The 251,441-nt window shown below is 53.8% G+C and overlaps 15 protein-coding genes and 3 long non-coding RNA genes across 30 annotated transcripts; 8 read left to right on the forward strand and 10 right to left on the reverse strand.

Moving 5' to 3' along the window:
* Positions 1–652: 652 nt before the first annotated feature.
* Actn4 (actinin alpha 4) lies at positions 653–54,027 on the forward strand. 2 transcript variants are annotated; one of them, XM_048330112.1, is made up of 21 exons: positions 653–890; positions 36,974–37,088; positions 37,234–37,353; positions 40,038–40,124; positions 40,398–40,485; positions 42,123–42,201; positions 42,964–43,045; positions 44,645–44,730; positions 46,337–46,429; positions 46,879–47,109; positions 47,361–47,508; positions 49,154–49,304; positions 50,204–50,312; positions 50,400–50,540; positions 50,619–50,801; positions 50,891–51,025; positions 51,231–51,410; positions 52,006–52,152; positions 52,546–52,626; positions 53,248–53,406; positions 53,492–54,027. In XM_048330112.1, the coding sequence occupies exons 1-21, from the start codon at positions 726–728 to the stop codon at positions 53,648–53,650; spliced, it is 2,739 nt and encodes a 912-aa protein (XP_048186069.1). In that variant the 5' UTR covers positions 653–725; the 3' UTR covers positions 53,651–54,027. The 2 variants fall into 2 exon arrangements, with proteins under 2 accessions (XP_048186069.1, XP_048186068.1); XM_048330111.1 differs by lacking the exon at positions 44,645–44,730 and adding an exon at positions 43,669–43,754 and having other exon boundaries at positions 654–890.
* On the forward strand, positions 23,441–36,431 carry LOC125339039. Its single transcript, XR_007208385.1, has 3 exons — positions 23,441–23,649; positions 28,866–28,869; positions 36,420–36,431. It is a non-coding gene; the product is annotated as an uncharacterized LOC125339039 (long non-coding RNA).
* Positions 38,087–50,185, reverse strand: LOC125339040. The gene is made up of 3 exons (XR_007208386.1): positions 50,174–50,185; positions 44,114–44,117; positions 38,087–38,302 (listed from the first exon to the last, which is right to left on the reverse strand). It is a non-coding gene; the product is annotated as an uncharacterized LOC125339040 (long non-coding RNA).
* A 364-nt stretch (positions 54,028–54,391) lies between the features above and the next one.
* Positions 54,392–64,862, reverse strand: Capn12 (calpain 12). 2 transcript variants are annotated; one of them, XM_048330115.1, is made up of 21 exons: positions 64,626–64,862; positions 63,908–63,977; positions 63,696–63,814; positions 63,407–63,540; positions 62,626–62,794; positions 59,845–59,919; positions 59,606–59,691; positions 59,460–59,534; positions 58,900–59,063; positions 58,582–58,817; positions 58,022–58,033; positions 57,596–57,804; positions 57,176–57,218; positions 57,028–57,087; positions 56,648–56,709; positions 56,098–56,164; positions 55,942–56,004; positions 55,482–55,560; positions 54,945–55,061; positions 54,802–54,860; positions 54,392–54,717 (listed from the first exon to the last, which is right to left on the reverse strand). In XM_048330115.1, the coding sequence occupies exons 1-21, from the start codon at positions 64,860–64,862 to the stop codon at positions 54,691–54,693; spliced, it is 2,163 nt and encodes a 720-aa protein (XP_048186072.1). In that variant the 3' UTR covers positions 54,392–54,690. The 2 variants fall into 2 exon arrangements, with proteins under 2 accessions (XP_048186072.1, XP_048186070.1); XM_048330113.1 differs by having other exon boundaries at positions 54,392–54,860.
* Positions 64,863–74,573: 9,711 nt separating this feature from the next.
* LOC125338629 (delta(3,5)-Delta(2,4)-dienoyl-CoA isomerase, mitochondrial-like) lies at positions 74,574–82,495 on the forward strand. Its single transcript, XM_048329541.1, has 10 exons — positions 74,574–74,665; positions 75,026–75,230; positions 75,380–75,468; positions 79,226–79,350; positions 79,430–79,478; positions 79,642–79,706; positions 80,695–80,765; positions 80,852–80,923; positions 81,132–81,282; positions 81,499–82,495. Exons 1-10 carry the CDS (start codon positions 74,626–74,628, stop codon positions 81,601–81,603), a joined length of 972 nt encoding a protein of 323 aa, XP_048185498.1. The 5' UTR covers positions 74,574–74,625; the 3' UTR covers positions 81,604–82,495.
* Positions 82,496–84,170: 1,675 nt separating this feature from the next.
* On the reverse strand, positions 84,171–86,720 carry Lgals7 (galectin 7). The gene is made up of 4 exons (XM_048329558.1): positions 86,638–86,720; positions 86,242–86,330; positions 85,405–85,606; positions 84,171–84,342 (listed from the first exon to the last, which is right to left on the reverse strand). Exons 1-4 carry the CDS (start codon positions 86,644–86,646, stop codon positions 84,229–84,231), a joined length of 414 nt encoding a protein of 137 aa, XP_048185515.1. The 5' UTR covers positions 86,647–86,720; the 3' UTR covers positions 84,171–84,228.
* Positions 86,721–95,112: 8,392 nt separating this feature from the next.
* Lgals4 (galectin 4) lies at positions 95,113–102,740 on the reverse strand. Of its 3 annotated transcripts, none has more exons than XM_048329862.1 (10): positions 102,696–102,740; positions 102,348–102,436; positions 100,660–100,864; positions 98,412–98,531; positions 96,560–96,586; positions 96,367–96,429; positions 96,205–96,234; positions 95,896–95,984; positions 95,574–95,739; positions 95,113–95,259 (listed from the first exon to the last, which is right to left on the reverse strand). In XM_048329862.1, exons 1-10 carry the CDS (start codon positions 102,738–102,740, stop codon positions 95,113–95,115), a joined length of 981 nt encoding a protein of 326 aa, XP_048185819.1. The 3 variants fall into 3 exon arrangements, with proteins under 3 accessions (XP_048185819.1, XP_048185818.1, XP_048185820.1); XM_048329861.1 differs by having other exon boundaries at positions 98,382–98,531; XM_048329863.1 differs by lacking the exon at positions 96,560–96,586 and having other exon boundaries at positions 98,382–98,531.
* Positions 102,741–104,794: 2,054 nt separating this feature from the next.
* LOC125338830 (delta(3,5)-Delta(2,4)-dienoyl-CoA isomerase, mitochondrial-like) lies at positions 104,795–110,365 on the reverse strand. The gene is made up of 10 exons (XM_048329860.1): positions 110,325–110,365; positions 109,760–109,964; positions 109,523–109,611; positions 107,209–107,333; positions 107,081–107,129; positions 106,854–106,918; positions 105,803–105,873; positions 105,645–105,716; positions 105,286–105,436; positions 104,795–105,069 (listed from the first exon to the last, which is right to left on the reverse strand). The coding sequence occupies exons 1-10, from the start codon at positions 110,359–110,361 to the stop codon at positions 104,965–104,967; spliced, it is 969 nt and encodes a 322-aa protein (XP_048185817.1). The 5' UTR covers positions 110,362–110,365; the 3' UTR covers positions 104,795–104,964.
* Positions 110,366–111,397: 1,032 nt separating this feature from the next.
* Hnrnpl (heterogeneous nuclear ribonucleoprotein L) lies at positions 111,398–124,415 on the reverse strand. Of its 3 annotated transcripts, XM_048329850.1 has the most exons (13): positions 121,924–122,196; positions 120,067–120,185; positions 119,393–119,630; positions 119,195–119,280; positions 118,478–118,574; positions 118,312–118,384; positions 115,014–115,085; positions 114,622–114,902; positions 113,341–113,462; positions 112,903–113,104; positions 112,352–112,409; positions 112,152–112,247; positions 111,398–111,763 (listed from the first exon to the last, which is right to left on the reverse strand). In XM_048329850.1, exons 1-13 carry the CDS (start codon positions 122,179–122,181, stop codon positions 111,705–111,707), a joined length of 1,761 nt encoding a protein of 586 aa, XP_048185807.1. In that variant the 5' UTR covers positions 122,182–122,196; the 3' UTR covers positions 111,398–111,704. The 3 variants fall into 3 exon arrangements, with proteins under 3 accessions (XP_048185807.1, XP_048185808.1, XP_048185806.1); XM_048329851.1 differs by lacking the exon at positions 121,924–122,196 and adding an exon at positions 124,292–124,415 and having other exon boundaries at positions 114,622–115,085; XM_048329849.1 differs by having other exon boundaries at positions 114,622–115,085.
* LOC125338832 lies at positions 120,516–140,394 on the forward strand. The gene is made up of 3 exons (XR_007208368.1): positions 120,516–120,735; positions 131,536–131,543; positions 140,378–140,394. It is a non-coding gene; the product is annotated as an uncharacterized LOC125338832 (long non-coding RNA).
* Positions 128,792–137,464, reverse strand: Rinl (Ras and Rab interactor like). 2 transcript variants are annotated; one of them, XM_048329852.1, is made up of 12 exons: positions 137,356–137,464; positions 136,331–136,420; positions 136,068–136,224; positions 133,184–133,286; positions 132,532–132,604; positions 132,385–132,449; positions 131,669–131,818; positions 131,156–131,566; positions 130,589–130,951; positions 130,283–130,414; positions 129,459–129,622; positions 128,792–129,375 (listed from the first exon to the last, which is right to left on the reverse strand). In XM_048329852.1, the coding sequence occupies exons 2-12, from the start codon at positions 136,381–136,383 to the stop codon at positions 129,313–129,315; spliced, it is 1,734 nt and encodes a 577-aa protein (XP_048185809.1). In that variant the 5' UTR covers positions 136,384–136,420; positions 137,356–137,464; the 3' UTR covers positions 128,792–129,312. The 2 variants fall into 2 exon arrangements, with proteins under 2 accessions (XP_048185809.1, XP_048185810.1); XM_048329853.1 differs by lacking the exons at positions 129,459–129,622; positions 137,356–137,464 and having other exon boundaries at positions 136,331–136,633.
* Positions 137,592–152,698, reverse strand: Sirt2 (sirtuin 2). Of its 3 annotated transcripts, XM_048329855.1 has the most exons (16): positions 152,598–152,698; positions 151,771–151,817; positions 148,413–148,458; positions 148,065–148,178; positions 144,576–144,617; positions 144,333–144,439; positions 144,185–144,241; positions 143,510–143,578; positions 142,209–142,338; positions 139,746–139,805; positions 139,434–139,489; positions 139,264–139,340; positions 139,123–139,174; positions 138,486–138,556; positions 138,349–138,415; positions 137,592–138,240 (listed from the first exon to the last, which is right to left on the reverse strand). In XM_048329855.1, exons 1-16 carry the CDS (start codon positions 152,611–152,613, stop codon positions 138,088–138,090), a joined length of 1,164 nt encoding a protein of 387 aa, XP_048185812.1. In that variant the 5' UTR covers positions 152,614–152,698; the 3' UTR covers positions 137,592–138,087. The 3 variants fall into 3 exon arrangements, with proteins under 3 accessions (XP_048185812.1, XP_048185813.1, XP_048185814.1); XM_048329856.1 differs by lacking the exon at positions 151,771–151,817 and having other exon boundaries at positions 152,598–152,694; XM_048329857.1 differs by lacking the exons at positions 148,065–148,178; positions 148,413–148,458; positions 151,771–151,817; positions 152,598–152,698 and adding an exon at positions 144,734–144,858 and having other exon boundaries at positions 144,576–144,684.
* Positions 152,699–152,996: 298 nt separating this feature from the next.
* Positions 152,997–158,516, forward strand: Nfkbib (NFKB inhibitor beta). The gene is made up of 6 exons (XM_048329858.1): positions 152,997–153,262; positions 155,575–155,680; positions 155,761–156,052; positions 156,795–156,883; positions 156,962–157,228; positions 158,368–158,516. The coding sequence occupies exons 1-6, from the start codon at positions 153,084–153,086 to the stop codon at positions 158,467–158,469; spliced, it is 1,035 nt and encodes a 344-aa protein (XP_048185815.1). The 5' UTR covers positions 152,997–153,083; the 3' UTR covers positions 158,470–158,516.
* A 118-nt stretch (positions 158,517–158,634) lies between these two features.
* Ccer2 (coiled-coil glutamate rich protein 2) lies at positions 158,635–161,106 on the reverse strand. Its single transcript, XM_048329971.1, has 5 exons — positions 161,040–161,106; positions 160,837–160,877; positions 160,668–160,743; positions 159,869–160,356; positions 158,635–158,931 (listed from the first exon to the last, which is right to left on the reverse strand). The coding sequence occupies exons 1-5, from the start codon at positions 161,104–161,106 to the stop codon at positions 158,821–158,823; spliced, it is 783 nt and encodes a 260-aa protein (XP_048185928.1). The 3' UTR covers positions 158,635–158,820.
* A 1,441-nt stretch (positions 161,107–162,547) lies between these two features.
* Sars2 (seryl-tRNA synthetase 2, mitochondrial) lies at positions 162,548–171,576 on the reverse strand. The gene is made up of 16 exons (XM_048329854.1): positions 171,289–171,576; positions 170,292–170,387; positions 169,080–169,109; positions 167,975–168,115; positions 167,832–167,886; positions 166,195–166,258; positions 165,834–165,939; positions 165,268–165,315; positions 164,929–165,037; positions 164,659–164,704; positions 164,490–164,577; positions 164,289–164,398; positions 163,508–163,601; positions 163,329–163,421; positions 163,176–163,241; positions 162,548–163,076 (listed from the first exon to the last, which is right to left on the reverse strand). The coding sequence occupies exons 1-16, from the start codon at positions 171,553–171,555 to the stop codon at positions 162,933–162,935; spliced, it is 1,557 nt and encodes a 518-aa protein (XP_048185811.1). The 5' UTR covers positions 171,556–171,576; the 3' UTR covers positions 162,548–162,932.
* Positions 171,577–171,862: 286 nt separating this feature from the next.
* Mrps12 (mitochondrial ribosomal protein S12) lies at positions 171,863–173,363 on the forward strand. Its single transcript, XM_048369230.1, has 2 exons — positions 171,863–172,103; positions 172,769–173,363. The coding sequence occupies exons 1-2, from the start codon at positions 172,055–172,057 to the stop codon at positions 173,137–173,139; spliced, it is 420 nt and encodes a 139-aa protein (XP_048225187.1). The 5' UTR covers positions 171,863–172,054; the 3' UTR covers positions 173,140–173,363.
* Positions 173,364–208,257: 34,894 nt separating this feature from the next.
* Positions 208,258–217,896, forward strand: Acp7 (acid phosphatase 7, tartrate resistant (putative)). Its single transcript, XM_048329331.1, has 12 exons — positions 208,258–208,378; positions 212,935–213,135; positions 213,731–213,913; positions 214,097–214,220; positions 214,441–214,503; positions 214,583–214,697; positions 214,790–214,897; positions 215,685–215,739; positions 215,855–215,922; positions 215,998–216,069; positions 216,581–216,718; positions 217,737–217,896. The coding sequence occupies exons 1-12, from the start codon at positions 208,258–208,260 to the stop codon at positions 217,800–217,802; spliced, it is 1,314 nt and encodes a 437-aa protein (XP_048185288.1). The 3' UTR covers positions 217,803–217,896.
* Positions 217,897–224,329: 6,433 nt separating this feature from the next.
* Pak4 (p21 (RAC1) activated kinase 4) lies at positions 224,330–250,535 on the forward strand. Of its 4 annotated transcripts, XM_048369442.1 has the most exons (10): positions 224,342–224,454; positions 242,741–242,813; positions 243,784–244,024; positions 245,686–246,144; positions 246,344–246,775; positions 247,366–247,499; positions 247,655–247,781; positions 248,592–248,717; positions 249,467–249,601; positions 249,707–250,535. In XM_048369442.1, the coding sequence occupies exons 3-10, from the start codon at positions 243,821–243,823 to the stop codon at positions 249,860–249,862; spliced, it is 1,773 nt and encodes a 590-aa protein (XP_048225399.1). In that variant the 5' UTR covers positions 224,342–224,454; positions 242,741–242,813; positions 243,784–243,820; the 3' UTR covers positions 249,863–250,535. The 4 variants fall into 4 exon arrangements, with proteins under 4 accessions (XP_048225400.1, XP_048225399.1, XP_048225397.1 ...); XM_048369443.1 differs by lacking the exon at positions 243,784–244,024 and having other exon boundaries at positions 224,330–224,454; positions 242,741–242,770; positions 245,797–246,144; XM_048369440.1 differs by lacking the exon at positions 242,741–242,813.
* Positions 250,536–251,441: the final 906 nt, after the last annotated feature.

Genomic DNA, 251,441 nt, shown 5'->3' on the forward strand with positions numbered 1-251,441 from the left:
ACCTGGGGCTTGAACTTGGGGCCTGGGCGCTGTCCCTGAGCTTTTCTTGCTCAAGGCCAGCCCTCTACCATTTGAGCCACAGCGCCACTTCTGCCTTTTTGGGGGTGGTTAGACTAAGGGTCCTAATGTGAACTTTCCTGACAGGGCTGGCTTTGAACCTCCATCCTCAAGTCTCAGACATATGAGCAGCTAGGATTACAAGCGTGAGCCTCGGGCCCCCGGCTCGGTCTGTATGGCACATAGGAAGGTGTGGTATACAGCAGGCACTCAATAAACACTTGCTAAATGGGACCGCATTCCGCACCGGGCAGGTTGAGGCCGGAAGGGCAGCCCCACCTGATGAATCATTCGGAACCCTGGCCCCGCCCACACGCGATGACGTGCGCGTTCACGCAGGGGCAGGGGCGCGGCTCGTAGTTGAGTGGGACGGGGGGGGGGGTGTTGAGGGGTTGTTTAAAAAAAAAAAGGCGCGACGTGAGCTTTGCGCAGGCGCAGAACTCCAGTGGGCGGGTTCAGTCCTCCAGGTACGCGGGCGCGTGCGCGCGCGCGCGCGCGGAAGGGTCGCGGCGGCGCAGTGCGCAGGCGCGGCGGGGGCAGTGCGCAGGCGCGAGCGGAGGGCGGGCTGTAGCAGCTGAAGCGGCGTCCGCGGCGGAGCCTCGGAGCACAGGGGCGGGAGCTGCAGCGGGGTGCACAGCGCTGGTGGTCGAGCTAGAGGCGGCGGCGGAATGGTGGACTACCACGCGGCGAACCAGGCGTACCAGTACGGCCCCAGCAGCGGCGGCGCCAATGGGGCTGGCGGCGGGGGCAGCATGGGCGACTACATGGCCCAGGAGGACGACTGGGACCGGGACCTGCTGCTGGACCCGGCCTGGGAGAAGCAGCAGCGCAAGGTGCGCGGCCCGCGGGCCGGACGGGGGTGGGGCGGGCCGGTCCGGGGAGGAGGGCCGCGGGTCCTAGGACGAGTGGGGGCTGTGGGAGGAGTCGGGGGTGTCTGTGATGGGAATCGGGGGTCCTGGGGGCTGGGAAGGGATTCGGAGTCCGGAAAAGATACTGCACAGCTTGAGGAAGGAATTGGGAATCTGAAGGAATTAAATAAATAAGCACAAACAAAAACTGGCGGCCCGGTAGAGCATGTGAGACTCAGGAAGCCTGGCGGGTGAAGGACCGGGAGGGGCTGGGTGGGGAGTTGAGGGGAGTCGGGGAGGTGATTTTTATTTTATTTTATTTTGGTGGGAGGAGTGCGCGCTGAAATGGAATTATGACTCCAAGGCGGGATTGCAGGGTCAGAGGACAGGGTGGGAGGAACAGGGTCTGGGAAAAAAGGCAGAATTCGGGGGTGTGGGGAACCCCTAGTATGGAGTGCAGTCTGGAGAGGATTGGAATTGGGGGGGAAGCCTTAGGCTGGGAGGGGGCTTCTAAAGCTGCAAGTTTAAATAGGGGCGTGTGTGTGTACCCCAGTGTAGAGAGAGCGGGCTTAAATTTAGAAAGAGTGGAGGAGAGAAGTTAGGGATCTGAAAGATGCTTAAGGGGGAGAGACTTGTTGGGGTGCCCTTTTTTTGTAAAGGGAAGAGGAGATTGGAAGATAAGGGAATGAGCAATAGATGGGTGGAGAAGCAAAGAATAGTACAGAGGGTGTTGGTGGGGGGGGGTATTTTAGAAAATGGTAGGAGGTGGAAATGGTTCCATAAAGGGCTTGGAGAGGAAGGAGCCTTAGGGAAATGTAGTATAGAAAGGGCTAGAAGGTGGGAGGGAGGAGTAGCTGGAATGGCGGGTAATGGGAGGAAGGCTAGTAGTTTGGAAAAGTGAAAGTCATGTTGGTAAGGGCAGGTGTGGCTAGAGCTCCAATGGCTCACACCTGTACGTCCTAGTTACTCTGGAGGCTGAGATCTGAGACTCATGGTTCAAAGCCAGCCCTGGCAGGAAGGTTCTAGAGACGCTGATTCCCAATTAAACAGCAAAAAAGCTGAAAGTGGAGCTGTGACTCAAGTGGTAGAGCCCTAGCCTTGAGCAAAAAGGCTCAGAGACAGCGCCCGGGCCCTGAGTTTAAATCCATGGACTGGCCAGGGGGAGGCAGGTGTGATAGAAGGAGGGTGTGAAGTTTGGGGGTGGGGGAGATAGGTGTTTAGGAAGGATTGTGTCTTTGGGGGGCCGGCTGGGCCAAGCAGGTGAAAGGGTTTTAGAATGGAGCAATCTAGGGGGCCCTCCCTGGTGGCAGAAGTGGAGCTGGAGGTGTCAGGTCTCAGGAGTGGTATGTTACCTACCCAGCGTGGTTGGGAGGGGAGCTAGGTGTGTGTTGAGAAAGTGGGGGAGGGGGTTGATGAAGTGTGTGTGGCGGTTGGGAGGTAGAAAGTTTGAAGTGTTTCTGTGTTCTGAAGATCAAGATTTCCTTTCCACATTTGTTACTGACTGGCTCTGTGGCAAGACCCTTGATTTCTCTGGGCAGAGCTGTCATCTGTGCTATGGGGGGGGGGGATGAGGGGGTTCCATTGGTATGTGGGGTTAGGACTTTGGGAGAGGACTCTGAATGGTGGGTGTGTTTGATGGAGATTTCTCAGATCGTTGTGGGGCAGAAGGGCTGAGTTGGTTGCTGAGGGCTGGGCACAGAGGCAGCCTCTTCCTGAGGGGAGGGGTGGGAGGAGCCTCTGTGCCAGGGCAGCTGAGGTGGGGCTGGCATAACCTTGGCTAGATTACCAACGTCAGCACGTTGTCCTCTTCAGTCACGCTGGTGTGGAGGGAGGGGAACAGCAGCTCACCAAGCTGGGGGTATTTCTCACCAGCCCATCTTACCATGTTGATAGCAGGCACACCAAGAGTCCCAACCACAACTTATTACCCATGGCAGTGCCAAGTTGGGAAAGGCAGAAAGTTGCCAAGAGACTTGGAAAGTTGGGAGGGGAGCAGGAGACACAGTTTTGAGATGGTCTTGGGTTTGTATGCATCTGCTTGGGAAAATGAGCCAAGGTGGTGTGAAGGAGAGGTCTTTCTGGCCTCCCTTCTGAGTCAGGGTGTGTGCTCTTAGTGGTTGGAGTCTTCCGTGCCCACAGGGAGAGGCTGGGCCCTTTTCAGGCCCCAGGCAGGAACCCCTGGCTGCCCCAGTGTGTCATCCTCCCGCCCATCGCCCAGCCCATTCCCTCCTGGGCGGCCCAGGTAGAGGGAACACCAGCTGCTTTAGATACTCTGGATGGGCCAGGTTCTAGTAAAGCCTTCCTTCTCTGCATCCAGCAAATATTTGCACTTTCCTGGTCTCTAGGGGAGAGGATTGCTTTACCCTCCCACCCTGGGGTCACAGGGGTCCTCTGAATGGGAATATTGATCCTGGTAAATACAGCAGTGTGTCCTAAGAGAGCGGGGCCCACCCTCCCCATTTTCAGTGTCTCGTCAGTGAATGACTTGCCCTTCTTGCCTCTGCAAGTCCAGTCAACTGCGCACCAGGAGAATGACAGTCCTGTGAGTGTCCCATCCACATGGAACTCGCATAATCCACAATCCTGTGTCCACCACAGCGGAAGCCTGGCTGGGCCCAGGTCAGAGGGAGCGGCTTCCCTTTTACCTGGCAGCCCTTTGTCCTAACTAGGAGCCCGAGGCTCTTTCCACCCCCTGAGGAGTTGAGACTACAGGCAAGCCAGCAAATCCTTAATCACTGTAGTTTACTGATCCCTTTCCCAATTTCTGAAAGAGGACTGGGCAGCCATGTCCCTCCCTCCCCCTGTGGAGGGTGTTACCTCTTGACACTTAACCTAAACTGTGTGTCACTGGCCGCCATTTCACCCTCACCGCAGGGGACGCCTGGCTTGGCCTGCTTGCCTAGTCCCAGGAACATTCTTGTTTGCTAGGCCTGGGTTTAGACCCTGACCTTTGGCTCAGACTTATTAAGTGTGAGTTAATTATTGGAAGTTCTGATGGTGTTTTGTTTTTCTCCATGAAGGTTCCTTCCCCACCCCACCCCCATTTTTATTTTTCTTTTTATTGAAGGCTGATGATAGAGGCTTCAAAGTAGCCATCTGTTATTTTGCTCCATTACTTTTAATTGCTTGCCTCTTAAGATCTGGCTGAAACTAACAGGTCCTTAGCAGTTTTCAGAAATGAATAAAGTACTTTCCAAAAAAAAACAAAACAAAGCAAAACAGAAACCCCCAAACTTGGGACTTATCCTGTAGAAATAGAACAATAGGACTAAAGCATTTTGGGCACTGGTGGAGGGCTCACACCTGAAATCCTAGGTACTCAGGAGGGTGAGATCTGACACCTGAGTTTGAAGCCAGCCTGGGCTAGGAAGTCCAGTAGACCTATCTCCAGCCCTAGCATTCTGCTCTCTCCCAGAAAATGTGTCTCAACACCTCACTTTTTTTAATGACTAAAGTAGCAGCAGTAAGCTGGGTGTTAGGAGGCACGCCTGTAGTTGGAGACTGAGGCAGGAAGGGTGATGACTTCAAGGCCAGCTGGGGCTGTGTAGCAAGACTGGATCAGTTAGTGAGTTCGGTGAGCAGTACCAGAGGCTGCCCTGGAGCTGGAGCACGGCGGGGGGTGGGGGGGGGCTGCTCACTGAGCTGCCTGAGAGTTGAGAGCTAGTTGTGGTAAGGTGGCACCTGCCTGCCACTCCACCACCTCCTAGGTGGTACAGGGCGTGGACCTGGAATTGCCCTTTGCCTTTTGGAAACGCCCTCCCTACTTCCGCCTTCCATGACCCACTGAGAGGCTCCGGTGGCCAGCGGGAGCTGATTCGCCCCCCAGTTGGACTTGTGCTAAAAGCTTTCATTTAATGGCAGCCAATGGCTTGGCCGCAAAGCAGGCTGCTTGTAGGGGAAAGTGGGGTGGAGGACAATTCAGGGGAGCTGAGCCGGGCAGGCCGGAGCGTCTGCAGTCACCAGCCAGCCTGTACTACCTCGTAGGGGAGGCCTGGTCTCCAAGAAGAAAAAGAAAGAAAAACTGCAAATGAGGCTCATAGAGAGCGGAGGGGCAGCTAGCTGGGGCTGCCCAGTTACAAATAAATAGTGCGGCAGGCTTAGGCTGTCAGCATGTGCTGTGAATCAGATGGGGGGAGGCTGGGCAGAGCCGATCCCCATGTCAGCCGTTGGGTGTGGGGGTGCTACTCTTTCAGCCCACTGGAGTCATGGCAGACTTTGGCCAGACAGCGTCAGCATCCTTTCGCAGTTCACTCAGTGTGTGGTAGGCGTTATCGAGTGCTGTGAGCAGATGACAGCAAGGAGCCAAGGCCCGAGAGGAGGTGATCTGGGAAGGCCCAAGAAATCATCCAAGGCTGGGGCTCTAGGCTTTTGCCACGCTGATTAATAGTGTAAGGTTGTGTGTAGGTGTGCCAGTCCTTGGGCTTAAACTCAGGGACTGGATGCTGTCCCTGAGCTTTTTAGTTCAAGGCTAGTGCTCTACTACCTGAGCCACACCTTCACTTCTGGCTCTTCGGTGGTTCATTGGAGATTAGAATCTCCCAGACTTTCCTATCCCAGATGGCTTTGAACTGTGATCCTCAGCTCTCAGTCTCCTGAGTAGTTAGGATGACAGGTGTGCCCAGCTAGAGTTGTCATTTAAGAAATAAGCCATCCCTTGTCCTATCTTTTGAAAAGGAGAAAGGAAGGGAAGGGGGGAATTAGAAACACTTGTACTATCAACGGGTTAGTCTCCCTTGAATTTAGTGTGTTCTAGGCCAGGGTCACTCCATTGGATTCCTTCTCTGCCCTCTGTGTCTTCAGTGCACAGTATAACTAAAACACTCCTGTTACCTGGTATAAGAATCTCTTTTTTGTTTTTTCATGGAAATAAGAATCAAGTGATAGAGGCAATTCAATGGCCAGGGTAACTGAAACACTGACCTATTAAAGGGGAGACGGAAGTGTGTGTGCCCTACCTGTGTGAAAGAAGCATTTATTTCACAGGTGGCTCAAGAGCTCAAGATTACACGCTTTTAAGACAAGTTTAAATTTTGACATATCAAAGAAGAGTTATAAAGAAACATAGTTTTACAGTGTAGTCAATGCTGGCGCCAGAATTTGTTATAAAGTGTCTGAAAGTGGCACAAGTATCACCCTCCCTCAAGGAGGTTTATGAGTTACATTTTAGTTCCTAGCCCAGATAGGCAGGAGAGTAAGGTTCAATGAATCAAAGAGCAGCAGACCCACAGATTTCAAATTCCAGCCTCTTGTTTCTTTTTTTGCCAGTCCTGGGCCTGAACATTGTCTCTGGCTTCTTTTTGCTCAAGGCTAACACTCTACTACTTGACTCACAGTGCCAGTTCTGGCTTTTTCTGTGGGGCTCTGGAATTGAACCCAGGGCTTCCTGCATGCTAGGCAAGCTCTGTACCACCACTAAGCCACATTCCTAGCCCCCAGCCTCCATCTTAAGAATGGCCCCATGGAGGGAAGGGGTGGTGCTGGCTGGCTGGGAAGGGGAGGGCTCTTCTTGAGGGGCATTTTGCATATATACGTATATATTTTTTTACAGGCCTAGGTGTCTGTCCCTTACACCAGTGCTTGTTCAAGCCCCAGGAGTCTCTCTCTCTCTCTCTCTCTCTCTCTCTCTCTCTCTCTCCCTCTCTCTCCCTCTCTCTCCCTCTCTCTCCCTCTCCCTCCCTCTCTCTCCCTCTCACACACACACACCACACACACTCCCTGAGCTGAGACATTTATCTTGGTGGTGTGCCTTTTTTTCCTTCATATCCCCCTCCTTCCTGTAAACAGCAGGCATGGACTTGGAATGTCCGTGGAAAGTCCACAGGCAGCTGCTGTGACTTGCATGCCTTTCATTTAGTGTGAGCGCAGTTTTACTCAGGAAGAAGCCTGCCTTTTTCTTAGACGTGAGTTATTGCAGTGTTATCTGAAAGCCAGTGGCTTGAATTCGGTCATGACTTTTGCTCTTTGGCACCTGTTGCCCCACTAGCTCCAATGTTCCCTGAGATGGCTCCCCTTTTCCCCTAAGAGTTGGGGCCCACCCTGTGTCTCTACAAGGGACAGTGGTTCCTTGTACTATTTCTTTCTTTTTTTTTTTTGGCCAGTCCTGGGCCTTGGACTCAGGGTCTGAGCACTGTCCCTGGCTTCTTTTTTGCTCAAGGCTAGCACTCTGCCACTTGAGCCGCAGCGCCGCTTCTGGCCATTTTCTGTATATGTGGTGCTGGGGAATCGAACCCAGGGCCTCATGTATACGAGGCAAGCACTCTTGCCACTAGGCTATATCCCCAGCCCCCTTGTACTATTTCTTTCCTCACTTTTACTTTGATGTAATTAATAGTTATCTTTAAGTCAGTTTGAATTTATTGCCGTAAGTTTTTGAGACTTTTGGGGGGGGGGGCAGTCCTGGGCTTGAACTCAGGGCCTGAGCACTGTCCCTGGCTTCTTTTTGCTCAAGGCTAGCACTCTGCCACTTGAGCCACAGTGCCACTTCTGGCCATTTTCTGTATATGTGGTGCTGGGGAATTGAACCCAGGGCCTCATGTATATGAGGCAAGCACTCTTGCCACGAGGCCATATCCCCAGCCCTGCCTTATGTTTTTTGTATTGGTATTCAACTCTTGAGTTTGAGTTTCATACATGCTGGGCATGCTTGAGCTGAATACCTCTAGCCTGGCCTGTCTCTCTCTCTCTCTCTCTCTCTCTCTCTCTCTCTCTCTCTCTCTCTCTCTCTCTTTCTCTCTCTTTCTCTTTCTCTTTCTCTCGTTTGGTTTTTTTGAGATGAAGGTTCCACTTACTTTGCTGGGGTTGACCTCCAGTTCTTGATCACAGTGGTGGGTTTATAGGCATGTGCTGGCTTACCTTAAAATTTTAAAAGGAGCTTGATATGGTGCATGAAGACTCAGTTTCCTTAGCCATAAATAGAAGGAAACTTCAAAAATAAATACATTAGAAAATGAAGCCACCCTCTTAGGTTCTGGCTAGATCCTGTTCCTGCCATTTCTGGTCTGAGGCCTGCTCTCTTGGCAAGGGAGGTGAAAAGGTTCTAAGGACCCCCTACCAAGTAGAGACTTCTTTGAAGTTCTTGGATCCTAAGATTTAATGTAGGGTGGGGATAAGCTAGTTTTCCTGTGGTGGGCCAGGCAGTAATGTTATGCTGGATCCCAGAGTTCCCTGCTCAGGCATCCTCTAACCTACCAGACTTTAACCCAAACTTTCGGCTCATGACAAATTGTTTTACTTATTTATCTATAGTGGGGTTTGAATTCAGGGTCTGAGCGCTGTCCTTGAGGCCTTTTGTGCTCAAGGCTAGTACTCTACCACTTGAGCCACAGCTCCACTTTGGGCTTTTTTCTGAGTCATTTATTGGAGATAAGAGTCTCACTGGCTTTCCTGCCTGGCTGGCTTCGAACTGCCATCCTCAGATCTCAGCTTCTGAGTAGCTAGGATTACAGGCAAGAGCCACCAGCACCTGGCTTTAGGGATTTTGTTTTAAGAAACCAAACCAACCTGTAAATATAAGAATTGTGGACCCTATCTAATTCTGGCTACTGAGGAGCTGAGATCTGAGGATCCTGACTGGAAGCCAGCCTGGGCAGCAAGCTCCCCCTCTCCCCCTCCCAATCTCCAATTAACTACCAAAAAAAATGCCAAAAGTGGAGGTGTGGCTTAAGTGGTAGAGTATTAGCCTTGAGCAAAAAAGCGTCCAGGACCAGCACAAAACGTGTGTGTGTGTGTGTTTGTGTGTAGATACATGGAACAGATTCTTAGGGTGGCACTATAGACAGGGCAGCAGTGTTGGAAGGGCTGTTATTGCTCTGAGGAACTGGGTGAGGCAAGCCTGGGAAATAAATATCCTTGTGCCCGGCTTTCTGGGAGTGAATGGGGCTGCTGGGGACACAGTAGTACAATGGCATTGTGTCTTCAGCTTTAGACAGGAATAAAGACAACATTGTGGTTTGTTTCATGCTTTTGAAAGTTTTCCCCCAAAGGTGTGGGACTGAGTGCTGCTGGTCACTAGCTTTCCTAGTGGGTTTTCTTTTCATCTCTACCCCCCACTCCACCCCACCCCACCCCCCTGGTTGATGACTTTTGGGAGGGGGTGGAAGCCACCATCTAGGTGGATGGGAGGCAGGGAAACACCTTTCATCTTATAATCTCCAAGTGCTCAAGATAGTTTTCATAGCTTACCTCCAGACTACTAATGACTAATTTTAAGAATGTATTATTTAGCAGCCCTCCAGAACAAGGGCACAGCAGAAATGAAACAGTCTTTATCTGAATCTGTTTGTCTGTGTGTCTGTGTGTCTGTCTGTGTTTCTGTCTGTCTCTCGCTCTCTGGTGGAGGAAGCCAGTTTGAGGCTAAGAGAAGGATAGTGCATGGAAGAGAAGTTTGCAGATGATTCAGCATCCAGCCATGCTGATTTTTGCTTTTTGGGGTGTCTGTGTGTGCGCATGTGTGTGCAGGGAGCTGTGGGTCTCTGGCTCACGGTGGGAACGAAGGCCCTGCATTACTAAAGGCTGCAGGCGGTGCTGGAAGCTGACATCATGGTTCAAGTGCTAGTGCTCTGGTCTATCTAAATTTGGATATGGAAAAGGTGTTGAGCTGCTGTCACCATAGAAATCCAGTCCCAGGCTTACTGACTGGGGGAGTGTCACTGTACCCTGGGGCAGCGCCAGTGTGGGGTGTTGGGCCCCTGGGCAGAAAACAGACTCTGCCAAGCAGCCTCACAAGACATTGCCTGAATGTACAGTGGCCAGGCTGCTTTATTGGTAAAGGGCATGGGCTTGGAGCAGCTGGTGGCCTGTCCAAGGCCTTTGTCTTCCAGAGACTGGGAGCTGGAATCTCTGCTATGTGTGTGTGTGTGGGGGGGTATTGTTGTTTTGTTTTTTGGTCCTTTTCCCCTTGTGGTGCTGGGGATTAAACTCCAGGCCCCATGCATGCTAGGCCAGTGCTCTACCACTGTGCCACAGCCTCAGCCATGGGCCAGCCACTGTGGCAAGTCCTCACAGCAGGGCAAAATGTGTCTGCATTCCTCGCATGTTCTCACAAACATACACAAATTAAACAAAAACTCTAAAGTTTCCAGCAAATCCCAAGAGCAAGGAACTTTTTTTAAAGCACATCCTTCCAACTCTGTTAGTAAGCAAACCTTTTCCTCCCTTCTACTCTCCTGGATTTAAGACCACATGAGAAAAATGGCTCCCCTCACACTGTCTGAAACTACAAAATGCTTTCACAAAACACTGCAGGGCTGTGCCCGACTCAGCTTGTGTTTGGAAGAGCTAGGTTTTCTTTGTTGTGTTGGTGTTTGGTTGTTGTTGTTTTTTTCCTTTAAGACTTCTGTGATCTTCCAGTTCTGGCCTCTGAAGTAAACTCAGTTTCAAATTCAAAATGTCTGGAAGCCGCTGACTTACCCGGCTGGTTCTCAGGCTGTCTGGCGAATGGGCCCTCACAGGCTGTCCACCGGCCAGTCAAGATTCAGGTCTTCAAGTCCTGGAAGACAGCCAGACAGTAAACATCACTAGGGTTGTGAGGCAGTTATTTGAGCTGTGTGTTGCCCAGACTGTGGTCGGATTTGACTTTCAGTAAAACAGAAAGGCCTGTATCAAGATGTGTTTTTCAGAGATGTTGTCTTTAGTCCCCTCAGCACTCTGTCCCCTGCTGGAGTTAGAAAGGAAACATCTAGATCAGTGAGGAGAGAGTCTTCCATTGGTAACTTTATTATTTTTTATGTGTGTGCTTGTCCTGGGTCTTGAATTCAGGGCCTGGGTACTGTCCCTGAGCTCTTTTTCTTGAGGCTAGCTCTCTACCACTTTGGGCCACAGCACCACTTCCGGTTTTCTAGTGGTTAATTGGAGATCAGAGTCTCACAGACTCTTATCTGCCCAGGCCAGCTTTGAACTGCAATCCTCAGATCTCAGCCTCCAGATAAGCTAGGATTGCACCAATGCCTGGCTCCTTGAGTTTTTTTGCCCAAGGGTAGCGCTCTACCATTTGAGCCACAGTTCTACTTCTGGCTTTTTAAGTACTGAATTGGAGAAGAGAGTCTCTTGGACTTTCTTGCCTGGCTTTGAACTGTGATCCTCAGATCTCAGCCACTTGAGTAGGATTACAGGCATGAGCAGCCTATGGCCTGACCCCTTTGTAACTTCCATGGCTCAGTGACGAGGGACCACCATAGAAGAGAATAGGGTCTGTTGAAGACTAAACCATTTTAGGGACCCGTTCTCTATCCCCCTACCCCACAGAACACTCCCCCCTCATCCAAAGGGAACAAGCACTGGCCATAAAAATAGAAGACTAAGTGCACCAAGTTCTCTGAGCAGCCACCTAGATTTGAGAAAGTTCTGGGCCTCTTTAGTAAACAAGCCCAGAGCAACCCTGGCCAAATACGGCCTGCTCTAGGGCCTTAGGGTTAGTGTAGGAGACTGCTTTCTTGCCTAAAAATAAATGTGTGTTCCTATCAGACATTCCAGGCATAGTTAAAACATGAGGCCACCGAGGAACCCAGGAGGTCTGTGGGTGCTGTCACGTGGGAGGGCAAGGGTCCTGGGGCATCACCATGAAGGAACTTTGCTCCAAGTGTCCTGTTTTCACAGGTTGGTGGGGAGACAGGTAGTAAGCTGCAAACCAGCAAGGTAACTGTAACCTCAGGTAGGGTTGGGTGCTGCAGATTAATGAACAACAACCAGGTGGTGTTATCCTTGCAAGATGAAGTTAGAAACAAACCATGGATCAAGAACTTGGGAGGCTGAGGTAGGAGGATTGCCAGTTCCAGACCAGCCTGGGTAGCTTCATAAGGAGGCCCTGTCTGGAACAGAACACAAAAATTCTGTTTATCTGAAACCATGTAACCAAAAAGACAAAGAAATGCACCATGGATATTTAAGCCGCAGGCCTAAGTAACAGAGCCAGATTTGGGTTGGGGGGAGGGGTTAAGGAGCCAGGGAGGAGCATGTGGAGCCATGGAGAAATGGGTGCAGGCAGGTCTTGGAACTTTGCTGAGTGTGCCCAGTAGGTGAGGAACCTCAGTTCATTTCCAGACTTCTAACAGGCTCTGTAGTCCTTCCTTCCCGGCCCCCTGGACAGGCTCAACCAGAACTCACTTCTAAAGTGGGAACCCCGCACTGCAGAGCATGAAGCCAGACAAAAGCCTCAATTATCTCTGTGATCGTGGCCACAACGGGCACCTGTGTTTGATTAAAGCCTCAGTCATTCTTGAGTCCGGAGTTTTATGGTACTGTGCGCATAGGCTTTGTAGTGTTGACTCCAGGAGTCTGGCTTTTACCATGGGAACCAGCTCCAGCGCCGTCCCCACTTTCCCGCCCGCCTCCCCTCCCCAGAGGCGTTTCTACCTGGTCAGATGCCACTTTGCTTTCAAAGCATCTTTTTTTAAAAGTATTGATTGAGTCTCCCACTTTGAAACCTGATTTTCAGACTGGCCTCTTCTGTGTCCTGGCCCTGTCCACACCTCTTCCAGCCACTCCACATGTGTGGTCCTTGTTCCTTTGGTCAGGTGGGAGCTAGGATGGTACAGGTTCTGAGAATGACACAAGCATACCGCTTATTCAGTCTGAGGCATTGAGCTTTCTGGGCCCCACTGGAAGCCAATCCCAGACGGGGTAAACTCATTGAGCCAGGGTTTCCTACTTGGAGTTAGCTTGTCAGACTAGTTGTGTGGCTTTTGCTCAGGGAGGGAGGAGCAGAGACAGAGGGCTTGGGGCTATCAGTAAGCACACATTACACCCAGCCCTGCGAGTTATATCCTGGAAACTATGGCTGGGATCTCCCTGCCCTCCCCCTCACCAGATCCCATGGCAGACATCTTCCCTGTCAACAGAATATAAAGCAGTGATGGAGCCCTGGGTGTCTGCGATGGCAAGGCAGCCCCACCCTCCTGCTTCCCCTAGAAAGGAGATGGCGCAGTCTACACACTCCTGTGGCAGTCTGCCATGTGAACTTGCTTTTTTTCCCCTCCTTTTTGTGTTAGTAGTGGGGCTTGGATTCAGAGCCAGGGTGCTGTACCTGAGACTTTTTTTTACCCAAAGCTAGTGCTCTACTGGTTGAGCCACAGCTTCACTTCTAGCTCTTCAGTGGTTCATTGGAAATAAGAGTCTCACGGACTTTTCCTGCTTGGGCTGGCTTCGAACCATGATCAGATCCCAGCCTCCTGAATAGCTAGAATTACAGGCATGAGCCACTGGCACCGGGCTTGCTCAATCTTTTAAGTAGCTGTATGGGAGGACAGATGAGGGTATACGTGTCCCTTCACACATAAAAATAAAACTTCCCCTTTATAAAATCTATTCCGAGTAGGCAGAAGGGATGTGGGAAATGGAAAATGTGTCGGATTATATTGAGTCCTAGCTCATGTCTGAGTAAGTTTCCATGGTGGGGGTAGCTTAGTATGCATTTATGCTGAGCTGATCCTGCTCCAAGCCGTTGCTGCAGATGAACAGGCTTTCTTGTGTGTGTAGGGAGGTGTGTGTGGCGGGGGAGTCACCTCCTGTCACACTGGAAAAGGAGCAGAATTGAGGGAGCACTGACCAGAGTGGGTCTGCATTTTACAGCCAGCTAGCTAGCTTCTGGTGTAACATGATGAGTTGGGGCTTTGCAGGCCCGGGAATCCAGTGCTCAGGTAGAAACATGACCGCCAGGGCCAGACAACAGCCCTCACTGGGCCCCTCAGCGCACCGAGCGAGCTCCGTGCTGAGCCTTTGGGGTATGAGAAACCGGAGCCCTGGCCCCTGCTCTCCTGGAGCTCACCGGGTAGTTGGGGTAGAGCTCAAAGCCACAGGAGACTCAGGAGTGCACAGCCCTCTCACCGTGTCCCAGGACGGGCAAGGGGTGCATCAGGCCAGGTGGGGTCAGTCATGGACACGTTCATAAAGGAGGTGAGTGTGCTCTGCCCTAGCTGCCTCCAGGTTTCTGGGGGGCAGATGTTAGCAGGACCCCCATGTGTGACCACACAACATAGCTGCTTTTTCCTGGACAGCAGTCTTTGGGCAGCTTTGGGTCTGAGGGTTGAGATGCGTCACTTTTTCTGTCATGGAGAGATGACCCAGGCAGGTGTGTGCCTTGTGCCTGCTGAGACCCGCTCCTCTGGAGAAACACCCTGTTTTTTAGTTGGGTCAGCATGCTGCATTGCCATACAGATGACCCCTCAGCCTGGGAACTGCCATCCTGTCTTGGGATCACAGAGGTCCGTGGGCCTCCAGGAGGCTGGTTGGGGTGGGTGCCGTCCCCAGATGAGGGCAGCCCAGAGGGATTTATGTGCCTGCCATGCCAAGCTTTTAGGTGCTACTCTTTTTTGTTGTTGGTTTTTTGGTTTTTTTTTGTTTTGTTTTGTTTTGGCAGTGCTGGGGCTTGAACTCAGGGCCTGAGCACTGTCCCTGGCTTCTTTTTGCTCAAGGCTAGCACTCTGCCACTTGAGCCACAGCACCACTTCTGGCTTTTTCTACGTATGTGGTGCTGAGGAATCGAACCCAGGGCTTCATGTATACGAGACAAGCACTCTACCACGAGGCCATATTCCCAGCCCCTTTTTTCTTTGGTCGTGGGACTTGAACTCTGGTCCTGGATGCTGTCCCTGAGCTCTTCAGCTCAAGGCTAGTGCTCTACCACTTGAGCCATAGCGCCACTTCCAGCTTTCTGGTGGTTAAATTGGAGATGGTCTCACGGACTTTCCTGCCAGCCCTGGGCTGGCTTTGAACCATGATCCTCAGATCTCAGTCTCCTGAGTAGCTAGGATTACAGGCATGAGCCACTGGGTGCCTGGCTTTACATAAAAAACCCTAGAGCCAGCTTGTGGTACCTAGAGTTCCCTTCCCGGAAAATACTCTTTAAAAAAAACAGCAACAACAACAACACATTCTGAAGCTCATGGCCAAATGTGTGACTCAAATAATGCAGTGCCCAGAATTGACACTGTGGTTGCTTTCTGATTCCAATGTGGACTAAGGTGCTTTCATTGATGGCTTGATGTTGGATGTCGCTTGGTGTAAGAAAATGGTACGGGTCACATCATCCAGTAAAACTTGTTCTTCATCCTTTAGTCTGCCAGGGTCTGTGGTTAGCTGTGGAAGGGCTGAGTGGTAGGCATTGCCTGAGCTGGGCTAAGTCTCTATTGCCCAGTACCCATGGGAGAGAGGGCAGAAGATGCCCACCGAACCACTTTCTTGTGTTCTTTCTTCCTGTGGAGGCTTTTCTCAGGGTTTCCCCTTGAAAAGGCAGACAAGTTAACTGGAAAACTCGGGGTTGATTACCTGCTGTTGAGGAATATATTATTTCACCTGGGGTAGAATTAGGATATTCAGGGGCCCAAGTTCATTACACGAGCTGGGCCTAGTGATACACACATATAATCCCTGCACTCAGGAGGCTGAGGCAGGAGGATCACTAGTTTGAGGTCATCCTGGACTACCTAGCAAGACCTTGTCTGGGGTAAAAAAGTGTCTTGTATGCCTCCAGGTCTGGAGGTGTCAACTGCTCAGCTGGTAGGCTAGCTGATAGTACCTCACCTCCTCACCAGAGCCAGAAGGCAGCTCAGGTGACGCCGGATCCAGGCTGTCTCCTGGCCTGACAGCTGCACTGGCTCAGGAGGCAACTTTAAGGCAGTGAGCCCGTGGGAGGGGGCTGGTGGCCCCCCCATGCCTGACAGGAGGCGGTGAACAGTGTGGGAGGGGCGATCAGACCTGGATTCTACCCCACTCCTCCTGCCCTGGGCCCGTTGAGGGGCCGCAGCTTCGCTAGCCTCCTCGGAAAAGGGGCATCGCCGCCTCCCAGGACGATTGTGAGGATTAAACAGGATAGAGTGTGTGAAGCACTTGGCACGGCGCCTGGCACATTGTAAGTGCTCAGTAATTATTTTAGCAGCTCCCCTCCTGTAGCCAGGTGGGGGCTGCGGCTCCAGCCTCCTTCAAAGGGCTTGAAAGTGCTGCCCAAATGTGCAGCGCAGTGGAAAACCCAAACATCTACCCCCTTTCCTGAACACCCCCTCACCCACCCTCCAGAGCCCTGGAGCCTAGCCCTGGCCAACGACTTCAAAGAAGCATCCTCCATCCAGTGGCAACCAGCACTGGCTGCAAGTGACATGGCCAGGCCCTCCCAGCCTGCGGCCTCTGCATCCATCTGGGCCTCATTATCTGGGAGGTGGCTTCCAGCTTCAGAGTTTCAAGCCCTGAACAGAGATCTGTGTCTGGATGAGCCATAGGCAGTGCCAGGAAGACTCTTACACGAACAATTGAGCTTGTTATTAAGTTTGCTGTCAGCTGAGGGGCTCTTTCTCCCTGGTCCCCTCCTTTCCCAGTCCCCCTCCAAAAAAACAACAATAACCCGTATCCACTCATTAGAAACAACCCATGGCCTGCAACATACTCTAGAAACAGGAAGAGCTTCCTACTGATCACCCCAAAATAACAGCCCAGAAAGCCTAGCAAAGGGTGCCAAGAGGTGCACAGAAGCACATGGGACTTTCTGGAAGGCCTGGGGAAGCAGAGCCCCCTCCATGGGGCCTTCCCTGCCGTGAGAAGCTTCTCCTGCTGGCTGCTCCATCCTCTTTCCTCCTGCCCCACCCCCCCTTTCCCGAGGTCACTTCCTGATGCCATTCCACAACTTAGCCCCTATCCCCCCCAAAAGCAATCAAATCCACAACCTAATAAGGCAAAAGAATGAAGAGAATGTCCGCCTCCCAGCCTCTCCCCAACAGGCCCAGGCCCACAGTAGATTTGGAAAATGTTACAGCAGAGTGACAACTGACTGGGGGGGGGGGGGGGGCGCTGGGCAGCCAGGAGCTCCCATTGTTGGCAAGACCCTGAGGGAGGCCACCCGGCTTGTGCTTTCCAAAGCAGGGAGAAAAGTATATGGAAAGTTGCAGCTTGAGTCAGCTGCACCTCCAGGGGTGGGTTCACAGCCTGGAGAACACGGAGTACCAACCAGCAAGGCTTTCGCAGAGTGATGGGCCTCGAGGTGTGGCCCTGCGCCTGACACAGGACAGGGATGTGCAGATCCAAATGGGGTTAAATTATCCTCAGTGTTCATTAAAACTTGTCATCACTTAGTGGTGCCCCATCCTGAAACCTGTCACCACCGCCCCCCTCCTCCCCCTCAGAAGCCATTTATGATGGACTGGGAGAGGAAGGCCCTTGTCTCTGGTGTGAGCCCAGTGGGAAGGGGGTCCAGCCTGGCCCATTTTGTTTTAGAAGGTCAGACTTCATCATTAACCTGGGTGCTGGGGGAGGTTGTGGGGGGAGAGAAGGAGCCAGCCTAGGGATGTGCCAGGGCTTTCAAATTGCTAATTATCAGCAGGCATGAGGTCATCTGTAAATATATCTAATTCTTTAGCTTGTAATTAAGGTGCTCATTAAAAGTGCAGGGGAAATTTTTTTAAGGGAAAAACACAAAAAGCCTTTGTTTCAACCTGACAGGATGGCTCAGAACCGGCAGGACTGAGGCACGGGGCTTGTTTCCTGTCTTAAGAGCCTTTGCAGGAAACACTGGGAACAATATTGGTGACCCTGCCAAGGAGACAAACCTGGGGTGATGTCATTGCTTGAGGCCTCTTGCCTGGGGGTGGGGGGGGGGAAACGACTGATCGGTGGGCTTTAAAAAATGTTGTGTATTTAGCTATCTTTCCAAGAAGCAAGTCAAGTTGAGAGTGGGAGAGAAGTCTCCAGGGAGGGTCTTGGAAATATTCTCAGCTGAGTCCAACTGGCCTTATTTTTCTAAGCTTTAAAAAAAAAATCCTCACTATTCTTGTTCCTCAGAATGCTGCTTTTTTAGGGCATTCTTGCTGTGTGCTCTGAGTAACCCAGCTGTTAGAGTGTGCAAATAGTTACTTAGGCCCTAGGTAAGCACACACACACCCTTAGGAAGTGTGGAAACTGACAGCCAGGATGAGATTTTGATGTATCTGTGTGCACACACATATTTTGGAGAATACCCAGTGCCAGCGAGCTGGCATCTATTAGAAGTTATTAATCTTGCATGTGCCTCCGGGAACCGTCTGGACTATCTCTGAGGGGGAAAAAAAAAAAGGACAAGCTTTATATCTATGTCATTTTTCCACTGGCTTGGAAGTCTTTTAACAGCAAGGCATAAACACAGTCTTAAAATGAAAGCAACAAAAATAAACTCAAAACAGCCCTGTGTGGAGACATTAATGCAAACGATGCAAGCTGGCTTGCTATTTCTGTGGCGGAAGGCAGTTCTAAGAAGAGCCAGGACTGGTTAAAGTGAGTTGAGTTTTTGAGGCGTCTGTGCCTGATCCCCCCCCCCCCCCCCCCCCCGCAAATCTCCCAAGTCACTCAGGCAGTTAGTTGTAAGGCAGTGTCTCCTTTCCTGCTTTGCCTTGTTCTGGTCCTGGATGGGCCTGGGAAATACCAAAGCACAGTCGCCTCCAATTGTAGTCTCCCTCCCAGCACCCCTCCTAACATCCCTGTGGCTTTGGGAGGAAGTTCGGAGACTGAACCAGAGGAGCTAAGCACATTTCCCGTGGCTCACATCCGGCGATCTACCCTTAACCCCCTTACAAGTGACATTTACCCTGACAGTCTTGGAAGAAAGGCAAAGAAGAAAAGCAGTCAGCTGCCCTTGCCCTCACAGCGGTTCCATTCTGACAGGACGGGGCAATGAATTCAGTGGGGGAGGGAGCCACCTATTAAAATAGATGATGCCAGAGATGGATTTCCTGGGTTTGAGAAGGGCCTTCCTGCATGGTGTGTGTTGTAGGGGAGTTGATATATTCAAAGACCTCCATGGGCTGGGAATGTAGCCTAGTGGTAGAGTGCTTACCTAGCATGCATGAAGCCCTGGGTTGGATTCCTCAGCACCACATATACAGAAAGAGCCGCAAGTGGTGCTGTGGCTCAAGCGGTAGAGTGCTAGCCTTGAGGAAAAAGAAGCCAGGGAGGAAAAAGGAGCCAGTGCTCAGGCCCTGAGTCCAAGCTCCAGGGCTGGCAAAACAACAAACAAAAATCTCCAGATTGGGAGTTTGAGGCCAGCCTGGGTTGTATAGGAGAGCCTGCCTCTAAAATACAAATATTAAGGTAAGTGAAAGGCCCAGTTGAGTCCTGGCTGCTTGGCTTTTGGTGTGTGCTTCCATGGACTGGATCCCCTGAAGAGGCCCCTGTTCATTGTTGGCTTGGGACCTGCAGCTGGAAAGGAATAGCAAGAAGGATGCTGTCCCTGGGGAGGAAACCCCCAGTTTCAGGTGTCCCCCCCCTCAGAGGCTTCTGCTTGGGTGGCCCAGGATGGGTTGGTATGGATGTCCAGGGACCCATCCCAAGGTTGCTGCTTTTACTTAGACTGCACGTGTGGGCAGCTGGTGGAGACCCTCGCCGGTGTGGGTGACAGAAGGCACAGTCACTGCCTGGGAAGATGGTGACCGCCCTTGGATGGCTTGAGCTGCCTCTGCAGCTGGAGGCATGGGTTTGTGGTGGCTGCCAGGAAGCATATGTAGCATCCAGTATTCAGGAAGTTGGTAAGGCTAACACCATCTTTGGCAGACTGGCAACAGTGCCAGGGGCTGACACAATCATGGCCATAGCCTGGGGATAGTAAGTTTTTGGGGGTCCACTTTAGAAATGGTTTCTTGGAACGTTGGCTTGCTAGCACCGCAAAAGGGAAAGACTGCTGGCAGCTTGAAGCTAGAGATGGGGAGAGGAGAGAGAGGCAGTGGCAGCCAGCCGAGAATCTCAGCGCTTGGTCTTCAATGGATGGAAATCTTTAGGCCTTTTCTGATCTTCATGGAAATAACTGCTCACTCTCAGCCCCAGTGGGGGAAGTGTTGGCAGCAGGTCGGGGCCCACTCCTCGGTCCTACTGAGCTGGTAGAGCTGGTGTTCCTGTTTCCCAATCTGCACCTTCCTTTCTCTTCCCTTTCTCCCAGCCCCACCATTGGGATCCAGCCATCATTAAGAAAAGGTGTCTCTTGGGTCCTCAAGGAAATGGGACTGGAGGGTCTCCAGCGTGCTCCCTGAGATTCTGGGCTCTCTGTGGGAGGGAGCAGCATGGCTTAGTGGAGTGCTGAGGCTAGAAGTTGAATCGGGGGAACTCTGTCTTCAGTCCTCTTTCAGGGACAGTGAGGAAGGGATGGGTCTTGTCACTCGGGGGAATGGCTGGGACTTCATTTTTCAGAAAGCTAGAAATCCCGTTTTATGGGCCAGTTAATTGAACTAAAGCAAACAGCAACAACAAACCCTACTGTCCATACAACATGGGACCTGTTTGGTGCCAAGAGCTCCCCAGCTGTGACCTCTGATCACACATGGTGTTTGGCCCTGCCTCTGCCCTTTCTTCAGTTTCTTCTTTCCTCTTAACTGATTTGCTGCTGTGTGTCCCTCTTAGTGGGAGAAAATCCATTTTTCTTTTGCTCCTTGGTTGGAATGAATGGTAGGAAAGTGAGTCTGCCTTTACCAGTCAGTAATTTTTAGTCTCCTGGCCTCTCATCTTTCCCCTTACCTTAGATAATTGACTTGGTTGCTCAGAATTTCTGTCTCCATCTCCATATTTTTAGGATCTGGCAGCTCCATGTTTCTGTGAATAGAAATAGTGGAAACCTTTTTGTTGTTGTTGTTTGTTTTTAGAGGCCTAATGCCACATTTCATACAAAGGGAGCTATTATGTACAACAATAACCTAGTGGACAGTGCCAGCCTTCACAGTAAACTTCCACTCCGCCATCTGCATCTGAGTGTCAGATGTGCAGAAATACATCTTTATGACTGGCTGCTTAAATTGGACTTCTGGAAAATGTTGGTAACCCAGGATTTGTGAAAAGAGACCAGTGCCAAGATTCGGGTAGACCCAGAAGTTCAAACACAGCTTTTCTTATGGATCAGAATGTTGATAGATTTCAGGAGAATGGGATACCAGTAGAGATGCATAAATTTGTAGACTCTTGGGGGTGGGGAATGGACACTTACCCCTGGGAACTTCTTCTAAGTACTAATTGGGTCCCCTGCTAGTTGTACCAGTGCTCCCACCACCATCTTATCAAGCTGTGCTGGGAGCTGCCTGTCTGGGAAAAGCCAGGAAACTCCATAAAGGCATCACCCTCTCAACTTTTAACTTTTTTGGACTCTTGTTGCCTTCGCACTGGTTGAGTATTTCCTGCCTGGATTGTTTTCTCAAGCTGGCTTTGAGTCCTTCAACGCTATTTGTGTGCCTAGAAATAGCTGGAGGGAAAATGGTTGCAATGCTTTGCATTGCTCCTTGCCTTCTGTGGACACAAACTCCAGGTCAGGTGGCAGGGAGGCTTTCCACCCGGAGAAGCCGCTGGGCGGAGGAGGCTCCCCGGCCTGCTGACCTGTCACATCCTTCTGCCAGGCTGCAGAATCAGGACAAGAGTGATGCTAGCTAGTTCTCATCCGTGTAGAGATCAAAGTGCTTAGAAAGAGTGGGCCACCAGCTGTGCAGAACATTCAGTAGCATTGGTTACGCCAGACTCTTTTTTTTTTTTTTTTTTTTGCCGGCATTGGGGCTTGAACTAGGGGCCTGGGCACTGTCCCTGAACTCTTTTGCTTTGGGCTAGCACTCTAGAGCCTGGTGGCCCAGAGCATGGGCACTCAGCAGAAAAATGAGTCTGTAAGGGTCTGAAGTGGTCCCAGTGAAGTGAGATGGGAAGGTGAGAAAGCCTCCAGAAACCGCCTGGGAATAGAAGGACTGTACTGGGAGGTGGGGGGCCCCAGCTAGGGCGTGGACTGCAGCCAGCAGGTGCTTCTCATGCAGAACTTGGGCTGGAGGCACAAGAAGAGAGCACTGTTTCAGGCTCTAAGCACAGAGCAACACGTGGCCTTTGAGGTGGGCCAGATATCTCAACAGTTCATGAGAGCACATAGTACTTTATTCCTATAGCTTAGCCCCAAACTGGCATGGCATTTGTTTTAGTTTTGGTCTTTGGAGTCAGGATCTTGTAGTCCAGGCTGGCCTGGAACTCCTGGTCTTCCTGAGTGCCTGCCTATACCCTGCCAGGCATGGCATTTTCGTCCAGCTTTACAGAGGAGCGAGCTGAGGTTCAGAGAGACTGCCCATCTTGCCCTAGGCCACTCAGCCTATAACCAACCAAACCAAGAATCCACCTGGACTGGTCCCCTTTTGTAGGCCATTTCTTCCATGTCAGGACAGTCCTGGCCTGCCTTTCCTCTCCCTTTGTACCCCTGGAGTTGGCACTTGGGGCTTCCTGATGAAGATCCTTGGGATTCAGGCCTGTGATGGCCTGAGGATGGGTGTGGCAGGCGGATGGAGCCTGCCATCACTCTGCCTGGGTAGCCCTCCACAAATGCCAGTCCTGGCACATCTCCCCCTCACCCCGGCATCTTCGAGGGGAGATGAGCATTTGGCTGAATGACATGTCTGGGAACTTGTCTAAGCAGAGATGGGAAGTTGAGAGTTGTTCTGGGGCCAGACCTCCTGTGTTCGGCCTGCCTATATATGGCTCGCTCTCAGGGACCAGGTGATGGCAGTGGGAGTTGTTTTCTGTGTTGCTGGTGGGAGGTGCCCAGCCACATTCCTTTGTAGACAAGCACAAACTAGATATTTTTGAAATTGAAGGTTGAAACCAGCCAAAGAATTAATCCTGATCTGAGAGCACATGGTGATCGAGTAGACAGCCAGGCTTGGGTGCGGCTTCCCTGGCCTTGTTGCTGTTTTAATAAGCCTCCAAATACCTCTGGAGCTGTGTTCTCCATGGCTGACCAGAGGCCTGGGCTGTCCACAGGGTCAAATCCGTGGTGCAAGCGTGTGCACACAATGCCTGATGAGGTGCTAGGAAGAGGTTTCCTGGTGAGGGGTCAGCTGGGTAGACCTAGATGACCTTTGCCTTTTCATGGGTGGGGGAGGGGCAGGAGGTAGGGGTGGGGATCCTCGCTGTGCATGCTGGGTCAGAGACCCAAAGCAGAACCCATGTGCTGGTTCTGAGTGGCTGCCAGACTCTCTTCCTGGCCCTGTTCCTTACTACCTGAGGGACCATAGGCCAGGGAGCCACCCTTTCCTCAGTCTCCAAACAGGGCCCAAAGCACATCCCCCACAGCTTGGCCAAGACCTGGAGATGGAGTCATCATGAGGGGTCTTCTTTGTGTGTGTATGCACACACCTTTTTTTTTTTTTTTTTTTTCGGTACTGAGGTTTGAACTCCTCACATTGCTAGGCTGACTTGGCTCCTCACGTTGTGGCTGCCAGTTGAGCCATATCCCAGGCCTCATGACGGGCTGTAGAGATCCCTTGAGAGGTGTTGTCTGAGTAGACATCCTTGGGTGTCGGGGCTGTGGAGTTTGGAGATCCTTTCTTCCCAGAGCTGGGGCTGCAGAGACAAATAGTGCTAGATGAAGAATTACTGAGTGCCAGCCAGTTTGACTGCCTGATACTAAACGTCAAGCATTCGAGGAGTCCTGCAAAGTAAGATTCCCTGAAAGCAACAGCAGTTGTCCACTCATCTCCCCCCTCCCCCCATCTCCAACACAGCAATGGCTGGGCCCCTGGCTGAGGACCTGACTCTCAGTGGTGGTGGTACAGGCGAGGAAAGGCAGGCATCCTATGCCGCAGCGTCCTTTGTGCCAGCTTAGAACTCTCTAAGGGGAAGTGGGTCCAATAGGGCCCAGGTCACCCCAAGCCTGTGCCCATTCTGCCTGCAGAAAACCTTGTATGGAAGCCTCTGGGGCCGATGCAGGAGGTAGTACCAGCAGTGACAAGCCGGAAGGCCCCAGGTGTAGCTTTTCACTTCCGGAAGCTCCAGGTCTCCTTGTCCCTTTGCCAGAGTGTGACCAGGTGCCAGTGATGGGCTTCCTTTTCGCTCTGATCTCCCAGGGCTGAGTAAAGAAAGGCCAGGGCAGCTGCCACCCCTCCTCCTCCCCCAGCCACTGTGCCATTCTACCCACCTCAGTCTCCAATCTGTGACACGCCTGCCGCCTTCATCGCACAACCATCCTCTCTGCTCTCTGTCCCCCATGCCACTCGAGTGAGAGAAGCGACTTTTGTCCACTGCTGGGTCCTTAGCATCTGAAACAAAGTCTGACAAATACAGGTGCTCTGGGAATAAATATGCATGCTATTTAGTAGACAGGCAGCCCATCAGATGGCACAGATCTGCTCCTCACTGCCCATCCACTTGGCCGAGTGGGAAGGGTAGAGAGACCAACACCCACCCACATTTTGTCCTAAGAAAGAGGCCACTTTGGGTCCAGAATGGCTGCAGCTGTCCTTGCCAAGTTGTGCTCCAGTGCCTGCCACTTGGGAGACAAGGGATGCTTTGCAACGATGCTGTCATCTGGAGAAGTGGGGACACTGGCATTAGAGAAGAATTCATGTCATTTGCGTGACTGAGCTCTGTGGGGGGTGGAGGGTGGGGGTCTAGACAGTTGGAACACTGCCATGAGCAAGACCTGAGAAGGGACCACCACTAGACAGAAATGGCCAAGATGCAGGTCTCACACACACACACACACACACACACCCTTTTTTTTTTTTTTAAATGTTTCCCCTTTTATCCAATTGCTACCTCCAGATAAAATTAACTTACCTAGTGAAAGAGACAATAAAGAGTTTTGTTTCTGGGGATAGCTAAAAACTTTCAAACATAGCCCTGTGGTTTGGCTGAGTGACTGCCTTCCTGAAACCTGGCCTGCCTGCTGTTCCGGTGTAGCCCACTGGGCTCCGATTGTTGAGCTGGGCCTGGAAAACAAGCTGTACCAGGAAAGGAAGAGCCGTTTGGTGACCATTGTTATTTATGGGGCAGTGGCATGGAAAATCTAAGAGAAAGGTGGAGGCTGCACAGTGCAGCTGGGCAGAATCTGATAGCTCCTTGGCTTTCTCCAGGCCGTGGGGACCCTGAGTGACACCATGGGCCGCCCTTTCTCTTCCCCTCTGTCTGGCTCAGTCTGGGGCTTTGTCTCTCGTGTCCCTCCACACCTCCTTTACTGTCTACAACCATAGATCCCAGGGAGGCAGCCCTTCTGTTCTCCAGAGTCCTTGCCTCTGGGACCTTCTGTGTTGGGAAGACAAAACCTGAGACTGTTCCTCCTTTTAAATGCAGCCTTGTTCCGCAGGAGAAGGGGGAAGAAAGAGATGGCTTGTTCTGTGAGCAAGTGGGTGTGCTCCTATACACCTTTGAAAGGGCTCCAGTCCTGCCCCGTGGGGCCTTCCTCCGGTGGGGGAAATATGAGTTTGGAATTTGAGGGGAATTTGAGGCTGTAGTGTGGGGTGGGAAAGTCCGGCTTTTACCTGGAGCAATGATGTCTTTCTCTTGTGGAGGAAAAGAAAGAGGTGATGGGTGGTCCACGAGATGGTGTTTAAAAAGCATTTAAGACAGGCACTGGTGGCTCAAGCCTGCTATCTTAGCTACTCAGGAGGCTGAGATCTGAGAATCGCAGTTCAGAACCACCCCAGGCAGGAAAGTCTGTGATACTCTTATCTCCAATGAACCACCAGAAAACCAGAAGTGGAGCTGTGGCTCAGTGGTAGAGTGCTAGCCTTGAGCAAAAGAGCTCAGTGATAATGCCCAGGTTTGAGTTCACGACCAATGACACACACACACATACACACACACACACACAGAGTCTTTGCCTGGGTGTGTGGGGGGCGGTCTTCTCTCTTCCAGTCACTCTCCCATGTGGGAGGGTGTGTACCAGCTACCTCTTCCCTAGCCTCTGCAGTACAGGAGACTTGAGCCTGTAGTCTTGTGTGGTGTTTGTGAAAATGAAGGTCCTCTTCATGCACCCGCCCCTGCAACCGTGTACATGCAAGATATGTCTCAAATCCATGAGACTGCACTGTGTGTGTGTGTGTGTGTGTGTGTGTGTGTGTGTGTGTGTGTTTGCTTGCAGTGCAGGGGCCAGAACCCTTGAGGAACTGTTGACAGATCCTCTTCTACTTTGCACAGCCTTTCTCCCCAGCAGGAAGTGGCTCTGGTCCTGACCACCCTCCTCATTTCACTGTTATCATTTGACAACCATAGCTCTCTCCCTGTATCCCCAGCACCAGCACACCAGCACCGAGCAGCCGAATGCAGCAGGTGTGAGCAGATGTTCTCAGGCCATGTTAGACTGAAGCTTTCTTTCACACGCCAGCCAGTCAGGCTTTGATTTTGGCTTGTTCAAACCCAGCGATCTCATGGCCTTCTTTCCAGGTTCTCCACTCCCAGGTTTGACGTTGCTCTTTCCACATTCAGAAACTATGAAACCACTGAGTCTACTTTCTCCCTGTCAGATGTCTCAGGCTCCTAGCTTCCTCCTGCTCTTTGTGTGGGGCAGCTCCAGTGTTGCCTCTTCATAACATCTGTGCCATCCCCCACCATGACCTCCTACCTACCTGGCCTGGCTCCAGTCTCCTAGTCGTCTCGGTGGCTCCATGAACACTTATCTTCCTGAGACGCCTATCTAACCAGGTCACCCCATCCCACCCCCACACTGCCCAGAGAATACATTCTGAGCTCATGATGGGGTGATGTCTGGCTCCTGCTGACACCATCCTCACCACTGTCTCTGGAGCCCCCTCACACCTCCTGCCCCTTTATGGGGTTTGCCCTTGGTGTGTTGGGAATTGATGAATGACCCTCTTCCCAGGTCACCACCTATCAGAATAGCGCTCCCCTTTCAAGGCCCAGATCAGGTGTCACCTGACCTCTGCTGTCCTCGGATCACACTGCCTGCCAGGCCTCCACCAGGGCAGAGCTGCTGGCTTCTCGCTGGAGCCAGGGCCGCACCGAGTAGGTGTTCAGTTGAGTCAGCTGGGGTTGCTCCTGCTCTCGTCTGCCATTCTTCTGGCAGTCTCTTGCTGGTTCTGGACGAGATGATGCTGTTGAAGTTGGAGAACAGCTCCTGGCCAGGGGCTTGTCCACTTCTGCAGTAGTCCAGCTGCCCCTCTGGGCCTGCCCCCCTCCAACCTCCCTAATGACATCCTGCATATTGAGAGTATGCTAGCTTGGTCTCGGGACATTTGGCGTCTGGCCTCTTTATCTTCCCTTTTGTGCTCTCAGAACAGCAAGCCTCAGCCGCAGCTGGAACTGCAGCGTGTGTGGAACCCACCTCCTTCCATCCCCTCCCTGTCACCCACAGAGCAGAGTGATGCCAGGACTTGAACTCGGGCCCTCATGTTTGTCAAGCTGGCACTCTACCACTTGAACCTCACTTCTAGCCCCGGGACCTATTCCTTCCTACTACTAGAAGGGTCTCTTCCTGCTTATTAAGGCCAAAAGTCACCTCCACCAAGAGGCCTTCTCTGATTTGCCCCCCTCCTTCCCACTATGGCTGTGTTTTAACTTGGCCATCTCAAGTTGCCCTATTTTCTTCTATGTTGTCTCCTTGTAGACTCCAGGCTTCCTGAGGATGATGCTTGTTGATAGTCCCAGTGCTCAGACTAGTAGGTAGCAGGTGGTAGGTAGATGCTCTCTATTGGTTTTGAAGTTGGAATGGAGTCTGGCAGAGGCTCAGAGGGGTGAGACCCTACCCCCCTCTGGAGGCCTGGGCTAGTGGGAGCAGCTGTCTGTGGCCAGAGTTGAGGGTCAGGCTGGGGTAGCCATGTGGAATCCTGTGAGGCCCAGTCCATTGCTTTGGTTCTCACCTATTATCCTTGTTGTTTTGCTATTCCTGGGGCTTGAACTCTGGTCCTGGGCGCTGTCCCTGACCTTTCATGCTCAAGGATAGCACTGTACCACATGAACTACCGACTTTCCTGCCTGGGCTGCCTTCAAACTGTGACCCTCAGATCTCGACCTCCTAAGTAGATAGGATTACAGGCGTGAGCCTCTGGTGCCCAGCTTACTGTTCTTAAGACAGGGTCTCCTCACCTAAGGATCAGAATCCTCCTCTCCCCAGCCTCCAGGGTGCTAGGATTTCTAAGGCCAGATAAGCATTGTACTCTGATCTTCCCATTCCCCCCCCCACCTTGCTGATCTGAGTGAGGTCTGTGCCTCCAGGGATGGGCCTCTCCTCTCTCTCCCCTCTGGGAGAACGGGGGTGGTGGGAGGCTCCCAGAACCCAGACAGGCCTGGGGTTCAGCTGTAGCCTCCAACTGAGTTCCTCCAGCCCTACCTTGAGCCAGGCCTCCCTCCCGCTCTTCCCTTACTGCCACTCCTTCCCCCTTTTCTAAAAGGACACTGAGCTGCACCTTTGTTTGATGAGTCACTGGCTGTGGCCAGTCATAAACTGCTATTTCCTAGACTTTCAGAGCACTTTATCAGGCGCCTCCCCTCCAACCTGGGAACGGATTGATACGGGGTCAGTTAACACGTCCTGCCGAAATCTGTCATTGTGCCCATATAAGGCAAACTCCTTAAGTTACTTTTTACCTTGGCAGAATCACAGGAATGTCAAGGTAGCCCTGCCGCCTCAGCATAGCTCTGATTCTCACCTGGTCACCTGACTCGCCCTTCTCCCATGACTCACCCTGGCCTGCAGCACTGGAGCTGGCCTCTGAGACAGAGACCAGCCACTGGGAAGGGCTTCATTTGCGGGGGAAGCTGACAGCTCCAGAAATGTCAAGACAGCCTTAGCAAGACTAGTTAAAGAGACCTTGAGGGCCCCGGCCCTGCACTCAGCTATGTGACGTTGGCCACTCTCAGCTTGTGTCACCATTTAGTCCTCCATACATAGTAAAGGGCTCAGCAGAGGTGTCACTTGTCCCATTGGATTGGGCACCCAGTCATTAAAAGCACCTCAGATGTGTTTGGAAGATGCCCCCGGCACTCAGCAGCAATGATGGGGTGTGTTGACATGGCCCCTGGGGGCCCCACTCTTCTTCATTCCTTGTACTCAGGACCACTGAGTCCTTCCTTGGAAATTGGAGCCCACACTTGAAGGGGGGAGTCCCCCATCTTTGGAGCAAACCACTCGCATTGTTCTAGGGTAGCATGTGTTCCACCCCTGGTTTCCAGGGCCCCCCTTTATCCTCTGACCTCTCACAGCTCCTGGAGACTGTCCCCTGGGAGCCCTGCGGTGGCCCAGGCGGGGCCTGGTGTCAGCCTGTCATCCCCAGGAAGGCATGTAGGTGCAGCGAGCCTGGGTGAGAGTTCCCTGTTGCCAGGGCAAACGGTTTCACCATCTTTAATGGAGCAATTATGAGTCAGAGGTTTCAGTCTCTCCTTCATGGTTCCTCCCAATCCTGTAATTACTCTCGGGTTATAGAATCTTATTTTGGTCTTCCTTTTTTTAAGTTCTCTGAAAACACTGTTGCTATTGTCCACCTATATTGTCTACCCAAGGGGTCTGAGATGGAATGATTTTTTTTTTTTTTAAAGATACGAAGCTTAGAGCCTTTTCTTCCCGCACCCCATACTGGGGCCGGGGAGTAGGCCAACACCTACTCAGCTGAGGCCGGGGGTGGAGGTGGGGGGTGAGACCGGAGATCTTCACACCAGCACTTGCCTCTTGCCAAACTCCAGACTCTTTGGCCTGGAATTTCTGGTCAGAGGTCCCTCCCAGATTCCTGGGTTCCTAAGCCTCCTGCTGTATTCCCTGGGCCTCCCCCTGGGTGCTGGCTCTGTCCCCCTTGGGCTATGCCACCTCTGGGGGTCCCCACTTGGTGCCAAGAAATTGATTATGTAGATGCCTGCCCTCCGTTCTTTGCTAATAAGCTGCTCATCTGTATGTCCTGCCCCTAGCGGGATCCGCACCCCAGATGCCAGCCCCGTCACCACCCCACACACCCCTTGTCTGCTTTCTCTAACCTGGCTGGGTGAACTGTTGACTCAAAGCCTCGGAGGAGTTTCAGTCAGGAAGCAAGCTGCCTACTAGAGACCCAGAAGCAGAGGGTGAAAGGGCAATGTCTGGCCCACAGATGCCCCTTGGAGACCTGGTTGGAGCGGGGCTGGGCCGGAGAGCAGAGCAAGACAGGTACATAGAAGCAGTACCCTGCCCCTCTGTGCCCCAGACTTCCTACCTACCCCAAATGCCTGATTTATCTCATATGATTGAGGCTAGGCAAGTGTCTGATGGACTGGTCCAGATGAAAGCATTCGTTCTGGGCCTTTTCTACCTGTTACAGTTCCAAGTTACACAGCCTCAAGGTCAGAATTGCCAGAAGACCTTTAATCCTCCACCCCCTCCAGGAAACCTGAGCTCAGCGCTGCTCTGGGAAATAAATAGGGTTTTTGTAGCTGAACTCCCTGTTCTCCAGGTGGAAGGCGCAGGGTGCTGATCGTTTCACAGCCGAGTAGAGAGGCCTCAGCCCAGCCTCTGCTGCTGCCCTCATTTTAAAACTGTCTTTTGGGAGTGGAAGTTTCCTCTTTTGAGAGTAGCTATGGAGGTAGACCTCACCCTCCCAGCTCCTCTTCCTGCTGGGAAGCTGTTGGAAGGCTGAACAGCTCCTCCCTCTACCCTGTGGGCCCTGCTTGCCTTTAATTCAGAGCCTGACTTCTGTGCCAGCAGACATGGTGTAGGGAGGCAGGCCCTTCTCCTTGGGTTGCTTGATTGGCTTCTCTTGGATGAGATGGCTCTAGAAAAGCCTAAGAGGGAACAGGTTCAGGTGGGAAATCAGAGCATGCCACTTGCTCCTGTCTGCCAAATACCAGGACATGCAGCTAGAAACAAGTGTACATCTTCATGACCTTGAATTAGGTCCTGGCTTATTAAATCAGATCGCAGAAACAAATTAGACTTCCTCAAAATAAAAAACTAAAAAATTTTCATCGAAGAACACAAGTTTGGTTTGGTGGGGTTTTTGTGTGTGTGTTTTTCTTGATACTGAGATTGGAACCCCAGGCCTTGCTCATCATGCCCAGCAAGCGCTCTTCCGTTGAGCTGCACCCCCAGACCACAGGACAGTAAGTATTAAAGTGAGAAGACATCCCACACATAACATTTGTTAATGGTGTTTCTGATAAAGGTCTAGTGCTGAGAATATACAGACAACTTGTACAACTCAGCAATGAAAAAGATAACTGTCCCAGTTTATATATATTTGAGCCTGGTGCCAGTGGCTTATGCTTATCTATAATCCTAGCTACTCAGGAGGCTGAGATCTGAGGATTGTTGTTCAAAGCCAGCATAGACAGGAAAGTCAGTGAGACTCTTATCTCCAATTAACTACCAGAAAACCAGAAGCAGTATTATGGCTCAACGCGGTAGAGCACCTAGCCTTGAGCAAAAAAGCTTGGGGACATCACTCAGGCCCTGAGTTCAAGCCCTACAACCAACAATGACAAAAAATGTGCTTTGACATGCCTCAACATGATGAACCTTGAAACTATGCTGAGGGAAAAAAAAAGCTAGATGGCTGCTGTGTTTGCACACACAGTAGGCCAAACCCCCAGCCACGGGAAGTGGAAGTGCTGAGAGTCTTCAGAGGATTAAGGTGATGGAAGCAACCTGGAACTGGGGGGCCCTCCTGCCCCAGCCTTGGGGGCCTTTTCCAGTGCTACCACCGAGCCATGCCCCCTTTCCTTGAAGGGTCTTTGGAAGCAAGAAGAATCAGACCATGAATTATAATACCTTTAGCTATTTGCATTTTATTTATTTCCTTTATTCATTTGCTAGTTGAGAGGCTTGAGGACAGCTGCTTTATGTCAGCCACCAAAGTACAGAGAAAACTTGGCAGTTGCTAGAAGAACCCGGCTACACACACACACACACACACACACACATACCCCACCCCCTACTAACCACTGTGCTCTGCAGAACGGTGTGGTTTACCTGTTGCCTGTTGGACACATACAGCATGTCTGCTATCATCCTTTTCCAAGGGAGAAAGCAGAGACTGATAGGAGGTTTGTGGTACACTCCACACTTGCCCCTCCGGGCAGATTAACAAGCAGGACTTACCCCCGCCCCCGTAACCCAGAGTCCATTGCTGGGCATTGGTGGCCTGCAGGGAGCAGCGTGCTGGGGACCAGGGGCCAGGGCTTTTCTGCCGCAGCTGCAGACCCAGAGCAGTGTCACCCTAAGTGGGGACATCTCTGGCCCCGAGGGATAAATGAGTGACAGCCCCTCGGGGAAGGGCTCCTGGGAAGGTGACATTTGAGGGAGATCACATAAAGAGTGGGGGCCAGGGTTTTTCTTAAGGAAGGGCAGCGCTCCACGTCTGTCCGTGTGAGCAGCTGTTACTCCGAGGACTCGCAGGGGCCTGGCTGGGCGTGCGGAGCTGCTTTCTGGATGGCCACGCAGGGCCCTTGGAATGTTCACGACTGCACTACGTGGTATTTATACCTCTCTTCCAACTGGAATGTCAGCGCCTTTCCATGTAAGCCCAGAAAACTCTGAATAAGGCAACTCGAGCCCAGGACACATTTTCTCTGTTACGTTTTCACACTGGGCTGTCTCATTGTGGGGCAGGTACACGCATAGCACGCGGGTGCGGGGTGAGTGGCCCGGGTCCTGCGTGGCTGCCGTGGCCACAGCATGAGCAGCTCCCCTGCCCCTCTCAGCCTGGCTCATCTCCTTTGGCCTGTGATCACTTGGCAGTTGGTCTTCTAGAAAGAACTCACAGGTCCCGTCTCAAACTGTTCCAGAGGGCCCGTGGTCCCTGGGGACCTACGTTCCTGAAGGCCAAGAGGCCAGGGCCCTGAAAGCACCTGTAAGAGCTGGTGATGAGGCCCAGGGCCCAGGAGCAGTGTCTGCTTTCAGGAACTGAAAAGATGCTGCACCAGGCCTGGCCTCGCCCGGGGCCTGGCAGTGGCCTGGCAGATGGGTGATAAGAAGGGTGGCAAGAAATAAATAGCTGCTCCTGCCTGGTGTGCAGGCCCTGGGTGCGATTCCTGGAGCCCCGTGGAGGCAGGAGCTATGGGCAGCGGCCGGGGCCACCGCAGGCAAGGTGGGGATTCCGGAGGTGGTGTGGGGGTCACCCCCTCCGAGCAGCCGGCGTCCCAGCGGAGCCACAGACCCAGCACGGTACTTCAGAGATGGGCTGGGGGGGCTAGAAGTGGCCAAGTGCAGTGGGCTCAGGGCTGGTGGTAGGTGGTGGTGTCCTGCCAAGCGGGTGGCCTGTAGGCCCAGTGGGAGTGGGGTGCGGCAGGAGGGGCACACAGCTGCCCCTCCATCTCGTCCAAGATTCAGAGTCAATGGGTGCCACATATGTGCGCCTGCCAGGCAGTTTGGAGCCCAAATGGATTTTTGAAAGACACCTCCCTCCCCCCAGTCCCAGGACCTTGCCCCTCCCCCTTCCAGCCTCCCTGGGGCACTGGCTTCTTGTGCCCACCACATGCGTGCTGGAGCCCACTCAGCCACTCCACGCTGCTCTGCTTTCCTCCTCCTCCTCCTCCTGAGCCGAGCCGGGGGCCCTCTTTGGAGTTGGGGGAGGGCCTTGCCAGCCAGCCAGCCATGAATGGCTCATTAAAGCCCACTGTGACCACATTCCTGACTGCTTAGGTCACCTCCCAGACAATATCCATCATTCATTCACCAGGCTGCCCCACATCCTGGCGGCTGGGAGGGGTCCCTGTGACACAGGAAGAACTTTATGACCAGTGATGCCCCGCCCCATCTCTCCCTCAACACCCAGTGTTGAAGGCAAAGTAGAAGCAGCTAGCTGGGGCCGCTCCCCAATCAGGGAGCGTGCCAGCCCCTTCCTGTCCCCCCACAGTACCCGGAGAAGCCAGCATGTGTCCGTCATTAGGACAGGCTTTGGGGGGCACTTTCCAAAACACCCTGCCTGCCTGCACACACAGGGCCAGGGCTGGGGCCAGCCCCCTTCCAGGGGTGGCCATGGGATCCGGGTCTCCTAGGCTAGGGCTTGCTGGTGCCGGGGTGCTCACTCTGACATAGTGGAGTACCCCCACCTGGGTTCCTGTTTATTAGCATGGCTTTAGTCAAGTTTTCTCTGGTTCTGCTCTGGCCAGTGGCAACCCAGAGTAAGAGGTGACAGAATGCATGGGCTCAGCCGTGTGCATGCATGGGGGTGACAGAAGTGAAGGCAGGAAAGGGCTCTGACTCAGGAGCCCCGAGGTAGCTTCTCTCTCTACCTCCTGCTGCTTGCCAGAGGCTTTCTCTGGTTCGCCCCCTCCTTTCTTTCATCATTTACTGCCCTTTGCCCCCACCTCCCTTTTCTTCCTTCCTACAGCACTGTAGGACCATAGCTCCCTTGTTCTTGTCCTGATAAGAGCTTGAGAATGAAGTCTTCAGATAAACTTCCCCACCCTGGGATCAGATCGACCCCCACCCTCCCGTGAGGCTGGAGGCAGATGCAGCCAGGTACCCACATTGTATGGCTGTGAATCCAGGCCTGAGGGTGCCCCCCACCCCAGGCCACGGCCACATGACTCACGAGGATGGAGAATTGGTCCCATGGACGATGCATGGCGGGCCCACAAGGCCTCCAGCTGCAGGAAGCACGACGCAAGCTACCCACACGCCCTCTGCTAACAGGGAGAGAGGAAGGAGCCAAACCCAGTGTTATTTTTAAAGCCAAGTAGCACACGCTATGCATTTTTAATGTCCCTTCTGAGCTCTGGCTCCTCCTCCCCAGTAGTATCACTACGTGGAGCAGTGGTGTTCCGGGTGGCTCTTGCCGAGGGTGGCCTCCCGGGCACAGGCTGTGTGTACCCAGAGCATTTAGGATCCTTTCCTATCTTTACAACACCCCTAGCCTCCCAGGAGGTGAAGACACAGCTCAGCAAGGTGTGGGCCATAGGCCTGAGGTCTGCATTCTGCCTGAGAACTAGGCTTCTGGTAGGAAGACAGACCCTTGTCCACACCAGCCCAGTGCTGATGGTGCACACGTGCCTGTTTGTTTAATCTCCTCTTGAGGGGAGTATGTCCACTCATCAACCAGGAAGCCCATGGATCTTTGCTTGCCAAGGTGGTTATTATATAAGGCAGGTGCTACCTCTGAGCCAAGAGCTCCTGTTCTCTGCTCGGAGGAGGAGTGCAAGGCTGGAGTGTGTGTGGAGGGCAGGTAGAGTGGCAGCCCCTGTGAAGACAGGTGGGCTGTGCCTGTGGCAGTGGTGCTCAGTGTCTCCAAAGGTTCGACTGGGGACCATCAGCCTTTTGAGTCTCCCCCCATGTCTCATCCTCAGGAGAGGGCTGAGGGCCTGTGCAGTGGAGAACCAGATTCTGCCCTTGTGCAGCCAGGCAGGGCGGGGGATTCATCCGGCCCACACAGTCTGCCAGGGACCGTGACAGATGCTCTAGATGCATTTCCTACAGTGGAATCTGGAATCGGTAGAGCCGCCGCAGGAGGCAGCTTCTGATAAATCTGCCTGGCAGGGAAGGAAACAGGCTGGAGGGAGAAGTCAAGTCAAAGTCACTTGATGGGGCACAGGGTAGCTGAAGAGGTGGAGTGCAGGCCTGACGCCCTCTGGGCCAGAGCAGCAAGGTCCAGCAGCCCCACCTACTTGGTGTCTGGCTTTGCTGCTGCCCGCCCGCTTTTATTATCTTAAATTTTTGTGTGTGCATACTGGGAAATGGCTTTTGTGCTCAGGGCTAGCACTCTACCACTTGAGCCACAGTTTCACTTCTGGTTTTGAACAGTTAATCTGAGATAAGAGTTTCACAGGTTTTTCAAACTGCTGTCGTCAGATCGCAGCTTCCTGCCTGTGCCCTCTGTGCCTGTCCTCTGCCTGCCGTAAGGGCCCGCTTGGCCCTGGGCACATGACACACGGGACTAGGCGTGCACTGTGAAAGGGGTGGCAGGACTTCTGAGCCCAGAGCAGGCAGGTGAACGTTACAGACATTGGCACCTGGGGGCCTTGTAATCACCTTGACCCGGTGCTGTCTGCCTGGCCAGATTCCAGAAAAGAAAACTGATGTTAGGGCAGGTGGAAGCGAGGGACCTTGGGCTGGGACGGTGAGTGGATGCATGGATGGGTCCCCCATGCGGACCTGTCCTGTGGGGAGATGGGAGAGGGGATGACTGGTGGAGACCAGGTAGGGGTGCTTTGATGCGGACTGCAGAGCAAGGTCGGGACAGCTAGGAGTCGGAGCTGGGTGGAGGCCGAGTCCGGTAGCTGTGTGATCGTGTAGAGTTGTACTTACACTCTGTGATCTTCCTTTCTCAGCCTCCTGACTACTGGGATTCGGGCACACGTGACTGCCCATCTGGGCATGTGTTGTGAGGGGTGGGTAGCTGAGGCAGAGGCTGGCGAAGGCGTCACTGGCTGGAGCAGCAGCAACTGTTCTCCAGTTGGTCTCTCATCTCCCTGGCAGCTGAGGGGCGGGGCTCGGTGGTCTGCTGTCTCTTCTTGCCCTCTCTGATTTGGAAGGAATTCCCTTGCTGGTCCGCACTGTGGGGTGGTGTGTTAATGAGGCGTCATCTTTGTCCCAGAGGCGCCTGGTGTTGGCTCTGAATGAGCAAGCCCGATGACACTTGTCAAAACACATGGTACTTGGCCAGAGGCGCCTTAGAAGCCCCTGGTGTCCCACGTGGGCTCTGCCTGCTCCCTGGGCATGGAATGTGCACTTGCCCGCCCCTGGCGTCCAGCCCACTTTGGCGCTGGCCCCAGCAGATGGAGGGAGATGGAGGGGGCAGGCGGGAGGCGGGGCGCACAGACTCCCAGGAGGAGCGGATGCTTGGGGTTTTCCCAGCAGGCGTCTGGGCAAGTTGGCATTAACTGATGGGAACCTCTTGTGTGCGCTGATGTCTTGTAGCATGCCCCACTTTGCAGGGCCGAGTGGCATGCACTTGGGTGTCCTGCCATCGGCCTTGGGCCTCCAGCTGCTTGCTGAGGACCCTCCTTGTGGGGGAAAAGCCCTGGGAAATGCCTGCTGCTGGCCTTTAGCATCCCAAGGAGCTGCGGAGCCCAAGACTGGGGAGGAATGGCGCCCAGGATGCTCTACAGGGAAGACAGAGGCCTAGGGAAGCAGCTGTGTGGGGATGGACACAGGGCTGACCTGGCCGGGCCTGTGTGTCCAGGTCATGGGGCCTCTCACTTGGCCAGTGACATTGGGCATCGGCACTTTACACATGTATTTACAGACCGTGGAAAGCACAGTGGATTGGGTTCAAGTCAAAGGTCTGCCACATATCCCCCCGGGGGATCGTCTGCTCATCACCCTGACCTCAGTGCCCTCAAATCGCCCTGCCTGCCCCTCGTCAGGGTCAGGCATGATGTTGTGAGGGTGGCACCAGCTCCTGGTGGCTGCTGTCGCCTGCAGTGAAGGCTGTAGGTAGAGACCCTGGCCGCCAGCTGACCCTGGTCTGCCACACTCTCCTCCCCAGACCTTCACAGCATGGTGCAACTCGCACCTGAGGAAGGCAGGCACACAGATCGAGAACATCGACGAAGACTTCCGAGATGGGCTCAAGCTCATGCTGCTCCTGGAGGTCATCTCAGGTGAGGCGCTGAGCTGCCCTGCCCAGCCTAGCCTGGGCTGTGCCGCCCTCTTGCTACTGGGGGGGTGCTTTGGGTAGGGCCGGGCTTGGAGATCGGGGCACACACTAAGGCTCCTGTCTCCCTCTTTTCTCCGTGTGTGTCTCAGGGGAGCGGTTACCCAAGCCTGAGCGAGGCAAGATGAGAGTGCACAAGATCAACAACGTGAACAAAGCGCTGGACTTCATCGCGAGCAAGGGGGTTAAGCTAGTCTCCATTGGGGCTGAAGGTGAGCCATGCATCGGCAGGTGGTCCCTGCTCCCCAAACCCCTCCACCATGATGACTATCCTTGATAAATCAGACACTGAGCCAACTCAGACAAATGTCGCCTGAACTGGGTACCTGGGGCTTATACCTGCAGAGACCTAGCTACTCCAGGGGCTGAGATATAGAGGTTTAAAGCCAGCCCAGGCAGAAAAATCCATGAAACCCCACCACCAGCTCCCCCACCCTCCCAAAAAAAAAATACTGGCCAAAGGCTAGGCTGAAGGCATAGCTCAGGTGGTAGAGCACCATCCCAGCAAGTTTGAGGGCCTAGGCTTAAACCCTAGTAACACACACACACAAACGCGCGCGCACGTACGTGCAGGTGCATGCACGAAACCCAGTAGAGCAAGAGCTGACTGTGATGGTGCAGACCTGTGAACTCAGCACTCTGAGGATTGTGAGTTCACACCTGGCCTGTGCTACACAGTGGGACACTGCCTCACAAAATTAAAACCGAGGAATTGGCGCTGTGGCTCAAATGGTAGGGTGCTAGGCTTGAGCTGAAGAGCTCAGGGACAGTTCCCAGGCCCAGAGTTCAAACCCCATGACTGACTCCACAAAAACGAAAGAAAAAGGGAAACACACAGACTAAGAATGCAGTCCCAGTGGGAGGCACAGCCATGGAGCTGGGGGACAGTGGCTCTGACTTCTCATACTGTGCTGGACTTCCTGTCCACACCAGGGCCCCGCTGCCCTTCCCTGCCTCGTCTGTGGGTGGCCAGAGGGGCTCCAGGGACAAGGTGAACAAGGCTTCAGGGCAGCACTGGGACTTTGCCCAGGCCACACAGGCCCCAGCTTGGCCTCCCTGAGTGGACACTCGAGGTCCTCCCTCCCCAAGCCCTCCTTGGGGCCCGGGTTCAGTTCTCAGGCGCCTCTGGCGAGCTGAGGCCTGATGGAGCCCAGAGCACTGCTCATTAGTCAGCACAGTTTCTTGCCCTGACATCCTTGTTGTCCTAGCTTTTAGAAAAACAAAGAAAACTAATTGCTGCTAATGACAGGGCCCCAAGAATTTGGCCAGCACTGCACTCCAAGGCCTTTCCCTGGCCCAGGACCTCTCCGAGGAGGGGTGCCAAGCCTCACAGCCGTGGTCGAGGTAGCTGGTGTTTGAGAGTCAGGCCCAGGGGTTTCCTGTCCCTGCCCGCGCCCCCTCCTCCGGGCTCCATTCCAGCCTTCTGCTTCTCACAGCCGCGTTTGTTTTGTCCAGTGCTGGTCTGTAAATATGAAAGGGTCAGAGGACTGACCCAGGGCAGACCCAGCTTCATTAGAGAAAAACTCATTTGAAAATGTTCCCTGTTCATGCCTGAATTGGCTTTGTCCCAGTCCCTGAGCCTGCCGGGCCCTGGCAGACCAGAGCGCAATGTCCCAGAGCCTCTGGGCTTCAGAGCCCTGAGGGCCCTCCCCCTTGGCCTGGCAGCAGCCCTCCCCCCCCCCCCCCACTTCATTGTGCAGAGGTGAGGAGATGAGGGTACAGCCACAGGTCTAAGGAGCAGCTGTGGAGAGCTTTCCTCCTCGCCCGCCCGTGCCTAGGGTTGTGGTGTGGAGGACTGGCAAACTGCCTCTACTCAGGTCTGGGGCCCTGGATCTTGGGACAGGACCAGGCCAGGGCCAGGTCCTCCCCTTCCCCTTGGCTGCAGGCTGAAACTACTTCCAAAAGAAGCCTGACCTTGATTGGAGTCCGTTCTCAAATGTCGGGGAGCTCAGAACTTGTCTTTTCTCCTGAGCCCTCTGGTCATCTCCCACACTTTCCTCCACCGCCTGGTTGGTGTGCTCGCCTGAGGGCAGCCTGCCGTCGGAGGGGCAGGCTGGGTGCGAGGTGGATTCTTTAGGCAGGTCCTGAGGAAGCTGAGATTCGGGGAGAAGGCTTAGCCATTGGAGGGAAGGAGGCAAGCCACCCTTTGTGGGTACACCGAGGTACGAGGTCTCAAAACAAGGGAGATCCTAGCTCAGCCAGACTTGGCGGTACACACCTATAATCCCAGCACTTGCTTGGGAGTCTGAGGCACCCACATTCCGGGCCCACCTGGCCACAGAGCAATGCCTTATCTCAAAGGAAAGCTGGCACCAGTGGCTCATGCCTATAATTCTTGCTGCTCAGGGGGCTGAGAGCTGAGGATTGAGTTTTAAAACTAGTCTGAGCAGACTTGATACTCTGAACTCCATTTAACCAGCAAAAAGCCAAAAGTGGAGGATTGGTTCAAGTTGTAGAGGCCAAAGCCCCAGTGCTAGCGCACAATACACAAAAAAGAACAAATTACCCACAGGCTGCAGCTGAAAGATTGATGGGCACTGGCAAGGCCCGATCACCTGGGGCCGGCCTCGGGCCTTGGAGGCCTTCTGTCAGGGGTGCCAGACGGACGCCCCAGCTGCTATGCAGCTGTGGTGGGCTCTGGGGAGACTGCAGCGGCATGGCCAGGGGCAGTGGGCAGGTGTCAGAAATGGCGGATCCCTAAACCAGTGTGGCCTGGACACTGAGCATTCAGAGACGAGAGGCCATCTTCACCCCGAGGGTGGCACTGCTCATACAAAAGCAGAACTGCGCCCCACCACAGCTGTGAGCTGACAGGTCACGCCTGTGGGTATGTGGTGAGCCCTTGGCAGCCCAGAGGCTAACCGCCTGCCCTCCCTCCGTCCTTCCCCGCATGCAGAGATCGTGGACGGCAATGCAAAGATGACCCTGGGCATGATCTGGACCATCATCCTCCGCTTTGCCATTCAGGACATCTCTGTGGAAGGTGAGACTGGCGCCTTCTACTCTCAGCCTCATTTCTTCCCTCTTTGGGCTGCCTGCTCAGAGGCCCCCCACACCAGCAGCCCACCTCTCCCACAGAGCCCCTCCCCTGTGAGGAGATGAGGCCAGGCCTCCATTGCCAGTGCAGTGTGGCTAACGGCGGGCTCCTTCATCAGGTCCTTGGTGGCCTTGGGGCTGGACCGTGTGTTGTGTTCTGTCTGGGCTCAGCATGGTCTTTTGTTGAGCCAGCCTCACTGGCCTTGGATGTGCCTTGCAGAGACCTCCGCCAAGGAAGGGCTTCTGCTGTGGTGCCAGAGGAAGACAGCCCCGTACAAGAATGTCAACGTGCAGAACTTCCACATCAGGTAGGGCCACCCGCACCTACATTCCTGCCTGTGTCGTGAGTCCCTTACCTAGCAGCCTTCACATGGCATTGATGCCGGGCCCACACCCGCCAAGGTGAGCAGGACCTCGCGGCTCCCAGGGTCCACGCTGGGTGCCAGAGGCATTCCCCTAGTCTTCTGCCATTCACAGCGCATGGTTGCCTCCCCAGTTCTCTTGGGTTGATTGCAGAATTCTTTTTATTTATTTTTTTTCCCATTCCTAGGGCTTAGACTCAGGGCCTGGGCACTGTCCCTGGCTTCTTTTTGCTCAAGGCTAGCACTGTACTGCTTGAGCCACAGCCCAATTGTGGCTTTTTCTGTTTATGTGGTGCTGAGGAATCGAACCCAGGGCTTCCTGCATGCTAGGCAAGCACTTTACCGCTAAGCCCCATTCCCAGCCCTAATTGCAGCCTTGAGTGTAGGCTCCAAGAGATGATCTCTTTGTTGTTGTTTTGGTTGGGTATTGAACTCAGCCTCCTGGGCAAGGCACCTACCACCCGAGCCATTCCCCAGTCCTTTGCTTCTAGTTTCTCAGCTAGAATGGGCACTGTGGACTGGAGTGGGACTGCGGTCCTCCCACTTGTGCCTCCTGAGTAGCTGGAATCACAGGCACTCACCACTGTGCCCAGCTTGTTATCAGATCTCTAGCTTTTTCCTGGGCTGGCCACAGCCTGATCCTTCATGTTTGCTGGTGGTGAGGAAGGGAGTGCTTTCAGATGCCCTTTGCGCAGCGGCAGGCAGCACCCTTTATCATCTGTGTCTGGGGCAGAGGCGAGGAGATGACACTTGGGTCAGGCGGCATGGCACGGCCCTGTGGGGCCAGGGATCCGCACTCAGCTCTGCGTCTCCTTTGCTGCCACCGTGGCTTACTGCACTTGATTTTTTTTGGTGCCTGTTCTGGTACAAGAACCCAGGGCCTGGTCACCATCCTTAGTCTTTTGAGCTCTAGGCTGGTGCTCTACCACTAGAGCCACAGCTCTGCTTCCGGCCGGCTTTTTGCTGGTTGATTGGAGATAAGAGTGTTATGGGCTTTTCCTGTTCCAGCTGGCTTCAAACCACAACCCTCAGATCTCAGCCTCCTGAGTAGTCACTGGTCACCTGGCCACACACTCGCTTACCATTGAGTCCGGAGCCCCATAGACTGCCCGCTGCTTCCACAAGTGGGGGTGCAGCCCTTCCCTACCTCCAGACCTGTAGAGGCGCCATGCAAAGCTGCCAGAGCAGAGCTGGGTCGGAAGTAACTGAGCCAGCGACTCCAGGCAGCTGGCCCTTTGTCACCAGGAAGGTGTGACTTGATGGGGCCGGATTCTTCCTGAGACCCTGAGGCTGCACCACATCCGGGCCCCATGTAGCCTCGGGACCAGGCCTTGGGGGAGGTCACCCTGGGTGCTACGTCACCAGCCAGGCCTTGTCATTCCAGCAGTCTCACCGGCTTGTCACTGCCTGGGTCTCATGGTTACTTAGTAACTGCTGACTGCCCTGTTGTACATTCCCGGCCTTCGGGGCAGCCCAGGATCATGGCCCCAGGCTAGGTGGCGGCAGGTCACGCTCACAGCTGTTCCAGCAGTGCCTGCCGCATGCCAAACATGGCCCTCGTCACCTCTGCCTTTCCCCTCCAGCTGGAAGGATGGCCTGGCCTTCAACGCCCTCATCCACCGCCACAGACCCGAGCTCATCGAGTATGACAAGCTGAGAAAGGTGCGCGTCTCCTCGGCCCCCAGCCTCCACTGCTGGCCTCCTCAGGCTGTGCCTGGCCCACGGCCCTCCCTGGGGCACTTCCGCCTCCCCTCGTGGGTCTTGCAACCAGCCAGGCCTATTTCACAGCCTGACCTGTGGGCCCTCTAGTTCTCCTTTGTTGACCTTGTGGATTCTAGAAGATTCTCCCCAAGTGGCGGGGTGGGAGCTGACCCAACCCTGCCCTCTGGGAGCTCCTGGCCTTATAGCTAAGGCAAGGGGCTGTGTCCAAAGCAACCAGCCACCCAAGGTCAGGCACCTTGTCTGGGCCACTGTGGAGTAGCTGCCCTAGGGCGGAGGTGCCGCTGTAAAAGGAGGGTGCCCCTGGTGCCCTGAGCTGGCGGGGTCAGGAAAGGCGCAGGCCTGGCCCGCTCTAGCCCCATGGGAGTGGGAGTGTGGCATGGCTGGAAGTGGGAGTGGGTAGTGAGGAGCCCACAGGGAGCTGGTGCTGGTCTTGGTGGAGGAATGGGGGTGCTCTCAGACGGGTTCCAGGGAAGGGGGGTTCATATGAAGTCTGTGGGTGATTAGAAATTGTGTATTTTCTTAAGAAGAGAAGGTCCCTAGCTAGCTCCACTTGGGTAGGAATTGCATCCACTGAGGTGTGCCCTCCTCCTTCCTGCCCAGCGCACATGTGGCTGAGCACTCCTAAGAATGCCTCCCCGGCCTACCCTCTGCCCTCTGCCCCCTGCCCCCTGCTGATGGCCTTCTGTTTCCCTATTCTCCCAGGATGACCCGGTCACCAATCTGAACAATGCCTTTGAGGTGGCCGAGAAGTACCTGGACATCCCTAAGATGCTGGACGCAGAGGGTGAGTGGTTGCTTCCGCTTCGTCATGTCCCATGCCCGAGGCTCTCCGAGGCTCCGCCTGTGGCCCCCATGAGATCCGGGGTCGCCGCACAGCCCACAGAGCCAGCATGACAAGCCCAATGGACCTGGGTGGACGGGGCCAGGCCTGTCACCCCGGGAGCCCTAGCAGGGACCACCCGGGCCTGCCTTGCCGGCTGCGGGCATGGACGGGAGCTCCTGAAGGCCCAGCTCTCTGGGGCGGAGGCCGGGACCTTGGCAAGGTGGTCTGGGCGGGCTGGCACCCACTCTCCCCACCCTGCCTGCCAGAGTAGAATGTGGTGTGCTTTTTTTTCTTTTCCTTTTCCGGATTTTCTCCGTTTCCCAGCCAGCACCCCTTCCCCCAGCCGTGACCGTGGCTCCGGCCTCCTGTGGCCTCGGAGTTCACTGTGTGGAGCCCCTGGAGGCCGCCCTCTGGGAAAGGAAGCAGCCGTTCCCACAGCCCCTGCTGGCCCGGGCCTTGGGGAAGGGGGAGGGGGTGGCCGAGCCCGGCCACACAGGTGCCACGAGGTCCCTCTCCAGGCCTGGCTGAGCCTACGCCTGCCCCACCCCCGCTCGGGCGGTTTAACCCTTGTTGTTCACTTGCAGACATCGTGAACACGGCCCGGCCCGACGAGAAGGCCATAATGACCTATGTGTCCAGCTTCTACCATGCCTTTTCGGGAGCGCAGAAGGTACCGGGCACGGAGGCAGGCCCTCCTCGCCGCCACTGCCCAATGCCGCCGCTGCGCTCGCCTCCTGGCTCACCTCATTTCTCTTGCAGACGGCAGTGGCTCTCTCCGACTGGAAGCCACCCCCCCTCGCTCCTGGGCAGCGCACTGGCCCCCTTTGCACCCTGTGTCTGTGCAGCCCCCACTTAGTGCCAGGCATGGGTCACGGATGGGCATATGGTTAGGCGCAAGGCAAGCGAGCTCCTTGCACATAGCTGTTCCATGGAATAACAAGGCAGTGGAGGACAGGGGAAGTGGCCAGATGACGATTGGGGCAAGTGCAGAGGCCCTGAGTTAGGAGTCAGGAGAGGATCAGGACACACGCAGCTCCGGCTGGGAAGTGATCAGATTGTGTCACACCCAAAGGGCCTCAGGACCTTGAGGTTTGCTGGCTGGGGGGGGGGGGGGGGTGACTGATTATTGTTTGAGGCAGTGGCTCTCTATGTATGTAGCCTAGGTGGCCTTAAACTGTGATTGTGCTTTAGCCACCTGAGTGCTGAGATTACAAGTGTCAAGGGATTTTGTCTGAGGGTGGATGCTACCTGTGAGGTGATCCTACTTGTTTTCAGAGAAAGAAAACAGGAACCAGCCGTCAGTGTGAGTCTGACTCCTAGCCTGCTTATAGAGGCATGGGCGCAGCGAGTCTGGTGGAAGAGGAGGCCCCGCATTCAGAGCCCTGTCCCTCATTTGCCCCCCATGGCAGGGCAGCGTGCGCACCCAGGCCTGAGTGGGGCTGGCTTCCAGTCCCGAGCAAGCGCTATCCTCCTGCATGAGCCTCGGGCCGCCGCCCGCCCGCCTCCTGCGTCTTTCACTCTCTCCTGCCTCTCTCTCTTTCTCTCTCTCTCTCTGCACAGATATTGTGGGCACTCTGAGGCCAGATGAGAAGGCCATCATGACTTACGTGTCCTGCTTCTACCACGCTTTCTCGGGGGCCCAGAAGGTGAGCTGGGGCAGCGGACCCCACGCTGCTGTGCCTCGCACACTTGCCCGCTGTCACCTGGCATCCCCACCCTCCGTCTGTCTGTTTATGCTCGAAGTCCTGGCTCTCCTCTTACCAGCAGGGGTGTGCCCCAGGGTCCAGCTTGGCAGCCCCCCCCCCCCCAAAGCTGGTCACATTTCCTGCTGGCCAGCATGTGAAGGAAGGGGTTAAATATGAGCCCAGCAGGGTGGCTCCGCCCCCCTTGGAGAAGGAAAGGAAAGTCAGGTTCGCAGAGCCCAGGGGCCATTCTTGAAACAGTAGTGTGGCCTCCCAGTCTCCCCCATGGTGGCTTTCTGTGTGGCCCTGGGCAGCCTCACTCTGGGTGTGGCCAGCCCTGCGTGGGGAGCGGGGTCCTGTCAGCCCCGGGTTCCAGTGTTGGAGCTGCCAGCAGAGGGCACTGCCCACCAGCTCAGGAACCAGCATGGCTCCAGGCTGTCGCCACTTCACCAGGCAGGAACAGGGAGGGCCTGAGTGCACACAGGGAGGAAGGCTGAGTGGGGACTGGCACTAGAAGGTTCCTTGCCATGATCCCTGACTAACAGCGAGGCCGCATTGCTCTCACTCCCTTCAGGCCTCTGCTTGCACAGACTGTTTTCCTGCCTGAAGTGTCCCCTGTGCTTGGGCTGACCTTGGGAATGGAGGCCTCAAGGACCTCTGGGGGGTTGTGGGTGGGTGCAGGTACCCATGAGGAAAGCCCAGCTTGGAGTGTGGGGAGATTTGGGCACAGAAGGCCAGCCTTCAGGAAGCGGGCCTCCTTGGGGAGCAGAGTGCTACAGCTTTGCCTTGGAGGACAGCCTTGCTCTGTTGTTTCCCCTGTGACATCAGAGCATGTTCTCCGGGCCTTTGTTTCTGCCCATAGTTGGTTTCTAGTCACTAAAGCAGTTGCTCACCAAGTTGTTAGCTGGAGGTCTGGGACTTGAGTGGACACACGGACCTGGGGTCATCTGTGCAGTTGGGGGTCAGGCGCTGACCCCTGTGATGCCCCTGGTTCACGCCCCCTGCGCGTGCCGGCAGTGGTGCCGCCTGTGCCTGGCTGTGCCCCCCTCCCCGCCCCCGCTTATCCCCGTGTGGTGTGTGGCTGGCGGCGACAGTGCCAGCTCCCGAGCCTCTGGTTTTCCTCCCCGTCGCTGTAGACCCTCCTCACTATTTCTGTTCCTGTTCTGTTGCTGTTCCAACTCCTCTGGGACCCTTTCTGTGCTTCCTGAAAGGTACCTGGTCTGCTGTGTGACCCCCACACCTCACCACCTGCAGGCTGCTCCCTGTACGTGTGGACAGGGCTGGCTCCCTGCCCCCCACTCCCCCGTGTGCCCCCCAGCTCCTGAAGGGGCACCCCCGCCGTGAAGGCTGGGCATGCAGCACGCTTAGGGCGCCAGCACCCATGCTGCAGCGCCCCTCCTACCCACCAGGACGTGATGTGGGAGGCCTCCCTGGCTCTGTGAAGGGCAGCTGCTCTTCCTGTCTGTCCCTTCCCTGGGGCGCTGGTGTGGACTCTGCTTTTGAGGGTCGTGTTGGTCAGGAGTGAGGGTCGCCAGCCCCCGGCAGCCCTGACTTTTTGCCTCTGCTCCAGGCTGAGACCGCCGCCAACCGGATCTGCAAGGTGCTGGCTGTCAACCAGGAGAACGAGCACTTGATGGAAGACTACGAGCGGCTGGCCAGTGACGTGAGTGTCACACGCACAAGCACACACGCACAGCAGCCACCCTGCAGTTGGACCCGGCGCCTGGGTGGCCTATCAGTTTGGCTTCAGAAGGCAGAGGGTCAGCCTGGTAGTCGTCACGCTAGCTGGCTTGGGGCTGCGCACTGGCGATAGGACAGCCATTTCTCCTCCTGAACCACTAGCTCCTCGGCTAAGGTTTGGCGGCTCACAGACGCTTTGTGGCAGGCTGTGGGCCTGGTGCCACTCACAGTCCCTGAGCCTCCAGCTCTGTCAGCCAGACCTCGTGGAACCAACAGCCACGGGGAGGGGGGCCACATCCCCACAAGTCCAGACTGTGAGGTCCCGGTGGGTTAGGGAGCGGGAGCCCCCCGAAGGGGCCCTTGGGCAGGGGCCAGCCCCGGCAGTGTGCCGAGCACCCGTGCCAGTGCCACCCCGGCTTCTCGGGCCCACAGCTGCTGGAGTGGATCCGCCGCACCATCCCCTGGCTGGAGGACCGGGTGCCCCAGAAGACCATCCAAGAGATGCAGCAGAAGCTGGAGGACTTCCGCGACTACCGGCGCGTGCACAAGCCGCCCAAGGTGCAGGAGAAGTGCCAGCTGGAGATCAACTTCAACACGCTGCAGACCAAGCTGCGCCTCAGCAACCGGCCGGCCTTCATGCCCTCCGAGGGCAGGATGGTGTCGGTGAGCAGCCGCGGGGCCGGGCCTCACTCCCCCACCCCCTCCACACGCAAGAACACCCCAAGCTCAACTTGGCTCGTGTGGTCCACTGGGGTTTGGGCTCCTCACTCACCAGGATGGGGACTGTGTGACCTGGACAGATGTCCCTAATGCCCAGAGCCTCGTCCACACCATCCATCCATCCACTTAGTGTCAGGACTGCCTCACCTGAGAGCCCCGTGTCCTGTCCCGTCCCCCCTCCCCCTGCCCCCCAGGACATCAACAACGGCTGGCAGCACCTGGAGCAGGCGGAGAAGGGCTACGAGGAGTGGCTCCTGAACGAGATCCGCAGGCTGGAGCGGCTCGACCACCTGGCCGAGAAGTTCCGGCAGAAGGCCTCCATCCACGAAGCCTGGACTGATGGTGCGCCCCCACTTGCTCTCTGTGCCAGGCCTCCTCGGGGTCCCGTCCTGCCCCAGACAGCCCTCCGTTCGCCTCTGAGGCCCCATCCTGGCTGTTGTCAGCCTCCACTGCCCCACCTGCAGAGGGCACACCCTGGCAGCCCATGTCCTGAAACGTGCCCATGCCCTGCCCGTGTCCTGAAACGGCAGTGCTGTCCCCCCTCCCTAGTCCTCTGTCCCATGAAGCTCCAGGGGCCAAATACCCTTAGGACACGGCCACTGCCTGGGAAAGCTAGAGCCACCTCCAGGCAGGTGTGGCTCCGGGGAGGCCTGAGTTCAAACCCAGAGCCCTGCATAGCCCCGGCCTGTGCTCCTGGCGGCCTCCCTCCTCACCACCCACTGCCCCTGCCCCCTGCCGGCGCCTTCCTTGCGCACTCATTGTGGCTTCCTGCACCACAGGCCCGGGAGGGGCCTGCCTGTGCCAGGACCTGCGTTGGCAGTGGTGCCATCTTGTGGGGGAACAGGCTGGCATTTAGCTGCTTAATTCCACATCTGTCCTGGGGTCCCTGCAGGGAGCTCTCAGGTGGCAGATTTTTGCTTTTCTTGTCAGAGCCCTGGGACCCAAGGGCATCATTGTGTCTGTGCCCATCTCAGAGTAAGGGGAACCCTGTGTCCCTGTCCACTCCCCTGGGGAGTCCCCTCCGGGGAGGCTCTGCCCGGGCCCCCCAGGCACCAGGAAGACACTTCCAGAGGGCAGAGCACAGCTGCTGAGTTGGGGGCCCCCAGGCGGTCTCCCTACTCCAGCACGATCCTGAACCACACCTCCTGTGGGTGGCTGAGCGGAGGAGGGTGCTGGTTCCCTGCCCACCTTAAATATCACCCCAGTGACAGTCCAGTGCTGCAAGGTACTGTTGCCCACCTCGTCTCAGGGACGAGGGGCTGGGGCTCTGGGCATGGCTGAGGGAGAGCGGAGCTGCTCTTCGGAAGGGTTCGAGGGCCCCTCAGAACCAGGCCCCGAGAGGAGCTTGAGCTCTGCTGGCCATTGGCCTGGCCCTCCCCTGCTCCCAGCAGGGCCGTGAGCGTTTGCTCTGGTGTGTAATTAGCGCGGCTCCAGGACTAATGACAGTGTGTGTGCCTTCAAAGGCCCCACCTGCCCTGCCCACAGCTCCCACAGAGAAGGCCAGGGACTGCATAGCGCAGCCGCCATGCTGGGGGCAGGGGGGGGCACAGCTGCCCCTCTCCTGGCCCGCCGGGGCCCACCCTGCCTCCCATTGCTGCCCTCTACAAACCATGTCTTAGCTTCCCTGCCACCATGCCAAAGTCCTGTTCTGATGGCACACTGACAAAGCACACTCGGGTTAGAACACAAGTTGAGTTCAGGCCTGCCAACTCCAGTGTGTCTTCTCCATTCACAACACAAGACCTCACCTGCATGAAGCACCAGAAAGCCACGAGTGGAGCTGGAGCCAAGTGTTAGCGCAGCACTAGACTCAAGCACAAAGCTCAGGGACAGCATCCCAGCCCCCAGTTCAAGCCCCAGAACCAGCACACACACGAGAGATTTCCTGAAGGGCAAGAAAGAAGGTTCCAGAATTGTCTAGGATCCCCTGTGGTTGGACAGCCCTGTGGGTGCTGTGCTGTTGTCCATGGGCCCTTCTGCCCCCCAGGGAAGGAGGCGATGCTGAAGCACCGGGACTACGAGACGGCCACTCTGTCCGACATCAAAGCGCTCATCCGCAAGCACGAGGCCTTCGAGAGCGACCTGGCCGCGCACCAGGACCGTGTGGAGCAGATCGCTGCCATTGCCCAGGAACTCAAGTGCGTGTGGGCACGGCACCCCTCCCTCCACCTGCTGCCAGACCCGAGGGAGAGCCTGAGGGGGGGTCAGCTCCCACAGCCACACAAGGCACCCATTGTTCCGCCTGGCCGGGTTTAGCCCCGCCCCGCCCCGGGCAGATAAGCTTGGGCACAGTTAGTACAGGCGCCCCTGAGCCGTCAATGGGGCCTCAGTCCTGCGGGGCCGGGGCGGGGGCCCAGGGCAGAGGAGGCCCCAGCCATTACTTTATGGAAAACGCACCAGCCTTCCCAAAATAGCTGGCTGCTCTAAAATAGGATCCATGGCTGGAGATGCCCTTTCCATAGACACCCCAGTGTTCTGCCCTTGTGCAAGGCGCTGGTCCCAGGGCAGGGCCGCTTCCTCCTGCCCCACTTGCCCCTGCCTGCAGGACTCCCAGAGGCCCACAGCCTGCTGGGCCTCCCCACCAAGCATTAAAGATCACTTAATCCCCACAACAACCTTTGTCACATGGGGAAACTGAGGCACAGAGAGGTCAAGGGCCTGGTCTAAGATCACCCAGTTAGAGTAGAAGTGTCTCCTGCCCAGCCCTTGCCTGCTCTGCCCCACTGCCAGGACCTGCCGCTGGTCCATCGGCTCACCAGCTTTGCCGCCTGCTTTCCCTTCCGAGCCTTCAAGGCCCACGGCCTGCTGTCCGGGAGGCAGGGCCCTCTCGGCTGGTGCAGGCAGAGCATCCCAGTCTCAGGGAGGAGGCGCGTTCCCTAGGAAGAGCACCATGGGCTGCAGGCCCCGGGCACCCGCTGCCCCTGCTCGGCCTTCTGTTCTGGGGCCAGCTCCCTGAGTCTGAGTAGATCCACCATGTCCTGGGGCCCCCCAGAGCATTGGGTGCCACCGGGCTCACTGCCGTCCATCTGTCCTGCAGCGAGCTGGATTACTATGACTCCCACAACGTCAACGCCCGGTGCCAGAAGATCTGTGACCAGTGGGACGCGCTGGGCTCCCTGACACACAGTCGCAGGGAAGCGCTGGAGGTGAGTGGGCTTCTCCAGGGGCGCTCTGACACCTCGGCCCCTCCCCAATGGCAAGCTGACCCCCTTCCCACCCTCTCCACGCTCCAGAAAACAGAGAAGCAGCTGGAGACCATTGACCAGCTGCACCTGGAATACGCCAAGCGGGCCGCCCCCTTCAACAACTGGATGGAGAGTGCCATGGAGGACCTGCAGGACATGTTCATTGTCCACACCATCGAAGAGATCGAGGTCCGCCCACTCCCCTTCCCCAAGCCAAGTCCCCGGGGAGCCGGGCTGCCCCTCATGCCTGCTCTTCCTCCCCACCAGGGCCTCATTTCAGCCCACGACCAGTTCAAATCCACCCTGCCGGATGCTGACCGCGAGCGCGAAGCCATCCTGGCCATCCACAAGGAGGCGCAGAGGATCGCCGAGAGCAACCACATCAAGCTGTCAGGCAGCAACCCCTACACCACTGTCACCCCCCAGATCATCAACTCCAAGTGGGAGAAGGTGTGTTGGGCCCCCACCCCCAGAGGGCAGCGCTGGGCCAGCCGGGTGTGGAGGGGCCCCGCCCTGACGCCCCGGGCTGCCTCTCCCAGGTGCAGCAACTGGTGCCCAAGCGGGACCACGCGCTCCTGGAAGAGCAGAGCAAGCAGCAGTCCAACGAACACCTCCGCCGCCAGTTCGCCAGCCAGGCCAATGTGGTGGGGCCCTGGATCCAGACCAAGATGGAGGTGAGATTCAGGATGGGCCCAGCAGGGTGATATGGGTGAGACAGCCATGCCAGGCAGAAAGTCACGGGGGGCATGGTGAGCCCAGCTGGCCCCGCATGGTTCTTTGCTGCGGGAGGGCTTATAACAGGCGCCTGAGCTGGCGAGGGCAAGGGGATGGCACAGGCCTTGCCCATCAGCGCCCTGCGGGGCCGCTCCCTCCCCACAGGAGATCGGCCGCATCTCCATCGAGATGAACGGGACGCTGGAGGACCAGCTGAGCCACCTGAAGCAGTACGAGCGCAGCATCGTGGACTACAAGCCCAACCTGGACCTGCTGGAGCAGCAGCACCAGCTCATCCAGGAGGCCCTCATCTTCGACAACAAGCACACCAACTACACCATGGAGGTGTGCAGCCTGCCCTGCCTCCCCGGGAAACACGGGGGACACAGGGCCTCCCTCTTGCTAGGCAAGGGCTGTGCTGCTCAGCTATGCCCCTGGCCTGAGCACCTTGTGGTCGTCATTTAAGAATGGCTGCAAAGCCAGCTTGTGGTGGTACATGCTTGTCATCCCAGCACTGAGAGGCAGGAAGACCTTGAGTTCCAGACCAGCCTCAGCTACATAGGGAGACCGTGTTTCAAAAGCCCAGAAGAAAAGAATTATAGACTATAAAATGCTCATCTCCCAGCCCCACGGGCCATCGCCATGATAGCACCCCTCTTGAGCTCTGTCTCTCTAGGGACCCAGGAAGGCCCCATTTCCCACCCTGTTGGTAGGTGGATCTAAGCTATACCACAAGCCACCGGCCTGGCCTGCCCCGCCCCCTAGAGAGCTAGTTGAGCCGGCCGTGTGCACAGAGTGCCCCCTGGATCTCTGCCTTAGGTGCACACTGGTTGCCAGGGGCAGCCCAGGCGCCATAGTCCATCCCACAGATAGGGGTGTGGGGGTAGTGTGGGGCTCCCAGGGGCAGCCCCAGCTCATGGCCACAACTGTTCCTCCACAGCACATTCGTGTGGGCTGGGAACAACTGCTTACCACCATCGCCCGCACCATCAACGAGGTGGAGAACCAGATCCTCACCCGCGATGCCAAGGGCATCAGCCAGGAGCAGATGCAGGAGTTCCGTGCCTCTTTCAACCACTTCGACAAGGTGAGCCGCCCCTCCTTCCGCCCGCCCCATCCTCTCTTCTCTGTCCCCGTCCTGCGTCCCCTGTGTGGTCACACGTGTGGGTCTCTTGTTGGGGTCTGGGTGCAGCCTCTTAGAGGCCCTCAACGTCAATGTGGCCCCGTCCCTGCCCGGCCTGCTCTGCTGGCCCTGGCCCCTCATCCCCTGAGGCCCAGGCCTCCACACTGTGTACCAGGCAGAGGCAGGACCAGGGTCCCCATCAGCCTGGCTGTCCCCCCCCCCCCCCATGTCTGTGATTGCCTCTAACTGCGTTTCCCTCCCCCGTGTCCTCCCCTGCCCTCTGCATGCGGCCTGGCCCCTTCCCCACTCCTGGCCTGGTGGCATCGGCCCGCACACCTGCCTTCGATGGCCCGGCAGGACCATGGTGGGGCTCTGGGGCCCGAGGAGTTCAAGGCCTGCTTGATCAGCCTGGGCTACGACGTGGAGAACGACCGGCAGGTACGCGCACAGGCCCCCTGGACGCGGCATTAACTGCTCTTCTTTCTCTCCTCTCTCCCTCCTGCCATCGTGCCCATCTCACCGGCTCTCGCCTCCTCCCCGCCCTCCCGTCTCTCACTGTCCCCTTACCTGGTCTCTCGGGGCCTCCTGTGTCCCTGCTCTGCACTGTCCTGTCTGCCTGCTGCGCGCACGGGGCGCCTCTCTGCCTCCTCTGCTATGGCTGCGTCCATCCGGGAGCAGAAGCAGACAGGCAGCATGGACTCGGATGACTTCAGGGCTCTGCTTATCTCCACAGGATACAGCCTGGTATGCAGCTCCCGCCCCGCCTCTGCCGCGCTCCTGCCCCTCCCCCGCAGCGCCCACCTCCTGTCCTCCCCCACACTCCTGCCTGCCTTGCCAGCTCCTTCCTGCAGCCTCGGGGCAGTGCCCCCCTCTCCCTCTCTGTTTTCTCTCTTCCCGGCCCTCCAGAGCTGACCAAGTCTGGGGGCGGGAGACCCCCTCTCCTGAGACGGGCGGGGTGTGGCAGGCTGACCACTCAGCCTTGCTCTGCCACTTGCTTTCCCAAGGGCAAGCCGCTGGCGCTGCCACTGAGTGTGTCTGCCTGCCCACCCCACCCCGCAGGGTGACGCCGAGTTCAACCGCATCATGAGCGTGGTGGACCCCAACCACAGTGGCCTCGTGACCTTCCAAGCCTTCATCGACTTCATGTCTCGCGAGACCACCGACACGGACACGGCTGACCAGGTCATTGCCTCCTTCAAGGTCCTGGCAGGGGACAAGGTAAGCGAGAGCCCACCAAGACACCGGGACTGGGTAGGCCAGGTCAGCACAGGGGTGCCATGACTCTGTCCTGCCTATACCCCAGAACTTCATCACAGCTGAGGAGTTGCGGAGAGAGCTGCCCCCCGACCAGGCCGAGTACTGCATTGCCCGCATGGCGCCCTACCAGGGCCCTGATGCCGTGCCCGGTGCCCTCGACTACAAGTCCTTCTCCACGGCCCTCTATGGCGAGAGCGACCTGTGAGGGCTCCCGCTGCCCGGACCAAAGCCCCTCGGCCTCCCGGCGGGGCTGGGGACTCCCTGCCCCATCCCGACTCTGTATCTATGCAAAGCCCTCTCTGTTGGTCCCTGGGGGCAGTGGACAGAGAGGAGCTGGCAGGCTCTCTCCTCTCTCTGGGGGTCCGCCAGGGGCTCCCCCCACCTAGAAGGGGGGGCGGAGCCCAGGGTCGGTCAGCACCTCTGGTCTGGTAAACACAAGCATTTTTTTAAATCCATGCGGAGGGGACCGAGGCTCCCACACCCAGGCCAAAGCCCCACGTGCCTTGTCCAGGAACCGCCCCGCAAGGTCCAGCAGGGGGCGCCGCTGCTCTGTGCTGGACCAGACCCGCCAGCCCGTCCTGCCCCAGTGGGACTCCAGTGATGGTGACGGCCAGGAGCCCGGGACCTGCCGCACCCCTTACTTTGTCTGGACTCAAGGTCTGTTTTTTTTTTTTCCCCCCCTAAGGACCAAAACCAATGAAATCACACACATACAACTCAACAAGGAAAAAACCCATTAAAAAAAAAAAACCTTCAGAGAATTCTTATTTACTTTATTAACTTACGGATTTATTATATAAATATATATTCACCTAGCAGCATATCTCCGCCTCTCTTGCTCTCTAATGAAGACATAGCTGATTGGCCACCTGCCTGCACTGGTTTTCTTCTCTGTGTCTGTGCAGCCCAGTCTGGGGGGGGGGGCCTCCTGAGGTGGAGGGGGGCTGCTGGCCTGGCTGCCTGCTAGTTGATGGTTTTGCCCTTCCCCACGCCCCCCCCAAGTTTATTCTGATTTTCTTGGTTTCTGGATAAACCACCCTTCTGGGGACAGGATAATAAAACATGTAATATTTTTATGAAGGATTCCTAGCATCCTCCTTCTGTGACGTCCGTGCAAGGCCTCGGTTTCTGCGCCCCTCAAGTGTGTTCAGAGGGCGCTGTCAGAGCAGAGTGGGGGCTCACAGGGGGCGCAGGGTGTGGACAGGTGCACACGTGCCGGGCTGAGGTGCTGGGTTGAGGGCGCCCCTAGGAGAAGGCGGCCACCTCCGCCCACTGGGGGGAGAGGTGGGTGTGAGCTCCGCCCATACCCGCCCGAGCCACCTGGTCCACAGCCACCCAGCCCGCAGCCCGGCTCACCTGTCGGTGGGTCAGGCACACCACCCCCTCACCCCCGGCCAGGTGCTGGCTGCAGTGGCCTGTGCAGAGAGGAGCAGGGTGGGTGCTGGCCCTTGGCCGAGGGGTGCCCCCCTCCACCCCACCAGGTCTGGGTGTGCTCTCACGGAAGATGCACGTGAGCCGGGCCATGCAGGACACGAAGCGCTCCAGGTCCACCCGCAGGCGGCTGTCCCGGTAGCGGCTGGTGAGGGCCTGCGTCAGCTGGTTGTTCAAGTGGAAGCCTGGGAACACCGGCCTGTGAGCCCCACATCAGCTTGCACCCCACCCTCTGCAGGGGGCCCGGCTGTGCGGCCCTGGGGACCTCAACAGTCCGCTCCTGTTCCCACCTGCCGGTGGGGGGGCCATCCTGTTGAGTGCCACCCCCCCAACAACCCTGTCCCCGAAGTTGCAGCTCTCCTTCCCCACGGGCACCACTCAGAAACATGGCTGCCACCCCCACCCCACCCCCACACCCCCACACCAGCAGGTCATCTCTGCCAGTGTCCATGGGGCTCTCAAGAGCCCCATGAACTGCTCAAACCCTGAACTGCTCAAATACGAGGCTGTTACTTGAGCCCCTGAGGATTCAACCAACACTCACCAGAAGCCTGAGCCTCAGGACAGCAGCTCCCAATGACCCTTCTTGGAGGGCCCCCCCATACCTGCGGCATTCAGCGCCAGCCTCAGCTCATAGGAGTTCATGGTGCCCGATGCGTCCTCATCGAACTTGGCAAATGTGCCCTGTGTGGGGAGAGGAGGGTCAGGTCAGCCCCAGGCCCCGCGGGGTCCACCTGCCCTGAGGGAGGCCCCAAGCCAGTTCCCCTTCCTCCAAGCGGGATCATGGGCCACTGCCCCTCTGCTTGCTCCTCTCTGACCAAATGGCTATCTGACTGCCACACAAACAGGGCAACTTACTGCTGTTTCTAGAACCTTCCATCATTTCCTCCTTGCATAATTCTAGGCACCCATTTGTAGCCAAGGAAAGTGTCCCCTCAGAGGGAGGGGATGTGCCTGAGGTCCCCCAGCCAGAACCGGAGGCTGTGGGACCAAATTCTGGAGGACCTGATGGCCTAAAGGGGGGGTTTGTCCAGTGGGAAGCAACCCAGATGAGTCCCGCCTTACCTGCCACAACAGGAGGTGGCCCCAGAGCTCCTGGAGGTGGTGCAGAGACAGGCGGCCTGCGCGCTGTGCACGGGGACATCTCATTAGGAGTGATGCCCACAGAAGGGAGGGGACCCCACATCCTCATTCCCCCTTTCCCGCACTGCCTCCGCATACCCCAAAACACTGCAGCAGCTGCTCACAGGTCCTCAGCCCAATCTCTCCTGGGGTCCTGGTGTTGTCCCTGCCTGCAAGAAAACACCCAAGCCAGCACTGCTGGCTCATCCTAGCTGCTCAGGAGGCTGACATCTGAGGACGCCAGTTCAAACCAGCCTGGGCAGCAAAGTGTGAGACTTTGATCTCCAAGTCATCACCAAAAGGCCAAGTGGTATGGATAGAAAAAGTGAAGGGACAGTGACCAGGCCCTGAGTTCAAGCCCCAGTCATGACATGCACATGCGCATGCAGGCCCATGTGCATATGCACACAGGAAACTGCCCAGCACCTGCTCCCTGGAGGTGCCTGCCATTGGAAGAGCTTTGCAGATGGGACCCACAGAAGGGGGTCTTTAAGAGACACAGGCACAGAGTGGGGGTCTGAAGCCAGGCTTGGGTGGGTATTTTGCAAGCCTGTGCCCACAACAGCTACCCACCCACTCTGCCTCCCAGAGCAAGGGCTGCCAGGAGATGCCGCCACTGAGCCGGGACTCCTTGGCCAACTCACCCAACTCAGCAGGCTCCAGGGCAATGCTTAGTAAGGTGTGCAGCTGGTGAGCATCCAGCTCCTCCTCCTGGAAGAGAGTGGTTGGTGAGGCCCTGTGCAGGCCGGAGCGGGGGACTGAGAACCCCAGGTCACAGCCGTTATGGGGAAGGTGGGAACTGCAGGAGCCCATGGCTGGCAGCTTCCAGATAAAGCCACCTTGGAAACAGCCTGGAAAGGAGGAAAAGGGCCAAGGGTGCAGAAAAAAGTGCTGAGGCATTACAAGAAAAGCAGCTCGGGGGTGTTAGCATGGAGGGTGAGGAAGGGAGCACTGAGGGGGAGCACCAAGAGGGCTGGGCTCTGGGGTCAGAACACACACACACACACACACACAGCATTCTCTCCTCACCTCTCCAGCCAGCTCCAGAAACAGCTGCACCAGCTGCAAGTCCAGGGGCTGGTAGGAGATCTGCGGAGGTGCAGAGTTGAGTCCTGACTCACAGCCCTGTTCAGTCCTGTCTGCCCGTGCGCAGCCCCCTCCCAGGGGAGCCCCGCACCGTCAGGGCCTCCAGGTCGGCGCTGATGACATCATCGATCTCCCTGCAAATTACAGACCAGACTTGGGGCTGGAGCTGGAAGGGGCCTGGGGGCGGAGCTTGGGGATCAGGCTAGACTTAGGGTGGAAGCTGGAGACAGCAGGGCAGAGAAGGGGTTAGGGGGAGCGGGCTGGGGGTCTGGTGGGGTGGAGTGAAGGTGGGGTCTTGGGGTCCAGGGTGGGATGGAGCTGAGGGGTCTTGGGGTGCTGGGTAGAGCTGGGGGTCTAGTGGGGCAGAGCTGGGGTCTTGGGGTACATGGTGGGGCAGAGCTGGGCGTCTTGGGGTGCAGGTGGGGCGGAGCTGGGAGTCTGGTGGGGCAAAGCTGGGCGTCTTGGGGTCCTGGCCACCCACACACACACCCGTCGGGGCTCCCAGGCTCACACTGCGGTGTGGCTGCGCTCGGAGAAGATGCGCAGCGTGAAGTCGGCCTCGTCGCCGGCGCGGGTCGCGCTGGGCACCACCAGGTAGTGGCCAGGCGGCAGGCGGCAGCGGCGGCTCACGTCGCGGCGGGCGCAGAACACGGAGCGGTCGGCGCGCAGCAGGTTGGGCAGGAGCGCGCGGCTGCGCGGCGAGTCCCAGACACCCAGCAGCTGTGGGCAGGGGCGGCATGGCCTCCACCCGCCAGCTCCTTCCTCCAGCCCACCATACCCCACCATCGCCTGGACCCCCTTCCCCCGCCTCCAGAACCCCCACACCACCTAAGGGCCCCGGCCTCCAGAACCCCCACACCGCCTGGGCCCCCCCTTTCCCCCCTCCAGAACCCTCACACTGGCGGGGGGGCGTCCTCTACTACTCCCCAATACCCACCTCTTCTGGAATCTGCAAGACAGAAAAGGCAGGGGCGCATCAGAAGCAGGAAAGGTGCCACCACTCAGAGTCCCCTCTCTGTCCCTCAGCCATAAATGTGTCAATTTGTGTTCATTGGTAGGGTCCTAGGGCTCGAACTTAAGGCCTGGGTGCTGTCCCTGAACCCTTTTGCTCAAGGCTAGTGCTCTACGGCTTTGAGCCACAGTGCCCCTGTGCTGTGATTACTCTGATTAATTGAAGAGTCTCACAGACATTCTTGCCTGGCTGGCTTTGAACCAAGATCCTCAGATCTCAGCCTCCTGAGTAGCTGGATGACAGGCGTGGGCCACTGGCACCAGGAACTAAAGGTCTTCCTGACCATTATTACTGTACCCCCTCCCAACTGGCCTGCCTAGGGCCCATCTGACCCCCTGCCAGCCCTCTCCCCCATTTGTGCTCTCAGTCTCTTTGTAGCCCTCCCCACCCAGCCTTTTTCTGCCCCTATTTGGGCCCTTCAGCCTGACCCTGACCCCACCCCCTAGGCCCCCCAGCTGTCTGGCCCTTCAACCCTGGGGCTCCACCTGGAACACGTGGAATCCCACAGTGAGGTATGTGAGACCTTTGGCCCGCAGACACCTCCGGTTGCGCTGAATGAGTGACAGGAGGACTGTGCACTTTGGGGTGCGGCCCCCCCTGGCGGGGCCCCGGGCTCCCACCGCTCCCCAGCCCCCCCAGGGCCCCTCTTCATCATCATCATCTTCCTCTTCATCGGGCTCCAGCAGCGTCAGCCGGAACTGAGGATTGGTCCAGAAGGTTTCTGATGGAGGAGAAGAAAGTGAGGCCCACAGCCTGCAGCCGCCCCCAACCCACCGCACCCCTCAGGGGCCCCCAGGGCTCACCAGCACCCGGCTGGCTCCCGCCCGAGTTGAAGCCACGCACCCAGCGGCCCTGGAAAGTGTGGATGTGCCAGCCGCCCCCCGCCGGGCTGGGCCCCAGCACCTCGGGGCTCAGCGAGCAGATCTGCACGGTGTTGAAGTGACTCAGGAAGTCCTGCAGCTCCATCCTGCACGCACAGTCACCCACGAACCCCTCAACCTCACATGGCTTGGCCTCCGGGGCCCCAGCTACAGCCAAGGCCCCACAGCTGTGAAAAACCACACAACCCCCCACTCCCCAATTCCAAGCTCTGAGTTCAAGTCTAGTACCTGGCATGCACATATGCGTGCACACACATACACACATACACACATGCACACATGCACACACACACACACACAGAAAAAAATCAAAAGGGAGGGATGGAGGGAGGAAACTGACCTGCAAGTTACAAGTGACAACTAGTATAGTTTCCCCCTTTAGGATTCACCCCACAACTTCACCCCATCTCTCTCCTCTGGGGTGTCCTGCCCCCGCCCACCCCCCCCCCCCCCAGGAGGCAGCTTGGCCCCTAGGAACTCACCAGAACTCACCGTCCTCCTTCTTCACCATCAGGGCTTCTCGCCACTCGGCAGGGAGTGCATCCCAGCGTGGGCAGCTGGAGAAAGGGGTGTGAGGGCTGGGCAGGGCAGGGGAGACCCACCACCGCCCCCCAGGAGCCCAGCCCACCTGTCACTCCAGGCCCCAGTCCACTCCACGCGGCCCCAAGGATTCCGCAGCCGCAGGAGCCGCACTTTGGTGAAGCCCAGGGACATCTGAAGGCAGCACAGGGCGGGGGTGGGGTGGGGGCGCAGTCAGAGGGGGAGGGCACAGTCAGTGGGGGAGGGCGTGGTCAGTGGGGGGAGGTGGCATGGTCAACAGAGGCACAGGGAGATCTACACACACCAGCTAACACCTGGGCAGCTCACCTTGTGTGTGCCTGTGACTGAGTATGCATGTCCCTTCACCAGCCCCTCTTCCGTGCGGTATTCACCCCGATTGCTCTGGGTAGAGACAGAGGGTGAGGCGGGTGGTGGGGAGCAGCTGCTCTTCCCAGCCCCCCAACCCTGGGCCACTGAAGGAGTCAAATTATCACGTACCACCCTGAGTGAAAGCGCTACAGGACAATGCCCGGGCCCTGAGTTCAAGCCCCAGCACTGGCACAGAAAAACCAAATCATGTTTGGTTCCTCGTCCTCAGACAGACAGCTCACACACACAGCCCTCCTGGCTTTCCTGTCATGCACAGCACAGTCACACATGGACACAGCCTTCCCTTGGCCCCAGGAATAAAGGCAGTGTCTTCCCTTCCTGCTTTTTCCCACAGGTCCCTCTCTTCCCCTGTGTGGAGGGCTGAGGCCTCCTCATCCCCACCGTCATTCAGATGCGTCTCAGACAGGTGTGGGGGCCTCACCCAAGAAGGCCCCACAGGTGCTGTCCTGTCTCTTGATTTTCTTTTTTTTTTTTTTTTTGCCCGTCCTGGGCTTGAACTTTGGGCCTGAGCACTGTCCCTAAGCTTCTTTTGCTCAAGACTAGCACTCCCACTTGAGCCACATCGCCACTTCTGGTCTTTTCTGTTTATGTGGTGCTGAGGAATTGAACCCAGGGCATGATGCATGCTAGGCAAGCACTCTACCACCAAGCCACATTCCCAGCCTTGATTCATTTTCTTTCCAGCAAAATTATTTTACTTTTGCCAGTCTTGGGGCTTGAACTCAGAGCCCGAGCACTATCCCTGAGCTTCTTTGTATTCAAGGCTAGCGCTCTACCACCTGAACCACAGCACCACATCTGGCTTTTTCTGAGTAGTTAATTAGAGATAAGAGTCTCAGGGACTTTCCTTCTCCGGGCTGGCTTTGAAGTATGATCCTCAGATCTCAGCTTCCCAAATAGCTAGGACTGTAGACCTGAGCCACTGGCACCAGCATTTGGGGGAACTTATTGTACTATGAAATGATCCATAACTCTATTGTCTTCCTGGCTCCTCACCAGCCTAATGTGCTCTGCACACAGAGGCATCTGTACAATGACAGTGCCCCCAGGTGTCTATATCTATGCATAACAGTTTTCCCTATAACCTCAAGCACAAAGCTCAGGAAAAGTGCCCGGGCCCTGAGTTCAAGCCCCAGGATGGACAAACAGGCACACATGTGCACAACCTATCTGGGAAGTTGGAGGAGTAACTCAGTTGGTAGAGCATCCGCTTATGAGCAAAGCCTAAAGTACTGAGTTTGAGTTGCAGTCTCACAACAACAACAAAAATCTATCTGAAAAAACCTAAAGCAAAGGGGCTGGGAATATAGCCTAGTGGCAAGAGTGCCTGCCTCGGATACACGAGGCCCTAGGTTCGATTCCCCAGCACCACATATACAGAAAACGGCCAGAAGCGGCGCTGTGGCTCAAGTGGCAGAGTGCTAGCCTTGAGCGGGAAGAAGCCAGGGACAGTGCTCAGGCCCTGAGTCCAAGGCCCAGGAGTGGCAAAAAAAAAAAAAAAAAAAACCTAAAGCAAAGGAACTAGAGGGGTATGGTTCAAGTGGTACAGCACCTGCCTAGCAATCTCAACATGCTGAATTCAATCTCCAATACTATCAGAAGAAATTTTAAAAAGAATAGTGTCCTAGAGACAAAGGAAGACACAGATTAAAAGGAGAGGCAGAGAGTTGTTGTTTTTTGGTTTTTTTTAAATCAACTAAGGGCTGGGAATGTGGCTTAGTGGTAGAGTGCTTATCTAGCATGCACAAAGCCCTGGGTTCAATTCCTCAGCACCACATAAACAGAAAAAGCCGAAAGTGGCGCAGTGGCTCAAGTGGTAGAGTGCTAGCGTTGAGCAAAAGAAACTCAGGGGCAGTGCCCAGGCCCTGAGTTCAAGCATGCAGAGAGAGAGAGAGAGAGACAGAGAGAGAGAGAGAGAGAGAGAGAGAGAGACACACACACACACACACGCAGAGAGACAGACATACAGACGGACAGAGAGATCTCAAGTAAGCAGGTGGAGAGATAAGTGGATGAGTTGGACCGAGTTCGTGAGTGACTCATGGATTTTACAGCAGGGTCACAGGTAGGCATAGCCCATGGGGAATCGGTGGGATACTGACTGAAAATTCCCCAAACAGGTGCTTTTTCCCCCTTTAACTTGAACTCAGGGCCTCATATTCTCATTCAACCTTTTCTGCCTAGAGTTTATGCTCTACCAATTGAATCAACACTAGCTTTTCTTTTTTTTGCTGGCTAATTGGAGATAAGAATCTCTTAATACATTTCTGCTCATATTGATTTCAAATTGCGATCCTCAGATCTCAGCCTCCTGAGCAGCTAGGATGACAGGTGTGAGCCACTGCTACCTGGCCTATTTTTTTTTCTGGGCCTGGGCACTGTTCCTGAGCCTCTCTGTGCTCAAGGCTAGCTCTCTACCACTTGAGCCACAGTGCCACTTCCAGCTTTTATCTGTGTTTGTGGCACTGAGGAACTGAACCCAGGGCTTCATGCATGCTAGGCAAGCACTCTACCAGTAAGCCACATCCCAGCCCAGCATAAACACTTTTGCAACACCTGGATGCAGTGGGGCCTGAAGCTTGTCTTAAGAGAACAAGTGAATTCCTTCTAGCTTACTAACTTGATTTGTGGGAGGGAGTCAGGCAGCAGGGATGCTGAGAGGAGGACTCGGGAACCCCCCAGGCTCACGGTCCTAGTTACAGGAGGTCTGTCTCTCACCAGGGCAGTGGCACCCACGAGGGACTCCTTGGCCAGAGCGTGGCGAAGGGCGGCAAAGAGGCCGGGCGTGTTTTGTCTCAGGTAGAGCACCTCACCTACGCCCCCTGTGAAGTCCACGAAGGCCTCGTTCATGTGGCCACCTCGCATGGTCTCGTAGGAGCCGTGGAGCCTGTGGGGACATGGGGGCGGGGTCTGAGGCCTGTGGGACCTGGGCAACCCTATCACTGAAAATGTCACATTCTGCCCAGGGTGGGGTGAGGGGGCTGGAAGACCCTGGAATCTGCACCTGTGGTCCTGGAGCCTATAGGACTAGAATTTGGGGGAACTCGAGGAGTCCTGGCCTACTGAAACATCGGGGAGGTGCTTGCTGTGAAGGTGACTCCAAGTGAGGTGGTTGGGCATTCCAGAGTCCCACAATGGGGAAGGACAGATTTGGGGGGGACCAGGAGTGATGCTAGAATTGGGGGGTGGCTATGGACATCTCAGTGGGTCGAGAGAGATAGCCTGAGTTTACAGGTTCTCCAGGAAACAGAGCTTAGACCTGGTGACTGGTATGTGGGTTTGGGGGGTCCTTAGGAATAATTACGGGTAATCGGTGGGGTTGTGGGAAGGGGCCAGAGGAGTGTGTGGACAGTCCAGAGGGTTGCGGGTGCACTGTGGTTTTAGGGCTCCTAGGGTGGTGACTCAGATTGGGGCCCTTAGTGAAGTGCCTGGAGGAACCCAGAAGCTGGGAGGGTAGGGAGAGCCGTTCCTGGTCTTTGGGGGGGGGGGGGTTCCTCACTTGGCATAGGCTTTCTCCAGGAGGGGTGCCCAGAACTCGTTTCTCTCCTCCGAGTGCACGAACATCAGCTTGCCCTCCTGGACGGGCAGCTTGTCATCCACCACGACATCCACCCAGCGGCCAAACTGCCAGAGCTGCGGAGAGAGGCTCAGCTGCCACCCCACCCACCCTGGGCCCCGACTTCCAACCTCAACCTTGCTTACCAGTCCTTGAGCCCTAGAATGAGTAGTCTATGGCACCCTTCCACCATGGGGGAAACTTAGGTGCGGGGTGAGGAACTGAACTCTACCTGGAAGTGGAAGACCCCTGCATAGCCATCTTGGAAGCTCTGTCCTGGGGGGACCACACGGTACAGGAGTCGGGGGTACAGAGTGAGGGAGGCAGCAGCAGCCAGTAACCAGCAATTTCCTGGAGGACAGGTTCAGTGAGGGGGGTCAGAGGCACACAGGGGGTAGGAGAGGAAGAATGGGGGAAGGCCCACATTGGGATTTGGGGGCTCACCCAATCTTCCCTGGCACACGTCTGTCCTGCTCATGTCTTCACAGATGAACTGGGGCTTCTCACAAAACTCCTGGGTGGGAAGGGGTCCAGTCAGAAAAGCCAAGGCAAGCCGGGCACAGCGGATCACACTAGCTACTCAGGAGGCTGAGATCTGAGGATCAATGTTCAAAGCCAGCCCAGGCAGGAAAGTCTGTGAGACTCTTATCTCCAATGAGCCACCAGAAAACCTGAAGTGACGCCCTAGCTAAAAGTGGGAGAGTGCTAGCTTCAAGCAGAAAAGCTCAGCCCAGGCTCTGAGTTCAAGCCCCATGACAGCCATTAAAAAACAAACAAAACAAAAAAAAACACCAAAAAAAGGCAAGAGCAACTAGGAACTCAGGTGCCATCCCTTCCAGTGCTAGCACACCAGCTAACCCCCGTGGAGCCTCTGAGCAGGAGCTCTGCTTCCCTGGCTCCCTGCAACCCAGAGGGCTGGGCTGCCTGTAGGCCAGGCCCAGCCTCCTCCCTCAGACCCAGGGGCCCAGATCCCAGCCTCCTCGGTCAGGCCCTGGGGTTCAGGCCCAGCCTGCTCCCTCAGACCCAGGGTCCCAGGCCCCAGTCCTTTTTCTCTCTCTGACCCAGCCTCCTTGCTCGTCCTAAGGAGCACAGTAGCCAGCCTTCCTCCATTAGATCCAGCAGTCCAGACCCCGCCTCCTCCCTCGGCCCAGCCGCACTTTACATGGGGTCTCTTCCATTCCACCCCTTTGGCCTTCTCGGAGTCTGGCCCCAGTGTGTCGTAGCCAAGAGCATCTGGACCAGCAGGGAAACAGGGGTCACGGAAGAGGGTCCCCGATTGCAGACAGGCTGCTCGAATGGCCTGGTAGTGCTGGCCCCGAAAGGGCTGAGGGCCCCCCGGCCCGCCGGCCTCGTCCTGAACCAGCTGGATGGTGATTCGCCTGCCTCTGCTCCCTGCCATCGGGATACTCTGGGCTCCCGCAGGGGCCCAGGCCCTTTAACCTCCTGAGTCACGGGGCGGGGCTTCCTCCAGCAGAGCCCCGCTGGGGGTCTTTAGGAGCCTGCCTTGTTAATATTAATTGATAGTTTGGGGTGCCAGGGAGCAAGGACGCCTCCTCAGTGGTTTCCTCCCTGGGGCGTGGGGCCTTCAGTTGTGGCCAGGGTGGCGGCTTAATGGGCTTGACCAGCAGCAGGAGGGAGGGTGGGCAGAGCTGAGGGAACCCTGGCCAAGAAGGAGGTCAACGTGGGGATGTGTTTCTGCTTGTTCCTGGAGGATGGGAGGGAGGTGTGGCTACCTGTCTCTGTGCCTGACTGCACCTCTTGCCCGCCCCTGCTGCCACCATTTCTCCTCTGACCTCTCCATATTCTCTAAGCCACTGCAACTCCTTCATTACCAACCCTGGGAGCCCTCCTCTGCTCAGGCTGCTTTCCTAAACCTCTAGGACCTTGGCAGCCCCCAACCCCCCATGTAGCTCAGTCTTGTCAAGGAACGGCTCAGACCCAAGAGGACCCTGAAGCCCTCAGAAGAAGGGCACTCAGCTGAACCCCGAACCTTCTGGCAGACATCCTCCAATGCCTGGCTGCCAGGCCACCAAAAAGAATCACGAAACAGGATGCCTTAGGCTGGGCTTGGTGACACATGCTTGTAATCCCAGCTACTCTACTCAAGAGGCCAAAATAAAAAGAATGTAGCAAAAATGGGAAGCCCCTATCTGTAAAAGAAACTAACAACAACAAAAAGGGCTGCACCTCCTGGCTCATGATAGAGCACCTATCTGGCAAGCACAAAGCCTTGAGTTCAAACCCCAGTACTGCCAAAAGAAACTTCAAAACAATTCCTACAGATTGGGCCCAGCCCATTCCAGCCATCTCCCACCCGGTCAGAGAGACTGTGGTAGCAGGGGACAGTATTAGCAATTACAACACCTGGGTTCAAATCCTAGCTCTGCCTCCAAAGCTGTGATGAGAACAAGTGTGTAGGAGTGTGAGTGTGTGAGTATATGTGTGTGTTTCAGAGTAGCACCTGACAGGGGATGGGAGTTAGATACCATGCTGATAAATTAGTTGGAAAACATCCAATCAGGGAAGAACAGCTTCCACAATTTACAGGTGGCAGGATTCGATGATAAACCTTCCAAGCAAGGAACTGGAGGGAAGGGGCTACCAAAGGATGAGGAAATAAGAACAGAGTGCTAAAGCTTTGGTGCCACAACCTTATAGAGAAGAGAAGAAGACTCACCAATCAGCAAGGACTTCCAGGTCTCCAATTCTCGCTATTTATCCCAAGGCCAAGATGGCTGAGAGGGGCTCAGGCTGTCTTCCAGTGACGCCTCAGGCCGGTGCTCTTTCTGTGGCACATTTCATTATTTGTTGTTGTTGTTGTTGTTTGTCTCAGCAAAGCAACATTTACTTCTGCTCGGAAAGGTGTACAATGAAAACAAGAGTTGGCATAATTTCTCTTCTAATAAACTTCCATATCGCTGATAGCCCATGCCTGCGACCCCAACCACTCAGAAGACTGAACTCTGAGGATCGTGGTTGAAATCAAGCCTAGGAGTCCACGAGGCTCTCTTCTCCACAACTAACAACAACAAAAGTGGAGGTGTGATTCAAGTGGAAAAAGCAACAGGAGAGCATGAGGCCTGGATTTCAAGCCCCAGTACTAGCACCTGCACACACACACACAAATTTTTCCTATTTACTTATGTCCCTGTGTTGCCAGACTTTTTTGTTTGTTTGTTTGCCAGTCCTGGAGCTTGAACTCAGGGCCTGAGCACTGTCCCTGGCTTCTTTTTGCTCAAGGCTAACACTCTGCCACTTGAGCCACAGAGCCACTTCCGGCTTTTTCTATATATGTGGTGCTGAGGAATTGAACCCAGGGCTTCATGTATATGAGGCAAGCACTCTACCACTAGGCCATATTCCCAGCCCCCAGACTTTTCTCTTGATATTCACATGGAAATTAGGGAAGATAGGGAAATTACCTATGTCTTTTTACAACTTGGATTCACAAAGCAGTAACACTGAGGCTGAGGGCCCATCACCAGGCCTGGCTCGGGCGGCCTTTGCCATGTTTTCCTCTGCTGCCTTTCCCACCTCCCTATCAACTTTTCTTTCCCTGTGTGGCCTGGAAGCATTCACGATCCTCCAGCCTGCATCTCCCCAGTGCCAGGACAGAGGGGTCCTCTCCTCGTCTGCCTCTCCCCCTCCAGGTACAGCTGACTCCTTTTTACTCCACTCAGCACAACACAGGGACTGAGGGTTGAATAAAAAACACACTGACACTTGCAGTGACCAGGAGTGGCCATTCGTGTGATGAGTGGATGCTGAGGCCTTGGGGAAGGGGGGTGGTCACCAGGGGGCCCCTATCACTGAGGGGGCCCTGCTGGCTGGCTAAAAGGCAGGCTCCTACTACTACACCATTCCCCAACTGTTTTTTTTTTTTTTTGTCTGTTGTAGGACTTGAACTCAGGGCCTGGGTGCTGTCCCTGAGTTCTTTTCCTCAAGGCTAGTGCTCTACTACTTTGAGCCACAGTGCCATTTCCAGTTCTCTGGTGGTTAATTGGAGATAAAGAGTATCAAAGGCTGGCTTTGAACTGTGACCCTCAGATCTCAGCCTCCTGAGAAGTTAGGGTGACAGGCAGGGGCCATCAGCACCCAGCTCCATGAGTGTTCTCACCCAGGGGCCCTGCCATGCTTATCCAGAAAAAGTGTACGAATGACACAGAAATCCACATCTGCCTGGGGTGCTTTTCTGTTTGTGGGGCTTCAGACAAAGTCAGAGCCTGGCCGGTGTTAGGCACATCCTATTCCAGGTGTATGTTGCTCTAAGAGCCCACCTGGATTTTCAGGAGTCACTCCACTCTTTTAGCTTAAGCAATCCACTGCCTCAAGTTCTCTTGATGCTCTGGTAGAGAAGGCCCCGCCCCCTAATCTAAAGATAGCCATGTGACCAAGTCCTGCCAATCAGAGCCCAGCAGTCATTAGCCACACCCCCTCCACAGGCCTCCAGACCACACAGTACTGAGCTGTTCTCGGGGGCAGATGAGACTCCAGAGTGGTTTATGTCTATCTTGGCCTGGAAATGAGGATGGACTGATGGGAAGAGAGATGAATGAGATTTCCCCCCAAGCGTGAATCCAGATTGCTTTATTTACTTATTTTTAAGACAGAGCCTTGTTAGATAGCCTAGGCTGACCTAGAATTTGAGATCCTCTTTCCTAGCCTGGAAGAATCCTGTGTAAATCCAGAATGCTGGGATTACAGGCATGCACCATCACATTAGGCTTCCAGATGTGCCAATCAGTGCTGCTCTTGCAGTTTTCCATTTTCTCATTAGCAGCCAAAGAGATAGTCTTGCCACCCTCCCCATTCAGTTAGCATGATCACTGCAAAGGTGTCCCAGCCCAAAGGCTGAACACTAGTCCTGTGTAACTGTGACACAACCTGGAGACAGAGATTTTGTGCTTGCTCATCCAGTTTCCATCTTCTTACCATTAGCAAAATGCACCAGAAGGAAACTTTGCTTGAGTCACTAAAACAACCCTATGTAAAACACTATCCATCCGGTGTTTCGTGCCTGTAATCCTAGCCACTCCGGAGGCTGAGATTTGAGGATCTCATTCCAAAGCCAGCCTGGGCAGACAAGTCTTATTTCTAACAACAAAAACAGCCAGAAGTAGAGCTGTGGCTCAAATGTCCGAGTGCCAGCCTTGAGCAAAAAAGCTAAGGGAAAGCACCCAGGCCCTGAGTTTAAGCCCTACTATGATAATCAAAAAGAAAAAACCCTCAGGGCTGGGAATGTGGCTTAGTGGTAGAGTACTTGCCTAGCATGCATGAAATCCTGGGTTTGATTCCCAGTACCACACATACACAGAAAAGGCCAGAAGTGGTGCAGAGGCTCAAGTGGTAGAATGCTAGCCTTGAGCAAAAAGCAGCTCAGGGACAGTGCCCATGCCCTAAGTTCAAGCCCCAGGACTGGCAAAACAAAACAAAACAACAACAAAAAACCTCTAAGTTCTTCCCTCAGCTCCTTCCTTTTCCTGCTGCTGACAGGTTCCTAGCAGGTGGCCCTGGTCTGGGTCCTGCCACCCTGCTGATGACACTGGTGGCATTTAATACCCACCTGTCCAGCCACTGCAGTAAACTGGGTCTTAGATCTCAATGCTTCCATGGATGTGAGCCCATTCTTTCGGATGTGAGCCCATTCTTTCGCAAGAGCCTTTCTAAGAAGGGTGGTTTCTCTATTAGGAGACAGATCTGTCTGGCTGCCTCTGCTCTGCGATGTCAGCAGGAGGTGCTCTATACCTACAGCACATCCATGCAAGCTGCAGAATACCATGCTTAGACTCTGCTGGACTTGGTAGTGCCCTTGTGTAATCCCAGCTATTTGAGAGGTGGACACAGAAGGACCACAGATTGGAAGCCATCCTGAGCAAAGTTAATACAACTCCATCTCAAAACCAAAATCAGAGCGAGACTTGGTGGCTCATGCCTGTAATCCTAGCTATTCAGGAGAATAGGATCTGAAGACCACGGATCAGTCATCCAGAGTAGGAAAAGTCCATAAGACTTTTATCTCCAATTCAACACAAAAAGATGGAAATGGAGCTAGGTTCAAGTGCTAGCCTTGAGCAAAAGAACTCAGGGACAGGGCTGGGAATGTGGCTTAGTGGTAGAGTGCTTGCATCGTATACATGAAGCCCTAGGTTCAATTCAGTGCTCAGGTCCTGAGTCCAAGGCCCAGGACTTGCAAAAAAACCAAACCAAAACAACAACAACAACAACAAAAACAGAAAAAGCTGGAAGTGGTGCTGTGACTCAAGTGGTAGAGCACTAGCCTTGAGCTGAAGAGTGCCCAGGCCCAGAGTTCAAGCCCCACAACTGACCCCCCCGCCCCCCCCAAAAAAAAATTAGATCTCAGGGACAGAGCCTAGGCATGGAGTTCAAGCTCCATCTCTCTCTCTCTCTCTCTCTCTCTCTCTCTCTCTCTCTCTCTCTCTCTCTCTCTCTCTCTCTCTCACACACACACACACACACACACACCAGTAAGACAAAAAGACTGGGATGTGTGACATCTTACCTAGGCAGGTACTCTACCACTTGAGCTATATCCCCAGCCATTTTTGCCTTTGTTATTTTCTTCAATTACATCTACTGTGTATGCCTGGGGACTGCCTAAGCCTCCATCCTTCATTTACAATTCCTGTGTAGGTAGGATGACAGATGTGTGCCACCTTGCCTAGCTATTGGTTGAGATGGAGTCTCATGTTTATGTCTGGGCTAGTCTCAAACCGTGTTTGTTCTATCATAGACTCTCAAGTAAATATTATTACAGGTGTGAGCCGTGTGAAAATGTACCAATGTTCAGACCAACACTTGTGTATCATATATACAAAAAAGTATCAGAATTCCTTCACAGAACTTTCATTCAAATCAACTGCCCAGTAGTGCAGTTGTGTGTCCTACCTCCAATTCTTAGCAGCCATTAATATCTATCAAACAGATCTGACCTGGATGTGACTAATGGACTGAAGTCATTGCATCAAAATCAGGCTTGAAAATAAAGCCTGCTCAGAAGTAAGCTGAGCTGAGATTGAGCCGAGCTAGCTGAGTAGTGACAGACAGGTACAGCATGACATACAACCTGTTCTATCAGGCTGTCATGAATGTCCTGAGCTCACCTTTCACAAAAGGTTCCTTTAAGGTGAACTTGTCAGCACCCTTCGAAGCCCTGGATTCCCAAACCTGGCCTCAGGGGCTCCCGAGAGTGGGCGGGGAGGCAAAAATGGACACACGACCCTTTAGAATGCCCACGTTGGGAAGAGTGGGGAAAATCTCAGACATTCCCCCAGTCACCGCATGGTACCAATTTCATCTAGAACACATTTCTATAGGTTCGATTCCCCAGCACCATATATATGGAAAATGGCCAGAAGGGGCACTGTGGCTCAGGTAGCAGAGTGCTAGCCTTGAGCGGGAAGAAGCCAGGGATGGTGCTCAGGCCCTGAATCCAAGGCCCAGGACTGGCCAAAAAAAAAAAAAAAAGAACACATTTCTAGAGCCAGGTGCTGGTGGTTCATGCCTGTGACCTCAGATACTCAAGAGGCTGAGATCTGAGGATTGTAGTTCAAAGCCAACCCAGGCAAGAAAGTCTTCTTGTGACTCTTAGCTCCAATTAACTACTACAGTGCCAGAAGGGCACTGTGGCTCAAAGTGGTAAAGGGATAGCCTTGAGCACAAAAGGCTCAGGGATAGCACCCAGGCCCTGACTTCCAGCCCCACAACCACCACCAACAACAACAAAATCACATTTCTAATGTTCTCCAGGTCAATTCAGTAAGTGCCAGGGTGACTTTCAGCAGCTGGGCTCCCCACTGCATTTGGGGTGTGTGTGGAGATCAGTTGTAGGGCTTGAACTCGGGGCCTAGGCACTGTTCCTGAGCTTCTTTTGCTCAAGGATAGAGCTCTACCACTTGAGCCACAGCACCACTTCTGGTTTCCTAGTGACTAATTGGAGCTAAAAGTCTCACAGACATTCCTGCCTGAGCTAGCTTCGAACTATGATCCTGAGATCTCAGCCTCCTGGTAGCTAGGATGAGAGGTGTGAGACATCAGCACCCAGCTACATTTTTGTTTGTGTGTGTGTCAGTACCAGGACTCGAAATCAAGGCCTAGGCACTGTTCCTTAACCTTTCTCAACCAAGGCTGGCTCTCTCCTATTTAAGGCATAGTTCCACTTTCAGCTTGCTTTCTTTTTTTTTTTTTTTGTAGATTAACTGGAGATAACCACCAAAAAGAACAGTGTGCCTACATCACAGGTGCAAGGGCCTGAGCTCAAACTCCAGTACTAGGGGGAAAAAAAATCCCATCTTGGTCTCTTGATGGAACAAATTGTGACAAACAAGGTCTTGCTGGCCTGCAGCCCTACTGCTCATGGGAGACAACAGCCCTGGTCTGAGTACCCAAGGGCAAGGCCTACTAGATATGTGGGAGATGATGACACATAGCTACATCTCTGGAAAGTAGTGACTCATTAACCTAGTTTTCCAGAACTGACCACCCCCATATCCACAGACCCCAATAAAACAAGGTCCTGGGGTGTGTAGTTCATGCCTGACCTCCCACCTGGAGGGGTCACATTAGCTTTGTTGTTGCTTTACTTTGCATCAATAAACCTGCTCCTGATTAAGCCACTTGTTTACCTTTAAATTCCTTCTCCTAGGTGGGTGTCTCGCACCTGTCATCCTAGCTACTCAGGAGGCTGAGGTCTTGAGGATCATAGTTCAAGAGCTAGCACTGGGCAGGAACATCTGTGAGACTCTCATCTCCAATTAACTACCAAAAAGCTAGAAGTAGAGTTCTGGCTTCAGTGTTAGGGTGTCAGGCCTTCAGTGAAAATGCCCATGGACAGTGCTGAGAAAACATATTGGTGGTAAGAGCTAGGCCAGGTGTGTGAGACACCTGTAGCTGCTCAGGAGGTTAGGAAGAAGGATGTCTATAGCCTAGGATTTTGAGGTCCCATAAATAAATGAATGAATAAATAAATGAATGCCAGGCACTGGTGGCTCACACCTGTAATCCTAGCTGAGATCTGAGGCTCACAGTTCAAAGCCAGCCCAGGCAGGAAAGTCTGTGAGACTATCTCCAATTTAACCACCAGAAAACTGGAAGTGGCGCTGTGGCTCAAGTGGTAGAGTGCTAGCCTTGAGCAAAAGGAGCTTAGCTTAGGGACAGTGCCCAGGCCCAGAGTTCAAGGCCCAGGCCCAGCACACACACACAAAAAGAAGCTCAGGTGGGGAGGAGAGGGAAACAGGGAGGGGGGAGGCAGGGGAAAAATGAGGGAGGAGGTAACAAATTGGATAAGAAATGTGCTCACTGGGCTGGGAATATGGCCTAGTGGTAAAATACTTGCCTTGCATACCTGAGGCCCTGGGTTCAATTCCTCAGCACCACATAAACAGAAAAAGCCTGAAGTGGCACTGTGGCTCAAGTGGTAGAGTACTAGCCTTGAGCAAAAGGAAGCTAGGGACAGTGCTCAGGCCCTGAGTTAAAGGCCCAGAATTGGCAAGAAAGAAAAAAGAAAAAAGAAAAAAGAAAAAAAAAAAGAAATGTGCTCACTCCCTTATGTGTGAAACTGCAACCCCTCTGTACTTCACTTTGACGATAAAAAAATTTTTTTTTTTTTTTAGTGAAGCTCAGGGACAGCGTCCAAGCCCCAAATTCAAGCCCTACGACTGACAACACAACAAAAAAATCCACTGATATTTTCAAGAGATACTCCAAAATGAGCCCCACTTCTGCAAAATAAATGCCTTTGTTTGTTGTGGTTGGCTAAATGTCTTTTTCTTAAGGTTAGGAGGGGGGAAATCCTGAAATTTGTGGTACCATGCTCATTTACCTCTTCTTTTTGTATTTGCCAGTCCTGGGGCTTGAACTCAGGGCCTGGCCACTGCCTCTGAGCTTCTTTTTGCCCAAGGGTAGCACTCTACCATTTGCGCCATAGCACCACTTCCAGCCTCTTCAATTTATATGGTTATGAGGAATTGAACCCAGGGCTTCAAAGGTGTGAGGCAAGTGCTCTACCACTAAGCCACAATCCCAGCCCCCTCTTGCCAGATTTTATGGGCTACTTTAACTCTGCCCCCTGGGGGTGCCATGATTTGCTCAACCTGGGACGGAAGGCAATTCCCAGCTCTTCTCTTCTACTGCAAACACAACTGCAATGTGGACATTAATTCCTCAATGCAAATACCGAAGCCAACTTTTCCCACTGCTAAGCGCACCCCACCCCCCACACACACCAGCCAATCGTCATGGGGAGTTACTGACTAAAGGATGCCAGGGAGAGCCTGGAGGAGCCAGGCAGAGGAACGGGTTCCTCCTTGGCACCTGGGAGGGGCGACCGTGGGCTTGAACTTGGGCTGCTTGGAGAATCTGCTCTGGAGGTGTTAAGCAAGGTCCACTAGAGTCCTGTGACATTATTTGACACCTCGGCCACCCGGTACCAGGCAAAGTAATGAATCAGAGTTCGTTTTAAACCAAGAACCTATATACAGAGTGAATGCAAGCAGTGGTCGCCTGCCCTGTATCGGACTTGGGTTTTCCTTCTTGGCATCCATGGAGGCCAGCGTCTACATCCGGGTACTGCGATACCTTTAGGTCAGCCATGTTGAGAACTGCGGCCTAGGCCAAGACGCGGCCCGCCCGGGGTGGGGCCAGGGTCGGTTTCCTCCGCAGGACAGAAGCTACAACGTCGACCTGGGGTGCTGCGGGGAGCTCGCACCGTTCTGGGCCTGGCCGTCCGCACCTCACAGCACCGGACTCCCTGCTCATTTTAGTTGAACTTCCACGTGGATAAACTAACCTAGCAGCCACTGCTCCAAGTCCTTCCCGACCTTGCTCAGTCCAGCTGCGTACTTGGCCCCCGGTGACAAAGCAGCACAGTGCTGAGCTTTGGGCAGAGTTGGCCGCTGGCGCTGTCAGGCGCTGACCTAGGTCTGGTGCCCACTGGGGCAAAGGGCGCCTTCCTGAGCTCCCTTCCAAGCACACACAGGACTCCCAACGCGACTTCCGGCTGCCCGTAGTTAAGATGGCGGGCGTAGGGGCGTCACTGCGGGCTGGGCTGCGGCTTCCCTGCCCTCGCCCGGCATGGCGGGTCTTAGCCCCGCCCCCTGGCTTCCGCCCGGCTGGCTAGTTTGCTGACAGTCCTGGAGGCAGCAGCGATGGCAGCTTCTCGCGCAGTCCGCCACCTGTTGCTGAGGCGTAAGTCACCCCTTGACCTCTGGGGGTCCACCGAGGAGAGGCCGATTCGGGGTCAGCAAGGGTCCGTGCTCTGCATAACGAAGGGGTCCCCGGAGGCTCCCCGGTTTTTCAAGACCGCGTCTGCAACCTGGGGTTCCTGACAGCTCGCCGCCCCGGGCTTGGCTCAGCCCGCCACCCACGGCCCCAAGGATTCTCAGACAAGTGCACCCCAGTCCTCCAACGCCAGTCCCCCTAGACGCGGTGCTCGGAGGGCTTCGTGTCCTCTAGGCCGGGCTCCCGAGATTGTGCATCCCCTGCCCTTGCAGGCGAGTCCCCACCCAGAATGGGGTCTCCAGGGCTCTTCTTCCCCTCTCTCCCCAGGACTGGCAGCGCCCACCCAGCTGGGCTTCCACGTCGGCCCTCGCCCCCTGAGTTCCTCCGTGCAGGAGGCCTCCAAGGCAGCCCCCTCAGAAGCCCCAGACCACAGCTATGAATCCCTGCAGGTGACATCTGCTGGGGCGCACGTCCTCCACGTGCAGCTGAACAGGCCTGACAAGAGGAACGCCATGAACAAGGCCTTCTGGAGGTGTGGACTGCAGATCCCGGAGGTCTTCCTGCAGCAGGAGGCCGGGCTGGAGCACCAGACCTGGGTGGCCTTGGGGGACCCGTGGACCTCAGGGCAGAGCAGTCCCCGGTGCTGTGCTCACTGGCCCTTCCCTCCTTGCCCCTCTGCAGGGAGATGGTGGAATGCTTCAACAAGATAGCCAGGGACTCCAACTGCAGGGCTGTGGTGCTCTCAGGTGCAGGAAAAATGTTCACTTCAGGTACCTTCTCCCTCTCCTCTCCCCCCCCCCCCCCCCACCCCCCCCCACCCCCGCTCTCCTGGTCCTGGCAGTGTGGCAGTGCTTCTAATGTAGGGTTTTAGGCTGCTCTAACTTATGCTTTGTTTGAATCTCTTGCTCTTTTGTGACAAGGCCTCATTGAAGACATCCAATTACAGGGCTGCAGGGTAGCTCAGGCAGGGCACTGGCCTGGCATGCTGGAGGACTTGGGGCATCTGCCGCTTCCCCTCCCCAGAGGTCAAATATAGAAAGGAGTGCAGAACACAGGATCGAAGCCTTCAAACCACGTCCTTGGCCTCAGAGTCTGGAGGAGAGTCAGCCAAGTGTGTCACCCTAGCAGGGCATTCCCCACATAGTCCTTGGGCACGTGCTAGCCTCTGGATGCCTGTGGCCCTGTGCTCCGCTCTCCAGAGGGGCTCACCCGGCCATCTTTTTTTTTTTTTTTTTGGCCAGTCCTGGGCCTTGGACTCAGGGCCTGAGCACTGTCCCTGGCTTCTTCCCGCTCAAGGCTAGCACTCTGCCACTTGAGCCACAGCGCCGCTTCTGGCCGTTTTCTGTATATGTGGTGCTGGGGAATCGAACCTAGGGCCTCGTGTATCCGAGGCAGGCACTCTTGCCACTAGGCTATATCCCCAGCCCCTCACCTGGCCATCTTGATGGCTCCACTGTTAGCCCTGCTCTTCTGGGAAGTCCCTCAGCACACTGACTCCAGATACTGTAGGTTCCCCTCTCACATATCCTTTTGCTGCCAGCACCCTGGCTGGCACCTGTAATACCAGCTACTCCAGAGGCACAGGTGGAGAGGATTATCAATTGAGTCCAAAAGTCACTGAGACACCCCACACACACACACACATGTCAACTGATAGTAGGGCATGGTGGCTCACACCTGTCATCCAGCTACTCGGAAAGTATAAAAAGGATTGAGACCACCTTGGGCTCTGCCTTTCTTGAGTTTTAGACTCAGCAGAGGAAACACAGGACACTAGCATTCCCCTTGTCTTCTGAGGACCCCACCCCACCCCCACCACCATGGCTCTTTCCTTCATTCCTTCAGTCATTAAACAATCAGCAGGCCCTAGCCATGCCAGGTTCTCCCAGTGTCAGACCACAGACATTAGAAACAATCCTGAGCCGGTGTGTCATTGGCTTCCACCTGTCATCCTGGCTACTCAGGAGGCTGAGATCTGAGGATCATGGTTCCAAGCCAGCCTGAGCAGAAAAGTCCGTGAGACTCTTATCTCCATTAAGGTTCCCCAAAAGGCAGAAAGGCAGAGGGAGTATTGTGGCTCAAAGTAGTAGAGCACTAGCCTTGAGTGAAAAAAGCTCAGGGACAGTGCCTAGGCCCTGAGTTTAAGCCCCACGACTGACAAAAATAAATAAAAAGGGTGATGGAGGAGGAGGGGGAGAGGGAGGAGGAGGAGGAGGAGGAGGAGGAGGAGGAGGAGGAAGAGGAAGAGGAAGAGGAAGAGGAAGAGGAGGAAGAATCAATCCCTCTGAAAACTCTGTGGTCTCTATTTCTGGACAAGCCCTTACTGTCAACACCCAACTGACTGTGGCCCTTGAGACTGTATTCTGTAGCAAGAGCCTGAGGACCCAGCAGAAGAAGCACGTTCTCCCAGTGATCCTATGAAGAGGTGAAATTACAGATAAAACAAAATCATGAGGTTGGGCACTGCAGCACACAACTGTAATCCCAGTTATTCAGGAAAAAAGAGGCAGGCAAACCTTCCCTACCCCTGCTGGGTGCTCGCCTTCATTTCTATCCTGCTCACTCTGCTCCAGCCCCACGGGCCATCTTGAGGACCCGCACCCAGGTCAGGGGCATTCCAACCCAACAACTGGGCCTTTGCACTGGCTGTTCCCATGTGCTAACCTGAGTCCAGATTTATCCATGCCACTTCATCTCCTCAGGTCTCTCACTGAGGACATTAGACAGGAAAACAGTCTCCCAGCCGACTCCCACACACAGGCATATGCCATGCTTTCTGTGTAGTTGAGATGGGGTCTCAAGAAGATGTATCTTAGGCTAGTCTCCAACTCCCATTCCTCCTGCCTCGCCCTCCCTCTGAGTGCTGGGATTCCAGGCCTGTGTCACATTGCTCCAGTCTACATTTACCTGTATGTGTTAGGTGTGGGGGTGGGGCATGGGTGCTAATCCTGAGCTCTAGCCTGGTTCAGCATTCTTGCCTACAGCAGCACGGAAGCAGGACCTCTTGTGGCCATCTGATAGGAACAGACAGTTGCAGGGCTGGAACTCAGGGCCTTGCCCTCCCTGGGCAGGTGCTCCACCACGGAGCCACATTCTTGCTGGGACAGTCATGCACTGCAGTCCAGGCCTCAAATCTGAGCACCCAGAGGTGGAGGGCCAAGAATTCCAAGCCAGCCAGGGCTACCTAGTGAAGCCTGTTTCTAAAACACAACAAAGGTGGGTGCCATTGGCTCACACCTGTAAATCCCAGCTACTCAGAGGGCTGAGGGCTGAGGGTTGTGCTTCAAAGCCAGCCCAGACAGGAAAGTCTGAGATTCTTATCTCCAATGAACCCCCAGAAAGCCAGAAAGCTCTGTGGCTCAAAGTTGTAGAGTGCTAGCCTTTAGCAAAAGAACTAGGCACAGTGCCTAGGCCCTGAGTAACAGCCCCATAAAACAAAGCATGAAAGAAAAGAGTAGAAGAAAGCTGGGCACCAGTGGCTCACTCCTGTAATCCTAGCTATTCAGGAGACTAAGATGTGAGGATCATGGTTCAAAGACAGCCTGGACAAGAAAGCCTGTGACTCTTTTTGTTTTGTTTTGTTTTGGCCAGTCCTGGGGGCTTGGGACTCAGGGCCTGAGCACTGTCCTTGGCTTCTTTTTGCTCAAGGCTAACATTCTACCTCTTGAACCACAGTGCCACTTCTGGCTTTTTCTGTTTATGTGGTGCTGAGGAATCGAACCCAGGGCTTCATGTGTGCTAGGCGAGCACTGTACCACTAAACCACATTCTCAGCCCCCCTGAGACTCTTATCTGCAATAAAGTACGCAGAAAAAGCTGGAAGTGGCATTGTGGCTCAAGTGGTAGAGCTCTAGACTTGAGGGAAAACAAACCTCAGGCTCAGTGCTCAGGCTCAGCATCCAAGCCCCAGGAACAGTAAAAAAAGAAAAAGAAAAGGGGCTGGGAATATGGCCTAGTGGAAAGAGTGCTTGCCTCGCATACATGAAGCCCTGGGTTTGGTTCCTCAGCACCACATACATAGAAAAGGCCAGAAGTGGTACTGTGGCTCAAGTGGCAGAGTGCTAGCCTTGAGCAGAAAGGAGCCAGGGATAGTGCCCAGGCCCTGAGTTCAAGTTCCACAGCCGACCAAAAGAAAAAAAAATGGGCTGGGGATATGGCCTAGTGGCAAGAGTGCTCACCTCGTATACATGAAGCCCTGGGTTCGATTCCCCAGCACCACATATACAGAAAACGGCCAGAAGTGGTGCTGTGGGTCAAGTGGCAGAGTGCTAGCCTTGAGCAAAAGGAAGCCAGGGACAGTGCTCAGCCCCTGAGTCTAAGGCCCAGGACTGGCAAAAAAAAGCAGAAGAAAAGTTGGAAGAAGAAAGTTGGAGGTGCAAGTATACTCCATCCTGTACGCCAACCTCGGGAGACAACTTGCTGGGACTAGTGACAGTAGAGCCATTTTGCTTGGATCTGAGTCCTGGCTGGAAGATGGGGTACTAGGAGGCTATGTGAGCACCTCTGCCTCCCCCCACCCCCGGCCAGGAATCGACCTCATGGACATGGCTTCCGACCTGCTGCAGCCCGAGGGAGACGACGTGGCCCGCATCAGCTGGTACCTGCGCGACCTCATCACCAGGTACCAGCAGACCTTCAGCGTCATTGAAAAGGTGACTCTGGGGACGGGAGGCCCGCAGGCCCTCTGCCCACTCTCCTCAGCCCTAACCCCAGCCCTGCCTTCCCTTCCAGTGCCCCAAGCCTGTGATCGCCGCCGTCCATGGGGGGTGCATTGGAGGAGGTGAGCGTGGCTCCCCCACCCCACGGGGGTGCTGAGGCCCCCCTCCCTCAGCCAGGGCCTCCACTCCCAGCTCTGCTGCCCAGCCTGGATCCCTGCACACAGCCATGACTGGGGGGAGGCCCAGCTCTTTCCCTCTGCATTGTCCCTGGCCCCTTCCTTCCAGGTGTGGACCTTGTCACTGCCTGTGACATCCGCTACTGCACCCAGGATGCTTTCTTCCAGGTCAAGGTGAGTCGCCCTGAGCCCCAGCATTCCGGGACCCCCATACTGTGGACTAGAGAGCGGGCTGCCTGCCAGTGCAGGGACAGCGTGGGCCCGGGGACAAGCCCTGAGGGCTTTGTGGCAGAGGAGTCAGAAGGGACCCTTACACAGCCAAGCTCAGGAGACAGGCAGGGGCACACAGCTGTCACCCCAGCACTTGGGAGGTGGGGGCAGAAGAAGAGTTCTAGGTTAATCTGGGCCACATGGCAGGACCTTGCCTCTCCAAACCAGTAGCTGGGGATTTGACGAGGTGGAGCACTTACCTGGCACACGAAGGATCCCGTTCCTGTGCCGGTGCCATGGGTGGTGGGGGGGGGGCGGTGAGGCTGCATCCAGGGAGGTGAGGAAATGATGGGGGTGACAAAGCCAGGGCGGCTGTCAAGCCGTGCTGGACACCCAGAGAGACAGGATGCAGCCAGGAGCAGGGTGGGAGAGGAGGAGAAGGAAAGGGGAGGGGGCCTCCTGAGAGGTGAGCTCACCCTGAAGAACTCACTGTAAGGAAGCAGGATGTTGCCGGGCAGTGGTGGCTCACACCTGTCATCCTAGCTACTCAGGGGGTTGAGATAAGAGGATCCCAGTTCAAAGCCAACCCGAGCAGGAAAGTCCACGAGTCTCTTTTCTCCAATTAACCACCAGGAAGCCAGAAGTGGTGCTCTAGCTCAAAGTGCTAAACTTGAGCAAAAGAGCTCAGGGACAGCACCCAGCCCTGAGTTCAAGCCTCAGGACCACCACCAACAAGAAAATCAACCAGCAGATCTAGGGCAATGAGGGTGCAGGAAATGACTGGAGTCAGCATGTTAGGGGAGTGGGATGTGTTGGGGGTGGGGTGCAGAACTGGTGTGTGGCGGTGGGAGGGGGAGATAGGTCTGCAGAATGGCACCAAGTCCTGGCCTTGAGCTTGTGTGGGAGCAGAGCTTGTTGGAAAGCAAACAGTGACAGCCCCACTGCACTCCAGGAGGTGGACATAGGCCTGGCCGCTGACGTCGGGACGCTGCAGCGACTGCCTAAGGTCATCGGGAACCAGAGGTGAGAGAGGCCAGCGGGGAGGACAGTGGGGTCTCCGCGACCCGGGCCACAGGGCATCCTGACGCGCCCTCCCTCCCTTCCCACAGCCTGGTCAACGAGCTGGCCTTCACTGCCCGCAAGATGATGGCGGACGAGGCGCTGAGCAGTGGACTGGTCAGGTATGGGGCTGAGGACGGGGACAGGGGCCAAGGATGGGGCGGAGCGCGGCCAGGGCTTCGGGGGACCGTCTGTGGGCTCTCCAGGTCATGGGCGGTGTCTCCTTGGGAGGGGCTGTGGCTGGCAGCTGCTGGTGAGGGTCCGCACCTGGCCCATGGGTCTTCCCCTGGGCCAGGCCTGCCTTCCAGTTCCTCTTGTCCCCTCCTGCAGCCGTGTGTTCGCCGACAAGGAGGCCTTGCTCGATGCCGCCTTCGCGCTGGCTGCCGAGGTGTCCAGCAAGAGCCCTGTGGCCGTGCAGAGCACCAAGGTCAACCTGCTGTACTCGCGGGACCACCCGGTGGACTTGGCGCTGGACTACGTGGTGAGCTTCGGCCTCGGCCAATCACCGCGCTTCCTGTGCGGCCTCCGCCAATCACCGCTCTGCCTCTGTGGCCTCCACCAATCACTGCACTCCCAGTCCCCGCCTCCACCAATCACCTCTCTTGCCGCTCTCCGTGCATCCAGTTGGGACTCAGGGGCTGGTGCGTACCCCGCCCTGGGATTGGTGCTCACTGAGCCTCGCCCCGCCCCCTCGCAGGCCTCCTGGAACATGAGCATGCTGCAGACCCAGGACATCGTGAAGTCGGTGCAGGCGGCCATGGAGAAGAAAGACCTGAAGAGCATCACCTTCTCCCACCTCTGAGCTCCAGGCCCGGCCGCCCCCAGTGCCTGCCTCCTCCTGTGTACTAGGAGGATTCAAGTCGGGCCTCTAGTGCCCTCTCAGCGCTCTCAAGTCTTATCACTTTATGGCGTTGGTGTCCTCCCATTCAGGCTTTTCTCTTTCCTGAAATCAATTTTTTTTTAAATGTTCTGGAGCGAGCCAAGCCCATTACTGGAGCAGGGAGAGGACGGCTGGAGGCCCGGGGTCTTCCAGGAAGGCAGTTGTGAAGTTGGGGTAGAGGTTATTTTGCTGTTCTGAAACAAGTTGTTATTGTGTAGCCTAGGCTGCCCAGCGTCATTTGATCCTCATGTCTTAGCCTCTCTAGTGATGGGATTACGTGGGTGAGTCACCCTAGTGGTCAACGAAGATATCTGAAGGGTCAGTGATGACCACATAGGGTCAACAGGAAAGGGTTGCATGAACATTCTGGAACTTGAGTGGCACAGGGTCCCTTTGGCTACATTCAGAGTCACCTATAGAGTTTCATCAGAGGAAATGATCTGTGGGAGGAACTCCAAACCTATATTCTTTCTTTTTCTTTTTCTTTTTTTCTTCTTGAGACTTGATCAGCTTATGTTGCCCTGGATGACCTTGAACTTTCTATTAGCCTGTTCATGTCTCCCTAAATATTATGTCTCACTAAAATAAAGAGCTCACATATATAGATGTCATCTTTATTTTTACTTTTTGTTGTGCTGAAGATCAAATATAGGACCTCAAACATAGTACCAGAAACAATTTAATACAATTTCTGGTGTTTATACTGAGATGTGAACTAAGGGCCCGGATGATATGAACTAACAATCCAGCCTAGGTTTTTTGCTCATTTGTTGCAGGTGGAGTCTATTGAACTATTAAACTTTTCTCAAACCTCTGTCTTCCTCTAAGCCTCCTGTAATAGCTAGGGGAGTGTGTGTGTGTATGTGTTCGTGTCCACATTTCCCTCCTGAATTACTAAGTCACTCACATGCTCCCTTATCAGCCACAAATACCTATGTATTTTCCACTGTGGGGGGCACTCTGCACCCACCAGAGAATGAGGGGGAAGATGAACCATGCCATGTGGCATGAGGCCACACCTATATTCCCAGATATACACACTGTGACAGAGTTTTTTTCCCCTAGGAATGTCTTTTTTCTACTTTTCTTTTCTACTTTTCTTCTGTCACTCCTTGGGCTTGAACTCAGGGCTTGGGTGCTGTCCCTCAGCTCTTTTGCTCAAGGCACTCTACCACTAAGACCCACAGCTCCAGTTTTTTGGTGATTAATTGGAGACAAGAGTCTCAAGACTTTCCTGAAGACAGCAGTAAAAGGCAGTAAAGTCCCTGAGGCTCTTATCTTCAATAAGCTACTCCAAAAAAGTAGAAGAGGGCTGGGAAGGTGGCTTAGTGGTAGAGTGTTTGCCTAGCATGCATGAAGCCCCGAGTTCAATTCCTCAGGACCACATTAAGAGAAAAAGCTACAGGTGGCATTGTAGCTCAAGTGGTAAAGTGCTAACCTTGAAAAGCTCAGCATGCAGGCCCTGCGTTCAAGGATGAGAACTGGCACTAAAACAAACAAAACACCTGGAAAGTCACTGCAAGTACTCAACACTGCCAAGCCAACACCAGCTCCTTCGCCAGGGTGGGTAGGCTTTCTCAGGGCTCCATGAAATAGGTGTCCCATCCTAACCATCACTTCTACTAAGGGAAGGGACAAGCAGGGGGTCTCAAGGATATAAAACTAACATCAGAAAGGCAGGAGCCCCATCATGGGCCACCTAGTCCCCAAGGACGCTTCCTGGGATGCTTGCAGCGTCACCGAGAGGGCAGCATCCTGTGTATTGGAGCCTGGGCAGCAACCAGGCTGACCCCTCCATGGGGTGGAGGTGGGAAGCTCCAGGAAGATTCTTCAAATGCAACCTGACCCAAGGAGAGCACAGGGCAGATTCTCCACCCACGGTGATGTGCATGACTGCTGCCCCTCTTGTCCCCCCAGGCCTTGGGGCTGTGTTACAGAGCCCAGTCTTCCCTGGGGGTGGGGGTGGATGAGTGCTTGGGTGTTCCTAAGAATCCAGGGTTCAGCTGTTCCGTTGCACAATACACTTGTGGATGGCAGCTTTCAAAGCAACCGTCTGCCCCGGGGCTGCGCATGCCAAGACCTGTCCCCACGCGGGGTGCAGTGCCAGGAGGTGACACCCATCCCGAGTCACCTCACCCAGTCCACCCCTTCCTGGAGCTGGAGACAAAGAACAAAAGGGGGAAGAGGAGGACTGAAGTGGATGGAAGAGAGCTGGAGATGTTTATATCCTCTCCCAGCTCAGGTTTGAGGTGTCAAGTGACCAGGCTCACACAGACTCAGTTCAGTTCCCTGTGTTCAAATACACACACTGGTCGCCATTGGCCTAGACACCCCCCCCCCCACCTACCCACTCCCACCGAATGACAATCCCTGGGATCTGAGGACCAGACCTGCCCATCAAGGGACGCGAGTTCGAATTCCGCGGCAGCCCCTGGGTGGCCACCCTCGGCTCCCCGGTCCACACGAAGGCCACAGGGACGCAGTCAGGCACCATGGCTTGGCTTTATTGGGCAGCCCGGCCCCCTCCCTGCACCCCGTGGCTGGGGCTCAGTAAACCCTCACGGAATCCAGCAGCACGTCGCCGCCCACCTCCACGGCGCGCACTCGGGACATGGGCATCCGGTGGCGGAAGTGGTGGTAGGGCGCGTCCCCGACCACAGCCTGCGGGGGGGGGGGGGGGGGGAGTCACAGTCAGGGCCTCTACCGAGGCCACAGCCGGTGCAGCCCGAGCCCACACACGGGGTGCAGCCTGGGGCACCGGGTTCCCCACCACAGAAATGGGGCGCAGGCCCATCGCCTGGGTCCAGAGGCGGTAGGTCAGAAGTGCCTGGGCCGGTGAGGGGGGAGCAGGGTCGCGGGGCGCTGGGTCCTCAGCTCCAGCCCTGGAGCCCAGGAATGGCTGGGCAGGGGGTGGGGGGTGGGGAGAGAAGGTCCTCATACGGACTTGGAAATGGTGGCTAGGTCGGGGAGGGGGGCTGTCCGTGATCACTACTGCAACCACAGTGTAAAGTAGCTATGGTGGCCGGGCGCTGCTGGCTCACGCCTGTGATCCCAGTTTACTCAAGCGGCTGAGATCTGAGGATCGGGGTTCGAAGCCAGCCTGGGCAGGAAAGTCCGTGAGAATCTGACCTCCAATGAACCAGCAAAGAGCCGGGAGTGGAGCTGAGGCTCAAGTGACAGAGCGCCAGCCTGGACCGGAAAAGCTAGAGGGACAGCGCCCAGGCCCTGAGTTCAAACCCCACTACTAGCACAACAGTAAAAGAGGGGACGGTCTGCATGGTGGAAGGCCTCAGCCACTCAGGCCGCCAGGATGAGATCCGGGGCGCCCGTCGCCACCCCACCCCGTCCCCACCCCGCCTGATCTCGGACCGGGAAGGCGGCCGGCCCACCCCACCTCACCCCACCAGGTCACTCCTCCCCTCCCCGGGCCCCGCCCTGCCGCGCCGCCCCACGTGCGCGGTGGCGATGCGCACCGGCTGGGAGATAGTCCGCGCCCGCCCCCTGCCGGAGCACGTCGCCGTTACACTGCGCGCTCCACCCTGCCTACAGCGTCACGCCACGCCCACCGCAGCGTGCCACGCCCTCCGCCGCAAGCCACGCCCATAGCGCCACACCCAATGCCCAGCGCCTCGCTTACTGTGCTCCGCCCTCTACGCCCCGCCCACCGCGCCTCGCCACGCCCAGCTCCCCTGCCCTTCGGGACCCGGGGTCTCTCGGCCGCACCTTGAAGCCGTCCTCGGCGGCGATGAGCAGCACCTCGAAGGGCTGGCCCCGCTGGAAGGGGACGCCGGCGCCGCGCTCCTCGGAGCCCCAGCTGCCCTGCTCCTTGCTGTTGAAGACCACCTCCGACGTGTCCAGCCGCGGGTTGAAGTGCAGGGCGGCGTCGGCGCCCTGGTCCTCGCTGCACAGCAGGTTCACGTGGAACCTGACGGGGAGAGGGGGTCGTGACTCGGTCATCACCGCTGCTGGGGGGACTCAGGTCAAGTACCCAAGGGCCAGAACTACCCGTGTCCAGAGCCTGAAAACTCACACGGCCCCCCGGCGAGCCGGGTGGAGGGTGGAAAAGTCAGAGGACCACAGATTGGGGGCCTTAAAGATGTTGATGAGGAGCTTGGGCACCCATCTACCCTGAGCAGTCTCTGCTCATCGCCGTGGAGTAAGCTCCACAGGCCTCCCAGGGCTTCGGAGCGCCAGGGGCAGCACAAGGGACCCCCAAACCCCCGAAGCCCCCCATGAAGAAAGCATACCCTAACAGGCCGGTCCTCCCCGATGACTGGGGTACCTGGGACTCCAGACCCACCTAGGGTTATACAGAGGTGGCCCTCGAGTCCCAGATTACTTGGCGAGACCTCGGAACACCACCCGTGATGTCGTGAGGAAATGAGAGAGACACATCTGATTTCACATCAGTTGTTAGAAAGGGTTCCAAAACTCTGGCCTTCCACCTCTGGGCTGGCTGTAATGGAGGGTCCCCTAAATATGCAGGCCACCCTCCCATCCCGCGTTCTTGTTCTGGGACTTGGGATGTGTGTGTTTGGTGGGGGGGGGTGGGTATCTCACCTGCCGGCCTTGTCAGGAACAATGCCTCGGATCCGCAACAGGCTGCCGGCACGGAGGCCTTCAGGCAGCGAGGTCTTGTGGGGGACAGTCTGCAAGATTGGGGGCGCAGAAAGCATGTGAACTGAGAAAAAAAGAAGGGGAGCTGACAGGTAGGTGATCCACTAGAAGGAGCTCCAGAAAACAGAGACAAGTGATCCCAGAACAGGAGTGATTCAGACAGGCACGAGGATGGGGACAGAAAGGCAAGAGAAACTGGCTGTAAAAATGTGAGGAGAGATGGAGACTGGGAGAAAGTCCACCCTTGAGCAATCCTCTAGAGCAGGAAGCTTCAGCCAGGCCCAGCCCCTACACCTGGACAGGGCTTGGGGTCTGAGCCCCCTCCCCCCAATCACTCACCGAGCTCATGGCTGGCACAGTGGGACAGCAGCAGTGTGGCAGTGCACTCCACGGGGACCTTAAATAGAGGCAGGATGGGACTGGCCCGGTGACTCACCCCTGTCTTCCACCCACCGCCCACAGCTGGCACAGACCCTGGCCCTGGGGCACAACTGGCAAGGCTGGGGCTGGCTCTCCCTCTCCTCCTCCTCCTGGCCCCTCCCACGCTCCCTGGGGTCTCCCCATGCATTGCCCCTCGCCTGGGCCAGGACCCCACAGAAGGCTCCCCTGTGCCCCCAGCCAGCCTGACACAGGGGACTCCTGGCTTGCAGATCCCCACACCCTGGTCCCGACACGTCCCGGCCCACGGGGCTCAGCCTCAGCCCCCTGCCCAGGGCTGAGGACTCCGCGCTGCCAGCCCGGTCACCGCCACCCTCTGCTCGCAGCCACAGGAAGCACAGTCTGGGCCACCACTGGGCCAGCTTGGTCCAGAGCTGGATCCCAGGGCCCTGGGGTGCCTGGAACACAGGAAGTAGGGGCTCAGTAACAGGGAAGGGGGAGTGGGGGCGACACAGGTCCTGGGCTGGCCGCTTGGGGCACACAGGCTCACACTCCCCCCAGCCAACGGGGGGGGGGGGCGGGTGGGAAGCAGTTGGTCCAGTGTGCTTCTGCACGGCTGTGCTGCCCTGCCCCTGGCCCCCTCCCCTCCACATGCCTGTCCCCACCCACTCTGCTGTCCTTTACCCCTCCCTGAGTCCCTGGACCCCCTTCCACCCCCACAGTGCTCCCACATTCCTGCTCAGTGAGGATGGGGTACAAAGGAGCCTAGATTGGGCTGTCCTAGACACCCTAAGAACAGGACACATAAGGAACTCTGCCCAGCCTCCATTTCATCCTCTTTGACTCCCAGATCCTGCAAGAAGAACTGAGGACAGGGGAAGTCAGGGAGGAGGATGAAAGAAGTTTCTGGAAGCAGGCAGAAGAAAGGTGGCAAGTGGAGATTTCCCATCCCCACCTTCTCTCCCCTGCTCCTGCCCCACCCAACAGGTGGCAGAGAGCCTGGGGCAGCTGCAGGCTGGGAGTGGAAAGCTGGGGTGGAGTTAGGAGACAGAGTAGATCCATCTCTTCTTCTCCCTCATTCTAGGCCTTGCAGCCCATTCTCTCCCTCCCCACCATGCTCCCAGGCCTCCCAAGGGGAGCTGGACAGACAGGAGCTGGACCACTGCAATGGTTTGGGTGCTGAAGGCCTCCTGTTCTGACTGTAAGGGCCAGTGTAAAACCTGAGTGACTCCATTTTAGCCTAAAAGTCATTTTGTGTGTGCACCTGAACCCCTTGGGATCCCAGCTGATGCAACTTTGCTGTAACTTAGTTCAAAGAAACATGCAGGGAAGCGCCTAGGGAGGGGAGAGTGCTCCGGCCCTGGTACTGGGGCTAGCTCCCGATATCAGGGGGAGTCAGAGCAGGCAGCTACAAGAATAGATAATCAGAGAAGCCCACTCTGGAACTCCTCTAGCATGAGCCAAGGGCAGGATGACTTTGTGGGTTGCGGTTTTTCCCTATAAATAGAGCTTGTAAGATCGGGAGGGGGTCACTTCTACTCAGAAGCGGCTCTGGCTGGTCAGTTTCATTCTTGATGGTTGGTGCAAAATAAAGCTCTGTATAACTTTTGCATTTTATCAGACTCGTACCTTTGTTCACGGACTTTCACTGACAAGTTGAAAACTGAGGTTCATAAAGGGTAGTCTCTGAGCCAAGGATACACAGCAGGAAAGAGGCCAGAATCTGGGAGGGGAGTGATCTGGAGATATTATGCTATGGCCTCCTCAAACTAAATAGCACAGGTTTTCTCTTCCAACAGCATCAGTTGGATTGGGCTGTGGTCTGGGTTAGTGGCTCTCATTTCCCTGTCACTTCCACCCGGGGAAGTCAGATTCTCCTGGCTTGCTTGTTTTTTTTTTTTTTTGCCAGTCCTGGGCCTTGGACTCAGGGCCTGAGCACTGTCCCTGGCTTCTTCCCGCTCAAGGCTAGCACTCTGCCACTTGAGCCACAGCGCCGCTTCTGGCCGTTTTCTGTATATGTGGTGCTGGGGAATCGAACCTAGGGCCTCGTGTATCCGAGGCAGGCACTCTTGCCACTAGGCTATATCCCCAGCCCTGCTTGCTTGTTTTTATGTGAATCCTGTCTCTATGTGTTGCTTCCCATGACTTCTCCTCTCTCATTTCTTCACCCAGTCTGAATGTAAGTTCACGTGCAGTCTCTTGGCAGGTCTACACTTACTGGTCTATGGTGATTGACCCCATGTTTGTTATCAGTTCATAAATCTAATTTCTTGGAACCAAGACTCCCCTGTCTCCTTGATTGATTCTCCTTGGTCATTCTGGTAAATCATGAATAATATCTGTTGATCATTTGTTAAAATTTCTGAATCATCAATGAATGCATTTGTTTCCTAATTCTCATTTGTGTGTGTGTGTGTGTGTGTGTGTGTGTGTGTGTGTGTGTGTAGGTTGACAGTAGGGCTTGCACTCCAGACTTCGCCATCTTGCTTAGCTTTATTGCTCAAGGCTGGCACCCTGCGTGCTAGAGCCACGCATTCAATTCTGGTTTATTGCTGGTTAACTGGAGATGAGTCTCTTGGATTTGTCTGCCTAAGCTGTCTTTGAACTGCCATCCTCAGATCTCAACCTCCTGAGTAGCTAGAATTATAGGCGTGATCCGCCAGTGCCTGGCAGATATATGTGGTGATTTTCTCCAACTTTATTAGCTGTTTCAAATGTTACAATTCTGATTTTTAAAAATATTAAGGAGGGTAGGAATGTGGCTTATTGGTAAAGTGCTTGCCTAGCATGCATGAAGCCCAAGGTTCAATTCCTCAGCACCACATACATGAAAAAGCCGGAAGTTGTGCTGTGGCTCAAGTGGTAGAGTGCTAGCCTTGAGCAAAAAGAAATTCAGGGACAGTGCTCAGGCCCGGAGTTCAAGCCCCAAAACAACAACAACAACAACAAACCCCACACACAAACAATATAGTAAGCCGGGTGGTGGTGGCTCACACCTGTAATCCTAGCTGCTCAAGAGACTGAGATCATGTGAATCAAAGTTGAAAGCCAGCCCAAGCAGGAAAGTCTGCCAGACTCTTAGCTTAAAAAAAAAAAAAAAAGATGAGGGAAAAATAAAGCAGGGAGTGCAGTTGTGGCAGTTGTGGCTCTGTCCAGGCCCTGAGTTCAAGCTTTGGGACCAACACAAAAACACACACACACACAAACACACACACACACACACACACACACACACACACACACACACACACACACAAAATGAACCCACTGTCTCTTGAGCCAAGCCCACAGGTGAACTCCCAGCAGAAGGGAGGCTTGGCCTTCCTGCCTGCCTGCACCCTCCATGGATTCCAGGACAGACAGGACTGATGAAGAACATCTTTCTGACAAGAGCCTCAAGCGAGCCCCCAGGAACAGCAGAGCCTTGCAGAACAGATCACCCCCAAATAAGGACAAGGACCTATGGTGATGAGGCTGCACCTTGGAGCCAGAAGTCATCTCACGGAAATCAGATTGCTACCCACCCTCCTGTGATGGGCAACTGCAGTGATGCAGTGATAACGGCTTCTCCGGAAGCCTCCCAGAATGGGAACCCAGATAACCATCAGCATGACACTGTTCAATTACATAGATCGCTTTGATCTACTGTATGTATGTATGCATGTATGCATGCACTGGTATGCATATGTGGCAGTATTAGGGCTTGAATTCAGGGCCTGGATACTGTCGCTAAGCTTTTGCGCTCAAGGCTGGCTGGCGCTCTACCACTTGGACCCCAGATCCACTTCTGGCTTTTTTAGTGGTCAGTGGGAGATAAAAGAGTCTCACAGACTTTCCTGCCTGGGCCGGCTCTGAACCAAGATCCTCAGATCTCATCAGCCTCCTGAGTAGCTAGGATTAAAGGTCTGAGCTACCCTGTGCCCAGCTCACAGCTTTTTGCTGTGAGCCATTCTCTTATTTATTTTTTATTATTATTATTTGCCAGTCCTGGGGCTTGAGCACTATCCCTGGCTTCTTTTTGCTCAAGGCTAGCATTCTACCACTTGAGCCACAGCGCCACTTCCGGCTTTTTCTACATATGTGGTGTTGAGGAATCGAACCCAGGGTTTCATGTATATGAGGCAAGCACTCTACCACTAGGCTATATCCCCAGCCCCTCTGAGCCATTCTGTCCCACATCTTCCCTTAGGTTCCTGGGACCACAGGGCTCATGGGTTCACATCTTCTGATAAGGATCCAAGCTGGCAAGCAGGGACCAGGCCTGTTTCCTGATGACCAGGTGAGCCACCTGGCCACACCTTTCACCAGAACTGCTTAACCATGCATACTTCTCAAACCCTGCCTCAATTCTTCCCCAGTTTTCCCTACCTAAAGGTCCTGTCAGTGACTTAAAGATGGACTGAGGGCCTACTCACCCTCTTCCTAAAGCAACCTTGCCCCCACTCATTAATCATCTTTCTCTTCCTTTCATAACCACTCATTCTTTTATATATATATAATATATATATGTTCCACGTCTTTTTAAATTATTTATTTGTTGCCAAAGTGATGTACAGAGGGGTTACAGTTTCATACGTAAGGCAGTGGGTACATTTCTTATATAACATGTTACCTCCTCCTTCATTCCCCCCTCCCCCCTCCCCCTTCCCCTCTGTCCCCCATGAGTTGTTCAGTTGGTTTACACCAAATGGTTTTGTAAGTATTGCTTTTGGAGTCGTTTGTTATTATTATTATTTTGCCAGTCCTGGGGCTTGAACTCAAGGCCTGAGCACTGTCCCTGGGTTCTCTTTGCTCAAGGCTAGCACTCTACCACTTGAGCCACAGCACCATTTCTGGCCGTTTTCTATATATGTGGTTCTGGGGAACCCAGGGCTTCATGTATAAGAGTCAAGCACTCTTGCCACTAGGCCATATTCCCAGCCCCCATGACTTCTTTAGTTGACATGAGACAAGTAGTTGGACCTAATATGTTGGAATGCTCAGGGACTCTGTCCTCAGCCTAGGACTCTGATTCTATCAAGAGTGCTGGTATTACATGCCTGTACTACCATACTAGTTCAGTTCTTTTTTTTTTTTTGCCAGTCCTGGGCCATGAACTCAGGGCCTGAGCACTGGCTTCTTTTTGCTCAAGGCTAGCACTCTGCCACTTGAGCCACAGCACCACTTCTGACCATTTTCTATATATGTGGTGCTTTTTTTGTTGAAGATTTTATCAATAGAACTGAACTAGGGGGGCGGGGAATAGGGCCTAGTGGCAAGAGTGCTTGCCTCGTATACATGAAGCCCTGAGTTCGAGTCCCCAGCACCACATATATAGAAAACGGCCAGAAGTGGCGCTGTGACTCAAGTGACAGAGTGCTATCCTTGAGCAAAGAGAAGCTCAGACCCTGAGTCCAAGCTCAGGACTGGCCAAAAAAAAAAAAAAAGATGTTTAACGGTTGAAGCTGTGATCCCTTATTGCACCGTGGTTTTGGCTGAAAGACCACCAGTCCCCCAACCTCCATGTTCTCCTGAGGTGCAATCCCCAAAGAAATTCAGACACCTATCTCCCACTCCAAGCTCCTGTCTGCTGAGTTGGATGGTGGGGAGGGAGAGGATGGGCTGCAAGGCCTAGAATGAGGGAGAAGAAGAGATGGATCTGCTCTGTCTCCTAACTCCACCCCAGCTTTCCACTCCCAGCCTGCAGCTGCCCCAGGCTCTCTGCCACCTGTTGGGTGGGGCAGGAGCAGGGGAGAGAAGGTGGGGATGGGAAATCTCCACTTGCCACCTTTCTTCTGCCTGCTTCCAGAAACTTCTTTCATCCTCCTCCCTGACTTCCCCTGTCCTCAGTTCTTCTTGCAGGATCTGGGAGTCAAAGAGGATGAAATGGAGGCTGGGCAGAGTTCCTTATGTGTCCTGTTCTTAGGGTGTCTAGGACAGCCCAATCTAGGCTCCTTTGTACCCCATCCTCACTGAGCAGGAATGTGGGAGCACTGTGGGGGTGGAAGGGGGTCCAGGGACTCAGGGAGGGGTAAAGGACAGCCGAGTGGGTGGGGACAGGCATGTGGAGGGGAGGGGGCCAGGGGCAGGGCAGCACAGCCGTGCAGGGTGCACACTGGACCAACTGCTTCCCGCCCGCCCCCCCATTGGCGGGAGGGGGGGGGAGTGTGAGCCTGTGTGCCCCAAGCGGCCAGCCCAGGACCTGTGTCGCCCCCACTCCCCCTTCCCTGTTACTGAGCCCCTACTTCCTGTGTTCCAGGCACCCCAGGGCCCTGGGATCCAGCTCTGGACCAAGCTGGCCCAGTGGTGGCCCAGACTGTGCTTCCTGTGGCTGCGAGCAGAGGGTGGCGGTGACCGGGCTGGCAGCGCGGAGTCCTCAGCCCTGGGCAGGGGGCTGAGGCTGAGCCCCGTGGGCCGGGACGTGTCGGGACCAGGGTGTGGGGACCTGCAAGCCAGGAGTCCCCTGTGTCAGGCTGGCTGGGGGCACAGGGGAGCCTTCTGTGGGGTCCTGGCCCAGGCGAGGGGCAATGCATGGGGAGACCCCAGGGAGCGTGGGAGGGGCCAGGAGGAGGAGGAGAGGGAGAGCCAGCCCCAGCCTTGCCAGTTGTGCCCCAGGGCCAGGGTCTGTGCCAGCTGTGGGCGGTGGGCAGAGGGCAGGGGTGAGTCACCCAGTCCAGCTGGGTCCCTACCCCTACCATCTGCTTCCACCTTTTCCCTTTGTTCTAGTCCCCAAATTGGGAAGTTTGTCATGGCGGGGGGGGGGGGGGGGGGCGGGGTAGGGGTGGGATCTGGATCATATCATCTTGAGGTTTTCTACCTTGGGATGTGGCTGGCCACTGGTGGCTCACGCCTGTCATCCTAGCTACTCGGGAGGCTGCAATCTGATGGTGGATGTTCGAAGCCAGCCTGGGGAAGGAAAGTCCATGAGACGCTGGTCTCCAATTAAGTAGCAAAACCTGGAAGTGGAGCTGAGGATCTGAGGTTCAAGAGATCATCAGCCTTGAGTGGAAAAAAGCCAAGTATGGTTGCAAAAAAACCCTTTACTGGCACCGAAATAAAAGTTTAAAATTACATTTATAACTGGAGGTAAGAGTCTCACAGAGGGCTGGGAATGTGGCCTAGTGGTAGAGTGCTTGTCTAGCATGCTTGAAGTCCTGGGTTCAAATCACAGCATCACATATATAGAAAAAGCCTGAAGTGGCACTGTGGCTCAAGTGGTAGAGTGCTAGCCTTGAGCAAAATAACCTCAGGGACAGTGGCCAGGCCCTGAGTTCAAGCCCCAGAACTGGCCAAAAAAAAAAAAAGAGTATCGTGGGCTGGGGATATAGCCTAGTGGCAAGAGTACTTGCCTCGTATACATGAGTTCATGAGGTGCTGGGTTCAATTCCCCAGCACCACATATACAGAAAAAAACGGCCAGAAGTGGCACTGTGGCTCAAGTGGCAGAGTGGTAGCCTTGAGCAAAAAGAAGCCAGGGACAGTGCTCAGGCCCTGAGTCCAAGCCCCAGGATTGGCCAAAAAATAAAAATAAAAAAGAGTCTCACAGATTTGCTTGTTTGGCTTGGCATTGGATTTCAATTCTCCGATCTCAGCCTCCTGAATTGCTAGAATGATAGGATTATAGGCATGAGCCACTAGTATCTGGCTTTGTTTTGGGAGGTGTGGGGGAGTGGTTAGGGGTAAAGTATTACTTTGTATCTGAGCTGGCCATTATGTAGCCTAGGTTTATCTTGAACCTTTTTTGTGTGTGAGCTGTTCCTTGGGCTTGAATTTAGGGCCTTGCCTTCTTGCTTTTTCACCCAAGACTAGATCTCTGGGGCTAGGAATATGGCTTAGTGGCAAGAGTGCTTGCCTCCCATACATGAAGTCCTGGGCTCAATTCCCCAGCACTACATATACAGAGCGCTGTAGCTCAAGTGGCAGAGTGCTAGCCTTGAGAGCAAAAAAGAAGCCAGGGACAGTGCTCAGGCCCTGAGTCCAAGCCCCAGGACTGGCAAAAAAAAAAAAAAAGACTAGATCTCTACCACTTGAGCCACAGCTCCATTTCTGCCTTTTGGTTGGTTAATTGCAGATTTGAATCCCTTGGACTTTCTTGCCTGGACTGGCTTCGAACCACAATTTGATTTTTGGATTTCAGCCTTCTGAGTATCTAGGATTACAGGTATGGGCCACGGGCACCCAACCAAATCCTGAACTTTTAATCCTTCTTCCTCAGTCTGGTTTGGTGCAGGTATTACAGGCATGCACTACTGGTCCAGGTTTGTAAGTAGATGTACGGTAATGGACTGACAGTTGGCTGGACGAATGATGGAGTATAAATTACCCCTAAAGAAGGAAGGAGTATGGAGGGTAAGGAATGGACACACACACACACACACGCCCTCAGATTTTTATTAGGGGCCTAGAAACATGTCCTGGGATCTTCCTGTTTTCCCAGCAATTATGTCCAGGAATGATTTAGATCTGGACATAGGACAAGGTGACATCACCATGGATTTCTAGCATGTCCACCCTCTGGAAGGAGGAGAGCCTATGTGAGAAGTCGAAGAGATGCTGCCCATTGGCGTAAACCTTGAACCTATCCAGGCCGCAGCGAATGGACAACTGTGGGAGAGAGTGGGGGAGGGTGAGCCTGTAGGACAGGGGTGGGGGAGGGGAGGGCCTGCTGGACAGTGGGAGGAGGGAGGGCCCCCTGGACAGGGGCGGGGGAGGGGAGGGCCTGCTGGACAGTGGGAGGAGGGAGGGCCCCCTGGACAGGGGCAAGGGAGGGGAGGGCCCACTGGACAGGGGTGGGGGAGGGGAGGACCCGCTGGACAGGGTGGGGGAGGGGAAGGCCCGCTGGACAGTGAGAGGGGGGAAGTTCCGGTGGACAGCGGCTCTTGCAAGAGCAAGAAGAGGGACAGGGACTCCAGACTCACATCAAAGAACTGGCCAGGGCCAAAGGGGTTGTAGGAAATCTTCCTCTCCTCGGAGCCCCAGGAGCCATTGAGAAGACTGTTGCGGACCACCGCGCCCTCGCCCATGCGGGGGTTAATGTGCAGGGCCAGGTCCCCCGAGGAGCCCACCTTCAGGTTGATGGCAAAGCTGGGACCAAGGGGAGAATGATGGGAATGCAGGATCTGCAGCTCAGGGAGGGGGGCTGGGGCCCAGGCCCCTGGGTTCCTGGGTTTGGGGGAGGGGGACTGGAGCCTGGGCCCCTGGGTTTGGGGGAGGGGGGCTGGGCATTCTGTGCTGTCATACCTCTTGCCAGAGGGTGGTACGTAGCCTTTGATGATGATGGTTCTCCTTGCCGTAAGTCCCCCCTGCAGTCTCCCTGTGTAAGGCACAGGCTATGGAAGAGAACAAGGAACCTCAGCCCCTGTGGGGCTGCAGGAGCCAGGAGCACAGCACATTTCCAGAGAGGCCCCCCATTGCTCCTAGGAAACAAGCCTAACTAGTCCCCTCCCTCACTCCTGCCCTGCCTGCCCCCCACACTTCTGTCCTACCACCCTGCAGGTCCTCACCAGCCCCCCCCCCCCAACCCTCCAACACACACACACGATACCGTACCGGGTTGAAGACTGGGGGTCCCTCCATGGTCTGTGGAGTGGCAAAAGGAGGAATCATTCAATAATTGATCACAAATCCTTGGATGTACCCCTGCCTCAGCCACCACCTACTCCCCAGTTTTGGGCTACCCCCACAAAATGGCCACCTAGCTGTTCCACTTACAGGTAAGCTGCTCATTTGTGGGGGACCATATCCAGGACCATACCCAGGACCAAATCCTGGACCCTATAGGGATGGGAAGAAAAAAAAAGCAGGGACGGCGAAGGGTTGAGGGGGGGGTCCTCTAACCCCTCCATGACCCCCACAGACCACTGATCCCCCAACATAGAGATGTTGCTCATCCTCAAGTACTTACCGGATAAGCCGGTGTGGTCATGGGTCTCTGTGGGCACAGAGAGAGAATGTGGTCATGAGTAGGACCCCCAAATTCTGGGCCAGAAGATGTGGAGGAGGCTCTGAAGCCCACGGGGGCCCCAGACACCACCCTGATTCTCGAAGGGGACCCTGATTTCTTTAGGGATCACCAGTGCCTGTGAGGCCGAAGCTTTTAGGACAAAGCCTGGTAAGTTTCTTTGTTTCCTCTTTCTGTTCTTCTGGTCCCTCATGTCTCCTCTGTCCCCTAAGAAGTGCTGGTGGCTCCCGCCTGTAATCCCAGCCACTCAGGAAGCTGAGATCTGAGGAGCAAGGTGTAAAGCCAGCCCAGGCAGAAAAGTCTGTGAGACTCTAATCTCCAATAAACTACCCCCCCCAAAAAAGCTGGAATAGGGGTTGGGGATGTAGCTCAGCAGCAAAGTACTTGCCTACCAAGTGCAACATCCTAGGTTCGATCCCCAGTACCAAAAAAAAAAAAAAGAAAAAAAAAAGAAAAAAGAGGGCTGGGAATATGGCCTCGTGATAGAGTGCTTGCCTCATATACATGAAGCCCTGGGTTCTATTCCTCAGCACCCCAGAAGTGGCACTGTGGCTCAAGTGGTAGAGTGCCAGCCTTGAGCAAAAAGAAGCTCAGGGACAGTACTCAGGCCCTGATTTCAAGGCTCAGGACAGGAAACAAGCAAACAAAAAGAGCTGGAAGGGGGCTGGGGATATGGCTTAGTGGCAAGAGTGCTTGCCTCATATACATGAAGCCCTGGGTTCGATTCCCTAGCACCACATGTATAGAAAACGGCCAGAAGTGGCGCTGTGGCTCAAGTGGTAGAGTGCTAGCCTTGAGCAAAAAGAAGCCAGGAGTAGTGCTCAGGCCCTGAGTCCAAGCCCCAGGACTGGCAAAAAAAAAAAAAAAAGCTGGAAGTAGAGTTATGATTCAAGTAGTAGAGCTCTAGCCTGGAGTAAAAAAGCCTAGTGAGAAGGCAAGACTCTGAGTTCAAGCCCCAGTACACAGACACACACACACACACACACACGCATGCATGCATGAACACATGCATACACGCACACACACACATACAGTTTGCTCTTATTGGGGTGCTGGAAGGATTCAGGGGCTTCAGATGTAGAAGCCCTCAAGGCCCAGTGTATATGTCTAATGGCCACCTATGTGCTCATGCGCTATGTGTGGTAGGTTGGTAGGCGATAAGCAGCTATTTTTTCTTTTCCTTTCCTTTTTTTTTGGCTGATCCTGTGGCTTGAACTCTGGGCACTGTCCCTGAGCTTCCTTATGCTCAGGGCTAGCACTCTACCACTTGAGCCACAGCACCACTTGTGGCCTTTTCTGAGTAGTTTATTGGAGATGAGTCTCATGGACTTTCCTGCCCAGGCTGGCTTCAAACTTCCATGCTCAGATCTCAGCCTCCTGAGGAACTAGGATGACATCACCAGTGCCTGATGGGTCATGAATTTTTCACCCCTTACCTTCAGTTTCCCACTCAGATTGAACACCTCCTCCTCAAGAAGGGGTATAGACCCCCCTGGACTAGAACTAACCATTTCTCACAGTTGCAAAATGGCCTACCCAGGCCCTGGCCTTTGCCTGTGGCTCCTGACCCTGTTCCTCCTGCTCTACTTGCCCCTCCCCAACTCACCCCTGCCCCATTCTGATCCTGACCTCTGGGGCCTTGAGTAATCTGGAGATGTGCCTGTCTTCCAGGTGAACCCCTTTAGTCACCATGGGGGGTAAATCTGGGTAGCACCCTGAAAGGTGCTGGCACAGAGCAGGCATGGGCAATGATGACAGTGCGGACGGATTGAGGAAGGGTGGGGACTACACACACCTGGCCGCCAAGGAAGTTGATGGACTGGAGCTCCAAATCCCCGTCCACCTGCAGGTGCGTGACCATCTGCAGGGGCAGCCGGTGCCCGTACTCGTAGAAAGGTGTTCCGTTGACCACCACCTGCGGGGCCGTGCCAAGGCGTGGAGAGTCAGGGCCAACACCCGGGAGGGAGACATGTGATCTTTTGTGGTTTTTTTTTGTGGTTTTTTTCAGGCTTGAACTCAGGGCCTGGGCGCTGTCCCTGAGCAATGCAGCTCAAGGCTAGCGCTCTACCACTTGAACCACAGCACCACTTCCATTTTCTGGTGATTCATTGAAGATAAGAGTCTCACAGACTTTCCTGCCCAGGCTGGCTTTGAACTGAGATCCTCACACCTCATACTCCTGAGTAGCTAGGATGACAGGCGTAAGCCATCAGCACCCAGTTTAGAGCCCCCCCCCCTTTTTTTTGGCCAGTCCTGGGGCTTGAACTCAGTGCCTGAGCACTGGCCCTGACTTCTTTTTGCTCAAGGCTAGCACTCTGCCACTTGAGCCACAGCGCCACTTCCAGCTTTGGTACTAAGGAATCGAACCCACGGCTTCATTCATGCAAGGCAAGCACTCTACCACTAAGCCACATTCCCAGCCCCCCTCCTTTTTCTTCCCCCTCATTTGTGAAATGAGGGAAGGGTCTGGGGGGAGGATGAGAAACTGCCAGGCATGTGTAAGTATAAAGCTCAGCCTTGTGTCCCCAGCAAGACTCTGCCACCAGCAAGACTGTGCCGCCAGGCCCTAGTTAGCCCGAAGACTCGGGCATAGGTGACTCACAAGCCATGCATGGTGACCTTGAAACCGCCATCTTAGAAAAATAGGGAGGTGGAGCAGGAGAATGGAGAATTCAAGGTCAGCAAGGCTATATAGCCAGATCTTGTCTCATTAAAACAAAGAAAGCAAAAAAAGCTAGGCAGCGGGTGGCTCACGCCTGTCATCCTAGCTACTCAGGAGGCTGCGATCTAAAGATCTCAATTCAAAGCCAGCGCTGGGCAGGAAAGTCGGTGAGACTCTTATTTCTAATTAACCTCCAAAAAGCTAAAAGTAGACAAATGGCTCAAATGGTAAGAGCTCTAGCCTTGAGCAAAAAAGCTAAGGGACAGCACCCAGGCCCTGAGTTCAAGCCACAGGAGTGGCACAGAAAAACGTGGATTAATTAATTAGTTGAGATATTTATAAATGCAATGGTGTAATGGCTGAGATCTGCTTTTCGATAACATGAGAACCTTGAGGGCCCCCAAATCTCAAGAGTCTGTGGGAGACCCCAGTTCTTCATGCTTCCCTTGTGTTTCAGAGTTCTGATCCCACACAACGAAAGCCCACATCTTCTCAGAACCCCCAGGATGACATGAGTATATGCATCTCATGGATTAGAAGCTGCACTAGTAAAAAGGCAGGAAGAAAGCTGAGCAGGGTAGCTCATGCCTGTAATCACTGTTACTCTGGAGACAGATCTGAGGATCAAGGTTGGAAGCCAACCCCAGGCAGGAAAGTCCTTCTTATCTCCAATGAACCAACTGAAAGCCAGAAATGGAGCTGTGGTTCATGTGGTAGAGCCTTTGCCTTGAATGAAAAAGCCAAGACCAGTGTCCAGGCCCTGAGTTCCAGCTCCAGTACCAACACACAAACACACAAAGAAAAGAAAAGCCAGGTGCTGGTGGCTCCTGCCTGTCAATCCCAGCCACCCAGGAAGTTGAGATCTGAGAATCATGGTTCATAGTGTGCTAGGGTAGGAAAGTCGATGAGATTCTTTTCTTTTCTTTTTTTTTTTTTTTGGCCAGTCCTGGGCCTTGGACTCAGGGCCTGAGCACTGTCCCTGGCTTCTTTTTGCTCAAGGCTAGCACTCTGCCACTTGAGCCACAGCGCCACTTCTGGCCGTTTTCTGTATATGTGGTGCTGGGGAATCGAACCCAGGGCCTCATGTATATGAGGCAGGCACTCTTGCCACTAGGCCATATCCCCAGCCCCTCGATGAGATTCTTATCTCCAGTGAACCACCAACAAACTGGAAGTGGAGTTGTGGAACAAAAAGAGTTCAAGGACAGGCCCCGAGTTCAAGCCCCAAGACTGGCTAAAAAGAAAATGAGGGAGGGAGGTGTAAGTTCCATCTGGATGGACCTTACAGCAGGCAGTCAGGCAGGTGGGCAAGGAGAGAGGAAAGGCTGGAAAGACAAGATGGAGGGCACAGAGGAAGAAGGAGGGAGCCCCAGGGGCAGACCTTGTAGTGCTCATCCAGCACCATGAACACCAGCTCAAAGTGGTTGCCTTTGCTAAAGGGCATGCTCCTCTTCTTCTCCTCAGCGCCCCACTTGCCGCCCTGCTTCGTGTTGAACACCACCTTGTCCCAGCCATCGAAGCGGGGGTTGAAGTGGAAGGCGATGTCAGCCTCTGGGTCCTGCCCCACCAGGAAGTTCACATGGAACCTGGTGGGCATAAAGGGCTGGTTCCAGGCTGGTTCCTGAGGGGTCCCCTCTCAGTGCCAGGGGACTCCCCGCTGAAAGCCCTGCCTCAGCCTGGCCTGGACCTGCGTGCTGAGGGCCTCGTGTGGAGGGGAGGTGCTGGCCCCAAGTTCCCCAGGCAGGTTCTGTACACCCCCAAGGGCAGCCATCATTGCCACTTAGTATTCTTTTGCACATTGAATCCTGACAATTGTCCCATTTACAGTTGGAAAGCAGAAACAGAGAGAATAGTCCTCCTCCGACTCACCCGGCTGGGTGGCAGAGCTGAGGACTTGAAACACAGCACCTGTGTCTGATCTAAATCCATGCTTTCCAAGCCCTCACTTCAAAGTTAGGTGCTGGTGACTCATGCCTTAGACTTATCTCCAAGTAACCAGCAAAAAAAAAAAAAAAAAAAAAAAAAGCTGGAAGTCAGCTAGATGTGTGTGGCTTATGTCTGTAATCTTAGCTACTCGGGAGGCTGAGATCTGAAGACAGGGGTTCAAAGCCAGCCAAGCAGGAAAGGTCTCTGGGACTCTTGCATCCAATTAACTAATAAAAAGCCAAAAGTGAAGCTGTAGCTCAAGGGTTAGAGCACTAGCTTTGAGCGAAACACCTCAGGGACAGTGCCCAGATCCTGAGTTCAAGGCTCAAGGATCCACAAAAGTATCTTTTGTTTCTTTAAAAAGCTATAAGTGAAACTGTGGTTCAACTGGGAGAGCACCAGCATTGAGCCAAGCAAGAACACAAGGCCTTTGAGTTCAAATCCCAGTACCAGCACAAAACCACAATAGCAGAAGAAAAAAAAAAACTCATTTCATGTTCAACATCCTGATTCTGAGATCAGATGCACACACACACACACACACACACACACACACACACACACACACGCACGCACCTCTTTGTCTTTCTTTTTTTTTTCTTGAGACAGTGTCTAATTGTGTAGCCCAGGCTGGCCTGGAATTCTCAATCCTCCAGCCTCAGCCTCCAGAGTGCTGGAATTATAGGCGTGCATCACTATGGCTGGCTTCGACGCCCCCCTCTTGGGTAAGTGCTCCAGGCCCTGCAGTCTCAGTGCACACACCTGCACACGACTGACCTGACTACCAAGCTGCATGCTACATTCCCTCTGCCCCTTCCCCACTGCTCCTTCTTCCATCTTTTCCTTCCTGGACTCTTAGACCTTTCCTGTCATCGTCACAGTGCATTCCACACATCCATCCCACCAGCCCTGGAAGGAAAAAGAAGGCACCCTACAAGTGGCCTTCAGTGCCCTGGCTGGCCCCAGCCTTCCAGGATAACCTCACCATTTCTTCCTCCCTCAAGGCTAGCACTCAACCACCTGAACCACAGTGCCATGTCTAGCTTTTTTTGTTTATGTGGTACTGGGGAGTTGAACCCAGGGCTTCATGCATGCTAGGCAAGCACTCTACCACTAAGCCACATTCCCAGCCCCAGGTCTCACCGTTTCATGTTCTGTTTTGCTACTCCCTGGATATACACGGACATGCCAGCACTGAGCCCGCCCGGGATGGGCTGGTTGTAGGGCAGCGTCTGTAGAGGGGAACATCAAGGGACCTCAGAGGTGGCTTGCCTACTACAGCCCCTTTTCCTCATGAGAAGCCCCCACCCCAGTGTTCCCTAAACAAGGGAGAGGAAATGTGAGGATGAGGTATGAACACAAAATAGCCTGGATGCTAATGTACCCACAAGCCTCAGCCTCAGTTCTGGATGAATCAGGTCTGAGCAAGTCATGGGACATCCCTCCACTGAGGATCAAAGTGGGGTGAACTGGTGGGGCAGGGGGACTCACCGGGTTGTAGGTGGGCTGGTAGCCCGGTGCAGGGACAAAGGCCATCTCAAGAGGCTGGGCTGGTGGCTGGTCCTAGAAGGAGAGTTGCAGGAGTGGGAAGTGGTGGCTTGTGGCTGCTGGCCCTTATACCAGAGGGAAGGGAGGGGCTGGACGGGAAGGGGTCACTGGGTCCCTAGATTGGAATCCTGAGGGTGCACCTTACTTCCTGTCCCTTACCGCCACACTGGGGCCTCATGTAAAGAGGGCCAATGATGGACTTCAGCCTTGTGAGAGCCTTATCAGAGGCTATAAAGCCCTACCCGAAGTCTGTTGGCAGAGGGAAGGAGGGGTACAGCAGGTGGGCAGGGCGGGGTTGCAGGAGTGGCTGGACAGGTGGGTAATGGAAGTAGATAAGAGCTGGGGACACAGCAACATGCCCACATTCCCCTCCAGCTCTCATATTATGCCCTGGGGACAGAGGTTTAGACCACATGCGTGGCTGGAGTGAGGCCTGGGTTCCAATCATGCCTCTGCCACTTTTTCTTTTTCTTTTTTTTATTAATTAAAAAAATTTGACATGGTGTTGTGCAAAAGGGGTACAGTTACATAATAGGGCAGTGTGTACATTTCTTGTGATCTTACATCCTGTTTTTCTTTCCCTTCCCTAGGTCAGTTAGACATATATACAATACACAGTGTATCAAAAACATATACAGTAGGGCTGGGAATATGGTCTAGTGGCAAGAGTGCTTGCCTCATATACATGAAGCCCTGGGTTCGATTCCCCAGCACCACATATATAGAAAATGACCAGAAGTGGCGCTGTGGCTCAAGTGGCAGAGTGCTAGCCTTGAGCAAAAAGAAGCGAGGGACAGTGCTCAGGCCCTGAGTCCAAGCCCCAGGACTGGCAAACAAACAAACAAACAAACAAAAAAACAACATATACAGTAGCCACATGGTGTATGCCAAAGGAAATTCACCTAGGACTTTAAATGTAACGTCTACAATAGAGTTTATTTATCCTTGTCTTGTATGAACATACATACATAGCTTTTGAGCTATTGTATTCCACTGAGAGGTCTATTTTTGACCTTTATATGTTGAGTAGTTGTTTGGTTTTAGTTACATAATGTAGGGTTGCTGACCCAAACCTGAGGGAAATACCATTTGACAAGAAGTTTTTGGTTTCACAGACCTCGTCTCTACTGTCTCCCCCTCCCCCCACCTTAACAGTCATATATCAGGGAGATCATGCCCCTTTGTTTTCTGTGTTCTAGGCTTGTCTCGCTCAACATTATTTGTTCAAGTTCTGACCATTTCCCTGCGAATACCAATATTTCACCATTTCTAATCGCTATGTAGTATTCCATTGTGTATAGGTACCGTATTTTTTGGATCCATTCATCTGTGGAGGGGCATCTGGGTTGTTTCCATATTTTTCTGCCACTTTTTCGTTTTGCCAATCCTGAGATTTTGAACTGTGGGCCTGGGCAATGTCCCTGAGCTTGTTTTTTTTTGTTTTGTTGTTGTTGTTGCTGTTGTTTTTGCTCAAGGCTAGCACTCCACCATTTGAGCCAGAGCTCCACTTGTCTTTTTTTGTTGGTTAATAAAGAGTCACACAGACTTTCCTGCCTGAGCTGGCTTTGAACTGCAACTCTCAGATCTCAGCCTCCTGAGTAGGATGACAGGCATGAACCAATGCCATCTGGCTGCCTCTGCTACTTTCTGTCTGGGTGTGCTCAGCTGACTCTAGCACCGGACTGACTACAAATAGGACAGGTGCCAGGTGGGGTGGACCCTGTAAGTGCAGGCATAGGATGGCCTTTCACACCCAGAAGGGCGCCAGCCAAGGACTCCACCTCTTAGACTTCCTGCTCTCCCTAAGAGGTCTTCCACAGGTCACGTCTCACCGTGGCTGTGTACGGTGGTTCACCTCTGCAATCTTGGCATTCAGGAAGCCAAGGCAAGGGAATCTCGAGTTCCAGGCTGTCCAGTGCTGTATAATGAGCGCTTGCCCCAGGAAAACAAAAGAACCTCTACCCCCAACTTCACAACTACCTTCCTGGGAGTCCCCTGGGCCAGCAGCCCTCCACTCCCCACTCCAGGAATGAAGCCAAGTACTCTCCAGAACTTTCTTTATTGTTGTCAGTGAAGATAAGAGCCTGGGTGGGAGGACACGGACGCCATAAAGTGATAAGGCTTGAGAGCGCTGAGAGGGCACTAGAGGCCCGTCTTGAATCCTCCTAGTACACAGGAGGAGGCAGGCACTGAGGGCGGCCGGGCCTGGAGCTCAGAGGTGGGAGAAGGTGATGCTCTTCAGGTCTTTCTTCTCCATGGCCGCCTGCACCGACTTCACGATGTCCTGGGTCTGCAGCATGCTCATGTTCCAGGAGGCCTGCGAGGGGGCGGGGCGAGGCTCAGTGAGCACCAATCCCAGGGCGGGGTACGCACCAGCCCCTGAGTCCCAACTGGATGCACGGAGAGCGGCAAAAGAGGTGATTGGTGGAGGCGGGGACTGGGAGTGCAGTGATTGGTGGAAGCCACAGAGGCAGAGCGGTGATTGGCGGAGGCCGCACAGGAAGCGCGGTGATTGGCCGAGGCCGAAGCTCACCACGTAGTCCAGCGCCAAGTCCACCGGGTGGTCCCGCGAGTACAGCAGGTTGACCTTGGTGCTCTGCACGGCCACAGGGCTCTTGCTGGACACCTCAGCAGCCAGCGCGAAGGCGGCATCGAGCAAGGCCTCCTTGTCGGCGAACACACGGCTGCAGGAGGGGACAAGAGGAACTGGAAGGCAGGCCTGGCCCAGGGGAAGACCCATGGGCCAGGTGCGGACCCTCACCAGCAGCTGCCAGCCACAGCCCCTCCCAAGGAGACACCGCCCGTGACCTGGAGAGCCCACAGACGGTCCCCCGAAGCCCTGGCCGCGCTCCGCCCCATCCTTGGCCCCTGTCCCCGTCCTCAGCCCCATACCTGACCAGTCCACTGCTCAGCGCCTCGTCCGCCATCATCTTGCGGGCAGTGAAGGCCAGCTCGTTGACCAGGCTGTGGAAAGGGAGGGAGGGCGCGTCAGGATGCCCTGTGGCCCGGGTCGGGGAGACCCCACTGTCCTCCCGGCTGGCCTCTCTCACCTCTGGTTCCCGATGACCTTAGGCAGTCGCTGCAGCGTCCCGACGTCAGCGGCCAGGCCTATGTCCACCTCCTGGAGTGCAGTGGGGCTGTCACTGTTTGCTTTCCAACAAGCACTGCTCCCACACAAGCTCAAGGCCAGGACTTGGTGCCATTCTGCAGACCTATCTCCCCCTCCCACCGCCACACACCAGTTCTGCACCCCACCCCCAACACATCCCACTCCCCTAACATGCTGACTCCAGTCATTTCCTGCACCCTCCTTGCCCTAGATCTGCTGGTTGATTTTCTTGTTGGTGGTGGTCCTGAGGCTTGAACTCAGGGCTGGGTGCTGTCCCTGAGCTCTTTTGCTCAAGTTTAGCACTTTGAGCTAGAGCACCACTTCTGACTTCCTGGTGGTTAATTCGAGAAAAGAGACTCGTGGACTTTCCTGCTCGGGTTGGCTTTGAACTGGGATCCTCTTATCTCAACCCCCTGAGTAGCTAGGATGACAGGTGTGAGCCACCACTGCCCGGCAACATCCTGCTTCCTTACAGTGAGTTCTTCAGGGTGAGCTCACCTCTCAGGAGGCCCCCTCCCCTTTCCTTCTCCTCCTCTCCCACCCTGCTCCTGGCTGCATCCTGTCTCTCTGGGTGTCCAGCACGGCTTGACAGCCGCCCTGGCTTTGTCACCCCCATCATTTCCTCACCTCCCTGGATGCAGCCTCACCACCCCCTGCCCATGGCACCGGCACAGGAACAGGATCCTCCGTGTGCCAGGTAAGTGCTCCACCTCGTCAAATCCCCAGCTTCTGGTTTGAAGAGGCAAGGTCCTGCCATGTGGCCCAGATTAACCTAGAACTCTTCTTCTGCCCCCACCTCCCAAGTGCTGGGGTGACAGCTGTGTGCCCTGCCTGTCTCCTGAGCTTGGCTGTGTAAGGGTCCCTTCTGACTCCTCTGCCACGAAGCCCTCAGGGCTTGTCCCCGGGCCCACGCTGTCCCTGCACTGGCAGGCAGCCCGCTCTCTAGTCCACAGTATGGGGGTCCTGGAATGCTGGGGCTCAGGGCAACTCACCTTGACCTGGAAGAAAGCATCCTGGGTGCAGTAGCGGATGTCACAGGCAGTGACAAGGTCCACACCTGGAAGGAAGGGCCAAGGACAATGTAGAGGGAAAGAGCTGGGCCTCCCCCCAGTCATGGCTGTGTGCAGGGATCCAGGCTGGGCAGCAGAGCTGGGAGTGGAGGCCCTGGCTGAGGGAGGGGGATCTCAGCACACCCGTGGGGTGGGGGAGGCACGCTCACCTCCTCCAATGCACCCCCTATGGATGGCGGCGATCACAGGCTTGGGGCACTGGAAGGGAAGGCAGGGCTGGGGTCAGGGCTGAGGAGAGTGGGCAGAGGACCCGCGGGCCTCCCGTCCCCAGAGTCACCTTTTCAATGACGCTGAAGGTCTGCTGGCACCTGGTGATGAGGTCGTGCAGGTACCAGCTGATGCGGGCCACGTCGTCTCCCTCGGGCTGCAGCAGGTCGGAAGCCATGTCCATGAGGTCGATTCCTGGTCGGGAGTGGGGGGTGGGGGCGCTGAGGGGGGGGGTGCGGGGCCGAGGTGCTCACATAGCCTCCTAGCACCCCATCTTCCAGCCAGGACTCAGATCCAAGCTAAATGTCTTTACTGTCACTAGCCCCAGCAGAGTGCAACTTGCTCCGAACTTCCAGAGCCATGGCATTCTGAGGTGAAGAGTTGCTGCTCCTGTTGGGCCTGCACTCAGTCTTCACAGGACTTTGGCAGGTCCCACCAATGTTTCCAGTTTGCCCACAGTGAAATTGAGGCACAGAGAGGTTACGCACTGGCTTGAGGTCACACAGGTTGTCTGGGAGGCAAGTGGAGGCAGGACCCCTGAGTCAGGAAAGTTGTTGTCTAAGATCCGGGTCCTTGACGGAGATAATATTGTGCCTCCAACTTCCAGATAATCATGAATTTGACTTTTCTTCTGTTTTTCTTTCATGCTTTTTTAATCTTTTGAGACAGGATTCACTAGGTAGCCCCGACTGGCCTAGAATTCCTCACCCTCTACCTGTGGCTCTTGAGTGCTGAGATTTGTGGCCTAGGCTGCTTTGCAGGAGTGTCCTGGCTGGAGGACCTGCCAGGGTGGGTAAGGCCCTGAGTTCCAGCCCTGCAGGTATCTGTTCCTATGTGATGGCCACAAGATAGCCATGCTGCCCTAGGTAAGAATGCTGAGCCAGATTAGAGCCTGAGTTTAAGCCAAGGACCCCCTCCCCCCACAGGTAAATTTGTACTAGAGCAATGTGACACAGGACTGTAATCCCAGCTCTAGAGGGAGAGGGAGGCAGAAGGATCAGGAGTTAGGGTATATAGCCTAGGTTACATCTCCTGGAGACCCCATCTCAACAACAAGAGAAGCATGGTGTGTTCCTGTGTGTGGGAGTCAGCAGGGAGCCTGTTGCCCTGTCTAATGTCCTCAGTGAGAGATTTGAAGGACATGAAGGGGGAATGGGAATGGGCTTCTCAGGATTGAGAATGGAAGATACCAGAAACAGCCAGTGCAAAGGCCTGTGGTTGGATTGCTCCTGGCCTGGCTGAGGAGCCTCAGGGTGACCTATAGGGCAGGAGCTGCAACGCACCGATGAAGGCCAGAGTCAGGGAGGGGATGGAAGGAGATGATGGGCCATCTAACATGCTTCTCTCCCATCCTCTTCAGCCTATGCTTGACTCCCAACATGGCACTGCCAGCCTAAGAACTCCCTCCCACTCTGGGCCAGCCCTAATCCACAGGCTTTGCTGCCTGAGGAGGCCGGTTCGGGAGAGGGCTGGTTTGTGCAAGTGACAGGTGGGGTATGCCAGGACTCCCTGATCCACCGTGGCTGGGCCTGCATATGGGCCAGGGGTAGCTCCTCTGTACCAGGGAGCAGCTTGGACACAGGGTGGAGGAGTTGTGTGTGGGTGGCACGAGGCGGGGTCCAGGCATGGACGTCAGGGTAGCCTTTATCCAGTCCTCTGTTCAGCAGGGCTAGTGTGGCCTGCCCCAGCTTGCTGGCAGCTCTCGTCACTCACTCCAAGTCTAAGAAGCCCTGGTGACTCAGTGGCCCAATTCCCACAATCAGCCTCAGGGAGAGATTCCCAAGCCTGCTTGCTCTAGCGGCTTTTCTGGCTCTCCTTGAATGCCCACGACTGCAACTCCCTGAAACGCAGAGCCCCAGTGCACAGGCACCCCAAAGCCATGTCAGATTGGTACAGAAAAGCTGCCCCAGCTTGTTCTCCTGGGAACCTCTGAATACCATTCTTAATCAGATGGTTGCTATTGTCACATAGCTACATAACAAATGGTTGGTTGAGATTCAAGTGGGTGCTAAAAACCGACTTCATACAAATGTCACCTCCTTTCATTCACTCCACAGCCACTGGTTGGGCAGGGGCTCAGCTTCTCTCCATCTTTCACATCAGGACCCCACAGATAAGGGGGTAAGGACAGGTGCAGAGATGGGGTCTGCCTGAGCCCTCAGGCTTCATTCCTTCCTTTATTTTTCCTGCACTTACTGAGGATGGAACCCAGGGCACCCATCTTCCACTGAGCCTTGAGTTTTACCCAGCAGACCTTTGATTTGAACAAAAGGTTCAAACAAAGCATAAGTTAGAGCAGCCTAAAACCCTACATTAGAAGCACTGCCACACTGCCAGGACCAGGAGAGTGAGGAGGGGGGGAGAGGAGAAGGGGGAGAAGGTACCTGAAGTGAACATTTTTCCTGCACCTGAGAGCACCACAGCCCTGCAGTTGGAGTCCCTGGCTATCTTGTTGAAGCATTCCACCATCTCCCTGCAGAGGGGCAAGGAGGGAAGGGCCAGTGAGCACAGCACCGGGACTGCTCTGCCCTGAGGTCCACGGGTCCCCCAAGGCCACCCAGGCCTGGTGCTCCAGCCCGGCCTCCTGCTGCAGGAAGACCTCCGGGATCTGCAGTCCACACCTCCAGAAGGCCTTGTTCATGGCGTTCCTCTTGTCAGGCCTGTTCAGCTGCACATGGAGGACGTGAGCCCCAGCAGATGTCACCTGCAGGGATTCATAGCTGTGGTCTGGGGCTTCTGCGGGGGCTGCCTTGGAGGCCTCCTGCGCGGAGGAACTCAGGGGGCGAGGGCCGACGTGGAAGCCCAGCTGGGTGGGCGCTGCCAGTCCTGGGGAGAGAGGGGAAGAAGAGCCCTGGAGACCCCATTCTGGGTGGGGACTCGCCTGCAAGGGCAGGGGATGCACAATCTCGGGAGCCCGGCCTAGAGGACACGAAGCCCTCCGAGCACCGCGTCTAGGGGGACTGGCGTTGGAGGACTGGGGTGCACTTGTCTGAGAATCCTTGGGGCCGTGGGTGGCGGGCTGAGCCAAGCCCGGGGCGGGGAGCTGTCAGGAACCCCAGGTTGCAGACGCGGTCTTGAAAAACCGGGGAGCCTCCGGGGACCCCTTCGTTATGCAGAGCACGGACCCTTGCTGACCCCGAATCGGCCTCTCCTCGGTGGACCCCCAGAGGTCAAGGGGTGACTTACGCCTCAGCAACGGGTGGCGGACTCGAGAAGCTGCCATCGCTGTTGCCTCCAGAACTGTCAGCAAACTAGCCAGCCGGGCGGAAACCAGGGGGCGGGGCTAAGACCCGCCATGCCGGGCGAGGGCAGGGAAGCCGCAGCCCAGCCCGCAGTGACGCCCCTACGCCCGCCATCTTAACTACGGGCAGCCGGAAGTTGCGTTGGGAGTCCTGTGTGTGCTTGGAAGGGAGCTCAGGAAAGAGAATTTACCCGAGCAGGAGAAATACTCTTAAATCTCCTCAGGGCAGTCACCACAGATGTATCTATGCCACGGAGACTGCAGAGCTTGGTTTAATGAATGGATGGCTCTTTTGAAGACAGAATATGCCACTCTAAGCATACCCATGCAGTGGAAAATTGAAAACCCTATGCAGGAATAAGCCAGACCCAGGGAAAGATTAGGGAGCTGGGTAGCCTTCAGTGGGACCCTTCTGGCATAAAGATGTGCCTAGACGTGGAAGCAGCACTCAAGGGGGGCCCAGAGGGAAACCTGAGCTGCCAAGGCATCTGGTGGAAGGGATGTCAGGTGACCAAGGCTCACATTCACCCTACAACTCTTCTAGGGAATCCTGGGCTGCATACCTGGCCTGGCTCTTTACTACCACTCGAAAGTGACTCTAGAGGAGTGAGCTTGCAGCTGGGCATTAGTGGCTCAATCCTAGCTACTGAGGAGATTGACATCTGAGGATCATGGTTCAAAGCCAGCCTGGCCAGTAAAGTCTGTGAGGTCCTTATCTCCAATTAACCACCAGAAAACCCAAACTGGTAGAGCACCGCCTTGAACTAAAGAGCTCAAGGACAACACCCAGGCAGAGTTCAAGCCCCACAACCTGTCCCCAACCCCCAACTCCCAACTTGCCTGCCTGGGCACTACCCTCTACAACCACCTCCAGAACTGTGTGGGATTTTCCTAAGAGGCCTTAGTTCCTAGCAGGCTACCTGCTCTCAGGCCTGGGCCTGTCTATGTCCTGGCCTGCCTGCAAACTGTAGGGATTGGCAGAAAGCAGTTGCAACCAGAAATTCCACTAAACGATCCATTTATTTTCCAAACAATTTTATTGAAATGTGCCAAGAGTACATGGGCAGCACAAATAAACAGAAAAAGAAATCACATGGACAATAATTTTAAAAAGTGAAGGTTAATCTTGGGAGATATCAGTTCCCCTCTCCCTCCCCCTCCAGACTTCCAGCAATTCCATTATGGTTAAGCCTCTACTAACCTAGCATTTAAAAAAAAAAGGAATACAGGAACTTCTCTGCAAAAATGAAACAAAACCAAACAAAACCCAAGGGCAGAAAGGGAAAAGAAAGGCTTTCCTGCTAAGGTGGTTCTTGAGCATCTAATTAGGAGGCGTGCTGGGCGGTAGAGAAGCACAGCTTCAGGGTGTACGGGTACGGACCATCTGTGGAGAGGATAGAGGTGCGGTTGGCTCTTCTGCAGGCTCCGGCCTGGCCTCTTTCTGCATCTGCTCTTCTAGGACAGCCCTGTGCCTCCCCCCTCCCACCCACGGAGGAGCCCATTCCTAGACACTCCTGGGGCCAATGCTGACAGAGTGGCAGTTCCCTGGAGGGGACACCTCAACAATCCCCAAGCTGACGGCAGGCAGCCAGGCTGGCCTCCCAGGAGGAACATCATCAGACAGCTCTCCTGGCGACCAGCTTGCCTGCCTGCTCCAGCAACGGGAAGGAAATCTCCTGGGTCCTATGTTGAGGGCAGAGATGGCCTTGGACTAAAGCCAGCCAACCAGGGAGGCCACCAGGGGAATGGCCGCAGGACACACAGATACTCACTTGGGTTTTTCATCTGGTAATGATTCAGGAAACCCAGCGTCTCCAGGGCATCGCTCTTGGATTCCCACTCGAGCAGCCCAGAAGAGCTGCGCTCACCTGAGTGGATAGGAAGGAGACAGCAAGGTGTCAGGCTGAACAACAGGGACAGGAGGCTAACTCTGGTCACTCTAGAACAGGAAGAAGGCAGGGCAGGGACTCACTTTTGCCTGAGAATACTTTCACAGAAGTTGGCCGCTTCACTCCCAGCTCGTCACATATCTGCAGCAGAAAGAAGGAATTCAGACACAAGCACCACTGCACAGGGGAAGAACAGGCAGGCTTGGCCTGCATGGTTGCGTGCTGGCATTAACCACATGCAAGTGCCAGGAAGTTCCCATGTGACACCAGGTTATGACAGGGATCTTCATGATCCAATACCACCTTCCATCCTCAGCAGCCCCACAGGTATGCGATAGTAAGGAAATAAATGTGTGCTCAACTTCTGAGGGCAGAGAACCAGGAAAGCACAGCCCTGCTTCTTCTTCCTCCCGCCTGCCCCTCCCAGCTTCCTACTTCCCAGAATGCACTGGGAATGCCTAAGTTTCTGCAACCCAGGACCCAGCCCAGAACAGGAGCAGAGAGGAGCAGAAGAGCCCAATTGTTGTTCAACTTCAAAGCTGCACTCCTTGATTCCAGTGAGTAGGGACCCCAGTACCCAAAGTGGAAGGGGGTCCAGGTTGGACCTTAGTTATTGATGAACTGGGACACCCACCTCAAAGAAGTTCTCCTCAGTCACCTCAAGGGGGGCGTTGAAGAAGTGTAGCACATTGCTAGGATGCTGGATGCGGTTCTTGGCTGCCTGCTCTGGGGTGGAGAAGCGATTGTTTCTTGACTCGCTAAAGTCTTTGTAACTGGATGAGCCGTCTTCTAGCCCGTAGGACTGGCCAGGCATAATGGCTGGCTGTTTGGAGACACTGGAAAAAAAGAAGCACCTTGGTTAGATCCGGCTCTGCTGGATGCTCTGTGCCTGTCTGTGAACACTGTGGGTCACTGGGAGCTGCACAGCAGAGCAGAGGCTGACCCGCTTTCCCCCACAGCCCAATGACGAAGCACCATCCCATTCCAGCTTTCGTAGCTCTGGCTGTGCACACACCCTGCTTGCCTCTCCAGAGCTGCCACCACCCTCCCTTGCCCAGAGCACCGCACCCACCAGACGTTCATCTTCTGCCCGAACATGAAGTTGTTGTTGAGGTGAGTTATAGCACGGTCCACGGCGTAGCCATCAGCCATCTCCACCATAGCGGCCCCTGGCTTGCTTTTCATAAACTTTACCTGGGGAAAGCAGCCTCCTTCAGTACCATTGCCCCGCCAGCAGGCCACTCCTGCTCTGGCTCTGGGCTCCACTGCCTCCTGCCAGTGTGCCGTCAAAACCACCACAAAGGCCCGCGGGCCCCAGGTCTGGTGCAGTCTCACGGCACCAAAATGGGATGGCCAGGCCCTCATCTCAGCCCTCAAGGTGACAGCTCTGCACCCGCTGCACAAAAGCACCCTGAGCGGTGTGTGAGCATGCTCTGGCCACACAGCCATGCTTCCTTTACTGCCTCATGAAGGAGGTTAAGACAACCAAGGCTGGGAATGTGGCTTAGCAGTAGAGTGCTTGCCTAGCATACAGGAAGCCCTGGGTTCCATTCCTTAGCACCACATATATAGAAAAGGCCAGAAGTGGTGCTGTGGCTCAGTTGGTAAGAGTGCTAGCCTTGAGCAAAAAGAAGCCCAGGGACAGTGCTCAGGCCCTGAGTCCAAGGCCCAGGACTGGCCAAAAAAAAAAAAAAAAAAAAAAGAAAAGAAAAAGAAACTCTGTGAGACTCTCACCTCTAATTAACCACCTGAAAATCAGTGTGGTGCTGTGGCTAAAAGTGGTAGAGTGCTGGCCAATCAAGCCCAGAGACAGCACTCAGTTCAAGCCCTACAACTGAGAAGAAAAAAAAGCCCACAGCAGACGTATAACTCAAGAGGTAGAGTCTTGAGCCAAAGAAGCGCAGAGACTGATAGCAAAGCACGCAGGCTCTCGAGTTCAAGTCCCAGTACTGGCACACACACACACACACACACACACACACACACACACACACACACACACACAAAATCTGAAAAATAGGAATATGAAAGGCATAGAAGTATGTCTCAGTGACTCAAAAGGTAGATCCTATCAAGCACAGGTCCCCAAGCTCGGTCCTTAGTACCTTCTCAAAAGGAAAAGAGAAAAAAGGCTCAGGACTGCCTAGAGGTTCCTTACACAAGTCTAACAAGTTGTCTCTGTGCCCTACGAGGACTTAAACTCTTGTTGTGCTTAGTCTTCCTATTTGAAATTATTAACTCACCAAGTGGTGAAGTGCTCACTGAGGACCCAGCCCTACCATGTGCAGCAGGTCGCCTGGCTCCCCCACCTCCCCCGCCCGTGTGGACAGCCCCCAACCCAGCAGCGGCTCACCTTCTCCACATTGCCATACAAGCAGAAGACATTGAAGACTCGATCACAGTTCATCTTAGACTGATCCAAGCCATAGACCATGAGCACAGGGCTGTCGGCGTGGGGGCCATACTCGGGTGGTGGGGGAGGGGGTGGGGGATGACCATACTGGGGGCCGTAGCGACTTGGGCCCCGACGGTGACCCCCCACAGGTGGGCCCATCCGTCTCCCTTCGTAGTGAGGTGGGGGGGGCCCGTAGCCCTCATCATGGTAATGGCTGTGGTACCCACCGTGGGGCCCTCCTGGGGGGTGGGAAGGAAAGAGAGGGAGGGCGGGTGAGAATTTGCGTGGCGGGCGGCGGGCAGGGGCACAGGCGCCACGGGAGTCCACGGAGGGGAACCCCCTGCCCTCACCATATTCTGCGGGGTGATCTCCCAGGAGAGGGGGCTGCCTCTGGCGTTTGTTGGGGTTACTGCCAGGGTCACCTGTAGATATAGAGAAGAGTTAGAGTTGAACTTGCAAAAGAACCCCCCCTCCTGACTGCAGAGGCGATGGCGGTCACTCAGCTGCCGGCGTGGTTTGCAACCCTTTCTCACAAGCGAGGGCTTTGGGGATGGGCTCCCTCGCACCTGCTGGGGTGGGCATGAAGCCCAGGCCCCCCGCTCAAGCCGGCATTGTGAAGCCTGGCTTGTGTGAGGGGAAGGGGTGCTCCGCGGTGGCAGGCCTCTGGAGACATGCACACCGCCACCAAGCTGAGCCGCCATGTCAGTTCCCAGTGAAGGGAGAGAGGAGGTTCAAGAAGGGACTTCAGCCAGACAGGCAGATACAGGGTGAAGTGCAGCCCCAAAGCCCCGGTGGGGGAGCTCCATCTACCCCCTAATCAGGGCCCAGCCCCCCAACCCCAAATCCCATTCAACCCAAGGAGACAGGATGACGACGAGCAGGCCACACAGCAGTTGCTGTGGACAGCATTCACAGGAGGTACCAGAGTTCTCGGACCCAGCAATGGCGCGGACGCCCACCCCACCCCACCACATTTCCCACCCCCACCAGCCCCCCCATCCCCGCCAGCTCAGGTGGCCGACGTGGGGGAGGGGACACACATTACAGACAGCAGCTTCAGAATGAATTCCTCACAACAACCCTATGAGGTAGGTAGCAGGTACCGTGCGTTCAGCCCATTGTACAGAGAGGAAAACGGAAAAGTTACCTTTTAACTGAGCAGTTAAAAGACACTTTGACCCAAAGACAGAAAGCAAAGTCAGCAGCTGGGCCAGGATTTAAACCCAGGTCTGGCTGACTCCAAAACCCAGGGCTCACAACCTCAGCCCTTGCCTGGATTGCTTTTTAACAATCTGTCATTACAAAGATGGAAAAGGGCTACTTACAGCAGAAGTACAGAGTACAATGTCCATTTGTCACAAAAAAGCAAATCTTATTTTCTCTTACCATTGGACGCTTCAACAGTGAGTTAGCACAGTTCTGAAAGATGGCGTCCCATCAAACATACACTGCGACCCTGCACACATGGTTTTACAGTCATAAATACAAGTTACAGTACACATCCGCTACATTTTTTTTTAAAGAATTGCTTTAAAAGTCAATGCTGTGATTAAATCAAAATTGATTGGCTCACAGATGTTCTGTCCTCGGAAGATGGGAAGATGTCAAAAGTGCAAATAAAGGTGTATGCAGTGGGTTGTGTCCCTCCGTGTTGTCACCTCCTCACGTGTGTGCTGCAGTGCGGTGCTGCTTCTGGCTGTGTAGGCTCCGTGTGCGTGTCTCCTGGTATGAAGTGTGCCAGTGGCCCCACCAGGCGCGCACTTTTGGCCTTGGGAGCGCGCCAGTTACCCGCCAGCAGGTAACTGTGTGCCTCTGAGCTGTTTGGCTGTCTGGTTTTTTAGATCTGCTTTTAGTTTTTGTTGCTGCTGTTGTGGTTTAAGGTTTTTGTTTCTTATCTCCAGTTGGTGCAGATTGTGTTGGCAGCCGGTGACTGCAGAAAAAATAAAAATAGCAAAAGGCCCTCCCCAAACCAAAGGACTTAAAAAACAAACCCACGTGGCGAGGAATGGAGAGGATCCTATTGTCTTGGAGGCCCATGGAATCTACTGCCGTCTATGAATCGTTCTCCGAAAACAGCACCGCTGGCTGGCTGGCTGGGAGAGCTGTTCTGTGTTTCCTACTTCTGTGTACATTCTCGGGCTCGAGTCTGCTTGGATTTTGACTTTAATGTTTAGTAAAAAGCAGTGTCTGCTGCCATGTTGCATCTCTTTCTTTGTCTCTGTCTGCCTCTGTCTCTGTGCTTGGAGCTGTTCGTTGGAGCGCGGTGTGGTGTTCTTGATGTAGTGAGCTCAAGGCTGCGGCTGTTTCTGGGGTCGTGGTGCGGCTGCGTGTCCTGCTGTCCAGGAAGCGCTAGTGGTTTCTACCCTGTGTGTTGGTGAGCGTGTGCAGAGGCAGAGCCGCTGAAGTCTGGTTCCTGAGGGCGGCGAAGCACTGCCCTCACTCCAGGTTACCTCACCAGCCCGTGTTTGGGGGCCCCAGCCTCGGGGCGGCCAAAGCTGAGAGGCATGAAAACCAATGCACAGCCAGCCCCTGCCACTAGCCCCTGGCGCTCTGCACATCTTCTACTTATGTTCCTTGGAGAAGAAATGGTTGCTTGCCGTGTTTCTGTTAGCAGTCATGTAATGCCATTGCCCGCTCTGGTACATTCACTTGGTCAATTTGCCTCTGACCTCTGCAGGAAGCAAGTCAGGCCCACAGGGCTCCACTTTGAGGGTCCTGGGATAGAATCTAGCCCACCCTTCCCACTGCTTCCCAGCTTCAAAGGCGAACACGCCAGGCCTGCCCAGGCCTGAGGGCCCCTGGCCTTCCCAGAGCCTCTGCGATGGGGGAGGACCCAGCCCCAGGCCTAGTCGACGTGTCAGGCCGAGGGATGGGCAGTCTTGCTGATTTTCAGAGGGGGCGCTGCTGTTTTTAAAAAAACCAACCCCCACCTTCCACCATTCCTGACAGACACTAGGGAAGGGCTCTCTATTGGGCCCCTGCAGAGATGCCGAGTGTCCTCTACAAACGAGGTAAAGACATGGCCACCTGGCCCAGTCCCAGCACCTAGGCTCTACCGGACCAGCTTGCTCATAGGCTTTGCTCCAAGATCCCGCCTCACCTCCCTCCATCAACAGAAAGTGAGGACTCTTCCTGGCCCAATGGGGATGAAGAACCAGTGGCTTGATCCTGACCAGACTCCATTTACAGAAAACAGCTCAGCCAGGTGCCAGTGGCTCACGCCTAGCTACTCAGGAGGCTGAGATCTGAGGATCATGGTTTGAAGCCAGTCCAGGCAGACAATGAGATTCCAATTTCTAATTACCCACTAAAAAGCCAGCAGGGAAAGTATGGCTCAAATGGAAGAGCCACAGCAAAACCCAGCTGGGAGCTGCTAATGGTTTCTAAGCCCAGGCCACACCTTGTCCTCAGTGAGACCTCCCTCCCTACCCCCCAGGTCTCAGCCTCTCTCGGGACACTCAGCAGCTTCGCAGGTCCCCAAGCTGCAGGATGCACAGTCCCTCATTAACCCACTTTTTCTAAGAATTAACCCGAGATCCTCCCGGGTCCACAGGAGTCCAATGGCATTACATAACCCACATCTATGAGGTGCGCTAGTCGGGTGAAGCAAGGCGCTTGTATTTAAAACAAAGTGGCCAACAGGATTACCTTGTCCACTGAGGTTGGGGTTTGTGTAGTCCCAAGTGTCCTGATCGTTCTTGAACACATTCAAGCGTGTGGGCTGCAAGGACAAGGCACAGCTCAAGATCAGCCATTTGTCAGCATCTCACCCAGAGGCCAGCCAGGGCAGAAGGCAGTCACTCCCCAGACCTACCTTCGCGTATTCAATCTTGAGAGTGCAACAGCCAGAATAGATGTCAGCCCCATTGAGGGAGGCCTTAGCCCGTTGAGCACTCTGCACAGAGTCGAATGTAAATCAAGTTAAGGACTACCTCACCATAGCTCCTTGGGGAGGGCTTCAAGGTGTCTCAAAAAGGATTAAGACAAAAAAAAAAAAAAAAGTGTGGCATATGTGGCTTTGGGGGCACTGGAGGCACACACTGAAGCTGCAGGCAGGCTGGTGATCTGCACTCCCCCCGCCCTGCTAAGGCACCAACCACCTTCTCAGCTACCACCCCACGCCAAGTCACCTTCTTCAGTCCAGCTGTCTCACACCACCCTAATCTCTAAAATGTCATCAAATCACACCCTTTGCAACCCAGGACAAAGGGCAGCAGCCCACTGTACTCTGTGCTACGACCTCCTAATTACATCTTTTGTGGATCATTCTGCAGTCCTAAGGTAACCTAGGTTCATTCTCCTTAAAGTACTGCAGATGCCATTCTGGTCCAAACCTGGAAACAAGCTCTACCCCCACCTGGCACCCTTTTCACACCCCCTTCCCAGGGCATCTCATTGTGCCTTCTTCCTCTCAGTGGACTGGCCCATGGACTCCGGGAAGACATCTATTCAGCAGACAGATGCTTGCTTCAAGAAATGTCCACTGCTCTGGGAGCCTCACCCCACAAACACATTCCCCAGTAAAGGATATTCCACCATGGCCTGGACTCCATTCTTTCGGAAAATAACAATCCGCTGGACAGGGCCACAAGGATTACAGATAGTGTAAAGAACATCCTGCAGAAGCAAAGACAGGCAAGATGAGGGGCCTCGGAAGGTCTGGCTTGAGGAAGGGTAAGGAGGAGGAACCCTCACAGAGAAGCCTCTAGGAGTGCCCAGTAGCACGCACCGTGGTTATGGAATAGATGGGGTTCAGGATGGTAAATAAAAGCACGCTGTTAACGCTCCGGGAATCATCCGAGTCCCCAGGGCGGGAGATCTTCTGGCTGGTAGAGTAATTGACAAAAGCTGGATGACCAGCAATGTAGATCTGGTTGTCAGCTGCGTAGTTCACTGCATTGCAAGCCCCCAACACGTCTTCAAATTCCACCAGTGCTTGTCTCTTCTTGGGCATCACCACCACATAGCTGGCAGAGAGAACACAGGTTCAATTCCCTCTGGGATATAAGAGGAGAATGCTCCTCCATTAAGGGTACAATGACTCTTCCCCAGACTCTGAATTCCTCTGATGTCCTCCCAGATGTCCCCCACAGACCCCAGGGCTCACCCTACCATAGCTCTAATATGGCTGGGCAGGTGCCTTCCTGGGAGAGGCAGTTTTGTTCACTTTTGTATTTCCCACATTTAGCACATGCCATATATTTAATGACTATTTGCTAAAATAATCAAAACCAACTATGAAGGCAAAGAAAAGAGAAAGGAATACAGAACCAAAGTTTAATGACCATCAGTAGGAGCCAAAGGAAGGTCTGCAGCCCCCAACGGCACAACTTCCAACCAGAATCCAGTGCCACATAAGATTGCCAGAGCTGACGTTTGGATATCCACTCTCTAAGCCAGTACCTGATGGGTCCAAATTCCTGCAAGGCCTCCACAAGGTCAGCTTCAACCACGCCGTCAATCAGGCCCCTGATGTGGACAACTGGGGAGGCAGGGGTTTTGTGGGGGTCATCGTAGTTCTCCTGAGAAAGAAAAACCAGTAAGATCTCATTTCCTGTTTTATAAGACGGCAGCCAGTAGCCTCAAATACAGATGTAGTCAGGTGATCCAACCACAGGCATGACCCAGGAGGATGCAGAAGGCAGAGAGAGAGCCATTCAAGCCAATTCCACTGAAAGGCTTCTTTCTGCAAAGGCAAAATGGAGCATCAAAGTGTAAGGAACCCGAGTCTCTTCTGTTCCATCAAGGTAACATGGGCAAGAATCGTGTGGAAAAGGGATCCCGTGTAGAAAGAGCCCACGCATGTGTTGTGTATGTGCCTCAACTTCCTTTCCCTTTCTCTGCTTAAGAAAGCCACCATCATCCATTTAGGCAAGGGGTACCCTCAGAGCAAAACAGCATTAACCTCAGAAACTGTAGGAGCCAGATATCTTCTCCCACCATTACTGTGGTTACTTTTTAAACTTAAACAGCTCTTTCAGAAACACCTGTGGCTCACGCCTGTCAGCCTAGCTACTCAGGAGGCTGAGATCTGAGGATCACAGTTCAAAGCCAGCCTGGGCAGTAAAGTCTGTGAGACTCCAATTAACCACCAGAAAAAAATGGCAGTGGGTTGTGGTTAAAGTACTACCCTTAATTTGAAGATCTCAGGGACAGCACCAAGGCCCAGAGTTTAAGCCCTATGGCTGACCCCCCCCCCCCCAAAAGACAGCTCCTTTTCAGGGGTAGTATCTTTCCACCTAGAGAAACCTCAGGAAGTCAGGAGGAAAATAAAGTAGCTTTTTCCTCCACCTCTCCTGGACTCTGGGGGCCTCCTCTCTAAGCTTCAGTGGGCATGAGCCCAATTGATTCTATTTCAGGAATGAGCCACACAAACCACAGAAAGCTTATTATTACCAGCTCTGAGACTCAGCATCCAGAACCTGAGTTCTAATCCCAACCCCCTTCTTCCCCTTTAGCCATATTACTTAAAATTCACCTAATGTCTCTCTCCCATTGTGTAAGTCAGGAATCCTAACACTTCCCCTAAAATCGCAGATAGGATTCAGTTAAGCTGGCCTTCAATTAGATGGCCAAGCTCTCCTAACAAGTGAATAGGGAATCTGGAAAGGGGTTATCACAACCCATATCCCCGGAAATTCTAAGCAATCGCGAGATGGCCTCAACCTTTGGCTCAATTCCCAAACAGCAAAACCGTTTTCGCCGTTTGTAATGCCCAAGAAAAGGGGGTCGTGATTTTCGTTGAAGGGGGAGTGGGAAGGCGAGTAATTCTCAGCAAAACTACTATTTTATGAAACCGAGACTGGACACTATTGAGATTAAATCGCAGCTGAACCGAAATCCTGACTCGGCAAGGCCACCCACTTAACTCGTTCCTGCTCACGCGGTGACCTTCCCCAACCATGGGCCCACGAGGCCAGGCTGGAGGAGTGCGCCGGCGCACGCGGTCAACGCCAAAGAAAATGATAAAGGGGGGGAAAGGCCCGCCCCCCAAGCCAGCCCGCCGCGCCTGCGCAATGAGCTCCCAGCAGCGCGAACCGTTTCCTCCGCCCCCTCCACCCCCAGCTCAGGACTGCGCGCATGCGCAGGCTCCTGTCCCCGCGCAAACCCAGCCGTTTGCCCAACGCCTGCCCCTCCCCCAACCCCGTCCACGGCGCGAGGCCTGGGCGCGTGCGCAGAGGCCCCTAAAAAAAAGATAAATACAAAAGTACGAGATTTTTCTTTTTCCTCCCTTCCTAGTACTTATAGCCCTGGCCTTACCCCGCCGCCGCCGCCCGCTCCCCCAGCTCCACCGCCACCACCGCCTCCGTGCTGGTCACCGGCGTTTTCAGTCTTAAGCCGTTTAGGGGCCCGGCCGCCCTCACTGCCGCCGCCGTAGTAGCGGCCTCCGCCGCCTCCGCCACCCGCCGCCGCCATCTTCACCATCGCTCCCGACCGTCTCAGCTGCTCGTCCGGCTGCTGCCTCTGCTCCAACCGCCGACGCCGCTTCTCCGCCCGGGGCAGCAGCCTCCGCGACATGGCGGCGCAGAACCCGCCTCCCCCCGCCTCTCATTGGGGGAGGGACACGCCCGTCACTGGCCGCCCCCACCCGATAGGGGGAGCCACTAACCCTGCCGTGGGGGGAGGGGAAGCCGCTGCACGCCTTGTGCGCCTATTGGATGTTGCCCGTGCCCTTCTACGCAAGGGCCCGCCCTCATTTGTCTGAAACACTTCTTATAGGTGAGCGCTTCCTGCCAGTCATTTGGCCAGTCCCGCCGCCTTAAAATAAACTCCAGCTTGATAGGTCAGGTTTCTGCCATTGCCCGGCCTCCCAAGGAGCATCTAATAGAAGCGGCACTCCCAAAATCCCGAGAGGCTCCGCCTTCTTCCCACTTTCGTTGGTTTTCTCGTTAATCCGTCAAACTGGAAGTCTTCAGTACCCCAGTCAGAACACCACCTTCCCGCGCCAATTCGCGAGGAGACAAGAAAGGACTTCCCTTCTCTCTCTTTCCGCAGTGGTCACGGCGGACGCCCGTCTTCTGCGTCACCACGGGCTGTCCAATGGAAAGTGGGAAGAGCCTCCTCTCTCCAGAGGGTGGGACTAATGATGGCCTCTAATTGGGCAAAAAGGGGAGCCCGACGGCGCCCTTTGGAAAGGGATCGGAGGGAGGGCGCATGCTCCAATGACTTTTTTTTTTTAAGGGTCCTCGGGAGGCGGGATAAATACCTTAGAGCAGATCCCTCCCCCGGGGGGGGGGGCGGAATCCACGACGGTATGGAATGCTGGCGGTTAGCATCGCCGGAAGTCTACACCAAGACTGGCCACTTTCCAGAGCAGCTGTGTCCCCCATCAAAGCCCCCTCCGTACTACACCTCCAACTTTTCCAAGGCCCAAGGCTCTCCACCACACACACACACACACACGTCTGGCCCTCGCCATTCGTGTCTGCCGACTGTTTTCCAATCGTGCCGGCTCGCAGACGTCATTGGTGCACCGCACCTCAAAATTTCAGCCACAATCACTTCAGCCCTTTGCCCAAGTAGAGCCCCTATATTCCTTTGGCCATGTGGAGTCACTTCCCAGGTCCCCTAGCAATCCAGATCCCTGGGCTAGTCTTTCCCCCCCCCCCCCCGCCAACTCCGCTCCAGAAACTCAGGCCAGCATTTCTGGCGTGCTCGCCCAGACCTCCCTCGGTGGATCGTCACGGGTCCCGCGTGGGCGAGGGAGCGGCGGGGCAGGGCCCCCAGGAATGCTTTGCAGGGGGCGGCATCTCAGACGCCCCAGCCCTGCCCTACTCGGGCGCGGATGAGAGGTCGGGATGCCAAATCGAGTCCTGGGAGCAATTTGGGGGCTGCCTCTCGGGGGAGGGGGGGGGAAGGGCGGGAGTCTTAACTCAGAACGTTTGCCTGGCGTGCTCCAAGCCCCTGGGTTCGATTCCAAACAACTCACAAAGAAGGAAAAAGAAGACACGAAGGCCATCTAGAGCCGTGGGAAAGGCGGAGGACACCCCTGGAGGGCGACTGACGACCTTCCCCAGGGCGGGAACTCGGAATTCCCGTAGTAGGGATTTCTCTCCACCCCCCCCCCCCCCCCGGCTCCCCGCAACTAAGTTTGAAATGGAGCCAACAAGCCCAGCGCCGATCGGGGGCGGGGAGGAGGGGCGGGGCGGGGCGGGGAACAGGAAAAGTTTTGCTGGGGGAAGTGTCTGCCGGGGACCCCGGAGGACACACCCAGAGAACCCAGGTGCAGCTTGCATTCCCCACCTCTCCCCCAAACTAAAAGCACGTCACGGCGGGGAGGGGGGGGGGGGAAAGGCTCGGCTTTGCGTCACGTGACGCGGCCCCGGGGGGCGGGACCTCCTGTCCTGACGTCAGCTGAATGCGGTGGGGGGAGGGGAGGAGGAAAGGGGGGGCCCCGCCCCGCCCCCGCGCCCAGCCCGGACGCCCCTCGCGCCGGCGCGCGCGGCGCACGCCGCAGGCCGCACCCCTCCACCGCGCGCGCCCCCGCCGGTGGCCGTCGGAGCCCCGCGCCCCGCGCCCGCCGCCCCTCCCCCGCCGGCGGCGCCCGCCCGGGGGAACCCTCCCCCGGGACCCCCGCCCCCGGCGCCCCTCCCCGCCCTGCCTCCCCACTCCCCACCCGGCCCCTTACCAGCTCGGCGGCGAGCCTGGCCGGGCGTCCGGGATCCGAAAGAACAGACACTGGGAAGTTTTGGGGGAGGGAGGGGCGGGCCTTAAAGGGACCACGACCTCTTTTCAGCCCCGAGGGGTGCGGGGGGTGGGGTGGGAACGACGACGACGGAATCCAGCAGCAGGGAGGGTGGGCAGCCGAATAGATGGGGAACCCGTCCAGAGCAGGAGGAGCCTCCCCTTCTTCTGTACCCCCCAAAAACCCACCTCCCAGCCCTGCTCGGCAGAAAGTTGTACAGATGCCTGGGGTTGCCAAGTGCAGTGTGTGGGTTGAATTGAGGGGGGGGGAGGCTGGGGGGGGGTACGTTGAACTAATGGGGAATTGGGTTCAAGATAGACAAATGATAAGGGGGGGCACGGAAATGGAGGGACAGAGGGTGAACGACTGCAGCAGCGATGCTCCCTGGACAATGAAACAGGAATTCTACAACCCACCCACCCGAGGGCAGAGATGGGAGGGAGCCAAGGGAGAGGTGACAGTGTGCCCAGGAAGGAATGTGTGCTTTACCTGTACTTCCGGTACTGTAACCCCTCTGTGCATCACCTTTATAATAATAAAAATTAAAGATATGCAAAAGTGAGGCTGGGCTTGTGGATTAGCAGTAGAATGCTTGCCTAGCATGTATGAAGCCCTGGGTTCGACTCCTCAGCACCACATATATAGACAAAGCCAGAAGTGGCGCTGTGGCTCACGTGGTAGAGTGCTAGCCCTGAGTTCAAGCCCCAGTACTGGCAAAAAGTAAAAGATAAATAAAAAATAAAGATATGCAAGTGACCGCCGCTGCTTGGTAAGGGGCTGGGGTGGAGTTTGCCTGCAGTAGAGCTGATGCATGCCCGGGACTGGGCAGGGCCTGCCTTGGTCAGGGCCCTGCATCTGAGAATAGGGGTGCAGCTATGAAGTATTGCTCACTTTAGTAGCTCTGTGCCTATGGAAAGGAATTCAGTCATATCTAGCCTCTGTGAGGACTCATTAGAGGCGATCAGTAGCCGTCCAGGACAGTCAAGAGAGGCCCCCCCCCCCCCCACATCACAGAACAGAAAGGATAGTTGTAAATGAGCTGGTTGCCCTGGTCCTGACCACCTTAGAAGGTATCAGCTGACTTTCACATCTCTCCTTAAGTCATATTTACCCTATAATAAACACAGCCTTTCCTTGTGTTTGCCACTAGGCCAAAGCTCATTCCTGCCTAAGGGCCTTTGCTCTCTACTCCCTCCCATCCCCCTCTCTAATCCCTCCAGCTGATACTTTTCATCAGACCAGCTGCAGTTCAAATGATTAGCCTAACTACTTACCCTCCTTACAGTTTTAAGTTCTGGGCTCTTTAGAGGCTATTACTAAGCACCATGCTTTCTACAATGGTTTGCCTAAGTCACTGGGGCCCAATAAAGTGATCTTTCCGGAAACACGTTGAGCCTGAAAACGTGGGTGTGTAAAAGTAACGGAACGTGTCTGTAGGAACTACCTGGAAATCCAACTACTGATGAAGCAATTTGAGCACCAAAGTGGATGAATTATTACCTGATAAATTAGGACCCTAACCCAATGGGGGGACAGTACTGGGGTTTGAATCTAGGGCCTCATACTCTTGCTTAGCTTTTTCACTCAGGTACAATTCCCTTTTGCCTTTTTGGTGGCGATAGTCTTACAGACTTTCCTGCCCAGGCTGACTTCAAACTTAGATCCTTAGATCTCAGCCTCCTAAGTAGGCAAGATTACAAGCATGAGCCACTGGAACCTCTGCAGTTTCTGAAAGTTCACATGCTGTGTGATGTTTGCAAAGGGAACAGACTTCTCCCTCTTGCGGTTTTTGAACCCACGGCCTCTCCAGGTCTTTACCACTGTAGCTACACTCTTGGTCCTTTTGGTTTTTATTTATGTATTTATTTTTGACATAGTCGCTGTGCTAACTTTGTCCAGGCTGGTCTCAAACTCATGATCCTCTCTCATTTCCGGGATTGTAGGTATGAATAAACACACCTGGCCTATTTTGCTTGCCCATATGTTTGACTAGGAAGTCACACCCTCTTGGTCAAGAGTCTGTCCAAGGGCCTTCTAAGATCTGCCTAATCCTCAGTGAATATTGGAGCCTGTAGAATTGGAGCAGGACAGATGAGTGGAAATGAGGGATGGGAAACAGCCCCATGTCTGAGCTCATGAGATCAATATTGCATTAATGAATAGTTTGATTCAAAGCACACAGACTCTTTTATTTTCTTTACTCTAAGATTCTTACTCAGTAAGTTGTAACATTTGGTAAAAGTGATAACTCTTTCCCCCTGATCTTGCAGGCAAGCTCAAAAGACTTACTGTTCTAAGAACCCCAAAGATTATTTTGTTCTGGAAGCCAAGCAGAGATATCTTAAAGAAAAAGAAAAAGAAACATTTGGAAAAAATGACTCCTTTGGTGACAGAAATGTTTGCAATGTAGAAATTATCTTCAGGAAGGACACTCAACTCAACTCAAAAGAACATCCAGGGATTGGAGGCATGGCTCGGTTGATAGAATTTAGCCAACGAGAGAAAACATCAGGTACTAAGTCTCAGTCCTGGTCTTGAGCCTAAAAAATGACTAAGTTTAAAAAATGGAACATCTAGGGGAGGGGGGAAGGTGGGGGAAAAATGAGGAAGTAACAAGTTTGATAAGAAATGTACTCACTGCCTTACATATGAAATTGTAACCCCTCTGAACATCACTTTGACAATAATTTTATTAATTTATTTATTTATCAGGGCCTGAGCACTGTCCCTGGCTCCTTTAACATTTAATTAAATTAATTAATTTATTTATTTTGCCAGTCCTGGGCCTTGGACTCAGGACCTGAGCACTGTCCCTGGCTTCTTTTAGCTCAAGGCTAGCACTCTGCCACTTGAGCCACAGCGCCACTTCCATTTTTTGGAGGCTAATTGGAGATAAGAGTCTCACTGACTTTCCTGCTTGGGCTGGCTTTGAAAGCAATACTCAGGCTGGGAATATGGCCTAGTGACAAGAGGGCTTGCCTCGTATACATGAAGCCCTGGGTTCGATTCCTCAGCACCACGTATATAGAAAAAGCCGAAAGTGACACTGTGGTAGAGTGGTAGCCTTGAGCAAAAAGAAGTGAGGGACAGTGCTCAGGCCCTGAGTTCAAGTCCTAGGACTGGCAAAAAAAAATGTGCTCCCTCACCTACCTTCCTTCCTTCCTTTCCATCTATCATTCTTTCTTTCTCCTTTCCTCCCTCCTTCCCTCTTTCTCTAAGAAAAAAAAAATTAAAAAGAAAGTGATCCTCAGATCTCAGCCTCCTGAGTAGCTAGGGTTACAGGTGTGAGCTACTGGTGCCCAGCTAGCCTCAATCTTTTTTTTTTTTTTTTTTTTGGCCAGTCCTGGGCCTTGGACTCAGGGCCTAAGCACTGTCCCTGGCTTCTTCCCGCTCAAGGCTAGCACTCTGCCACTTGAGCCACAGCGCCGCTTCTGGCCGTTTTTCTGTATATGTGGTGCTGGGGAATCGAACCTAGGGCCTCGTGTATCCGAGGCAGGCACTCTTGCCACTAGGCTATATCCCCAGCCCCTAGCCTCAATCTTTTACAATCTTATATTTATTTTTGCTGGTCCTGGGGCTTGAACTCTGAGGCACCGTCTCTGAGATTTTGTGCTCAAGGATAGTGTTCTACCACTTGAGAAACAGCTCCACTTCTGGCTTTTTGTGGTTAATTGGAGATAAGAGTCTCATGGAGTTCCTTGCCCAGGCAACAATCCTCAGATATTCAGCCTCCTTAAAAATAGGATTACAGGTGTGTTTCATTCCAAATAAACTAGGCGGAGTAATTGCTCTAGTTCTTGAGCCACAAGTGCCTGGCTTTTACTGTTGTTGTTTTTTTTTTGTTGTTGTTTTGTTTTTGCTAGTCCTGAGGCTTGAACTCAGCTCCTGGGCACACTGTTCCCCAGAGCATCTCTATGTTCAAGGCTAGCACTGTCACTTGAGTCACAGCACCACTTCTGGCCTTTTCTATATATGTGATGCTGGAGGAATTGAACCCAGGGATTCATGCATGCTAGGCAAGCACTCTACTACTAAGCCACATTCCCAGCCCTAATATATATATATATTATATATTATATAATATATATATTCCCTGTGGCTGCTATAACCAATGAATACAATTGAGGGGGGAGGGGGTTCAAACAGCAAAAATTTATTCTCTCACAATTCAGGATGCCAGAGGTCAGAAATCTGAATCTTGGAGCCAGAACAGAAATTAAGATGTCTGGGGTGCTGAGCATCCCCTGGAGGGCTCCAAGAGAATCCTCTGGTCTCTGGTGTCTGGCGCCTACAGCATCCTTCTAAGCCAGCATGTTTGAAACTATCGATGCTCCATCTTCAAATTGCCTTAAGGCTGTGTTAATTTTCCCCTTGCTTCCTTCTGTTTGCTGGAGCTCTACCACTTGAGCCATGCCTCCATTCCAGCATTTTGCTGATTCGTTGAAAATAGTCAGACTTTTCTGCTCATGTTGGATTTGAACCACAATCCTCCAGATAACATCCTCCTGAGTAGCTAGGATTATAGGTGTGAGCCACAGGCACCTGATCTTTTTATTTGTAGAGACAGAATTCTGCTATGTTGTTGGGACTGGACTAAAAAACTCTTGTGTTGAAGTGATCATCCTGCCTCTACCCGGGACCTGGCAGCTCACACTTCCCGGCATCCCAGCCCCCTGTCCCCCCGTGGTTACATTGGGATGTGGACATCGTTAGGGACATTATTCTGATTGTCATGGGGAGAGCGCCATGAGGGGGTGTGGTTTTAGATGGGGATTTCTGGAAGAATCTCCCTGGGCACTGAGACCTGAAGAAGGGGCAGGAAGGTCACGGTGGATATTAGGAAAGCCTAAACCAGAAGCAGAGCAGCCAGTGCCCAGGCCTGCACGTGGGTTGTTCTCTTTTCTGGGGGCTCTGTTTTTCCGAGCAGCCTCCTGCACTTTGTTTGATCTGAGGGGTTTGTGCTGTCAATCATCATTGGTGCCTGGCACAGTCCCCACCGCCCAGGGGTCCTCAAAAGGCATGTCCGTCTGTGGGGAGAGGTGAGAAGCAGGGTCAGGAGGTCAACAGCACCCACCCTCCCTTCTACCCATACCCCAAGACTTGTGGTCACCTGAGCCTCAGGCCGGTCCTGGTGGTGCAGCGTCCGCCTGCGGTGCCATTGACGCAAGGAAGCACGGACCTCAGAGCTGAGCCCTTGGGGTGCACAGCCGGCCTCGGGCTGGTAATGGGCAATGTGGTACAGTGCCCCAAACCACGAGGTCAGGTAGTACCCAGCTGGGGCGAGAACAAGAGGTCAGCTTCTCTGAGCACCTAGAGTCCCCTCTAGTTTGCCCGCCTTCCCTTCTGGGGATTGGAGAAGCTTTGAGAGGTTCCCTGGTGGGGGTGGTGGTGGTGGTTGTTGTTGTTGTTGGTGGTGGTGGTGGTGGTGGTGGTGGTGTGTGTGTGTGTGTGTGTGTGTGTTTGAACTGAAGGGTCTGGGCACTGACTATGGGTTTTTATTTCGTTTTTGCTGAAGGCAAGGGCTCTACCACTTGAGCCACAGCTCCACTTCCAGCTTCTTGCTGGTTTACTGGAGATAAGCATTTCTGATGGTTCACACCTGTTATCAGGAAGCGAGGCTCCTGGTTCAAAGCAAGACTGGACAGGAAAAGCCCATGAGACTTACCTCCAACGAATCACCAGAAAACCGGAAGAGGAACTTTGGCTAAAAGTGGCAGAGTGCTAGCATTGAGCAGAACAGCTCACAGACAGAGAGCCAAGGATCTGAGTTCAAGCCCCACAACCGACCAAAAGGGGGGAAAAAAATGTCTCATGGACTTTTCCTGCCTAGGGTGGCTTCAAACTGTGAAGCTCGGGTCTCAGCCTCTCGGGTGTAAGGACCAGGGCCTGCCTAGCTTCCCGTTGGGTTTTGGGTTCTGGGAGGCGCGGGCTTACCCTCTCCCCGCAGCTCCTCGGGGTCCAGGAGCTCCATCAGAAACTCCACGTCCAGCTGCGTCTCCCCGATGTGGGGGCTCCAGATCAGCTCCTCCGTGAGGGCCGGCAGGAACGCGTCGGCCCCTAGGGGCTCTAGGTGGAGCCCACAGACAGTGTCATGGGGGGTGTGAGGGGCTCCTCAGGAGGGTGCAGACCGCGGCCACCCTCTTCCCCCACCCCCGACGTGAGCCCATCCCAAATCCACCAGCCCTGGCACACCCAGGAAAGGCGCGCCCCGCCCCGCAGCCGGCGCCCCAGTCCTGTCACCTGGGCTCTCCAGCCCCGCACTCGCCAGGCCCGCGTAGATGTCGCCGCACACGGCCAGCAACAGCGCCACCTTGCGGCGCGGCGCGCACGCGGCGTGCAAGCTGTGCAGGCGTGCGTGGATGCGGTTGCGTAGGGCTGGGCGGGGGTGCGGCCGCCCAGGCCCCGCCCCCCGAGGCCCCGCCCCTCGCGCGGCCCGAGGCCCCACTCCCCGCGCGCCGGGAGGTCCCGCTCCCGCTCGCAAGGCCATTTGTCTCCGCCGCAGTCTCCGCAGTTCCGGGGCCCGCAAGGTGCGGAGTCGCGTCCACAGGGCGGGTTTGAGGGGTGCCAGCACTGCCCGGCACACGGCTGCCTCCACGGCGGAGCCTGCGGGGAGTGAGGGGGGCAGGTGAGGGCAGAGCCATAGAGGTGACATCCCCACCCTCCCTGGCAGTCCTCTCCCTCCATCACACCTGCAGGCCAGGGAAAAGGAAACAGGCGTGCTCCCCACGGGGGACGAAGACATTGGATGGGAACACCAGAACCCCCCGGGAAAAAGATGGGGTCCTCCCTCGCCATTCTCCCCAGTACCAAGACTCTCCTCCTTCTGGGGCACCCCAGATCCCCTGTTCTCAAAGATAGCTCTGACGTCAGGATCCTTGGTCAAGTAACCCTGGAGGTCTGTCAGGAGGTGGCGGACATCCTGAAGAAGCTCAATGGCTGGGTCTCCAGGCCTGTGGGGCCCCCCAGAAACTGAAGTGAGGCGCGCTTGAAGACTCCGGTACTGCTTGGCCACATAGCTGCTCCTGGTCCTGGCAAGAGCTTGAACGTGAGCAGTGAGGAGGTCATTGTCTTCATCCCCATCATCTTTGTGGACACCACTGCCCTCCTCTTCCTCCTGCTCCTCTGCCAGACCCGCCAGAACTGGGCCGCGAAGGCCCACGTCAGGGCTGAGCGGGCCTTCCACCCAGGAGACTCGGTGGGGAGCTGGCTTCATGGATTCTGCGTGGAGGAAGAAGTTTCTGAGATTCCTCTGTTCCAAGTAACAGACAGCCACTCTCTCAATCCTCCCGGGCCCAAGGCTTCCACCCGACTAACTTGGACCTTGTGTCTGGGCAGTGTCTGTGTCTGTCTCAGACTCTTGGGGGGCCTTCTCCATCTCCCAGGCTCCATGGGTCTCCAGGTAGAGCTGATTTACCACATACATTGTCCTCCGGGACATGTCACGTTGGACCCCACCAACCAGCAGTGCATCTAGGAACCAGTGCAAGTGAGAATGTAACCCGGTGTTCAAGAGACACTGAGAGAATTAGTTCCCAGCCTTCTCTCAGGCCCAGCGCCAGACTCTCTCTAATGCCTCCCTCCTCCAGCCCTCTCCGTTAGGACACAGAGGTCTAGGCCCCAATCTTCTCCTATCAAGTGACCCCCAAATCTAGGTCTCCAGTCATCAGCCTTAAGCCTTATCAAACCTACTAATTGCTAGGCACCAGCAGCTCTTGCCTGTAATCCCAGCTACTCAGGAGGCTGAGATCTAAGGATCTCATTTCAAAGCCAGCCATAAGCAGAAAAATCTATGATACTCTTATCTCCAGTGAACCACAAAAAAAAGTTGGAAGTAGAGCTGTGGCTCAAAGTGGTAGTCTTGACTGAAAAAGCTAAGGGACAACATCCAGGCCCTGAATTCAAACTCTACCAGTACTGCCACAAAAGCAAAAGCAAAACAAAACAAAACAAAAAACCCTCAAGTCATCTGGAGCCTCCAGTATAACCCCTGCAGAGCCTGGCAAGTTGACCTCTCCTTTCCTGGGGACCTGGCTTACCTGGGTGTTTGTCTCCAGGTCCCAGAGCTGCAGAAGGCAAGAGTAATGTTCTGGGCAAGATATCCCTGAGAAAAGATAAAGGGGGTATCACCATGTGGATAGGATGTCTTAGGGTCCCCATTCATGACTTTGATGGGTGGCCTATACCTGCTGGCTGAGAGGAAGGCCAGAAGATGGGGCAGGTCTGGCATGCAGATGTTGGAGGAATCCAGAGACACACCTAGAGTGAGGGAAAGAGGCAAGAAGGGATGAGAAAGAAAACTTGAGGGGTGGACCAAAGAATATTGTAAAAAAAAAAAAATCTATGCACAGATTGAGACAGGCCAGGGTGTCAAACTTGTGCCTGCTGTATAAAAGTGCCACCCAGGGTTGTTGTGCTTACAGGATTGCAGGAAGGAAGGGTGGTAGCAGGGAGAGCAGATGAGAGGTTACTGCAGAAGTCTGAGCAAGAGATGGGGGAGGCATGCCGAGCTGGGTAGATACCGGAGATCTTTCAGGATTAAAGCAGATGATAGGCCAGGTACACGTGGCTCCGCCCTGTAATCCTAGCTACTCAGGAGGCTGAGATAAGGATCAAGGTTCACAGCTAGCCCAGGCAGGAAAGTCCCTGAGACTCCAATGAACCATCAGAAAGCTGGAAGTGGTGCTGTGGCTCAATGCCCAGGCCCTGAGTTCAAGCCCCAGAACTGGAGGGGGTTGGGGAGGAACAAGCACCAGGACCAATGACAACAGAAAAAGATGATGATGGGTTTTGGTGATCAATCTGAGGTGCACTGGACACCTAGGGTGAGTGCCTCACCTCCAGGAAACTTCTGGATCTGGTAGGTGTTAACTTCTCCTGGCAAAGGTCCTGTCCTCAGTACCAGGATCTGGCTGGGATCACGTCCGACGACCAGGAAACTCTGTGAGGTGAAGTTGAGGCAAGGGTCAGCTGGCTGTAGATGTGGATGAATATTGGTTATTTGCTGTTGGAACTGGTCGTGGGGTTTAAACTCTGGGCCTCGGCACTGTTCCTGGGCTCTTCAGCTCAAAGCTAGTGTTCTACCACTTGAGCCACAGCACCACTTCTGTTTTTTCTGGTGGTTCATTGGAGATAAGAGTCTCACACACTTTCCTGCCCAGGCTGGCTTTGAACTACGATAGATCTCAGCCTCCTGAGTAGCTAGGATTACAAGCATGAGCCACCAATGCCCAGCTGAATATTGGTTATTTTTGCCTGTTTCCCTTTAGGAAAACCTTCTTCCTACTCTCAGCGCCCATATGAGTGTCATTGAAGTCCCCAAGCTCGGAAGGGTGAGCGCACAGGATGTGACTTAATTGACAGAATGGACACACTCTCTGGGCCACTGTTTGGCTATGGGGCTGGACATGTGACCAAGCTCAGCCAATGAGCATGTTTCATGAGATTTTTGCTGCAAGTCTTTGAGTGTCTCTTCCCTTTCTTTACTTTCTCTCCTTTCTTTTTCCTACCCCCCCCCCCCCGCTCTCATGCCAGTCCTAGGACTTGAATTCAGTACCTGGGTGCTGTCCCTGAGCTTTCATGCTCAAGACTGGCAGTCTACCACTGCCAGCTTTTTGCTAGACCTTTGGAGATAAGGGTCTCATGGACTTTCTTGCCTGGGCTGGCTTCAAACCACAGTCATCTTGTGTTCTCAGCCTCCTGAGTAGCTAGGATTACAGGCTTGAACCACTGGGGTTGGCTCCTTTCTTCCCTCCTCCCCTCTCTTCTCCTCCTCTTCCTTTTGCTTCTTTCCTCTTCTCCTTCCTACTCGTCTTCCTTCTCCCCCTCCACTGTCTCCTGAAGGTTTAATCCTAAAACCTTGTGGAAGAACATGACCAGTGAGCCCGGCCCCCAAAGGTCTCTCTCTTTTTTTTCTTTGTAAGTTGTGGGGCTTGAATTTAGGGCCTGGCCCTGTCCTTGAACTCTTTCCGCTCAAGGCTAGCACTCTACCACTTGAGCTACAGCGCCACTTCTGGTTTTCTAGTGGTTAATTGGAGATTGGAGCCTCACAGATTTTCCTGCCCCAACTGGCTTTGAACCATGCTATTTGGATCTCAGCTTCCTGAATAACTAAGATCACAGGCTTGAGCCACCAGCACATGGCCCTTTTGACAGTGGACAGTCATCTTTGCCACAAGGATAATGTCCTGTGGTCAACCAAACCCTGTTAGTTGTCTACCTTAAAACTACCCTGTGGTCTTCCTGGAATACTTTGCTTAAGGCTGAGCCATACAAGATAGGGCTGAGAGAGGCCAAGGGTCTCAGTGCTGGATGAGATTTTCAGAATCCTGGCCGAGGGGTGGAGGGAGGGAATAATGTAGCTCAGGGGTAAGGCACTTGTTTGATGTACTTAAAGCCCTGGGTTTGATCTTCAGATCTCAGCCTCCTGAGTATCTAGGATTATAGACACAAGCCACTGTTACTGTTCTTTTTTTTTTTTTTTTTTTTCGTTTTTGCCATTCCTGGGCTCGGTCGGACTCAGGGCCTGAGCACTGTCCCTGGCTTCTTTTTGCTCAAGGCTAGCACTCTACCACTTGAGCCACAGCGCCACTTCTGGCCATTTTCTATATATGTGGTACTGGGGAATCGAACCCAGGGCTTCATGTATACGACACAAGCACACTTGCCACTAGGCCATATTCCCAGCCCCTGTTCTCTTTTTATAATTAAAAAAAAAATGTAGATCAGCTGGGCGCCGATGTATGATGCCTGTAATCCTAGATATTCAGGAGGTTGAGACCTGAGAATTGAGGGTCAAAGCCAGTCTGGGCAGGAAAGTCCATGAGACACCCCCCTCCCCCCATCTTAGGGCTTGAACTCAAGCTATGGGCTCTGTCTTTGAGCTCTTTTGCTCAAGGCTAGCACTCTACCACTTTGAGCCATAGCTCCCCTAACAGTTTTTGAGTGGTTAATTGGAGACCAGAGTCTTACAGGGACTTTTACTGCCCTGTCTGGCTATGAACCAAGATTCCCCAATCTCATCCTCCAGAGTAGCTAGGGTTACAGGCATGAGCCACCTGCACCCATCTTATGAGACTTATCTCCAATGAACCACCAGAAAACCAGAAGCGGCTCTGTGACTCAAAGTGATGAGTGCTAGCCTTAAGCCAAAAAAGCCTCCCTTCTTCCTGCCTAGTGTGCACATGCACTACGCAATGGAAGGAAGTGGAAGAATTGCAGGGAAGCTGGCCCTGAGGCCAGGGAGCTGCTCTGGAGGCCACTGGCCTTTCTGTCCACATCAGCAAGACAAATGGCACTACACCAAACACCAAGAAATGGGATAAAGAGGGGCTGGGAATGTGGCCTAGTGGTAGAGTGCTTTCTAACACTCATGAAACCCTGGGTTCAATTCCTTAGCACTATACAGACAGAAAAAGCCAGAAGTGGCACTGTGGCTCAAGTGGTAGAGTGCTAGCCTTGAGCAAAAGCAGCTCAGGGACAGTAGCCAGGCCCTGAGTTTAAGCCCCAGGACTGGCAAAAGAAAAAAAAAAGGAGAGAGAAATGAGATAAAGAGAAATTTCCAAGTTGTCTAAGGTTCAGGACCCAGGCCTCAACTTCTGAGGTTTCTGTCACTTGAGTGGATATGTTTTTGGGGGGCTGCCCAGTTGGTGCTGTGTTGTCAATACAAGGTTTCGCGTGGCTGTGAGCATGGGTCCGCGTGGGTCCCATGTTACGGACTCACCCCTGGTGGCCACAGTTGCACAAGGTCCTTGGCTCTCTGGGCATCCAGATCTGGGACTTGCCACACCCCCCGGCCCCTCTGCAGGCGCAGAAGTGACGCTGGGGGGCCCAGAGGCCGAGAGGTCTCGCCTGCTCCATTTGTCTGTAGAGGAAACAGCCTGGGACGTGCAGGGTCCAGCTGCGGAATCCTCATGGGGAAGCCCAGGGACAGAGGCTCAGGGTGGGAGGAGAGGGGTGTCTGGGTTTAGTGGCGGGAGCCCTCACCTCTGCCCCCTGGTGGGCCCCTGTCCTCCAGCTGGGCCCACTGACTCAGCCATCCTCAGGGTACCAGAAGCCAGGGAGCCATAGTGTGGCCTGTGGCAGGGAGGAAGATAAAACTCAAGACTCAAGGCTGCTCCAGGAGGCGTAATTGCTAAATATGTACGCTCATAGGCAGAAACCCTGGCCAATCAGAATGGGCCCAGAGGCCCCCAGTTTTTCCAGGGGTGGATCTCTACTTGCTGGATGGCAGGATGTGAAGATCCAGGAGGCAAGGCAGGTGTTGAGATGAGGTGGGAACCAGATAGCTCCTTATCATACTTCTTTTAGTATTGGTATGGGGCTTGAAACTGGGGCCTGGGTGCTGACCCTGAGCCTTTTCTGCTCAAGGCTAGCGCTGTACCACTTGAGCCACAGCTCTACTTCTGGCCTTTTGGATGCTCATTAGAAATAGTTTCAAGGACTTTCTTGCTGCAACTGGCTTTGAACCCCAATCCTCAGATCTCAGCCTCCTGAGCAGCTAGGATTACAGGTGTGAGCCACTGGTTTTAAACTTCCTTTTTAAACTTCCTTCCATCCACCTATCCATCTATGGGATGGATAACCATGTGTCCATCCATGTCTGCAACTGTCTATCCATCCACACATCCATCCACCCCCCCCCCCATCCAGTATTACTGAACATAGGCCCAGTGACAGTATCCCGGGTAGAGGCTGGTAAGCAGGAGGGGGCCCTGTTCTGTGAGATCCAGTCCTACGGGGGATGTGTGGGAGATGGATAATGAACAGCTGAACAAATCAGCCTGCTTGCCAGCAGTCTGGAGTGGGAATGTCCAGAGCACTGAGGGCAGGGGCAGGTGTGCCATATAGGGCGAACAGGAAGGAGGAGGTGGAGGAAGATGCCCACCTAGGCCCTTGGGGGCAGAGGGGAGGACATGGGTGGTGCCAGGCAAGGCTGAATGGGGCAGCTGCCTGATACCAGAAGGCAGCTGTGGGTGAAGATACCATATACTGGGTCCCTGGGGTCCTACCTGTTCCGGCCGGGTAACAGGAAATGAAAGAGCTCCCTAGAGAGGAAGCGAGGTGCAAGGGGAAGAGGCGGGGCCTTGGGGGGGCACCTGAACCCAGCCTTCCTCTGTTGTTAGAGGGCCCCACCCATGAGCGGGGGCCTGCTAGGCTGGGCTCCCAGCCTGGAGGTAGCCAGGGTCCAGGCCTGGCCCTGCTCCAGATGTCTTAGGTACCCACAGGAAGGAAGAGGCCACACATCTCAGGCTTAGTTCTTTTGTCTTTAATTTATTTCCAATAAGCAGTATCTTCTGCCCATCCCCACATGGGAAGTGGGTCCCAAGGGAAAGGGGGGGTCAGCACCCACTTTGAGAACTGGAGGTAGCCACTGGGGAGCCCTTCAGGCTCAGAGCCCCCACCCCTGAAAAAACCAGGGTAAGTTAGGACTGGTTTACTTGGCTACCGGTCCCTAGGAAGGGTAGAAAGAGTGGGTGTTCCTCAGCCCTCTGTGCTGGAACAGTTAGAAGTTTGAGGTCCCCCCCGGCCTCTGGGAATGGTTAGGGATTAGAGGTGGTTGCTCCTTGTGCCTGGGGTGGTTAGTGATTGTGGGTGTTAGAGATTGCCCAGGATGAAGTGGAGATGTCTGGGACCCCGGTTTTGAGAGGTGGTTAAGAGCCTAAGGGGGATGCGTTGAGTTCTGCAGACCTGAGCTGCAAGTTGGAGGGGCTGTGCTGGTTTTGGTGGGGGGGGGGTGTCCATCACTGGGGCCCCTCCTTCTCTGTGGTCCTGTCCCCGTCCTTGGCAGGAAGTGGTGACTTCCTGGGAGAAGCAGGGTTGGGGTTGGGGGTCCCTGACGCCGACTGGGCATCTATGCTGGCATGTTCCCTCCGGACCAGGTCTTCTAGATCCTTCTGCAAGGTGGGGAGTGAGGGCAAATTTCACAGAAGTCATTAGGGAGTAGAAGAGGCATGGGCTGGGAGCATGGAACCTCCAGGGGATGGGCTCACTGGGCTCCTCACCTTCCATCCCAGGAGATCAGCGAGGGCCAAGCATCCCTGGTCGCAGTCCCCCAGCCAGGCTACATCCCTGCATTGTGGCAGGAGTCAGCACTGTGGTGCCCCCTCCCCCTCCTTCTCCCCAAGCCCCGCCCCCTCACCTGTAGGCCTTCTTGGAGTCGAAGTCCATGCCTCCGCCCAGGCCCATCATCATCCCTAGGAAGGGGTCTGTCTGCAGGGGGGGAGGGGAGGGAAACAACTGCTAAGAGGCCTGTCTTGAGCGTACCTCACTTCCTTTCCTTCTGTGCACAGAGGGGACCACTGGGGAACCCAGACAGGTTGGGTTGCCCGTAGTGGATCACCATGTATTCTGAACGTTTTCTAGAGTTTCCTGGGTAACAGATGGGGCAGGGGAGGGGGGGTGCGTCTATGCTGGTCCTAGGGCTTGAACTCAGGGCCTGGGCACTGCCCCTTAAACATTTTTGCTCAAGACTAGCACTCAACCACCTGAGCCACAGCTTCACTTCCAGCTTTTGGGTAGTTAATTGGGGAGCAGAGTCTCATGGACTTTTCTGCCTGGGCTGGCTTTGAACCTCAATCCTCAGATCTCAGGCTCCTGGGTAGCCAGGATCACAGGCGAGAGCCACCTGTGCCCTTCACCGCAGGTTTGCAGTGGGATCGTCACTTGATCGAAAGGTTCCAGGATGACTGGAAGGTGACCTGGACCCTGACGGGTGGGAGGGATGGGACACAGTTGGCAGAGGAATGTGAGGGTGGCCCCCTCCCTTCTGGACTCACCTGGCCAGTCTTCTCCTTGTTGATGAGCAGGCGTGGGGTGGAGAGCGATGCCCTGGGGTGGGGAGCTGGGGGTCAGGCTCTGCCCTGGTTCCCCCATCCCTAGTCGTCCCCCCTCACTCCCAGCTCTGAGCCCCAACCTACTTGCCAATGAGGGAGGCGAAGGGCTGCACTTGTAGGGAGGTGCCCATGATGATGAGAAGATCGGCCTTGGAGAAGTCCTGTGGGGAGTGGCCAGTGAGGGCCGGAGCCACGGAGGGAGGAGGGGAAGTCCACCTCTCCCGGGGCATGGCAGGGTTCTGGGGACCACTTACCGACTGCATACAGGAGAAGAAGCGTGCTGGGAGGTTCTCTCCAAAAAATATGATGTCTGAGGCAGAGACAGACCCATGGACAGACACGGGCAGACAGACACAATAAATTGGGAGGCAGAGAAAGGACAGGAGGGAGGGGAGGCAGACCCTGGGGGCATTGGGGGGTGTGGAGGAAGCAGTGGCAGCTGGTGGAAAGGACAGAACTCTGCTCATGCCAGGAGCCGGGCCCCTCTGAGCTGGGTCAATGGGGGGAAGGGGCTCTCAGCCCTGAACCCCATCTCCGCACCACCCCCAGGCACATCCCTGCCTCACCAGGCTTGACCACGCTCTGACACTTCTCGCATTTGGGAATCTCGTCTGAGAAGATCTTTTCTGGTAAAGGTGAGGGACAGATGGAAAGTGTGAGGGGCCGGGCGCAGCCATCTCTACCCTTCCCCTACATCACCCCTTCCCACCAGTGAGGAATTCCTGAGGAAGACCTGCTGTGTGTGTGTGTGTGTGTGTGTGTGTGTGTGTGTGTATGTGTCCACGTGCCAGTACTAGGACTTGAATTTAGAACCCAGACTTTGTCCATAAGCGTTTTTTTGCTCAAGTCTGGTATTCTACCACTTAGGCCACAGCTCCACTTCTGGCTTTGTGTTGGTTTACTGGAGATAATAATCTCAGGGAGGGCTGGGAATATGGCCTATGGCAAGAGTGCTTACCTCCCTTACATGAAGCCCTGGGGTTGATTCCTTAGCACCACATATATAGAAAACGGCCAGAAGTGGCACTGTGGTTCAAGTGGCAGAGTGCTAGCCTTGAGCAAAAGGAAGCCACGGACAGTGCTCAGGCCCTGAGTTCAAGGCCCAGGACTGGCAAAAAAAAAGAATCTCAGGGAAAGCCAGGCACCAGTGATTCATCTAAGGATCAAGGTTCAAAGTCTCCATAGGAAAGTCCATGAGTATCTCCAATTAACCACCAAAAAACCAGAAGTAGATCTGTGGCTCAAATGGTAGAGAGCTAGCCTTGATCCAAAGAAGCTCAGGGACAGTTCCCAGGCCCTGAGTTCAAGCCCTTGGATCAGCACCAAAAAAACCCCAAATACGAATCTCATGGACTTTCCCATCCAAGCTGGCCTTGAACTTAGATCTTTAGATCTCAGTCTCCTGATTAGCGAGTATTATAGGTGTGAGTCATCAGCCCCTAGCAAGACCTCCCTTCTTCAACAGCTGCCCCTTTCTTCATCACCCTCAGGTGTCCAGGGGTGGCTCTTGATACCACTGTGAGCAGCCCATGAATGCACAGAGACACCCTGAGAAACACAGCCTCTGCCAGGCCTCCCAGGTCCCCACCACCTGCACCTCATCCAGGGTCAGGAAAGGACACACAGATGAGGCTGAGATGGGACAAAATCTTTGTCCTAGCTGCTTCCCAGCCTTGGGCTGTGACAGCCCTGGCCTCACTGGATCCTTAGGACAATGACCTCCTCCTTTCCATTCAACAAGCATGCACAGAGCGTCTACTCTGTGTGTATGGGGATGGCCACGACACACAATGGGGTGTTCTCTGTATGTCACCCCAGCTGTGCAGTGTGTGGTTCAGGGACCCTCAGGCCAGGGTGCTGGCTGGGGGTGGTCAGTGAGGCCACCCCCCAGAGGCCCTCCTGTAAATGCCACAGCTGGCCTCGTCTCCAGGGGACATCAGCGGCTTTGTCCAGTCAGCATAAAGAGCTTCAGAGATGGCTCTTCACTGGGCAATAGTGGGGCTTTGCACCCTGCACAATGGCTGTGGGATCAGGCCCTTGCTGCCGTGACTCTCGTGGACGCTCTGTCCTTATGTGAACTGGGATACCAACTCTGTGAGCCCTGTCGCTGGTCCTCACCCCTCACCTGGCCCGTGTCCAGCTCCCTCTCCGTAGACTCCTGCTAGTCCTGTTCAACATGGCAGTCAAAATGTGACTTCACAACGGAAGTCACATTAACTAAAACTCAAATTAACTAAAACTCAAATTTATAGCTGGGCTCGGTGTCTCATGCCTGTAATCCTGAGTACTCAGGAGGCTGAGCCCTGGAGTATCATGGTTCAAGGCCAGCCTGGGGAGGTAGAGGTGGGAAGCCATTTCAACAAAAAAAAAAGCTGGAGTGAGGTAGTGCATACCTGTGATTCCAGCTAAGTGAGGGTACAGGAAGAAGGATCACAGTCTCAGGCCAGGAGAATCACAAGAATCTATTTTAAAAAGTGCTAAAGCAAAAAAAGACAAGGAGCATGGCCCAAGTGCTAGAGTACCTGCCTAGCAAGTATGTGGCTATGAATTCAAATCTCATTATCATCAAAACCCAAAGGTGGAGCCGGGTGCAGGTGGCTCATGCCTGTAACCCTAGCTACTCAGGAGGCGGAGAACTCAAGATTGCAGTTTGAAGCCAGCCTAAGCAGGAAAGTCTGTGAGCTTCTGATCTCCAATGAACCACCAGCAAATTGGGAGTGGCACTGTGGCTCAGTGGTAGAGCGCTAGCCTTGAACAAAAGAGCTCAAGGCCCTGAGTTCAAGCCCCATGACCAACCACAAAACAAAACAAAAATAAGAAGTTGGGGGCAGAGCATATAAAAGGACACAGAACTAGAGAGGCCTGGCCCTAGAGGTGGCTGAACTTGGTGGGGAGCTAACAGATGATACCTGGGCCTCCAGTGTTGCCTCACATCTGCCAGCTGCTCCCAAGCTACAGAGTGAGCAGGACACAGGGACCTCTCGGTGGGACCCCGATGGCAGGCTTCCTGAGGACCTCCAGTCCCTCACCTTTCATCCAGCTCAGCCCGTACTCCTGCCGGCAGAGGGCGCTGACGCAGTGAGATGTGTGGAAAGTGCCATGCGCCTCCACCAGGTCCTCAGGCTCCAGCCCAGCCACGCGTTCCAGGGTATCAATGTTCTAGAAGGAGAGCAGAGGCGGGGAGGAGGAGCCAGGAGTTAGCCACTGTCCTCATGGGCCACAAGGAAGCAGAGGCCTCAAGAAGCAAAAGCAGGGGAGAAGGGGACAGAGGGGGAAGCTAGTGGCAGGTGTCTGGACACATCCTGTGGTATGAAGACTAATAGACATCTAAAGGCCAGTGCACACATTTGAATGTCTGTAAGGCCAGCGCCTCCCCCCCACCCCCACCCTGCACACCCTCCACCAGGTTCTGAGTTCAAGCCCTAGTACTGGCACAAACAAACAGGAGAAAGAGGCTGGCTAATCCTGAGACAGTGGGCTGTCAGACCACCTCACCAGTGGATAGGCCTGGGATGGGGGGGGGGGGGGAAGGTAAACTATGCATGGCTAGTTCCCCTACTCCCAGATCGTTGTCTATTTAAAATCTGCAGGCAACAAAAACAAAACAAAACAAAAAACCTGCAGGGCATGTCTGTACCCTGAAGTGTATCTTCAGTTACTGCCCCTGTCAATGACTTTTGTCTTGTTTTTTGCTAGTCCTGGGGCTTGAACTCAGGGCCTGAGCACTGTCCCTGCCGTTTTGCTCAAGGCTAGCACTCTACCACTTGAGCCACAGCGCCACTTCCTGCTTTTTTCTATATATGTGGTGCTGAGGAACGGAACCCAGGGCTTCATGTATACGAGGTGAGCACTTTACCACTAGGCCACATTCCCAGGCCTGTCAATGACTTTTGTCAACTCAAGTCACCATTATGATATCTGGTGCCAGGGGGGCCAGGCTAGACCACTGTGTCACACCCTGAGCACCAACAGAAAATGGGGACCATCTTAGGGTTCCCATGGCATTCCCCTCAGGTTCGGGGTCCTGTCACAGTTCGCCTGGAATAGGCTGAGATGATCCTGTCCAGGTCCCTGTTTTACAGAAATGGAAACTTAGGCACGGAAGGAATGAATGGCTCATTGCAGGCCACAGGGACTGAGGGGCGTGGCACAGCAGGCGCGTAGGCGTGGCCGCAGGCAACGCATGCTGGGGGCGTGGCTGTGCGCATGGGACATGGTTGGAGGTGTGGAGGACATGAGAGGTGGGACAGGATATGGGGGTGTGGCCAGAGGCGAGCTGACGTGGCGCGTCCCACCGTGGGGGCGTGGTCAGATGCAGGGCGGGACCTACCTGCGTGTAGCAGCGCAGGAGCTGCCCCTTCTCCTTCAGCAGGCGGATAAAGTAGTGGCAGATGGTCGGCTGTGGGAAGAAAACCATGCTCGAGGGTTCGTGAGACCGCGGCTCTTGGTCATTTGACCATCACTCTGGCCTAGTGGGGGGCAGCGGGGAAGCAGCACCCCAATCCGTGCTGGTGACAGAGTTGGGTTTACAGCCGGGCTCCAGCCTGCAGCCCGAACTCACTTGTAGCTCGTGACAAGGCTGAGATGGTCAACAGCTTGACAAATGAGGAAACTGAGGCTCGCGGGCCATGCTGAGCCAGGAGGGAATGCAGGGAGGCCTAAACCATGTATTTAATGACTGAGAGTGGGGGTTCCCTTTTTTTTTATTGAGATTAAGTAACCACATAAATTTCACAGTACACATTTTAACCTTCCCAATGATGGACATCATGGTTCTAATCTACAAAAGCTTATGAGCTCTACGAACATTAACAACAACACAATTTCTTCCAGATGGAGTGGTATGTACATTTCTTTCCTTTTGCTTAGTATCATCTGTTCCATCTTTTTTTTCCTCTCTCTCATTTTCTCCCACCTGCCACTGCCCTTGAGTTGAGTTCTCATTTCTCTTTCTACCTCCCCTCACCCTTCCCACCCCCAACCACCCTGCAGGAAAACTCCTCACCTTGAACTGCCCAGGGTACAGCTCCTTGGTGAGGGCAAAGAAGGGTTCTGGATGTTTCTGTAGAAGACAGTCAGAGGGGGTGAGAGAAGGGCTGGAACAGGGTGGGCCCAAACCCAGGCCCTTCCCCTTCCCCTTTTTGCAGATGCACCTTGAAGTAGCCAATTTCAAAGATGGCCTCCGGGTAGGGAAGATGGTACTTTTCCAGGTTGGCATACAAGCCCGTGGTTGGAGAACGGAAGTCGGGGATACCTGCGGCTGGAGAGGGACGAGGGCCAAGGGCCAATGCCTCAGTGATGTACCTCCATTTGTACCTCCCTGACCCTCCCAGCTGGACCCCTGGGAAGGGCTCCCCCATTCCTGGGGGTGGCTGCAGGGAAAGGGGGACACTTACAGGTGGAGATTCCGGCTCCTACCAAACAGATGACCTTGCGACCTGGAGGGAAGGCTGTGGTCATGGAGGTGGTCTCCCAACCATATATGGTGGGTGGACTGGCCCCCATGTCACACAGGAGGGTGAAGGCTCAGATCAGGGGACACTGGCAATCCAGCCAGGGGACTAGGGATGCCAGAAATATCACAGGCAAAGGATGACCCAAGTGATGTATCAGTTCAAGCTCAGTACTGGCAGACACATATCACAAAAAGACCCCAAGAGCACTTGGTCCCTGGCCATATGATCCTGTGGGTCTTCCTCCCACACAAATAACCAAGAAGGTCCTTCCTGTGGTCTCACAAGAGGGCAGAGGAGATTGGTCCCCAAGTACACAATGGGGCAGAAAGAGCCCTGTGGTGGCTTCAGCTGCCACTTCTCATGCAGCTCTGCCACAGTCCTGGCATCTGCCCCTCCTGCTGATGGACAGACACAAGTGTGCTGCTCCAGGACATGGTGCCGTGGGATGTCCTGTGCCACTGAGGACAACAAGGATGAACAAGAGCCTTGGATTCCACTCTAGTGTCATCAGACCAGGCCTGGCTAGATGCAGCGGAAGCATATGCTCTGAATTCAGGGGACCTAGAACCAAATCTCTTCTCTTTCTCTCTTTATTTTATCATTATTATTTTTGGTGGACTTGAACCCAGGGACTTGCACTCTCCCTACTCAAGTCTGACACTCTCTCATTTGAGCCACAACTCCTTTTTTTTTTTTTTGTTGCCAGTCCTAGGGCTTGAATTCAGGGCCTGAGCACTGAGCCTGGCTTCTTTTTGCTCAAAGCCAGCGCTCTACCACTTGAGCCACAGCACCACTTCTGGCCTTTTCTATATATGTGGTGCTGAGGAATTGAACCCAGGGCTTCATGTATACGAGGCAGTCACTCTACCACTAAACCATATTCCCAGCCCCTCCACTTCTATTTTTTATTGCTGGCTAGTAGGAGATAAAAGTTTCATAGACTTTTCTGTCTGGGCTGACTATCTCAGCCTATTGAGAAGCTAGGATTACAGGCATAAGCCACCAGCACCTGGTTCTAATTCTGCCTCTTTTACAGGTATTTGGACCATTCTGTGTCTCAGTTTACTCCTCTGCCCAACTGACTCCTGTACTGGCCTCACAGCTATTCTGTGAAGATCAAGTAAGAGGACAACTATATAGCACTGAACCCAGAGCAAGGTCAACACTGAAGGCTCAGTTTATCATCATCATCATCATCATCAATCATGACATACTGGGAATGAAACCTAGGTCTTTTTTTTTTTTTTCCTGGTCCTGGGGCTTGAACTCTGGGCCTGGGCACTGACATTAGGTTCCTTTTGCTCAAGGCTAGCACTTACCAGTTGAGCCACAACACCACTTCAAGCTTTTTCTGTGATTACTTGGAAATAAGAGTCTCAAAAACTTTCCTGCCAGGGCTGGCTTTGAACCATAACCCTCAGATCTCAGCCTCCTGAACAGCTAGGATTACAGGCGTGAGACACTAGCCCTGACCAGAGTGGTAGATGGGACTACAGGCATGTACCACCATGCCCAACTAACTGATGAAGCTTATATTAATCCCTCCCTCATAGGTACCCTCCTGTGCTAGAGACCCAAGATCCAGACGTAGGAGGCTGGAAAGAACAAATTCTTTGTTGCCACTGCCCGGGTTCTCCAAGGGCCTCCCAGGCCCAGAGTTGGCCACAAATAGCTGGCTAGCCTGCTGCAGAAGGAGGTTCAGGGGAATGGGCCTGTGGCCCAGGAGGAGGGAGGTGGAGCAGGAGAAGGCATCCTTAACAAAAGGCCCTTTAAGATCCTCAAAGGTCCATTGTCCCTGCCAAGGCCTGCCCAGGGCCTGGTTTCTCAGACTTGGGTGACTCCACTTACAGCCTAAAATTTAAATCTCATGGTGCCTTAGCCAGCAGACCTCTGCACACCACATATAACACAAGCTTTCCATAACCATAGCTCATAGTCCCATGAAGTTCTGGGCATGCTCTAAGCATGCATGTTGTATGTCTCTCTTACAAGTATTCAAGCTGCCCATGCATCCATAAGGTGCTCTGTGTTTGTGGTGCTGGGGTTTAAAATCAGGGCCTCATAGCTGAGCGCCGGTGGCTCACACCTGTAATCCTAGCTACTCAGGAGGCAGAGATCTGGGATCTTGGCTCAAAGCAAGGCCAGGCAGGAAATTCCATGAAATTCTTATCTTCAATGAGCCACCAGGAAACCAGAAGTGACTCTGTGGCTCAAAATGGTAAAGCGCTAGCCTTGAACAAAAGAGCTCAGGGACAGCACCTAGACTCTAAGTTCAATCCACATGGCTGACCAAAAGAGAGAGAGAGAGAGAGAGAGCACCTTATATTTCCTAGTCAAGTACTCTGGCACTTGACCCATACCCCCAGCTGTTATTTTTCATTTTTGATAGGATCTTGTTAACTTTACCTAGGCTAGCCTCTGCCTCAATCCTCCTGCCTCTGCCTCTTCAGTAGCTAGAATTACAGGTGTGTGCAACTACCCCTGGCTTTCCATAAGGTATTCCCTTCCTTCCTTCCTTCTTTCCTTTCTTTTCCTTCCTTCCTTCCTTCCTTCCTTCCTTCCTTTCTTTCTTTCTTTCTTTCTTTCTTCCTTTCTTTCTTTTCTTTCGTTCTTTCTCTCTTTCTTCTGTCCTTCCCTGCCTCCCTTCCTCCCTCCCTCCCTCCCTTCTCTTTTTCTTTTCCCCCCAGTCCTGGGGCTTGAACTCAGGGCCTGAGCACTGTCCCTGAGCTTCTTTTGGTTCAAGGCTAGTACTCTATCACTTGAGCCACAGCACTACTTTTGGCTTTTTGTTTATGTGGTGCTGAGGAATTGAACCTATGGCTTCATGCATGCTAGGCAAACACTCTACCACTGAGCCACATTCCCAGCCCATGTATTTTCATCCTTACTACAGGAAACAAGCCTGGCCAAAAAGAGTACGAGCAATTTGTTCAGCAGTAGAGACTGGCCAATCAGAAACACAGAGCTTCAGTAGGGTGGTGCCAGTGGCTCCCGCCTGTAATTGTAGCCACTCAGGAGGCTGAGATCTGAGGATCCTAGTTGAAAACCCAGCCGGGACAGAAAAGCCTGTGAGATTCATATCTCCACCAAACTATATATATATGTATATGTATATATACATAACCAAAAGCTGTGGCTCAATTGGCAGAGTACTAGCCTCGAGCAAAATCATGTCCCTGAGCTTAGGCCCTGAGTTCAACCCCCAGGACTCGTATACACACACACACACACACACACACACACACACACACACACACACACACTCACTCAATTTCCTTTACCAGATACAGAGCAGAACTGTGAGAAGGAAAGTTGAGGACTGTTGAGAACTCTGATAGAGCCATGCTTAAAGCGTGGACTCACGCCCTAGCTCATGGCTTATAAACCAGAAGTCTGAAGTCATGTGGGGGCCCAGCCGCCGGGACTCACAGCGCTCGCTCTGCATGTAGCGAGCCACTCCTTCCAAGGTGAGCTCATCCAGGAAGCGTTCCTTCTTGGAGCCCAGGCCCAGGGTCTGGGAGAAGAGATTCCGCAGAAAGTCCACTGAGTGAAAACAACACAGACGGCTGTCAGGTGGACCATGGGCCCCTGGGGGTCCCCAGGGCCTCTGTGCAAGTGCTGGGATCTGCCAGCCACCCCTCCCTCAAAGGTGTAAATTCTGGCCCAGCCAGGGGCCCCCAGGACCCTGCTCTGGCATGAGCACTCCTGATGGTGTTGGTGTATTCCCAGCACCCCTGCCCTCACCCCCCCACACTGTCCCCCCAAGAAAACACTCACTCTCTTCCTCTCCACCGGCTGCTCCCTCAGTGTCTGAGTCCGAGTCCTGGAGGGGTGGGGTGGGGTAGCCAAGCCCGAGAAGTGGGATTAGAAGTGCAGAAGAGGGGGACTGGATGACACCGGGCTGGAGGGGCTGGCTCTGGCTGCAAGGGGCTTGTGGGGGGGCAGTAGAGGGCCAGCAATTGGGCCAGGATAGGGACTGGACCTGGTTGCTGGGCCCCACCAGGGGCCTTATTGTTCCAGGCAGCCCTTGGACTCGATGTGCCCTTGGAGGGCCCGAGGGATGCTGGGGGGATGAGCCAAGTTGGCAAGTAGGAGGGGCTGGGACCAGTGCCAATGGCAGGGGAGTGTTGGCCATGGTGTCCTTGTCCTCCCCTGCGTTCCTGTCCTGTGCAATGGGCCCCGCTCCCCTGCTTGGAGCCTCACAGAATGGCAGCTCCCTCTCAGCTTTCCATCTCTGTGTCCCCTGGCCACCAGCCACACCTATGCCGGTAGCCTCAGCCTAGCTCCTGGATGCTCCCTCTCTGTCCCCAGACACAGCTCTCTTCATCCTCGGTGACCTAGACCTCGTCTCACTGTGGTCTCACAGCCTCTCAGTCTCCCCAGAGCCTCTCTGCAGATCCCTTTTTCCCCATCCCCAGGGCTTCACCTCCTCTAGCCAGTCCTCTCCCCAGGGGCCCTGCCCTAGCCGCCTCCCCAGGCCTCTGTTTCCACCTTACTGCCAAGGGAGACAAAAGGATTGAGGATCTAGGCCAGCTGGGACAAAAGGTATCAAGACCTTATCTCAAAAACAGTCCAGGCCTGGTGGTATACGTCTGTAGCCCCTGCTACTCAGGAGGTAGAAGTAGGAAGATCTAGGTCTGAAGGGTCAGTCTAGGCAAAGTTACCAGTGACCCTATCTGAAAAACAAACTAAAAGAAAATGGCTGGGGCTGGGACTCAAGTAGTAGAGTGCTCAGTAGGTCCCAGTTTGTGTCCCTTCTCTCTGTGGTTTCTCTGATGTGATCTGTCAATCACAAACATCTCCACAAAGGCAGGGACCTTATCTGTCTTCACCATTGGATGCCCAGCCTTGGGAACAGGGCCAACATAATGCCAGCCACAAATTCAAATGACCAGGGCTGGCCCCAGCAGACCAATTTGATGCCCTGCTTGAAAGCGCACAGAGGTGCTGGTGCTGGTGGCTCATGCCTGTCATCATAATTACTCAGCAGGCTGAGATCTGAGGATCGCAGTTTGAAGCCAGCCCAGGCAGGAAAGTCTCTGTGACTCTTATCTTCAATAATCTATAAATAGTTATACCACCTAGGCCCTCAGTTCAAGCCCGAGTGGCACACACTCACACAAAGAAGCCAGAGAGAGAGAGAGAGAGAGAGAGAGAACACTATGCAATATGGCCTCCATATAAGTTGGGTAACAGAGAACTTGACTTGTAAATTAAAGTTTTGCCTTGAGTTTTTTTTTTTCCCAATGCTGGAGTTTGGACTCAGGGCCTGAGCACTGTCCCTGGCTTCTTTTTCTCAAAGCTAGCACTCTGCCACTTGAGTCACAGTGCCACTTCTGGCTTCTTCTGTTTACATGGTGCTGAAAAATGGAACCCAGAGCTTCATGCATGCTAGGCAAGCACTCTACCACTAAGCCACATTCTCAGCCTACACCAGAACTTTTCTCTACATAAAAACACATGTGACTTTAAAAAACAACAACAACATAAATGGGTCATACTTTCATTGAACCCTGCACAATATACCATAAGCCCACTTTTATGTGTGTGTGTGGCACAGGGCCTTGCACTTACTTGCTAGGCAGATCCTCTAATCCCTGGAACCATGCCCCTAGCCACTTTGGTTTTCAGGTTGTTTTTCAGATAGGGTCTCTTGCTTTTGCCTGGGCTGGCCTTGGACCCCATCTATTGTCTCCTGGCTATCTAACCTAGCCAGAGTGACAGGCATAGGCTTGTTTTTGAGGTGGGATCACAGAAAAACATTTTGCCTGGGTTGGCCTCGAATTGCCTATCTCCGCCTCCTAACTCGTGCCTCCTGTTCTGAAGCAGCTACATAGTATGGCATTGTACAAGGGCACAGTTCATTTAACCTTTCTGCTGACAGCCATTTGGGCTGTTTCCAGGGTCCCTGTATTACAGACAATGCTACAATTTATCAGCTGATTCTCTTAGGGACTGAGGGTCTCTCTCTCTCTACCCAGAAAACCTTCTCTGATAGCAGGCATGCTTCAGGAGGCAGGGTGACAAGAGGCTGTGACATCCTTAGCATGGCTCTGCTGTGCATTGTGAGGGGTACTGCCACTGTCCACACTGCTTTCACTTCAAGAAGGACCTCATGGGGCTGGGCAGGCTGTCATTCTCAGGGTAGCAGACAGTGAGGCTCTGTGAGGTGACTTGTGGGGGATCTGCCTGGCACATGGCACAGAGCCAGCCTCCCAAGGAGCTGTGAGAGCCTGTCTGCCTCTTCCCACAGGACCGCCAGGACCCTGTGCCTGCAGCCCTGGGCTTTAAACCTTTCTTTAGTCCTCCATGCAAGGGACAGGGGCAAGTGACTGAGCAGTCTCAAGTTTCTCATCTGTAAAATGACAACAGACCTGCATTAATGTCATACTCTTCTCCATGCTCCCCTTGTCTCCAACCTCCACTCTCGATCTCACTGTCTCTTATTCTATTTTACCACCATTCCTGTCCCCAGTACCAGCCCTACCAGAGTATATGGCTGGAGTAAGAGGACAATAAATGCTAACTATTCCTATAATCAGCTGACAACTACCTGCAGCTACCCAACTAGTCAACACACACATTACATTCTTCCCTGCCCCCCCCAAGCCTTTGTATAAGCTAGACCCTCTGTATGCAACATAATTTCTCAGTTTATCTGCAACAATTCCAAGTCAATTCACTTATTACACTGTAACTATATCTTAGGTTAATTCTTAGACCAGCCAGTGGGGTTCCTAAGGAAGGCCTGGCTGGAATCTTCTGTGACCCATAAAGCTTGCTCCCACAGTGCCCAAGCTATGTTCGTTCATAATCATCTTGTCGGATTATTTGCTTGTCACCCACCCCTGAGATCTCTAGGTTCATGAACTAGATTGGATCCTTGCCTCTTCTCAGTCTCAATCAGAAGAGGTTCAAAGGGGATTAGGGGTGAGATAGGCAACATCAAGTCTGTCTTTGACAGTTCTCCAAAGCCATCAGGCCCCAGGAGGCTGTACTTGGTGGGGTTAGGGATTAGGGCAATGATCTGAGGGCCCTAGGGGTAATTCTCCCCACTGCCACCTCCCCTCCATGCAGTGTGAAATATGGGAGCAAGTCCATCTCTGTCCTTCCCTCCACCCTTTCCCCATCTCACCTGGGCCTCCTGCACCTTCCCTGCCTGGGTCTCCAGAGGGTCAGAGGCTGGGGAGGAGGGGAGCAGACTTGGTTATAGTGGGGGGAATGGTTAAAGGGTTCAAGTGGTGGGGCAGTGGGCAAGAAGACCCATCAACCTAGTTATAATGGGGTGAAGGATGGTCGTAAAAATCGGGAGGGAGGGGAAGGGGGAAAAGGCAGGGTTGGAGTGGAGGAGAGGGAGGAGGAAAGGAGGGAGAAAGTCGGGGTGCCAAAGCTGAAGGAAGACTTCGGAGTTGGGAAAGATTCAGTAGTGTGAGTGTGTGGCGAGCCAGTAAAGTTTGCAGGGCAGAGCAAAGTGTGTCCAGGAAGAGGAGAGATTAAAAAGGGGGGCGGGCAGGAGGTTCCTGGGACTGAGTGGAGGTTTGAGAGAGGAGGTGCAGTGTGGTGACAGGTTTAGGACAGTCATTGGAGAGGAGACATCCCCGGGGTAGGGGTTGGGGGCTGTAACACACTACAGATGCCCAGGACACCAGGTATCCTTAGCAACCGGGACCTCCATCAAGTAGGTCCTTAGTGACCAGGGTCCTCAGCAACCGAGGAGCGGGAAATACACGATCATACATTAGTCACTTAACAAATGGACCTTGGTTTTGAAAACACACCAATCTAGTAATAGGGGCCCCTTAGCAACAGTCCCCCGAACTCCACCCACCCCGTGCAGCCCCCACCCACCCCGAGTCGCGTCCCACCGAACCTGCAGCCCCCCCCTACTCCGGACCCCGGGGCCTGCACCCCGCAGCTAGGCCCCGGCGCGGCCCGATCCTCCCATCCAGTCCCCCAACTCACGGTCCGGATCGGCCATGGGCGCCGGGCGCGGGGCCCTCGGGGCTGTCACCGACTGCTCTGTCCCGTGACGGCACCGGAAACCAGAGTGGCATGGGAAGGCGGGGTGGTGGTGATGGTGGTGGTGGTGGTAGAAGGAAGCGGAGAACTACAACTCCCAGTAGTCATTTTGGCTTCGCTTAGCTCAGGGAGGTCTCTCACGAGAGGGACTACGAGTCCCAGAAGGCCAAGCCGCCGCAGCCATTTTGGTAAAGGGCACCCGGAAAAGTGGGAACGACTAGATTGCGCTGGTCGATCCCAGTACTGTGATTGGTTAATGTGCAGCGTGGGGGCGGGGAATAAGAAAGGTGCCTAACTCTGATTGGACAAACCAGGGGGCGTGACTTTTTCTTCGGGAATTCCCAGCAGGGCGGAAGCTCCGGAGCTAAGGCAGAGCCCAGTGACTGACGGGCCGGTGGGGACCCCCGCCGAGGTGGCAGTGGGGGTGCCATGGCTGGGGTCGCGTGCTTGGGAAAAGCTGCGGATGCAGATGAATGGTGCGACAGCGGACTGGGCTCTCTGGGTCCCGACGCAGCGGCTCCCGGAGGACCAGGGCTGGGTGCGGAGCTGAGCCCCGGGCTGTCGTGGGCGCCCCTCGTCTTTGGCTACGTCACTGAGGATGGGGACACGTGAGTGATTTTTAGACTGATCCAGTGGATTCCTGGGGTCCGACGATTAATTTTCCCTCCTGGTCCCTGTGGCTTCCTGACCTTTCATCCCTAAGTCTGACTTTCCATCCTTTACCCTCATAAGCCCTAAATGGTAGCAAAACTAGACTTGTAACTTCTTCATCCAAAGCCTGCGATTCTGCCCCTTCTTTCCTTGAACTTGGATTTCCAGATCCTGGAATCCACATCGGACCCATTGGTCCCCCAAACCTGCTTTGAACCCTCCTGATTCCAGTCCCCAAATCTTTGTATCTTTGTAAGAACTCTCTCCTCCCCTCCCCCCGTCATACAAAGACTGTATTTGGTCCAATTGATTTATGAGCTCCAGACTTTGATTGCCAAAATGAATACTTAACCAAATGCTGATCTCCACATCTTAAATTTAAAAAAAGAACTAAACTACCTGAGATTGGAGATTCATCTGTTAAAGTGCCAGTGGTGAGGGATGGAGGGAAACACAAACCCGGATCCTCAGCTCTCAGCCTCCTGAGTAATTGGGGTTACAGTCATAAACCACCCTGGCTTTTTTCTTTTTTCTTTTGGTCAGTTGTGGGGTTTGGGCTCTGGGCCTGGGGGCTGTCACTGAGACCTGCAGTTCAAGACTAATGCTCTACCACTTTGAGCCACCCCACCACTTCCATCTGGCTTGTTTCTTTTTTGGCCAGTCCTGTGTGGCTTGGACTCAGGGCTTCTTTTTGCTCAAGGCTAGCACTCTGCCACTTGAGCCACAGCGCCACTTCTGTCCGTTTTCCATATATGTGGTGCTGGGGAATTGAACCCAGGGCATCATGTATACGAGGCAAGCACTCTTGCCACTAGGCCATATCCCTAGCCCCTGGCTTGTTTCTTAAGGGAGAAACTGAGGTCATTGTTGTGAGAATTTCTTTTATTCCTAATATGTGTTTAAACTTCCCTTCTTTTTTTTTTTTTTTTTTTTGCCAGTCCTGGGCCTTGGACTCAGGGCCTGAGCATTGTCCCTGGCTTCTTTTTGCTCAAGGCTAGCACTCTACCACTTGAACCACAGTGCCACTTCTGGCCATTTTCTATATATGTGGTGCTGGGGAATCAAACCCAGGGCTTCACATATACGAGTCAAGCACTCTTGCCACGAGGCCATGTTCCCAGCCCCTAAACTTCCCTTCTGAATACTGCCTCAGCAGAAACTTATCTTCTGTTAAATTTTTATTTTCATTCAATTAAGTGGACTTTAGCATACTTTTTCTTTAAAATTTCAGATTTAGTCAAGGAGTTCTATAGAAGTATGTTACATGTTTGGAAACTTTCTCTTGCTGATTTTTAGTCTAGTATCATTGTAGGGCAGAGAAGACAGTTTGTATGATTTGAATTCCTTTATCTATCTTTCTTTTGTTCTCTTTTTTTCCGTACTAGTAATGGAACTTAAGCCTCTTAAATGCTAGGCAAGCACTCTACTACTGAGCTACCTAGCCCTTAACTCCTTTAAATCATATAGCAGAAGTAGAGCTGAGGCTCAAGTGGTAGAGCACCAGGCAAGAGAGATAAAACAGAGTAACCAGAGGAATTGAGTTTGAGCCCCAGTACACCCCCCCCCACATACGCTGTCTCTCTTACACATATCTCTAATTCTGAATTTGTCTATGCTTGTAGCTCTCAGGTTTTGCTTGTTGTAATTTGAAGGTCAGTTATTAGGTGAACGAATGTTTAACATTGTTACATTTTGTTATCTTTTTAAAATTTTTCCAGTCCTGGTGTTTGAACTCAGAGCCTGAGCATTGTGCCTGGCTTCTTTTTGCTTAAGGCTAGCACTCTACCACTTGAGCCATAGCACCATTTCCAGCCTTTTCTGTTTATGTGGTACTGAGGAATGGAACCCAGGGCTTCATGCATGCTAGGCAAGCACTCTACCACCACGCTACATTCCTAGTCATTATCCTTGTTTATGAAACAGAGTTTTGCTATGTACCCAGACTGGTCTCAAACTTGTCCTCCCACAGTCTCCACTTCCCAAGTGCTGGACTTAACAAGCATATGCCACCATGCCTACCCAACTTGCCTTTGTTTTTGAAATTTTGTTTGTAGTACTGGGATTTGAACCTAGAGTCTTGTGCTTGCTAGGCTGGTGGCTCTTGCTCTTGAGCCATGGTCTGGCCCATTATTCCTTTGGTGAGGTAAGTTCTTAGTTTTTTGCCAGGCCGAGTCTAGACCAAGATCCTCCCACGTGGCTGGGATGACAGGTGTCCACCACCACACTGGATCTTCATGTGTGTTGACTTCCACCTTGTCTCTGCCCCTAGGGCATTGCACTTGGCCGTGATCCATCAGCATGAGCCCTTCCTGGATTTCCTTCTAGGCTTCTCCGCGGGTACTGAGTATGTAGATCTGCAGAACGACCTGGGCCAGGTGAGTCATGGGGAATTGTTGGTGTAAGGGCTCAGGGGTCCCAGGTTCTCAATGTGACCGTGAGCCCTGCCCTCCTGCAGACCGCCCTGCATCTGGCAGCCATCCTCGGGGAGGTGTCCACCGTGGAGAAGTTGTACGCAGCGGGTGCCAGCTTGCTGGTGGCAGAGCGTGGGGGCCACACAGCACTGCACCTGGCCTGCCGTGTGCGGGCACACGCCTGCGCATGCGCGCTGCTTCAGCCCCGCCCCCAGTGCCACACCCCTGACCCCAGCCCCGCCCCCGAGGCCGAGTACCCCGAACCCTCGCGAGAGAAGGAAGAAGAGCTGAGAGAGGAGGACTGGAAATTACAGCTAGAGGCTGAAAACTACGAGGGTGAGCAGTACCAGGCAGGGTGGGCATGGGCTCAGGACCTGGCCCCTTGGGCAGATATGGAAAATTAGATATATGGGGTCCAGTACCCCCACCCCCACCCCAGACCTTCCATCCCCCAGACCCAGAGAGCTGCCAGGACTAGCTCCCTACCTGCAAAGCGCAGCCCACCCACCATCCCTAGTCCATCTCTAAGCCACAGGCCCAGCCCACCCGGGAGAAATTGAGGGCATTCAAAGCTAGGGCTTGGTGAAACTTTGGCAGCTGGGTACCCAGCCCCGGAGAAAGGCTAGAGGACCCTCCTCATCCGGGACTCGTGGAAAAGGTGCTGTCTTAACTGTGATCCCAGCACCTGAGTCTGTAAGCACCGCCATGTAAGCTCAGCTACCCCAGGCCCAGGCTCTCCATAGATAGACTGCAATCACCTGCAGCCCAGTGTTCAGAGACGACCTTGAAATCCTGGCCCTTCATGAAGTCAGACCAGAGCCTCTGGTCCCCAGATCCCAGGCTGCCATCTAAAGACCCCCAGCTCTTTACCCACACTCCTCCAGGCACCCAGCACTCGGCCCACTCAGACACCTACCTACAACTTAGCCAGTCAGCACCTGCGTGCTTTTTTACTTATCAGGAGAAGAATTAAGGAGCCAGACCCTGAACCTGGTCACCCACAGGGTCCCCAGGATCATGGTGCTGGGGAGCCCAGGCCCTTCGCCCTTCCCTCTGACACCCCTCCCTCTGTCCCCAGGCCACACCCCACTCCACGTGGCCATCGTCCACAAAGATGCAGAGATGGTCCGGCTGCTCTGGCGCGCTGGAGCTGACCTCAATAAGCCGGTGAGCCACCCGAGGGGGGGCAGGTGTGCATGAGGTGTCCCCTCCAGTGCCCTCTGACCTCTTGGCTGCACCCCGCAGGAGCCCACATGTGGCCGGAGCCCCCTACACTTGGCCGTGGAGGCCCAAGCTGCCGATGTACTGGAACTTCTTTTGAGGGCAGGGGCCGACCCCACTGCTCGAATGTATGGGGGCCGCACCCCACTGGGGAGTGCCCTGCTCCGACCCAATACCAGCCTCGCTCACCTGCTCCGTGCTCATGGAGCCCCCGAGCCCGAGGATGAGGACGACAAGCCTGGCTCCAGCAGCGGCAGTGACGACAGTGACAGTGACAGCAAAGATGAAGGCGTGAGTCCAGAGGAAAACTGGGGTGACAGCAGCCAGAAGGGGAGGAGATTACTAGGGAGTGCCTTGAGCCTGACCTAGGGTGGCTGTTATTAATGGACTCAGGTGGAGTTCTGCGCCCATGGCATCATACCCGTAATCCTAGCTCCTGAGGAGGCTGAGATCTGGAGGATTGAGATTTGAGGCTAGCCTGGGCAGCAAAGCCCTGGAGATTGCATGTCCACAGTGAATAGCAAAAAGCCTGGCTGGAGGTGTGGCTCAAGTGGTAGAGAGCTAGTTGATCAAGTGTGTGGCCCTGAGTTCAAACTCCAGTGCTGCCAGAAAAAAAAAAAACCACAAAAACCTCAGCCACACAAATGGAGCAGCAGTCAGGAGAGGCCTGGGCAGGAGTAGTGACAAGCAGGAAGACCTTGGTCATCAGCCATGGTTGAAAAGCTAAGGCAGTGAAGGGGGAGATGGGGCAGAGGTGGAGGAGAGATCTTGGTGGTGGCGGGAGTGAACACAAGCTGTATGGCTGGTGGGAGGTTGGGTCGGTGGCAGCAGGAGAGAGGCGGGGCTGTGGGCAGGGACCTTGGGAGGCAGCCACACACCAAGGATGGACCCAGGCGTGGGGTACTATCCTGGGCACCGCAGGTGGCATTGGATGTTGTGAGCGATGAGGGTAAAGAATGTGGGTAGAGGCAGAGTGGAGGGGGGAGGAGAGATCTGTTGGCTGGGGAGGTGGAGATGTGACCTCAAAAATGGAGTGTTTGTGTATGTGCGTGTGCGTGTGCGTGTGCCAGTTCTGGGGCTTGAACTTTGGTCCTGGGCATTGTCCTTGAGCTTTTTTACTCAAGGTTAGCACTCTACCACTTGAGCCACAGTGCCACTTCTGACACTTTGCTGGTTCATTGGAGGTAAGTCTTGTGGACTTCCCTGCCTGGTCTGGCTTTGAACCTTGGTCCCCAGATCGCAGCCTCCTGAGTAGCTAGGATGACAGCGTGAGCCACCAGCACCTGGCTCAGAAATGGGGCATTGAGAGCACGCAAGTTGGAGTAGGGGGCCTCGGGTTTGGAGGCAAGATCCTCGACATTAGAGGTGACTCAGGTGGTAGGCATGGTGGCAGCCACTTGAGCCCCTTTGCCATCCCCTTCTGTCCCCAGGATGAATATGACGACATTGTGGTTCACAGAGGCCAGATGCCAAACCCATCACCTCCCACCCCAGCACCCAAACCTCTTCCTGAGGACCCTGACCCCGCCTGATTTCCATGTTGATAGAATTTCTGATTTAATAAAGTCTTAGTTCTGACAAGCAGAGCCCTCTTTTTGTTCCTGGGTCCCCCCAAATCAAGGACATAAGCCGAACATGGTGGTTTGCTGTTGCTTTATTCACTCAGAGGGCAGGGTGGGGTGGGTGAAAGGGCATGAGGGGGGTGTCCTGAGTCCCTCCCACAGCTCAGACTCATCCACTCTGAATGGAATGGAAGATATACCTCCCTCTTTCCCCTGCAGGTCAGGGTGAGTGTGTGCCAGGTGAAGTGGGGGTTGGGGGGGCAGGGATCGAAAGTTCTGAGCCAGAAGGGAACGCGTGAGGGGGGACACATGGGGCTGGGGTCAGCCCTCCCTCCTCAGCTCTTCCCCTAGCATGGCCGTGGCCTTCTTCAGCTCATCCCGCACCCGTTCCAGCCGCTCCTCCTCGCGTTCCAGCTGCTCCTCCGCCAGTTCCTGGCATCAGAAATGGGTGGCCAATTAGGGGGTAGTTCAGATTTCTTTTTTTTTTTTTTCCTTTTCTAATTTTTAAGACTTACCTTTGATAGTTTCAATAGATATGACTTGATTTTGATCTTTAAAATCTTTGTGTTTGAGTTTTAGTGGGTATGGTGAGGCAGATCTCATATACAGGAAGCTTTACAAAACTATCCATCTCTTATTTCTAAGAAGTTTTGCACAGCACAGCAGGAGAATTGTTTAAATCAAACATTCTTTCAGGAACCAAAGGTTTAATATATTAATCCAAGTGATTTGGAATGCTTTTAAGTGTTGGAATTTTACATTATTGTTATTTATACTCTATTATGTAACTCAATAGGAAACCACGATTTACCAATAAAAATTAAAGTTCTATTTTTTTAAAAAAAGAAAGAAATGGGTGGCCAATGGCGCTGGTCATGGGACTAACAACTGATGCCCCCTGGATGTGATGGCCACCCACCGTGGTGACACCTGAGGTTCCATGACCCAGCCATGCGGCCGCTGTCTAGCCTCCTGAACAGGTTGGCGGCCCCCTAATCACACACTGGCAACGGTGACGAGCTGAGTGAGGTCCTTGACCTTCACACAAGGATGTCCCCACGGCCAAGCAGAGCCCTCGAGTAGATGCAGCTGGTGTGTGTGTGTGTGTGTGTGCGCGTGCGTGTGAGTGTCAGACCTGGCTTGAGCCACAGCTTCACTTCCAGCTTTTTGTTAACATCTGAGTCTCACAGACTTTCCTGCCTGGGCTGGCTTTGTACTACCCTCCTCATATCTCAGCCTCCTGAGTAGCTAGGATGACAGGCGCAAGCCCCCGGTACCTGGCTATCCAGATCCATCCATGGCGGGTCCTGCTGGGTGGGAACTTTGGGTTCATTCCCCACTGAGCATCTGGTGGCCTCCCCCCACTCACCTCCCGTTCCGAGGCCTCCTCCTCTTCCTCCTCCTGGTGGTGGTGGTGAAGGCGGGGGGCGCCCTCAGGCCTCTCTCCCTTGCCCCTCTGGTCCTGCTGCCACAAGCTACGGCCACTGCCTTGCATCTTCATGCCCTTCTCTGCCTGGAACTGGGCAGACTCCTCCTGGCTAGCTTTCTCTGCCACCCGCTTTTGGGGATCCCCAGCACCCTCCAGTCGCTGCTTCCACAGCTCCTTAAAGGTCTCCTCAGGGTGTCTCTTCTTTTCCTCCTCTTCCTTCTCCTGATGGAGCCGGCTGTGCTGTTCCTGGAGCATCTCTTCCCGGACCTCAGATCGGTGCGTCCTCTCTGCCGCTTCCTCTTCCTCCTCCTTCACTTTCTGGTCCGACTTGATCTTCCCAACCTCCTCCTCCTCCTCCTTCAGGTCCTCACCCAACAACCCTTTCTCCCCCGGGGACCCGCAGCCATGGGGATCCTTCTCGCATATCTCTGGCAGAAAGAGACAGAGTGTGCAGGAGATGATGACGGGATGGAGCGGGGTCCTGTCCCATGGTGGCCGTCCAGAACGGAGAGAGGAGGGGGGGAGGGTCAGGGCTGGGACCTCCCTTCTGCCCCCAGCCACCAAGATGGAAGCTGTGACCAGGCAGGACAGTGCCACTAACCCAGGACAGAGGGCTCTGGAGATAAGGGGACACCTTTCTTCTCTGTGCAGTGGGGTGGGAGGGCAGGTTGGGGGGTGTCATTGCAGGCAAAGCCCTGGGCAGGGTGGGCTGGAGTTGTGGAAGTGCCAGGCTGCTTACCTTTGTAGAGGAGAGATGTGCAGGGCCCCCTGTGTGCCCGGTCTGGGCTCAGGACCTCTGCCAGGCAGCGGGTCAGCTGGGGACAGGGGTAAAGCATCAGAGAATTGAGGGGAGATAGGGAGATGGGGGCTAGAGGAGATCAGGTGAGACAGATAAAGGGATGCCTCACCTCCCTTTTGGAGGGACTGCTGGCCAGGGGAGCTGTGGTGGCTATGGAGAAAACAGAGGGGTGCTGTCCTCAGTACTGACCAGAACTTTTGGGGTCCTGAAACGCCCTCCTCCCCCACTAGGTGCACCATTTCTGGGCCCGAGCCCCTGCTCCCCACGCTGGCATCCAGTCCTCTCTCCCTGCTTTTGGGCTCCTGCACTCACCAGTCCCCAGTAGTAGTGGCAGCGGCAGCAGCAGCAGCAGCACAGAGCAGAATGTCGGGTACGGCATGATGGGGAGCTGGGCCCCCCTGATCCTGGGCTGGGAGGCTCCTGCCAGGGTATTTATAACCCTCCCAGGGGGCCCGCAGGGGAGCATGACAGCTGTGGGGCGGCCAGCCTGAGACCCTCAATTATTCATGGGTACACCACTCTGCACGCATGCCCTCGGGGGCGTCCCACCTGGGACCCAGGCAGAGAGCACACACCCCTTAAGCTCAGAGAGGACCTGGGTTCAAGTTTAAAGGGCACCAGTCCCCACAGACCTCCCTCAGCTGCCTCCTTAGGCCTGTTTCCTTACCAGAAGTGGGTGTGCAAACCCACCTCCTCAGTGGGAGCTGGCTCCCACCCCAGTTCTGCCACCTGCCCACCTACACAACCCAGAGCACAAGCCTACTTTTTGTTGTTTTGGTGCTGGTGCTTGAACTCAGGACCTGGGCACTGTCCTTTTGCTTCTTTGCTCAAGGCTGGTGCTCTACCACTTGAGTCACAGCTCCACTCCCAGCTTTTTTGCTGGTTCATTGTAGATAAAGTTTTATGGACTTTCCTGACAGGGGCTGGCATTGAACCAGGATCCTCAGATCTCAGCCTCCCAAGAAGCTAGGATTATAGCCACCAGCCATGGGGTACCTGGCTCTAAAATGATTTACTTAAGACACTTTCTGCACTAACGAAATGGACTTGAGGAAGATGCAGCAGGGCAGGAATGCAGTGGTCAGCACTGCCAACTGCACAGGTCTGGGTGCCATTACTATAACTTGTTTGGGGACACATCTTCACTATGTAAACCAGGCTGGTTTTGGAGCGTGATTCTCCTGCCTCAGCTGGGATTACAGGCATGTGCTACCATGCCAGCTCCAGTAAAATCGATCACAGACTATATGACAAGCACACTTCTGAGTCCTGGGTCCACACCAGTGAATGCGCTGGTCGACACCAGTGCTCCTGGGGCTCACATTGGACACGGGAGGGGGTACAGATAACAAACACTTGTGACAAGGGAGAACATGACTACCGTGAATCCAAAAGAATACAGACATCATGACTTTGTCCTTTACTGTGAGACGTAGCCACCAGGGTGCCTGGCCAAGTAGTTTTGGTCTTCCCAGGGAGACAATGGGGTGGCTCCTGCAACTATCCCAAAGGGAAAAATAGTGGACACGACCAGTAGAGGGGACTAAGGAGGAGAACATGATGGGAAGGTTCTGGAATATTCTTTTTTTTTTTGGCTAGTTCTGGGACTTGAACTCGTGGCCTAGGCTCTGTCCCTGAGCTCCTTTCTCTCAAGGCTAGCACACTACCACTTTGAGCCACAGTTCCACCTCTGGTCTTCTGGTGGTTAACTGGAGATCAGTCTCATGGACTTTCCTGTCCAGACTGGCTTCAAACTGTGATCTTCACATCTCAGCCTCCTAAGTCACAAGGATTCCAGGCATGAGCTACCAGTGCCCGGCTATGGTTACTGATTTTTTGATTGTGGATGGTCACCTAGAGACTCCGGGCAGGGACTTTCCCATGCTCACGGATAGATCCACAGACTTTGTTCTCACCATTTATTGGGGGACCTTTAACTTCCAGGGAGGGAAAAAGAGGGTGAGCTGATCATCTCTTCCCACCCCTGGCTACCCTGCCTCCTCCTGAAGGCCGGGCTGCAGTGCTCAGGGCTGCTGATTGGTTCTGAGGGAGGAGGAAGAGGTAGATGAGGAAGGAGGATCCAGAAGTCCAGGCACTCAAGATGATGAAGTTAGAATGGGCTCAAGGACACAGGTCCCCAGGTATCCTGGCCTCTAGAGTCCTAGGAATTGGTGACAAACCCCACTGGCTGGACTCAGCCAGTCCTCAGCTGGATGCTGGCTGGCCAGGGAGCTGGGGCTTCTGGGGCTGGTTGGGGCCGATGTACAGGAGTGGTGTGTGCGTGGGAGCCGTAATGCGATCACTGCCCACGTAGGGCTGGAGGGCAGGGGGCACGAGGACCGACCCATCCTGGAGAGAGAACAGCCTTCATTACCATGCTGCCTTGGCCCTGGCCCTCTTCCCTCTGCTGTCTGGGTGGGGATCCCCCAGTCCCCTCCCAGTCCCCACCTTTTGCTGGTTGGTCTCTAAGAGGGCAATAAGGAGTCGGGGAACTGCACAGGCCGTGGCATTCACCTGGAAGGAGGGCACACTCAGGACCCGCAGGACCTTGAAGAGGTCTTGGGAGGGCAGAGAGGGGGCAGAGGGGGGCCTGCGCCTCACCGTGTGTGCGAACTGCAGCTCCCCGGCTTCAGTCTGGAACATGATATGCAGGCGGCGACTTTGGAAATCTGTGCAGTTGGAGGCGCTGGTGACCTGGAGGGATGGGGTGGGGGGCAGTGGAGAGGCTCAGCCACTGGGGGGGGGGCTCCTTCTGTGTCCCCCCATGGGGTGGCACTCACCTCTCCAAAGCTGCCTCGGCCTGGCATCCAGGCCTCAATATCAAACTTCCGGTAGGCAGGAAGGCCCAGTTCCTGGGTGGGCATGTCCAAGACCCTATGTCAGAGATGGGGCGTGGCCAGCATCAGGTAGTGGAGGAGGAAGAGGATGTGATAGAAGAGAGGTGGCCAAAAAAGGAGGGAAGTATTAACAATGATGACTGCAGGCCCTGTGTGGTAGCTCACGTCTGTAATCCTGGCTAAGTAGGAGGAAGAGGAGGGAGGATCTCGGTAAAAGCATGGGATTCTTTTTTTAAACTCAGGGCGTGAGTGCTGTCCCTGCTTTTTCCCTCAAAGCTAGCTCTCTACCACTTGGAGCCACAGCACCACTTCTAGTTTTCTTGGTGGTTCACTGGAGATCAGAGTCTCACGGACTTTCCTGCCTGGGCTGGCTTTGAACTGTGATCCTCAGTTCTCAGCCTCCTGAGTAGCTAGGTTTACAGGCGTGAGCCACTGGTTCCAGGCAAAAGCATGGGATTCTCTCTGAAAAAATAAAAAGAAATACATGACAGCCAAAAGTCCTGCAGCTGTGGCTCAAGGGGCAGAGTAAGGTCCTGAGTTCAAATCCCAATACTGCTCTCCCCACCTCCCCTCCCAGCCAATGGCAAAGAGGAAGAGGTTAGATGGGCTGGGTGGAGGTGGCACAGGGGAGAGGAGGCTGAAGAGGAGGCCAGTGGGAGGCAGAAAGAGGCACATGTTGGGGTGTACAGGCCGCTCATGGTCCCGTTCCCCGCCTTCTCCGCACCGGAAGTGCAGGCCCAGCTCAGTCAGCAGCTCCACCTGCAGGGCCAGGAACTCATCGAGCAGCTGCGAGCTCTGCTCCAGCCCTGGGCCCGTCACCCCAAACATCTCCACCTGGGCCAAGGGTAGAGACGCATGGTCAGGAGGTCTCAGATGGTGAGGGTGACCCCCTGACCTGCCCCCCTTCTGGTTCCCTTTCGCTCACTTTGGTGAAATGGTGGACCCGGTACAGCCCCCAGGGCTCCTTCCCTGTGTCTGTCTCGGCCCGGTAGCAGGTACTGGAGCATGCCATCCTGTGGGAGACCAGGTGAGGTCAGTCAGAGAGGGCAGTGAGGGCACAGGACAGGGCCAGGCCTAAAGACACTAGGCATCACCTGACCGGCAGGTCCCTGGAGGCCACGGCGTGGTCCATGAAGTAGCCTGGGAGGAGGAAGGGGCGGGATGAGGGTCAGCCATGGCTACCTTGCTTTACCAGAAGCTTTGCTCCGCACTAGACATGACCAAGTGCCAGGCGTGTCACGAGACTCGTGCATGTAGCAGCCCACACACTGGTGCTGCTGGCCCCAGGGTTGTTGTGCCGTGTCCCAGGCAGGAAGCTGCCCCCGCTATGTGTCTCCCCCCCACTCCTCGCTTGGGGTGCTCACCTGCCAGGCCCACCTCTGCCGTCCCGGCCAGGCTGAGGTCTGGGAAGCGCACAGGGTCAATGTTGTAGATTTGGGAGGGGTTGGCATTAGGTGTCATCCCGCAGCCCTCCTGGAGGGAAGCCATGGAGGTGGGGGGGGGGAACAGGTGAACTTGACTGGTCCCATCTTGCACACACAACCCCAGCTTCTCCCCTAGAAATATATAGAACCCCCCACCCCCACCCTGTCTCTAATAGTTTGGGACCCTCCACTCAGCCCCAAGGTATCTCCTTAGGGGAACAAGCTGGTCCTTCTCCTGGGGGTCCCCAGAACAGGCTTGCCCTCCCAATCCTCACTCACAAACACAGCTCCCCGCAGGAGGTCAGGCACCGTCATGGGAATGAAGCCCTGTGGGGAGGAGCGGGTGAGAAGGGGGGGCAGCACGGATCCCCAGCTTTCACCCCAGAAGAAAGCAGCTGAGGCCTGAGCCCTGGCCTGGGGTGTTCCCTGCTGCGTGCTACCGACTCTCCTTCACCCCATCCCACACAGTGGCAGGATGTGTTGCTCCAATGCTTAAGCCCTTTCATGGCTCCCTAGTGCCCTCTGGCTATGTCTGTCACCTCAGCCAGTTGACTCCCCCTTCCAGTGGGCACCACATGTGTCCCAGTGACCTCTGTCCCCTGAGGCAGGCACAGAGGGGGAAGGTGACACGCGCGGGCTCTGGGGCAGGTCACTTGAAAGTCACCTCTCTAGGCCTCAGTTTCCCCATCTGGAAAGTGGGCATAATAGCAGCCCCATTTCCTAAAGCTAGCCCCTTTGAATGAAACATGTGAACAGTGGAGGGAAACTCGGGTAGAAACTGTGATGCGAGTGGGAGATGCCCCCCTTCCCCGTCCTCCAGGCTGCCCTCCTCTCCTGCCCCGTACCCGGCGCACGAGCTTGCTGAGGGTGAAGCTGACCAGGCCATGCTGCAGGAGGGCCCCGGCGCCTCGCAGGTAGTAGGAGCGATGGCCCGACACGTGGGACAGGCGCCTGGAAGCACAGGGGAGGCACAAGGGGCACCTATGGGTGATGGGCGACAGGACTCGTGCATGGAGGGAGGGTGTGGGGAGGGGGCCAGAGGCCCAGCTGCCAGGCAGGGGCAGGACCGGCATCAAACATTCATGCCGGCTGGGGGTGGCGCTAGCATTTCCACCTTGAAGGCTGAGCAGCAGGCAGGAGCGACTGCCAGCTGCCGGGGTGGGGACAGTGTGGGAGGGCAGGAGGGGGGAAAAGAGACAGACTCACCGCTGACGGATGATGTCAAGTTTCTCGCCAATTTCCAGGTGGCCCCGGGGTTGGAAGGAGAAAGCTGGGTGTGGGTGAAGAGCAATGGGGGTAAGGGGAGGTGGGGAGAGAGACCGAGAGAGTGAGGAAGAGGATTTGAGACAGTGGGGAGGAGACCGCCATGCAGAAGCAGCAGGAAGAGAAAGGAAGGGAAGAGAGAATGAGGGAAAGGAAGAAAGAGACATAGAAAGGGGGGGGGGGGAAGAGGATGGAGGCAGAGATGGGAATGAGGAGGAAATAAAAAAAGGTTATCATAGCCAGGCACCAAAGGCTCATGCCTGTAATCTTTAACTACTCAAGAGGTTGAGATCTGAGGATGATGGTTTGAACCCAGCCTGCGGAAGTAAAGTCTATGAGACTCTTACCTCCAATGAACCACCAGAAAACTAGAAGTGGAGCTGTGGCTCAAAGTGGTGGAGAGCTAGCCTTGAGCAAAAGAGCTCAGAGATAGTGGGGCCTAAGCCCCGAGTTCAAGCACCAGAACCAAAAAAAAAAGAAAGTTATCATAAATAGACTGGGAATGGTAGCACACACCTGTAATCCCAACTTACTCAGGAGGGGAGATAGAAGGATCATGATCTGAGACCTGCAAACTAAAGCAAAAGGACTGGGGGTGTGACTCAACAAGGGTGAGGACCTGAGTCCAATCTCCAGTACCTACTTCCCAACAAAACAACAACAAAACAAACAAAATAGAAAAACGAGCAGAGGGGTTGGGGATATGGCCTAGTGGCAAGAGTGCTTGCCTCCCATACATGAAGCCCTGGGTTCAATTCCCCAGCACCATATATACAGAAAACGGCCAGAAGTGGTGCTGTGGTTCAAGTGGCAGAGTGCTAGCCTTGAGCAAAAAGAAGCCAGAGACAGGGCTGGGAATGTGGCCTAGTGGCAAGAGTGCTTGCCTCGTATACATGAAGCCCTGGGTTTGATTCCCCAGTACCGCATAATATAGAAAATGGCCAGAAGTGGCGCTGTGGCTCAAGTGGCAGAGTGCTAGCCTTGAGCAAAAAGAAGCCAGGGACAGTGCTCAGGCCCTGAGTCCAAGGCCCAGGACTGGCAAAAAAAAAAAAAGAAGCCAGAGACATAGCTCAGGCCCTGAGTTCAAGCCCTAGGACTAGCAAAAAAAAGAAAGAAAGAAAGAAAAACAAGCAGAGAGATGAGACAGAGGACGAGAGGGAAGAGAAGGGAAGGTTCAAGGAAGAGGGAATGAAACTCATATAGTGCAAATGGGATGGGGCACCTTTCCACTCAGGAGCACACTTACGGGACATGGACTGAGACCTGCTGCTTAAGAGATACCTCAAAGCGGGGCACTGGGGCTCACACCTGTCATCCTAGCTACTCAGGAGGCTGAGATCTGAGGATCACAGTTGGAAGCCAGCCTGGGCAGGAAAAAGTCAGTGACACTCTTTATTTCCAATGAGCCAGCAAAAGGCCGGAAGTGGAGCTGTGGTTCATGTGGTAGAGTAAAAAGCTCAGGGACAGTGCCCAGGCCCTGAGTTCAAGCCTGGGTACTGGTGTGTGTGTGTGTGTGCATGCACACACACACATGCACATCCTGTTCCAGCTATGCCCCTCTGCCCCCTGCTTTGGCCCACCTGGTTTGTCTCCGATCACATGGAGCACTCGGGCCTGGCTCTCATCCCCGATGGGCTGTAGGCAGACAGGGGTATCATGGGGAGGTGGTGGCAAGCCGTCTCCCCTCCTCTCCCCTTCCTCCCTGGCCTCCCAGTGCCCTCACCACATCCGGATGGGTCTGGTTGGGCAGCTTCAAAGCCTGCAGGTAGAACTGCTCTTCCAGCTGGGACTGCCTGGGGTAGAGGAGTGAGAGCTGCATCCGGATTTCTCGGCCCTGTGTCCTCAGACTTAGGAACTGGGGGTCCTGGAGCAGGACAAGGGGGTCAGCCCGGGGCAGCATCATGAGTCCCTCAGCCAGCCTGACCTCAATCCTCAGGGGACAGCACCCTGGGTTTCCTTTCCAGGGACCTCTAGTGCACCTAGGGCAGGTTCAAGCTTGGCCAGCTCAGGCAACGTGTGGCTCTTCCTTCAGTGAGCACCCCCATCTGGCCCCTGAGCCCCTTGGCACACTTGACCTCTGGAGAATTTACCCCAGGATCCCGGCTATCAAAAGCTATCAGGAGGGGCTGGGGATATAGCCTAGTGGCAAGAGTGCCTGCCTCGGATACACGAGGCCCTAGGTTCGATTCCCCAGCACCACATATACAGAAAACCGCCAGAAGCGGCGCTGTGGCTCAAGTGGCAGAGTGCTAGCCTTGAGCGGGAAGAAGCCAGGGACAGTGCTCAGGCCCGGAGTCCAAGGCCCAGGACTGGCCAAAAAAAAAAAAAAAAAAAAGCTATCAGGAGGGCTGGGAATATGGCCTAGTGGCAAGAGTGCTTGACTCCCATACATGAAGCCCTGGGTTCAATTCCCCAGCACTACATATACAGAAAATGGCCAGAAGTGGCGCTGTGGCTCAAGTGGCAGAGTGTTAGCCTTGAGCAAAAAGAAGCCAGGGACAATGCTCAGGCCCTGAGTCCAAGGCCCAGGACTGGCAAAAAAAAAAAGACAAAAAAAAAAAAAAGACAAAAGCTATCCGGAAAGTGTGCCTTCCCTTTCCACAGGGGAAAAAGGTGGGGAGCTAAACAGGAGAGGGAACTGGAACCTAGCATTGAGGCAGGACCTGGACCCAGCTTCACCTGAAGCCAGTTTTAGTTTCATAAACTAAGAAAGCCTGGTTTTTCTTTCCGCTTAAACTTGAGTTGTACTTTGAGTCACTTATGGTGGAAAGAATCGTGATCAATTCTCCCTACCCTCTCCAGATGGGGACAAAATGTCAGCTGAGTACCTTCTGCACTTGGCTGCTGTCCTTGTTTACCTGGTTGGAAAGAAAAGATAGGGGAGGGTCAAGATGATAAACTAGGGCAAAAGGAATAGCAAAAGTCAAACAGGGTCAGATCTGAGTCTCCTAGTATTATGAATGTGGTGCTCAGCCCTCCATCCACCACACTGTGCCTGTTTCTTTGCTGGGCAAGCTAAGAAGCCAGATTAAAAAAGTGACACCTGGGCTGGGGATATAGCCTAGCGGGAAGAGTGCCTGCCTCGGAAAACGGCCGGAAGCGGCGCTGTGGCTCAAGTGGCAGAGTGCTAGCCTTGAGCGGGAAGAAGCCAGGGACAGTGCTCAGGCCCTGAGTACAAGGCCCAGGACTGGCAAAAAAGAAAGTGACACCCAGGGGAGGGGGGAATGAGAGAGGAGGTAACAAACAGTACCAGAAATGTATCCAATGCCTAATGTATGAAACTGTAACCTCTCTGTACACCAGTTTGACAAAAAATAAAGAAATAATTTAAAAAAATAAAAGAATAGGAACCAACCCCCCCCCCAAAAAAAACCAACAAATTGACACTCAGGACTGGGGATATGGCCTAGTGGCAAGAGTGCTTGCCTCCCATACATGAAGCCCTGGGTTCAATTCCCCAGCACCACATATATGGAAAACGGACAGAAGTGGCGCTGTGGCTCAAGTGGCAGACTGCTAGCCTTGAGCAAAAAGAAGCCACAGACAGTGCTCAGGCCCTGAGTCGAAGATCCAGGACTGGCAAAATAAATAAATAAATAAATAAAAATAAAATAAACTATTAAACAAAGATATTAAAGAAAAAAATAGAATGAAATAATAAAAAGAAAGTGACACCAACAGTGTGTGTTCAGAACCACCTCCATGCCGGGGAGGGGTTCTTTCATCATCTCATTTTTGTTGGATCAGTCCTGGGGCTTGAACTCAGGGCCTGGGTGCTGTCCCTGAAGGTTAGCAGTCTTCACTTTAAGCCACAGCACCACTTCTGGTTTTCTGGTGGTTCTTTGGAGATCAGAGTCTCACAGATTTTCCTGCCCCAGCTGGCTTTGGACTGCAATCTTCTAGATCTCAGCCTTCTGAGTAGCTAGGATTACAGGTATGAGCAACCAGCACCCAGCTCATCTCACTGTTTATAATCTTCCCCGTGTCGCTGGAGGTGACAGGCAAGCACCACCACTCCTGGCCTTTAGCACTGAGCTCACCAGAAGGCCCCTTATAGCCTCAGCCACAGCTTCCTTCTCTGCCTCCAGGTCCTGGATCTGCTTCCGCAGCTGCTGAAGCTCTTGCCATGTGGAAATCTGTATGGACACAGAAGAGGAGGGAAAGGTAAGACTGGGTGGAGCTGTACCTGTTGGCCGTCTGCGTGGTCCCTTAATGCCCCTCTTCCCTTGAGCACTGGGTCTCTCCTGCCATCCAGGGCACACAGGGCTGGCCCTGTGGTGTGACCTTTCCCAGCCTTCTTTGCAACCACATGTAAGTGCATATATGTGGTTCTCAGATCACCTCCTGACAGAGACATTGTTTCACTAAGTAGCACAGATTGGCCTTGATCTACAGGTTCTCCTGCCTCAGCCCTCTTAAGGTCACCTCCCTCAAGGTAAAGTCCCCATCTAGGACTTTCTCCCTCTTTTCCTTTTGTGCTGGTCCTGGGGCTTGAACTCAGAGCCTGAGTACTCTCCTTTAGCTGTTTTGCTCAAGGCTAGTGCTCTACCACTGGAGTCATAAATCTACTCCAGTTTCTTGGTGCCTAATTGGAGATTAAGAGTTTCATGGACTTTCCTGCCCGGGCTGGCTTCCAACCCTGAGCCTCCTATCTCAGCCTCCTGAATAGCTAGGATTACAAGTGTGCGCCACCGGTGCCCGGCCTTGCTCTCCAATCTCCCTTGCGGTCGAAGGGTAAGCCTGGCATGTGTCTGGAGCACGGAGGACACTGGTACCTAATAAGTTCCCAGAGCACACAGTGTGCATTATGAAAGATGCAAACGGGGTGTTTAAGATACACAAGACACCTAGGAGCTCTTTAGTGGACTACTGGCACATAAATGGATGCCATGCACTTCAGACAACTAGAGAAACTTGGGAAGGAATTAAAATTCTTGCCAATACTTTTCTCCACCGGCAACCCTCGACCCCAACCCAGCGCATCTTGCAACCTGTTAGACCAGCCCGGTGGTTCAGGCTTGGCACATGCGTACTCACGATCGTTAGTAAGTCATCCGGTCGCAGCTCCCCCTTGCGGAGCTCCAGGGCGCGCGCGGCCTCTTCTGGGCATGCGCACAGAGGCTCCATGTCCAAGTGAGGCAGTGCGCTGTACCCCTCGCGCGCGTGATCGTACAAGAGGTTCCGCTGCCGTTTCTCCATAGCAAAACTTCTCTTTGGATTCGGGATGCGCATGCAGCTTCCCCGGGGCTGGAGCTCTCGACGAACTAAGAGAGGCCATAAGCGCCGAGCCATGGACGCAGCCATGTTGGAGCGGGAATCTAGCGTCACATCCCTTTTGTCCCGCCCACTCTTCGTTTAGACCAATTGCAAAGCAGCCTTTTTTTGGGTGGATGAACCAATCAGATAATGGAAGAGCTGAAGTTGCTCAAGATAGACTCTGTCGCTGCCCAATCGTTGAATGCGTCCCGCCTCCTCAGTGACGCAGTAAAGAAATAGCCAATCCCTGTCCAGAGAATTTCCGGAAGGGACTGTCCCTGGGAATGAGCGTGTGGGTAGATCCTGCAGGGGACGTAAAGGTCGGTGGCGCTCCCCCCCCCCCCCCCCCGCTCCCGCTTCCCTTCTCCTTCCTGCTTCGGGGCTAGGACGGTCGAGTTCCTTACCCCAGAGCATGGCTTGAGGGGTGCCACTAGACCCTGAGAGGAAAGTTCCTTAGCTTTAACCAGAAATCTGAGATTGAGACAGGGAGACTTTAGCCTGTCTTCTGAGTTTGTGGTCCCCTAACAGGGACGCCTCAGGTAGCCGGATGTCCTGGCCTGCTCTTCTCCGTGGTCTCCACACGTCCCTAAGTCATGGTAAGTGGGTTTGGGCTGCAGAAACGATTCTGTACTTTCATTGAGTATTTATGGAATCCCACCCTGGCTGAGATCCCCCAAGCAAAGGTGTTTTAGTCTTCTATCCAAGTGATACTTTTCACCTGTGTGCCAGGCACTTATGAGGCAGCTTAACTTACATTCTTACACTCCACTTATATATCAAATGTTTCTCCCTGGCTGAGCATGGTCGTGCATGCTTGTAATCCCAGCTATTCTGGAGGTGGAGTTAGGTCGAGGCAGCCAAGGCCAGCCTTGGCTAAGTTAATAAAGTGGTCTCAAAACAGAATACAAATAAAAGGGCTGGTGCATGACTCAAAGGGCTGGAGTGCTTGCCTAGTAATGGAGAGACCTTGGGTTTGACCCTCAGTCCCTTGGAAGAGAGGGAGGGTTTGTTGAGGGGGAGGGGGGGCTTGAACTCAAGGCTTGGACTCTTTTTGAGCCACAGCTCCACTTCCGGCTTTTTGCTGGCTAATTGGAGATAAGAATTTCAGGGACTTTTCTACCCTGCCTGGCTTGGAACAGTGATCCTCAGAACTCAGGCTTCTGATGTCTAGGATTACAGGCATGAGCCACGGTCCTGTAGCCAGTGCTCTTATTTGCCCAGAATAACAACCTTGTTCTGTCCTCCCATTGTGTCTATCCAGGCCTGGCCCTGGTCCCCCAGTTCTGGGCAACACGCTTCATGGCTACCCTGAACCAGATGCACCGTCTGGGCCCCCGGAAGAAGCCACCTCAGCGACCTGGCCTCACAGAGGGACGGCCACAGCTGAAAGGGGTGGTTCTGCGCACGTTCACCCGCAAGCCCAAGAAACCCAACTCAGCCAACCGCAAGTGCTGTCGAGTTCGCCTCAGCACTGGCCGGGAGGCTGTCTGCTTCATCCCTGGGGAGGGCCACACCCTGCAGGAGCACCAAGTGGTCCTGGTGGAAGGTGGCCGCACCCAGGACCTGCCTGGTGTCAAGCTCAAAGTAGTGCGGGGCAAGTATGACTGTGGGCACGTGCAGAAGAAGAAGTAATGCGGGCAACGTGGTGGGTTGAGTGACCAATCTTAGTTGTGGTTCAAATCCTGTTTTGATTCAGTATCAGGACTGGCGTTAGCCTGCTGAGATTCTGGGGGTGAATTGGAAGAGAAGCTCCCACTTCGCGGTGGGCATGGACAATCTCTTTTGCTGGGACCCAGGCCACTGTCCTGCCAGCAGCCAATCCTGGGACCTAATAAACATGTCTCTGGAGCTGTCAATTTCCTGTGCAGTATTCTTGTGACCTCCGCTGTCCCTTCTAGAAAGTTCCACTAGCAGTGGCTGTGGGGGTTTGGTGAAAAGCATTTCTATGTCTTGTGGCCTGCATCCTTCCCAGAGGTGGGGGGGGGGGGGGCAAAAGCCCCACCCCCAAAGGTGTGGCCACCTGGAAAATAGTAACTAACTTGGAGGGAAGCAGGTATTGAAAGGGTTGGAGGTGTCTGATTTATGCTTTATAGGTGTGTGTGTGTGTGTGTGTGTGTGTGTGTGTGTGTGTGTGTGTGTGTGTGTTGGTCCAGGTGCTTGAACTCACAGCCTGGGGGTCCTATCCCTGAACTTTTTCCCCAAGGCTAGCCCTCTGCCCCTTAAGTCACAGCTCTACTTCTGCCTTTTTAGTGGTTTCATCGGAGGTAAGAATCTCACACTGGGCTAACTTGGAGCTGTGATCCTCAGATCTCAGCCTCTTGAATAGTGAGGCTTACAGACATGAGCCACAGTTACCCAGGGTCTAGTGAGGTAGGGTTTTAAGTTGTAACCCAAGGTGATCTTGAACTCCATATCCTCCTGTCTCAGCCTCTGGAGTGCGGAGCTTATAGATATATACTATCATGGCCAGCCCTGTTCTTGGATGTTGTCATACACCTCAGCTCTGCTCCCCTCATGGCCTTGTAGTTGTGCTGTATGCTTCCCCTTGTGAGCTGGTTTCTCCCCTGGGTAATGGCTTCCATGGTAATCCTGGCCTCTGGTGATCCTGGACTTGGCCACATTGACGATAAGAAACTGGGTGTTGGGCTGGGGATATGGCCTAGTGGCAAGAGCGCTTGCCTCGTATACTTGAAGCCCTGGGTTCGATTCCCCAGCACCACATATACAGAAAATGGCCAGAAGCGGCGCTGTGACTCAAGTGGCAGAGTGCTAGCCTTGAGCAAAAAGAAGCCAGGGACAGTGCTCAGGCGCTGAGTCCAAGGCCCAGGACTGGCAAAAAAAAAAAAAAAGAAAGAAAGAAACTGGGTGTTGTGTATCTGTCACTGGGTTCTGCTGCCTACTGTGGTTCCTAGTCTGCTTACGGACTGGAGGCCTGGGGGGTCTGGAGGACATGGTGCCACAAGGACCCCTAAGGACTGCCCAGGCTATGGTGGGCTGGGAATATGGCCTAGTGGTAGAGTGCTTGCCTAGCATGCACGAAGCCCTGGGTTCGATTCCTCAGAATCACATAAACAGAAAAAGCTGGAGTGCTAGCCTTGAGCAAAAAGAAGCTAGGGACAGTGTGCAGGCCCTGAGTTCAAGCCCCAGGACTGGCCAAAAAAAGCGATATCATGGGGACTGGGCATAGTGGCTCAAAGATAGTCTGTGTATCATAGTCATCGTTGTGTGCTTGCCTCCATCTCCCAGATCATTGTGAAGCCTGACTTCCTGACTGTAAATTTGAGAACCGTCTGGTCTTGGACAATCACCTGAGCTGGAGGCAAATCACACCGGTTGTAGATAAAAGCTGTCCATTGCCTCATGTTCAGCACCAGCTAGTTGCTTGGCCATGCCCAACTGGGCAGAAAGGAGGGGAGGTTGGAATTGGGGAACTTCCCCTCGCAGCACACCTTGGTCTGGGAGGATCGGATACAGAAAAGAGGGCAGATGGTAAGGGAGAATCTGGTCTCTGGATGAGAAATGGTGCCAGCCTGGCCAAGGAAGAGGTACTGGGGCAGTGAACACAGACATTGAGGTGGCCAGGTCCCAGACCCCACAGCTAAGTCCCAAAGCGTTTCCTTTCTCCAATCCAGGTTGGCCTCAAACTCTCAGATCCTCCTCCCTCAGCCTCAAGTGCTGGGGCTCCAGGCATGCATCACCATGCCCAGCCAGCCTGCATTTGTTGCCTCAACCTACCCCCACTGACCCCTAGGAAACAACTTCCAGGCCCAGGAACAGAAGAAATGTATGGGGCCAATGACTTCCCCTCCCCTGGGAAGGGAGGAAGCTACACACTGCCTGGTTGGTACTGGTTTGTCAAACAATATGAAGGTCACCATGCTGAAGCAGCAGTAAAATGGGGTACATGGGGCCCCCGTTGTCCCTGGAAAATGCCATGTTCTGAGCTGTAAAGCTATGCTTGATTCTGATGATGCTCAGCAGGGGGAAGTAGGTCCGGGAAGGCTGTGTCAGACTTGGCTAGGACAAGTGGATCCTGACCCTGACACCCGAGTGGGCCACTAGGGTTCCATAGTGCCCCACTATGGAGTACAGGGTCTCCCCTGTACTGCCCAAAAGACACGTAGCAGATGCCCCTGCTGAAGTTTGTGAAGACATGGGAGACCTGAGGGAGAGGGAGAGTCTGTGATGTTCCCTTTCTCCATCTTGTCAGAGGTCAGCAGCAAAAAAACCCTTTATTTCCTTTCTGTGGCTACATAACAGGTGGTCATGGGAAGGTTTTGTGTATGTGTTTGTGTTTTATTTGTTTATGCAGTGCAAGGATTTGAACTCAATACCTTGTACTTACTGGGCAGATTATCTGTTGTTTCAGACACACACACACACACACACAGAGCCCCTTTTGCTTTATTTCTCAAATAGGATTTTACATTTTTGCCCAGGCCAGCTTTAGACTATGATCTTTGAGCCACTATGCCCAGTCCCCATGATATGGGTTTTTTTTTTGCCAGTCCTGGTGCTTGAACTCAGGGCCTGCACACTATCCTTAGCTTCTTTTTGCTCAAGGTTAGCACTCTACCACTTGAGCCACAGCGCCACTTCCAGCTTTTTCTGTTTATGTGATTCTGAGGAATTGAACCTAGAGCTTCGTGCATGCTAGGCAAGCACTCTACCACTAGGCCATATGCCCAGCCTGTCATAGTAGTTTTGACCCTCCAGAAGTCTTGGCATCCTCAAACCTTCAGGATCTGTGCTGAGCATAGGTAGTAACTAAGCATCAAGATAGTGAGTTGCCCTGTGGATAGCAGGGAGAGGGGCGGTTTGCCTGCTGGGAATGGGGTGGAGAGAAGTGTGGGGTGGGCTCTGTTCACCAAGGCTCCTCCCCTCCCTGACTGGGCTATTAGCCCTTCCCCATAAAAGGTGCTCACTAAGACAGTGCTGATGGGGGCTGAAGTTGAGCGCCCACAGCAACCAGCCACTGTTGCTTCTCACCAGTCAGTCCCGCAGATCTCCATCTGGGTGCTCTCCATCAGCTCCTGCCATACCCCTTCCATCACCAGGTCCACAAGCTGCCTCTTGAAGCACCATCCATTCCAGGTATTCACCTCACAGCCAAAAGTCACCTCCTCCAGAAGCCTCCCCTGACCACTCTGTGCTCTGTAGGACAAGAACATGGTGCATCTCCCCTTAGCTTCTCAGATCCCCTTCTCTATCCCTGCTCTGGATCCTAGAGGCTGACCTCCTGTTTGTCTGCCTCTGATGTAGGTGGGGACCCAGATGTGAATACAAACACAGGAGGACACACTGAGCAGGGAGTCTGGGAAGCTCCCAAAGCACAGGCATCCAAGAATTTTAAGATGGCATGGCCTACACAGCCCAGCCTGCCTTACCCTCTGCTTCCTGATGGGTCAGCCCCTGGCAAGCTCTAGCTGGCAGGGATGGGAGGGAGGAAAGAGAGAAAAATCTATGTATTAATTTTCATCTTGGTCTGTCCCAAGGAACTTCTGTATCCCTCAAAATAAAAGGACACAGGAGGGCTGGGAATATGGCCTAGTGGCAAGAGCACTTGCTCGTATACATGAAGCCCTGGGTTCGATTTTCCAGCACCCACATATATAGAAAATGGCCAGAAGTGGCACTGTGGCTCAAGTGGCAGAGTGCTAGCCTTGAGCCAAAAGAAGCCAGGGACAGTGCTCAGACCCTGAGTCCAAAGGCCCAGGACTGGCAAAAAAAAAGGACACAGGATTGGGGACTTCATCAAATTAAAAAGCTTCTACATAGTGGGCTGGGGATATAGCCTAGTGGCAAGAGTGCCTGCCTCGGATACACGAGGCCCTAGGTTCGATTCCCCAGCACCACATATACAGAAAACGGCCAGAAGCGGCGCTGTGGCTCAAGTGGCAGAGTGCTAGCCTTGAGCAAAAAGAAGCCAGGGACAGTGCTCAGGCCCTGAGTCCAAGGCCCAGGACTGGCCAAAAAAAAAAAAAAGCTTCTACATAGTAAAGTAAAAAATCTCCAGGGGCCAGTGATATGAGTCAAACCTCCCAGTTCAATCACCAGTACCAGGAAAAACAAAACGAAACTCAAACACGCTGTCAGTCTTTGCTTGTGCCTCTGGCATATGAAGATTCCAGTCACCCAGATGTCTGACAGACCCTGGATAAGTATTTGCTGAATGAAGAAAGGAGGAAGGTGAGGGATAGGGAGGTAAAAGCAGATATATGAACCCCAAAGTAGGACCTTACCCCAGACATGAGGATAGGACACTCACTGGAAAGAAGTCACAAAGCAGGTCTGAGAAGGAGCCCCTGGTGCCATTGTCATGTTCTTTCCCAAGGCCCAGCCATTCCCACCCCGCTCCACCGAGCCTGGGAAGCCCTCAGAAGACACAAGAGGCTTGGAGATAAGACAGCCTCCCCCAGCAGCGCTCCCCATTTGCTTCACCCACAGTCTTCTCCCTAACCCTCCCGACCCCCCAGGCTGCTTAGCTTCCATGTTCCTGATACCATGAGATGACTGTCATCTACTCTGCCAGCCTCTCCCTCCATCCCGCCCCAGGCCCCACCCCCGGCGTCGCCCCGCCCACTCAGCCTACCGGATGGGGCTGGCTCCTCCCACCGGCTAATTTCTCTAGATCTGGCCACGCCCACCCGCTCACCCTGAACTCCCTGGCTCCTCCCATTGGCAACAGCTTTCCAGGCAGTGGCCACGCCCACAAACTCTGCTCGCACCCTCTGGGACGTCCCATTAGTTATCTCTCCAAGGATGGCAACGCCCACTCCAGGCAGGCTGAGCCCCCCTGACTCTTCCTATTGGTCACGTCGCTCCAAGAGCTGGCCGCCCACGCACGCCCCTCCTCCCCTTCAGTCTCGCCCCTCCTCCCCTTCAGTCTCGCCCCCCTCCCCGGGCCCCACTCTCGCCGCAGGAGTTGATGGTGAGGTTGCGGCGCCGAAGAGCCCGAGTGCAGAGCTGGGTCTCTTCGTTGTTCCCCTCGCCGTGGGACGGGCAGCGCTGGGCGCTGCGGGTCTCCAGCGCGCTGCAGCCACCACATCGCGCCAGACCCGGCACACCGGGCGGCAGCGGCTCACCAGGCCGCGTGCTCGGCACCTGCACCTGAAGCTCTGCGGGCAGCGAGTCCAGGGCCACCGGCGGTCCACGGACGGCCGCCGCCGCCCCGAGGCGCCCATCGCCCGGGCCGCCTGGGTCCTGCAGACGGAGAAGGGTGGGCGGGCCAGTGCGGCCCGGCCTGGTCACTTGGCCTCATCCAGCAGGTCCTCGGGCCACCGGAGGGGGGTGCCATGGTCACGAGAGCCACGAACCTGGCTCCCATCATCTGGCTGTGAGCCAATGGTTCCGAGACAGGAGAGATCGGAAAAGAGATCGAGAGAGATTGATCGGTCGATTGATCTTCTGCTTCTCCCCTTCCACTGGCAAAAAGCCCCCTTTCCAGGGTCCCTCTGACCCCAGCAGGACCATCGGTTTCTATTTGAGCAGTTTATTGACCATCTGAAGATCTATAAGAAGCAACGTAAAAGACACTTTTCCTGGCCTCATATGTGTAATCCTAGCTTGTTGGGAGGCTGAGATCTGAGGATGGAAGTCCATGTATCTCCAAGTAACCACCAAAAAAGCTGGAAGTGGAGCTGTGGCTCAAGTGGTAGAGCACCAGCCTTGAGTGAAAAAGCTCAGGGACAGCGCCCAGGCCCTGAGTTCAAGCCCTAGAACCTGAACAATAAATAAATACATATATGTGCACATATATACATATATATGTATGTATATATATATACTCTTCAGTGACTAGCTAGCTCAAAGCATACTGAGAAACTCATTCCATTTTAATTCTCTGAGGCAGAACAATTAGTAAAGTAGGAGCTGGTCCTACTCAGCCTGTCGGGACCAGTAAGATGTGCACGTGTAAAGTGTACAATGAGTTCTAATCTCTCAAGACATGGACATTACCCTCCCTCTAAAGGTTTCTTCCCCTCCTAGTCAGCCCAGCTCCCCAGTCAGCCTAAGGCAACCACTGATTTGCTTTTTGCTCCTCTAAATTCAATTTTCTTAAATAATCAGGCTCAACCGGGTGCCAGTGGGGCATACCTATAATCCTAACTACTCAACACAGCCTCGTTGTTAAAACAAAACAAAACAGGAAATTGGAGCTGGGCCCTTTCTGTTTTTCCTCTGCAGGCTGCCGCAATTCTACGTTTACGCAGTAGAGGGCGCTGGAGGCAGAGGCTGGGCTTCGGGGCAGTTGTTCCCGCAGCCTGGATCCTACCTACCCCAGTCCAAACTGCTGCAGGCCGAGTTCTCTGTAGTCTGCACAAATTTCTCCAGCACCTGGCTTCTGCAGTCAGTAGAAGAAAGTGGGAGCACATCGCTGCTGGGACATTTTTCTTGCTCTTAGCAGGCTTCCAGCAAATTCTATCACATGGATTTCCTGGCCCTTTAGTGCAGTTGCCCAAGCCTTCTCCAGTAAAGTCAGGATTTCAGCCTGATTCTGTCTTTTCCAATCTCAGAGCAGTTTATCTGGTTGTTTTTGTTCTTTTTTTTTTTTTGCCAGTCCTGGGCCTTGGACTCAGGGCCTGAGCACTGTCCCTGGCTTCTTCCCGCTCAAGGCTAGCACTCAGCCACTTGAGCCACAGCGCCGCTTCTGGCCGTTTTCTGTATATGTGGTGCTGGGGAATCGAACCTAGGGCCTCGTGTATCCGAGGCAGGCACTCTTGCCACTAGGCTATATCCCTAGCCCGTTTTTGTTCTTTTATTTTATTCTTTTGTATCTTCCTGATGCTCTTATCATTTTGTAGCAGCCAATTCCTTGCCTCAAATCTTCTTATAGTTAAGTTACTTTATTTTCAATATTCGAATTTCATGGGCTGGGGATATGGTCTAGTGGCAAGAGTGCTTGCCTTGTATACATGAGGCCCTGGGTTCGATTCCCCAGCACCACATATACAGAAAACGGCCAGAAGTGGCGCTGTGGCTCAAGTGGCAGAGTGCTAGCCTTGAGCCAAAAGAAGCCAGGGACAGTGCTCAGGCCCTGAGTTCAAGCCCCAGGCCAAAAAAAAAAAAAAAGACTTTATTTTCAATATTCGAATTTCAGATGACTTTATGCTTTCAGTTTCCAGATCGGGCCCTGAATGACAAATGAGAGCATTTGTTTTCCCAGCCTCTCTTCCTTCAGGATGATGTCTGTGTGACTCATCCGCATTGTTAGATGTAGCTCTCAGAAGTTCATGCCTTTTTTTTCCTTGCTGAGTAGTATTCCACTGGGCAGTTAAATGACAATGTGTTCATTCACGTCTCATGGTGAGTATTTGGTTTGCTCCCAGTATGGAGCTATTATGAATAAGGAATTATGATCGATCTTGTACACATGTGTATGTGGACACAGGTCTGCATTTCTCTTGAGTGAGTATGTTGGAGTGGAATTCTTGGGTCACAGGAAATGCCCCACGGTTTTCATCCTGGTCAATCCAGTTGTGTTCCAACAGGAAAGAATGAGAGTCACACTCCGCATTGCCAATCTTTGAAAAATTTTACACAGAAGCTGGGCGCCAGTGGTTACACCTATAATCCTAGTTGTTCCGGAGGCTGAGATCTGAGGATCACTGACTCAATGCCAGCCCAGGTGGGAAACTCTGTGAGACTTGCTTATCTCCAATTAACCAGCAAAAAGCCAGAAATGAAATTGTGCCTTGAGTGGTAGAGCGTGAGCCTTGAAAAGGTTAAGGAACAGTGCCCAGTTCCTGGGTTCAAGCCCCAGAACCAGCACAAACTGTAAGCACCAACCCAGAAACCACACAGACAAAGTCACATAGTGGAAGGGAAGCATTTTAATGTCATTCGAAGCTGACAGGCTAGCTCTCCCAGGGTAGAGGGTAGCAGCCTGCTCTTAGGTAGTTACAGTATCAAGGAGGCTGAAAGCAGAAGGGCTGGGAACAGGAAATCTTCTGTAGTCACAGCTGGGTATGTCAGACAGCAGGGGCAGGACATTCTACAGGTGATTTATAGCTGGGAAAACATCCTATATCTGGCATGTAGCCAGGACAATAATACCTTTTGTATCTGGGCACTAGAAATAGCCTAGCTGTGGAACCAGGCAAGAGCATCCTGACTCTGCAGCAACATTTTCTTGACACTTTTGGGGTTGGGGGTACATGCAGTTTGGGTAGAAACAGGCGACTTTGATTCAGTCTGGTTTGTGGGTGACCCAAGATGAAGGCTGTCAACCTAAAAAAGGAGTGGATGTGCTAACGCAAACAAAGAAAACAAAAATCTCTAGGAATAGGATGCCAGTGGCTTATATCTGTAATCCTAGCTACTCAGGAGGATGAGATCTGAGGATTGTGGTTTGAAGTCAGTCCTGACAAGACAGTCTGTGAGACTCAGCTGGGAATGTGGCTTAGTGGTAGAGTGCTTGCCTAGCCTGCAGAAAGCCCTGGGTTCGATTCCTTAGTACCACATAAACAGGAAAAGACTGGAAGTGGTGTTGTGGCTCAAATGGTAGAGTGCTAGCCTTGAGCAAAAGAAGCTCAGGGACAGTGCTCAGGCCCTGAGTTCAAGCCCCATGACTGGCAAAAAAATTACTCCCCGTAGGGGTAGAGTAGAAAGAAGAGCTTCCCTACAACAGAATAGACTAAGGTGGTGAAGAGAGTTCCTTCAAGCCTTTACTGGTGGCTCATGCCTGTCATCCTAGCTACTCAGGAGGCTGAGATCCGAGGATTGAGGTTCAAAGCCAGCCTGGGCAGAAAAGTCCCCAAGAGACTCTTAACTTCAATGAACCACTCAAAAACTGGAAGTGGTGCTGTGGCTCAAAGTGGTAGAGCGCTAACGTTGAGCACAAAGGGGCTCAGGGACAGGGCCCAGTCCCTGAGTTCAAGGTCTATAACCAACAACAACAACAAAAAGGATTCTCACAGACTTCCCTGCTCAGCTGGCTTTGCTCTGGGGATCTCAGCCTCATGAGTAGCTAGGATAACAGGCATGAGCCACAAGTGGCCAGCTCCCAAGCAACTCTTTTTTTTTTTTTTGCTGTACTTTGAGATTCAGTCAGTGCTTCCTGCATGTGACAGACAATCACTGTATCACTTGAGCTACACCTCCAGGTCTTTTTTCTGATTTTTGTTTTGAGACAGGGTCTTACTATGCTCCAGCCTGCCCTGGAACTTGCAGTTCTGTATTAGCTTCCCCTAGTAAGGAAATTACAGACATCTGCCATCACACATGGGTTATAGCATAGTTTTCTTTGTTTTTGGGGTAGAGGGCAGTATTGGGCTTTGTTTGTTTTGTTTTTTGCTAGTCCTGGGGCTTGGGTCTCAGGTCTTGAGCACTGTCCCTGGCTTCTTTTTGCTCAAGGCTAGCACTCTACCACTTGAGCCCCAGCACCATTTCCAGCTTTTTCTTTCTTTTCTTTTTTTTTTTTTTGGCCAGTCCTGGGGCTTGGACTCAGGGCCTGAGCACCTTCCCTGGCTTCTTCCAGCTCAAGGCTAGCACTCCGCCACCAGAGCCACAGCGCCCCTTCAGGCCGTTTTCCATATATGTGGTGCTGGGGAATTGAACCGAGAGCTGCATGTGTAGGAGGCAAGCACTCTTGCCACTAGGCCATATTCCCAGCCCTCCAGCTTTTTCTATATATGTGGTGTTGAGGAATCGAACCCAGGGCTTCATGTATACAAGGCGAGCACTTTACCACTAGGCCATATTCCCAGCCCCCAAGCAACTTTTTTTTTTTTTTTTTGTCAAACATATACAGAGCGGTTACAGTTTCATACATTAGGCATTGGATACATTTTTTTGTACTGTTTGTTACCTCCTCCCTCATTCCCCCCTCACCTCTCCCCCTTTCCCTTTCCCCCCATGAGTTGTTCAGTAGATTTACATTAAACAGTTTTGCAAGTATTGCTTTTGGATTGCCTTTTTTACCCTGTGTCTCTCCCCAAGCAACTCTTATAGCCTTAATTTCTTTTCATTTAAACCATGACCTCTTCCTTTCCCATTTTTTCCTAAATAACTATATATGTGTATTTAATATATATTTATGCTATATTATATACTATATATTTAATATTTGTATTATATTATATATTTATGGTTTTATTTTATTTTGTTTTGTTTTTTGCCAGTCCTGGTGCTTGAACTCAGGGCCTGAGCACTGTCCTGGTTTCTTTTTGCTCAAGGCTAGCACTCTGCCACTTGAGCCACAGTGCTACTTCTGGCCGTTTTGTATATATGTGGTACTGAGGAATCGAACCTAGGGCTTCATGGATGGGAGGCAAGCACTCTTGCCACGAGGCCATATTTCCAGCCCCCCTAGCTTCTTTTTGCTCAAGGCTAGCACTCTACCACTTGAGCCACAGTGCCAGTTCCGGGTTTTTCTATATATGTGGTGCTGAGGAATCAAACCCCGGGCTTCATGTATATGAGGCAAGCACTTTACCACTAGGCCATATTACCAGCCCCATATTTATACATATGTTTCTCTCTCCCTGTCTTTCTGTCTATCTGTCTGTCTGTCTGTCTGTCTGTCTCTCTCTCTCTCTCTCTCTCTCTCACACACACACACACACACACACAGGGCCTTGTGCATGCCAGGCAAGTTCTCTACCGTCATTGAGCTATGGCCACACCCCTTGTGGGGGTTTTCCCATTTATTTATGTATTTGTTAATATACACTGGTGGTATGGGCTCATACTCAGGGTCTTATGTCTGCTAGACAGGCACCGTACCACTTGAGCCACACCCCTTAACCTTTTCAGCTTTAGTTATTTTTCAGAAGGAGTATAACTGCTACTCCAAAACTGGGATCACAGATTTGTACCACTTTGTCTGGGGTACTGATTGAGAGGGAGGTCTCCCTAAATGGGACAGCTGTGGTTACAGGCATCTGCCACCCTGCCTTCCCAGTTAAGAGGTTTTATATTATTTTTATCACAGGAAATAAAAAAGTCAAGGCAGGCCCATCTCTACTGGTTTAAGAACCACATGCTTGGATAATAATATAGTACTATTTATATAAATACTTAAAGAGATTTATTTATTTTGTCAGCTGTGGGGCTTGAACTCTGGGCCTAGGTGCTGTACCTGAGCTCTTCAGCTCAAGTCTACCACTCTTATCACTTTGAGCCATAGCACCACCTCCAGTTTTTGAGTGGTTCATGAGTCTCATGGGACTTTCTTGCCCAGATTGGCTTTGAACTGTGATTCTCAGATCTTAGCCTCCTGAGTAGCTAAGATTACAGGTGTGAGCCACCAGCACCCAGGTAAGTGTTGTTGTGGTTTTTTTTTTTTTTCTTTTCCTTTTTGGTACTAGGGATGGAACCCAGGACATTGCACTTGCTAGGCAAGCACTTTGCCCTGAGCTACATGCCAGTCCAGAGTTTTATTTTTAAAGTATATCTTTAAGCCAGGTGCTGACGGCTCATCTGTAACCCTAGCTACTCAGGAGGCTGAGATCTGAAGACTGTGGTTCAAAGCCAGCCCAGGCAAAAAAGTCTTATCTTCAATTAACCATCAAAAGCCATTAGTGTGGGGGCTGGGAATATGACATGGCAAGAGTGTTTGCCTCCCATACATGAAGCCTTGGGTTCAATTCCCCAGCACCACATATATATAGAAAATGGCCAGAAGTGGCGCTGTGGCTCAAGTGGCAGAGTGCTATCCTTGAGCAAAAAGAAACCAGGACAGTGCTCAGGCCCTGAGTCCAAGCCCAGGACTGGCAAGAAAAGAAAAAGAAAAAAAGCCATTAATGGAGCTGTGGTTAAGTTGAGCACCAGCCTTGAGAGAAAAAAGCTCAGGGACAGAGCCCAGGTCCTGAGTTCAAGGCCAGGACCAGCATGCGTGTGCGCGCGCGCTCACACACATTTACTTTTAGTCTTTCAAATTCCAGATCTGACGTAGAAGAAATAAGCTAGAAAACACCAAACAAAATTCCTGAATGTTACAATGGTGACTCTGAAAGCAGAATTTAAACTGAGAGTAGGGGCTACAGTTGTTAAATCCAGACAGGGGCCCCTTTCCCTCCCTCCTACCCTCTTGGGAGAGAAAATTTTTGCAACACGCCAGCAAGAAGAAATACAAAGCAGCCCCGGGCTGAACACGTGTTGTTTTGGGGCATTTTGGATTTGTGTGTGTTGGGGTTCGCGCCACACACACACACCAGGACTCACAAAATGGGGGGAAGGTGACTTTAGAAAGTCCATTCAGCTTTTCACAAAGTCCTCTGAGTGAGACTTGAGGTTTTCCAGCCTGCTTGTGAGAGCCCTGGGTTGTGGGAGGACCTGGGAAGGGGTGCTGGAGCACCCGGGGACCCCCACCTTGGGTGGGGGGAGCCCTCAGACCCCTCTCTGGATCCCTTACCTGTCCCAAGGCTCACCTGGAGACCTGCTGGGAGGTAGTGGTGGGCTCAGATCCTTTCCCCCAAGGGTAATCTGGGGACAATCGCTGGGTTCCCCGAGATCCAAGGTGGGTGGGACTCCGGGTGTCCCGGCCTCTCCAGGAGGCTGGTAGGACAGTGCCTGGGGGCAGAGTCTGTGGGATGTGGTGGAGGTAGGGGTGTGGTTTGCGGGAGCCACGCCTACTCCGTACTCACTCCCCTCCTCCCCTTTCTTCCTGGGGCTCCTGCCACCTGGGGGCACACGCCTGGCACCTCCTCTGGGGAAGTGTATCCTTCTCCTAGACTCCCCTCCCCTCTGCCTAGGGCCTGTGCCCCCCACACACCTACCTCCTCCCTGAAATCTCTCTTTATTCTTGTCACCTCCCATTTGCCTAACTTGGATCTGAGCTGGTATCCATCAATGGTTCAACTGTGAGTTGAACCCTGGGTCTGATTCACCTGCAGGGTGTTAGTGCTGGGACTTGAACTCAGGGCCTGGATACTGTCCGTGTGTGTGTGTGTGTGTGTGTGTGTGTGTGTGTGTGTGTGTGTGTGTGTGTGTTCTCAAGGCTGGAGCTCTACCACTTGGGCCACACAGTTCCACTTCTGTTTTTTTGTTGGCTAATTGGAAGCTAAGGTTGTCACACACTTAGGCTCCCTGGTTGGCTTTGAAGCCCAGATCAACAGATCTCAAGCCTCTTGGGATTACAGGCTTGAGCCACTTGGCCCCCTGTAATAATAGTAATAAGTTTTCTTTTAAAGCTCCCGAGGGCAGCATTGTCCTCTATTCTTCTATTCTGCTGTTCCAAGTATTAATTCTATTAATAAACCTAGGGAATTTTAGCAGCTACTTTCAGGGGATTCTTTGATTAATGTTCAGCCAACTCCAGTTTCAAAAGCTTCAAGTCCCACTTCGACGCTTAATTAATTAAACTCTCTGAAATGTTCTGCTTTCACAAAATTTAAACTGTTCAATTTTCTTCCAGAAACTTCTCAGAAATTTCTCCCAAGCAAAAACCAGCCTAAGCACTTAACATTTGTAATAAATTAAACATATCACAATCTTTTAAACATTGACCCAGTGAAAACCTCTTTAATTCACGTTTCAGTACAAATCTCAAGTCTAAAGTAATGAATGACTCAATTACACAATTTATATTGGAAGATGTTCATTTACAGAACTCATTTGTAACATGGTTAATGATAGATTCTCTTCATCTTAAAGTGACTTTAACACCTATGATCCCTGCTTTTTCTCTTTTTGTTTATATTTTCCCCTTGTTTGGCTCAGGGACTGAATTGCACTTGAACCACATCCCCAGCTCTTTTTACTGTCTTTGTTTCTCAGATAGGCTGTCACTCTTTTTGCCTGGGCAGTCCTCAGACAGACATCCTTGAACTGCTGCTGCCTTGTGTGTAGGCGAGATTATAGGCCTTCGTGGCCATACTTAGCTTTTTTTTTTTTTTTTGGTGCTGGTTCTGAGGCTTGAACTCAGGCTCTGGGTGCTGTCCCTTGGCCTTTTTTACTCAAAGCTAGTATTCTACCAGTTGGGTCACAGCTCCACATACAACTTTTTGCTGATTAATTCGAGATAAGAGTCTCACTAACAGACTTTCCTGCCCAGGCTGACTTTGAACCGTGATCCTCAGATCTCAGCCTCTGATTAGCTAAGATGACAGGCATGCCTGGCTTAAGGGAACAATATCACTAACAACATGGGTATAATATTACTAGCAAAATGAGGTTAATTTGTGCCTAGGGAATTGGGGTGAGGAATGGAACCTAACCACAAATCTTTAGTTATGAAAAACAATTCTAATTATGAAACAAAACACCCCCCCCTCATTGGACTGGCATGGCCTGTCTCTCCTCCATATTCTTTCTGTATCCCATCTCCAGGCTGGAGCCAAATCCCCTGGGGAGTATGAAATGTTACCCATGTTGCTCGTGGACTGCCCCAACATCCCTGTGGCCTGCTTCATTCCAGGTCCCCTAGCCAGGCCAGCATGAACAGGGACAGTGACAACAGTTCTCTGAGGGTCCCTCGGGGATGGTGGTGATTCTGCTCTCATCCACCACCAGACTGATTTAAAAAATAATTATTATGGGGGCTGGGAATATGGCCTAGTGGTAGAGTGCTTGCCTCGCATACATGAAGCCCTGGGTTCGATTCCTCAGCACCACATATATAGAAAAAGCTGGAAATGGTGCTGTGGCTCAAGTGACAGAGTGTTACCCCTGAACAAAAAGAAGCCAGGGACAGTGCTCAGGCCCTGAGTTCAAGCCCCAGGAATGGCAAAAAATAATAATTATGTGTGAGTAATTTTACCTTCCCATCTCTTTTTGATCTAGTTAGTCCTCAGAGCAGGACTTGATCCCAGCCCTGAAGCTCAGAAGCTGAGGACTAGCTTGGAAATTTCCCCTCCCACCTTCATACCCCAGGAATAACAGCTGATGGAAAAAAAAATTATCCAGAATGTGCCACTACCTGTCATCCTATCTCCTCAGGAGGCTGAGATCTGAGGATTATGGGTTGAAGTCAGCCTGGTTTTGGGGGTGGGGGAGGTCTGTGATACTCTATTTCCAAATAACCTGTCAGAAAAGGCCAACTGTGGTGCTGTGGTTCAAGGGGTAGAGCACTAGCCTTGAGCACAAAGAAGCTCAGGGACAGTGCCCAGGCCCTGAGTTCAAGCCCCAGGACCTGCAAAAAATGAATTAAAAAAATCCAAAATGTAAAGACAGGGCTGGGATCAATGATGGCCTTAGACCCTGAAATTCCCAGCATTCTTGACTAGTTCAAGAATTCTCACCATTAAAAAAAAAAAAAAGAATTCTCACCATCACATGAGAGTTGGTCACATGTGCCCCATAGTTACCAGCTTGGAACTGTTGTCATCAGGGTTCAGATGTTACAAAGCGGACATGCTGGGTGGTGTTGGAGAACACTTGGATGACCTGTGAGCAGAGGAAAGCAGAGTCACATTGTCCCTCTCAAAAGCTGATCTCCAGACAATGTGTTGGCACTCTCTCTTTCCATCTCCTAGAGCCTTCTAGAATCTTGCTACTTGCTCTTTGGGGGACAGGATCTAATTTATCTTTCCCCAGAGGAATCTGGGTGGGTTTGCTTACCAGTGGACATGTGATAGAGACAATTCTAAGAGCTTTGGTCAGGTGACTTCCCAGATGAGTTGTAAAAAGGCTGCATAGGTGCTGCTTCCTGGCTGGTGGCAGCCATATTGTGAGGAAGCCCAAGTGCCTCCCACTCAGAGATACCAAGGCCAAACATTGAGACTAAATAAAGAGATGTTTGGTCAGATGATGCTGGCTTGCTATGCCCATGCCATCCTGATCCCCTACCCTTCAGTTCCAGCCATTGTCTCAACATGAGACCTGAGCCACAATGCCCAGCCCAGTCCATTTCCAGCTGCTGACCCAGAAGGCACAAGCAACCCTGGTGCTGTCAGCTCATGCTTGTAATCCTACCTACTTAAGAGACTGAGATTGGGAGCGTCAAGATTCCAGACTAACCTGAGCTAAAAAAAGTTTGAGAACCATTTCAACAGAAAAAGCTGGGCATGGTGTTTCAAGCCTGTCATCCTAGCTGTGGTGGGAAATAAATAGGGGGTCACAACCCATGTTGGCAAAAGGTGAGACCTTGGGCTGGGAATGTGTCTTAGTGGTAGAGTGCTTGCCCCGCATACATGAAGCCCAGGGTTTGATTCCCCAGCACCACATAAATAGAAAAAAAACAGAAGTGGCTCTGTGGCTTAAGAGGTAGAGTGCTAGCCTTGAGCAAAAAGAAGCCAGGGACAGTGCTCAGGCCCTTAGTTCAAGCCCCAGGACTGGCAAAAAAAAAAAAAAAAAGGTGTGGCCTTATCTAAAAAAAGAGGGGCTAGGAATGTGGCTTAGTGGTAGAGTGCTTGCCTAGTACACATGAGGCCCTGGGTTCAATTCTTCGGTGCCACATACACAGAAAAAGCCAGAAGTGGAGCTGGACCTCAGGTGGCAGAGTGCTAGCCTTGAGCAAAAGAAGCTCAGGGACAGTGCCTAGGCCCTTAGTTCAAGCCCCAGGACTGGCAAATAAATAGGTAATCAGTGCAAAAAAAAATAAGGCTAGAGCCAGGTACTGGTGGCTAATGACTATAATCCTAGCTACTCAGGAGGCTGAGATTGGAGCATCATGGTTCAAGGCCAACCTGGGCAGGAAAGTCTGTAAGACTTTTATCTCCAATTAAAAGCTGGACAAGGAGCTGTGTCCCAAGTGTTTAAGCCCTGAGTTTAAGCTGTAGGATCAGCACTTTAAATAAATAAATAAATAAACAAATAAAGGGTTGGAGATGTAGCTTAATGGTAGAGCTTCTGTCTAGCAAGCACAAAGTCATGAGTTTGAACCCCAGTACTGCCATTTAAAACAGTTAATAAAGCCTGGCGCCATGGCTCACACCTGAAATTCCAGTGACTAAGGAGTCTGAGATCTGTGGATCACAGTTCGAAGCCAGCCCAGGCAGGAAACTCTGTGACTCTCTTATCCCCAATAAACTACTCAAAAAAGCTGGAAGTGATGCTGTGGCTCAAATGATAGAGTACTTGCCTTGAGCAAAAAAGAAACTCAGGGATAGTGCCCAGGCCCAGAGTTCAAGCCCCAGGACTGGAAAAAAAATAATAATAAGTAAAAATGGCTGCTGCTGCGTGTAAGCCCCTAAGTTTTGGGAGGAGTCTGAGTTCACCGCTACATTCCTTTCCCCAGTTCCTTTTCATTCCATCAGAGACTTACCTGTCAGTAGATATTGCTGCTCCATTGTTCAGTGGGGTTGGGAAAAACAGAGAATTTGTTTATGAAAATCTGGCATGCATCTAGAAGCTGGACAAGGAGTCAGAACATACAAACAAGTACTGCTGTATCGAGCGCCCCACCTATGGGAAAAGGAAGCCTGGACTCACCATTTGTCTTTTGGGGTATCTGCCCATCCCTTGAAGGTCTTCCCCCAAGGGACTCCTGAGTGGGCTCTCGGGACCCTTGGAATCCCATCTGCCAGTGTATATCGCTGATTGGTACCCCACCTATTTTGTGTTGTTTCACAGATAACTAAGTTTTGAAAAGCTTTAGACATTTTGATAGGACCAGGCACAGTGGCCCATACCTGTAATCAGAGCGTCTAAGGACATTGGGAGGATGGTAAATTGAGGCCTGGGTGGGGGCAAAGTTATCAAATTCACAATGCACCAGCAGAAGGAAGGCAGCCTGAATCTGGTCCCAGGCAAAAAATGCAAGGTCCTATCTGAAAAGAAAAATGAATGAGAGCCGTGTGTGTGTGTGTGTGTGTGTGTGTGTGCGTGTGTGTCTGTGAAGTGGTAGAACACCAGCCTAATAAGGGCAAGGCCTTTGTAAGCCATATAGCCCCCTCTCCCATAGCTTAGCACAGCTTCCTTCCTAAGCAACACTAGGCCCACATAGTAAGGGCAGCAAATATGTAGCCCCCACCCTCTCCACCTTGAGATGCCATTCCTTTAGTGCATTTATGACCATATAAGGCAACAAGATCCCCTTAGAGTGACCTCCAGGCCTGGGCAGTTGTAGAACCCCCCTACCTAAGCCCCTGGTCCCCACGTCCACACCGAGGTCCCTGCCTCTAAGACCTCCGACAATAGACAGCACTTCTTTTCACTTTTCCCTAGTGAGAAGGGGTCTTGCTGGCAATAAACGTTTTCTTTGTTCTTTTGTACCTGGACTTCTGAGTGGTTTCTGGCAAAGTTTAATATATTCTAACAGCCTTGAATTCAAACTCCATCACTGAAAAAAGAAAAAGAATATAGATCCCAGCCTCCTGAGTAGCTAGGATTAGAGGCATGAACCACCAGTGCCCAACTTTATTATTGTTTTGAGACAGAGGCTCACTATGAGCCCACATTGTCCACCTGCTCACAATCCTCTTGCTTTACCCTCCTAGGCACTAGAATTATAGGCATGCACAACAGACCTTAGACCAGGTCCTGCATCTCACCTCCCCTTTCTGAGGTTCAGAAATATTGAAGAGATTGAAATATATACTCCCTGGGGCTAGGGATATGACCTAGTGGCAAGAGCACTTGCCTCGTATACTTGAAGCCCTGGGTTCGATTCCCCAGCACCACATATACAGAAAATGGCCAGAAGTGGCGCTGTGACTCAAGTGGCAGAGTGCTAGCCTTGAGCAAAAAGAAGCCAGGGACAGTGCTCAGGCCCTGAGTCCAAGGCCCAGGACTGGCAAAAAAGAAATATATACTCCCAGGGGATGCAGCATTTACAACGTGCTTCACTTGTAATAAGTGTTTGCAGGTATGCCCGTGCAGGTGCCCAAGGATTGAAACTGAGAAGTTTGGCCCCAGCAGGAAAGCTCTTGGACAATCCTGTATATTGCCATCTAAGGCAAGAAGCATGTAGCTAGACAAAATAGGGTTGGGCCCAAGGCCAGCATGGTGGACTGGAGCTGCTGTCTTCCAACAGATTTCCTAGGAGATGAGCAAAGGGCTTGTGGTGTGTCTCTTGGTAATCACAACAGCTTCCATCAGCAAGCTGACCTTCAGTTTCTCTCTGCAAAGGGTTGCAGGACCATCAACACCAGTCTGAGACACAAATCTCAATCCTGCCACTGTCTAGCAGTTCTGGCCACAAACTCTCCTGAAGATCAATGGAATAGATTAGAAGACCCAGAAATAAAACCACATGCAGTCAGCTGATATTCGACAAGTGAGCCAAAGATATACAATGGAATAAAACATAGCCTCGTCCACTATTGGGGCGGGAAAATGGGGCAGCCACATGCAGACAACTAAAAGTAGATCCCCGGACTGGGGATATAGCCTAGTGGCAAGAGTGCCTGCCTCGGATACATGAGGCCCTAGGTTCGATTCCCCAGCACCACATATACAGAAAACGGCCAGAAGCGGCGCTGTGGCTCAAGTGGCAGAGTGCTAGCCTTGAGTGGGAAGAAGCCAGGGACAGTGCTCAGGCCCTGAGTCCAAGGCCCAGGACTGGCCAAAAAAAAAAAAGTAGATCCCCACCTGTCACCACGCAGTCAAATCAACTCAAAATGGATTAAAGACCTCAATATCAGACCCCAAACTCTGAAACTACTGCAGGACAGAGTAGGAGAGACATTAGAACTTATAACCCCAGGCAGGAACTTCCTGAATGGAGTCCTAGGAGCACAACAGATGGGAGAGAGACTGGACAAATGGGACTACATTCAAATTAAAAGTTTCTGCACAGCTAAAGACATAGCTACTAAACTAGAAAGACAGCCAACCAAATGGGAAAAGATCTTCATCAGCAATGCATCAGAAAATAGTCTAGTATCCATCCTATACAGGGAACTCAAGAAACAGGCTGGGAATGAGGCTTAGTGGTAGAGTGCTTGCCTAGAATGCATGAAGGCCTGGGTTTGATTCCTCAGTACCACATACACAGAAAAATTCAGAAGTGGCACTGTGGCTCAAGTGGTAGAGTGCTAGCCTTGAGCAAAAATAAGCCAGGGACAGTGCCCAGGCCCCAAGTTCAAGTCTCAGGACTGGCAAAAAAAAAAAAAAAAGGAAACAGCACACACAAAACGAGAAACTAATCCCTCTTGAAACTAATAAACCAATCACTAAATGGGCAAGGGAGCTAAAGAAAGACTTCTCAGAAGAAGAAGTAAAATTGACAGAAAAACAAAACCCACATGAGGAAATGTTCATTATCCCTGGTGGTAAAGGAAATGCAAATACAAACAACTCTGAGATACCACCTTACCCTAGTCAGAATGGCCTACATTCTAAATTCAGACAACAAATGCTGGTGGGGATGCCGAATAAAAGGAACCCCACTGCACTGCTGGTGGGAATGTAAACTAGTGCAAGCACTCTGGAAAGCAGTCTGGAGATTCCTCAGAAAACTAAATGTAGATCTTCCCTAGAACCCAGCTATACCACTCCTAGGTACCTACTCTTAGCAGCATGAACCAGGACATGGTAAGGACACCTGTACTTCCATGTTCATTGTTGCACTGTTCACAATAGCAAGGAAACAACCCAGATGCCCCACTACAGAGGAATGGACACAAAAGCTGTGATATCTATACATAATGGAATTTTACACAGCCATTAGAAAGAATAAACTAGTGGCATTCGCTGGGAAATGGATGAAACTTGAGCAAATCATGTTGGGCGAGGTAAGCTAAGATCAGAGAGAAAATTGGCACATGGTCTCTTTGATATGCTGGTGTTTGATTTAAAATGCAAAGAGATATACCAAAGTAATCAGGACTCAAGATATCAATAAAGTGAGACCAAAAGAGGACAGTATTGGGAGAAAAGCACCTTCAGATGTACATAAAGTAACTTACAGGTTGAAAAGAACTTCAAAGATAAGGAAACAAAAGACCTCTTCTTAATTTGTCTCATCGTTTTCAGATGACTCTATATTCTCGCTCCTATATGGAGTATGCATGTGCACATGGGAGGAGGGCACAGAATAAGTGGAAAGTGGATGAAAAAATACAGCAGAGGGGCCCAACAAGATGAAAGTGAACTAAGCAACTTAAGGGCAGGAGGAAATGAGAGAAAGAGGGAAGAGATGATACTAAACAAAAGGAAAGAAATGTACATATCAGGGCTGGGAATAGGGCCTAGTGGCAAGAGTGCTTGCCTAATATACATGAAGCCCTGGGTTTGATTCCTCATCACCACATATATAGAAAAGGCCCTGTGGCTCAAGTGGCAGAGTGCTAGCCTCGAGCAAAAAGAAGCCAGGGACAGTGCTCAGGCCCTGAGTCCAAGCCCCAGGACTGGCCAAAATATAAATAAACAAAAATAAAAAAAGAAATGTTCATATATCACTGGACCTGGAAGAAATAGTTTTATTGTTAATGTTCATAGAGCTTGTAACCTTTGTAGATTAGAGTGATGGTGTTCTATGGGCAATGTTCAGAAATTTGTGGATCAAACCACAGCTTTATGCCAATTATACTGGAAATAGTACCTCTAAAACACTTCGAGTTATGGTCATCAACAATATAGCCATCATTATGAAGCTATCATAGCATTAACCTTTTAAGTTAAAGATAGGACCAATCATGGCCCCATAATTTTAATGCTAATGCCCCAACTTGATACAGCACCATGATTGATTACCATGGTTAATTACCATCCTTGGAACCATAATCACCCTATTTATTATATTTCAACTTAATATTAAAAAAAAATTTTTTTTGGCCAGTCCTGGGGCTTGGACTCTGGGCCTGAGCACTGTCCCTGGCTTCTTTTTGCTCAAGGCTAGCACTCTGCCACTTGAGCCACAGCGCCACTTCTGGCCATTTTCTGTATATGTGGTGCTGGGGAATCGAACCCAGGGCCTCATGTATATGAGGCAGGCACTCTTTTTTTTTTTTTTTTTGCCAGTCCTGGGCCTTGGACTCAGGGCCTGAGCACTGTCCCTGGCTTCTTCCCGCTCAAGGCTAGCACTCTGCCACTTAAGCCACAGCGCCGCTTCTGGCCGTTTTCTGTATATGTGGTGCTGGGGAATCGAACCTAGGGCCTCGTATATCCGAGGCAGGCACTCTTGCCACTAGGCCATATCCCCAGCCCCAGAGGCAGGCACTCTTGCCACTAGGCCATATCCCCAGCCCCATTAATATTAAAATTTTTAATCTTATCAAAATCCAATATCTCCTTTAGAAATAAAATGAATGAAAATCTCTTTGCCTCTTTCATCATCCCCTCATTTCTAGTTCTACTCCTCGTTATTATCATTATACTATCCTTCATCATATTCCCCTTATAAAACGTTTAATTAACAACCGACTATCAACTCTTCAATCTTGACCACTACAACTAATTATTAAGCAAATAATAATCATACATTCCCTAAAAGGACGAACTTGAACACTTGTGCTTCTATCAACCATTACCTTTATCGGTTCAACCAACCTCTTCGGTCTATTACCCCATTCATTTACACCTACAACCCAACTATCTATACACCTACGCATGGCTATCCCATTATGAGCAGGAGCCTTATTAATAGGATTTCGCCATAAAACTCAATCTTCCTTAGCCCATTTTCTACCACAAGGCACCCCAATCCCACTCATTCTTTTTTTGTTTGTTTGTTTTTGGCCAGTCCTGGGGCTTGGACTCAGGGCCTGAGCACTGTCCCTAGCTTCTTCATGCTCAAGGCTAACACTCTGCCACTTGAGCCACAGTGCCACTTCTGTCCATTTTCTGTATATGTGGTGCTGGGGAATTGAACCCAGGGCCTCATGAATACGAGGCAGGCACTCTAGCCACTAGGCCATATCCCCAGCCCCCCACTCATTCTTATCGAAACAATCAGCCTATTTATTCAACCTATGGCCCTCGACTTACAGCAAATATCACTGGACATCTTTTAATTCACCTTATTGGAGGAGCAACACTTTGAAATACTCAATCAGCCCTATTGGGTCACTAATTACAGGGGAAAAAAGAAAACAAATTAATTCCTTAGAGCGATCTCCCTCCCCCTCCCCCTCCCCCTCCCTCTCCTTCATCACAGGCCGAGTACTTGGGGCCTCACACCTGTAATCTTTTTTTTTTTTTTTTTTTTGCCAGTTTTGGGGCTTGAACTCAGGCCTGGCCACTGTCCCTGAGCTTCTTTCTTCTCAAGGCTAGCACTCTACCACGTGAGCCACAGTACCATTTCTGCCTTTTTCTGTATATGTGCTGCTGAGTAATCGACCCAGCGCTTCATGCATGCTAGGCAAGCACTGTCACTAGATCACATTCCCATCCCCCACACCTGTAATCTTAACTACTCCAGAGGCTGAGATCTCAGGATCATCCTTCTAAACCAACACAGGCAGGAAAACTCCAGGAAACTCTCATCTCCAATTAACCACTCATAAGTCTTAAATAGAGGTGTGGCTCCATTGTAGAGAGCTCCAGCCTCGAGGGGAAAAGCCAAGAGATCTTTGGCTCAGTGATCTTTTTTCCTAAGCCCCCTGGGTGCTAGAAACACAACCAGAATTTTAGATCCCAGGTCCAAACTCCAGAGGTTTCTTTCTTTCTTTCTTTCTTTCTTTTTTTTTTGGCTAGTCCTGGGCCTTGAACTCAGGGCCTGAGCACTGTCCCTGGCTCCTTTTTGCTTAAGGCTAGCACTCTGCCACCTGAACCACAGTGCCACATCTAGCCCTTTTCTATATATGTGGTGCTGAGGAATCAAGCCCAGGGCTTCATGTATACGAGACAAGCACTCTTGCCACTAGGCCATATTCCCAGCCCCACTCCTGAGGTTTCTATGTGGCAGATCTAGCACATGCCTGGATGCAAGTAAATATATAGTAATGATGAAAGGCAGAATACGATTTCTTACATGGCAGGCGCATGGACAGAAAGACAACACTTCAGTACATCTTCAACCATCTTCGGGGTACAGACAGGAGCTTTAGACTTAAATAGACAAAGAATTAGGGCAGAAGATGAAAGGATGAAACAGATTCAGTCACTGATAGATAGCTGGGCTGATTCTCCCGTGACTATTTTGGCTTAACAACATGTTGACTGCTAATCATCCTTTGTGAGACATTAAGAGAGAGGAATCAGCTATGAACTGGTGGCTCAGCTCACAACTATTATTCTAGCTACTCAAGAGGCTGAGATCTGAGGTTCATGGTTCGGAGCTAGCCTGGACAGGAAAGTCCATAAGACTCATCTCCAATTAAGCACCTAAAAACCAGAAGTGGCACTGGTAGCACAAAGTGGTAGAACACCAGCCTTGAGAAAAAGAGCTCAGGGATAGCACCCAAACCCTGAGTTCAAAGAGATGGGATGAGAGGGGGGCGGGAGAGACAGACAGAGACAGAGACAGAGAGACAGAGTCCTATACCCTCAGGGCTTAGAGGTGACAAGGAATAAGAAAGCCAGTCTGGATAGATTCCTTGTGATGAAATTGGTAGCTTTATGGAACAATAGAAGAGAAGAAACAAACACAGCTGCACTGCCTGTCTCATGATGTGCCAACTGTCAACTTGAGATGCTGCCAGCAAGGCCAACACCAGATGTGAGCCTCTTTTCTCCAATTAACCATCAGAAAACTGGAAATGGTGCTGTGGCTCAAGTGGAAGAGCATAGCCTTGAGCTGAAGAGCTCAGGGACAGTGTCCAGGGCCAGGATTCAAGCCCCAGGACAGGGAAGGAAGGTAGGAAAGAAGGAAGGAAGGAAGGAAGGAAAGAAAGAAGGAAGGAAAAGAAAGAAAACCAAAGGGCTTGGAATGTGGCCTAGTGGTAGAGTGCTTGCCTAGCATGCATAAAGCCCTGGGTTCCATTCCTCATCATCATATAAACAGAAAAATCCAGAAGTGCTGTTGTGGCTCAAGTGGCAGAGTGCTAGCCTTGAGCAAAAAGAAGCCAGGGACAGTGCTCAGGCCCTGAGTTCAAGCACCAGGACTGGCGAAATAAAGAAAGAAAAAAAGATAGAAAGAAAGATAAAGGAAGGAAGGAAGGAAGAAAAGAAAGAAAATCAGAAAACAGAGCCTTGGGGCACTGGTTCAAGATTTAGAGCACCTGATTAATAAGGCAAGGTTGTAGCTGTGGGGATTTTTTGCTGTTATTATTTTGTTTTTTGGTTAGTTGTGGGGCTTGAACTCCGGGCATGTGAGCTGCCCCTGAGGTCTTCAGCTCAAGGCTAGAGCTCTACCACTTGAACCACAGTGCCATTTCTGGTTTTCCAGTGGTTAATTGGAGATAAGAATCTCTTGGACTTTCCCTGCCTGGGCTGACTTTGAACCACGGTCCTCAAATCTCAGCCTCCTGAGCAGCTAGGATGACAGGTGTAAGCCCTGAGTAAGTGCCTGGCAAGGCCGTGAGTTTAAACTTAAGTACTTCCTGAAGAATGGGGGAGAAAGAAAAAGACAACCAGAAAGGGGCTTTAGGAAATGGCAGGTGTTGTATGTATGTATGTATGTATGTATGTATGTATGTGTGTATGTATGTATGTATTTATTTAGTGTGTGCAAGTACTGGGGCTTGAACTCAGGGCCTGAAAACTGTCCCTTACTTAGCATTTTTGCTCAAAGGTAGTGCTCTACCACCTGAGGCACAGCTCCACTTCCAGCTTTTTGGTGGTTTCTTAGAGAAAAGAGGCTTGCAGATTTTCTTTCCAGAGCTGGCTTTAAACCTCAATCCTCAGATATCTGCCTCCTGAGTAGCTAGGACAACAGGCACGAACCACTGGTGCCCGGCCTTAAACACATTACAAAATATATTGATACAAGCGTGGAGCCGGTATTGATGATTGAAAATTTGGAATCATGGGTAAGAAGAGGTATTTGAGTACCTAGATAGAGTGAAACTCATGATATTCTAGAGTGGCCAGACTCTAGCCTTTCATGTCCTCCAAGCTGTTAGCCAAATTTCTTGTCCGTTCATCTCTGCCACCATTGTCTTATGCCAGTGCTCTTCTTTTTCTTGATATTGCTCCACTCAGTGGGCCAGCCACTAGTGACCTCATCCAGTGGCTTCTCTAAGTTTTCTTGGTGACCATCACAAATGGATGACCAATGCCCAGCACCAGTGGCTCACGCCTGTCATCCTAGCTAATCAGGAGGCTGAGATCTGAGGATCTCAGGTCAAGGTCGGGAAAGTTGGGGAGACTCTGATCTCCAGTCAGTGAACCAGCAGAAATACAGAAGTGGAGCTGTGGCTCAAAGTGACAGAACAGCAGCTGAGAGTGAAAAGCTCAGGGACAGTACCCAGGCCCTGAGTTCAGGCCCCAGGCTTGGCACATGCAAACAAAAAAAAGATTTTTTTTTTAGGTCCGAGACTAGGTCTCTAATTTGGTACCTGACACTTTCACTCATTGGCTGGTGCTGTACCAACTGAACAACAGCTCAACCCCAAGAACTTCTTTATTATTACACAAGCCCAACCCTGAGCACCATTTTATACATAGACAAAGTTTGTAACTTTCCAGCACACAATTTGTTTACTAAGTAAAACAAGGGAAGTTTGGGGCTGGGAATATGGCCTAGTGGTAGAGTGCTTGCCTCGTATACATGAAGCCCTGGTTTCGATTCCTCAGCACCACATATATAGAAAAAGCCAAAAGTGGTGCTGTGGCTCAAGCGGTAGAGTGCTAGCCTTGAGCAAAAAGAAGCCAGGGACAGTGCTCAGGCCCTGAGTTCACACTCCAGTACTGGCAACAAACAAACAAAACCAACCAAAAAAACAAGGGAAGTTTGTTTGCTGGTCACCATTCTGGTGTCTGAGTCACAAAGACAATGATACCTGTGTCTGACTCCATTGTGGCAAATTCATTAGCATTCTGGAAGATTCTTCTCCCTCTGCCCCCTTGCCCTGCACAGATTCCTAAAGCCCATTGTAATGTCTCCTAGCTTAACAAGGCCTGAGACTTGGCTTTATTTTTCTAGAAAATACTTTCCTCTGATTCTTCTGAGCTGGGGGTGGCATTCATGGCTTGTAGCATATATCATACCCTGGCTCTGTGCCTCAGCACCACACCGGGTTGCACTTAGCTTCCTTTTATTACAATAAGGGGTATTGTCCTGACTTCACACAAATTTCTATGTGGGTGAGTTATATTATCCATCAATTTTGTTTGAGGGTGATAAAAGAAGCGCATGCAAATATTTATTAGAACACAAATCAAAAGTCACAACAGAGCCAGGAGCCAGAAGCTCTCACCTGTCATCCTAGCTACTCAGGAGGCTGCAATCTGATGATTGTGGTTCAAAGCTAGCCAGGCAGGAAAGTCTGTGGGACTCTTACCTCCAATGAATCAGCAAAAAGCCAGAAGTGGAGCTGTGACTCAAGTGGTGAATGACTAGCCTTGAGTAAAAAACCTCAGGGACAGTGCCCAGGCTCTGAGTTCAAGCCCCAGGCCTGGCACACACATGTGCACATACACACACACACACACACAAACAAATCACCACAAAAAACCAATCACAAGTCTGTTGTAAAGATGCACATTCTGTTATCATATGTTTCAGTGGTTATTGATATTTATTTAAAGAATTAAATACTTAGCCAGGTGCTGGGAGCATCCTAGCTGTACTCAGGAGGCTGAGATCTGAGGATCACAGTTTGAAGCCAGCCTGGGCAGGAAAGTCGTGAGACTCTACCTCCACTAAACTACTCAGAAAAAGCCAGAAGTGGCACTGTGGTTCAAGTGGTCGAGTGCTAATCTTGATCACAAAGAGGTTCAGAAACAGTGCCCAGGCCCTGAGTTCAAGCCTCAGGACCAGCAAAAAAAGAGAATTGAACATTTAAGGACACAAGCAAACAAAAACTTATACATTCGTATTTAGAGCAGGTTTATTCCTAATTATCAAATCTTGGAAGCAGCCGGGTGTAATGGTACACCCCTGTAATCTGAGAATCTTAGTTCAGAGTCAGTCTGGGCAGGAAAATCCGTGAGACTTTTATCTCCAATGACCCAGTAAAAAGCCAGAAGGGGAAGGAAGGGGTGACATTGTTCAAAGAAAGCCATGTACTCATTACCTAATTTATGAAATAGTAACCCCTTTTTTTTTTTTTTGCCAGTCCTGGGCCTTGAACTCAGGGCCTGAGCACTGTCCCTGGCTTCTTTTTGCTCAAGGCTAGCACTCTGCCACTTGAGCCACAGCACCACTTCTGGCCGTTTTCTATATATGTGGTGCTAGGGAATCGAACCCAGGGCTTCATGTATACGAGGTAAGCGCTGTTGCCACTAGGACACATTCCCAGCCCGAAATAGTAACCCTTTTATACAACACCTCAATATAACCATAAAATTCTGTTCTATTTTATTTTTATAAAGATCCATTCTTTATTTTGATATTTAAAAAATAAACTGCCTAACTTGTGAAGTGTTAAAATTCTATTTTAGAAAAAAAAAAAAAGTCCAAAGTGAAGGTGTGGCTCAAAGTGAGAGAGTACTAGCCCTGAGCAGAAAAACCTCAAGGACAGTGTCCAGGTCCAGAGTTCAAGCCCCAGGGCTGACCTTCCCCCCATCCCCCCAAAAAAGAATATGGGGTGGTAGGGATCCCCAGCTCTTCCTGGCAGTGCAATCTCAGCGTAAGTGAGCTTCCTTCTCTGAGCCTCGGTTTCCTGGCCTTCTCATGGCGCATGACGCACGGTGGGAGGCCAGCTGCCCGTCCCATGACCTGCAGGTGAGTGGCACTGGGGCTGCCCCAGAATCTCTTGCAGTTGAGACATTTGAGTCACTGTCCCTTCCTGATGTAATGGAGGCCGGTGGCACGTGCCCGGGCACGCCCCTTCGCCACCACGGGGTGATGCGCACAGGACACATGACGACACACGCAGTCAGGATGCCATCACAAAGCTTCCTCCCCCCACCAGCCAAGATGCAATCACAAAGCTTCCTCCCGCCTCTCCCCGCCCCCCCCGCATCAGTCTCCAATTTGTGCCCCCCTCTACCACCACCCCCCCAAGCCAGCTGCTCCCGCCTTTCACCCACTTCCGTTCGTGAGACTCTGTAAACATGGAGGGAAGATGTCTACTGTGGTGCAGGCCTGTGAGCTCAGCCATGACCGGACAGGGAAACACAGGCAGAAAGCAAAGAGACGAATCCTACAAATCACCAGCAAAAGAAAGCAGGGCTGGAGGTGTGGCTCAGAGGTATGGCACCCGTCTAGGCAACGATAAAAGCCTTGAGTTCAAATCCCTAGTATGACCAAGAGACGGAGGGGCGCTTGGGTGCTGCACTCACATGGGCACTCACAGTAACCGCTGGGGAGGAAGGTGACAAGGAAAAGCATCAACTTATTATAACATTATTTAGCTACGTGTGTGTGTGCATGTGCGTGTGCGTGTGCGTGTGTGTGTGTGACAGTAGCAGGCTTGAACTCAGGCCTTGTGTTTGCTAGGCCAGGACTCTACCACTTGAGCCATGCCTCCAGTCCCCTCTTCTTATTTTGCATTAGTTATTTTCCATATAGGGTCTCCCTTGATGCCAGGTCTGGATCGCGATCCTCCTATTTGTGCATTCCCAAGTTGCTGGAGATGACAGGCATGTCCACCACATCTAGCCATTGTGCTTCTCCTGGACCTGGAATAATGGGAGCCCTGTCGTGCCTAGTCAGTGGCTGAGACCATTCTTGAGAGAATGTGCCTGTCTGGACTGGCCCTGAGCCATGATACTCCTGATGGAGGCTTCAAAATGACAAGCTTGAAGCACCATGCCAGGCTGATTACATAAGGTCTTTGGTGCATAACTGCAGGTATTATGTATGTCCTGAGTTCTTGGCACCACACCCTATCTTACACATGCTGTACCTTTCCAGGTACTCCTGGGTCAGCTCTGACTCCCCCATTGTACACACCAGGACGCGGAGGGGAGGTCACTAGGGCAAGAAGAGGCAAAACAGGATTCAAGCCCTACGGTCATCATCAGCACCCCAAGCCTTTAAATCTCCCAGGCTCTGCCTACCTTCTCATTTTTCCGAAATGAGATAATATTCCTTTCCTAGTGGGAAACAAATTTAACAAGGGAAAGACTCCTTAAGAATGTAGCTGGAGGGGCTGGGAGTATGGCCTAGGGCAAGAGTGCTTGCCTCATATACATGAAGCCCTGGGTTTGATTCCTCAGCACCACATGTATAGAAAAGGCCAGAAGTGGTGCTGTGGCTCAAGTGGCAGAGTGCTAGCCTTGAGCAAAAAGAAGCCAGGGACAGTGCTGAGGCCCAGAGTCCCAAGCCCCAGGACTGGTAATAATAATTATAATAGGAATGTGGTTCGTAGCCCGGCGTCTGTGGCTTGTGCCTGTCATCCTAGCTACTCGGGAGGCTGAGATCAGAAGATCCTGGTTTGAAGTCATCCCAGGCAGGAAAGTCCATGAGACTCTTATCTCCATTTAATCACAGAAAACAGGAAGTAGAGCTGTGGCTCAATTGGTAGAGCACTAGCCTTGAGGAACAGGAGCTCAGGGACAGTGCCCAGGCCCAGAATTCAAGCCCCAGGAGTAGCCAAAAAAAAAAAAAAAGAATGTGGCCCTGAATCTTTATTAGCCATATTACTCTGAGAAAAGTTGGAAATGTGGCTTGGTGGTTGAGTGCTTGCCTAGCATGTATGAAGCCCTGGGTTCCATTCCTCAGCACCACATACACAGAAAAATCCAGAAGTGGCGCTGTGGCTCCAGTGGTAGAGTGCTAGCCTTGAGCAAGAGAAGTTCAGGGACAGTGGCTAGGCCCTGAGTTCAAGCCCCAGGACTGAAAAATTAAATAGAATTACAGCCCAGCTACATTCCTAGGTAGAAAGTTAGAACCTATCTCAAAAATAACCAGGCCAGCAGGGCCAGCAGTAGTCGGCACCTTTAATTTTAGGTACTCAGGAGGTGAAGATCTGAGGATTGAGGTTCCACGCCACCCAGGGCAGGAAAGTCTGTGAGACTCTTATCTCCAATGAACCACCAAAAAGCCAGAAGTGGGGCTGTGCCTCAGGTGGTGAAGTGCTAGCTTTGAGCATGAAAAGTGCAGGGATGGTACCCAGGCCTTGAGTTCAACCCTAGGACAGGCCCATGAAAGGATGCCACAGTAAAAGTCCCATATGCAAATGAGGTGATTTTACTCCACAGGGAAATGCAAATTTAAACTACAATTAACTATTGTCACAAGCCCACCTTCCGGTGGAATAAGGAAAAATCAACTGGAAGGCCAGGCCCAGGGCTGGTGCCAAGCTGGAAACTTTCCAACTTGGCTGGTGGAAAAGGAAATCACCACAGCTATCTTGGAAATATCTATTTGGGGTAAGCTATTTGGGATATCTACTGAAGACAAATATATAGCTGGGTGTGGTGGCTCATACCTATAATACTGTCCACTCTGGAATTGGAGATCATGAGAACTGAGATCCTAGGATAGCCTGGGCAAACTTTTTTTTTTTTTTTTTTTTGGTGTCAGTCCTGGGCATTGTCCCAGGTCCAGAGCTTTTTTTTGCTCAAGGCTAGCTAGGCAAGCACTCTGCTACTAGGCCGCAATCCCAGCCCCACAAAACAATTCTTGAGACTCCATTTCAATCAATGAAAAGTTGTGTATGAGACTTATCATTTATAGGTACATGGTGGTCCAGATACAAATGTGGGCTGGAAGCAAGACCCTATCTCAGAAAATAACCAGTGCAGACTGAGTGCTGGTGGCTCATGTCTGCAATCCCAGCTATTCAGGAGGAATAGGATCTGAGGATCAAGGTTTGATGCCAGCCCAGGCAGGAAAGTTGGTGAGACTCTTATCTCCAAGTAACCAGTAAAAAGGCTGAAGTAAAGCTGTAGCTCAAGTGGCAGAGCACCAACCTTGATTGAAAAAGCTCAGGGACAGTGACTAGGCCCTGAGTTCAAGTCCTAGTACTAGCAGACACACACACACCCCCACCCCACACACAGAATATCTGCCTAGTGTATTTCAGTAGCGTTGGTTTCTTTTGTATTTTTTATTTATATATTTTGTGTGCTGGTTCTGGGGCTTGAACTCAGGGCCTAGGCACTCACTGACCCTGAGCTTTTGTGCTTACACTTTGGGATATAGCATCATTTTTTTTTTTTCCAGTCCTGGGCCTTGGACTCTGGACCTGAGCACTGTCCCTGGCTTCTTTTTGCTCAAGGCTAGCACTCTGCCACTTGAGCCGCAGCTCCACTTCTGGCCATTTTCTGTATATGTGGTGCTGGGGAATCGAACCGAGGGCTTCATGTATACAAGGCAAGCGCTTTTGCCACTAGGCCATATCCCCAGCCCTATAGCATCATTTCTAGTTGTCTGGTGGTTAATGGAGATAACAGTCTCACAGACTTATCTGTCTGGGCTGGCTTTGAACTATCATCCTCAGATCTCCTCTGAGTGGCTAGTTTAACAGGCATGAGCCACTGGCACCTGACTATGTATATTTATTTTATGCATGCAAAAATGGAATCTAGAGAAGGTCATCCCTAACTTGCCAATGGCTCAGAACATTCTGGAACTCCAGAAAGTGTGTGTGTGTGTGTGTGTGTGTGTGTGTGTGTGTATGTGTGTGTGTGTGTATGTGTGTGTGTGTATACACTGGGTTTGTTGGTTGTTTTTCCTGTTGGTTTTGGGTCTTGAATTCAAGGCCTGCAAGCTGTCCTGAGCAGTTTTTCTTAAGGTTAGCACTCTACCACTTTGAGCCATAGCACCACTTCTGGTTTTCTGGTGGTTCACTGGAGATAAAGAGTTTCAGGAACTTTCCTGCCTGGGAGGCTTTGAACTGCAATCCTCAGATCTCAGCCTCCTGAGTAGCTAGGATGACAAACATGAACATCAGTGCCTGGCTTGGGTTTTGTGTGGGTGTGTGTGTTGTTTTGTTTTGAAAGAGAGATTTCTCCACATACACATAGTCTCAAACTCAAGGTCCTCTTACCTCAGCCTTTCTGAGTTCTGAGATTACAGAAGTATGCTACCATGCTTTGCTACTTCTTGTTTTTATGTTTTGTTTTAAATAGAGATGCTAGAAGATGGAGAAAAAAATCCAGACCTGACAAAAAGCTTCATTTTAGTCCTTCCCACCTCCACTGAGGTTTGGGGTGGGGTGTCTGAAGTTAGTGTCTTCAATAAGCAGAAATCCATACTCTGAACTTACAAAGGCACAACACAGAACCTCCAGGGATTTTTTTCTTCTTCTTGTGATAAGCTACCTCCACTTTCAAATAGCTCATATCCCCCTTGCTCCTTCATTAGAGCCCCTCAGGCATTGGCAGAGCTCTGAATTAACCATCAAAAAAATCCCAGCAGAGCCGGGTGCCAGTGTCCTCTTCAGGAGGCTGAGATATGAGGATCACGGTTCAAAACCAGCCCAGGCAGGAAAGTCTGTGAGACCCTTATCTCCAATGATCTACCAAAAAAAAAAAAAGCCAGAAATGGAGCTGTGCCATTGAGAACAAAAATTCATAGCAGTTCCCAGGCCCTGAGTTCAAGCCCCAGAAGTGGCATCTCCACCCCCACCCCCCACCCCTAAATAATAAAATAAAAAATTCCTGCAGATCCCTACCTGGTCTTGTTCTGGACCAGGCTTGCTCTCCATTACAAAACCCCATGCCTCAACTGGTTTCATTATCCTGGCGGCCCTTGGGGTATGAACTATCATCATCTCCTTTTTTTTTTTTAAAACAGGTGAGAAAACAAATGTCTAAAGAAATTGGGAAACCTGCCTAGGGCGCTGGCTCCAAAGCCTCTTTGTCGGGGGTAGTTTGTTTGAAGGATGCCCAGTGGGGGACCAAGATAGGGACGGAGTTTGGAGGCAGGGAGGAATGGGGGAAGAGGAGCCTGGGGATGGGGGTGACAGTGGCCTGGGGTGGGGGGCTGTCCCTCTGGGAGTAGGGGGCAGGCCTGGCCTTACCTGTCTCCACGCTCCTCTGTGGTCCCTCTCAGAGGTGGCAGCAGACAGTGAGAGCCTCTCATGCCTTTCTCGGTCCCTGTCCTTGCGCCCCACCCTGGGGGAGGGAGGCAGTAGTGGGTGTGGGTCGCCTGGGACCGGATTGACCTGTGGGACCCGGGGCCCAGGCTGTCTGGGGGAACCTGTCACCCCAAAGGAGCCTGCTTTTCCGGGGTTGGGACAGCCTGTGGGCGGAGGGAACCTTGGGTTCTTCAAACTCATAAATACTGGGTGACATTGGTGGCCCAAGCCAGCGTGTGTGCACAGGGTGAGTCCTGGTCCCAGGGGGGTTCCCTGGCCACAGCTCCTGGATTTGGGGGAGCTGCAAGGGAAGTGAGGAGATGGTTCCAGTTCTCAGAGGAGAGGGGGATAAGCCTGCATCCCCCGAGGAAGGGGAAGGGCTGGGGAGAAATGGGGGTACCCATGCAGGTGGAGAGCAGGGTGCTGGGGGAGGGTGATGGTGGTCAAGATTGCGGTGGCTTCGGGCAGGATGAATGGCTAAGAATGTGGGGACGCAGACAGAAGGGACTGAGGATGGAAAGCTGAGGTGAAGATTTCCCAAGAAGACCCTGACCCCCCTCCCCACCCCCCATCTTCCCAAATGCCTTTGGTAGGGAGTAAGCTGGGCTGCAGGGTGGGATGGGAGTTCAAATCCCAGCCCCATCACATGCTAGCTGTACCCCTAAACCACCTGGTGGCACAGTCCCTCACCCGTGACAACGATGCCAGTCATTAGGGCCGCCTCCTCCTAGGAATGCGGAGAGACTCCTGCAGTTAATGTATGCTGGGCACAGCCTCCCTCCCCGTCCATCCACCTGTCCATCCATCAGGACTCCTGTCTCTCTTAGCCCTCCAGATCATCCTGCCAGACGGCCCGACAGACAAATCCTGGACTCCCACCCTTCTTCACCTGCACCTTCTGGACGCCCCTGGACCTGAATCTATTTACTCTACACCCCTCCCGGCCCCCCTCCACCCCCCGGCAGCCATGCACACACTTTTTGGCTGCTGTGTCTGTTGCTGTCTGCTTCTCCTTGCAACCAGGAAAATCCAGGGCACCCCAGGGGGCCCCAGCGCCATGCCAGAACATGTTCATCTGTCCTATCCAGGTAAGTGGCTGGGACTTCTCCTAAAACCTCTCCCAGATTCCTCCAGCAATGGCTGAGCCTCCCACTGGGGTCTGCCTCCCTGAGACCCCAGAGGTCCTACTGGAGGAGTCTGTCAGAAGTGCCACGAGGCTCTGCGTATCCTCCAGTCGCTCGTGTGAGTGACAGGGCTCTGAGGACAAGGCTGAGGGTGGGCTCTGGACCCTCAGATCCAGTCTGTCTGCATTTGAAGTCCAGGAAACTAGACTCTGTTTTCTCCTCCAGACAATGGGGTCACTCCTGTGGGGTCACAACACTGAGCTTGGTGGGTCACTGTGATTCTTGTCTGAGTTTTGTTGCTGTTGTTATTGGTTGTGAGGCTTGAACTCAGGGCCTGGGTGCTGTCCCTGAGCTTTTTCACTCAAGGCTAGCACTCTACCTCTTTGAGCCATGGTGCCACTTCCAGTTTTCTGGTGGTTCATTGGAGATAAGAGTCTTACAGGCTTTCCTGCCCAGGCTGGCTTTGAACTACAATCCTTAGATTTCAGCCTTCGGAGTAGCTAGGATTACAGGTGTGAGCCACTGGTGCCCAGCTAAGAACTCTTTATGCCATAGACTGGGAATGTGGCTTAGTGGTGGAGTGCTTGCCTAACATGCATGAGCCCTGGGTTCCATTCCTCAGCACCACATACACAGAAAAATCCAGAAGTGGCACTGTGGCTCCAGTGGTAGAGTGCAAGCCTTGAGTAAAAAAAGTACAGGGACAGTGCTCAGGCCCTGAATCCAAGCCCCAGGACTGGCACAAAAAAAAGAAAGAAAAAATAACTCTTTATGCCACTGAAAATTGAACCCCAAAGGGCTGTAGTTTATGCAAGTTATATCTGATAATATTTTCCGTATTAAAAATGAAAACTGGGGCTGGGGATATAGCCTAGTGGCAAGAGTGCCTGCCTCGAATACACGAGGCCCTAGGTTCGATTCCCCAGCACCACATATACAGAAAACGGCCAGGGTCACAGTGCCACTTCCAGTGTTCTGGTGGTTAATTGGAGAGCACGGTCTCATGGACATTCCTGCCTGGGCTGGCTTTGAACTGGGATCCCCGGATCTCAGCCTCCTGAGTAGCTAGGATGACAGACATGAGCCATCAATGGCCAGCTCCCTTGATATTTTATTTTATTTTGTCAGTGGTAGGGCTTGAACTTAGGGCCTGGGCACTGTCCCTGAGATTTTGTGCTCAAAGCTAGCCTCTACCACTTTGAGCCACAGGGCCATTTCAGCATTTTGGTGTGGTTCATTGGAAATAAGAATCTCATGGACTTTCCTGGCTTTGAACTGAGATTCTCAGCTCTCAGTCCCCTGAGTAAATAAAATTACAGGCAGAAGCCATGGACCCTCAGCTTTCCTTGACATTTTTAAAGCAGGTAGTTTCTTAGCCCAGTGGGATGGCTCCTGTCTGTAATCCTAGCTACTGAGTAAGCAGACCGTTGGAGGAGTGAGACCCTATCTCAATCAGTTAAAACAAAACTGGGTGTGGTGGCAAGAGTGGTAGTCATCCCAGCTACTCATAAGGCATAAATACAGAGATTGAGACCCAAGCTAGACTGGGCATAAATTTGAGACTATTCAAAGAAAGCAGAAAAGTTGAGGGCATGGCTCAAGTAGTAGAGCACCTGCTTAGCAAGCTCAGAGTCCTGGGTTCAAACCACAGCACCACCAAAAACCAAAGAAAGGAAAAAAGGAGGCAGGGAGGGCTATGGAAGGGTTGGTATTTGTTGGCCATGCGATCAAGTAGCCTACTTCTTCCTGGTGCCACTGTGTCCAGTGACTGCCAACTGTCTTTATTTTATTTGTTCTTGTTCCAGTCCTGGGGCATGAACTCGGCCTGGGTGCTGTCCCTGAGCTATTCAGTTCCACTTAAGCCACAGTGCCACTTCCGGTTTTCTGGGGGTTCATTGGAGATAAGAGTCTCACAGACTTTCTTGCCCTGGGCTGGCTTTGAACCACGATCCTCAGATCTCAGCTTCCTGAGTAGCTAGGATTCTAGGTGTGAGCCACTGGTGCCCGGCTGATTACTTAATTTTACAAGAGTAAACTGAGATATGAGTGGTGGTGCATGCCTGACACCAACTGGAATTTGAATGAAGGACTTGTGGACCTGGAATTAAAATTTTTTAAATTATTATTAAAAAGGTGATCTACAGAAGGGTTACAGTTACATAAATCAGGTAAAGAGTATGTGTGTCTGTCTGTCTATCTCTCTCTCTCTTTTCTTTTTTATTCCTTTTTGTCATGGGGCTTGAACTCAGGACCTGGGCACTGTCCCTGAGCTCCTTAGCTCAAGGCTAGCACTCTAGCAGTTTGAGCCATAGCACTACTTCTGGTTTTCTGGTGGTTGAGAATAAGAATCTCACAGACTTTCCTGCCCAGGCTGGCTCTGAACTGTGACCTCAGATCTCAGCCTCTTGAATAGCTAGGATCACAGGCATTCATTTTTCATGAGTTTTTTTTATTATTATTAATTTGTTTTGTTTTTGTTGCCAGTCCTGGGCCTTGGACTCAGGGCCTGAGCACTGTCCCTGGCTTCTTTTTGTTCAAGGCTAGCACTCTACCTCTTGCACCACAGTGCCACTTCTGGCTTTTTTCTACATATGTGGTGCTGAGGAATTGAACCCAGGCCTTCATGTATACAAGGTGAGCACTTTACCACTAGGCCATATTCCCAGCCCAGCTTTTCATGAGATTGTTTTCAAATATTACCAGGTTGTTTTTTGTTGTTGTTTGTTTTGTTTTTTAATCCTTCATTTTGGGTTTATGGGACAGGTCATAATTGGAAATAGGATGTGTTTGCACAAAACTGTCAGAGATGTATTCCTGTGTCCCTCTCTGTCTGTGAAATCAGAGGGCCCATGATGTCACTCCATTGGTACTGCTACTGAAGCTAATGACTGTTGAAAATTGGGGGAGAGTCCTGCTGGGTGTTGATTGGTGGTGAAGGTGAGGCCTGCTGGATGTTGATTGGTTGATGAAGGAGAGGCCTACTCAACATTGATTGTTTGGTGGAGAGGCCTGCTGGACACTGATTGGTTAGTGGAGAGGCTGTACACTGATTGGTTAGTGGAGAGGCCTGCTGGATGTTGATTGGTTGACAAGGGAGAAGCCTGCTGGGTTTCTCCACTGAAATTATTATTCTTTACTCTGCAGTTAATAGATAGTTGGGAGACCTTGCTCAACACGATGCAAATCCTGTTTCTCCACAAATGTTTACCCACTAATTTTACCATCCATCAATGGAGCTTGCCTGTGATAATTATTAGTGTAGGGTTTGCCTAATTGTGATTTTCTAATTTTCTCCTTCCCTCTTTTGGTCTAATTGAAATGGCAGGGTAAGGAAGCTCCCCCTCAACTGCCCTACTTTGTTTATTCAATCATCTGTTCTGTCACAGACTTGTATGTGACTTTCAGTGCACAGGTCAAAGTTCAACACTATCACTCTGTGGCTCATGCCTTCCCAGGCTGGGTTTCTTGGAATTTCTTCAAATTGATTTCCTTGCTCTTTCAATGGGTCCTTCTCATTTTGTAAGCCTTTTTTCACTTTAGGACCCTTTCCATCAGTTGCTACTCCAGCCCTGGTCTCACTGACTATCCCTGTACAGTAGTGCATGCCTGTAAACCCAGCTTCTCCGGAGGCAGCTGTATGAAGATCGCAGTCCAAAGCTGGCCCGGGCCAAGTGAGCCCCAGATTTTTACCCAACGAACCAGCACAACACAAAAAGGGGTGTGGCAATGGCTCAAGAAGTAGAGTGCTTGACTAACAAGCTTGAGGTCTTGAGTTCAAATTACAATCTCCCCTATTCCCCCCCCCCCCAATGTCTACGTTCCTTCTTATTTCTACTGTACCTGTGTCTGGGACAATAAAGCCACTGAGTTTAGAGGCCCATAGGCCTGGTGGCCCTGGGCCAGATTCCTGCCCAGGCTGTCCTCTTTAGCAAGGGCGGGTTCCATAATTTGCACCTAGCTGGGCATTCGTGTCAGCCTGTCGAAGTGATCCGGCAATCCGATGGTTGGCAGGCTGAATAACGATGTCTGCTGGTACAACCACACGGACTCTGCCTGTTCAATCGTCTCACTGCAGCTTTCCCTTACTATCCACCAAAGAATGTTCCTCTGGATACGTTCCCACCCCTCAGGGTCCTCAAGTTCTTCTGGCCTCTGACCTAAAGATGGTGGTTCAAAGCCAGCCTAGGGCAGGAAAGTCCCTGAGACTCTTATCTCCAACGAACCAGCTAAAAGGCAGAAGTAGAGCTGTGGATCAAGTGGTAGAGCACCAGGTCCTGAGTCCAAGCCCCAGAAGCTGCACATGTATAGGAAGGAAAGCTGATTATGTATTTATTTGTCTAAGCCTCTTAACAACCTGACAGGGGAGAGAACATTGTGACTCCATCTTACAGGTGGGGAAACTGAGGCTCACCCCAGCAAAGCACAGCTTGGAATGGTGGTGCTGGGGTTGATGCGGGACCCCTAGCTTTCCAGGTCATCCTTTCCTCCCCACAAGCCCCTGTCCTGTGCCTTGTCCCCAGGAGACCCAGGCTCCATGACGGTGACCTGGACCACGTGGGTGCCCGCGCGCTCTGAGGTGCAGTTTGGCATGCAGCTGGCTGGGCCGCTGCCACTGCGGGCCCAGGGCACCGCCAAGGCCTTCGTGGACGGCGGCATCCTGCGTCGGAAGCTGTACATGCACCGCGTCACGCTACGGAAGCTGCTGCCCGGGGTCCAGTACGGTGAGGGGCCTGGGCCAGGGGGAGGGGCAGGGGCAGGGGGCGGGGCCTGTGCACCTGCCCGCCCATCCCTCTTCCCACCTGTCCATCTGTCCATCAACCTGTCTGTTCATCTGTCCACTTATCCATCTATCTTCCCACCTATCCATCTATCTGCCTGTACATATATCTGTCCATCTGTCCACCTGTCTATCTTGCCATCTTTCCACCTGTCCACCTATCTTCCCATCTGTCTACTTGTCCATCTGTCCATGTAAGTGGCACTGTGGCTCAAGTGCTGGAGCGCTAGTCTTGAGCATCAAGAGGCTCAGGGACAGCGCCTGAGCCCTGAGTTCAAGTCAAAAACAAACAAATAAAAACCATCTGTCCATCTATCCATCTATCTTCCTGCCTGTCCATCTTTTCACCTGTCCATCTGTCCACTGTCCATCTGTCTATCTTCCTGTCTACCTGTCTCCCCGTCCCTGGCCCTCTGCCCACCTCCCTTCGAGACCCAGGGCTGGGCCGCTTGCCTCTCCTCTCCATCTCCTGCAGGTGGGTGGGGGACCAGGAGCCGTCCCAGGGTTCCAGATAACCATCTCCTTTCCCCTTCCCTCAGTTTACCGCTGTGGCAGTGCCCAGGGTTGGAGCCGTAGGTTTCGCTTCAGGGCCTTGAAGAATGGGGTTCACTGGAGCCCGCGCCTGGCTGTGTTTGGGGACCTGGGTGCTGACAACCCTAAGGCGCTGCCCCGGCTGCGCAGGGACACCCAGCAGGGCATGTTCGACGCCATCCTGCACGTGGGTGAGACCGCGCTCGGGCGGGCTGGGCTGCGCCTGGAGCTGAGAGGCGGGGAGGGGCTCAGCACCAGGATGGTGCCCAAGAGGGTTTGGGGAGCGCCTTAGGAAGGGGGGAGCCCAGGTGAAAATCCCAACTTCGACCCCACAACTGTGGGAACTACTATCCTCCTGTCCCTCTTCCCCACAGGGGACTTTGCCTACGACATGGACCAGGACAATGCCCGAGTTGGGGACAGATTCATGCGACTCATCGAGCCGGTGGCCGCCAGCCTGCCCTACATGACGTGTCCTGGAAATCACGAACAACGCTAGTGAGGACCTGGGGACTGCAGGGGAGTGCAGGGGCCGGATAGGTAACACGGGCATGTCCTTCTTGGTGTCTCACCTAAGTCTGTCATGCTGCAGTGTCTTCCTTTGTGACAGCCAGAGGAGGGAAGGAGGGGATGTGCTAGCCTGCCCCTGGGAAGATGGGGTTCTACATCTGGAAAATTACCCCCTTCATCCTTTCTCTGCTTTTTCCCCCCCACCCAGCAATTTCTCTAACTACAAGGCTCGCTTTAATATGCCGGGGGACAATGAAGGCTTGTGGTACAGGTAACTTGGGAATGCTGGGGGACTGAGCTTGCTTCCCAGAGGTAACCCTATCTCTAACCCTCCCCTGTGTCCCATGTAGCTGGGATATAGGTCCGGCCCATATCATTTCCTTCTCCACCGAGGTCTATTTCTTTCTCAATTACGGCCGACACCTGGTTCAGAAGCAGTTCCGCTGGCTAGAGAGCGACCTCCAGGTAGGTGGGAGGAGTGGAGGGGTTCCCCTTTGGGCCCACCGGGGCTGGCCTCCAACCCCCACTGTTCATCAGTGGTCCATCCTTCCTTCTAGAAAGCCAACAAGAACCGAGCGGCTCGCCCTTGGATTATCACCATGGGTCACCGGCCCATGTACTGCTCCAATGCGGACCTGGACGACTGCACGCGGCACGAGAGCACGGTGGGGGGGGATGGGCGGCTGGAGAAAGAGGGGGGTTACCCCTGTCACCCTAGCTACTCAGGAGGCTGAGATCTGAGGATCCTGGTTCAAAGCCAGCCCGGGCAGGAACATCTATGAGCCTCTGATCTCCAATGGACCCCCAGAAAACCGGAAGTGGTGCTGTGCCTCAAAATGGTAGAGCGCGGGGCTGGTTATATGGCCTAGTGGCAAGAGTGCTTGCCTTGTATACATGAGGCCCTGGGTTCGATTCCCCAGCACCACATATACAGAAAATGGCCAGAAGTGGCTCTGTGGCTCAAGTGGCAGAGTGCTAGCCTTGAGCAAAAAAAAAGAAGCCAGGGACAGTGCTCAGGCCCTGAGTTCAAGGCCCAGGACTGGCCAGAAAAAAAAATGGTAGAGCGCTAGCCTTGAACACAAAGAGCTTAGGGACAGCACCCAGGCCCTGAGTTCAAGCCCCAGGCCGGCACAGAAAGGAAAAGAAAGGCAGGGAGGGAGGGAAAGAGGGAAGGAAGAGGGGCTGGGGATATGGCCTAGTGGCAAGAGTGCTTGCCTTGTATACGTGAGGCCCTGGGTTCAATTCCTCAGCACCACATATACAGAAAATGGCCAGAAGTGGTGCTGTGGTTCAAGTGGTAGAGTGCTAGCCTTGAGCAAGAAGAAGCCAGGGACAGTGCTCAGGCCCTGAGTCCAAGGCCCAAAAATAAAAAAATAAAAAAATAAAAAAAAGAGGGAAGGAAGAAGGGAGGGAGGGAGAGGTCACCTCTTGCCCCTTTGCTTGTCTCACTAGGTCCGCAAAGGCCTCCGGGGCAAATACGGACTGGAGGATCTTTTCTACAAATATGGTGAGTTCACACTGGGGGGACTATCCAGACCCATGTCCTATCTCCCTGTTGGCTGTCTCCCCCCCCCCCACCCGCCCACCGTTCAGGGGCCCTGACACCTCATTTGCTCTGTCAGGAGTGGATCTTGAACTGTGGGCACATGAACATTCCTATGAACGTCTGTGGCCAATTTACAACTACAAGGTGAGGCCCATTGGGGGCCTGGGGGGCCTGGCTGTGCCCCAGGGGGTCATGTGTCATGCTGTCCCCCTCTTCTAGGTATTTAACGGTAGCAGAGAGGCACCGTACACCAATCCTCGGGGTCCAGTCCACATCATCACGGGGTCTGCGGTGAGTGGGGGCCCCAGGCTGAGCGGCCTGGGCGGGGGCCTCATTGGGTGCTGTGCACAGGGGCCTAAGGCCTGCCCCCCCCGCACCCCCAGAGGACATATCCAGAAAGAGAAATCGCCCATAGGAAGCTGGAAACCACTGGCTGACTCAGTGGCAGAGTTTGGAGTTTCCCCACCAGGAAATTTCAATACTTCCCTTTGCTTTTTTCCTTTTTTTTTGGTTTGGTCCTGCGGCTTGGGCGCTGTCCCTGAGCTCTTTTTGTTCGAGGCTGGCACTGTACCACTTTGAGCCACAGCACCACTTCCGGTTTTCTGGGGGTTCATTGGAGATAAGAGTCTCACAAACTTTCCTGCCCACCCTGGCTTTGAACTGTGATCCCCAGATCTCAGCCTCCCGAGTAGCTAGGATGACAGGTGTGAGCCACCCATGCCTGGCGACTTTTGGGATTTCCTGGGGACAGCAGAGTTTTTCACTTCCCCCAGCCCCAGGTCTGATCTGTGTCCCCCCACAGGGCTGTGAGGAGCGTTTGACCCCCTTCTCCGTCTTCCCGAGGCCCTGGAGTGCAGTGCGGGTGAAGGAGTACGGCTACACGCGCATGTCCATTCTCAACGGCACCCACTTGCACATCCAGCAGGTGTCTGACGACCAGGTGAGTCAGCCATGGGCCTGGGCCGCCTGACACCCAAACTAGAGTTTGTGGAGTTGAGTGGGGTAAACCATGGGCTTAGGGGAGCACAAGTGCCTTGCGCCTGTAATCCCAGCTACTGAGATCTGAGGCTTGTGGTTCAAAGCCAGCTTGGGCAAGATAGTTGGTAAGGCTCTGACCTCCAATGAGCCAGCAAAAAAGCTGGAAGTGGAGCTGTAGTGCAAATGGTAGAGCACCAGCGTTGAGTAAAAATTCTAAAGGACAGCACCCAACTCTGAGTTCAAGCCCAGAACCAACACACACACACACACACACACACACACACACACACACACACACACACACACACACCTTTGTTTTGGACTTGCCAAGCACATTGGTGAACACCTGTAATCTCAACTACAGAGGAGGCAGAGATAGAAGAATCACTAGCAAAAGAGTGAGATCCAGCCTGGCGCTGGAGGCTCGTGCCTGTCATCAACAGGAGGTTGAGATCTGAGGATCATGATTCAAAGCCAACCAAGGCAGAAGAGACTGGGGAGTGGGGGGGGGGCTGTCCTGGGGCTTGAACTCAGGGCCTGGGCACTGTCCCTGAGCCTCTTTGTGCTCAACACTAGCACTCTACCACTGAGCCACAGCGCCACTTCTGGCTTTTTCTGAGTAGGTTATTGGAGGTAGAAGTCTCATGGACTTTCCTGCTGGGGCTGGCTTTGAACCCCATGATCCTCATATCACAGCCTCCTGAGTAGCTAGGATGACAGACGTGAACCACCAGCTCCTGGTTTATCCATGAGACTCTTATCTCCAATGAACCACCAGGAAACTGGAAGTGGACCTATGGCTCAATGTGGTAGAGTGCTAGCCTTCAACAAAAGAGCTCAGGGATAATGCCTAGATCCTGAGTTCAAGCCCCATGGCCAACTAAAAATAAAAAGCAGACATAGGATTTGAACCCCTTCACTGGCCCCAGCATCCGGGTTTTTCAGCTCTCTTTCTTCCTGTTTTATTTTGTGTCTCCTAGGACGGGAAGATTGTGGACGATTTCTGGCTAGTGAGGCCTCTCCAAGGACGGCTGCTGTACCTCTAATAGATGGAGACTGGCTGGGCTCATCCAAAACTCCAGGCCTGGCCGCCTGGGCCAGGTACCCAGGGCCTCAAGAATAGAGGTGTCAGCTGCGGCCTGGTGGACTTGCCCTTCCCACCACCCTGGCCCACCCTGCTTGGTATCCCTCCTCCCAGCCCCAACCTCAGCACAGGCACGGCGGCTATGAACCCCACTGGCCAGCAGAGGGCGCTGGCTGCTCTCTGAGCCCAATCAGATCTAGTCCAGATTTGTCCCTTTGTGCCTCAGTTTCCCAGATGGTGCTGTCCTCTCCAGGAAGAGGGGCCCGTAGAACAATGCCACCCTCCCCAGCTGGCACAAGCTGAGAGTCAGGAGCTTGTGGGACATGTGGATTTACCACGCCCCACGCCCTTGTTCTCCATATAATAACCAAAAATATGACAGGAAATACAGTAATAGAATCTTAAGGGGGAGAAGAGAGCAGACAAGGTTGAGAAGGGGGAAAGCTCTCCTGTAGATTTCTTCCCTCCCTCCTTCCCTCCCTCTTCTCATAGAGGTTCTCTGTGTTCAAAGTCATTTTTTTTTCCTGTGTGTGTGCCAGCCTTGCCTCTTGAACTCAAGGCCTGGGTGCTGGCTGTCCTTGAGCTTTGTATTTATTTATTTTTTTTTGCTCAAGGCTCTACCGCTGCAACCACAGCTCACTTCTGGCTTTTTCATGCTTTATTGGAACTAAGAGTCTCATGGACTTTCCTGCCCTGGCTCAACTGTGATCCTCAGATCTCGGCTTCCTGAATGGCTGAGGTTACAGGCGTGAGTGACAGCACAAGGCTGTCAGAGACATTTTGCTCCAGATCCCCACCCCCGCTCCACGGTCCAGGTCAGGAGGGCGGGGGCCCGTGCTCCATAGGTGTTTAGTGAGCGTGTCCTGCCTGCCACAGGCCAGCCACGCAGTGTGGGAGCAAGTGATGACTCAGCCCAGGTCATGCCCTCTGGGAGGGCACACAGGCAGGCAGGGAGCCCTGTCACCCAGGCCAGGTGACAAACAATGCTACAAAAGGTGGCCACAGACTGTGAAGTCATAAGCCAGAGAACTGCAGCCTCTGGTCAGACTAAGTGGGTGCACCACAAAGGGTGGCTACATTCTAGCCCCCTGCTGAGGGGAGGTGGCATCCATGTTGGGCAGAGGGCAGAGGATAGACGTAAATGGGTTCTCATCCCCACTCCGTCCCTTCTGGTGTGATTGTGGAGAAGTCACCAGCCCCGTGGGACCCTCGGTCTCTTCTTCTGTAATACAGAAACATGTTTTGTCTGAGGATTAAATGAGATATAAAGGCCTCAGAACGGTCTCTGACTCTTCTTTCTCTTGCGCCTCATATCCAATTAGCTTTATTTGTTTGTTTGTTTGTTTGTTTAGTGCTAGTGCTGGGGCTTGAGTTCAAGGCTTGGATGTTTTTGTTTGTTTGTTTTGGCCAGTCCTGGGGCTTGGACTCATGGCCTGAGCACTGTCCCTGGCTTCTTCTTGCTCAAGGCTAGCACTCTGCCACTTGAGCCACAGCGCCACTTCTGGCCATTTTCTGTATATGTAGTGCTGGGGAATCGAACCCAGGGACTCATGTATACGAGGCAAACACTGTTGCCACTAGGCCATATCCCCTAGGCTTGGATGTTTTTTTCTGTGTTGTTTTTCCTCAAAGTTGACACTCCACCACTTGAGCCACCACAGTTTTACTTCTTTTCTGGTGGTTCCTTGGCGATCAGAGTCTTATGGACTTTCTTGTCTGCGCTGGCTTTGAGCCTTGATCCTCAGATCTCAGCCTCCTGAGTAGCTAGGATGACAGGTGTGAGCCCCCAGTGCCTGGCTTATTTTTGTATTTACTTATTTAGGGACCTTGGCAATAGGGTTTTGCTATGTAGCCCAGGGTGAACTGGAACTCACAACCCTCCTGCTTCTATCTCCAGCTGCTGGTTGTTCATGCCTGGAGGGTGAGATCTGAAGATCACAGTATGAGGCCAGTGTGAGCAGGAAAGTCTGAAAGACTCCAAGAGAGGAGCAAAAAGCTGGAAATGAGGGTGTGGCTCATGTGGTTGGGCACCATCCTTGAGGGGAAAAGGGCTGAGGGAGCACACGTGGGCCTGTACTGACATAAAAGAAAAGAGAATGTGAGTTCCATAGGCCACAGGCTTTTTCAGATTCTGTTCCCCAGGCAGTTCCAGGCACGGGTACACAGTATCAGCCCAGAAAACACAGGCTAGCTAAGGGAAGAAATGAGACTGGCAAGCCCAAGGCCAAGCCCAGAGCACCATGGGAATGATGTCCAGTAGAACAGGCATCAATGGAGTGGGTGAGCCAGGTGGCGCCCCACCCTAGCAAGCTCCTCCCATGGGCGCCGGGAGGCTGGCATGCAGGGCTGATGTCACACCTGTCCTCCTGACCCAGCTGGAAGTTACAGCCAACAGCGCCTGACAGCCTGAGGCCTCTGGGAGTCAGTGCTGGTTCTGGGGCTTGAACTCAGGGCCTGGGTGCTGTCCCGGAGCTTTTTCACTCAAGGCTGGCATCCATGGAGCTGGGAATGTGGCCTAATGGCAAGAGGGCTTGAATCATAGTCATGAAGCCCTGGGTTCAACTCCCCAGCTCCACATATATAGAAAACGGCCAGAAGTGGCGATGTGGCTCAAGTGGCAGAGTGCTAGCCTTGAGCAAAATGAAGCCAGGGACAGTGTGTGCTCAGGCCCTGAGCCCATGCCCCAGGACTGGCAACAAAAAAACAAAACAAATAAACAAAAATCAAGGCTGGCACCTTGAGCCACAGCGCCACTTCCAGTTTTCTGGTGGTTCACTGGAGATGAGTCTCACAGACTTTTCTTTCCCAGGCTGACTTCGAACTGTGATCTTCAAATCTCAGCCTCCTGAGTAGATAGGATGACAGGGGTGGCCCACTGGCACCTGGCAAGATGAAAACTTTATCACAGGATAGAGGAGACTCTGTGACTTGGTTTCCTTGTTCCCCCTTGAAATTAACATGGGCATAAAATCACCACTTTTTCTCTTTTTTTTGCTGGTTCTGGGGCTTGAACTCAGGTCCTGAGCACACAGTCCCTGGCTTCTTTTTGCTCAAGGCTAGCACTCTGCCACTTGAGCCACAATGCCACTGTCCCTGGCTTCTTTTTCTGTTTATGTGGTGTTAAGGAATTGAACCTGGGGCTTCATGTATATGAGGCAAGCACTCTACCACTAGGCCATATTCCCAGCCCCCTCCCACTTTTTTTTAAACAACAACAACAAATCAATTTTAAAGCCAAGTCCTAGTGACTCATGCCTGCAATCCTAGCTATTCAGAAGATTGCAGTCCGAGGCCAGCCCAGACAGAAATGTCCTTAAGACTCCATCTCCAGAAAAAGCCAGGCTGGAGGTGTGGCTCAAGTGGTAGAGCACCAGCTAAACAAGTGCCAAGTCCTGAGTTGCAACCCTATTACAGGAACAAGAAAATCTGAGTGTTCGATGCTGGTGTGGATCCTGTTGCTGTCTTGCAATGTGCCTCTCTGGCCACAGGGAGGCAGCAGAGGGCTACCAGTGAGAGCAACGCCTTGGCTTTGCACCAGACCTGTGGAGACAGGCAGGTGAAATTACATCTGGCAGCCTCAGTTTCCTCCAGGGTGAAACAGGATTGGATAATCACAGCCCCTGATGTTAAAATCAAACAGCTCAGCCAGGCACTGTTTGATTTTAATAGTTCATGCCTGCTTTAATAGTTCATACGTAGCTACTTAGGAGACTGAGATCAAAGGTGCACGAGACTCTTATTCATTTATGTTTTTGTAGGTCATGAGGCTTAAACTTGGGGCCTGGGCTCTGTCTCTGAGCTCTTTTGCTCAAGGCTAGTGTTCTTTGAGCCACAGCTCTACTTCTGGTTGTCTGGTGGTTTTTTGGAGATGAGAGAGTCTCACAGACTTTCTTGACTGGGCTAGCTTTGAACCATGATCCTCATAGCTAAGCCTACTGAATAGCTAGAATTGCAGGAGTGAGCCACCAGCTTCCATGAAACTCTTATCCCCAATGAACCACCAAAAACCCAGGCCTTTTGGAGGCCCAAGAAGTAGAGCACTAGCCTTGATTGGAGTGTTCAGGACCGGCTAAGCCTATATGTGCACATATGCACACACACACACACACACACACTCATATTCCCTCTGACTGACCCAACAGCTCCATTTGTGGTAATCTAGTAAAATGAAATAATTAGAGATGTGCCCAAATATTTAGCTGCTTGGATTTCTTTTTCTCTTGAGGAAAATTATGCATGTCAAAATATTTATTACAGTATAGATGGTCAACAAGAGATTCATTAAGCAAATTACAGTTGGTTGATAGGCTGGAATCTTAAGCAGACCTTAAAATATAGTGTTCTTGGAGAATTTTTAACAACAAATATCTACTGGCCAATAAGTATAATGTTGATTTTACAAAGACAATTTTGCCATAGAGATGTATAATTCTTTCTTTCTTTTCTTTTTTCCAGTCCTGGAGCTTGAATTCAGGGCCTAGGCTTCTTTTGCTCAAGGCTAGCACTCTACCACTTGAGCCACAGTGCTACGTCTGGCTTTTTCTTTGTATGTGTTGAGGAATTGAACCCAGGGCTTCATGCATGCTAGGTGAGCACTCTACCACTAAGCCACACTCCGACTGAGATGTATATTTCTGATCCTGCTAAAAGAACAGAGGTGGAAGAGTTGTACATGCCTGTGATCCCAGCTACTCAGAAGAGCTAAGTAGGAAGATTGCAGTCTGAGGCTTACCTGGATAAAATGGAAAAATATTATTAAAAAAAAAAAAGATACCGGGGCTGGGAATATGGCCTAGTGGTGGCAAGAATGCTTGCCTCATATACATGAAGCCCTGGGTTCAATTCCTCAGCACCACATATATAGAAAAAGGCCAGAAGTGGCGCTGTGGCTCAAGTGGCAGAGTGCTAGCCTTGAGCAAGAAGAAGCCAGGGACAGTGCTCAGGCCCTGAGTTCAAGCCCCAGGACTGGCAAACAAAACAAAACAAAAATATATCAGAAGGGAATGGGGTGTGGTTTGAGTAGTGGAATGCCTGTCTAGTAAGCATGAGGCCTTGAGTTCAAATCCCAGTACTTCCAGCCAGAAAGAACAGCCAGTGATGGGAAGACTTGAATTGAGAGAGTAATTCATTATTTTTCAAAGAAGACTTGAAAAAAGATTGGAGCCCAGAGAGTGAAGAGCTTAGATGTTCAACTTTACTAGTTTATATCTTTCTTGTGTTTTCCTTTTTTTTTTTTTTGCAATCCTGGGACTTGAACTCTGGGCCTGGGCCATGTCCCTGAGCTTCTTTTTGTTCAAGGCTAGTGGCTCTACCACTTGAGCCACACACAGGGCCACTTCTGGTTTTCTGGTGGTTAATTGAAGATGGACTTTCCTACCCTGGCTGGCTTCGAACCATGATCCTCAGATCTCTGCCTCTTGAGTAGTTTAGGATTTCAGGAATGAGCCACCAGTGCCCGATTTTAATCTTTTTTGTGGGTCAGGAGGCTTGAACTCAGGGCCTGGTGCTGTCCCTGAGCTCTTTTGCTCAAGGCTAGTGCTCTAGCACACTACTTCAAGCCACAGTGCCAACTCCCCGCCCCCTTTCTTTTTGGTCATTAATTGGACGTAAGAGTCTCACAGACAGGTGGGCGCTGGTGGCTCATGGACTCTAATCTTCAATGAACCACCAGAAAATCAGAAGTGGCGCTGTGGCTCAAGTGGTAGACTACCCTTGAGCTGATAGAGCTCAGGGACAGCGCCCAGGCCCAGTTCAAGCCCCACACCCGACCAAAAAAAAAAGTTCCACTGGTGCCCTGTGATACTTTTTTTTTGTTTTTTTTGCCAGTCCTGGGGTTTGAACTCAGGGCCTGAGCACTGTCCCTGGCTTCTTTATGCTCAAGGCTAGCACTCTGCCACCTGAGCCACAGCGCCACTTCTGGCTTTTTCTATATATGTGGTGCTGAGGAATCGAACCCAGGGCTTCATGCATGCTAGGTGAGCACTCCACTGCTAAGCCATGTTCCCAGTCCTCCTCCCCGACTTACTTTTAAAGATCCATTAAAAACATTAAGATCAAAGAGATCAGATTCTCGGATAAGAGCCCCTCAAAAGTTACTCCTTGCTTCCTGTGACTCAACACCAGCTAGTACCCCTCGGAACCCTCAGTTCCTTCCCGTAGCTGTAAAATGGGCGGGTAAAACGCGGCTGAGTGGCAGACACCGAGTAGTAATGCTTCGGTACCGGTTCCCCTTTAAAGAACCCGGAGCGGCCGGAAGTCAGCCTCCCGCACCTTTTCCAAATTTTCCAATCTCGGTTCAGCATTTTTCGTGCGAAGCGCTCCAATTGGATAATCTCCACCAATCAGAAACGGGATTGAGCACAGCCAGGATTTAGCCCCGCCCCTACGCAGGCCCAACCCACTGCCCGAACCAGCGGCGTTGCTATGGGAACTAGGGGGCGGTGAAGTGGGGGGGTGGTTGAGGGAAGAGAGGAAGGCCCCGGATGTTCGTTGGAGCTTCAACATGGCGGCGGCGGCGTCCGTAGTGGCGGCGGCGGGAGAGAGCTGAGGGCGGTGAGAGGGCGCCGAGTTCGGATCCGAGCAGCCAGGCCGCGAGCGACTACGGCTCCGAGCCGGTAGGCTAGGCGGTCTTTCGGGGGTGCTTTGGGGGTGAGATGGGAATGGAAGTGGGCGATGTTTTACGAGGAAGGGGGCGGGGCCGGGGTCAAAGGTCACCCGCGGAGAGTAGGGTCGCGCGTTGGGGGGGGAATCAAAACTGAGAGGGGGCGTTCAGAGGTCAGGGGGCGTGGCGAAGGCGCGTGCGAAGTTTGAAACTTGAAGTGGGGGCGCCTCGGAAGAGGGGGGGGGATCGTATTGAAACTCTAAAAAGAAAAGGAGGGACCCTCCAGGTGAACTACTTTTTAGTGAAGAGCTTGCCCTCGCTGGGGTTAGAGGTCACCGCCGGGAAGACCGCGGGCCCCGAGGTTCATAAAGGCGGAGGAGACTGAATGGGGTTGAGGTTGTCTTTTAAAGGGGGCTCAGAGATGGGCGTGGCTTAGAGGGTCCAAAGGTAAGGTGAACACTCTGGCCTGGGGACAGGGGTCCCAAAAGTCCTACGCACGGTGGCAAACTCAGTGCTGCCTCGGTGCTGGATTCTTATCCCGGTATTCATTTACCTTTCCTGCCGTTTATCTGTTTGTGTATATTTGTCTGTTTCCTTGTTGGTGCTATTTCTGGGGCTTGAACTCAGGGCCCTGGAGCTCGCCTTGAGCTTTTGTGCCCAAGACTAGGGCCCTGCCACTTGAGCCACAGCCCCACTTCCGGGTTTTGGGGGTGGTGGATTGGAGATAAGAGTCTCGGGGACTTTTCCTGCCAGGGCTGGCTTTTGAATTGTGACCGTCAGATCTCAGCCCTCCTGAGTAGCTAGCATGACAGACCGGAGCCATCTGGGCCCGGCTTAACCCTCCCATTTATTACACTGGCTGAGCCTAGTCTGGGCCTAGACAGCTGGGAAGGAAGGCACCGTGAATCTGGGGGGCAGTTCATGTTTAGCAAGGCCTGGTGCTGTGCCGGGGCACCCCCGTGTACCCATGATCTTTGCAAATGGAGGGAACTTGCCCACTTTCCAGATGGAAACATGAAAGGCTAAACGGGTGGGGAGGTGCCTAGCTGCCTTATGGTCCTGTTCCTGGAAGCAGCTGAGGCCTTGGGCCACTCCCTGGGCAAGTACTGTGTCTGACCTCCTGGCAAGGGTGTGATCTGGGAGGGGAGGTTTCTCTGACTTGCTGGAGTTGAGTGTTGGTGGGTGGCCCTAAGTCCCAGACACCCCAGTGCAGCAAAGTTGCTGCGTACTGTCTGTTCTTAAAAGCACTGAACCTGAGCTCTCTCCCTGTGGTCTTCAATTGCTCCCACCTGCCTCTCCCAGGGTGGCTTCTCAACTTTTCCACTCTTTGCTTAGGCCTCCCTCTAGGGTTTTGACCTTCCTGTCCTGGAGGTCTGGAATCCTGCCCCACACATTCTCTTTCCCTCCTTCCTCCTCTGCTAGTGCTGGCATCTACCAGCCCTCCTGCCTAGCTCCCCTGAGGACTCTCCCACTGTGGGCTGGCCAACCCTGTGCTGGGTAGTTGGGGTGCATATTTTCACCTTCTCTCCTTGAATGTGGGTGCTCCTGTAGACTCCTGACTGCAGGATACTCTGGGGGGAGGGGCTATTGGCACTGTGCTTGGGGAGTGGGGACCCACACAAGTCTCCCCTCTGGGCCCCCAGCCAATGACCCCAGCCACATCTCCTCCAGTGGTGATAGGGGCTGGAGAGGGCCCACACTCTGCCTGTCCCTGCTCAGTTCTGAGTCCCTGGAGAAGGTTGTAAAGTCTGTGGTGGGAGGGGTGTCCAGGCAGAGGGGAGGTGAGTGGAGATGGGGGATTGATCAGAGTTGAGGACTGGCAGCAGCAGTCTGTAGCGTGAGAGAGCCACAGCAGCCCCCTTGCTAAGTGGGAGGGTGCAGAGGGTAGAGGGCTTGGCTGAAGCCCAGCCTGCAGTGGGTGCTGCTGCATGCCTCCCCCTTTCCTGCAGCAATCCCACCCTCACCCTGGCAGGGTCAGGCAACTGGGGAGATGGCCCAGCTCCGCACCTTCCTGTGCCAGCTTGACACAGATCGGAGAGAACTGACTGGCTTTGCCTCAGGAGACCCAGGCTCAGCTGCCTGCCTTGCCACCATCAGCTTAGGGCTTCAGCTGGAGATTTATTGGCCAGTTCTTCCTTCTGTACAATTCTAGTGGTGAAGAACGTCCTAGAACATGTTGTGGGCATCAAGCAGCTCAGACCTAGAACAAGGGTGCTATGTATAACTTAGAGCCTGGAGCCCTTCCTGTGGGAGTGGGGGGCTTGACCTCACCATCCCCTCCCTGCATCCACTGCTGCTTCCCTTTACAGAGCAATGGTGTCACTGTCCCAGCGTCGTTCTGAGCTCTGGGCCTGGGTGCTGTCCATGAGCTCCTTTAGCTCAAGGCACTCTACCACTTCGAGCCACAGCTCCACTTTTGGTGGAGTTAAGAATTCCATGACTCTCCTGCCTGGGTTGGCTTCAACCCACAATCCTCAGATCTCAGCCTCCTGAGTAGCTCGAATGACAGGTGTGAGCCACTGGTTCCTGGCTGAGGATTTCCTTTTGGGTCTTACAGGAGTCACCCATTCACCTTTTGGTGGCCATTCAGGTGTTCCCCTTGGGGCTGTCATGAATGTGCTTCCCTGTGTATGGGGCTAGTCTGGCTTGGGATTCTCCTTGCAGTAGAAATGCTAGACCTTGGCTTTTCCCACGCAGTCACGTCCATGTGGCCTTGGGCACTGCCTGAAGCGTCCCTGCCTTGGTCAGTGTGTGGCTTAGAGATCACCCCACCAGGCCAGTGGGAAACTATCTTCACGTGACTGCCTTAGCTGGAGATTCCCACCAAGACCTACACAGAGGCAGGACCTGAGCCCCAGTTACTTTATTATGGCTGTCCTCACATGGTTTGATAGCAGTGTCTCTTCCTGTCCCTAGCCTCTTACTCCAAATTCTGTTTGTATAAAAGCTCCCTGTGGGCCTGCTGGACATGGGGAGTCTCTGTGTGTCTCTATGTGTGTCACTTGGTTCCTCAGGGCCGCCCTCCCGCGTGGTCTGTGCCTCCTGGCCAACCTGACTTCCTGGCCAGACGCTCTTGGTCACAGGGGTGTCCCCAGCAGCTGTTTGTCCCATCTCCTGAGCCCCAGATGCTTCCAGCAGGAAGCCATCCCCTTCCAGGCTCTGGCCAGCCAGCCAGGGAAATGGGGGACCCTTCCCACCCCAACTACACATCTGGGGCCAGGGTTTATTGTCTGTCACTGGCTTGGCCCACAGGAAGGTCAAAAGGGAAGTCCCCCAGGTCCCAGGGGAGCCAGCAATCCTGCCACAGAAGACAGGAGCCACACGCATGGCCTCCTGGGACCTTCTGGTCCTGCCCTGCCCTGCCTGGCTTTGCTCGCCCCTACCCCGGGGGGAGGGACTTTTCTCAGCCTGCTCCCCAGCCTGGAACCCCAAAGAAGAGATGGCTCTGTGGTGAGCTCTTGGGATCACTGAACTTGGGGACCCCCTTGGCCTTGGGCCTAGGCTGCACCTGTGGAATGAAATGTCAGAGTGTCTATGGATTGTGGATCGGGACCAGCTGTTGCTGACCTCATTTCTCTTGCTGCACTTCCTTTGAACAAGACACGTGTGACTGCACATGAGGGGACTGCCCGGTCCCCTCCAGCTCTTCCTTCTGTCCTGCAGGCCTGCCCCTCCCTTCTGTCCCCAGGCCAGCAGAGTCTCCCCTTCCACCTTCCCACCAGCTTTGCCCTAAGCCCTCTGAGGCTTCATCCTGAAGTTCTGGGACTCCACACACCGTGGGTGTGCCCTGGGATGAGCATGTGCACCCATGGCCTCCTCCCGTGCCGGCCTGCTGAGGAACAGGGCTATAGTGTGGGGGTGTGGGCCCAGGGTCTGCACCCTGTCCCCACCTGGTCATGCAGTGGTTGTTGTGTGTCTGGGTGCTTTCTATGCCTGAGCATTTTCCTTTCAACCCCGAAATAGCCAGTAACCTCGTGGGGACTCTTAAGCCAGGCCCTCCTTGCTCCCTCTGGAGCTCCTAAGCAGCCTTACAGAGTGGGGGAACTGGGGGACACCACCTTGGTGTCCTCATCTGTAAAAGAGTGACAGTGACAGCACTTCCTTGCTGGTGTGGTGAGCACACCTTTAATCCTGGCACTGAGGCAGGAGGATCACAGGTTCTAGGCCATCTAGTGAGAGTGAGACCCTGTGTCAAAAAGCGAAAAGTAACTGCTTTCTCACAGAGTGGTTTGGAGGATAGAAATGTAATTTCAAAATGCAGCATGAAACACTGTTAGCTGCTAATTTGGGGATTTACTGTTACTCTGGATATGTTTTTGTTTTGGGTGTTTTTGTTGTTTGTTTGTTTTTTTTTGCCAGCCCTGGGGCTTGAACTCAGGGCCTGAGCTTCTTTTGTTCAGGGCTAGCACGCTACCACTTGAGCCACAGCACCACTTGAGGCTTTTTCTGTGTATGTGGTACTGAGGAACTGAAGCCAGGGCTTCATGCATGCTAGGTAAGCACTCTACCACTAAGCCACCTTCCCAGCCCCTAGGTACTGTTGACAGGCAGGTTCTAGGTGCTTTCTGCAAACCAGCCCAGTGCCCTTCCCACCAACCCCAGGACAGGGGTCCCCATCATCTCGTGTCTCTATAGGGCAGGAAATAGACCTGGGAGATCCCCCTGGGCCACCTGGCCAGCAGCGATGACCCTCAAAACCAGGACCTCTGGCTCCTGAAGGCTGCAGCCCTTCCCCCTGATTCTCCCCAGCCCACACCTGGCAGGGGGGCCCAACTATGGTCCCAGAGTCCCTGAGCTCCTGATAAAGCACCATTGTGTGCCTTCCCGTTTCCTGCCCCAGCCCAGTGTTGCCTCTCCCACACCAGGGAACGCAGCCTGCCGTCCTGACTAGGAGTGCTGCCAGGGCCTCCCCTGCACCCACAACCATGCAGTGAGGAGGCTGCTGCCCCCACGCATCCCCGTCTCCACGGCGGCCTGGCCCCCCATCACCTACACCACATTCAGAATCCCATGGCTTTTTTTTTTTTTTTTTTGTCAGTTGGGCTTGAACTCCGGGCCTGGGCGCTGTCCCTGAGCTCCTTCACTCAAGGCTAGCGCTCTACCACTTTGAGCCACAGTTCCACTTCTGGTTTTCTGGTGGTTCACTGGAGATGAGTCTCATGGACTTCCTTGCTTGTGTTGGCTTTAAACCACAATCCTCAGATCTTAGCCTCGTGAGTAGCTAGGGTGACAGGCCTGAGCCACCAGCGCTCGGCCCCACAGCTTTGGAAGAGCGTGTGGCAAGCACCTGTGGTGGAGTGGCAGCCACTCCATGTAGGAGCCATTCTGTGGCCTTGATGGCCATTTTGTCCCCATTTTGCCACCTGATGTGCATCCCAGAATTTCCCAGTGCCCCTTGACTGCTTGCATATGTGAGATGGGTGTTCCAGGCCTTGGTAGTGCCATATCAGTAAGCACTGGGAAGCTGCGGGGTTCAGGGGCACTGCCCACGTGAGGCATGGGGGCACCAAAGGCCACTGGCCTAGCGTGGAAGGAGGGGTGGGCATGGAGGCCCAGGTAGTTGCCCCTCATAGTGAGTTGAAGGAAGACTTCTGTCTGTGTTGGGGTCTCAACAGTCACCTGGGGAGGCCCTTGTGCTCTGCCCCTCACCCCCCATTTCCCACACATGGATGCGGCCTTTTGTGACCTCAGGAGATGCTGCTTGGAGGCAGAGGCCTGCGGTGACCTGTGGCCTGTTTTCTGGACACATGATCCTCTTCAGGCAGATGAATAGGGCACTAATTGAGAGTGTGCGCGTGTCGGCCGGTGCTCGGTGCCCTGCATAGCGTGCTCTGTCCCCACCCAGGCCCGGGCCACAGCCCAGTCCTCCCTGGAGCAGTCACATCTCCGACCCACTTCCCCACCCTGGAGTGGAGCAGCTGGGAACCCTTCCCAGGGCTCTCCTCCCCCTGGGCTGCCCACCCTCTCTTGCTGTTTTGTGTTGTTTTTTTTTTCCTCCCCTACCTGTCCTGGGGCTTTTACTCGGGGCCTGGGTGCTGTCCCTGAGCTCTTTTGCTCAAAGTGAGTGCTCTACCATGTTGCGTGACAGTGCCACTTCTGGTTTTCTGGTGGTTCACTGAAGATAAGAGTTTCCTGGACTTTCCAGCCCTGGCTGGCTTTGAACTTTGATCCTCAGATCTCAGCCTCCTGAGTAGCTAGGATTGCAGGCAAGAGTCATGTTTGCCAGCCTCTCTGGGTGTTGATCCTGTTTTCCCTGTGGGCCTGTGGTAGGAGACACTCATTTGGTAATTTGTCTTTTCCCGTCTTAAAGTGTCTTTCAGTGCTCAAGGAATTGATTTTTAAGATAGCCAGAGCTGTTGCTCATTTCCTTAGTTTCTGCTTTTCCTGGTTGGCCTTGTTTTTAGTGTGTGCAAGGCAGATGTCTCCACATTGGCTTGGGCTCCTGTCATCCAGGCACAATTTAACACTGGCTGGCCCTCCCGCCCAGCAACGGGTCTGTGTATGCCCTCATTCCTTCCCTTCCTAAGTGTCCTCTCGCTGGTCCTTCAGTGTTCTTGGCCATTCCATTCTTGGCCTTGGCCTAGTTGCTGTCTGTGTGCCGCCCTCCCCCAAAGCCCCCAACCAGTGAAGGTGATGTGTTTCTGTTTATTTGGATTTTCTCCAGTGTTTCTAAGAAAAATGCCTCCCAGTCAGGTGCCAGTAGCTCACACTATAATCCTAGCTTCTCAGGAGGCTGAGATCTAGAGGATTGTGGTTCAAAGCCAGCCCAGGCAGGAATGTCTGTAAGATGAGACTCTTATCTCCAGTGAACCACCAGAAAGCCAAAGTGGAGGTGTGGATCAAGTGGTAGAGTGCTAACCTTGAGTGAAAAAGCTAAAGGACAGCACCCAGACCTTGAGTTCAATCAAGCCCCAGTACTAGCACAGAGAGAGACAGAGAGAAAAAGAGGGTATATGTGTGCTTGCATCATTAGCCTAAGTCTTGCCCACTGCACCTCCTGTTGGCTTTGTTTGGGGAGGCCTGAGGCAACAGGGGGTCTCCATGCCTGCTCCCCAGGTTTGGCCTTGTGGAGTGAGGACCTTCCATTCCCTGCTCCTCCCAGGCGCTGCCTGGGCTCCCTGGGCTCCAGCAGAGGGTGGGCGGGCGGGCTGCCCAGAGTGGAGGCTGTAATTTTCCTGCAATTTCAAGGGCTAATTAAAGGTTTTCCTTGACTAATCAGCTTACGGTTTAATTATCAGGGACCAAGCTCAGGGGTGCGGGAAGCAGCTCTGCTGGTGTCTCCCTGCCATGTGGCAGGAAGGAATCCAGCAGCCCGTGGTGGAGCTAGGATGGGGGGGATCCCCATCCCACATCTTCTTGGTGCTGAGTGTGCTTCACCTGGCCCCTGTGGGCCCTGGCTACCATCACAGACCCCCAGGCTGGGGCCTGTAGTTGGGGACCCTGAGGGCTGAGAGCTGCTGCATTGCGGGGGGGTGCAAGCAGGGGGGGCCCTGAGCCAGGCTGGAGGTCTTTCCTGCATGTAGGGGTTGCTGGCCGGGCCCTGGCTGGACCTGGATGGGTTTCTGGGAGTTTACAGGGGTCAGGGGAGATGACCAGAGATGGCCGTGCCAGGCCGGGCTTCATTCCTTGCATTCTTTCGTAGGCCCCAGACTCCAGTGGCCCTAGGTGGGGGAGGGTAGGCCATGTGGACAGCATTCCCCACTCCCCCACGCCTCTGGCCTGGATCTGTGGTCACCTGTCAGCCATCCTGGATGGCCTGGGCTTTCCCGCTCCTCCTCCTGGCAGAAGCTTCTGGCTTTCTGTTTTAGGGAGGGGTTCACAGAAGTGGAGGAGATGGCTTGTGGTAGCCAGGCAGGTAGCCCCAGCCCCTCCACAGGCTCCAGAGGACAGTCACCCAGTGCTGGTCACCACTTCCGGTTGCATGGTGGACAATACCTGCTGGCCGGTACTTGAATGCCAGGAGGGCTGTGCTGAAGATGGGGACCTAGGGCTGCTGCCAGGGGAGCGGGCTGGTAGCTAGGAGATGCTGCATCCCCTCCCCGGCCCTCTGTGGGGACAGCTCCAGTCTAGCTTCCTGTCTCATCTCAAGCTAGGCCCTGAGCATCAGCGTCCAGGCCCCCACGGGGAGCACAAGAATTATGACCGAGGCAGCCATGCTGCTGTGGTGACACCGTGAGGTCCCCTGCTACTGCCATAACTTCAGGGTGCCGGAGAAGTAGGCTGCGCTCAGAACAGCTCGCTGGGCTCCCCAGGGCCAACCACCCCAAGTTCGGGACTCCTTTTACAAAATGGAAATGTTTACCCAGACTCAAAACAATGGCCTCCTGCCTCCCCAGGTCGCCCACTTAGCAGGAGGTAGCAGTCGTGACCAAGTTTCATTGCTGTACCCCTGAGTCCCCTCATCCCTGATTATCTCAAAACAAGCCCTGAACACCCTGTTTTATTTATTTACTTATTTAGGTTGGTACCAGGGCTTCAACTCAGGGCCTTGCAGTTTCTCTCAGCTTGGTTGCTCACCTCTGGTACTCTACCACTTGAACCATGCCTCCATGCCAGCATTTTTCTGGTTATTTTGGAGACAGAGTTCCATAGGCTTTCCTAGCCTGGGCTAGTTTTGAACTGTGAGTCTCAGATGTCAGCCTCCTGAGTAGCTAGGATTACAGGTGTGAGCCACTGGCACCAGATTCAGATGGTTCTAAATCCCCTTTTCATTACCAGATTTGAGTCTAGGCTAGGTCTGCCCATGGTGCTTGGTTGGAAGGCCTGTTTTGTTTTGTCCCAGGCAGTTTTGTGCTCCTGTGTCCCATGGTGCTGTTTCTGGGGACTGGGACTGGGTCAGAACCCCAAATGGTGTGGGCTTAGCTTAGATGAGGTGGGGGGGGTGCTTCGACTGGGCGGTCCTGTTTGTTTAGTGTGTGTGTGCCTGTTGTCTGTGCAGCTGTCTGATGGACAGGGAGAATAATAGTTGTTAAGTTAAAGACTCAGAATAGATTAAAAAGAAGCTGAAGCCACTCCCTGTGGGGCTGGCGCCTAGATACCGCAGGAGGGCCCTGGCCAAGCTACCCAGCTGAGCCAGCGTGGTGTGGTGGGGGGGCAGCTTTCTAGCCCCCCCTCGCCCTCCCCCTTCCTTTTTTTTTTTTTTTTTTTTTTGGCCAGTCCTGGGCCTTGGACTTAGGGCCTGAGCACTGTCCCTGGCTTCCTTTTTGCTCAAGGCTAGCACTCTGCCACTTGAGCCACAGCGCCACTTCTGGCCGTTTTCTGTATATGTGGTGCTGGGGAATCAAACCCAGGGCCTCATGTATACGAGGCAGGCTCTCTCGCCACTAGGCCATATCCCCAGCCCTCCCCCTTCCTCTTAACTTCCCTCCTCCAGGGCTTGATAGTGACCTAGGTCTAGCCCCAGGCAGGATCCTCCCCCCTGCTCCCCATCCCTTCTGGCACCCAGGACACCAACCAGGACCCATGCAGGAGGGAGTGGATGGGGCTAGGGCAGGGGGCCTTCCTCCCCCCTGCCCTGCCAGCCTTTACAGAGCAGTGACTATCCAAGATGCCACGCAGCTCGGCCACCAAGTCCATGGCCTGGACATGTGGCCTCCCCACCCCGGCCAAGAAGCCTGGAAGAGTGGGAGGCCCTGGCTTTGCCTGGGAAATCTGGGAGGGCTTCCTAGAGGAAGAGCCTGCTGGGCCGAGGCCTGAGAGTGGAGCCAAGGTCGTTGGAGTTGGTGCCCCTGGAGAAGGAACAGAATGGCAGGGTCAAGGACTCCCAAGTTGGGAATGGGTGTGGCATTTTCATGGAGGAACAGAATTTTCAGTCAATGTACAACTTTTGTGCTCACTGCACATCCTTTTATAAAAACTGTGTGACATCAGGCGGGGGAGGGGGTGCCTCTTTCACCCAATTTCTCCCAGTGGTAACATTGTACAAAGCTGGGTGGGGGGGCAGGATGCCAACCTTGATCAGGGGAGACAAAGCTCCATCTGAGCTCCCTCCACACTCCCAGCCACTTGCCGTCCAGGCCCCGCCTTCCAGTTCTGTGTCCCGACTGCTGGGTGAGCGAGTGGATGGGAAATGAGTCAGTGTGGAGACGGGGTGGAGGTAAGTGGGACACCATCTCCCGTGGCCTTGCCGTGGACCTCTGATGGCTCCAGCTGTTCAGAGGTTTCGCTGTTTAGCTCCTCTCTGTCTGCGCCCACATCTGTGCCTGTGCCCACGAGCTGCTCCTGCCTTCTTCCTAACTGGGTTGTTGCTTCGTGCAGCTCTGAGGTGGTGCTGTATCCTGGGGTCAGGGCCTTTGCTGGCCCTGCACCAGCTGGCATTTCTTCCCCTCCGTAGCTCCTCATCCTCTGAAGGGGGACTGTGTACAAACCCTTTTCATTTTGATGAGGTTGTTTATTTTTTATTTTTCCTAGAGTGGTACCAGGATTTGAACTCTGGGCCTACTTGCCAGGCCGGTGTTCTACCACTTGAGCCATGCCTCCAGCTCATTTTTGGTTTATTTTTCAGATAAGGTTTCACGTTTTTTACCTAGAGCCAGCCTTGGACTATAAACTTCCTACCTGTGCTTTCTGTATAGCTGGAATTACAAGTGGCATCATCACAATGGCTTCTTGGTTTTGATGAGGTCTCCCCAATTACATACACACACACACACACACACACACACGCACACGCACACTCATGTCTCAGAACCCCACACCTCCCAATCTTCACCTCCCAAGCAGCTGTAAGGTTTTCTTTTGTGGGTTGTGCTTTTGAAGTCAAGTTGAACCCTGTGGCTTCTGTTAGATTTTGAAGATAATTTCCTGTGTGTTTTGTTTCTCTGAAAGTTGTATGGATGTACATTTAAGTCCGTGATCAGTTGTGAGCTAGTGTATATCAAGTGTCGGGTGTAGATGAAGGATCATTTGGGTTTGGTCCTGCATGTGGATGTCTTCTTGTCCTAGCATGTTGGTTAAATGGTGCCTTTCTTCCCCCGACTTCCCTCTGCCTCTTTGTCAAGAATCTGCCCTGCCACGCATCAGCAGCTTAGACCTGTCATTCTAGCTACTCAGGAGGCTAAGATCTGAGGATCGCAGTTCAAAACCAGCTTGGTCAGGAAAGCCCTTGCATGAGACTCTTATCCAGTTAAGAGAGTAAAGTATCAGTCTTGAGCAAAAAAGCTAAGGGACGGTGCCTAGGCCCGGAGTTCAAGCCCCAGTACCAGCACAAAAACAAGGAATCAGTGCCTTGAGACACCAACCATATCGCACTTCATTACGATGGTTACAGTCAAACACAAAACATAGTCCGGTGTCGTCCTGCACTCCTGTACCTCCATCTGTATAGGAAGCTTAGATAGAAAGATGGTGATCCAAGTTCTGCCCCAAGCACAAGGGGAAACCATCTGGAAAGTAACCTAGAAACAAAAAGGGCTAGGAACATGGCTCAAGCGTAGGGTGCTTGCCTAGCAAGTGTGAGCCCTTGAATTCAAATCCCAGTACCACCAGAATAGAAAAGATAAGGTCAAACATAGACTTACTCATGATCAGCAGCTCCAGCCTAGGTATGCTCCCACCACAGAAACAGGTATTTGCACCCCAGTTCATAAAGGATTGTTTACCACAGCCAGAGGTGGGCAGACCCAGTGATCAGCAGTTGAACTATGGCATATTTTGGGGCCCTAAAAAAGGATGACATTTGGAAGATGCTGTCATTATTTGGTAGTGAGACAAGGCAAGGCGGCCACAGGGCGAAGCTCCTTCAGCTCAGGTCAGCAGTGGTGGTGGACCGGAGGGAGGGGGACAGTGGGAGGCTCCTGCTGGGGGCTGCAGCCGACGCACAAGCTCAGATTAGGTTCACAAAGGTCCGCCTGAGCCAGCAGAAAGTGGTCCCAGAAGGGGGCCTGTGACGGCCTTGTACCAGTGGGTGCCAGGCTGACCAAGTGAGAATGTGATTCGTCCGATCGCAGCCTAGGCCAAGGGGCCCGAGCTCCTGTCTGCAGAGATGGGGGAGACAGACAGGGGTGGGGTGTGCTGGCCTGGGACTGAGGAGAGCCCAATGGAAGAGGGACACTTGCGTTCTCCACAGAGAGGCCTAGGCCCCAGTCAGATGGTAGATGCCCCACCTTGTCCTCTGGGTCCAGGGCCCTGGCACATGACTGCAAGGCAGCCATGGGTCAGATCAGGGTGCTTAGAAGAGTCACAAGATTACACACAGACACACACGCTTCTAAATTATGATTAGATACAGTTAAAGTATCACCTGAGGATCTGGGAATATGGCCTAGTGGTAGAGTGCTTGCCTCACATACATGAAGCCCTGGCTTCGATTCCTCAGCACCACATAAACAGAAAAAGCCAAAGTGGCGCTGTGGCTCAAGTGGTAGAGCGCGAGCGCTAGCCTCGAGCAAAAAAGCCAGGGACAGTGCTCAGGCCCCAGGACTGGCAAAAAAAAAAAGAAGAAGAAGAAGAAGAAGCCTCACCTAACACAGCGTATCACATAGTGACCATTGCAGAGGAAAGCCCAAGTGCCTCTACATGAGGAACAGGAGCCACCTCTCCCTGCACCCCAAAAGCTCCTGGACCCCTGCCCACCTCTGGATGTATCTCTCACAGCCTTCTGTCCCTGGCACTTTACCTAAGTATTCCTAGGCTGTGTTGGGTACTGAAGTGTTTTCCCCACCCCCATCATGTGAGGCTGAGTCTAGTTGTGAAGGCCAGGGCCTCCGGAGTGCTAGGACTCCAGAGTGCAGCGCAAGCCAGGCTCTTAGCACCTCTCCCTCCAGGAGCCATCCTCAGTGGATGATTATCTGTCTGGTTTCCAATCTGCTGTGGTTCATGGTTCACCGTGCTGCCTGGAGTGAACCTTCTAGGGGTCCGGCACAGCTTGCTGGTGTTTGCACCTCAGAAAGCCCTTGCTAGGTCCCCAGGGTGTCTTCCACTCTCCTGGATGCTGCCGCCGGCAGTGTGGGAGAGCCAGGGAGCCTGTGGGGTGCTGCTGCTGGCTGGGTCTCAGGAGGGAGGACCTCTCATGCCTTGTAGGGGAGCCTCCAGGAATGGGGGGCAGCACTGTTCTGGCCAGCCGGGGTATCCTGCCTTGGCCTGAATTAAGCAAAGGGCAAATGAATCTGCCCCCTCTCCTGGGACAAGCTGGGGAGTCCAATCCTAACCCTCCCTTCAGCACAAACCGGCCCAGCTGGTTTGGGGAGGCCACCCACCTGGTGGCTGCCTGGCACCCGGCCCCTGCAGGGCAGGACTGGCCAGAGATCTGCTCTTGGCCCTTGGCTGGGCGCCTGCTGTAGGAGTAGCACGGCAGGAGGAAGGGAACTGGGACTGGATGATGGCCCAGGGAAGAGCCAATGAATGGGGAGTGGGGGCCGGCCCAGAGGAGGTGCGCAACCCAGCCTGGGCTCCTGAGCAGGCAGGTGCCCAGGTGGAGCTTCTCAGCCCTGGGAAGATAGGACAAGTGCATGTGCGCACACGTGCACACGCACAGAGGCACACAAAAACCTGCTGGGGAAGTGGGATCTGGAGGGAGCTGGGGAGAGGGGAGGCCCGGCTGTCCTTTGTCCTGCTCCTGATGGCCATCCTCAAACTCAGAGCAGCTCCTTAGGGCCCTGCCTGGGAATCTCAGCTCCTCACCTCCCTATAGGCCCTGGGCAAGTCACACAGCCTCCCTAGCCTCCCTGTGCAGGACAGCAGTGAGGCCCGGGCCCTACTCCTCCCTCAGCAGGGTCAGCTACCGCATCAGCAGCAGCGCAGTGTGGCACCCAGACGTCCCGCCTCCCTCCCCATCTCCATTCTCCCCTTTCATCCCACCCCCCCCCCGCCAGCCCTTGCTGCCTTTCCAGCCCCCTTCCACATCTAAGAGTGCCCCCATCCTGCCTCCCCTGGAGGGTTCCTGGCCACAGCTGTGGCCACGTGGCTGTCTCCAGCTTGCCCTGCCTCCCACTCTGCCTGGGCCCTCTGCTGCCTGTGGGTGGTGCCAGGGCAAGGGCTGGGCTCAGTGCTGCCAGGCAGCCCCGGTGCCAAGCTAGCAGCCTCCTAGAAGGGCCCTGGGGCCTCAGGCCCTGCCCTCCCAGTTGGAGGCCACTGTCCCCCAATGCCCTCGGAGGGCGGCCTGGGCAGTGGAAGAGGATGGTGGAGATGAGCCAAGAGGAGCGGAGAGGACCGGGCAGGGGTCAGTCTTGCTGCCTATCCACTGGGGCCAGTGGGAACCAGGAGATGGGCTACCCCTTTTCTGGGGCCAGGGTGTGCCCAGATCCTGCTGAGGTTTGGCCAGAGTGAGGGCAGGCCCATGAGCCTCGGGGCCCACCTGGTGCTGAGTTCTGCTGGGCCCTGGCCTGCTGAGCTGAGCTTCCATGCCTTCCTCTAGGTAGCCCTCATGTTGACTATCTATTTTTTTAATTTACATTTGGTTCCTTTTTTGTCAGTTATGGAGCTTGAACTCAGGGCCTAGGCACTGTCCCTGATCTTTTACACTTCCCACTTGAGCCCCAGCGCCACAGTGATAGGTGTGTAGGTCCAATTCTCAGCACGTGCGTGCGGCAGCCGCCCAGTGTCCACGGGAGGGTGAAGTGGATCTCAAGAGTGTGACTTCTTGGAGCTTGTGGCCTATGTGTGCCCACAGGACTGTGAAGCCTCTCTGGCCTCACACTGCACCCGCCCACACCTCCCCGCAAGCGGGGGCTCCAGCCTTTGAACACCAGCCTCCACTGAGCGCCTCCTGTGGGGACGGACTGTGGGGGCAGCAGGCTGCTGCTGCTGGAGGGAAGCTGGGTTGCTGTGGACTGGAGCCAGGGCCAGGGCTGGCTGCATACGGCTGGGCAGATGAGACACTATATCGTCCCTCGGCCACACTCCCCCCCTCAGTCCCCAACCTATGTTCTTGGGGACTCCCCAGCCTGAAGGAAGTAAGATGCGCGGAAGGACTGCCTGGCCAACTTTCCCACTTGTGTTCATTCGTTCATGCATTCATTTGTCCCGTTCCCATCCCCCCACCCCCCTCCCCGGCAGCAGCAGTAGTGACACAGGCAGTGAGCCTGTAGTGAGGCCCCAGCCCAGGCCTCTCTGAGTTGCTCCTTTGCTCCTCCAAACATCCCTGAAAAGCAGGGACTGTCTGTACCCACAGCTTGCAGGTGAAACCCTGCAGCCCAGAGAGGCTCATCCGCGTGGTGAGGCCCCACATCTGGGAATGGCAAAGCTGGCACTAGGGTGTGGGCTGTCTTGAGCCCCTGCGAGGGCTTGGCCCTGAGCAGCAGTGGGGCCAACCAGAAGGCTGCAAGCACTCGGAGGTTGGGGGCAGTAGGCACTCAGCTGCCGAAGAAATGGAGAGAAGAAGGTGGGGTTCGGGGTGCTCCCCTAGCTTTCCCCATGCCCACTGCTGCTCCTCACACCTGACCACCATCGCACTGGAAGTCCCCCAATGTGAGCTCTACAGGACCGGGTGCCAGCCCGCCAGCCATCCCAGCTGGGCAGCCACCACTGCGCTGTTCTGAGTAGATTGGAGAGGGGGTACAGGGGTCCCTGGAGGGGTCCCGAGGAGGCTCTGGAGAGCTGGGGGTGGTGAGGTTGACGAGAGTGGAGGTGCTCAAGCAGGCAGTGGGGACGCTGTGGGCTGCGAAGGCGAGCTAGACTGCCCTCTGTGGGCAGAGCCCAGCCCTGGAGGGTGGGGATAGACTGAGGCAGAGAGATTGTTAAAGACCCTGGTGAGGAGAAGTGGGGACCTATGGCTGTGGCCTTGAGGACAGGCAGGGGACACGGAGCACTTGGTCATTGGCATGCACCAGGCCCTCCGCGCCTGCCTCAGAGCCTGTGGGTGGGGTTGCACATGCACACATGTGTGTGCACACACATTCTCTTCACCCTGTCCCAGGGCTGACTCCTGGGGGCGTGGAGGGGGCCTTCTGTTGTCATGAAGGTCACAGGGAAGAATATGTGGGTACAGGAGCAGGTGGCTAGGAGGATCCAGCATTGCAGCCAATAGGGTTCATAAGATGATTACAAATTAAATAAGCTTTTTTATTATTATTATTTTGGCAGTACTGGGTGGTTTTTTTTTTTTTTAATGCCATCTGCTGAGCTGGTGTTCTTTTACTGGACTCACAACCTCCTTTTCCTCCTCTGTCCCTGCTGGGGTCCTTAGGCTACTCTGCCTCTAGGTCCCTCCTCAGGGGGGTGTCTGGGAGCAGGAGCAGCACATAGAGAGACTAATGGATTATCCTCAAGGGTGCTCCCAGGGCTGAGAAGTACTGTAGGTATTGGGGTACATCAGGGAGCAGAAGGGGCAAGCATCCCTGGTTTGTGGGGCTGACCCTCCAGGGCAGAGGCAGACATTCCTGTGGCATCTGTACCCCAATGTGGGTGGTGTGATCAATGTGGGTGGTGGGAGGGGCCAGAGGCTAGGGGAGGGAGAGGATAGGCAGATCCCATCCCACAGGCCCCCTGGGCAGAGGAGGCTAAGGACTTCACCTTAGGTGTTTGCAGGACACCTCCAGGGCCAGCTCCGTATTACCTTCATGAGCCTCAGTTTCCACATCTGTGAGACGGTTCAGGGTGACCAGTGCCCCAGGGCAAGCAGGGGGCCTCTGCACTCCATGTGGACACTGGTCCCCTCGGGAGGCCCCTCCCACTCCCTGTGGTGGCCAGGACAGTGTTGGCACTGGAGCTGCGCCAGGGAGCCCAGCAGCCACAAGCACTGGTTCTCCAATGTTCTGGGACAGCCCATCGTGCCAAGGGCCTGCAGAAAAGTTGCCTACACAGCTCTAGATCAGGAGTCGCCACCTGTGGAGGCCGGCCAGGCCAGATAGGAGGGGCAGGGGCATGGGGGGGGGCAGGGCAGTGGCCAGGACCGGCCTTGGAGAAGAGAGTAATGTAGACAGAGCCGCCTCCCTGGCCACAGTCCTCAGGCAGGATGGACAGGTGAGAGTGCCCTGCTCCCAGTCCTGCCAGCCTCTTACTGGCACAGGCTCAGGTGCCGTGATCAGGGTCAGTGCAGGGCCTCTACCCCCTGGCCACCCCACCACCCTTAGCTCCATTTTGCTGGTCTGTAATGTGGCTTGCAGGGGCCTCTTCCTATTAGGGCTGGACCACAGAGCAAGCGGGATGCCAGACAGTGCTGAGGAGAGGGGGCACCCAGGAGGTGTGCAGCCCCTGCTGGCATTGAGTGCAGTGTCCTTGGTGGTCCTGAGCCTGGCCTATAGTGCCTTGTTCTGTGTGACTCCAGCTATAGTCATCCCTGTCTTTAACAGAGGGGAAACTGAGGCACAGAGTTGCTTGGTCAGGCCATGTATTGCACGCTCTGGTATGGGCTGGGTTGGGCCATCTCACTTAAGGGATGTCGAAGTGAGGTTGCACAGCCCCCCTCCTCCCTGCTCCCTCCCCTCCCCCTTGCCTGACAGTGAAGCTCTGAGCTGGCTGCAGCTGGGTGGGGCCCTGCCCGGTCACTATAAACATGGCCAGTTCCTCTGTTTGTCCTGCCCTCTGTACAGTGCCCAGAGGAAAGGGGTGGCCCAGCAAATATCCGTAGGTGTGCCCCTCTGCCACTTCCCCTGTTCAGGGGTGGTGGGGGGGACTCTGCATAGGAGGATGGAGGGGGGAGGAGGGGAACAGTCTTGCTCACCTCCATCCCTTCCCCTCCCCCCTCAGGCTCTGCACTCCCCTCTGGGGATATGAGTGGTCTCTACTCTTGCCAGCTGCCTTAGGGCTTTGGGGAGGGGGCACTGAGAGGCTAAGCCAAGAATTCAAGGCTGGGAGGTCACAGTGCACAGGGCTCTTAGCAAGACCACATGGAGGAAAGGGGCTCCCTTGAGGTTTGGGGATGACCACCAGAGCTGGAACTAGAAAGATGAGGATCCCAGGGCAGATGAGGGCTGCAGGAATGGCTGCCTGAGACCCCAATGCAGAAGCCAAGGGTGCCTGGCCCGCCTGGCTGCCTCAGCCCACATTCAGCAACCCAGGCAAGCAGAGGAGCAGGTGGGGAGAGCCCTGGGCAGGCCGCTCGGCCTCCTGGCCTCCTGGGGCCCGTTGAGACAGGCTGGCTGCCTGCCCCCACCCACCTCCTACTGAACCACAGCTGCCAAACCAGTTCCTAGGCTGGCACCCTGCCCTGTCCCTGGTCCTTCCTCCACGCTGGGTACTCCCCTCCTGAGCTGCTCCCTCGACCTCCCTGCGGACAGCTCTGCCTGCCCCTCCTGTGGACACCCCCCAGCTCAGAGCCTGTGCAGGTCTCCATGGGTGGTCCTGGCACCCGCCAGCAGATGGCCGGGCACAGGGGCCTGATGGAGAGTTACAAACACACACCATCTCATCCTGCTTCACAGATGACTGAGCCACAGCCCCAAGAGGCGACGCCACCCGCGCGAGGGCGCCCATAGCCCACCAGCTTCCCATCAGGTGTGTGAGACAGGAACTGCAGGGTGGCATGCCAGGGTGGGGCTTTTTGTTGTTTCTGCTTTTAATTCAATTTGTGGACCAAGCAAGGAAGCCATGCTTTCCAGCAAAGTGATTCGAAACAGGTGTTTTTAGAACAGGGCCCCAAAGGGTCCGTGGGGCAGCATGCCCACCCACCTCCCTTTACTACCCCTTCCTCACCGTGTGCCACAGGCCACAGAAAATGCAGGGGCACCCCACTCCCAGGCCATTGTTTCTGGGGCTCCCTGTGGGTGCCACTGGCAGCTCCCCCTGCAGCCCTTTGCCTCTTATCCCCCTTACCTGAGCATTCACATGAGCTGAGCTGGCATGTTCTCAGTGCCCCGCTGAAGACCCAAAAATTGGGGAATGTGGCGGTGCAGACTCCCGATGGCCGTGTCACTAGCCATTGGTGGAGGAGTAAACGGGTGGCATCCCCAGCCTACATCAGTTCGGGGGGGTGGGTGTGGCTGCCTGGCAGAACCCCTTTCCTGAGTGCTCAGTATGCCAGGCCTCACTTGTGCCAGTACTGGACTCCACCAGTTAAGCAAGCTCTAAGAGTGACGTGGCAGAGAGCTGAGGACTTGGGATGGTTCTTCTGGGCTGGTCAGGATATTTGTCAGAGGATTGAAGGAAGGGGGAAGGAGGGAATGGGAGGCTCTGGAGGTGGTTCTGGGCAAAAACCTTGGGGTATACAGGCTGATCAGATGTGAGGCAGAGATGGGGGCAGGGGCTGTGTGGGGTCTTGAACATAGGGGCTCTGAGTCAGGGAGGGCTATGGCCTCATGTCCTGGCCTTGCTGCTCAGGAGGACCCAGAGCGTGGGCTCAGGCTAGGGAGGAGGCTGCTGCCCCCTAGTGGCCCAGCTGGGGAGGTTGGTGGGGACCAGGACTGGGTGGGTGTAGGCCATTCTTCACCCAGCCCTTAACCCTGTCCCTGCTGTGATTCTTCCACAGGCTCAGGCCGGCAGGAGCCCCGGCCCTGGCAGGAGCAATGTTTGGGAAGAGGAAGAAGCGGGTGGAAATCTCAGCACCATCCAACTTTGAGCATCGCGTGCACACGGGCTTCGACCAGCATGAGCAGAAGTTCACGGGCCTGCCCCGCCAGTGGCAGAGCCTGATTGAGGAGTCAGCCCGGCGGCCCAAACCTCTCATCGACCCGGCCTGTATCACTTCCATCCAGCCTGGGGCCCCCAAGGTGCGCTGCCACGCCCATGCAACCCCCCCACCCCCCCTAGCCTGCTTTTCGCCCTTGCACCTGACCTCACACCTCCACCCCCCAGCTGCCTCCAGGGAAATTGTGAGAGTTACTGTAGTTCCTGGTACCCAGATGTGGCCTCCAGCCAGGCAGGCCCAGGGGCAGGTGCCTGCCGGAGGGCAGCCAGCTTCATCCCCAGTGGGTAGAATAGGTAGGCCTATTGGTCATCAGGCTCAGTGCCCAGGCAGGCCTGCGGCTGACTCATCCTCTCCTGCTGCCAGCCTAGGGTCAGCCAGGTAACCACAGCCAGTGCCCAGTGTCGGCCTGACACCCCCCCACCACCACCACAGGGTGATCTGAGTCCCCTGGTCTCTGCACCTTGCTTAAAAGCAAGTCTTCAGCCAGGCGCTAGTGGCTCATGCCTGTCATCCTAGCTACTCAGGAGGCTGAGATTTGAGGATCATGGTTCAAAGCCAGCCTGGGCAGGAAAGTCCATGAGACTCTTATCTCCAATAACCACCAGAAAATTGGAAGTGGCATCGTGGCTCAAGTGGTAGAGAGCTAGCCTTGAGTTGAAGAAGAGCTCAAGGACAGCGCCCAGGCCCAGAGTTTAAGCCCCACGACCTACCAAAAAAAAAAAAAAAAAAAAGCAAGTCTTCATGTCCAGTTGGATAATTTAAGCCCCACAGTGGGCTCTGTGGGTGGGTGCTGGCCATCAGGATCCACACTCCCCAGGGGGCTCTGGGGCCTTGGGTCCCTGGCAGCAGGTGGTACTCTTGCGCTATCTGTCCCTGCCCTGCTCCCCAGGAGGAAGGGCTCTGTCAGAGGCCACACCAAGGGGCCTGTAGGGCTGGCGCTGGCCTCAGGCTCGAGACTCATGGCCAGGACTCTCTCCAGTTTCTCATGGCCCTCTGACCCAAGTCCTAGTGCCAAAGCCTGCACCTGTGTCCCGTCTGTCTGGCTTTCCTGAGCTCTCTCAGCAAGGCTAAGCTTCCAAGAGAAGCAGGGGCAGCCAGGTCTGGGGGTGGCTGGGGTGCTCTCCCACCTGAGCCACTCCTCCAGTAGGGTACTGACACTTAGACTGGGTGGTCAGCAGAGCCCCAGGATGGGGGATGCCAGCTGGGTGCACAGCCTTGGTCTTAAGGAGTAGTAGACAAAAGCTTTGGGACCAAGGCCCTTCTCACTCTGTACCCCACTCTCAGCCTCCAGGGGATCAGGGATTGTGGTTTGGGGGTTAACAACCTTGGCAGCCTGTAGGGGAAGAGTATTGAGCCCAGCCCAACCTAGCGGCCTGTAATTTGCGGCTCTCTAGGGCTGATTACAGACTGCACTGGCCTCTCCCTCCCTCCCGCAGGCCTAACTTCCCCAGTCTGGGGAGCTAGTGAAAGATGGGGTGCACATCAAGGATGCCACTCAGGCTGCTGAGCCTGCTCCTTCAGCTCCCATAGTCACAGCTGAGTTCCGGGAGAGGGGGGCTGCAGGGCCCCTGGTCCCTCCCTGTCCCCTGCCATTCACCCCACCATTCACCCATGGCATTGCTTCATTCCGTCTTTGTCTTGTCTCTGTGTGTACGTGTGTGTGTCGTTCTGTCTCCATGCCGGATGCACGTCCTGTGCCCCCCTCCTTGCCTGGCCCCCACCCTGCCTTGCCCCGGCCCCCAGACCATCGTGCGAGGCAGCAAAGGTGCCAAGGATGGGGCTCTCACGCTGCTGCTTGACGAGTTTGAGAACATGTCGGTGACACGCTCCAACTCCCTGCGGAGAGACAGCCCACCACCCCCTGCCCGTGCCCGCCAGGAAAACGGGGTGCCAGAAGAGCAAGGGCCCCCAGCCAGGAGGGCCCCAGAGAAGGCTGGAGGCCGAGGCCGGGCCCCTGGGCGCAGCGAGGCGGGTGGCGGCAGTGGTGACAGGCGGAGGGGGGCCCCGGAGAAGAGGCCCAAGTCTTCCAGGGAGAGCCCGGCAGGACCCCAGGAGTCCTCCCGGGACAAACGCCCCCTCTCTGGGCCCGACGTCAGCACCCCCCAACCTGCGGGCCTGGCCAGTGGGGCGAAGCTGGCAGCTGGCAGGCCCTTTAACACATACCCACGGGCCGACACGGACCACCCGCCCCGGGGTGCCCAGGTAACCCAGCCCTACTGCAAGATGCCCTGGTCCCCTGTTTGTTCCCTCCCCCCCCCACCAGTTCCCCCCTCCCCTCCCCCCCTCCCCTCCCCCCCCTCCCCGCCCATCATTGCTCATCCTAGCCACCCATGTGTCTGTCCCGCAGCCCTGGAGGAGCTGGCCTGGCCTGCCACTCACAACTACCTCTCTTCCCTTTCAGGGAGAGCCACACACCATGGCCCCTAATGGGCCATCCGTGGGGGGTCTGGCCGCCCCGCCATCTTCCCGGCCTCCCACCCGAGCCCATGGTGCCCCCAGCCCTGGTGTGCTGGGCCCCCACGCCTCTGAGCCTCAGCTGGCCCCTCCAGCCCGTGCCCTTGCTGCTCCTGCTGCACCCCCTGCCCCTGGCCCCCCTGGGCCCCGCTCCCCCCAGCGGGAGCCCCAGCGAGTGTCCCATGAGCAGTTCCGGGCTGCCCTGCAGCTGGTGGTGGACCCGGGGGACCCACGCTCCTACCTGGACAACTTCATCAAGATCGGCGAGGGCTCCACGGGCATTGTGTGCATCGCCACCGTGCGCAGCTCGGGCAAGCTGGTGGCCGTCAAGAAGATGGACCTGCGCAAGCAGCAGCGGCGGGAGCTGCTCTTCAATGAGGTGCACCCCCACCCCACCAGGCATGCCTGGCCCTCTAGGTCCTCACACACACACACTTCCATCAGGCCTACCCACTCCCCTTCACCTCCTGGCCTAGGTCCGCTCTTGGAGTCCCTGGTCATTCCCCACGCCACAGCCAAGAATTGCATGGCCCTTCTCTATCCCACCCTTCCAACTTCCAGGCCCTGGCTCTGGCCCCCAGGGGTGTGGGTGTGAGGTCTCCCTCCTGCGATGCTGGAGGCTCTGGGCAAGGCCAGCTCCTGCCTCCTGGCCTCTGCACTGCCCCAGCCTGGACCCTAGAAGCAAGTGACCCAGTAGTCCCCAGGCCTTTCCTTTCTAGGCCTTGTACCTGGACTTCACACGCACGTGTGCACATACAACCACAACTACTTGCCCTCTCCCTGGGCCCTGACCTTCCTTAGATACCACCAGAGACCTGCCAGGACTGGACAGGATGGCAAAGGGTACACGCCCTAGAATGGAAGTGTCAGCTTCAAGCTGGCTACTGGCTTTTGGTGGCAGCAGGCAGCAAGGTACAGACCCTGGGGCTGTGGTGAGGGCCATGGCTAACCCCTCCCTCCCCCACCCAGGTGGTGATCATGAGGGACCACCGGCACGAGAATGTGGTGGAGATGTACAACAGCTACCTGGTGGGGGATGAGCTCTGGGTAGTGATGGAGTTCCTGGAGGGAGGTGCCCTCACGGACATCGTCACCCACACCAGGTACGCATGCGTGCGCTCTCCCAGCCTCACCCAAGCCCCAGAGGCCAGTCTATGGGGCTGCCATTGACTTCCTAGGCCTCAGTCCCCCCAAGGCGGAGCTGTGTCCACTCACCCCGGGCAGGAGCCCATGTGCCCAGTCCTTCCCTCACATGCAGGATGAATGAGGAGCAGATTGCTGCCGTGTGCCTGGCCGTGCTGCAGGCCCTGTCTGTGCTCCATGCCCAGGGTGTCATCCATCGGGACATCAAGAGTGACTCCATCCTGCTGACCCACGATGGCAGGGTGGGTACCAAGTCCAGGTTCGGGCTAGAGAGGACAGTCCAGGGTCTCAGGCCCAGGCCAATAGGGGCCAGACTATTCCTGGACACTGAGGGGACAGGCATGGGCCCACAGCCACATGCTGGCCCGCCAAGCAGCCAGCATGGAGTCATAGCTGAACTGAGGTGTCCGAAACACATTCCATGGTTGTGACTTGTGTCCCCGAGGCCCACTGTGCTCTCAGATGTTGGAGCCTCCCTCCTTCCCCCAGCAGCGCCTCCCCAGCTCAGGGCAGCCCAAGAAAGAATTCTGTTCCAGCAGTCTAAGGCAAGTCCAAGATTGCCTGCAGGTTTGTGGGGAACAGCCGTGGAATTGCATGTGCCCAGGTGGGTGTTTTCTGGGGGCAAGAGGATTCGTAGACCCACGAGTAGTCTCAAAGGCCCATAGCTCCAGCCAAGGTGTAAATCCTTGGTTCTGGGGACCCGGATGTTTCTAAGACAGGTGTGCACTCATTCTCACACACGCATGTGCACGTGCACACCTCTCGGTCAGGGCTGTGTGCCTCTCAGACCTGTGAGCAGAACGCACTTCTCTAAGGCAGCCGTGAAATGCAGCCGCCCTAGGACACGGGCCCTCCGAGCCAGGCCCACCCCTGTCCTCGCCAGGGCTCCGGGGGCAGCCCCTGCACTGCCCGCATGTCAGGCTCCAGAACCCAGCTCAGATCTTAGCACAGTGGAGCCACTGTGGCCAAGGCCAAGCTGGCAGGTAGGCAGACACCCGGCTTGGCCTTGCCCAAACCACTGCCTCTGACCCGCCACCTCTGCCCAACCCCAGGTGAAGCTGTCAGACTTCGGGTTCTGCGCCCAGGTGAGCAAGGAGGTGCCACGGAGGAAGTCACTGGTTGGCACGCCCTATTGGATGGCCCCGGAGCTCATCTCCCGCCTTCCCTATGGGCCAGAGGTGAGCTCAGCGGTGGCCCAGCTATGCTGCTGGCAGCGGGAACAGCTGGCATATGGGGAAGGGGCCTGTCTCATGGGAAGGAGGTAGGGCGCATGCGTGTGCGCCATGTTCATCTCTCCATTTGTTACTAATTGAATACTGGCTTGAAGAAAACTATGAAAGCTAGTTACGACCAAAGGAGCCAGTGACTGTGGCTTACACCTGTAACTACAGCTACACAGGAGGCTGAGACCTGAAAGACCAGGGTTCAAAGCCAATCCAGGCAGAAAAGTCCACAAGAAACACACACACACACACACACACACACACACACACACACACACACAAAATCCGAAGGTGCCGAGTTCCTAAACTGTGAAGCTGGGGGACCAGACATCAGACAGCCCTCTCTGTGCACACCAGTGTCCTCGTGTTAGCTTGACTTCTTGTGGGCACACAGCCAGCCCCTGGCAGGGGGACATCTCCCATCGCATGACCTCCACTGGTATCCTAGATATTTTGGCCAAAATCCCCAGGCCTAGCCTGGTTGGCTCAGCATAGGTCACGTCCACCTTTCTGAATCAACCTCTATGTCCCAGTTGCTGATTGGGCAGCCTGGGTCATAGCCCACCTATGGGAGGGGTTTCACCAGAGGAAGCCTGAGCCTGGTTAGCTGGGGGTTCTGTGGAGGGTGTGGCCAGTTGGGCACCTAGACTGTATTCTAGGCCCCATACTCATGGGGGCCTGGCCGTGCCTCCCCCCTACTCCAGGTGGACATCTGGTCGCTGGGGGTAATGGTGATTGAGATGGTGGATGGGGAGCCCCCCTACTTCAATGAGCCACCCCTCAAAGCCATGAAGATGATCCGGGACAACCTGCCACCCCGACTGAAGAACCTGCACAAGGTGGGCCTCCTGGCGGGGAGGGTGCGTAGCACGTGACACGCGTGGGCAGTGTTCTCCTGCTGGTGGTTTCCTGAACAGTGCCCCTGAGCCCGTTTCCTCCCTCAGGTGTCCCCATCCCTGAAGGGCTTCCTGGACCGCCTGCTGGTGCGGGACCCAGCCCAGCGGGCCACGGCTGCTGAGCTGCTCAAGCACCCGTTCCTGACCAAGGCAGGGCCGCCTGCCAGCATCGTGCCCCTCATGCGCCAGCACCGCACTAGATGAGGCCCACGTGGCCTGAACCAAAGAGCCCGTGGGCTGCCCTGTGTCCACTGTGCGCCCTGACGGCGGAGGCTGCCCACCAGACACCTGGGCACACGCTGCCCGCCACGCTGGACCTCTGGGGCCTCAGATGATAAGGGGGTCTTGTGGAAGCAACTGAGGCTTCCAGGACCCCAGCCTCCAGGCCAGCCCCTCCCGGTGCTCCGTCCAGGGAGAAGGCGGCCCCAGCACTGGAGACCTGCAGTGGGGGAGCTGGGGCAGAGACCCCTGGAAGAAAGGGTGTCATGTGCCTGTGTGTGTGTGCGTGTGCGCATGTATACATGCGTGTGTCCTCACACACTGAAAGTCTAGCTACTTTGTCCTCAGCCTGCAAGTGGCAATCTTAGACCTTCCCCGGCCCCCTCCCCCTGAGCCATTGTGGGGGGTCAATCATGAATGTCTGAAGAGTGGCCTTTCCCCAGATCCCTGGCCCCCTTTTCTGTCACTGGAGGGGGCAATGGGGTCTCTGCAGAAGTGACTTCTGCACCACACGCCTCCGTTTTCTAGAAGTCTATTTATATTGTCATTTTATAACACTAGCGCTGGCCCCGGCCGGGCCAGGCCAGGCGGCGCTGTCCTGTGAGCGGCCCAGGACAGATCCGGATCCGTGGCTGCTCTGCCCCGTCCCCTCCCCTCCCCTCCCCTCCCCTCCCTTGTTAGTTTTACAATTAAAACATTTTCTTGTTGGTGTGTGTGCTGTGTAGACACCTCTGCCCGGCCATCTTGGGTGGGAAATGGAGGACCACATTCTGGTAGCCCAGCTTTATGTAGCATCCCAGCCCTTTGCGCTGACTCTTGCCATGGATCCCGGCCCTCCCCGCCCCGGCCTGTCCCACCTGTGTGCCTGGGCATAGGGTCCCCTGAACCATTAGGAGCATACAGCCTCCTTAATGCAGGGAATGCTGCTCCTCAGCATTCCTTGGGGGTGCATACAGGTGGTTACCCTGGCAATGAAGACAGGGCCACTAACCCCTGGGCAGACTCTTGACTGACAGGGCCTCCCACTGCCTCCCCCAAACCCTCCAGATCAGCAGCGGGGCCACTGCAAAAAGTGGCCTTCTGGGCTGGGCAGAGCTGGGGAGCACAGCCTTGAGTGGGGACCCCCCTGCCCCAGAAGTGAACGTGAAGTCCGCCAGGCAAGTGTGCTGTGGTGGTGGAGTTCGAGGCTCAGCGGCGAATCCAGTCAGACCAGGTTCGCAAACAGCCTGACTCATAGCCTGAGTGGCAATGGGCATTTTGCATTGCCTTTTTTTTTTTTTTTTTGCCAGTCACCTGAGCACTGTCCCTGGCTTCCTTTTGCTCAAGGCTAGCACTCTACCACTTGAGCCACAGCGCCACTTCCGGCTTTTTCTCTGTAGTGCTGGGGAATCGAACCCAGGGCTTCATGTATACAAGGCAAGCACTCTTGCCTCTAGGCCATATTCCCAACCCCTTGCATTGCCTTTTTAAAAATTATTCTGGTGGTAGTGAGGTTTGAACTTGGGGTTTTGTGCTTGCCATATGGGCTCTCTACCACTTGAGCCCCCCAGTTGCAGTATATCCC

The sequence above is a fragment of the Perognathus longimembris genome, chromosome 20 (assembly GCF_023159225.1).
Source record: "Perognathus longimembris pacificus isolate PPM17 chromosome 20, ASM2315922v1, whole genome shotgun sequence".
NCBI lineage: Eukaryota > Metazoa > Chordata > Mammalia > Rodentia > Heteromyidae > Perognathus > Perognathus longimembris.

Excerpts from the sequence above, each read along its gene's own strand:
- LOC125338830 (XM_048329860.1), bottom strand. The coding sequence starts at position 110,361 with ATGGCAGCTTCTCGAGTCCGCCACCCGTTGCTGAGGC. Across the intron at positions 105,874-106,853 it reads ATGCTTTCTTCCAGGTCAAG|GAGGTGGACATAGGCCTGGC; the intron begins GTGAGTTGCCCT and ends ACTGCACTCCAG. Across the intron at positions 105,717-105,802 it reads AAGGTCATCGGGAACCAGAG|CCTGGTCAACGAGCTGGCCT; the intron begins GTGAGAGAGGCC and ends CCCTTTCCACAG.
- Actn4 (XM_048330112.1), top strand. The coding sequence starts at position 726 with ATGGTGGACTACCACGCGGCGAACCAGGCGTACCAGTACGGCCCCAGC. Across the intron at positions 37,089-37,233 it reads GCTCCTGGAGGTCATCTCAG|GGGAGCGGTTACCCAAGCCT; the intron begins GTGAGGCGCTGA and ends TGTGTGTCTCAG. Across the intron at positions 43,046-44,644 it reads TAAGATGCTGGACGCAGAGG|ATATTGTGGGCACTCTGAGG; the intron begins GTGAGTGGTTGC and ends CTCTCTGCACAG.
- Rinl (XM_048329852.1), bottom strand. The coding sequence starts at position 136,383 with ATGGCTGAGTCAGTGGGCCCAGCTGGAGGACAGGGGCCCACCAGGGGG. Across the intron at positions 131,567-131,668 it reads AGACACTGCCCAGACACAAG|AATCCATGAAGCCAGCTCCC; the intron begins GTCCAAGTTAGT and ends TCCTCCACGCAG. Across the intron at positions 130,415-130,588 it reads TGCGGGGCTGGAGAGCCCAG|AGCCCCTAGGGGCCGACGCG; the intron begins GTGACAGGACTG and ends GGCTCCACCTAG.
- Acp7 (XM_048329331.1), top strand. The coding sequence starts at position 208,258 with ATGCACACACTTTTTGGCTGCTGTGTCTGTTGCTGTCTGCTTCTCCTT. Across the intron at positions 214,698-214,789 it reads GGCTAGAGAGCGACCTCCAG|AAAGCCAACAAGAACCGAGC; the intron begins GTAGGTGGGAGG and ends CCTTCCTTCTAG. Across the intron at positions 214,898-215,684 it reads GCACGCGGCACGAGAGCACG|GTCCGCAAAGGCCTCCGGGG; the intron begins GTGGGGGGGGAT and ends TTGTCTCACTAG.
- Ccer2 (XM_048329971.1), bottom strand. The coding sequence starts at position 161,106 with ATGCCGTACCCGACATTCTGCTCTGTGCTGCTGCTGCTGCTGCCGCTG. Across the intron at positions 160,878-161,039 it reads GCCACTACTACTGGGGACTG|CCACCACAGCTCCCCTGGCC; the intron begins GTGAGTGCAGGA and ends TTTTCTCCATAG. Across the intron at positions 160,357-160,667 it reads CACATCTCTCCTCTACAAAG|AGATATGCGAGAAGGATCCC; the intron begins GTAAGCAGCCTG and ends TCTTTCTGCCAG.
- Pak4 (XM_048369442.1), top strand. The coding sequence starts at position 243,821 with ATGTTTGGGAAGAGGAAGAAGCGGGTGGAAATCTCAGCACCATCCAAC. Across the intron at positions 247,500-247,654 it reads GACATCGTCACCCACACCAG|GATGAATGAGGAGCAGATTG; the intron begins GTACGCATGCGT and ends CCTCACATGCAG. Across the intron at positions 249,602-249,706 it reads GACTGAAGAACCTGCACAAG|GTGTCCCCATCCCTGAAGGG; the intron begins GTGGGCCTCCTG and ends TTCCTCCCTCAG.
- Nfkbib (XM_048329858.1), top strand. The coding sequence starts at position 153,084 with ATGGCTGGGGTCGCGTGCTTGGGAAAAGCTGCGGATGCAGATGAATGG. Across the intron at positions 153,263-155,574 it reads GTCACTGAGGATGGGGACAC|GGCATTGCACTTGGCCGTGA; the intron begins GTGAGTGATTTT and ends CTCTGCCCCTAG. Across the intron at positions 157,229-158,367 it reads GTGACAGCAAAGATGAAGGC|GATGAATATGACGACATTGT; the intron begins GTGAGTCCAGAG and ends TTCTGTCCCCAG.
- Lgals7 (XM_048329558.1), bottom strand. Across the intron at positions 85,607-86,241 it reads GTTCCTGACAAGGCCGGCAG|GTTCCACGTGAACCTGCTGT; the intron begins GTGAGATACCCA and ends TCTCCCCGTCAG. Across the intron at positions 84,343-85,404 it reads CCGCCGAGGACGGCTTCAAG|GCTGTGGTCGGGGACGCGCC; the intron begins GTGCGGCCGAGA and ends CCCCCCCCGCAG.
- Sirt2 (XM_048329855.1), bottom strand. Across the intron at positions 139,490-139,745 it reads TCAGAGCGTGGTCAAGCCTG|ACATCATATTTTTTGGAGAG; the intron begins GTGAGGCAGGGA and ends TCTCTGCCTCAG. Across the intron at positions 139,341-139,433 it reads TCTTCTCCTGTATGCAGTCG|GACTTCTCCAAGGCCGATCT; the intron begins GTAAGTGGTCCC and ends CACTCCCCACAG.
- Sars2 (XM_048329854.1), bottom strand. The coding sequence starts at position 171,555 with ATGGCTGCGTCCATGGCTCGGCGCTTATGGCCTCTCTTAGTTCGTCGA. Across the intron at positions 169,110-170,291 it reads AGGCTATAAGGGGCCTTCTG|GTAAACAAGGACAGCAGCCA; the intron begins GTGAGCTCAGTG and ends CTTTCCAACCAG. Across the intron at positions 165,316-165,833 it reads TCAGCAAGCTCGTGCGCCGG|GGCTTCATTCCCATGACGGT; the intron begins GTACGGGGCAGG and ends TCCTCCCCACAG.
- LOC125338629 (XM_048329541.1), top strand. The coding sequence starts at position 74,626 with ATGGCAGCTTCTCGCGCAGTCCGCCACCTGTTGCTGAGGC. Across the intron at positions 75,469-79,225 it reads AGGAAAAATGTTCACTTCAG|GAATCGACCTCATGGACATG; the intron begins GTACCTTCTCCC and ends ACCCCCGGCCAG. Across the intron at positions 81,283-81,498 it reads ACTTGGCGCTGGACTACGTG|GCCTCCTGGAACATGAGCAT; the intron begins GTGAGCTTCGGC and ends GCCCCCTCGCAG.
- Mrps12 (XM_048369230.1), top strand. The coding sequence starts at position 172,055 with ATGTCCTGGCCTGCTCTTCTCCGTGGTCTCCACACGTCCCTAAGTCAT. Across the intron at positions 172,104-172,768 it reads CCACACGTCCCTAAGTCATG|GCCTGGCCCTGGTCCCCCAG; the intron begins GTAAGTGGGTTT and ends GTGTCTATCCAG.
- Lgals4 (XM_048329861.1), bottom strand. The coding sequence starts at position 102,740 with ATGGCCTTTGTCCCTGCACCGGGCTACCAGCCCACCTACAACCCG. Across the intron at positions 102,437-102,695 it reads ACCAGCCCACCTACAACCCG|ACGCTGCCCTACAACCAGCC; the intron begins GTGAGTCCCCCT and ends TCCCCTCTACAG. Across the intron at positions 96,235-96,366 it reads CACAAATGAGCAGCTTACCT|ACCATGGAGGGACCCCCAGT; the intron begins GTAAGTGGAACA and ends GCCACTCCACAG.
- Hnrnpl (XM_048329849.1), bottom strand. The coding sequence starts at position 122,181 with ATGTCGCGGAGGCTGCTGCCCCGGGCGGAGAAGCGGCGTCGGCGGTTG. Across the intron at positions 118,575-119,194 it reads GGAGTCCAGGCCATGGTGGA|ATTCGACTCTGTGCAGAGTG; the intron begins ATATCCTTTACT and ends AACTTGATTTAC. Across the intron at positions 111,764-112,151 it reads TTACCAGATGAAAAACCCAA|ATGGTCCGTACCCGTACACC; the intron begins GTGAGTATCTGT and ends TCCTCTCCACAG.
- Capn12 (XM_048330113.1), bottom strand. The coding sequence starts at position 64,862 with ATGGCAGGGAGCAGAGGCAGGCGAATCACCATCCAGCTGGTTCAGGAC. Across the intron at positions 55,561-55,941 it reads GCCACCTCCTGTTGTGGCAG|GGCACATTTGCCAAGTTCGA; the intron begins GTAAGGCGGGAC and ends CTCCCCACACAG. Across the intron at positions 55,062-55,481 it reads GCTGGCGCTGAATGCCGCAG|GCTTCCACTTGAACAACCAG; the intron begins GTATGGGGGGGC and ends CGGTGTTCCCAG.